This window comes from Agelaius phoeniceus, chromosome 21 (genome assembly GCF_051311805.1).
Source record: "Agelaius phoeniceus isolate bAgePho1 chromosome 21, bAgePho1.hap1, whole genome shotgun sequence".
In the NCBI taxonomy this organism is placed as follows: Eukaryota; Metazoa; Chordata; class Aves; order Passeriformes; family Icteridae; genus Agelaius; species Agelaius phoeniceus.
In genome coordinates this window covers 5,179,865-5,455,771 of record NC_135285.1, presented here as the reverse complement: position 1 = coordinate 5,455,771, position 275,907 = coordinate 5,179,865, and the positions used below count along the sequence as shown (strand labels likewise).

Sequence of the window (275,907 nt, the reverse complement as noted above, 5' to 3'; positions counted from 1 at the left end):
CCAGGGAAAAACCCCCTGTTTCCAAAAGCACTCCTCATGTGCACCCAGAAATTATCCTATTGATAGCAAAGGGTTTCCTACACCAAAAATTAATAATTAGATACACTAAGATGTTGCCCATCTTCTCTATTTATCCCTTCCTTTTTCCTTCTGCCTGTACAACATCGATAAAATGATGCTCAGTGTTTGTCAGTCAATCTCACAGTCTGAGATTCCTCCTTTTTCTCTCACAGGCACAAAAGCACAAGCTCAGGTCACTGTCATTTCCAAGATTGTTGCCAAGGTGATGCTCTCTTCCCTCCTGACAAATCACCCCCAACACAATTGGATGCTCTCCTGGTTTGACTGGTGTGAGTGGGGAGGGGGCACCCCAGGAGAAACTGTCTGGAAAATGCCTTGGCTGGGTTTGGAACATCCCTGCTCCTGCAGAATTTCTACATTAGATTAAATATCACCAAAAAGTGCTTAAAATTACTGTTATTTAAATAGTATCAAAAGAAACATTCTGATTTCTTTAATTCCTGAAGAGAGGTGAAGGTGATCAGGGGTAGGAAAATAGCAGCAGAAATACTGAAATTAAAACTGACTTAATAGAAAGCAGTATAATGTAAAGCTCTAGAATTTAGCTTGGATTCTGTTCTCTTTGAATCACTGAACAAAACTTGCTTTCTCCACTCCTGAGAATTCCCTAGAATGGGGAAAATCCCAGTGAGATTAGAGTAGGTGTAAACTAGCCACTGTCTAGTACATACAATTTACTGCCTTTCATGATTCTCACAACTGAACAAATACAAAGGAGAGAACAGTTCTTGCCTCCAACATAATACAACATTGAGGTGAAAAAGTCTCAGACCTCCTTTAGATCTGACTTAACATTTTGGTTTAGCCTTGATCTGGTTTTTTTCCTCCCTCCTTTCAGCCAGGGGACAAACCCAAACTCTGGAATGAAAGAGATTTTCACACAGAACAGCAAATCCAGCTGAATTTCCCACAATTTTTGCCTCCTGCCGCCAGCCTGTGGTGCTCCTGCTGAACCCCCTGTGCTGGATGTGCTCTGGGTGTCTGACAAACACAGCCCTGCCTAAAGGAGCTGCATTTCCATCTCCTCCATTCTGGGACTGCCCCAGGGGTCACCTCAGACCCTCAGGGGCTCTCACTGTCTGCATTTCAGCCTCAAGATTCTTCCTGGTCAGAGCATCTCAGAGCAGGCACTGGTAGGGATTTATCAGAGCTCAGAGATGCCATGGCAGGAGACATTCACAATGGGTTTGGGAGGCTCAAAATAGACCTTGCACCTTCCTCCTGGGCTTGCAGTACCTGTGGTTGCTTTAACAGATGCCTCTTCCTCACTTCTGCACCATTGTGTTAACCTTTTTCACATTTCTTACATCTTTCCCCCACATCCTTTGAATTGCAACAGATTTATTTATTTTTAACATGTTTTTATATCACAGACACCAACAGAAATTATTAATTTCCTTAGGACATGTGTGCATACAGCAAAGTATATTCCCACTATATTGCACCAAAAGAAGCCTCAGCTTTTCCAAGCTCCTTCCATTATTCCACACTTTATAGAGACAACTCCAAGCACCCACCTGGGACCTCTTTGTGCTCAGCCTGGACAAGTGCAGAGAAAATGTTCCCAGCACTCAAAACCCCACAACTGAAATTTGGAGAGAAAGGAGGGAAAGGAGGGAAAGGAGCCCTGAGGGGACACCAACCCCAGCTCCTCACATAAGCCTCACCTTTCACATCCCACCTCACTTCCCTTCCTTATGGATGGAGCAACCTTAGGAGCAGCCAAAGGCTTGGGGCAGGCTGAGCAAGCCCTGCACAGCAGGTTTTCAGTGCACTGAGCACTAAAAGAAACACTCATTACAGCCTCTTCAGGCCATCACAGCACAGGGATTATTCCCTGTTTTCACATCAGCATGGCAGGCTTTGCACACATCAGCCATGTGCTGAAGGGAAAAAGTTCCCACAAATCTGCTTTTGTATTTTTGGAAAGGGCCTGACAGGACTATCAGCTTCTATCTTTGTCCCACTCTCCTGGGGAAAACCTCGTTCACAGCGAGCAGAATATTTGAAGGACACCAAGAAGAAAACAAAATCACCAAAATATAAAGACAGGATTCATTCCAGCATCAGAGAAGTTCTGGTGCTGGGGACAGCAGGGATGCCACAAAGGCACAGACACTCCCTGGACCTTCTGCAGAGCTTGTGATGGAGCTCGTGGCTTCCCCACAGGTTCACTGATTGTGGAGGGAAGCACAGAGCTCATCCATGGCTCCTGGCCCTGTGCACATTCCTCCCTCCCTGCTCCAAATTAGGGAGTTTCTGCTCACTCAGCAGAAATTAGACTGGTTTGCTTTAAAAAAAAAAAAAAAATTTAGAAAAAAAGGCAATTATTAACCTCTGCTTTTGCTTCTTGTGTGCCAGGTGAGAACAAGAGCAGAAAGCAGAGAGGTAGAGTTGGAAAGTAGGGGAACTTCCAGGCATCCAGCTGCCACTGCTAGCAAAGGGGTGAGCTGTAAAATCTCTGTGGAGCTCTAGGTTCCTCTGCAAGCTTCTTAAGAAAATCACTAGAAAGCTTCACTCTCATCCCAGAAATCTAATTCCATCCTTAAACTGCAAAAACATGAACCTGTCTTTAATTATAAAGGACTGTCTCTTGTTAGCAGTTGGTCCTAAACTTGCCGTGAACTAGAAAGGATTAAAAATTTGTCTGGAGGAAAAAATAAGAAAAAAAGACATAATGCCCCAAAGGATTATTTGATGGTCTTATCTTAATATTTCATTACTTTAGCAGACTTGAGTTCAGTCTTCAGACACAGGGAAGTGTTTTAGGATTCCTCCTCTATTCCCTATGAAAGCAAACTGGAAGTGGGACTCTCACTTTGCCAGGACCCGATTTTCTGCCTTTTCTCCCCTCACCACGACAGACACAGCCCGGGCCCTGCTGGGGACAAGGGGACACCAGAGGGACACAAAGGCTGCCAGGTCCTCCCGGATAATGAAAGCTTTAGCCATGGGTGCCCCCTTGTGCCTCGGTGAGTAACTCAGCACAGCGAGGGACTCAAACACAACCCTCCAGTGGTTTGGCTTAGAAAGGACCTTAAAGAAGGAAAAGGAGCCCTTCAGAAGGAAAACTGAATTTCCAGGGGGTTGGACTTCATGAGCAAGGCCAGGCTGGACAGGGCTTGGAGCACCCCGGTCCAGTGGAAGGTGTCCCTGCCCAGGGCTGCAGGATGAGGATCCTCATCCATGGATCTGGAGGAGTTTTAAGGATGAGGATCCTCATCCATGGATCCGGAGGAGTTTTAAGGATGAGGATCCTCATCCATGGATCTGGAGGAGTTTTAAGGATGAGGATCCTCATCCATGGATCTGGAGGAGTTTTAAGGATGAGGATCCTCATCCATGGATCTGGAGGAGTTTTAAGGATGAGGATCCTCATCCATGGATCTGGAGGAGTTTTAAGGATGAGGATCCTCATCCATGGATCTGGAGGAGTTTTAAGGTCCTCCCAGCCCAAACCACTCCACAATTTTGTGCTCCAGCTGCTCCCTGGCTGCTGCACACGCTGGGGTGGGGATGAGCCGTGCCCACCCTCAGCCAGAGGCAGGAGCACACGAAGGCTGTGCCTTTCCTCCCCTCTCTCAGCAGCATCCTTCAGGCTCTCTGGCATTTTGGCACAAGTAGAGATGGATTTTTCCTCTCCCAGTGCTTGGCAGCTCATTGCTGGGCGCTGTTTGTCTGTGCCCTGCTGTTCCTGCTGCAGAGGGCCAGGCCTGTCCCTCCCCATCTGCCCTGCCCTGGATCTCAGACAGGGCCAGGGTCACTCTGAACCTCTGAGTCCAACAACAGCCACTTCACTGCTGAGCCTCAATCAATGCTGCAATGGGCCTCATGTTCTTCCAGCTTTTGATCCGAATGCCTTCAGAGCAGCACATCTTCAGATACTGCCTCTGGCATTCCAAAATAAGCAGAAAGAACAAGATAACCTTTGTGAGGCTTCTCTCCCTACAATCTATAGCTGAATCTACACAACCTCATTTTAGTTGGACTGGTACATGAGAATTGAGCAAAGCTGGATGTGAAATGGCTCCCAGCCTCTCAATTTGATTATTATCTTTTTGGGAAGGCATGGCAGTTTCTTCATCTTTAAGGAGATGAATGGATATTTTGTCTCTGGAATCCCCCCACAGTGTACAGATTCAACATTTGAAGTCCAAGCTAAATTTAGTTGTGAGCAATTACACAAGTCAAAGGTTCTGGCTTTGGGACTTCAAAGAATACAAAAATTATATAATTTTTATAATATTTAAATATAATATAAATATATATTATATAAAATATCAAATATTTCTATTATAAAATTATAATTTTATACATTATAAAATTATATATGAATTATTGTATAATATAAATATAATATACAATTATATAAAATTTTATCATCGATAAATATTTTATAATATAGAATTATAAAATAAAATGTTGTTGAATAATAATATTATAAAATATTGTATAACATAAATATAATATACAATGATATAATTTTTTATCATATATAAATATTTTATTTATTTATAGAAACAAATAAAATAAAAAAATATAGAAGCACTCTAAACCCCACAAAACTATTCTGATGTTTGAATCCCTCAGTACAGATGTCATGGAATTTTAGGTTGTTTTTATAATTGATTCAATATTAACCACATAGGCTTATTTTAAGCTATTGCTAAAAAAAAAAATATATATATATATGGTATTTTTTCAAGAGTCACCAACAAAGATTAACTCTGTTGAATACAGATGTTAAAATGTAGTTATTTCTCTCTCATTGCCAAAGTTACTGCATCTTTACATGGCTTTGGATGCTTTAAGACTTGGCAGAACTTGACCAGCCTTCACTGCTTTGGTGCAGAAGGTGCAATTAGGAATTTTGGGATTCTAGTTTCAAGATCCTATCAGTCAGTACCACCATCCCTTCAGAAATGTGGAGATGCCAATGATAAAGATCCCCAGTGGTTTGTGGCCAGCACCAGCGCTGAGAACAGGCAATGGTACTCTGGTACTCTGGCTACCATAAAGGCCCAAGTATTTAATGTTCAACCAAATCTTTCTGATCAGTTTTCAAAGTTCCTTTCAGAAAAAAATATGAAATGGGAAGAGGTAATGCTTCAGTATTCAAAGGCTGTGCTGTGGGAAATGTCCTGGGTTTGCTTCAGCTTTTCCTTCTCCAGCTGAAAAGCACTCAGAGTTGGGCACGATTCACAAATACCTTTGGTTGACCTAAAGGGAACAACTTTTAGCATGTACATAATTCATCTAGGACTCCTTGCCCAGCTCTGAAATGACACATCTCCAGGGTGAATTTCCCAGTGCAGGTGGACAAGCAGCACCTGTGGGGGTTATTTACTGCCCACACAAGACTCTGGACCTGCATCATCCAGAGCAGGATCATGTCCCTGGTGCTTTGGCCTCAGCTGAGGGTCAATCCACCCAGAATTCACATTTATTTGCATCTCTCCTGTTTGGTGAGGACATCAAAGCCACTCAATAAATCCACAAAGGAGCCAACCACTTTCTGATATTTGCTCTTGCTCCCCAGAAGAGCAACATCAGCTCAGGGGCATCAAAGGGGTGACAGGATTGTTCACCCATGAACAGCTGAGTACTCGGAAGCAATTTCAGAGATGTACACATGGATCTCTGGTCCTCATTAAAATTAATGAAAGGTTTGTATTCAAATGCCAGTGCTCCCTCAGAAACCTCACTCATTATGGCTCAGAAGTTGCCTCTGTCATACAAAACCTCTCAGGATGATTTACAAAGTTGTACACGAGTTCGTTGTATTTCAAGTCACAATTATTACCTAAGCTTAAATTACATATTGGGGAGTGGGGGAAAGAGGAAGGAAAGGCTTCAGGACAGACAGATGGACAGAGTCACTGAAGGGGAGTGCAGTGTTTTAGGGTCTGAGGCACCAGCAGCACGTGGGCTTAGGAAAGCAAAGAGCACAAAACCAGCTGGACTGAGCACAGCAGAGACAGCAGGGACTCCTCAGATCCCAGTGCTCAGATTTTATTTTAAAGTTCACAGAGCCAAAAAGGAAAAGAAACAGCAGCAGGAGTAGTGCAGCCAGCCTCTCTCACACTCAGGCACAGAAAGAGCATCCCCTAAGATTTCTATTAACCTCATATTTTACACACACACAAGCCCCATTCCTCCCCCTCATATGATCATATTTTCACAGCAATCATTTCTCTGCCTCTGTTGCCAAAAGCTTCTGCTTCTCACCAGGCTCCTGCTCCCAGCAGAGTGGAATGGGAGTGAAATGAATCCTGAGCAGAGTCAGGCTCCAAAGATTGCCATTACCTAATCTTGTACCATTACACAAATGTATTTGCTAGGAATATTCCAAGGTTTTGGGAAAAGGCTGACAAGAGTTTGCAGTGTTCCTGTGCCCACCACGAACACTGCCTGTATCCATGGTGGAACCACATTTGCACTCCTACATGGAAAAAACAGGGAATTACAGTGAACCTCAGAAATGTTGAGGAAAAATGCCTTCAAACTCTGAAAAGGCTGGTTTATTATGTTATTACAATTCCCTGGAAATTGCTGTGTAGTCATCATTAGAGCATAAAATTTCATCAGAAGCCTCTGTCTGAAACATTCCTGCATATGGATTCCAGGAGAAGCTTTGAACAAAAGCCTCATATGCCCAGAGAATCAAAACAAACCTCTTGTCCATCTACAGCACCAGGGTGTGCATCTGGCAACACAAAACCTCTTGCTTGTAGCCACCCACTAAATGGATTTTTGATTAGCCATGTTGTTTAAAGCAAGCACCAACCTTTAGAGCAAAGCCTGGGCAAAGGGTCAGTCCCAAGGCTCAGCCCAACGTCACCAAATTCCTGCCCTGGCTTTGGGCTGAAGTTCAAGTGAATCTCTAGGTGGGGAGATGGGTTTCAGCTTAGAATTGGCAACCCTGCCTGATTTTAGCAAAGGTCTCATGATGTTGGCATATTGCTTAAAACCCCAGCTCTTGGGATCTTGTGCAAGAAATTTGACTTCTGCTTAAAACCCCCAAAACCTTTCTTTGTATGTAAGTGTCCTGCAGACCTGAGATAATTCCAGAATTATCCTCCAGAACTCAGAGGAAAGAATGATGCATGACGTATCATTTGAGTGTCCTTGGTTTTGGGAAATGTATTGATGACTTGATTTAAACATCTGGTATTAATAGTGTGTTTCTGGAATCATTACATGAAAATTTTCTTTCAAAACCCTGACTTTAACTTTGTTTACTTTGAAATTCTGGATATATTAATGCAAAGGAAAATGCAAAAAGAGAGAAAGGGAAATGAAACAGCGGCAAACATTCAAATATTTTTAAAAGCAGAATGAACTATTTCCTCTCTAAAACCAACTGCTGCACTTATTTTGCTGTGGGTTGAGATATTCCTGACTGACCTACAGCCTCTAGAATGTGATAAGTTGAGCAGGACCTTGGAGTAAATCATCTCAAAGTCCTAGTCAATGATCTGCTTTAAAGCTGCAGACTGACTCCAAATAATCCCACAAAATCTGCCCCAGCCACCACACCTGAGGCCAATTTATGAACAGTGACCATAATTTAGGGCCCAACAGAGCTGCACCTTTGATCTCTCTGGCTTCTCTAACAGCATTTACTTTCCAGCACTGGTTTTATCTTTCCCTTTTCATCCTCCCCCTCCCTCCTCACACAGTGGCTCTTTCATCTGCTCTCAATAGGTGCTGCTCTACGTAATTAATTGAGTACTTAACAAGTGCACTTTCTAATTAAAGTAAATAAGCCTGTACTTGGAACAGTGGCTCAGTGTTACCCAGCCCTGCTTCCTCAGGAACACGGTGTTATGGGCTCCACCTCCTCAGTGGCAAATTAATCTATTAAAGTAATAGAGCAGAAATAAAAAAAAAAAATTGGAAAAAAAAAAAACCGCAAAAAAAAGTCTCTTCAAGCATCATTTAGAAAAATGGTTCTAAACAAAGCAATTTCCAGCCTCGAGTCTCTGCACTCAATGAGATCAATATTATTTGGCAGAGAATCAGACTTTAGGAAGAGGGAAAACAGAAGGCCATAGATCTCATTTTCATAGATCTCATTTTCAAACCCAAACTCCCATTTGGTGCTTCCAGTGCTCCTGGATGGATTGGAGGAGGCTGCAGGAAGACGCCAGGGAACAGAATCACAGTGGGGGATTTCTGTTATCTCCTGTGGTGCCTAAATGTGTCCCAAAATAACACCCAATATTAGGATTTTCCTCCTTCTTTAGGGTTGCTTCTGTGCCATGAATTCGAGAAGAAATTTATAGGGGTTGTTTGGAAAATTCCCATCTGTCCTCACCCTTGATCTGTATCTGAAATTTTATGTGGGTCTCCACCTCTGCTGTTAAACTCGTGATGAAAGCCTTAATGTACAAATGACTCAAACCAGATGCATTTTAAAGCAAGCTGGTTATTAATCCCACCACTTTCCCTGGGTTAAGCAGGGACATTCACTGTCTCCTCCATGGAATGGGTCAGGCTGTGGGAGCATTTGCAAAAGCTGTGCTCAGCTGAAGGAGAAGTCTGAAGCAAGAGAGGTCAAATACAGCAGGCAATGTTCTGGCAGGGAGGAAAAAAAGTCACTTTTTCTTCTCCTCATTCCAGTGTAACCAGCAGCAGGAGCTTGGGGATGGTGGTGGCACCCACCTGAAGGCCCCACCTGCAGCAGGAACAGCCCCAGCTGCAATTCCAGCCTGTGAAAACCCAGGCAAAAGGTTGATTTCCAAAACAAATCAAGTTCCTCACCATCTTCTTCTCTTACTGAAGACCTTTCTGTAGCAGTAAGGATGAAACCAAAATCCTGAGGATTTCACAGTATTCTATAAATGGTCAAAAGTGCTTCCAAATCAGCATTTGAATTTTTGTCAGTTTGTTTCCACAGATGGGCTGGGAGCAAAACTGTGTTAGTTTAGGCCTTAAGTACCTGAAACTCATTAAGTCAAAGGAAAGCTTTGTGTTTTTCCCTGGATTTTGGATGAGCCTGCAGGTTTCAATAGCCTGGACAGGAAGAAGTAATAGGAAAGAGGGAATGGAGGTGTATGAGGCAATGAGGAGTGTGAAAAGAACTGCATTTTGCATGAAATTATTCTCTGCTTCTTGTAAGCTCCTGGCTTTGAGCAGTTAGTCCAGAAATAAAGATTTGTTTGTGTTCTTCACAGTGTTGCTCTGTTGTGGAGACCAGACAGAAAGCCAAACAAAATTGTGCTCTTCTCACTGCATTTCCTTCAGCCATAAACACCTTCATTTATGTATATTAAAAAAAAAAAAGCGAACAAAAATGCCAGTGAAGTGCAGTTTAAATCTTATTTAGCTCTATGCAAAAATCAGCCAGAGCCCAGGCAGAACAGTTGGGCAGATCCTGGCTTTAAGCTCTACTCTTTAATATTAATTTTATCTAAAATTCTTGCGTGTTTTGGTTTCATAAAAAAAGTAGGTAAAAGAGATCCCTCAAAAAATGGTTGGAGTTTGGATCAGCACAGCTGTCAGAGCTCATTTGTCTGCCAGCCCTTGGTATCACTCTTTCCCCCATGTGCCACATGGCCTGGGCATTGCTAGCAACAGCCATGTGTCCACTAAAATAAAAACCATTTTTAAACTATTCTTCTTTTAAACTATTCATTCTGCTGTGTGGCAGCACAGATGTGTCCACTACAATAAAAACCATTTTTAAACTATTCTTTTTAAGAAATCAGGAATTATTTCCTCTGCCTGAGACTCTTGGTCACACTCAGTTTTCCAAGGGGGAGCTGCTGTTTTTCAGCATCTCCAAAGCCTCAAGTTACCCCTTCAAATAGAAATGCACTTGTCTTTGCTAGAATTAAAGGCAATGGAGAAACAAAGGCTCTGCTCCAGCCTGACACCCTGAGCCACGAGAGGGAGTGAGGGGAGCAGGAGGGATGGAGCAGAGCAGGGAGTAAGTTACACTCAGAGTAGTGCCCTCAAACCCACTGCAGGCAGGACAGGAAAAGCATCATTTCAGCTGCATTATGTTATTAATTTGGCTAAAAACCATCACCTTCTCCAGATTGTACTCAAACAACCATTTCCTACTGAAACAGGCTCTTTTCTGCCCAGCCAAACACTAAAAGCAGTTGGGTTTGGGGATGTGGAGGAGAAAAGGGCCCCCAGGTTTTTTTCCCCCAGTTTTTAGGCCTGTGGAAACTTAAGAGAACCCACACACAGAAGTGATGGAAGTGCACAGGGCTGCAGGGTTTGGTGCTTGTTTTTGTTCCCTCCCCTGTTCTCTCCTTCGTGCCTGGCCCTGGCAGGAGCAGCCTCTGCTCCTGGTGCCACCACAGCCCTTGGCACCCTCCTGCAGCTCTGCTGTCCTGAGCTGATCCTTTTATTCCATGGCACTCACCTCAGATGGATTTCAGCTGGCTTGGTGGCCTTGCTATTAAAATAAAAACCCAGGATGAATCACCTCCAGTTTATACATGGAGAGAGTCACAAGCTTGCTGCTCCTGTTAGCCACTGTTTGTCCCACATGCCAAAATATCCACCCTTTTCTGGGCATTTCAGCCACCAGAGCCACCAAAAAAACCCTCTTCTTCAACAGGGTGGGTGTTTTAAAGTTTATTTTAGCCCTTAAAGAAAATAATCCCGACTTCTCCCTGTCAGCTTGCTCCTGAGAGCAGCCTCCTCACACTAATTTTATTATTCATTTCCAAGTTCTGCTCCTTTGGAAGTATTTTCTGTTCATTTGATGCTGAAGCAAAAACCCTTGGGTTATTTTTATTCTGTAAACACCAATATTTGCTCTTGCAGTGACCTAAAGAGTAAGGATGCTCTTCAGTGAAAAGGAAGGATGGGAACTCGAGATAGACTTCAGACTGTGCTAAGACCTCCTCACCCAGCCCAGCAGAACAGGAGCCTCATTTTGTTGTTTCATTTAAAACCTGTCAAACTCTTTGTGTAAGCCTGATCCTGTTCTCCAGGCACTTATTCCTGCTGCCCCTGAAACTGAGTTTTGTGATTTTATAGGAATATGGCATGGAGGTCTCGCTCAACCCTGCCCAAGAGTTTTGTTGTCAGAGCCAGAATTTTCCTGCAAATCCCTCAGTAGTAGAAATACAGATTTGTTCTGCTAACAGTGAAGATTGAGCTGGTAGAAGAAAAGAGGATTATCAGTAACATGTCAACAAAGCCACTGCATTAAACTCTGACACCTGGCCAGGACCCAGCAAAGGTGGAAAGGTGGCAGAAGAGGTAGAATAGAGAGAATATGTGAAAGAAATGCTGTGAGCTCAATGCAGGTAACATTCACAGGATCTTTTCCACCACATTAAACTGCTACTGATGCAACTGAAATGTCAGATCCAGCACACAGACTGACTAGAGCCTGATAGCATCAATACAGGTGTGAAAATCAGATGTATCCCAGGCAAAATGCAGTCAAAGGGAGCAGGGTGCAGCCCCAGGTAAACTGTGCAACCCATTGATAGCTTGGAAAGCAATTGGAAAAATCTGTCCATGGGTGTTAAATAAAAATGGCACTATCAAACAAAACAAAACAAAACAAAACAAAAAACCCCCAAAAAACAAAACAAAGAAAAACCAAAAAAAAAACCAAGCAAAAAAAAAAAAACCAACCAAAAAACCCAAAAAACCAACCAAAAAAACCCCCAAAACCAAAAAAACCCAGGCTGAAGTCACTGAAAAAGCCCAAACGTGTAGGGAAACTCTGTGCTGGTTTTTACCCTCTCACTGGGGACAGGGCCAGGTTTTCACCCCGAGCTCCTTCATGCTCAGGGTCTCTGAGCAGGGACAGGCACTGCCTTCACTCCACTTCAGCACTGCTGATTTTTTGAGCAGGATTAAGGCCAATGCACAGCTTTGTGCTCCTGCTCCTGTCTTTGAGAGCAGGGCTTTGCCTGCAGGGGAGTGCAAAGCACAGGGGAATAGAGAGGGAGCAGGGCCAGGTAGGAGCAGAATCATCATAAACAGGGGATTTGCACATCGTCTGTGAGAGCTTTCTGGGCAGGGACCATCCTGCTGGCACAGGGACATGTGTGTGCTCTGATTGTAAGCACACAGGTCCAGAAGTTTTGGGTTTTTTGTTTTTTTTTTTTTTTTTTTTTTTCCACAGGCCTGCACTCGTCTTCTTCTCGTCCAAGCTAACAAGATCTGTCCCTAAAGAATGAAAAATTAAATCTCTTGTTATGTAATGTGAGCACACAGACAAACCCCAAAGCCTGGAAAGGGTTCATAGAGAGTCCAAGAAAGGCACAGGTGCAGGATGCAAAGGAGACAGGAGTGTTACACCTGTTTGGCACCTGAGGAACCTCAGCTCTGCTGCAGCAGCTTAGGAAGCAGATTACTGTCCCCAGGAAAAAAAACAGGACTGGGAAGGAACAAACCCCTTGAGCTGTGATCCTCCTGGATCACAAAACACGCCACTAAATCCTGGGCAAGGAGATTGGGCTGCTCTGTGCTCCCATCTGGGGACCCATTTTCTCCCAAAAATAAGCAAAAAGCTTCTCAGATTGATTCTCTTCTCCCCAGAGTAAGGATTTAGGCACATCAGGGATTTTAGATGTGAAAAAAGCCTGTAACAAATGCCAAGCTGCTGTCTCTGGCTGCCCTGACATCCCTGCCTCCCAACTGTGCCCTTTCCAAGCAGTTCCCCTGCCTGGTGGAAGCTCTTTTCTTCCAACAAACAACCTTGGGACACTCAAGGAACTGAAGGATTTGAACCCAAACTATTAAACAACATTTTTAAGGCAGCAAATGAGCCAGCACAGCCATCTCCCATGAGGGAGAAAAAGGGAAAGGGTTGGAATTCAAGGTCTTGCAAGAAGACTGAGCCCATCAGCAGGTGGAGGACTTTTGGATCTGTTTCACACTTTTCCATGGCACAAGAGTTTGGATTTTGGAGTTTGGATTTGTCCCAGTCATCCCCTTTTCCTGCTGCTGTACAGCCAAAAGGAGGATTTGTCCTCTGGTGTCTCTGCACCCCACTGCAGAGCTCAGACCCCAAGGACCAATCTCCTCTTCAAGCAGTAATTTCCCAAGTGCCCTTCCTGGCCTGTTCTTTCTAATCCTCTACTTCTCAGAAACCTTTAAATATATATTTTAAATTCCAACCAGATTCTGGGACTTGGCAGATAAACTATGGGTCCCATAAGAGTTGTATTTGCTTTGAAAGCCTTGAATGAAGCCTTTATAAAAAACTTCATTAATATTGCTACCTATATGCCTGCTCCCCACTTCCTGCACAAATCCAAACAGATTCTCCACACAGAAAGACTTTTGAAATTCACATATTTACTTCCCCCAAACAGTGGGAGTGTTACTGAGGAGTTTGTGGTACAGTCAGGCCACATGTGCCTTGTCCTGCTGGAGTTTAAAAAGATGAAGCCTTCTATTCATTGGAGATGAAAAAAGTAGATGCAAGAGGGGAGGACATAAAGCTGGGGAGATTAGGGCTCTGGACTCCTGTGCCCTGGCTCTGTGCCTTTGGCAGAATTTGGCCCATTTTTGCTGTTAAAGAGTCAGTAAAGAGTCATTCCAGCTCATGCAGTACAGTGTGTACAAGGGTGTAAAAGCTGCTTTTGCCAAAATAGTCAAAATTAATAAAAATTTTGTTTCAAAAGTAGCAAAGACTTTTTTTTTTTTTTGGTGGCTTTTTTTGGTTGTTGTTTGTGGCTTTTTAAAAAAAACCCAAACCACAAACACCCCCAAGTCCCCCAAACTATTCTGCTTCATCCATCAAGATCCAACCATTCCCTCAAGGAACTGTGGCCCTCACACAAATCCTGCTCCCACTTTAGTCAGAGAGTGCAGGACCCCAGCTGAAACAGGGCTGGCAAATCTGGGATGCAGAGTGAAACAATGCCAGAGGGCAACAGGAATGCAGCAGCTCATGGTATTCCTGTTTTTAAAAGCCAGCTTCTTCCAGGTGCATTATCCAAGTCTGGGTAGCAGCAAAGGGCAAGAGGCTGGGTAAAGATGGGCAGGAGCAGAGCAGGCACCTGGGACAGCCCCACTGCTCTCCCCCACCACATTTTCAATTTCCATCTTCCCATTCAAGGCCAAAAGACACGTAACTCTTCTTGAAAAGCTACAGCCTACATGCCATGACATGCAAGTAATCCCTCTGAAGACTACTTAAATGTTTAAAATTATTCATGCCTGTAAACAGATCTCAGACCAGGCAGTGGTAGGAGAGGGGCTGGGAAGTGTTTCAGAGGTTCCCATTCCCTCAGTGTGAGGTGGTCTGTGGGGCTGGAGCCAAGTGTGCACAGACCAAGGACACCCAGCAATTCCAGACCTCCTTGTGGACACCGTTAGAGGCAGCAGAACTCAAGGAAGGGACCAAACTGGGCACCAAACCTCCTCCTACACCTCCAAGTGACTTAGTGGGGTCATTTCCTCTGGCCAGGCTTTGACTGATGGCTTTAGAAATTCTCCTTTTAAACAAAATATCCAGATGTTTGAATCCTTGAGCAGGGCTCGTTACTGGCCAGGTATCAGAAAAAGGATCACAGACCTGACCTTCAAACAGGACTAAAAGGGGGAGATGCTTTGGGTAGCCCAGTAGGACTTGTTGTCCTTCTTAAAACAAGTAGCTGTTTTTAAACTGGGCTTTTTAAATTAAAATGCAGCAGGCAAAGGAAAATAAGAAAGAAAATCCATTTGAACTTCTTCAGTTTGAAATTAGATTTCTGATTAAGGGTTGTGTGACCTTCCCTTCCAAAGGAACACCAGAAAACTCTGAACAAAACATGAAATATCTCACAGGAAGTTGAATCAGTTATTCACAATCCCTCTGCTCCTCCTGAGGCAGCATTCCCAGCCCAAAACATCCCCCCAGCACCACTGCTGGGGGCTCCCATGGCACAAACACAGGGAAGTGCTTTGGGAGCAGACATGGAGCTCTGCTGGGCAACACTGAGAGCACAAAGTGTCACAGAAGAATTGAAATACTCTGCATTGGAGTTTTCCATTAAAAAAAAAATCCTATTGGAAGGAGAATGTTTTCCAGGCAGCTCTTTTTTAATTATTTGTCAGGGATAGTTACAGCCCACTCCAGTTTGTTTGGCACAAATAATCCAAATCAGAATTGCATCAGATTTTGGCTGCAGGAGGGAGGTATGGGGTGGCTGTTTCAGCTCCAGACTGGGAGAGAATTCTCCCAGCCTCTCACATCCCAGGGCTTGAGCCAGGCTGCCCTTCAGCTGAGCAGAGCCTGCTCTGTGCCCAGGACCCCTCTGTGCCCAGGGGTGGCACACGCTGCAGCTCTGGGCACCTCACCAGAAACCCAGGCAAAGCCCCCTCCATCCCGCACACCTCCTGCCTCTCAGGGACAGTTTTTTCACAGGTGGGGTGGGAAGGTGTTTCCTTGGCACCTGGAAGGCAGTTTGACCCCCTGAGATAGGAAAACCTCAGGATTACTGTGAAATAATTTGGAAATTGCCCTGGAAAACTTTTCTTCCATAAAATTCTCTGTCTTAGGGATTACCTTGGAAAGAGCTGAGCACCCCATGGAATTAAAACTCTCCCTGAGGCAGAGATTTCATGAGGAGGAGTCCCTGTATCACAGGACCACCACACCTGCCTGTGCTGTAACCCAACATTTCCAACTGGAAATGACACATTGAATTGGAACTACTGCAGCTGTGGGTAAGAGTTCATTTTTAATAGGAACCCACTGTGAGGGGAGAGAAAACTCCAGCACTGGCTGGTGCTTTGAAAGGAACAAAGGCCAGCAATATCTCAGCAGAGAGTATGGGAAGGGTAAATATCCATCAGCAGCACAGCCAAGGATTGTTGTCTAAAAAATCCTTTACAGAACAAAGGAAAGGTTGAAACTTGAAGAAGTTTGAGGCTGTTTGTTTTCTTTTTTCCCTATTTTTAAGGAACAAACATCTGTGGGAAGTATTTATGAGACATATAATGCACCTCACATAGTACCCTAAGGGCCATCTTTAGAGTGGAAATAAAGCTTCTGTAGCAGGAGTTTGTTAACATTGAGACAGGAATCAGATGCAAACACAAAAGCTCACTTGTTTTGTAATGACTTGCTGAGATAAGCGTCCCTTATCAGCAATCCTGTTTTCTTTTGGAAAGGAAGGGGCTCTGTGTGTACAAGCAGGGTTGGAAGTCAATGAAAACAGGAGGCTGGAGAGGTCTGAATGGGTATTTTGTACTGTAATTCTAGCTTGGGGCTGCTTTTTTGGGTGTGGAAATATCAAACACTGACCTCCCACTGACGGCCCTTGGCAGTGGGATAAGTCACTCATTTATTTTTGCTCAGCCACAAAGCTGCTGTGTAACAGGGCAAGGTCCTTCCCAGGTTCCACAGGGTGGATGCATCTCCCAGCAAACCCAGCTCCACTCCCAGCCCTCCACTGCCCCTGCTCAAAATATCACCCAGCTCCTGCCCACAGCAGCACTGCCCAGGCAGCTCTTTTGGTTTGGGAAGAAAAAGAAGATTTGTGCAGGAGAAATGTGGGGTCTTGATTGTATTTGCCAGGTCCCCAGATGAAGGCAGGAATGATGAATCTGACTCCATGCTCTCAGAGGGCTAATTTAGTACTTTATGATACTATAATATATTAAAGAATACTAAACTAAACTATACTAAAGAATACAGAAAGGATACTTACAGAAGGCTAAAAAGATAATAATGAAAACTCCTGACTCTTTCCAGAGTCCTGACACAGCTTGGCCCTGATTGGCCAAAGAGTGAAAACAACTCCCAGCAGAATGCAATGGAACAATCACCTGTGGGTGAACAATCTCCAAACACATTCCACATGAGCACAGCACAGGAGAAGCAAATGAGATCAGAATTGTTTTCCTTTTCTCTGAGGCCTCTCAGCTTCCCAGGTGAGAAGGGATTTTTCAGAAAATGTGAATGTGACAGGGCTGTGGTGGTGGAGCTGGGGCCTTTTCTGCTTCTGACCCAGAAACCCAAAATGCACCAGGCTGGGATGAACTGCATGAAAGCATCACACACACACAGAGGAGAAGGGTGGGCAGGAACTTCTCTGTCCAAGTGATCACAACATTCTGTTAAACAGGAGGAAAGGTCTGCAGAGATCATCTCTGATATTTGCTCAGCAGGAAGGTGTCCATGGGCTCTTTTGGCATCCACAAGGAGTTTAACCCTGCCTTGGAGCCACTTTAACACCTGAGAATGAACTATTACAGACTGATGATAGCTGAATGAAGTGAGAACCTACAGGGAAGTGCTGGGCTCTTCTCTTGAGCACTGCAAACTCAAAAAACTAACATGTGGCATCAAGATTCAGGATAATTAAAGCAGAACCACAGCAGTGGGGAGTTCTGATCAGAAAATGAATGAACTTGGCATCTCTGCTCTCAGGAGAGCATTTCAGACCTTTCTGCTGAATCAGGAGGTTCAACCAAATCAATCAGCAGCTCTCCTAGGACACCACAGCAGCTCTGACACTGCAGAGACCATCACAGCTCACTCAAGCAGCAGCAGAACTTTGGGATGTGCTGTCACCAGATCACAGGAGGTTTTCCCTCTGCCCACATCAGTTTGTCTCCCAGTAATTGCATTGGCAGATGTGAAATGTGGAGCTGTAGCACAGTCTGGCTGGAAAAGCATCAGCAGGATGCATCAGCAATCCTGTGCCAGCAGCCCATGGCAGATGAGGCAGAAACTCCCTGGCTCCCAAGCACGTCTTGGGAAACATCTGTTACTGCTCCACTCATTTTAGAAAGAAGCTATTGCCTTGTTTCTTCTTTCTTGCTCCTGATAAGGTCCTTACTGCCTTTGATTCCCCTTACTAAGCTTACAAAATTTTTCTTCCCACCTCCAGCTTTTGAATAAATTCCCTTACTGATCACCATCCCTTTGCCTTAATGGATAAGGGACTACAAACTGAGATTGGTAAGGACAAACAGGGGTAGTCAGGACATCCAGACATAGTTCTAGAGTGCACTCCATCACACATCACTTATACTGGGTTTTAAAAGTTTGGTGAGCTATTCCACAGGCACAGGCTGTGCATGGGCACATGCTGCTCTTTGGACACAGGGAGGCTCAAAAGTCTGGATTAAATCAAAGGAAAACAGCCCTGTAAACATCAGTGTAGCAGTGAACACTGCATTTCCACACTGCTCCACACACAGAGAGGAAAGGGTGCAGGAAAGAGGAAGCTTTCACTGATGTCTTGTCAGGCAGCAGAAGCCAAGAGACTGAAGGGATGGCTATGCTGTCATCTCCCACAGCCAAAACACCACAGCTGAGGTTTGAATTTTCATATTTAAGGCTACCCAGCTCAGCCCCATTCTGCCTCCAGAGTGATCCAGGCTGGAACATCCTCAGAGCAATCATGAGGACATGATTTCTTTGACCTGTGCCAAGTACTGCTGAAAAGCCAGCCTGACACTGTGCTGCATTTTTGCTCCTCCATTTCTAATTCAGACACTAATACCTACACAGACTCTGTTCCATAAACAAGTCTGGAACTAGACAGGGGGGGATCAAGGGATTTTGTGGGATTCAGATGATACAGCCAAGGAATGCTCTGACACCATCCATCAGAGACAAAAATTAAAAAGGCAGGTTCAAGGGAAGACATCCACCAGGAAAGCACTCATGGGCAAAGGAGTGGCTTGAGCTTGAAGCAATTGTCACTTCAAAACCCTTTCCCTGGGTCTGCTGTGGGTTTGGCACTTGGCTTGCCACGAGAAGGTCACTGTGAAGTAATTGGCTGTCGGTGAGCAAATGCCAGCTCCCTGAGAGGAGACACTCCAAGTCCAGCAGGAGAAGAGCAGAGCAGCCCAAAGCCCTCGTGATCCAGCCCAGAGCCAGCTGTGTGCTGCAGCAGCAGCCACCTGCCACCACAGGGACAGGAGAGGCTCTGAGACCAAAGCAGGGAGGGCTCTGCACCAACTGCTGTGTGGAGAAATCAAAAAAGTTGCCACAAAGCAGGAGCAGAAACAGAATCAGGCATTTTGGTGCCATCTCGCTGCCTCCAGTGTGAATCTGACCATACAGTTATTTAATATAGATATAAAGGGGTCCTAAAATCCAGACAAAGCACCACTGAACTGCTCCTGACCTCCTTGGAGCCTGGGAACTTCTTTTTCTTACCTCCAGTTTGGCAATATTCTGAGAGTAAGGAGTAATTTGGAAAAATGAGCTGCTGTTGTGCACATTACCAAAATCTATCTCATACCAGATTGATTGCAAGGACATCAAGCACTAAAAATGTCAAAAGCCTTACCTACATCATCATCTGCTGCTCCTCCCCATGCACACACCCTCCTGCCATGTCACTGCTACTAACCTGCTGGATTTCCCAGGTTTCATTTCTGACAAAGCCCTGTGACCCCTCAGGGAGCCATCAGCCATTCCCTGAATCCAGGAGCCAGAGAGGAGAAATTCTGCCCTGCAGCTCCTGATTTCTTCCCCCCTGCACTTCTTAAAGCAGAGTTTGCTCTTTCAGTTCTCAGTGACATCGCTCATCCCCCGAGCCTTTGAAGGGAGCCAGGAGCAAAGGGTGCTCAGAACCCTCTTTGGCAACATTTTGGGTCCCTGAGGGTGAATTTTATCCTGGCCAATTATCCAAGTACTGTGAGCCCACACCTTCAGTGCCTGCAGAGCAGTAACTGGAATATCAAACTGCAGTCATACAGGTTTGGATGGATGTTCTGAAGACATGGAATGTTCTGGCCTCTTTTACCCTGCAGCTGGGCAGAGGATGGCTGCCTCATCAGTCTCATTCACAATGATTCTTACTTCTATTGGGGTTTTTTTTTGTTTGCTTGTTTGTTTGTTTATTTTTTTTTTTGTAAGTATGCCTATTCATTTGATCTAGTTTCTACCTTTTTGATTCTCAGGGCACAGAGCAGCTCCCAGCTCAGCTGAGCTGATCCCTTTTTACACTCCCTCCGTTTCCTTTCATCAGGATAATTTGTGCTAATGTCCCTCATAAGACAGTCTTTCCCACATTACAGCAATCAACTGATCTGAGGGAAACAAGACAAAAATCACTGTGTTCTGGGAGGCTTGTGAAGATACTGGGGGCCATATGTTCCCATCCCCAAATGGAATGGAACTTATGCTTTCCATCACTACTTGCTGCTATAGAAGCCTCTTTTATCCAGCTTAAACCTAAATTGGTGAAGTCTCTCAGCTCCCAGCATCCCTCAGCTGGGAAAAGGGTCTGTGGTCAGGGAGGAGCAGCCAGGACATGCCATCCCTGCAATCCACAGAGCCAGCTCAAACCACAGCCCCTCATGCAGAATCTGCCTTGCAGGGAGCAGCATCCTCCTGGGCCACAAAGCTACTTCAGTGTCACCCTGATGAGACAATTTAAGATTTTCTAAGCCTTCTGATGTTAACATTCTTGTAATGAACTTTCTCACACACTTTCTGTAAATAACTCATTGTTTTGCATTTTTTATGGAAGAAAAGAAATTGGATGGACTGTTGGTTTGTCCAGTGTCACTGGAGAGGTGGCACTGTCACCTCCAATCCACTGTCACTTTAAGAAAACTATAAATGTTGAAATCAGAAAATAAACTTCCCTTTTCCTTCACCTCGAGAGCAGCAGCGTGTGCGCTCGTGTTGTTTCGTGTCCTGCAGTGACACCTGGGGACTCGTGCCATGGGGCTGTGCATGTGGCACTGGTGTGTCTGCCTCACACAGCCTCCATCCCTGCACTTGTGCTCTCCCAGCTGTGTTTTGGAAAGCCCTGACAGCCACAGCAGGCTGGTGTCACCCTGCTGTTCACCCAGGTGTGCCAGTGTCCTGCAGATGGACACTGAGGGACCCGAGCCTGGTCCCTGTGCCTGGGGGAGGGCAGCACTGCAGCCACACTGCTCCCAGATCATCCTGTATGGAGTGCAAACCCCCATGAGGGGAATGGCAACCCATAATCACCTCCATCAGCATTTAATCTTTACCATTTTATCTCACTGTGCAACGCATCGAGCAATTTTAGCTTTCTTCACCTGCTGCTGATTTCTCACTTATATTCTCTGGGACACAGAGACTTCTACCCAGCCTTACTCCAGTTAAAACTCTTCCCCTCTCTCCCCACACTCCCTAAAGCCTCCTCACAGGTCTGTGATTGCTGTAGCTGGGATGCATGACCAAAGGATCTCATTCCAGGGTGATCTCATTCCTCTTACTGAGCACTCTGGTGCTCCTCTGCTGAGCATGGCCACAACAAAACCCAGCCTCCGTCCCCCAAAACAGCCAGGCCATTGAACAATAACCAGGTTATTGCACCAAAACCAAGGGATTTGCCCTTCCTGGAGCCTCCCACCCTCCTGCAGCACCCCAGCCATGGCTCCAGCTCACTCAGCTCTCTCCCTGCTACAGGACCCGACCCAAGTGCAGTAACTCTGGGGGGTTTGTCATTTCCAGAACGTGGCCTCTCATTCCCCACCCTGCCAGAATCCCCATCCCCACCCTGCCAAAGCCCTGCTCAGGTCCCACATGTTGGCTCATCCTCCCATGGCTGCCTCTGCTCTGGCCTTGGCTGAGGTTTTGCCTCAGCTTGTATCTGCCTGGAGCAACACTGGGATGATTTTGTTTTAAATCTCTTTGCTTCCCCCCAATAATTCTCCCTTTTCTTTTATCTTTTGATTTCCTCTTTGGCACTCCAGGCAAAGCCACTTCCCTGCACTCTCAAGGACCCTTCAGAGCCCCACCACAAACAGCAGCAAAGTGCACCCCTCTCCTCCCCTGGAGCTTTTCCAGCTCTTTCCCCTCTGACACCTCAAAGAAAATGCCCCAAACAGCCAGGCTGCTGCTGTGCCAATGCTCCTGAAAGCTGCACTTTGCTCTTGGTGCTCCCAAGCTCAGCGTGCCCTGTCACTGTGGGCTCTGTCCCTGTCCCCACCTGGCACCCTGTGCAGCAGCAGAGCTGATAAACTGAGTGCCAGGAGGACTCGTGCATCCAAACAATCCAAACTCCAATTCCTTCCATCTCCCTCCTAAAGGAAAAATTTATCCTTTGCAATTTCTTTTTATGAGACCAGCTTTTACAGACCCTCCAGCTCTCGTTATGGAAAATAAGTGGAAACTCCTGGCAGGGGATTATATTCTTTGGGCTTTTTTTTTTTTTAATATATACAAGCAAAAGCGTATATTATGCACTGCCTACATTGGCTTTGCCAACAAAATTTGCTGATGCTTGCAAAAACTGTAGGATAGTTGTCCAAATTTGCCTGCCACTTGCTACCCATAGACAGTCATGAATTGTCCCTCTTGCTGACAAGTTAATGTTGCATCATAAACTGCAAGTTTTGTTGCTATAACACATGGCTGAATTCAATATGTCAGGAAAATGATTAATTGCCCCAGAGATTTGGATCTTTAAAAATAGCAGAAATTCAAAAGCCCAATGTTCTTTATTCTAATGCTGGTAGAATTTACATCATGGTTAATAAATAACAGGCCTCCTTCAGAAATTAGGTCATTAGATTATTCTATTTGCAAACATAAAAATTGGATCAGATGGAACTGGTAATATCCAGGATACATTGATGAGACTGTTGTGACATCTCAAAATCAGGGGGATTATTTCAAGGAAATCTTGGTCTGACTTTCAAGTGTTTGCAGGTTTAGGCGCTCCAGTATTGGGGTAAGATGAGAGGAAAAGGCGAGGAAAAAGGCGAGGAAAAAGGCGAGGAAAAAGGCGAGGAAAAAGGCGAGGAAAAAGGCGAGGAAAAAGGCGAGGAAAAAGGCGAGGAAAAAGGCGAGGAAAAAGGCGAGGAAAAAGGCGAGGAAAAAGGCGAGGAAAAAGGCGAGGAAAAAGGCGAGGAAAAAGGCGAGGAAAAAGGCGAGGAAAAAGGCGAGGAAAAAGGCGAGGAAAAAGGCCCGGAAAAAGGCCCGGAAAAAGGCCCGGAAAAAGGCCCGGAAAAAGGCCCGGAAAAAGGCCCGGAAAAAGGCCCGGAAAAAGGCCCGGAAAAAGGCCCGGAAAAAGGCCCGGAAAAAGGCCCGGAAAAAGGCCCGGAAAAAGGCCCGGAAAAAGGCCCGGAAAAAGGCCCGGAAAAAGGCCCGGAAAAAGGCCCGGAAAAAGGCCCGGAAAAAGGCCCGGAAAAAGGCCCGGAAAAAGGCCCGGAAAAAGGCCCGGAAAAAGGCCCGGAAAAAGGCCCGGAAAAAGGCCCGGAAAAAGGCCCGGAAAAAGGCCCGGAAAAAGGCCCGGAAAAAGGCCCGGAAAAAGGCCCGGAAAAAGGCCCGGAAAAAGGCGAGATTTGCAGCACCTCAGAAATTTGTATCTTATTCTATCCCCAAAGAGTGGGGCATGTTGTCACCAGGGGCAGACACTGATCTCTGTGACAGGGACAGAACCCAAGGGAACAGCTGGAGCTGTGTCAGGAAAGGTTTAGGTTGGATTTCAGGGAAAGGTTCTTCCCCCAGAGGGTGCTGGCACTGCCCAGGGAATGGGCATGGCCCCAAGGCTGCCAGAGCTCCAGGAGAATTGAATTGGACAGCACTGCCAGGATGGACAGGGTGGGGTTGTTGGGGGTCTGGCCTGGGTGATCCCTGTGGGTCCCTTCCCTCTCAGGATATTCCATGGAAACACAACATGTGCTTTCAGCATTTGGGGTTGCAGCTGCAGGAGGTTCTTCCAAGGCCTGTCTGCATTGTGCAAAGCCATGATGACAGGTGTGCTCTGAACTCACATATTCTCCACTCCTTCTGCTGCTTTTTGTGTGGCTGGGGTGCACGAGACCATAACCAAGGGATCCCATTGCAGGGTGACACCTCACACTGAGCACTCTGCTCCTCCTCTGCTGAGCGTGGCCACAACCCAAACGCAGCCTCTGTCCACCAAACAGCCAGGCCATGGCACAGTAACTGGGTTATTGCACCAAAACCAGGGGATTTGCCCAGCCCAAAGATGATGCACTCACTGCAGTGCAGCCACAGCCATCAGAGATGGCCTTTGCCAGGGCTTGACAGCAAATCTGCAGGGGGAGCTGCTTTGGTGGGATTCTCAGGCAATCCCAGAGACAGGCAGGAAGGGGCCACATTTCCCTTCCTGAGCCCATCCTGGCCATTCTCACACACCTCTCCTGCCCAGAGCAGCCTTCCCAGACCCAGCACCCCACCAAGAGCCTGGGAAGAGCTGCTGTTGCCAGGAGGCACATGGAAAAATAGAAGCCAATTATAAGTGATGGCTGGGCTGACAGTGAGCACTTTTAATACAGCTACCACACACAAATGCCAATACACTGGGCTGAATCCCTTTCTCCTCAGCCCTTTGTGTGCTGCAGGCTGCCAGGGGGGAGCGTGGCCCCCAGCAGGACAGAGCCTGACCTCAGGGCTGCCTCCCTGGGGTGTGGGATGAGGGACATTGGTGCTCTGAGCCTGCAGGAAGCAGATGTGGATAAAACCCACTGGGACATGACAGTTTGTTAAGCCTGTACCTGTGTCTGTTTAATTTCTCAGAAGTCCTGGCAATGCAGGAAGAATCAATATTTCCCCAGTGTTAGAGGATGCCTGGGATGAGAACAGGCTGCTTTTACCCAGAGTACACCCATTCCCAAGAGCTGCAGGGAGATTTGGCACATAAATGCAACTGATTGAGTGGCTTTGTCATAAACCAGACCTGGGGGTCACACTGGGGGGAGGAGAGGGAAACCTGCAGGGAGACCTTGTCTCCTCACAGGGCCAGAGCAGCCTGTGGGGACTCCAGAGGGTGTCAGGATCCCTCTGGCTGTCCTGAGCAGCCAGGACCCCTGCATGGGGGCTCAGAGACCCTGGCACAGAGCCCAGAACACCTGTGGGTTTGATTATGACCCATGGAGCAAGTTACCAACCTTAGATGAAGATCTGCAAGCCATGACAAATTAGGTAGAATAATAGTGAATTTATCACAAGGTGGAAAAGTAGATTTTGGGGTTTTTAGAATGGGGGTTCAGGAGGCAAGATGGAGGAATCTGGGCATGTCCAGCCTTTCTCCTTCTTCTTCTTGGCCTCCATCTTCTGCTGTGATGTTGGCACTTTTGGATTGGTTTAGAGTAGAAGCTCAGTGTCTAACACAGGTGATAGGTATTGGAAAGGAATTGCAAACATTGTACAGGTAGTTTTTAGTATAAAGACATAACCCTGCCCTGGGGCAGGCAGAGTGCCTCTGTCTGTCCTGCTGGATGGACCTGGGCAGGGCAGGAGAAAGAATTTTATAGATAAGACACAATGAACAACCTTGAGAGTGAGAAATGAAGAGCCCTGACTCCTTCTTCAAGTGCTGGGCTGGGAAAAGAGACTTTTAACAATCTCGGGGTCACTGTGAGCAGCTGAAGCCCTGACAAGAGGGGAGATCACACAGGGCTCTCCATCCCTCTGCCCCCTTGGCCAGGGCTGGCTCTGGTCACAGCCTTGGTGTTAAACCCCATCAGCAGCCTGCAGCCTGTGCTCCCAGGGCCCTGCACAGCCCAGCACTGCAGCAAACACAGCTCTCAGCACAGAGGGCTCTTTCCCATTTTCTCTTTAAATACCTCCCTGCTTCTCCTGGGGCAGAGGAAGGTTGGTAAATAGAGCCCATGCTAGCACAGAAACACAAGCCTGGCCTGTCCCTGGGTTGTTTTTTTAGAAAATGTTCTCCACTGAGGCTTTTCTGTTCCCTCCAGTCTCCACACCGGGACCCCAAGCTTTGGCCAAGCCTCTGCTCCTAACACTTTTTTGTTTTCTTAAATGGACTGAGAAGTCCTTTCATAAAGTTCACTTGAGGAAAACACATTCATGCCAGGGTCCAAGCAGGATTTCAGCTCAGCCCCTCACTCACATCAACAGTGAGCCCATCTCATGACAATGTCCTGGCCTTGAAGAACCACATCCATGCCCAAAAATCCATTTCTAAGCAGGTTTTTCACCCATGGAGCTGCAGGGATTTACAGCAATTCTCTCACTCCAGGTGATGGACACCAACCTGAGGCTCTCCCTCAGCTGCCTCCTGCTGATGTGGTCCTGGGAAAACACAGTATTTAAGACATCTTCCCTCCCCATTTTCAAGTCTGGGCACCCAAGTGTGAATATAAGTATCTGTTTTTGCAAGTGTCCTGTAGTTTTTCCAACCTTAAAGTGTTGAAGGCAACGTTTAAAAAATGGGCAGAAGCACTTCTGTGTCAGATTCATGTTTCAGACACTATTTTTTGAAGGGCAAGTTCTCACTGTTGGAGGAAGGCACAATAAAGTCCAACAGTGCTTTACAGGGTGACTCACCCTGACTCCATAAACAGGTCCTGGGACTAATCCTGACCCTGTTGTGTGGACCTGGCCAGACAACTTGCCCATCTCCTACGTTAGATTTCCATCAGAATTTAGGACAGGCACAGAAATGAGTAAGAAGACAACAAGAAGATACAGAAACACCTGGAAAACAAACCCCTGGCTGCAAAACAATTCAGTAAAGTCACAAAATAAGCCCAGCAGAATGAGTTGTCTTTCCTGGCTGCCCAGTCCCAGCCACCTCCCAGGGTGTATGAAACATCAGCATGGGATGGAGATGAGTTTCCCAGAGGTCCATGGAGGAAGGGAGCAGGAGTGGAGGCAGCAGAGAAAGTTTGGTGTCCCAGGGGAGCAGCCACACTCTGCTCCAAAAGCTGAGCTTCCAGTCCTGCACAACGAGGGGGAGGCTTTAATGGGAGCTAGGGAAAGCAGGCAGGTGGGAAGGGGCAGATGTGACAATCTGGGGGGGTTCCCTCCTGCGAGGATGAGTGGGCACCACAGGAATGAGGAATGAAACCCAGCACAGAGGTGGAGCCTGCCTGAAAACTGGCACAACACATCCCTGCACTGAAGGATTTCAGCTCTCACATGCTCCATTTTTCCAACCCAACAACATGAATTTTTCCACAGAAAGCAGATGCTTTTCTTGAAAGATTTCTTTGAGCAGAAATGCCAAATTCTCCATCAGGAAACTGTTCTGAGGGAAGCATTTTCAACCAGCCCCATTCGAGGTCTATTTCAGGACTGGCCTTTGCTGGCCTGAGTCAGTCCTTTAACTCATCATGGGTTGTTTTTCCTGCCATTAGGTACTTTTAAATTGAGAGTGTCTCTGCTCAGTCAAAGAGCTCCTGCTACTGTTTAGAGAAGCCCTTGCTCTGAGTCAGGCCATGAGCACAGAGCAGGCATCACCTCCCAGCAGGGATTCCCTGTCCCAGCAGGACTGTGGCTCCTGTACAGGGATTGCCCATCCCTCCACACTTCCCTCTAACCTCCCTCCCCCCAAATCCAACTATTTCAAACCAGTTTTAAGGCATTTTTCACCCTACTCCACCCATTTCCAGAGTGATGTCGGAAGAGTTTGAAAGCATTGTCTGGTTCCACAGTTTGAAAGCATTGTCTGGTTCCACGGGGCCATTTCCACTCACGTTGCCACTGATGAGCTGGGAATTCTTTCCCTGCTGAGTTTCAGCTGCATCCATGTTGCATCCCCTGCCCTCCAAATGCAGGAGCAGGGTGCCAAGGAGCAGCAGATGCCACCAGGACAGCAAGGAACGGCATCAAGCAGCTTGGGATGCTCCAACCACGTCTCCAGGCCTCACTTCAGTGTTTTTCCACCCTTCCCAAGGAGGGCTCTGAGCAAAACCCTGTGTTTTCCATTACTGGGATGGGGTCTGGGCAAGCTGGGCTGCAAACAATGATCAATTATCAGAGTCCCATAGCTCTGACCTGTGCTGGGAGCAGCAACCTCTGCCTTGAGCCACAAAGCAGAGAAGCACCCAAGCAGGAATTTCACATATTTCCACTTAGGCTGGGGAAGACCTTTAGTTCCTCAGTTCCAACTGTTAGCCCAGCACCACAACCACCAGTAAAATCATGTCCCTGAGAGCCAGGCTTCTGGAATACTCCCAAAGATGGCAATTTAGCCTGTTCATTGCCTGACCACCCTGTCAGTGAAACAACTTCCCCATAATATCCCAATCTAAACACCCCCAGCAGAACGTCAGAACATTTAATTTTGTCTAATTGCTTGTGACCTGGGAGAAGGGACTGGTCCCCACCTTGTTCTCCTCAGCCCTGGAAGGGTGTTGGAGCTAGAAGGTCAGACTCAGCCTCCTTTTCTCCCAGCTAAAAACCCAATTGTTTCAGCCACTTTTCTCAAGGCTTGTGTGCCACTTTGATTTTTTTTTAAGACCTTTTAAGCCTTTTGATATTTACATTCTTGTAATGAACTTTTTTACACACTTTATGTAAATATCTTCTTGCTTTGCATTCTTTTATGGAAGAAATGCAATTTGATGGGCTGTTGGTTTGTCCAGTGTCATTGGAGAGGTGGCACTGTCACCCTCCAACCCACTGTCACTTCTAGAAATCTATAAACGTTGGAGTCAGAAATTAAAAACTCCTTTTTTACCTCGAAAGAACAGTGTGTCTGTTTTGTGTTATTTCCTGTCCTAGAGTGACACTTGTGCTGCAGACCCTTCCCCAGCTCCCAAAGCACAACACTTTAATTTAACACAGCATTTCACACACACTACCGAGTTGCTCCCTGTTGAAAAACCACCTGGAGCCAGCACAGCAGAGGAGAGCTCGCTGCCCCTGGGTGCTGGGACCTTTTCCCACACCTCACCCTTCTCACATCTCCTCCCAGGAGGGAGCAGGGGATTTGTGGCCTCCGCTTGCCCTCTTGTGGTGCAGCTCGGGCCAGGCACCGCAGTTATTTTCAGTATTTACCCCCTCAGAGGAGCTGCAAGCTCAGATCCCCACATCACACCTGGAAAACCAGCACAGCATCCCCACGGACCTTTCCAGACCTCTCCAAAGCAGCAGCAGCTGTGCCGAGCTGCCCATCTCTGCAGCTCACAGCTTCATCCTTCCACTCAATGCTGGTTTTCATAGAAGCATTAAAAAAAAAAAAAAATTCTATGCGTAAGAGGATTGGATTTCCAGTAAAAACTCCAGCCAAAAACCATTTGAAAGTTTGTGTTTGTTTGTTTTCTTTAAACAAATCAAAACAAACTCAGCTTTAGCCAAGAACTGAACCAGAAAGTTATTCTTGTCCCTCCACAAATAAAGTCCTGTGGAACACTGGATCCTTTCAAAGCAACAACAAAAGCTGTACCATAAATAGAGATTACTTGTTTTCACTTCTATCATTTCCATTACAAAGACACTTCATCTTTTATTGAACTAGCTCGTGGTTTAAATTAAAATTTGTTTTTAAATAGAAATATTGTTCTCTTCACTCAGTGGTGAAGGCACACCAGGATGGGAGATCAGTAACACTGGTGGCTCTTAGACTGTTCCTGTCATTTAGGAAGGTTTCTAAATTCAGAGACTGCCTGAAGTGAGTTAAATACATCTCCTCAGAGGACCTTGGAGTGCTGGGTCTCCTGAGCTCAGCCTTACCTGCAACTCTTTCTAGAAACCTACAATTGCTCTGGTGCCCCAGTGACACAAGGATGTGTTTGGTATTGCTGGAGAACCTTCAGAAAGGTCCTGCACATCCCACACCTGGTCCCTCCCTTCATGCCCTTCACTGGAACCACTGGGATCCACAAGATTTTTCACTCAGGCATGTGCTGTGAGCTCCAAGCAAGAAACACTGGATTAAAAGCACGTTTCATTTGACTCCCTTCCTGGAGGGGCTCCCAGCTGGGTGGCACAGCAGAACCTGGTCTAGGGCAGGTGTCCCTGCCTGTGGCAGGGGATTGCAACAAGATCTTCAAGGTCCCATCCAACCCAAACCACTCTAGGGTGTGTGATTTACAGCCACAGCTTAGTGTAAGACACTCTCAAGCAAATCCTGCAAGGGTTTGGGGTCACCATTCCCCAAAACAACCCAGCCCCCAGGCAGAGAAATCTGCTTGGATTGAACCCCAGCTCAGGACAGGGCCCAGAGGATGGAGCTGCATGTCCTGGGCAGGCAAGGCCAGATGATTTAAGAGCTCTATTGAGATCTGCTCTTAGAATCTGGATTTCAGAAAAACAACAATCCCAAGAAAATCAATGGAAAAGCAATTTGCTGAATGGTGAAGACATAAGAGCCAGTCCATATTTTGACCAGCCCATCACAAGCACACCAAGCACTCTAAAAAGCCATTATTACTCCAATTTGCAAACAGCCCAAGGCACAAAGGGAGAAAAAAGCAGATTGAAAGGAGGAAATGCACAGGGGGAGACCCTGCACCGTTTGGGATTTCAGGAGGTGGCAGCCAGGAGTGCTCTGCTGCCATCTCCAGTGCAAGGGAGAAACCTGCCTTGTACTGCACTGCCACTGCTTGGTGGTGGATGCTGCACACATTTGGCAAGTTCGAGAAACCCCTGGCCACTTGCTGGGGGTGAAGGTCAGGAGGCCAAGTTCTCATTCCTGCAGATCATCAGCTGGGCAGGGCCAGCCTCCCCTGGTCACTGTCCCAAAGGAGCTGCATCACTCTGCTCCAGACTGGGGGCTCTGCTGGCTCAGGTCGAGGTGAGCCTCGACCCAAGGGCATTAACCCCTTCTGCACCACTGCAGCACCTTTCACTGCTGTATCAGCCCCTCAGAGGGCAGCCAAGAGACTTAGACCAGTAGCTGGCCATGTTTCATCTTTCACTTGTACGTATTTTCAGGACTGACACAGTTTAACCAAAGCCAAAACCCCACCTGAAAGGTGATTAGTGTCAGACTGGAGCCATGCCAGCTGCTGTATGGGACTCTTCATTGTCCCTTACCAACAACCAGGCTAGGTACCAGGGGGTTCAGAATTACTGTGGGTGAAGCCTCTCACCAGGCAGCCCCTCAGCCAAGGGGAGAAAGAAGTTTGGGAATGCCTAAAGCTTGTATTTTCACCACTAATTTAGTGATGATTTAGCCTATTGTCTGACAGCTCTTTTGGGAGCAAGGATTTTTATCAATAAAGCAAAGTAGGGAAGCTTTGCATGTCAATGAGAGCAGAGGCACAGGTACAGAGCAGCGAAGGTGACAGAGGAGCCACAGCCACCCTCAGTGGCACCAGAAACCACTGACACAGGCTCAGAGAGGGAAACAGGGATGGACATTGCCACAGGGGAAACAAAAACCCCACAAATCTGCAGCAAATCCTCAGCTGGGCAGGAGAGTGCTCATCCTGCAGGCTGCCCCTCTCCCCAGCAGGGCAGGAGAGCCTGAGCCCTCCATGAACCCTCACCCTTCCTCCTGGGTGAGGGCACACTCTGGCACCAGTGCACATCACCCAGGCCCACAGCAAAACCACCAGAAAATCCCACTCTGGGCACTGGCTGGGACACAGCTCATGGGAGCACTCAAAACACCTGGGAAAACCCAAACCTCAGCTCAGCTTAACTCAGCCCAGCTGGGGGAATTCACCTGTAATCACCCCCCAGGCTCTGCTGCAGCCCCGGGGTCTCTGTAAATGTTCCCTGCCCTTCCTAGAGGAGCCAGAGTGCCCCTGACAGAGGCTTTGATGCCATTTCTGTTGTTCTCAAGGGCACCTTGTTGTCATTGCCCCCAGCACCCTTTACACTCCCCAAATGTTCTTTTTTTCTCCCAGGTATTTCCCACTGCTGCACCTCCTGCTCCTTGAGGCAGCCACCCCTGAGAGTGCACAGATTACAGCACTCAGTGCTGGAACTGCTGTATCCTGTGAACAGTCTACCAGCTAATTAGTAATTAATGATTTGCACATCCCTAATGCTTCCTTTCCAGGCTAGCAGAGCATTTGATGAGCATAAAGAAACCAAAACTCATCATTCCCCAGAGCCAGCAGGGAGCCCAGCACACCCAGGGCTGCCAAAAGCTGCTCACCCCAGCTGCTGGGACAGGGCAGTTTTGGGGCACCAGCCCCATCCTCATGTGCACCATTCACAGCAGAGCACTCCTGGCTGCCACCTCCAACAACTCCAAACAGTGCAGGGTGCACATCCTTGAGCTACAGACAGTTTTTTTCTGTGCCCTTCCATCCAACAGAGCCATGTGCAGCCATATCCAACACAGAACACCACATTCCCCCCTCGTTTTTCTTCTCCCCTAGCCCAATGTAAGCATTACATTCTTTTTGAGACACAGCTCTGGTGTTGAACACCATCATAATTTAGGAATTTAAACACCATTGAAGCCCCTGCCTGCTGCCTCTCCCCCCTCCCAGGGCTGCAGAGGGGAGCAGGACCCCAAATCAGCAGCAGCTGCCAGCAGCAATTGGCATCCCAGCTGCAAATAACTCTGGCTCCCTTGGCCCTCATAAATAAAGAGGAAAAAAGTTAAGAATTGCTTTGCCAGATGGCTGTAGATCATAAGTGATCTGTCAGAGGAAAAATAAACTGCTCACTGCTTTTCCCCACAGGGCTGAAGCATACCTGGATTTCCACTTTGATAAGAGCAGAAACCTCACCCATACAGGGAGAAACAACATGAACTTTGCAGAGCTGGAGCTGCAGGTCCATCACCCTCAATCCTCTGTGCTTTGTGCCCTTTGCTTGTGTTTATTTAGAGGTCAATAAGCTTTCCCAGGAGATCTGAGCCCACCACACAGACAGGTACATGGGGTGTGCCAGCCCCAGGAGCAGCTCCCTGCTCCAGCACCCTCTGGAGAGACAAAACTCTGCAGGAGTGCATGAGCTGCAGCTGTTGGGAACCTGCTCCAGAAAGGCTCTTTCTGCCTTTCCACAGAGATTCAACACCCCAAGCACTCTTTTGGGTTTAAGGCAGCAAAGCCCAGGCAGTACCTGGGGCCTCAGGGCCACCTCTGCCTCAGCCCACCTGCTGCTGGGACAAATCCCTCTGGCCAGGCTGTGCCACATGCCAGTGCTCACCTCCTGAGCACCCCACCCTCTGTGGTACCACCAGGGGAGATGAGCTACCTGTCCCTGGGACTGGGGAGAGCAGGCTTTGTCACCCCTGCACCCCAAAACACAACCATCCCCTACAGCACACAGAGCCCACAGCAAGGGCACAGCCCCTACACCCCAAAACACAACCATCCCCTCAGCACATAGAGCCCACACCAAGGGCACAGCCAGGGACAGCCCCTACACCCCAAAACACAACCATCCCCTCAGCACACAGAGCCCACACCAAGGGCACAGCCTTAATGGGACAGCCAGGAACAGCCCCTGCACCCCAAAACTCAACAATTCCCTGCAGCACACAGAGCCCACCTCACCCCAAGGGCACTTGCTGGGACAGCCAAGGGTCCTATACCCCACAAACACAACAATTCCCTACAGCACACAGAGCCCACCTCACCCCCAGGGCACAGCCTTACCTGGAGCAGCCAGAGGTCCTGCACCCACAGCTCAGAGAGGAGAGCAGCCCTTCCTGGGGCAGAGATAACTCCTGAAACTGCTCCCATCGGCAGTTTCCCACTGGGGGCTGGCCCTGATCATCAGCACCTGTGCCAGGGCAGGGCTCAGGGCTCTGCTGCCACCTGCAGCCACTGATTTGCAGATTGGCTGCAGCTGTGGCAGGAGCTGCCAGCTCATCAGAGCATCCCAGAATCAGGTGTGATCTCCCCTGGGAAGGGATCCATAAGAACCATCCCCTCCTCCTTGCAGGAGTACCTCACACTGACCTGAGCATCAGCACCTCGCTGCCTTCAGGCTCTGGTGCTTTGGGCTACAGCTGCCACTTCTCACTGGGAGGATCCCAGTCTGCACTGGGATGTGGTTAGTACAGGGGATCTGGTTTGTCCGGAACCCCTTCAGGTCAGGACAGACCTTCCCCTGAGTCATTTCATCATAATTACACATCAATACAGAAGTTTCCCCAAATGACTAAAGCTCATGCTGGGCTTAGCAGAGAGCCATGGGGTTTCATCCAATGCTGGTGTTCCTCTGCCTCTAGTTTTGAAGGAAATTAAATAGGAATTAGCCAGAGACAGCAGATCCTGAAGCTGGATCTTTTCATGACACCTGTTTAAAAGGTGAGTGGGACAGAGGACACTGCCCTGTTACAAACCCTTACCTCCAGGAGAGCCCACAACAGGCCCAACATACCTGCCAGACTTCTTCTTGCCAGATTTTTAGAGTCTTTATGGGCCAGGCTGACTCAAGAGGCATCATCCAAATTTCCTTGTCCTGAGATTTCCCTCTTTGCCTGGTTTCTGGCCTCAGCCCACCTTGCCCACATCAAGCAGATGGTGCCCTGAGCCTCGTGCTGGAAGTGCTGTTGGCCCCAGTGAAGCGTGACACGCCGAGTTGTGCCTAACAAAGGGCTCCTCTGTCTGCCTTTCCAGGGAGGGTGATTATAGCCAGCGTTTATTTTGGCCTGGGACCAAAACATGCATCAGTGTGCCTCATCCTGTGCACTTCTGTGTGCAGCTCTGACAGGCATGGGGGGCTCGCAGATGCCAGGCCAGGCTGGAGGGAGGATTTTCAGGAGTTAAAAATCATCTTCCCGTACACACACTGTTCAGAGGAACGGGCCCAGGGCATCCTGGCAGCCTGGGGAAGGTCCATACTGGCCCCATGTGTGCCCATCCGTGCCCAGTTTGCTGTGGGGCACTGGTGAGTGCCAGGGATCTGCCCCACAGTCCCAGCTGTGGGGCTGGGCTGTGCTGTAATTAATTCTGGCTTCTCACATTGGGATGGTGATACTGAACCTGCATCATAAATGTGTCAGGAAGCAGCAAGAAGAGCAGCAGGTTCACATGTGCAGGGAGGATGGCTCTGCAGAGGCTGGGGCTGTTCCCATTCCCAGTGCACAGAGCTCCTGCAGAAATGTGGCTCTCCACACCAGCTGGGGCAGGTGCTGTTCCCTGTCACAGACATCTTTTATGGAAAATCCTTTCCTTAGGATTTTGCCTCCTGAGAAGCTGAGAGGCCTCAAGAACAAAATGTAACCAATGGTTATCTGCTGCTGTGGAATGCAACAGGTGCATCTGGGATTGGCTCATTTTGGATGTTTCTAATTAATGGCCAATCACAGCCCAGCTGGCTCGGACAGAGAATCTGAGACAGAGCCTTTGTTATCATTCTTTCCTATTCTATTCTTAGCTGGCCTTCTGATGAAACCTTTTCTTCTATTCTTTTACTATAGTTTTAATGTAATATATATCATAAAATAACAAATCAAGCCTTCTGAAACATGGAGTCAGATCCTCATCTCCTCCCTCATCCTCAGACCCCTGTGAACACGGTCACAGTTCCCCACCCTAGAGATCAGTTCCTTTGAGGGTGATGCCCCCCTTTCCCTGCAAACTGGTGCACCAGGGTCAGGAAAGGCCCTGAAACTGCATTTTGTAGCCTCAAAAGAAACACCAGCAGGTGTGGTGGTGTTTGCAGGATGAGGGAAGAGATGAGAATCTTGACTCCATGTTTCAGAAGGCTGATTTATTATTTTATGATATATATTATATTAAAAGAAAATGATATAATAAAGATATACTAAAAGAATAGAAGAAAGGATTTCATCAGAAGGCTTGAAAGGAAAAAAAAATGATAATAAAATCTTGTGACTGACCAGAGTCCCAACACAGCTGGACTGTGATTGGTCATCAAGTAGAAACAACTCACGTGGACCAATCCCAGATGCACCTGTTGCATTCCACAGCAGCAGATAACCATTGGTTACAGTTTGTTTCTGAGGCCTCTCAGCTTCTCAGGAGAAAAATCCTAGCAAAAGTATTTTTCAGAAAACGCGTCCATGACGTGCAGGGTGCTGGGCAGCAGCAATAGCTCACCTGGGGTGACAGAGCCCCAGGGCAGAGGCTGGGACACTCAGTCCCCACCGCTGCTGCTGCCACAGGTGCTGCCCCTGTGTGAGCAGCTCCCTGCTGTGCTTTTGGCACATCCTTTGCTGAGCTGTGAACGTCAAAGCAGACAGCATCTGCTCTCTGTGCCATGCTGTAATTAGGAAACAATATTATTAAAACCACTTCCCATCTCTGCTTTCTTTTCATCTCCCCTCCTTCTCCTTGTTTCTCTGTTCTCCCTGGTGCAGCCCCTGGCCTTTGGGCTGCATGCTGATGAGCTGTTGTTTGGTCTAATCTGCAGTGCTTGTTAACAGGGTTGTTAACACAGTTTGGAACCACCTGCTCTGGGCTGGCTTCCCCCAAGTCCTGCCCCTCCAAATCAGAGCCCATTGCTGGGGAGGTGCTGGGCTTGTTGCTCTTTTCTGCTCCAGATGCTCACAGGCACAAGCTCTGCCACCCACGTTGAAACTGAGCTCTGCCCAAATCCATGTTTGCTGTGATGGCATCTGTGCCAATGTAATGTTTTTGTAAATCACTACATACAGCCATTGCATATATATCAATCAATCAATCAATCTATCTATATGTATATATATATAAAAATATATAATATATATCTATGTATATCTATATAACAATATATACATAAATATATATCAATATTTATATCTATATAGATATATGTATCATATACATCAATATCTATATATCTATATCAATATATACCAATATATACCAATATTTATATCTATATATATCTATATATCTCTATATATATCAATATCTATATCTCTGTGTGTATCTATACACCCAGCCTTGTAACCTTCCCCACAATTTTTGGGTTCCAAAAAGAGCATGGTCAGAGCTGGCAGCCACCAAAGTAGTTACAGGGATGGAGCACCTCTCCTGTAAGGGAAGGCTGAGAGAAATGGGTTTGTTCAGCCTGGAAAAGAGAAGGACTGAGGTCACCTTATTGTGGCCTTCCAGGATCTGAGGGGAGCCTACAAGAAAAATGGAGAGAGGGCATGGAGTGATCAGACAAGGTGGAATGACTTCAAACTGAAAGAGAGTAGGTTTACATGAGATATTAGGAAGAGATTGTTCCCTTTGAGGATGCCCAGAGAAGCTGTAGCTGCCTCTGGATCCCTGGCAGTGTCCAAGGCCAGGTTGGATGAGGCTTGGAGCACCCTGGGATAGTGGGAGGTGTCCGTGCCCATGGCAGGAGGTGGAATGAGGTGATCTTTAATGTCCTTTCCAAACCAAACCATTCTGTGATTCTGATTTCTCCTGGACCATCCACTCCCACCTGAGACATCCAAGTGCCAGCACTGGATGAGGGATGGTCTCCAGCACTCTTTGCACAGCAAGGGTTTTACCTTCAATTCATGCATCTTACAGTCAAATTTCAAATGTAAAATGTGGGCACAACAGCCACAGATACCCCTCCCTCTGCTGAGTGGGCTGAGTGAGAAGATGCAGCTGGCAAGTGGGGAGGAACGGGGCTGGAGGAAGGGACAGGAACAGCCTGGTGACCAAAAAGAAGAGATGCCAGTGGAGCTGAGACCTGCTGGGTTACTGGGCCAGGGAGCTGGAGTCTCCTCTCTGCCAGATACGTGGCTCACACTTCCTTGAGAAGTGCTTTGAGCTCCCTGGGCAGCAGCTGGGCCAGAGGAGTTGAGCATTATTTGTATGTGGTGCTCCAGGGTGTGTTAATGACATTTCAACCCCAGTTTAACACACTCTGGGCACACCAGTGACACCCCAGCTCTGAGCTACCCCACCTTGAGCTGCTCTGAGGGAAGCCAGCTGCAATTTACTGCTGGAGAAGCAGCTGGAAGGGCTCCTCCACCTGCCAGCCAGAGCACATCTGGGGCTCTTGTTTTAGCACCACTTTAGTCTAGGAGTGGATGAAAACTTCTACAAGTTGAGGTAACTTTCTAAGAACAAATTAGTAACATCATAAAAGAGTACCAAAAGTGTATTGAAGACATTTGCACCATTTTCCTGCCCAATTTTCTCCTTTTGTTGAGGACTGTGTTTTGGGCTAGATGAGAACCCTGGTCTCTCCAGAGGGCTCCCATAACTGGTACTGGGATCTGGAGCTGCAGACATCAATCTGCCAAGCACAAAGATGCCTTTGAACCTAATAACTTGCAGAAAATAATACTCTTTTACATGCTAATAGCTAGGATTGTTCTTCAAATGTCTGACATTTATAGCAGTATAATATCTCTGGTGGAAAGCGTGCCAGGCATGGGCACGACTTCCCAAGGCTGGTGAAAGAAAGGGATGGAATAAGAATTAACAGACAAGATTTGTGGCTGAATTTCACTTTAGGTTTTCCTCCAATTGCTGCTGTTTCCTTCCCATATTTCAAAAGCTATGACTGCCCTGGAAGGTAATTCACACAAAGCCCCCTAAACAAAGCAGTGGAAATAGAGCAGCAAAGGGAGATGGGCTGTAAATCAGCATCATCCACCTGGAAGCTTTGCTGGCTGCAATCCAACTGAAAAATCAGGGCCAGGCCTCAGTAGCTCTGCTTAATATCAGAGAGACAATAGGTAGGAATGCCTGCCTGGAGATGTTTGCTTGAAAGGGATGAATTATTAATAAACTTATTGTTATTTGTTATTGTTCTTAAGCAGCTTGTCTCGGTACACATGTTAAAGTGGATTTCAGTCTTCCCTTATTATGCCTAACAAATATTTGTGTCCAGATGCAAAGTGGAGATGGTATCTAAATTCTGATGAGAGATGCCCAGAGGGAATTTGTGTCTATGGGGCAGTGGGAAATCTGGGTTTGTGTTTGCATCCCTGCCCACCTGAGGTTACTGTTTGTTTGCTTGAGTCAAGCATCTTCCCAATGGCCAGCCAGCCCATAATATTGTTGGAAAAGCTGCTAGGAGGAGATGTGCAGCAGCTCTGAGGGGCAGAGCTGGCATTGCACCCAAAACTCCAGGTGACTGAGTCCTGCCAATATCTCTGCTGCATTCCCAGGGGAGAAGAGGGCTTGAGGAGCAGCAAGCTTTACATTTTTGGTGCTAGTTTGTGGCTGAGGCAGGAGCAGGAATGTTGCCATGATGTCTACTGAATAAATATGTGCTACTGCTGCTCTCATTTGTCTGTACAGTTTTGGAGGAGTTGCAGATGGCCCTTTAAATACTTGCAAGGCCTGCAGCTTTTCCAGAGTGGTTTTATTTTTTTCCCCCCTTTCTCCAAGCTACTTGGCTCCCTACAGTAATTAATATTATTTAATGGGGTGAAAAGCAAAGCAAAGCATTCATATTTGAGATTATTCACACAAACAAAAATGTAAACAGCTGTCTGAGAGAGAAGGGCTCTGAGACAGGAGCCTGCAGGAATGAGCTGCCTGGAGCTGCCTGTGTGCTGGGATGGTTGGTGCTCACTGGGCACAGCCAGGAGATGCTGTGCTGCCACACCCTGGACAAGGACTGCAGCCCCAGGGCACTGTCCAGGGGGTTTGATTCCCTGGAAATCTCAATTCCCACAAAACCCTCTCCTCTTCAATGCCAAAATTTATCACTGTGCTCATCCGAATGGCTCAGCCTGGCTGAAAGCTTCCAGGACTCAGGGGAAGATCACAAGGAGAAAAACATCCCCCATTGTGTAAAAGCAGGGCAGCCCCAACAAAGGGGGAAAGACAAGGAGGACCCCATGGATATCAGAAGGCTAATTAATTACTTTATTATAATATTTTATTCTATATTACATCTAAACTGAACCTGCACAAGCCTCAACTCAACTGCAGAGAATCTCATGGCTGTGAGCCCACAGTCCCAACACACACACCTGGATTCAACTGGTCAGTGAATCAAAACACTCACACAGAATCCAATCACCAATTCCCTTCAGGTAAACAATCTTCCACAATGTGGAACAACACAGGAGCAGTAAATGAGATAAGAATTGTTTTTTCTTTCTCTGGGGTTCAGAGAATGTGAATCCCAGAAAATGTGTGGCTAAACTGGCTCTGGGTGAATTAATGAATGTATGTACTGCAAGGGGCTCAGAGGAGACTGTTCCTGCAGAAAGAGGGGATTTCTCTTGGCCCTGAGTTGAGAAGGATGCTGCTGTTCTTGGGGAGGGGACAGTGACAGTGCTGCCACCCATCCATTGGTGCCTCATGAGCTCTGAAGAATGAAATAATTCTAAAGGTGGCCTGTGCTGATTCCCATATCCAGGGTGAATTTCATTGTATCTGTTTTCTGGGGGTGAAATCTTGGTAGCAGAGCCAAAGATTTTCAGCAAAACACTGTTGGCTCTGCTCATCCACCTTCTCTGTGCCTGCTGTGGGCAGAGCAATTGGGTATCTGAGATCTGGTGAGGACCTTTCTTCCAGCCAGGAGAAACATGGGAAACTTTCAAAATCCTCTGGAAGGAATATTTTTTGCTTGGTCAAATAGGTTTTAATAATTTAAAACATTTTTATTTTCATGGTGATTTATATTCCAAAATTAGATCTTATTAATTGTTTCAAACTGGAGAAACTCAAGATAACTCATTCCACAAATTTGGGAGGAGGATGTTGTGACTCAGTGGGAGCAATGTGTTTCTCTTTCTGTCCCTGACATGATTTTTCTGTGAAATGGCCACGACCTTTTGCTGGTTTCATTTTGCCACACCTTCATTGCCAACAAGTGGTGGCTCTGGAAGTGGCTTTTCCAAGCACCTGCACCAGGAGCAGAATTTCTGCTGCTTGCAGGCACAACAGGCAACAGCCTGTGGGCACCATCACCATGGATATTCCCTGCAGAGAGAAATCATGCATCCTGGGGAATGCACTTTATATAACTCCCTGGCTGAGGGAAGAGTTCCCAAGTTTATGTTGCAGCCACTGAGCAAATCTCTTGGCTGCACAGAAGCATCCCTGGAGTACAAAGCTGGGGAGGGGAAGGCCAGACCCAGCTCAGGGAGCCAAGCTGCAGCCAAAATATGGTTCTGAGCTTCCAAAACATTCTGGTGCTGCCAGGTTGGCACCTCCTGTTTGCTCTCTGGCAGCCACCAGGCAGTTTGCAAGGCCACTGCCAAATGCAGAGCTGATGCTTGCAGGATTCAAGCAGGTCAAGCCCGTGGAAGCTCTGGGTGAGGGAGCCTTGCAGGATGACAATCCCTGATTTGATTTCCAGCATTTGAAAATGCAGGATTTGATTTCCTGCCACCTTGCCCATCCTTCAGCTGCTGCTGAGGCTCTGGGGTGATGCAGACCCTGGACACACAGGGTTTGCTTGTGCTGGGGGGTTCTCCCAGCATCTCCATGGCTCTCCACAGCTCTGCCTCAGCCTCTGGCTCAGTGCAGCCTGACAAGCTCATCCTTTTTGGCTGCTCATTCTTGTGGTGTGAGTAATCTGCCCCAGAGGCTCCCTCCTGGGTCATGGAGCCTCTTGGGCTGACCAGAACAGGGTCACGAATTTCTGCTGCTTTCACAGCTCCAGCGTGATGGCTCCCTGTAGGGTTCAGGCTGGAGTGAGCCAGGCTTTGGCCTGTCATCTCCCTGGAGCACTGCAGTGTTTTGTGGATACTGCTCAAGCAAATGGTTTTGAATTAAAATCGTGCTGATTAACCCTATTCCAGCAGTGTGTGTGGGACTCAGGGTGTGCTGGGTATCAGGACACCCTCAGACCATGTCCATGCCTGCTGCTGGACTTCCTCTGCAGCAAATGATGCTATGCAACAAGCTCCAATCTAAATAATCAATCTTTCCATATGCACTAAACTAGCATATGAAAACCCCCCAATGCTATTTAGCTGGTAGCCCCTGGTCATTCTCCTTAATCCCCAGTGGTGTCCCTTTGGGGCAGGTGTTAGGGAAATGCTACTTCTGAGAGCTTTGACAAATAAATCCTCATTGTAAGTCTGGAAAGTCTCCCACCTCTCCATTTCTGGAGGAAATGAAGCACAGACAAACATTGCTGATCTGGAGGATGGCCTCTTCCAGAGCCCAGCACTGGATCTCGTGAATGGAGAGGGAACTGCCTCCCCAGGTGGAATACCTGGACAAGCTTTTCTGGCTGATTGTCGGATCAGGCATGAAGCAAACACGTCTGCAGCCTTTGAATTCAACACCTCCTCTCCCCCCAAAGCCAACAAGAGCTTTGTTCACCTCTGAACAGCTGAATTTCCACTTTATAAATCCAGCCCCCTTCTAACCTGCATGGGGAGCCATCAGAACTGCTATTCCATTAAATTAGAGTAAAATTATTATCTTTTGTTTCCTTTTTCTTGAAACCACAGGTCCACCCTGGCAGCAGTGTGCTTAATCCCAGACCTGGTTCTGCAGGTGGGAAGTCTGTGAGTTCCCAGAACAAAGCATTTCCTCCAGTGGCCACAGCACTTTTCACCTTTTCCCTCACACCTTTAGCAGATATTTCTTTGAGGTGATGGATACAAAATGTTACCAAGGCAAAGGAAAACCCAGGCTCCATATTGCAGATTTCTTCTCCAGCAGGACCGGGAGGGAATGGGGGAGGAGTCAAGAGGATCATTATTGAATTTATTATTGAATTAATTAATATTGCATTTATTATTGAATTCATTATTGTTGAATGCATGATTACTGAATTCGTTACCGGTGAATTCAGAGGGAGCTCCATGAGGCTGGCGGGGAGGGTGACCCTGGCGGGCGGCAGATGTTGCACAGCTGGGCGGGCTGTGTGGAGCAACACTGACATGCAGCGGCCGGCAGCTGCATCTCTGCCTGCTCCTGCTCACCCCTGAGCTCAGCCTCACCAGGCACGGCCCCAGGCATTGCTTCCCAAAAATTCAGCTACTTCCCAGTGGAAAAACCCCGTCCCTGGGCTGGTGATCTCCCTCCCACAAAAGCGGTGCTCAGCACCTTTTCAGTGCCAAACCCTGTAACCTCTGAATAATTTAGAGAAATCTTCCATAGATTTCTCACATTTCCCACAGAGAAATCACCTGCTGGTTAAAGAGGGGAGCATTGCTAGCAGAAGCTTTTTTTTTTCCCCAGCATGTTATTGAAATTCCTGTAAAACTGCCCCATCCCACTGCTTGTAAGTGACCATGCTGCACCCCAGAGGGTGCTGACAGGCAGCTGTTCCCAGATGGAGAAGTAGCTGCAGTGCTGAGCCAGGGAAGGAAAAGACTGGGAGGGGAGTGATTTCAGATGTCTGAGCTCTCAGGAGCTCTGGGTGTGATGTTGGCAGTGACATTGCTCAGAGGAGCTTGGCCACACCGGGTGCCTGGGCTGAAAATCTGTCCCTTTTATCAGTGCTGATGTGTTCTGAAGCCTGGCCAGGGAAATGGGACGAGGTTGGGGCTACCCTGGCTGCCAGCCCTGCTGCCCAGAGCTGCCACATGGTGACGGTGTCAGCTCATGTGGCACCTGGGTATGAGCCAGCTCTGGCCAGCTGGGCCCATCCTCTGCTCTGCAAGGCTCCTCAGACCTGAGCCCAGTTGTGGATGGATGTCTGCCAGCCTGAAGCACCAAAACCCAGGAGTGGTGAGGACAGGGAACAGGCAAAAAGAGAAAACATGGAAATTATAACATCTGGCACAAGGAAAATCTCCTTTTTTCCCAGGTTCAGTGTCCAGTGTTGAGCAAACCAGCCACTTACAGTAAAAGTCCAAAAGATGCTATTGAGGCATGAGAAACTGGAGCAGTTCAGGGAAGAAGAAGGAGCTCCAGTCTCAGCAAAGGGGCTGCTTTGGCTGGTTTGGCTCTGTTTAAGGGCTCAAGCCAGGGCTGCAGTGGAGCACCAGCTCAGTGGAAGCTTCCTGGCAATGTGTGGTGTTTCAGGCAAAAGACTGAATAAGATTCTTGAATATGTGAGAGGGGAAACAGTGAGTAGGTGCTGGGAGAGGATTTTACCTTTGTGTGGGGCTGGAGAGACTGATTCGGGAATTTTGCATCCACTTCAGGTGTCTGCATTTAAGAGAGGGTGTTGGAGAGTGTTGAAAAGAGCTACAAAAATGATTGAAAGACTGGAGAAACACCTTTACAGGGGAGACAACTTAAAGACCTCCATCTGTTTTCATTATTAAAAAAAGAGGTTGAGAGGTGACTTGATGACAGTGTATAAATACCTTCAGAGGAGAAAAGAGTGGGCATTGCAGGATCTGTAATTTAGCAGGGGAAAACCATGGATGGCTGGAAGCAAGAGCCAGATGAACTCAAAACTGGAAATTAATCACCTTCATTGTTTAAAAAAACCCCAACAGGTCCAGCATTTTGGAACAAATTCAAAGGAAAAGGGTGGCTTTTTTCAGTCTCAGTGTAGGAAAATGAAGTCTGGGAGCTTTTCTCAAAGAGCTGTGTTAGCTAAGGCACAAGTTAGCACAGAATGGCTGGAGCTTAGTGTGGAGATTATTGGGTTGAAATGATTGTGTGGATACACTCAGCATTGCAGGGGCATCCCAAAAGATGCCCTAGTTTGTCCACCAGGTTCCTGAGCAGGACTAATGAAGAATGTTAACTCAGGAGCAAGGGTGAAGGGAAGAAAAGAAAGGAAAAAACCATCCATTATGGGCTTGATTTTACTGGCTTTTAAGCAAAAAATTAAATCAGAGACAAGGAAGAGCAACCCCCTTGACCCAGATACCTGCAGGTGTGGAGCAGCTGGCCAGGTATGGTCAGTCAGAAGAGCCCTCTGGAAGGGGCAGGAGGAGTTGCTGTCCTGAATTAATGACACGAGTTCCAGAAGGGATTTTGCTGTGCTGGTGTAGAACACACTCCAATGACAGCCTTGAGGCCCTTGTGAGTGCAAACAGCAGATCTGGCTGTGGGAGGGTGGGATTTTCCCTACCCTGGGTGCACATCTGGGGCTTTGTTCAGGACAATGGGAAGGCTCCTTCCTCTGCACTCCTGCCCTTGCTGCTGTTCCTGGCCCTGTTCCCACTGGCTCAGCCCAGCCCCTGCCTCCTCTCAGGCTCCTCACCCCCACCCTGCTCCCAGCAGCTGGGAGCAGTTGGATTTTGGGATGTGGTGGTGCCAGGTTCTGGGTTCTCATTGCAGCAGGGAAGCTCAGGCCCCAGCATTTGGTGGAGAAGCAGAAATAAAAGGTTTTTTTGCTTTGTTGGCTGCTGGATTGTCCAGTGTTAGAGCCCAAATGGCCTCTCAGTGTCCCACCTGCACCCCTGGGAATACCAAGGACTTTGTGTCCTGCCTTCACACTGACACTTTCCAAAATTGCACACTGACACTTTCCTAAATTATTCAGGGGTTACAGGGTCTGGCACTGAAAAGGTCAAATGCTGACAGGCATGTTGTCCCCAGCTCTGTCCTTGGCTGGGCTTTATTTCCAACTCCAGCTGTGTCCCCCAGCCTTGCTGCTCATGTGATGCTCCAGCACTGGTCACTGCCAGGAGTCAGGATGAGCCCCAGCCTTGCTGGGGAATCATTGAAATAAAACTGTGGAAAGAATCAAACACCTTGAGTGTTTTAGGAGGGAGCTTGGGCTCTGAGACAGCACCTGGCTCAGTGTGGGCAGACCCCTGCCTTAGGCAGTGTGGGAATAGCTGACAGCCTGTCTAATTTGGACAGGCCTCTCAGTCCCTAATCCCCTCCCTCCTGTGTCCCAGGTAATAAGATGCTTTCAATGAAAAAAACCCGAGTGAAAGTGAGTGAAAGGTGAAGTGTCTGTCTGTGGCAGGAAGCGAGAGATTGAAAGTGTTACCAGAGCTTTAGGGTGGGTAATAGCAGGAGATTTGTGAAAAGGATCTGGAAGAAAAGCCCCTTTTCAAAGGAATTGTATAATCACTGGTAGCTCAGTGTTTCACGCTCAAGGATTGCCTTCAGGATCTGCCATCAGAGGAGAGGATTTGCTGCTCTCTTCTGTAGATGAGCACTACAGAAACCCTTCCCACTCTGCTTTTCTAAATCTTCTTTGAAGGGATGCTCCTCTCCTAGGGAGTGGCAGGGCTGTGCCTGTTTTGTGACACACATTGGCAGAAATAATCAGGAATAAAAAGGGGGGCAGAAAGCACCTGCCAAGGAGGGATGTCCCTTCAAATCCCAGTGTTCCCAGAGCCAGGGACTGGGGAGAGGGATCCAGAATGATGCTGGGGCTGCACTGGAGAGGAAATACTCCCCACTTGTAGATCTGTGGGGTGCTCAGCTGCAGGCAGAGCTCTTTTGGCAGCAGGAAGGATAGAAAGGGTTTCAGTGGAAATGATCTTTATTGGCAAGCGCAGCTTTGCTGAAATCAACCCATTTTGTAGGAACACGTAGGAAACTATTGATGGGAAGAAAAATCTGAACCATTCATTTTGACCTTCAGAGGATCATTTTTTCTTCCAAAGCATTTAATTTCAACAAATTGTTCCGTTTAGTTTTGACATTACCACTCAAATTGATGCCATTTTAATCTTCCACGTGTGTGAGCTGCTGGCTCCTGGCTGTACCCTGGCAGTGCTGGGCTCCCACAGCACCTTTCCATGGCACAGAAAAAGGAATCATTCCCCATCAATGCTTCTGAAAGCCTTCTCCAGCAAATTTAGGATGAACAAGAGGATTTGGAGATGAAAACACATCTGAAAGCACCACAATTTCCTGTGGAAGAGAAATTGTACTTTCCAAGCACTCTGAGTCAGCAGAGCAGAGCCTGACCCTCCCTGCTCAGCCCTTCTGATCCAACCTCTCAGAGAACAGCAATAAATATATACATTAGGCAATTTATGCTGTGTTTTGCATTTGTAGGACCTTTTGATGCAAAAAGGAACTTAGCTTTAAATTTTTGTGACCTTGACGTGCCTAAAGTTAAGCTGCTCTTTAAGTCTGTGTAGAATTTGGATCTGTTAGTGATCCACACACCCCCACCATGTCCTGCTGCTGTCCCCCTGGCAAGAGAGGGTGGTTTGGCAGCTGATTGCATTGATCTGAGGTGGAGCAGACCTGTGCCAATGTAGGAGTGGTGGTGGCTGCAGCACGCAGCGTTTGCAGCCCTGTTCACCAGGGCTGGGACTTGTGCTGCTGTCTGGGAAGTTGCAGCAAGGACAGCTGTTCCCTGTTTCCTCCCTGCAGTGCTTTGTGCAGATAAAAAGGTGTGTGAGGCTGCAGAGGCTGTGGGGGGCTCATGGCCAGGCAAAGATGTGTCCCTTCCCATCCACATCCAGATCCAAGGCTCCTCCTGGGTGGATTTGCAGGGAGCTGGAGGGGGGGATGCTCAGGGCTCAGCTCCCTGCAGTGACAGGGCTCTCCTGGGCTCACCCTTAAAGCAACATCATCATTCAGAGACAGGTGCAAGGGCAAGCTCCCTGTGAGCACAGCGTGTGAGTGAGCTGGACCCAGTCAAGGAGGAATTTGTCACCTTTGGGTGATGCTGTGGATGCTCCTCTTGCACACTGAGGTGAGGCTCCAGGCCTCTGCCCACCCAGCCCTGCCACCAGCAGCTGTGGGCCTGCAGAGACAGCTCCCCAGGCTCCCTTTTTAACTCACTTGCTTTCATTTATATTCAAATCAGAGGATAAATGTAGGCAATGCGTGCGCTCAGCTCAGGCAAGGCTGCTGCTCCAAAGCAACCACAGAGAAGGTGTTTTATTTTTAAAATAGATTAAGGAAGAGATGAAGACAGGGAGTTCTGCATTCTAACTATCACCTTCTTGTTGCTAATGTTGGCCTGGTCATGAAAACAGAAAGATTTGTAAAAATTATTTGTTTTCCAACACACACACTGTTTACTTGGCTCCAGCAGGGAAAATAAAGCCAAGGCTTCTGCTGGTGCTTTTAGCCAGTTCCTGTGCCTCATGACCAGGTTTTACAGATGCTCCTGGGGATTTCAATCCCCAATCACTCTTTATTTGATGATTTAAATAAATGATAAATATGCATATGGAATAATGCAAATATTCATGGAAGAAGTGCAGCCTAAAGGATATATTGATCTCCCTTGAATCAGGGCAGTGCCTGACAGGGCTCTGCAGAGGTAGTGGAGGGCACCCTGCTCAGGGGCAAGCCCTGCAAAACCCACTGAGCTGGGCTCTTAAATGAAGGTGGAAGAGTTCCCAGCACCGTGTGTGGCTCAGTCTCACAGGCTGTGTGCCCTGATAAGGCACATGGGAGCTCACTAACAACCCGCTGCATTTAGAACAGAATTTTGCCCTAAAAGATGATCCTGACATTGTTGAAAGTGACAGTGCCCTTTTGCAGTGTGTTTTAAGCACATGTGTGCTGACACCTCCATGTGTTGACCAGGCTGGACTCAGCCTTGTGCCTCAGTCCCCACGGCAGAGTTGTGCTGCTTTGTCTTTTCTGGGCTTTGCCCACCCCAGAGCACACAGAACTGTCAAAACCTGCTTAATACACATTGACTTAATGGGAGTTGTGCAGCAAAATGCTGCTGGGTGCTTGGAAGGCAAAGTCTGTGCAGAGGATTCATTGCTCCTGGATTGCAATTAATGATAATTAAAAAAAAAAGAGAGAGAGAGAGAAGGTTTTGTATTGAGAGTTATGCTGGATGTCAGAATTAACATCTCATTGAATTATCAAAGCTTTCAAGTAGTGGGTGGTGGAGAGTGGCTTGGGGCTTGCAAATAGGTCAGAGAAAGAGCTGGTTGCTAAATATCTGATAGAAACTTTCCACTGGGGAAGAAAATCTTGCTGATTTGATGGAATAGGAAGAATTCTTGGGAGGATATCTATTCCCTTAAAACTTATGGAAAAAGCAGGCTTGGAGGCTGGGCTGCCTGCATGTGACCTGGGCTCTGTGGCTTGTTCCCCAGGGATCCCTCCTGCTCACATATGCATTCCTCCCCTTCTCATTGCAAAATGAAAACACAAAAAGAAGGAAAGTGTGAACATTTTGGTGGCGTGGTGCCAGCACAGGTCTGCTCTGTGCCTTTGGCAGCTCCAACTGAACGCCCTTGAAAGCAGACACCGTTTTTTTGGGCGCTTGGGTTGTTGGGTTCAGCCAGGGATGGTTTGGGTCCGGTGCTCTGGGCTGTGGAGCGCTTGCAACTCTGTGTGACATCAACAGGGGGAGCGGCAGGTCCTGCGGAACTGTCCCTGGGACGAGCCATCCTCCGTCCCCTTCACCAGCATCCCCCGGCCCTTTCACCCGGCATCCTCCACCCCCTTCATCACCCAGCATCCTGCATCCCCTTCATCCAGGATTCTCCATCCCCTTCACCAGCATCCCCCGGCCCTTTCACCTGGCATCCTCCACCCCCTTCATTATCCAGCATCATGCATCCCCTTCATCATCCAGCATCCTCCATCCCCTTCATCCAGCACCCTCCATCCCGCCTCCTCCATCCCCTTCATCATCCTGCATCCTGCATCCCCTTCATCATCCAGGATTCTCCATCCCCTTCATCCAGCCTCCTGCATCCCCTTCATCATCCAGCATCCTCCATCCCCTTCATCATCCAGCATCCTCCATCTCCTTCATCATCCAGCATCCTCCACCCCCTTCATCATCCAGCATCCTCCATCCCCTTCATCATCCAGCATCCTCCATCCCCTTCATCCAGCATCCTCCATCCCCTTCATCCAGCATCCTCCATCTCCTTCATCATCCAGCACCCTGCATCCCCTTCATCATCCAGCATCCTCCATCTCCTTCATCCAGCATCCTCCATCTCCTTCATCCAGCATCCTCCATCCCCTTCATCCTGCATCCTCCATCTCCTTCATCCAGCATCCTCCATCCCCTTCATCCAGGATTCTCCATTCCCTTCATCCAGCATCCTCCATCTTCTTCATCCAGCCTCCTCCATCCCCTTCATCCAGCACCCTGCATCCCCTTCATCCAGCCTCCTCCATCTCCTTCATCCAGCATCCTCCATCCCCTTTTCCCAGCGTTTTCTGGCGTTTTTCTTTCTCCAGCCTCCAACCCAGCCTTCTCCAGGCAGCCCAGGGGACTGGCAGTGGTTTTCACCTAGGTGGGAATTCATCCCTCAGGTTTTCCACCCCTGCTGCCACAAGGATGTGGCATTACCATGAAGGCTCTGGGTTGTGTGTACCCACACGTGGCAGAGACAGTCAATTTTATTGCTGTGGTTCTTTGTGTGGACTCTCATAATTCAGCACTAAAATCAGCCAGCTGGGCAGGTGGAGTCTTTTGTTTTTGCATGAGATCCCACCTCCAAGGGGTGGCCAGTCCTTTTTCATGGGTCCTGCTGGGTTAAAGATGCCCAAGAACCTCTGACACTGCCAGGACCTTCCTGTCTCCCTCCTTTGTTGGGGTGACAGCAGAGGATAAAGAGATGAAGGACTGACATGCTTAACCTGCTCCTCCCAAGCAGAGGTGAGAATGTAATATTTTGGGAACCAGATGAGCAGATCTGGTGGTGCTGTGCTGTGCTGGCCCTGGGCTGAGACGTGGGCACAGGGTCTGTCCTTTGGCTCCTGAGGCTGTGCTACTTCTTTCAGACTAAGAAATTCTTTGCTCCAGGCAACTCTTCCCTTAATCTTTCCTCTGCTTGGTTTCTTCACCCTGTTCCCATAGACAACAACCTTGTGTGAACTGCTGGAGGAGACAGTGGCTCAGCAAACCCTCCTGCCCCCCTGCCAGCCGTGTTCCCCTGATCAGAGGGACCCTCTGCTCCCAAGGGGAGTGACAGGCTGGTGGTAATTATGGAAAGCAGATCTCAGAAGGGTTTGTCTCCTAGCAGAGCTGTTGGGGAATAATAATTATATTATTATGCAGGAATAAAGTCCTGTTTATTTCTGAGAAAGGGATGGGTATGGGAGAAGAGCAGTGAGTGATTGAAGAACAATTATCCCACAGCAGCTATGCTGGGCAGTGTTTCCCTTGAAGGCAACTCCTAAATATTGTGCTAGAGAAGGACTGGCAGCCTGGACCATGTGGTGGGTGAAGGTGGGGCTGTCCCATGCCGAAGGACACTCGTCAGCATCCATTGGCTCCTGCAGGAACAGGAGATGATGCAAACACTCACCTGGCAGTGCCACACCTGCAGGCAGGGCTGGGCAGCCGAGAGCCACCCAGCTCCTGGTGCTCTGTAGGGATGTGTAAGGGATGCGTAGGGATGTGCAGGGGATGTGTAGGGGATGTGTAAGGTTCTGTAGGGATGCTACCGATGCTGCCCTGCGGCTCTGCCCGGCCCGCCCAGCTCCTCCAGCACATCCCAGCCTTGCTTCCACGTGCCTTTGTGTCGATCAGAGCGGCGTTTTCCCCCAGCGCATTCCTGCCTCGCTCCACCACGCGTGAACCGGCGATCACCCACTTGCGCTCCGTGAATAATTCATATCTGTGCCACTGTGCTTCCTCCCCCGATCGCTCCTCCGGGACCGGGGGGTTCCAAGGTCACCGCGGGTGGCGGCCCCGGCAGCCTGGGGGGCCCGGCTGTCATTGTCCTTGCGGCGGCTCCCCGCAGCTCCGTGCCCGGCAGAGGAGCGGCACAAAGGGAGCGGCACCGCTGGGGCCTGGAGCGGGGCCAGGCGAGCAGGGGGACAGGGATGCAGGTGGCTGCGGATGCAGGTGGCTGCCGAGGGGGTCGTGACACCCCCGGGCTTGCCCGACCCCTCCGGAGCGCTGCAGGGGCACGCAGAGAGCAGCGCTCCTTCCTCAGAGCCGCTTTGTGTCCCGCTGCCGTTCACCGGCGCCTTGCTCGTTGTCTCCCAAAACTGAGGCCGGGGAGGATGGGGGAAAATTTCATTTTTTTAATAAAAATTTTGAACGTAACAAAAAGTTAAAAGCTTTAAAAGCCTGTATTCTTACAAATGGAGCGCCCACACCCCCCCTAAGGAAGGCGACCGTGCGTCCCCCGCCGCCGCTGCCGAGGGCACGGCAGCTCCGGCCCGGTGCCCCTCACGCCCGCACAATGCCGCCCCCTCCCCGCCGCGCACCGCCCCTCGGCCCGCCCCCGCCCGCCGCTGATTGGCTGCACCGCGCCGTCAGGTAGGGCGAGCGCGGCGCTGATTGGTCGCGGCGGCGCGGGGCGGGGCGGGCGCGGCGCTGTCAGCCGGGGCGCGGCGCGGCGGGAGCCGCCGGAGGGGCGCAGGGCGCGGGCGCGGCATGGCTGGCTGAGGCGGCGGGAGGAGCCGCCGCCGCCCGGCGCCGCTCCCGGCCGCGCTCGGTGCGTGTGCGAGCGCCCGCGTCAATGAGCGAGTGCATGGCGGAGCCCCCCGCCGCACCATGAGGCGCCGGCCGAGCACCGCGCTCGCCCTGCTGTGCCTCGCCGCCCTCCTGGCCGCCGCCACCGCCGCGCTGCCCGCCAGCGCCGCGCCGCCCGCCGAGCCCGGCAGCGGTAGCGGCGGCCCCGCCGAGAGCAGCCTGGGCACGGTGCCGCCCGCACGGCCCCGCGGCACCGCCGCGCCCGCACGGGGCAGCCCGGCGCCGCCGCCGCCGCCCGAGGAGGAGGAGGAGGAGGCGGTGGCGGAGGAGGAGGAAGAGGAGCAGCAGCAGCAGCAGCAGGAGGAGGAGGAGGAGGCTGCGGACAGCGGCCCCGCAGGTGAGCGGCTCCGGGGCCAGGCGGTGTCAGCGGGGCCAGCGGCGGGGAGCGGGACCGGGCTGCGCCCCATCCTCCGCCGGGCGGACAAAGGCGCGGCCGGGGACGGGGCGGCGGCGGCTGCCCGGGCCCCTCCGGCTGCGAGACCCCCGTGCGGGGCGGGCGGAGCGAGCTCCGCGCTGCGGGACCCCCCAGCATCGCCCGGCCTGGCCCGGCCCGGCCTCCCCGCGGGGTGCGGGGCTGTGCCGGCCCCGGGATGCGGTCTGGAGGGGCTGCTGTGCCTTACCGGGGCTGTTACCGGGGCTTTTGGGGAGCAGCGGGGCAGGTGCTGCTCCCCAAAAGCCGGTGCATCCTTTCAGGCAATAGTCCCTAGCATGCACTGTGCTCCCCGTGGAGGAGATGCAGACAGGTCCTTCCCATCGCCTTCCATCCATCCAGTGGCCAGCAGGCAGGATGCTGAACTCGGCATCCCCCGATGGGACTCTGTCGGTCGAGTTCTCCACAACCATCAAGCACCCCTGGTTTCCTACCTCGATGTGCTGGCAGCAGAGAGAGAGCAGGGTTAGTGATGACTTGGGGTCGCCAGAGCCTGTGCTCTCACCGGTGTCAGGAGGTGTATTTGCAGCTCAGTGGGTGCTGGGGTGCTCACATGGTATCTGATGGATGTGCAAGGGCAGAAATGAGCCCCAAATTTGTCTCTGCTGGGAATGATGTGTCTCAGGGCAGCCTGTGCGAGGTCTCATCCTGCCCCTGTGGTGGTCAGGGCTTATACAGAGCTGAGGAAGGTGCTATGGCAACAGGAATACATGGTATTATCAATGTGGGGTGTAAGGAGGAGAGAGGTGAAGGGTGGATGGGAGGGCTGTGCTCTCAGGTGAAGCTCCTTCTGGGTGTAGCATGCACTGACAGCACTGTCACTTGCTGGGAGGTGAAACACTGATGCTCTTCAAGATGAGACTTCACTTTACCTATAGATGAAATAGGCAAAACTGTGCTGGAGTCCAAGGATGGAGCTTTGTCCATTTATTTTACTGGAGAACTTGGCTTCACTCTGCAGTTCCAAAGCTGTATCTTCAGACACATGCAAATACTACAGCACTGCTTCTTTCCTGTTTTATATTTATTTTTTCTCTTTGCCTTTTTGGCTTAAGTATGTTGAGCTTCCTCTGATGTGAAAGGGATGCAGTCTGTTGTTCTGGTAGTGTTAGCAGTCTGAACAAGGGGATTAATCGACTTTTTTCATTTGGTTAGAAATAAAATCGACTGAAGATCTGGAGTTGCTCATTTTCCAGACTTTAATTTGCTTTTTTCTGTTGAGTTTTCTCTCTTTGCTTTTTCTGGTAGAAACAGAATGGCTTAAGATTGGGAATTGCTGATAAAGGTAGGATGAGTTGAGTGTTCTTAAGGCAAAAGCAATTTCTCCTCTTGTGCCTGATCAGACAGAATGGACTGAGCAGCTCAGTGCAGCACAGTGTGACCCTCTGGATGCCAACCAGGGGATCCACACACACATCCCAAGCTTCCTCCAGCACATTTCCCTCTCTGACCCTTGTGTTGTGTTTGTTTCCATTGGTATCTATTAGTATCCACTGGCTCTGGGCCTCCCACCTTGAGCTCCAATGGCTTCATCAAGAGCATCCTGCTCCTGCAGGCAGAGTGACAAGTGCATGAGGTGGCTTTGGGATGCTCCCAGATTCCATGGAGGATGCTTACATAACATCCTCTATGTCTTCTGCCACTGGAGCTGTCAGGGGTGGAAGTCTGGGGAATTTTATGTCTAATCCCTGTGCTCCCACGGGCTGCCCTCACCCCTGTGCCTCAGCTCTCACTTGGGAAAAGGGAGCATGGAGGATGAGCACTCCCCACCACCACCCCTGGCTGTGCTGAGTCTGTATTCTGGAGGCCAGCATCACCCTTTGAAGTTTTAACGTGCTAATTATTAATGGCTACAGCCACTTAATCACAAAATTGCTCTCTGGTGCCTTCACACTGTGGTGGTGATGGCCAGGGCAGAAGCACATGGGCAGATTGTCTTCTCCTGGAGCCCAGGCTGTTAGTCCTGAGCGTGACAGGTTGAGATTAGCCCTGGCTGTGGGGGGAGTGCTCCAGGGCTGGGTGGCTTTTGGGGCACCTGAGGGTGGGTGAGGCAGCATCAGGAGGAGCTGCTGGGCTTGGCAGCATCCCCTGTGTGATGGGGAGCCTGGGCTGGTGTTAGGGTGCAGGGTACAGCTGTGCTCTGTGTGGGAGCTGCACTCCGTGGGTTGTGTGGGGTTTTCTGTGCTGCCCCATCTGCTGTGACTCGTGCAGAGGTTTGCTCTCAAAGGCTGTTAAGCACCAAAGCCACAGCAAAGCCAGTGGACATAATGGGCTTAGCTGAAACCCTCCGTTTGCTTTAACTCAAGCATGTTTTCAACATCACTTTTCCACTCAGTAGGTAATTAATGCATTATGTGCTCTGTTGCATTAAACAAATGGGCCTTTTCTCATGCACGTTATTAGAAAGGCTTCCCTTAATGTTCATAGCATAATCACTGATAAGAGCTTGGTGTGAGAGGCCTCAGGGCCAGTGGTGTTCAGAGCTACCAAGATTTCATTTCTGACTTTGGTGCATTTCTCATTTTGATTTAAGAAGCACTTCAGTTTTCCTCACGCTGCCTGCTTACTCTGTTCTTGTCCTCCTCCTTTTCCCAGTTTCATGATGTTTATTTTTCTTTCCAAGCCTGTGATCATGTTAAAATCCTGGATTTTGTTTCTAAGGGAAGTAAATTGCTAATCCTTATGTTTGTGGAGACAAGCTTAACATATCCCCCGCCTTATCACCAAAGCCTTCAGCACCCACCATAGAGACTCTGCCTCTTCCTTTTATCCTTCACAGTCTCATTTTAAGCAGGAGCTGGAGCTTTCCTGGGGAATCTGGCTTGGGAATGGCTGCTGCTCAGGGGGATGCTTGTGTTGGAGCAGAGATGCAGCTGCTGTGGCCAGCATGGTCCTGGTTGGACTTTCCCTGCCTAGGGAACAAAAATCCTCAATTCCACGTGGTTCTTAGGGCAGCTTTGGGTAACGTGGGTCTCTTTGAAGGACATTTTGTTCTGATTCTCTTCCAGCCCCATGCACAGCAGGTGGGTGGGCTGAAAAACCCAAATATCCTTTCACAGCCTTGCTGTGCTGGGTCAGCAGGAGAGCTGCACCCAAACCCTGGGTATGGTGTCCATACTTCTCTCCTCCCTGCTCTTTTGTCATGCCTCTCCTGCCTTCCTGGGTCACCCACTCCCAGAGGTGACTTTGGGTCTGACTCCTCACCTCTGCAGCACGTAGGAGAGGACAATGAACAATTTCTGCTGCAGCCACAGGGCCGGAAATGCAGGTGGCTCGGAGCATTAACCACAGGAAGGTGTCACATGAAATGTGTGAAAGCTGAGTCAGTGGCTGATGGGTCCCCAGCCACCAGCATGGGGCCACCTCGGGCTGGGGAGCTGCTGCTTGATGGAGGAGGTGCAGCCAGAGCCCCTCAATGGGGGTGGCAGCTAATCCCCCCACCTTTTGTGGGGGATTAGCTGATGGGTTTAGCTTGTGGAGAGGAGCCTGGCAAATCCCTGGGGGCGTTGGGATGACCTGGGTAATTGGCTGGGCACAGGGGAGGTGACAGGTTGAGGAGGGGGCTGGTGAGTGCTGGCTTTGTCCAGCTGGAGAGGTGGAGGGTTTTGCTTTCGTGCAGGGCATGTGGAGGAAGGTCTGTGCATCCCCTTCTGGCAGGAGGGGTGGTGAGGGCGGGTTTGGGGGGTCCCCACAGCACTTAGAGTGTTGTTGTAGAGGAAAGACTGGAGCCAGACCCTGCCATGAGGGTTTGGGAGCTCTCAAACCCTGGTAGGACAGAAACAGCCAAGCTGTTGAAGGTAGTTTCAGGATTTTGTGCCATCATCCCTTTTGCAGCTTTGGGTGACTCCTCCTCTTCTCTCATCCAGCCATTAGATCCTTTGGAAGAAGTCTTCCCCCCTGTGTATGGGTGCACCTGCTTGAATGCCCCTGCTCTGCCTCTGACCCTGTGGGGGACAAGCAGAGGAGCCAGGGAGGGTGAGCTGGAGCTTTCCTCCTGCTCATTACTTGGGAAGGCAGCTTAAGCCTTCCTTGTTTGAGGGCTCAGGATTGTGCTCCATGTGGTTACAGAGATAACTTGTGTTCAAGGTGCTAGCAGGATTTAAATTTGTTTAAGGAAATGGAAATGAAGGCATGGATGTGAAAGCTGAGGATAAGGAGGATGGTCTTGTTCCTCAGGATCAGCACGGGAGCAGCCAGGACAGAGTGTGCCTTTTTTCAATCAAATAATAAGTTTGTATCTTTGTGCTTTAAATAAAGACATGTTGCCCAGAGCAGAAAATGTCACTCCCTTGCCTTCCTGCCTGCCTCCACGTTCCCATCTGAATCATTCTTGAATCAGATGCATCCAACTGTCCTGACTCAAGATTGAGATTCTGGGACTTAGCAATGTTCATAAAAATCAGAATATTTCTGGGAGGATCTCTAGAGCATTGAGGGTCTTGTTTGTTTGCTATTTTCTCTGCTGGATTTTGCTTATTGTTTCTATTTTAAATGGTAGCTGAGATTCAGACATATCATCACTGAGCTGCCACTTGGAAAATGGCACCACCTGTGTGAGGTGATGTTATTTACCTGCCTGCTTTTGTTCATGTCCAAACACCAGCCTGTGGGGAAGCAGAGGTGCTGGAGCACTGAAACAAGTGCATTGTCTGAGGCTGTGTGGTGGCAGTGTCCCAGTGCTCCAGGCCCTGTGAGGGTGGCTGGGACAGTGCTGGAGTGTCACCAAAAAAACTCTTGTGACACAGACTGGGGTTTGCACAGGGTGCAAAGGTTGTGCCTGTCCAGACAGGTGGGATGGGCTTCCTGGACAGTGCCTGGTTCTGCCCTTGGAGCACCTTCCTGGTGCTGGTGCCTGTTCCCCCTGAGGCACCCTGGCCCTGCCTGGCTGTGCCTCAGGGGACAGGACTGCTGTGGTCAAGGAGCGATGGTGTCACGGGCTGCACTGCTGTGTGACCCCATCCCCGAGGGCACTGTGGGCCTTGTGCCACTCCAGTGTGGCCCTGCAGGTGGCTGGGATCCTGGGATGTGCCCACCTGGGTGGCACTGATGGTGGGCAGTGTGAGCACAGGGACGTCCAGGACGTGCCATGCCCCAGGGCTGTGGGCACAGGAGCACAGGACAGGCTGTTCCTGAGAAGCTGAGGCTCCTGGATGTGAAGCTCTGCTGAAGTCTGAGGAAAGACTCCAGCGGGTTTTGCCGAGAGCCCTGTGAACACCCAGGGCTGAGGCTCTGTGTGCTGGTGACATTTGTGGAGCTAACAGCAGCTGACTGTCAGGGGGCTGCTGCCAATCTGAGGTGCTCACTGGTGCTTCCAAGAAGCAGCCAGGCTCTTTGTGGTGGTGTGATGCATCTGCCAGCTTTGGGAATAAAGCTGTGCCAAGGCTGGGTGCTGCAGGCTGGGATCCTTTCACAGCCCTCTGCCTGGAGGGGAAGGCTCCTTCTGCTTTACCTCTGACAAGCACCTAAAAAAATCAAACAAAGAAATGATGTTGAGGAGCTGGATTTTTGTACAGCACCTAGACTGCACCTGAGACTTCACTGAGCTCCTGGATGAGGACGGAGCAAGGGCTTGGACTTGCTTTAAAAGTCCTGGAAAGCTCCAGGCTGTGTTGCCCTGGCAGGTGCTGCATGTCTGAGCTCAACAGGGCTGCCTTGTGCAGTGAGGCATTGCTGGGTGGGAGTGGGCCCAGAGGGGCAGAGTCTGGCACTTTGTAATTGGTTGGGGATATTAATATATTTTATGAGCTAAAGGCTAGATTGCAATCCAGCCATCTGCCCTGCCTTGGGGAGTCGTGTGTCTCCAGCACCCCAGGAGAACAGAACCACTTGCAATTCAGTCTCATTAAACTGGCTAAAACCCAGATTTCTGGTTCACAGGAAATTATTTGCTTTTTTAAAAATTTATTTTGACTTTTGGGTTGTATCAGACTGAAATGGAATGGTTGTTCTTGCTTTGCTTCTGCTCAAGCTTCCAGTGAGCTCAGTGAGTGTCCTGTGCCTTGAGGCTGCTCTGTAAGATTGTTGTGCCTGGGGCTAAATCCATCCCCAGTGAGGGGCTGGGGGCTGCTGGGTCCCTGCCAGGGGGAAATGCTCCCAAAATCACAGCAGGGCTTGTCTGGAAGGGTCTTTTATTGGATTAAAGCTTGTCAGTCTGGAAGCATTTCCAACAAGACATTCTAGACTTGGAATAATTGAACCTCATTTGTCTGGCAGAACATTTTCCCCCCTATTCAACAGGAAACTTCCTGATGGTTCTGGTGCTGTCTCCTGCAGCTGCCACCCCTGGAGGAGCAGGGCAGGCTGTCCCCTGTCCTGCCAGGGTCACTCACTCCCCACAGCTCCCATCGCTGCCTGGAGGGATGCAGGGAGGCTGGTCCAGCTGCCCGCTGTCCTGGCAGCAGCTTGGCTGCCTGCTCTCGTTTTCTCCTGCCATTCAATCAAGGCAGGGAGCAGGGAGGGGGCTGCTCGATCTGCCTGCTCTCCCCTGGCTGCCTGTGGAGAATGGGCCCTCCCAGCACTGCCGGGGCTGTCATTGCCTGCCCCACCGATGGAGCTGCCCAGAGCTGCTCCTTTGGAGGCTGAATTCCTCCTCTGCCTGCTGCTGCTCATCTGGATCTTCCCATGCAAAATTCCTCTCTGCTCCAGCCCTTCAGGGCTTTCCCCCCTGCCCTGACTCTGGAAGAGATTTTGGAGGTCTCTGCTCCTCATTCACACACACAGGTCCTATTTCAGTGAATGAGGAGCTTCCCTGGAGCTGCATGAACTAATGCAAAGCCTTAGCTTGGTCTTGTGCTGCTTAAAGGAGGATTTTTCTTTTTTTTTATATTTCTGAACACCTGCTGTATGAATTAAATTTGCCTTGTAAATGTAACCAATTCAGAGTCTGAGCATGAGCGATGGGCGTTTGCTTTTTGCCTGGAAAAAGAAAAAAGCAAAAAAACCTTGAAGGTTTTTTTTTTCTTCTGGCAACTTGGCTTTAAAGCAGAGAAGCCAAGACTCTTCTTTTTTAACCATTTTTAATTCAGTTGCCCCCTGTTCTTATAAATAAGCCCCCAGAAACATGACGAGGCAAGCATCCCTGCTATTTATAGCTCTGCTCCACATGCCTGTTTTAAAAATCGGGCAGCTAAATGGCTCTGCAGCCTTTCAGCAAAAGGCCTAATGACACAGGCATTTTCTATGCATGGATGGGTGGGTGTTCAAAGGCTCTTGGTGCTGAGCCTTCCCCCTGAGCAGGCAGGATGGTGTCTGCAGCAGGGAGGTTTTTCCTGGGCAAAGGGGAGCCCCTTGGCACTGCCCAGCCCTGGAGAAGGGGCTCTGGGGGGCTGCACCCCACGGCTCAGCCCTGCTCCAGCCACTGGGGATGCTCCCAGCAGGGTCAGTCCTCCCACCTGCCCCCCACTCCTTGGCCCTTCTTGAGGTTACCTCTGGACAAGATACATTGATATTCCCCAAGTTGTTTGGGTATTTTTTAAATAATTTGTTGAGGCTGCATTAACATTTCTTTTTTTTTTTTTTTCTCCTCCTTTGTGGCATCACCTCCCTCTAATGCCGAGGCTGCTGGTAACCTTTACCTGTTTAACTGGTCATGCCACTTCTCAGATGAATCTGCTTTATTCCTGGCAAATTATACAGCCACAGTTTTCAGGCAGCTTTACTCTATTTTGACTGACTGGCTGACTATATTAACTGATAGTGCTGCTTGGGCTGCTTTGATCCTGTATTATTTATGGAAATGATGGCACATAACTCTGTGTAGCTGATTAATGCTGCGTGTATTTTTAATATGCTGGTTCTCCTGTTTGATCTGTGCTAAATGATTATTCTCTGATGTGTTCCTGGGTTCATTTTGCCTCTTTATGAAAAGGAGATTGAAATGGACTGTTTGTTTTGTTGCCTTTTTTTTTTCCCCCTCCCAGTGGTCTCATCGTGGGCTGCTTTTCCAGCTTTCACAGGTCGTTTTCCCCAGCAGGGCTCTGCCTGCCACATGGAGCACTTACACTTTATTGCTATTAATTTGAGCACTTTGTTGGTGACATTACTCTAAATTCATCCCTGTGTGCACAGTTGTGGGAAATTTTGAGAAGATACAAGGTGGAAAAACAACCTTTTAGGTGATGCTCAATCCTTCTGTGCAGTTGCTGAATGAGACTGTGACTCAGTCACCAAATGGGACTCGGGTCCAGCAACACCTGAATGAGAAGAAAACCAGTCTAAAATGTCAGGAATGTAATTAATATTTTCTGTGCCTTGTCACAGGATGGCTGGGACTGGTTGATATTAAGAAGATGACTTTAATTGCCAGGGATGTGTGCGCTCAACCCACAGCTTCCTCCCCTGCAGTGTGAGATGTGGTCATGGCTGGGGAGGGATCTGTGGGCAAAGCTGCTCTTCCATCCCAGCACATCCCCACTGCAGCCCCTGTGCAGGGCAGTGCAGTGCTGCTGACGTCCCTCCTGCCTCCTCCAGAACCCACCCCAGCACTGGATGTGGCTCATGGGGTGCAAACCAGGGCCTTGTTCCATCTGTGAGCTGGAGGATCAGCATTTCCCCTCCCCAGGGGCCTGGTGGAAGGGAAGGAAGTTGATGATTTTTTAAATACATATTTTTTTCCTCCTTTCTTTTGTAATAACTGCTCGTTTTCATGGCACAGGCAGGAGTTGTCCCCAAAGCTCTGCCCTCACCCTGCACGTGGTCACATCTCCCCTCTCCCTGGGCATGCTGTGTTCCAGCAATAACAGGTTTGTGAGGATGCTTTCATGAGCAGTGCTGTAAAGGTGCAAAAGCAATGCTCAAAACCTTCAAATGAAAGCTTTTCTTCCCCTCCTCTGAACAGTCCTTTTTGTCAAAATCAGCAAAACATACATCTTTCTGCAAAAGATCCCTTTTCCTTTAATGAGCTTTTCCATTGAAAACTGTTTAAACTTGATGTTCTGTTCCTTCCCTCCAAATTTTTCAAAGCTCCTTGGGCTTTGAAAACTTCAATGATTCCATTTTCATTCCTTCTATTTAAAAAAATGTATAGGTATATGTATATATTATATATATACACATATATATCTTTTTTTCTGCTAGCTAAAGGTCTTGCCTTTTATCCCAAAGCAAACCTAATAGACTGGGTTTTAGGGTGTTCTTTCTCTGCCCCAAAATAAACATGCTCATTTGAGCAGTTATTTGGGGGGAAAAAAAGGCAGGATGAATGCACCATGATGGGCTCTGAGGGAGCAGGCAGGACTTGGGGATTTTTTCCCTACAAACCCAGCTGCCTCCCCAAACCCATCTCAATGGCAGAGGGGTGAATAATGGGGCAGAGGCACCCACACCTTCACCATGGCCCGGGTTTGGAGCATTCCTGGCTGGGGAAGGGACAGGGAGCTTGCACCATGCCCCAGCTGGCAGTGCCTGGGGGCAGGAGGAGGGATTGCCATGCACCCCTTCCCACCCCAAACTGCAGCCTGGCCTCTGGGCAGCTGGGCTGGTGCAGTAGGAAGCCCAGGAGAGCCCAGGGAGGATGTGCTGCAGTGGTTTGTCCAAGCTGGAAGGGGTTGGAGTTGAAATGGAGCACACTGACCTGTTGGCTGGTGTTTGCTCACTTGCTGCCAGCACAGGTGATGCCTTTGCTGGAGCCTCCCCAGCTTTGTGCCCTTCCCTTCCCTGCCATGGCCAGTGGGGTTTTTTTTCCCAGTCCCAATACTTGAGGAAGGATCTGGGGGGGGTTTGCCATGTTTTCCAGCTCCCCACCTCACTTGGACATGGGTGCTCCCAGCACTGCCCTCCCTGTGACCATCTGTGTCACAGTCAGATCTGCCCTGTGGGGTTTTCCAGCAGTGCCCCCCGTTGCCAGGCAGGGCTGGGGGTGCCCACTTTGGGTCTGGGGAGCTGCTGGGCTGTGTGGCATCCCCTGGGCCACAGGGCCAGCTGGCACAGGGAGCAGATGGGGAGGTGGAGCTGGGTGCTGGGCCAGGTTTCAGGCTATGATAAAGCAAAGTGACGTAGAAAACTAAATACCTGTTATTGGAGAAAGGCAAACAGAGCCTTCATCTGCCTCCAGCCTTGCTGCCTTCAAGGGCAGGCTGCACACCTGGCATGGAGCTCCCTGGAAAAGATGTTCTCTTCTTAATGTGCTTGCTTTGTCTTGGCTGTGTTGTTGAGAAATCCAAGTTTGACTCCAGATAATGAATGACAAACATTTATCTGCTCTGAACTGTTTTATTCTGAGTGTTTTCATCCTCCTGGAAGTTCAGTGAGTTGTTGACAGCTTGCCCTTTGACGTGGATTAGTGCTGACACCTGGCAGTTGGATCTTCCCATCCTTTTCACATCTTGCTTGTTCCTTTCCAAGGGAGGCTTTTGTACATGTCTAATCCATTTAAAATGAAAGATAAACAACAAGTGGACCAGTCTCTGAAGGGACAGTCAGTTACAGGGGTGGTACTGATTTTCCTGTGGAAGGCAGTGAACTCATGGAATGGATGGAATGACAGGAGAGAGCCTCCCCCCAGCACCTCAGTTTGGTGTCAGGGGATTTTTGGTTTACAGACCCCTTAAAATCTTCCCAGGAGATGTGTGGATGGTGAGTTCAAGTTCAGGGCCTGGAGAGTTGATGCTCTCTTCTCTGCTTCACCACCCATGGTTTTGTGGTCCCTCTGAGAGGATCCCCTGCATCCACTCTCAGGATGTACATGAGCTTTGTACATGAACTTTGCCTCAGAGCTGGCATCTCTCCCACCTGTATGTCTGTAATTCCAGGTGATACATTTATATTTTCAGTGAGTGCAGCATTGGCCCTGTCAAAGCAGAGTCTCAGGGCTGTGTCAGGCACTGGCAGCTCCCTGGCTCAGTAGGATTTTGGGTGCCTCTTTGCAGGTGGGGCTCAGATCCTCCTTTCACCTTGTTTCTTTCTGACAGCAGGGCTGGTGGAAGAGGAGGCACTGCTCCTCCTCCTGCAATGCCAAAACAGTCATTATGAAGCCCTCAAAAATGAGGAAATGGTCAAGATAGAAATGTCAACAAACCTCTCCTAGCTGACCCATTGGCTGCAGAGGAAGCTCTGTGGTTTTGAGCATTTCTTTGGGTTGGGATCAGGCTTGGTTTTGCCAGCCCCAGACTGCGTGTGCTGCTGTTGCTGAGGGTCATTCCCCCTTGGTGATGCTGGAGGGCTCAGCTCTGGCTCTGTAAATCACTGCTTTGCTTTCAGCATCTTGGCTCAGGCTCGGTCTCAGCTCAGTGCCTGAGCTGTGGGTGAGGTGGGGAGTGCTGCACAGGGAGCCTGAAACCCTTGTGCCTGGCTGCCTCCATCCTTCCCATCACACTTTGAAGGCTTTTGCCTATTTACAGAGGATTTGGGTGTTCTCTGGGACAGGGCTGTTGTCTGTACTTCCCTGAATGACCTGGTATTTATTGTAGAGGTTTCAGAGAATTGGCTTAGGCTTTAAGTTACTGTTTGTTTGTGGTTGCTGGACTTGTGCTGTTTAATGGAAACACTTCCTTTTGGTAGGAGAGCTATTGCTGGAAATAAATACAGGTAATAAATACCTCATGGCCAAGGCAGGAGCTGGGACAGATGGAGCTGCAGTGTCCATCCACAATGACTCAGGAGAGGGGAAAGAAAAGCTGAGGTTCTGCCCTGACTGGAGTCATCCATGTGCTGCAGGGCTTGGGGCTCCAAGCAGAGGTGAGGGGGAGGCAGGTGGGCTCTGCCCCTCTCTCTGTGCAGGGGGGATTTATGCTCTTTAAATTCATGCCATGGCTGCGGGAAGTTTTGGAGTAGAGCTCAGCTGCACCATGCTGGCTGCTCCCCTCAGCAGATGATACTGGATCTGCTGCAGTCCCCTGTTTCCAGTGATAAGTGATGACTTTCTCCATCCAGGTGTCTTTTTCCATGACGTGTCCTGACCCATATCAGTTCCCTCTTTGAAAGCTTGGCTTCTCCTCCATGGATTTGCCAGCAAATTTTGTCTGGCTGCATTATCTACAACCCAGTTTGGCAGGTGCTGGCTGAGAACAAAGGTGTGAAACAAGTTCTGAATGTGGGAATTTAAGTCCCTCCCTGTGAGCTGGAGGTAAAGGCATCACTGTGCAAAGTACAGCAGGGCAAGGCTGCATTATAAAATAAGGGAATAAAATGTAAGGAACAGGAAACTTCTCTTCCCAGCTCAGATGACATTTTCCTTGCTCTGTCCCAGCAGCTCTCCCTGCTTGCAGCACGTTGTAACTTACAGCTCCTTGTCTGGCAGGAGTTGTGGTAACTCCAAACCAGCCCATAGCACTATGTCATCATAACCTTGAAACAGGACCCAAATGGCAAAACCTGCCCCAAACCAGTTGTGATTACTCATGCTCTGTGCTATCCCTTTCCCCCGCTGGGCTTTCTGCTATGGTAATTCCACTTATTAAGCAAGGAGACAAAACACCTTTATTAAACTTGGAACCAAGCTTGGGAGCAGTGAGAGGAGCAGGACTCGCTGGCTGCAGCCTGTCCAAGAGTTTTCTTCTCTTGTCTCCCTTCCTCTGCATGGCCTTTAAAGTGAGGGAGAAAGGAACAAAGATACTTTGCTGTTTGTGATGAATGAAAGTCTGCATTTCAATATGTTTATTTAGAGTAGAGAAGAATTAGGGATGTGTATTGGGAATGAATCCTGGGATTCGTTGGGGCTTTGCTTCATCTCCAAGCTTGAAAATGCAAAGAGCTGAGACAAACTGGGGTCATAGCTCAGGCTCTGGAAAGCTTCTTTTTGTTAACACTTTCAGTTAGTGTTTATTAACACTGTGGATAAAAGGTGCCTTTGTTAACGGGTCTGTCCCTTTGCTGCTCGACTGGAGGAGCTGAATCTTGAAAGGAACTGCCCTGGGCACCTGCTGGAGTTCCTGATGAAAGTTTTCATTCCAGATTTTCACCACAGGCTTAGACATAAAATAGCCTGAAACCCTCCAAAGCAAGTCTTCCTTCTCTTTCTCATTTAAAAAAAAAAAAGGTAAAAAAAAGTTGTAAAAATGCCTCTTGCTGTCTGTGTGCCAAGCCATGAACAATGAGCCCTTTCCCTGTGTGGAGGGCATTTCATCTCACAGCTGTGTGACCCCCTCCTTGGTCCATCTTCTACCTCTTGTGGGTGTCCAGAGTCCCCCTTGGAGTGCATCTCTCAGCCTGGGGAATGATTAGAACATTTAAAAATCCCTCCTGCGTGCTTGGAGAGAAACCTGGGCCCGATGCTTGTGCTGTCCCTGAAGGTGAAGACATCCCCAGAGGCTGTGTGTGTGCCCCAGGGCAGGGTGGGGGGCTGTGGCACCCATCCAGGAGCAGCTCCTGCTTCCAGGAGATGCAGAACACTCCTCTGCTTGGGGAGGATGCACTTCCAAGCATTTTTACATTGAATTATGGGTTGTGCTGTTGCTGTTGGCATCTCCTTGCTTCTGTTTTGTGTTTCCTCTCGGTGTAAGGGTGCTGTAAATGGGGGAGAAAGGAAGGATAACTTCTGACCACATTGATCCCAGGCTGGGCTGAGCTTTGGTAGCTCTGCCCAAGGTCAGTGAGGCAGAGCTGCAGCTCCCTCCATACACCAGTGAGGACCTGGTTACACCTGCTCTAAAGAAGTGGAGTTATGACTTCACAACAAAAATGTGCTGGATTTTGCAGTGAGATCAGCCATGTGAGTGTTTGCCACCTCCCTGGGAGCCTCCCCAGAGACCCCAGCCCTGCAGCTTGTACATGATGTGCCTGCATGGGGGAGAGAGGCTGTCACTGTCCTCCCCAGTCCCCTCCCTTCAGCACTGCTGGCAGTGCAGCAGATGTGTCACCACCTACTCTGGGATTTCTGCACTCAGCAGAAAATGGCTTTCCAGCAGCCTGGACTTGGCCATTCCCTTTTCTTCTCCCAGGCAGCGTGAGCCATGGCTGGGGATGACAAACCCTGCCCAGCAGCACCCATAGTGCTCTTGGCTTGGCTTTTCTGTGGGTGCTCAGCCCCAGGCTGGCTCTGGAAGGAGGAGCTTGGAGGTCACATCCATTCCTGCCAAAGCTGAAGCTGACCCTGGGAGCATCAGGAGTTGATTGCAGTGACCTGGGAGAGAGGAGGATCTGTTGTATCTGCAGGCAAGGTCTGGAGGGGAGAAGGCTCTGGAAGGCTCTGCATGCCTTGCAGCAATGGGGTTTGGTTTGAAGTAGCTTAATGGTGTCAGGCAAATGTGCAGGCAGGAGGCAGCTGCTGTCTCTGGGCAGATCCATCCCTTGCAGGCTGCACAGAGTCCCTGGGAGTGTGGGGTGGCTGTGCTGCTGCTCCTGCCCCTGCCTGGGATCTGCCAGCAGCAGCAGCAGCAACTGAAAGTTTTGCTTCTCAGCAAACCCAGCTGTTACTCAAACTAAAGGTTTGACCCTGTTCTCCCTGGTCTTGCCCAGAGGAGTCTCTGGGGGCCCTGCTGGGAAGGGTAGGATGTGATCAGGGGGTGTTAGCCAAGCTCATCTCTGTTTTCTTGCTGGTTATTCACACAGCACAACCTTATAGCCCAAACACAAACACTTGGAAGGACGGTTCCTGCTCGGGGTTTTCTCTGAAGAGCCTTAAATCTCCCATAAATTAACGTGTTCATTCATTAGTTGCAGCTCCCCGAAGCACCGAGCAAAGTTTGTGAGTTTAATTACTTTTTGCAGGAATCAGAGCACGCAGAGCCTTCAGCAGATGATTATAGTTCATATTATTCATGCAGCTCTTCATAATCCCTTGCTCTGCTGGGCCATGGTCGATAGAGACTAAAATTGGAATCTGCTCATAAATTCACAGCCCCATCCTGTATGAGGTGTCTTGATCATCCAGTGAAAGCATTTTGCTGACAAAACAATTCAGTTTCCTGAGAGGTGCCACACCAAGTGTATCTGTCAGGAGGGAAGGAGCTGCCAGGGCTCTGTGTGCTGTGGGCAGCTGTTTGCCAAAGTCAGTTTTCACCCTGTTTATCTCTAAACCCGGCATTGGGCTGGCTGTGTCACACACTGGGTGGTAAAAAAATACAGAGATTTTCAAACAGAAACATGGAATATTTATATGGTTGCAGACGTTTGTGGAAATATTAGTGGGGAAAATTTAATCAACTAAAGTAGACCGCCAACAAAACTATTTTTAAATTAATTAAAAGGCTTGGATTCTTTTTCTTTTTCCTTTTTTTTTTTAAACTGTGGAGGTTTTAATCCTCAAGTATGTATTTGGTCTGTTTGAAGTTACTGTAGTTTCTTGTATCATAAACATTTTAGGGCCACATTCCTCTTTGTGCACAGTCTGCTTCGTAAGAGACCCCGGAGGGTTTGTCTGCCTGTGGAAACTTCTTGTTCTATAGGAATGAATAATTCCTCAGCTGCAGCTGTGTAATCCCCCTGCACAGCTTCCCTGCCCTATTACCTGCATCTTAATGACTCCAGGACCCCTCCTGCTTCTCCTTGTCCCATCCATGGGAGCTCCTCAGGTGTTGTGCTCCAGCAGAGCTGTGAGCTGGGGATCTCCCAGTGCAGGAGGAATACTGACTTAATCAGAATCCATATTTTTCTTTTTTTTTTTTCCCCCCTGATGTTTACAGTCCTTTATCCTTTAGTCTCCCAAGACAGCTTTACACCTGTGAGCCTGACTTTTGATGCAGCTTTACTGGGGAACGAGCAGGTTCAAAGCTCTCTGCACAGGTTGCTGACTTGTTTAGCATCAAAAAGGAGGAAAAAGCAACAAAATTGCTCTGTGTGGAGGAGCTTTCAGGAAGTGCTCAGAAACCACATGCCTGCAGGTTGCATTGCAGGTGCAGGGAAGGCATGGAAACAGGCAGTCCCAGAGTGAGCAGCCTCTGCCTTTGGGGAGGCTCTCAGGGTTCTGGTTTGCTCATGGCTGGGGGGGCAGGAGGGCTGTGAGCTCTGCTGGGGAGTGATCTCCATCCCTTGGGAAAGGCAGGGCCTGACACAGTTGAGGCTGAGCTGGAGTTTGGCTGAAGCCCCAAACCTGTCTGCTCCAGGCTGATAAAAAGTGCTTGTGCAGCTGCTGGTGACCCCAAAGTTGGGACCTTGGCTTTGTGCTGCTTTCCAAGTGATAAGTGAGAGATTTAATCTGATACCATATTCCTCAACAGATGTGTTTAATCTTCTAATGATGTTACAAGTGATGTATATGAATTGAGAAATTGTTGTCTTTTCCCCCTTGTTGACCTGTAAAAGCCTTTTATGGAACAGCACAAGTGACTCTAACACTCTTAACAGCATTAATGTGAATGAAGTTCTCTTCACCATCAGCACCTGACTCTGCAGAGCCTGGAGCTTGATGGAGGCTGTGAGTGCCCAGAATGTGGTGCACTCAGTAACAAAGTGGATGCAGAATAACAGAAGACAGTCCAGAATAACAGAAGACTGTCCTATGTGTATATAAATTTTTTGGGGGATAGGCAGAGATACTCTTCCTACCACTTTGGCTTTGCATTGTAGCCTGAAGTGAGAGTAAATTACAGGTCTGAGCACTTCAGTGCACCTTCATGATCCAAGAGTTGAGTCTTATTTTGTGCTGAGTGCTGTCTGGATGGGAATGAGTGCTGGGACTTGGCAGAGCTGCTCTCTTTGGGAAGCTGCAGTGCTGCAGCTCCTCTCTGGCCTGTTCTTGCAGGAGCTCTTAGCCCATGGCAGATGTTCCCCAGCTCCCTGGGGGAGAGCTCAGCCAGGCTGTGCCCTCTCAGATCTGCTGCAGCTGTGGGGAAAGATGGAGGCCAAAGCATCCTCGTGCTGGGATAAGAGCTCCTTGCACTGGGATAACAGCTCCTGCACTCAGAGCATCAGTAGCACCCAAATGAGGAGGGATGAAGCTGAACCCAAATTCCAGCCCAGGGCTAGACTGGACCACTCTGACATGGTGCATCAGAGACGTGGAAGAGATGGGCTGGAGCTCAGGGAATTGTTTGACAAGGGCTGGGTAGGATGGGACCTTCCCTTTTAACAGCTGGCTCATGCCTGCTGTCACTGTCCCATGCTGGGACAGCACTGTCCTGACCCTCATCCCTTTGTGGGGGAGGTTTGGCACATCAGTCATTGTACTGAGGGGAAGGGAAAGAGCCTGTTGAGAGGCAAGAGGAAAGACAGAGCAGTGGTGCAGCACAGCTGTGCCTTTGGCTGTAATGGGGAGAAATTCCCAGTGCAAAGAGCAGTGCCTAACTCTTTAAGGGGGATTTGTGTGTTTGGGGGAAGAACTGGAGCAGTGCAAACAAGGAGAAAATAGAACTGCCAGGCTGGCTCAGAGCAAAGCTTCACCCACCCAAGAAAGGCCAGAAGATGATGCCAAGAGAGCAGGGCATGATCCTGACTTTTCTGGACAGAGTTCCAGGCCTTTCCCATCAGGATGCTTGCTCCAGATCCCTGTGTTTAACAGCCACCAGTGGACCTGTCCTCTGTGAGCTTTTCCAGTCCTGCTTTGAAGCCATAGGTATTTCTGGCAGCCAGAACATCCCCTGACAATGAGTTCCACAATTTAATTACAAGGGGAAAGGAAATGACTTTGGATAGATTTTTAAACCTGCTGCCTGATCCCTTTATTCCTGTCTTGTCAGGAGTGGTGCCTGCAGAGGGATTGAGAAGGGGAAATGGAAGAGAAGGTAGGGCTTGAATTTGGAAATGAAGTCTGGGGAAGAGGGAAAACTGCTAAATTAATATAAAAACAAAGCCTTTCCAGGGATGGGATGCTGTTGTGTGCAGTGGTTTAAATCCTTTGGGATATCTGGGGAGTATTTGGGAGCTGAGGTTCTTATTGGGCTGTGTTGGCTTCAGAGCTGCAGGTGCCAAACTGGGGCTGCACCTCTGGCTCCCAAAAACCCAACAGTACCTCCAGGTTAGCAATGATTTTTGGTTTTTTTCCCTTCATCTATTCTGGAGAACAGAAAATGTCTGTCTCCTTGGGGATGCTTTTGCAGCAGGACAATAAATAGCATCTGTGGGCCTCCACAGCTTGCTCTTACAGCTGCATGTTCTTATAATCAAAAATGTGCACCTTGGGTTTTCCAGGCTGGCTCCCAGGGAGCAGGTGAGCTCATTCAGGGTCTGCACTGGTTCAGGATGTCCCCAGCTAATGTGGTTTCACAGAGACCTTCGTGCCTTTCACAGTGTTGGCTTCTTTACCCTTTGTAAATATTTCACCTGTTTTCTAAATTATTCATTCATTAAGTGGCTTGGAAAGGAGGGGGAATCGTGCTTATAAAATGTGTGAAAACTTTAAACACTGCAAAGCTGAAAGGATGTGAAAGAAGTAATTTGAGGAAGGATTTTTACATCAGAACAAGCCCTGTTTAAGTACTAGGAGGGGATGGGAGATGAAGGGATGTGGGGTCTGGATGGATCTGGTACAGGCTGGGATGTTGCTGGGATTTGCAGAGTTGAGGTTTGCATTGGGATGGAATTTGGAGGCTGAGATCTTTATTAGGGGTGGATGGAGGAGCTGGTGTGGAATTTGAGGTGGCCACACTGAGGGGTCACAGGGCACCCTCAGTCCTGGAGGTTCTTGGTTGTGTCAGTGTTATTTACAGCCATGGTGTGGATCCAATACAACATAAAACATCTATTCTCCAGTTTATTGCTTACTTATGGCTTTTGCATACTAAAAATTAATTGATTATAGGTTGGGGCTAACTGAAATTGGATATTAAATCTGTCTCCACACAGCAGTGTGCCCCTTGCTTCCCAAATGAGGAACCTTTCCTTCCACTCCACCTTCCTCCAAGCAACAACCAGTGAGGGTGAAATATTGTTCCAGAATGGAGAGGTGTTTGGTTTTTTGTTTGAAGGGTAACATGGCAATGGCACACACTTTTATGGTGCCTCTATTCTTGGACCTCAAAACAACCTTATGCTGTTAATTAATTAAAGCCTGTCAGTCCCCTCACGAGCAAAGGTGGGTTTTATCTGTGATAACCAAGTGATCTGAGCTGTGCTGTGGTGCTTTGTGGGGAAGGAAGGGAACCTTGGTGGTTTAGCAATGGGGAACAGGAACAGGCAGAGACGAGCAGGCCCTGGGGGAGAGGGGAACACCCTGAGATGGGGAAACTGAGGCAGAGCAAGGATGAGTCAGGATAGCAAAGTGGGAAGAGTCAGAGCTTGGGCCAGTGCCTCATCCCTGAGAGGTCCTTGCCCTTGGCTCCCTTGCTCATGGTGTTACCCCAGCCCCAACACAGCCCTGCAACCATGACTGTGCAGTCTGCAGTGGGACATCCTGGAGCTCATCCAGCCTCTTCATTCCTTCGCCTTCACAAAAGCTCTCAGTGAGGTATTTTTGAAGGTTATCTTCAAAAGCAAAACATCAGCCTGAGAAAACTGAATAAAGGCTCCTAAAACCCAGGCTCTGGCTAGAAGCCAGGACAGTGTTCCCTAATTTTCCTCTGTAGTGCTCATCCTCTTTGCTGTGTTCCCAGAGCCCATGGCAGATGTTTGTTATCAGTTCCTGTTCTGGCTCAGGACCGTTCTCACCCTCTGCCACCCGGCTGCTGTGGAGACAACAAAGTGTCCTTTAAATCAGCCCTCAGGTTTTCATAGCCTGCTACATCCTTGTGCAGCCCTTGACCTGGATGGAGCTCAGACTCCAGTGCTGCTGCCTGAATCTCCTCCCCTGCCCAACCACAGAGCTCTGGGGTGTTCTGGGGCTGCATCCATGGGTGAGCAGGGCTGGATGCATTTGGGGTGAGCAGGGACCATGCGGGATGGTCCCACATGGGTCCCACCAAAAAAATGTGGGATGCTGTTCCCCTGCCTGGGACCACCATCCCTTCCCAAAGGTCTCTGGGGTCATGGGGGAGGTGGGGTCTTCAAGGAATTGACCCTTTTGGGAGACAGCTTCTGGATCTGTTGAGTTGTGCCTTAGCACACTCTTGGGGTGATTTCACAGCAGACAGGCTCAGCTGCTGTCCCCATCACTAGCAGAACCAGGCTCCACCAGCCTCCCAAGCAAAAAGTGTTTTGCCAGTGTTATTTTGGATTGTTGCAGCATTTCTCACTCTCCTGGGGCACTGGCATTGCAGTGGTGTCTGTGTTGCTGTTGAATTTGGCAGCTCAGGCAGAGCCTGACCTGAATTGGGGCAATTTTGATGGGCAGGAGCGTTGGATGGAAAACAATGGGTGCTACAAAGTCAGGTTCAAGTTCAAAGTGCTGCCATCCTGCTGGAGCATAAGTGATGGGGCAGAGCTCCATGGTGCTGTGGGGACCATCCTGAAGCACTGCCCACTCCTGCCCTGTCCATCCAGACATCCCTCTGGAGTGCCAGGATGGTCTCATGGCTCTGGCTTTGATGGAGCACAGGGGTGGTCTCCACATGGAGCTGCTCATCCCCCTGTGCAGGACCTGCCCTGTCAGTGCCTCCCATGCCATTAGAATGGACACAATGCTCATTTTCTTTCCTTGATCAAGTCTGGCAGGTCCAATGGTGCCACATGTTGGGTTCTGAAAGGGAAGTTTGTTTTGATGCATGTTTGACAAACTCCTGAGTGCTTTTGCTCAACAAGTTTTTGTGGTTTCTGCTCTGGTGGGAGAGAGAAACCCGAGTGCCCAAATCAATATGGTTCTGCTTGGATAATTGAGCTGGGAATTTAGTTCATTATGTGAAGTGGCTGTTGAAATGGATAATTGGATCTTGAGGTGTTTGTCCTATCTGATAGTTTGGATTGAAGAAAATTTAGGTGCAATTTCACAGGTGTATAGGGACAACATGGCTTCTGTGGGGATCCTGTGGTGGAGTAATTAAATAACTCACATTTCTTTGTGTGTCAGAAATGTGGATGAAAAGGAAAAGAGCTTTAAGGCAAGTTTTCTTGGGATGGGGACTTGGCCTCTCCCCTCTCCCTAAAGTGCCCTGAATACTGGCTCTTCTCAGGCAATAACAAACACCAGCAGTTGTGTAAAGCCCCTGATGCTTTATGCACTATTTCTGCAAATAATCCTTGTTTATAATTCAGTCTTGGCAGAAGAAGACTTTAAATTATTAAGGCACTAAATATTTTGCAGTGAAAGAACAGAGATAAAGCTCTTGGCAGAAACAAATTGCCAGGGAGAAGTTGTTCTCTTCAGTGCAGTTGGGGCTTTAAAGTATTACAAGAAATAATGTGTGGGGGGACTGGGAATTCACCACTTGATCAAAAGATTTGCCTCTCTCCTAAAAAAGCAGCTGTCCAGCAACCCTAGAAATAATAGTGTCCCCAGAGACAATGTTTGGGTCCCCAGAGCCATCTCCTGTCACCACAGGACTGAGGGTGGTCTGGTTTAGGTGGTGGGTCTCTGTCCTGCCTCCAGCTCTACCACAGCTTTTAAAGTACAGTTTTCATTCACTGGGTGCTCCCCTGAGGGCAGATTTTTGGGGATCCTTCCCTTCCTCAGCAGTGGGAGATGCTGCTGCCAGTGTGTCCTGTCAGAGTTTGTTCTGTGGTAAATCAGGGCTGTTCCAGTGGGGTGGAGTGGAGGCTCTTAGAATGAATGACTTTGCAACCTGTTGCTGATTTTATCCTGATATTACACACTTACTGCTTGTGAGCTCCTGGAGTCAGAGGGTGGCTAGGTGTGTGTATATACATAAAGACATTGTTTACAGCTACATATAGATAAATTTTAGATAGTTATACCCATAATCTTGTAGCTCTTTGTTGGAGAGATTTCAAGCATGAGCTGTGGTGTTTCAAACCCCAGGGTGCTCCCAATGTGGTTGTTGTCCACCATCTCAACATTTTAAAGCAAAAATCATCCTTAAAATGATGATGGGGGTATGCAGAGGGAGTGGTGATGCCCTGTGATGGTGCTCTCAGGGGTCTTAGGATGAGGGAAGAGACCAAAATGTTGATTCCATGTTTCAGAAGGCTTGATTTATTATTTTATTATATATATAATATTAAAACTATACTAAAAGAATAGAAGAAAGGATTTCATCAGAAGGCTGGCTAAGAATAGAAAAGGAATGATAACAAAGGCTTGTGACTGACCGAGACAGTCCAGACAGCTGGGCTGTGATTGGCCATTAATGAGAAACAACCCCATGAGACCAATCCCAGATGCACCTATTGCATTCCACAGCAGCAGATAACCATTGGTTACATTTTGTTCCTGAGGCCTCTCAGCTTCTCAGGAGGAAAAATCCTAAGGAAAGGATTTTCCATAAAATATCATGGCTACAGTGCCCTGGCACAGGGTGCCCAGAGCAGCTGTGGTTGCCGCATCCCTGGAAGTGTCCAAGGCCAGGCTGGACGTGGCTTGGAGCAGCCTGGAAACTGTCCCAGCTCACAGCAGGGAGTTTGGAATGAGATGGGCTTTAAGGCCCCTTCCAACCCAAACCATTCTGCAGTTCTGTGGTTCCATGCCTCTGTTTCTCTTTCCTTGCAGGAGATCTGTGCAACTGCAGCTCTGTGGGCAGCGCCGGATGCAACCTGACAACGGGGCAGTGCCACTGCCTGCCTGGGTACACAGGGCCACGCTGCCACAGCTGTGCCCACGGCTTCTTCCCCCAGCTGGGAGGCCAGCAGTGCCAGCCCTGCAGCTGCAGCCCTGCTGGAGCCACCAGTCAGCAGTGTGACCAGTGAGTAACCCATGGTTCTGCACACAGGGTGTTGGGATTTGGGGTGGTTTGGGTTTTGGGTAAGAGTGGGTCTTGTTGTCTGTGCTGGTGTTTAAAAGGAAAAAAAATAAGCAGGAGGGAAGCTGGTAGTATAAAAATTCATGAAGATTATTCTTCCTCATTCAAGAGCTGAATTATAAAAATATCTGTGGTTGTGGCAAAAGCCCTGGCAGCCCCCAAGGGAGCTGACTTGTGTTTCGGAGTCGCATGGAAGCAGAACCTCTCCTAACGCCTTGTGCATCTCTTAGTCCCTGTTGGACTCCTGAGCTGGGAGGGGAGCAGGGGCTGGGGTGGAGCATGGGGGCTGTGGAGGGGTTTCTTTTCCAAAGGGATGGGTTTTATGCCAGAGGCAGGCACAGCTTTGTGCTCTGCCCTCGCTGAGCACTGGGGTGGAAGCGGCGGCCCGAGAGCAGAGTCAGCTCCTGCCTTGCCTGGTGTTTACAGGCACCAGAGCTGATGCTGGAGCTGTTGTATAATGAATGTGTTCCTCCTCATTTCACCTCACCCACCCTCACATCTTGCCTTGTGAAAGCTGGCACGCAATGATTTTCCAAGCAGGGATCTGTCAGCCATTGGAGGCAGTGCCTGAGCTGGGGGATCTCTGTTCCTGCAGGATCACACCCAGAGCAGCCTGACCCACTGGCTCTCCACCTTGTGCTCATGGGGACAGCAAGTTCCAAAGTCTCTCCTTGGAGGAGACCTCAGCAACCACCCTGCAGCAGCTTCCAGCCTTCCCAGGCTCCTGCTGCTTTTTTGTCTTCTAGGGCTGGGTCTGGGCTCAGCGTGTGTTGAACACCTGCAGGTCCCTGCCAGGACAGGGGCTGAGTCAGAGTCAGAATGCTCTGCAGGGACATGCTGCCTGTAATTATTTTATACATTATCTTTTCCCAAACGACCAAACCCTCTGTTGATGTCCTTCCTTTTTGTTTCAGTGCTGGATTTTTCTGCTTGCATAAGCTCTGACAATTCAGATCTTAAAAGTAGCTTTCCAGTTGAGGAAAGTGACCTTCTTACTAAAAGAGGTGATTCTTGAGGGTGGAAAGTATGAAGTTTTATCACCTTTTTTTTTTTTAGTGGCTGTTTTAGGTATGGGAAGATGTGCCTGGAAGCACCAGGGTTTGCCACAGAATTGAAAGTGTGATTGTGGTCAGATCTATTGGAAAGGCAAATTGGGCAGAAAGGCAGATGGGGCAGATCTTACCTTTGGGAACTGGGAGAGGAGGGGAAATGCTGATGGAGTAACTGGATTAACTGGAGGGGAGCATTCCTGCCCCAGCTCTGAGTTACTGGGCAGTGGGTGAAGCATGGACATGTCTGGTGTCTCCCCATGTCTCACTGCATGGGGCGAGCCAAGGAACGCCCGTGGGAGCTTCAGGTGAGATGCTCTGAGTTGTGAAGGAGAATGAGGTGGAGTTGGAAGCATCTGTGTGGAGCCAGAAACAGCAGGGACCTCCCCAGCACCCAACCCAGCCTCTCCTCAGCACCATTTCACAGCCTGGAGGGAGGGGGGAGATGCTCATTCTCAGCCATTTAGAAGAGGCAGCACAGGGCAGGACGTGCAGGGAGATTTGGGGAGGGGGGATGTTGCTAACAGAGATCACTCTGTTTCCCTTCCCGCCTCAGAGGGGTTTGCTGCAGACAGAGATGACCTCTGGGTGTTCAAAAAGAGAAAAATAGGTCAGTTGTCTGTGTTACAGGGCTGGGGGCATCAGAAGGGCTGGTGTAGTGATGTGTGTGGGAAAATGGAGCGGGACACAAAGGGCAGCAGGGCAGGTGCTCCCCCTGCTCCTGCTGTGTCAGAGTGGGCACCAGGGCTGGGCACAGCTCCTGGCTGCAGCTGGCATGGCTGGGGGCAGGCACCAGGGGTGGGGGGATCTGCTCTGATGGGTGGGAGAGCCCATTGCAGGGAAATGGGTGTGTGAATGCAGGAAGGGAGTTTTGGCTCTGGGTGGCTGCTGAGCAGTCCCTGGAGGAGCAGTAGTGTCCCTCAGGCAATCTCTGCTCTGGGATGAGGCACGCAGGCATTGCCCAATACCAGCAACCAGCTACTGGTTTGTTGACATGGAAAATCCTGTCAGTTGTACAATTTATTTATTTATTTAATAAAGCACCAGCCCAGCTCGACTTGCACAAGCGAATTCCTGTGTGAGGCTTCGGAGGAGAGCCATGGCTGTTCCAGTAGGGCTCTGGGTGGAACAGCAGCAGAGATTTTGGACTCTGACCCTTTCTAAGGGCGGCTGATTGGAGGGGCAGAGTGCCAAAGGCTGAGCCCTCAGGGCACACAAAGATCCCTCTTAGGTTTCAGTCAGCTTGCCCACGCTATTGTAAAAGTGCCTTTTAAATAAAGCACCACCATATGATGATTATTAGTGTTATTCCTCAGCACGCTCTTGGGCTGGCCAGATGGCAACCCAAGTCCCCTGTTTGTTAACCAGACCTCAAATGCAGACCATCAAACAAAAATTTAAAAAAAAATCCCTTTCCTGAGGCACAGAGTTGATTTTGGGAGTGAACATTGACCTGACATGCTGTCGCTATGAATGGGCTCCATGGCTGCTAATCAAAGGTCTGTTTTGGTGGTGGTTTAAATTTGATTATCTAGGAAGATCCACACAGATCCCCCTGTGGGATGGCAGAGCATTTCTGTGCTCTGGTTTGGGTGGTTTTTTTGTTAGATGAAAAGCTGTGTGTGGCTCAAGCTGAGGGGCTGGATGGAGTCCTGGGCTGCTCAGAGAGGGCTGACACATCTTGGGGAGGGGAGGGGATTGTCCCTGCTGTGGTTAACGCCTAGAAACCTCAGAAAAAAATCACATTTCTTTGGGTTGGATGCAGTGCAGATGCTTGCTAAAGATAGCTTGTGGCCTGGAAGTGTTCACAGTCCATGGAGGAAGGGTGGGGAAAGGAGCTGAAGTTTCAAGGGCCATGGTCAAGGTCAGAGTGGTGGAGAATGAGGACGGTGACTCATGTGGGTGCACGGGCTGGGCTGGCAGGGCTGTGTGCCTGCTCTGGGGACAGGGACAAGTGGGGAGGGTGCCTCAGCCCATGGGGGTGTAGCCCCAGCCAAGAGCTGCATCTCTTTGGGACATGCATCTTTTGGACCCCTTGAGTTGAAGGCTGTGCTGTGTGTCCTGTGAGGAAAGCAGAACCTGCCAGCCTGGTGGGGGAGTGGAAGTGATCAGTGCTGCTGGAGAAGGTCCCCATGCCCAGGCTGGCCAGGCCACATCTCCCCCGTGGGATGGTCCCTTTTTTCTTTCATGTGAGCAGCACTCTTGTGCCTGAGCTCTCATCTCTGGCTCCCCAAGGCTGGGCAGGGAGCCAGGGCAAAGGCAACGGGAGTGGGCTGGGGTTAATGGTCTGCAGTCCCAGTAGCCAGGGCAGCACTGGGGCTCCTCATGGTGTTTCTGGCCCTCTGCACCCTTTGGCACCCAAAGTGCCACCCAGCTGAGCCAGGGCAGTGCGAGCCAGCACACAGAGCTGGGATGAGCAGGGTGAGGGAAGGAGATTTGGGTGAGGAATCTTTGGTTCTGCAGCCCTCGTGCCCTGGCGTGAGGAGCTGTGCAGGCTCAGCTCTTTAAACACACCCTGAGATAATTCTCCATGCAAACCTGGCCTCTGGCTGTGGGGTTGGAAGGACCAGGAGTGCAGGCAGCACCAGCCTGGATGAGGCAGCATCCCCCTCCTGGGGAGCAGGAGATGGCAGATGACTCTGCAGTTTTTGGTTTGTTTATTTTTACCTTGCTGGCAGCACTGCCCATCCCCATGTGGCACTGCAGACACTGGCCCAGGGCAGCCCAGTGTGACCCAGCTCATCTGCAGGAGGGCTGGCCTGGATTTGCCTCCTTTGAGGTGTTTATCCCAACTTTTCCTAGCCCAGCACTGGGGTGTGAGTGGCTCTTCCTTTCCTGAAGCTGTGGGGGCAGCATGTTTAGCCCACGAGCAGCTGGGCCTGCGTGGGTGCTCCTGTGGGTTTGGGATGTGAGTGAGGAGTGGAGCTGTGAAGCAGAGATGCTGCTATGAGATGCTGCTGCCTGGCAGAAGGGTTCAGACCTCAATTCCCTGTTTCCCTGGCAGGTTTTGCTTTTTAAACTTGTCCTGGTTCTAGGGGAGAGAAGTGATGCAGCAGTACCTGTGCCAGGAAACAAGGGGAGAGCTGTGGCTGCTGGGGGTTTTAGGGATCACAGAATCACAGAATATTCTGGGCTGGAGGGGACCCACAAGGATCATCCAGTCCAACTGCTGACCCTGCACAGACACCCCAACAATCCCACCCTGTGCCTGAGAGTGTTGCCCAAACGTTCCTGGAGCTGGTGGGATGTGGGAAGGAGGAAAGAGACTGTGGGGGGCAGCCTGGTGTGGCACAGTGTGGACACACCTTGAACCTCATGTGAGGCAGGATTGGGTGGGGTTTTTGCAGTGGTCAGGAAATGTAGGTCCATTGAAATTCAAGGTTTTTGTGGAGCTTCACCAGCCTGCAGGGCTGCTGGCCATCCCAGACCCCAGAGGTTATTTGGGGGAAGTGATGGAGTTGTTGTTTTGCATAGATAAAGTCTTCATTTTCTGTCTGCAGAGTGTCATCACACTTCTGAAATGTCTCTCTTCTGCGTGGGATCCTTTCCATCCTGCTGCATTTCAGCAATCCAGTAAACCACATCAGGCACTGCTCCCCTTTGGAGATGTGACCTTGGGAGCTGAAATCCTCAAGGACTTGTGCTTTAAAACCCCCCCAAAACCAGACAAACCCCCTTTTTCTCTTTAAAAAGACTGCTCTCCCTTTTATAGATTGGATGAGCACAACTGGTGGCTCATTATCTCCCAGTAATGCCTTGTCAGCATCACTCTGCAGAGAACAGATCTTGTTTTGTAGCGGAAATTATTACATGTGGACGTCAGAAAAGCAGAAGAATACCCTGTTAAAGCCTATTTTTCTGCATGGTTTAATTATCTAAATCTCTCCCCTATTCCAGCCTCTCACATCCTTTATATCTGATTAGCTCTCCTCCTCCTCTCTCCCCCCACAGGAAGGTAAAGGCACCTGAACCCATTTTTATTCAGTTGCAGGCAGGAATGGGAAATGAATGAGTGACTGGACACAGCAGCAGGGAAAGGTGGATTGTTATCATCTCCCCTATGGTAATTATGGCTTCTCAGAAATCCTGTTATTTTGTGGATTTTCGAGCAGGCTTTGCCATTCCTGTGTTGCCTGTTGCAAACTTTGCTGCTCTGGAAAGCACTGACTGCCCTCAAAAAGAAATATGGGCTCAACTTTTTAAGCCTTTGTGGCTAAATTGTGGTTGAGAGGTGGTGCCCAGGCACTGCTTGTACCCTGAGCCTTCTGCTGTCTGAGCAGAGGCACCAGCAGAGGTCTGGGGGATGGAGGGACCCCTTTGGGCACAGTGGGTGTTCAGTGGAGACCACCCCAACTCCCTGGCACCCCACTGACGTGTCCTCCTCTGCACTGAGGGCCCCTGGCCCAGCCCTGCACATGATCCTCTGGGAATCCAGCACCCACCAGCTGAGGCTGAGACTTTGCTGTGAGTGAGGAACTCGTGGAACTGTGCAGGATCCCATCCAGCCTCCCTCTCCAGGGTCAGTGTGGACTTTCCACTGCCTCCCTCCCCTCCTTCAAGGGCACCTCGCCTGGAGGGGACAGCCCAGCCTGGAGATTCCTGGCTTTGCAGAGCCTCCTGGCTTTGCAGAGCCCTGCCTGGAGATGCCTGGCTTGGCAGAGCCCAGCCTGGAGATGCCTGGCTTTCCACAGCCCAGCCTGGAGATTCCTGGCTTTCCAGAGCCTCCTGGCTTTCCAGAGCCCAGCCTGGAGATGCCTGGCTTTCCAGAGCCCAGCCTGGAGATTCCTGGCTTTCCAGAGCCCAGCCTGGAGATGCCTGGCTTTCCAGAGCCCAGCCTGGAGATTCCTGGCTTTCCAGAGCCTCCTGGCTTTGCAGAGCCCAGCCTGGAGATTCCTGGTTTTCCACAGCCCAGCCTGGAGATTCCTGGCTTTCCAGAGCCTCCTGGTTTTTCACAGCCCTGCCTGGAGATTCCTGGCTTTCCACAGGCCTGGCTGGAGATTCCTGGCTTTCCAGAGCCTCCTGGCTTTGCAGAGCCCTGCCTGGAGATTCCCAGCTTTCCATAGCCCTGCCTGGAGATTCCTGGTTTTCCAGAGCCCTGCCTGGAGATTACCAGCTTTCTACAGCTCTGGCTGGAGATTCCTGGTTTTCCACAGGCCTGGCTGGGGATTCTCAGCTTTCCACAGGCCTGGCTGGGGATTCCCAGCTTTGCAGAGCCCTGCCTGGAGATTCCCAGCTTTCCAGAGCCCTGGCTGGGACTCCTGGCTTTCCCTGGCTGCTGGGGGAGCTGGGGCTGTGGAGGCGGCGGTGGCCAGACAAGGTGGCCCTTTGACATTCACAGAGTGGCCTTTCAGAGCTGTGAAGTGTTGAAGTGTCCCTGCTCCTGCCCTACAAAGCAGCTGCCCTGCCCCAGCACGGAGTGAGGAATGTGGCACACAATGGGCCACTGTTGGCCCCCATAAAGCTCTGCTTCTTGTGCCCTCCACAAAGGGGCTCAGAGCGAGTGGCTGCTGCAGGGCTTGGCCCTGGCCCCACTGACTCTCCCACAGAGCCACCTCAGCCACCAGCAGCTTTGGGTTGAGCTGAGGAGTGGGGAGGAGAAACCCAGTGTGGGGCTTTTTCCTGCTCTCCCTTTCCCCATGTGCTGATATTCAATGATATTCTGACTGACAGAAGAGTCAGCAGTGGGTTGGGAGGGTGCTGGGTATCTTCAGGATGAGAGGATGTGGCCTCAAGCTGTGCCAGGTTGGACATCAGGAAGGATTTTTCATGGAGAGTGTTGTGAAGGGCTGCCCAGGGAGGTGTCCCCATCCTGAAGGTGTTCAGCAGGCTGGACATGGCACTCAGTGCTCTGGTGATGGTCAGAGGTGGGGCTCAGTGATTGTGGAGGCCTTGTTCACCTGAGTGATTCTGAGTGTTACCAGCATTGCTTTCCCACCAAAGTGTCTTGGAGCATTTAGCTTTCAAATGTGAACTTTTCCACATTGCCCAGGAAGGTGTAAGAGAGATTCATGCCCTGGCTGCTGTCAGACACCACAGAAAATCAGCACTAAAGGAGCCCAGCTCACTGGAGGAACACACCATTTTTGGAGACATTTTTTCTGAATCCTCCTAATCTTGCACAGAATCCTTTTGTCTTATCCCATCAAAGTGTGACAAAGCCTTTTCATGGGGTTTGTTTTAAAGATGCTCATGGTTCAACACGATTTCCCTCATTCCCACAGCACCTGCTGTGAGCTGTGGCTGTTCCAGGGACACCCCGTGCCCTGCTGGGACAGCTGAGGGACATTGCTGTCCCTGGGGCTTCCCCAGGGGACAGGTGAAGCTGGAGGTGCCACCTGGAGATGGCCAGGAAGGGCTGGCATAGCCCTCACTTCCCTCTTTCTTAGGGCAGTGTGGCCCTGCCCTGCTCTCCTGGGCAGGATGGGGGTGTGCTTCAAGGGGAAAACAATAAATGCATTTGGAAAAACTCTTGTTGTAGGTTTTGCATGGCATGCCCTGGTTTGAGACCCATGGGAGCTCCCTCCTTCTCTGCCTCTGCCCCAGAATCTGACCAATCTCACATCTTTTGAAAATCAAGGCACAAGAGCTTGGTGCTGTGCTGTTTTGGCTGGGTCTGACATGGCCAGGGAGTCCCTGGGCTCTGATGGAGCTTTTCTGGTGTCTGGGAATATATTCAAAATTAATTTCTCCATTGCTCCTCCTTGGGGGAAAAAAAAAAAAAAACAAAAGGAAGAAGAGGAATAATTGGAGCTTGGTGAGGGTTTTCTGTTAGACCATGAACTGTGCACAGCTTGTCTCCCAACAGCCCCTAAGGCCATGGTCCTTCATCCTCCCATCCATCTTGTGCCTGTCATGTCCCTGCTAAAATCAAGATGTTTCTGTGGAGGAGGGGTGGAGACCCCTTGCAGATGTGGCTGCACATTGTGCTCTGTCTCAGATCACAGCCACTTTAATGCTTTTTTCCCCTTGTGCTGAGGCCTTGAGTTCCTGTGCAAAGTGAGGGCATTGCCCCAGCTCCCAAGCCCAGCCCCTCACTGTGTCCTTCCCCAGCCACCAGACCTGGCAGGAAATCATCTGCAGGATGCTCTGTGTTCCCTGTTCTCTGTGCCCTGCTCCTGAGACACCTGCAGGTGAATCAAAGCTGCCTGCAGTCCTCTTTGCCAGTGCCCAGGGGAGGGCTCTGTGTCTCTGGTGTGTCCCCTTGACTTCTGTACCTGTAAAGCTGCAGTCCTGGCTAAAATCACCACTCAGGGAACATTTGGTTGCCACCAGTGGCACAAATCCCTTGGCAAGTGATGGCATCCTGTGGCTCTTTCCCCTTGAGAGGAGTGCAAGGGAGCTGTGGGGACTGGAAATGAGACATAATTTGGGGTGTAGACTGTCCCCTGCCCCAGTATTTTATTTACAGTGCCCTGCCCCATGGCTGTGGGAATGCTGCTGCCTGGGGTGGCTGTGTCCTAGTCCAGCCCCAGGCTGTCTCCTGAGGCAGAACAGGGACCCTGAGGCTGCTCAGCTGAACCAGCTCCTGCCTTGGGGGGGTCCCAACCCTGGCATGTGGCCCTTGTCCCCAGAGGGTCACATCATTCCATGCTGGATCCAAGCCTTGGATGGGGCTGTCCCTGACCAGCAGTCACTGCCTGCTCCTTTGGCCAGTGCCTCATGTGCTGGTGATGGTTTTAATCAGTAGGAAACATCTGTAAAGTTGATGGATGATGTGATGGTGATACACACCACCTACACGGTCCCCAGAGTGAGTGTATTCATAAAAATCTGGTCAAAACCAATGCTGGCAGGAGACTTTGATTGCTGGAAGTCTGGTTTTATCCCAACAGATATTTGTATCAATTCTTTGTGAGAGCTGAGTGTTGGCTGGCTTCAGAGGGGTTAATCATCATCTGAAGTGGAGTTGAGTAATTGATGTTGCTGCATCAAAACGTTTCCCTCTTCCCGTCCCCCTCATTCTCCCCACTTCTCCCCAAAAAGAAATTCTTGGCTGATACTCAAAATCCAGTTCAGTTCTCACTGTGCAAGTATTAAACTGTGGGTCTTTTCTTTCAAATTTCTGGATTTTTATGGGTACAATTGGTCTGTTAACAGGATTTTTTTTTTTGGTGGTTTCAATGCATTTATATCATTGACCTTTGCTTTAAAAAGTGTCTGACAGACTTTGCTGGGCTGGAGCTATAAAAAGGAGTGTTGTAAGGGGGCTTTATTCTGTGGAAGCAATGACCACAGGCAAAGCTTTATATTTGCTGAGTGATTTAATTCTTGCACATGCAGGACTTGGCTCTGTGCCATGTGTAACATGTTGAGAAAAGGTCTGTTCAAGAGGCATTCAAACCAAACTTTCCAAACAGTCTTTTATTTTTTTTCCTTCTTTTTTAAGCTTTCTTTCCTGTTATTTCTAAGCTAACGAGTAAAATCAAGGGACCGTGCCCCAAAATCCTGAATTGAGCTCCAGCAAGGTCATTGGGGAAATAAAGCTCCTTGAAAGCAATGAAATGGGAGTCTGTGTGGAAGCAGGGAGGAAGAGGAGGGTGCCATTGAGAAAAAGGCTGGGTCAGGGACACGAGGGAGTCAAACAGAGCTCTCTGAACTCCAGGAGGAAGCCAGGGAGGCTGAAGATGATGCAGCTCAAATCCTTGATCCCACAAAACCCTGCTCATATGCTGCATCCCCAAGAGCTGTGTTTTCAGGCTCAACATCAGATCTTCCTCCCCACAGCACTTGCTTTTCCCTGCCTGTCCCTGCCCTCTTACAGGAATAGCAGTAGCAGTCAGGAGCAAATCATAAAAAGCTGCTTTTTGTTTGCGCTTATTTTAAACACTGTGACAACGTTTGGATTAATGTTGGGTCTTGTGAAAAGCTCTTTAAAAGTCAAACATTCTGAGCTGCTTACCAGCCAAACATACTGAGCTGCTTACCAGCATGCCTTTGAATTTTGCATCTGCCTGCTGCACTTCTAGATAATGGCCTGGAGAGCAAGGAAACATCATATTTCTTTCTTCTTCTTGTAATCAGGCCGTTAAATATCCTTGAGATTTCAGATTCTGCAGGTATTTAATTGTGTAGCCCCTTGGGCTGAGGTCCATATTTTGGTGAGTAGTTCCTTTTCCTTTGGTAAACAAACAACAGAAATACTGAATTATGCAAATTTCTAACAGAAGCAATGTCTTGACCAAAACATCTTGATCTACAGCATTTTAGTTAAAAACAACACATCAGCAGTGCATCAAACATCTATTAGTTTTAATCAGCAGATTTTTCTGGAGGCTTTTAGGAGCAAATTGTGCCTTGCTCAGTCTTTCCAGGAGGAGAGGGGGAACAATGGATGAGCTTTGTGCAGGCACAGTGAGCCCTGAAATGCTGACTTGAAAAGGTGTTTCAAAGGTGTTTGAACAGGGTGGAGGTTACACAGGGGAGAGCTCAGAGGGTGATGCAGCATGGAAGGGCTGTCTGTGGGTCTGTCTGTCTCTATCACCCCCTCTGCAGATAAATCCATCACCTGGAGGGGACCAGTGCTGTTTATTTGGGTTGCTGTGGTGGTTCCCTGCAGCAGGCAGGGCTGGGGTTCCTGCAGGTGCCCCCAGGGATGTGCAGAGGCACTGGGTGCTCTCTGTCCCTTGGCTTGGCTGTTCCCAGTGCCCAGGTGGGATGAGGCACCTCCAGCAGTGTTTGTGCCCAGGACTGGATGGGAAGGAGCATTATCCATTCCTGGGATTCCTCTGAGAGCTGAGCTAAATGCTGCCAGTGTATGAAGTCTGTTATGAAAGCAAAGCACTGGAAGCCTCTGTGTGGAGAGAGTAGCAGAGAAAGCCAAAGGAATGAGGGTAACCTTTGCTTTTTATAGCTCCTGGTATTTGTTTGCTCATGGCAGCCACCAGCAATGCCCTCTGTGTTCACAGTGCAGAGCTCCACCCTCCCTGCAGTCACACTGTGCCCAAGTAAACAGCTCCTGTCTGGGTCAGCTGGAGTGGAAGCCTCTCCTGGGGAGGGGAGAACACTCTCTTGTCTCTCCCTGGCTTCACTGGGTAGGATTCAGCTGGAGAGAGGGGTCCATGGAGATGGGGAAGGATAAATGGGATGGTGGAGGAGAAGAGGAGGGAGTGCAGGTGGCTGACACCTGCCCTGGCTGAGCCAAGCAGGACACATGAGCTGCTGCCCCAGCTCCCAGGGGAGCCAGCAGAGCAGCTGGTCAGCAGGGAATTGTCTGCTCACACGAAAATCTGGGAGGTGCTGCTCAGCACGGGTGTGGAGGGGGGAGGATGAACCAGGTGGGTGCTCTGGGATGGGTCAGGCACAGTGACCATGGATGTGCTCAGAACCCAGGGCTGTGCAGGTGTAGCAGGGACTCCAGAGGGGCTGTGGGAGCATCTGCTGGGGCTGATGCAAGGGAGTGGCTCTGGGCCAAGGCTTTCTGGAATGAGCAATGATTTCTGGTGCCCAGCTGGAAATTGCTGTCAGGGCAACTGGCTTGGCAGACACTCGTCCTTTCTCGAAGTCCCCATCACTTTTTGGAAATGGTTGCCCCTGGCTTTCATGTCCTGCTTCCAGCAGAAAGGAATACAGGGAGTGCAGAACCCTGCCTGCAGGTTTGTACCTTGGATGCCTCCCAGCACAGCCAGATCTCACTGTTTGTTTTTCCCCCTGCAGCTCTGGGAAGTGCCAGTGCAAAGCTGGAGTCACGGGCCTGAAGTGTGACCGCTGCAGCGAGGGCTTCTACAGGTTCAACGAGAGCTGGTGTGAGCCCTGCCAGTGCAACAACCTCTCCCACACCTGCAACAGCTCCACAGGTGATGATGGCCTCTTGTCCTTCACCTGCCCCCTCTGCCTCTGCTTTTTCTCTTCTCATTCAGCACACTCTGCTCTTGTCCCCTTCATCTACATCTTTTTGCCTTGCACACCCAAAATCTTTACCTTAAAGCTGAAATGGAAATGCAGGGTTGGGGTTGGTCTCCTTTGAAGGAAGGCAGTAAAGGCTGTGTGCTTTAGCCCAGAGCCCTAACACAGCAGCCTGTATCCAAAACTGGGGCTCTATTGTTCTCTGCACTTACACAAACACACAACATGGGCTTTTAAAGACCTTTTGTTTAGCTGCTGTTTACCTGGAAACATACCCTGGGCTGGCACTGACGTAAGGGGACTTGGGGCCACAGATAACAGGATTAGAGCTGCTAAAAACTGCCAGCATCTAATTAATACTGCCCACTTCTTATAAATTGGCCTTGTTCATTTTCCCTGATTATTTCTTTGACTGTCTCTCACTCAGATGTTGATGGAGTGCAAATGTCGAGGCAGCTGTGCTTGAACAGCTTATGGGAGAGCAGGGGGAGCCTGATTGCTTTGTAATCTCACCTGGGAGGAGAGATCCTGGAGGAGCAGTTCTGGGACTGCCTGCACAACCCCACTTCAGCCACAGCACTCACTTCAAATTCCAAATTCTCCTCAAAACCTCCAGGCTGAAAGGCAGTTCTGTAAAACTTATCCAGGAGCTTAGAAAGAGATAATAATTAAAAGTAATGTTGCATAATTTGCTGGCAGAGAGGCAGAGCCCATGAAATCAGGTATTTCTGGGCAATTTGTGCCCGTCTGTTCCCTCATGGGCTGTGTGTTTGCAGCAGAGGAATGCCCAGGTTCCCTCATGGGCTGTGTGTTTGCAGCAAGGAATGCCCAGGTTCCCTCATGGGCTGTGTGTTTGCAGCAGAGGAATGCCCAGGTTCCCTCATGGGCTGTGTGTTTGCAGCAGAGGAATGCCCAGGTTCCCTCATGGGCTGTGTGTTTGCAGCAGAGGAATGCCCAGGTTCCCTCATGGGCTGTGTGTTTGCAGCAGAGGAATGCCCAGGTTCCCTCATGGGCTGTGTGTTTGCAGCAGAGGAATGCCCAGGTTCCCTCATGGGCTGTTGTTTGCAGCAGAGGAATGCCCAGGTTCCCTCATGGGCTGTGTGCTTGCAGCAGAGGAATGCCCTGGTCCGTGGGCACTGGGTCTGCATTCCCTGGGGGTGAATTCCTGCGTTCCCTTGAGCATGAATTGCTGCATTCACTCTATGCTGAGCTCTGTGTGCTTATGTCCTACCAGTGCTGAGGGATACAAGGCTGTCACTAAAGCTGTGCACACATCAGCTGTCTCACTGATTTGGAGCTGGGTGTGTGGGTTTTGTGAAGGAGGAGGATAATCTGCTCTTCCTTTTTGTTCCCTCAATGTTCCTCCTGCTCTTGATTTATCAAAGAAAACCCAGCACAGACCTTGCTCCTGGGGTGGGGCTGCTCTTTCTGCTGGGATTGCCCAGTGCTGCCCACAGCATTGCAATGAAAACCCCTCATTTTGCTTAATGACCTCTTGTTGATTTGACAGAAACTTTTTGCTGCTGTGGCTGAGGGAACCAAACAAAACCAGAACAGAGAACGAAGTTGATTAAAAATTAGATCAGATGCCTGCTCTAGAGACTGCACTCTGTGTGACCTCCCCAGCTTTACATCAATTCTGTGTAGCCTTTGTCCAATTTTCAAAGTTTTTTCCCATTCATGCTATACTTTGGGCTCCCTCTGCTGGCTCTGCAGCCAGCTCCTGCTTGGCATCGCTCTGGCCAGGAGGAATATTTGAAATTACTGGGCATAAATAAATAACTTGGGCAGCAGGAGCTCCCCAGCTGACAGCACTTCCTCTGCCACGACCCTTGTACTCCATGGTGGGTCTGTGCACTGAGGTGGGCTGGTGCTCCCCACTGGGGTCCTGTGGGGTCTGATCCTTCCTGAGGGCATGATCAGGATGAGAAGTGCTATTAATTATTAAGGATCTCCACAGTGATACCTGATTGCATGCCTGTGCATGCTCTGCCTGGCTGAGCAGCTGCTGACTCAGGGAAACACAGCCATTTCCAGGGCTGCTGGAGATGGATGTGGGTGATTTCTGCTGATGGGAAAGACATTGGTGCTGAAATGACCGAGGCAGCACAGGTGTGATTCCAGATTTATGCCCCTGTTAGAGCCTGGGGAGCACTGTCCAAGGCAGCCTTGCTGTGACCAGGCAGATGAACTTCCCTGTCCAAGACATCCATCCCACTGAAACAGCTGATCCAGGCTTGCAGCTGGAGAAACCAAGCACAGCAGATAACTTTCCCTTCTGAACCTGACATCTCTCCCACAAAAACCACTGGCTCGTGCCTGACAGGCTGCTGAGGGAAGAGCAAACAGTGTGTGGGAGGTGATGCCGAGCAAGGGGTGCTGGCAGGGCCCTGCTGGGTGGGTGAATCAGCCACTTCCTGGGCTTGCTTCCTGCCCTTGGCAGCAGGGCTGGCTGCAAGGACATGCCAGGCTGCCTGGGGATGCTTGGCTGTGGAGTCATCACTGTGGGAATTGAGGAGCAGCAGGCGTGTCAGGATTGTGAGGGAGCCAAACTGTTCTGATATTAATAAGGAAATCTGCTCTGGTCTTTCAAACAGTCAGCACAAACCTCAATCAGGATTTTTTCCTGTGGTTGATGTTGATATGAGACTTCTCCATCCCCCAGCAGCAATGCTGGGTCAGCTCAGTGGATCTGTCTGTGCTCTCCCACTGCTCTGGGCCACCCCAGTTTATAGACAGGGCTGTTGCCTTTGCAGACTCTGTCTGGTACATGGGATTTATTCCAATCTTCCCTCAGCTCCCTGCCACCTCACCGAGGAGCCAGCTGAATTACAGCATGTTCCTGGTGATGGATGGGCTTTATATAGAGGCTGTGCTTTTGTAACTAAGGAGATTTTTCTTCTGGGTCACAGGAGTATCAAAATGCAATTTGGAGGCCATTAGGAGACGGCGCCTGTGGAGACACGGCACGTTGAGTTTCTGATTCAGGGGCTTCCCCAGGAAGGGCAGGTGGCTCATGTGAGTCCCCACTTCTTCTCTGCTTCTCTGGGAAGGTCAGTGACTGCTGCTGCCTTGTCCTGGGGTGGAGGAGCTGGAGCCACACTGGTAGGATGGAGCTGCCTGCCCCCAGAGCAAGACAGTGGCACGTCCTCAGCCCTGACCACCAGCCCAGGTGTACAGGAGGAGGCTGCACACAAAAAACTAAAGGCATAAACCTCAGGGACCCCTCATGAGAGTGGGGGATTTTCAGCATCAGTGTTCCATCTCACTGGTACAAATGCAAACTGAAACTGCTTTCCTTGAGGAGAATTTTAACACTGATAACTTGTGTTTACCTGCAGTGACCTTTTAGTGGTGAGCTGTGGGGCCTCTCTGCTGGGGCCACCTGCTTTTTCACATTATCTGTGTGTGTGTGGAACGAGGGGATGAGCATCAGAAGGTCATAAGAGGCCAGGCTCATGTTTTGGCCAGAGGGCATCCAGAACCACCTGTGAGCTCTGATAATTCAGCGTGTTCCACGTGGATTCTTGCTCCAAATGTTCTGCTCCAGTTCCTGCTGCTGAATGTTTGCTTGTTCTCCTCTCTGTTCCTCAGGCACCTGCCTGGAGTGCCAGGAGAACACGGAGGGGGAGCACTGTGAGCTCTGCAAGGAGGGTTTCTATCAGAGCACCCCGCCTGCCCACGGCTGCCAGCACTGCCCCTGCTCCACTGTGGCATCCACTGGCACCTGCCACTTAGGTGAGCCTCTTGTTTTGCTCTAATTCCTCATAATGAAGGTTGCTCTCCTCAGTTACGTTGCCCCTCAGAGTGTGTCAGCCCAGCAAGGTGTTTTATAGCCTGTGGAGCTCCTGGTTGTGGGCACTGCAAGCAGCACCTGCTGTGATGGGTCCCTGGTGCTTGTGTTGCCTCTTGTGAGAGCAGCTGTGCAGGAGAGGGATCAGAATCACAAAATGGTTTGGCTTGGAAGGGATCTTAAAGTCTGGTTCCAGCTCCCAGTGTGTTGCTGCTGCAGTCTGCTCTGAAGAGCCTGCAAAGTTCTGCAGAGAAGCTGCTGAGCTCATGGCAGCCAGGAGGGGGGCAGGAGATGCTCAGCAGTGCCATGTAGCCCTCCATACTTCTGAGTCTGCTTCTGAACATCTCCATGGGACTCCATGCAGAGATTCTCCAATGTGCCTGAGACAAGTCAGAGCTGTAATAGTCATATCTAAGACTTTTTTTGATATTTCCCTAATCAATTTTGCAAGCAAGCTGCTTCTGGCTTTGTACAGGCCCAAAAGTTCCTTTGGATTGCAAGCATCCCTGATATAGTTCCAGCTGTTCTCTGAAATTGCCTGTTTGAGATGGAAATGTTCAGGAATAATAATTTATTTCCTTAGCAACGTGCTGAGTTTGCTCTGTGAGGTTGGTACAAAGGCATCAGAACTCTCCAAAGCTGTTTTTTCCCCTACTAACAGAGAAACTGCTGCAGTTCAAAAGTTGTGTTTTCAGCTCAAAATTTGAGATTGGTCAATACTTGTGGCTGCTGATTTTTGTCAGGGTGCCTTGTGGTCAGTCCCCAGAGAGCAAACCCCAGAGAACAATTTTGGGGGTGTCTCTGCAAGGGCTGTGGCACATCCCTGCTTTGCTTTCTGTGTTCTGCAGAGCCTGGCGAGAGCCTCCCGAGGTGTGACAAGTGCAAACCAGGGTACACTGGCCTCAACTGCAACCAGTGTGACAAGGGCTACTACAACTCAGACAGCATCTGCATGAGGTGTGAGTGCAACGGGAACGTGGACCCGGGGCTGTCCCCCAGCGTGTGCCGGCCCGACAGCGGCGAGTGCATCGGCTGCCTGTACCACACCACGGGCTTCCACTGTGAGCTCTGCCAGGAGGGCTACAGCAGGGACTCCCAGGGCACCAACTGCACCAGGAAAGGTAAAAAATGCTGCTCAAGTCAATGGCAAGGCTCACTGTGCAGCTGGACAAAGGTTGGAGTGGGAACGCTGGTAATTGTTTGTGTTAGTTTAGATTCGTCTGGACTCTGGTGTAGACAAGAAAACCATATCTTTATGACAGAATAGCAGAATAAATTAGGTTGGAAAAGATCATCTAGTCCAACCTATGACCTAACAGCTCCTCATCAATTAAACCATGGCACTGAGTGCCACATCCAGGCTTTTTTAAACACATCCAGGGACGGTGACTCCACCACCTCCAATTCCAGCACACAGTCGTTGGTGCCTCCTGGCCTTGAAGGGTGGTTTAGAGTTAGCTCTGTAACCACCCTGATTCCAGCCCCTGGCAGACAGTGCTAGTGAACAAACTGGAAAAAAACCCCAATCCATTTGTAGTGTATTTAATGTACAATGAGAGAAAATGGTTCTGTAGTTGCTCCTTAATTAGTTATGTGGAGGTTGGTTTTCATGGTGGATGTCCAACACCATGCATGGAAACATTACCAATGTGATGTATTAGTGAAAAAACCCAGAGTTCAGGGAAGTATTTGGGCACAAATTTGTCCTTGTCATGGACAGAGATTCAGTTCAGATCTTCCATCACGTGCTAATGTGGTTTTCACTCCTGTGCTGCTCACTTGGGTGTGTAATCACAGAGTCCTTTCCTGCTCAGAGAGATGATCAGTACAACAAAGTTGGATGCTCATTAGCTGTAACAGGGCTGGAAATGGCAATTTTACATCAGCTCATCCATGATCTGGATGTGTTTAAAAAAAGACTGGGTATGGCACTTGGTGTTATAGTCTAGTTGAGGTGTTAGGGCACAGGTTGGACTCGATGATCTTAGAGGTCTCTTCCAAGCTCATTATGCTGTGATTCTGTGAAGGCACATAGAGAGGATATTCAAAGGACCAAGGCGAGTGTTTTGAGCCCCAGGGCAGGTGGTGCTCCTGCTGCCGTGGGGTGGCACAGCAGGGCCTCTCTCTGGTGCTCTGTGGCTCTGTGCCACCCAGCCCAGCAGCGCAGCCTCCCCAGGGCTGGGCCCGTGGCCTCCTGCCAGAGCTGCTCCACTGCAGGCGGCAGCAGCGGCTCTGCAGAGCCGGCGCTTCAATCAAGCAGCTGGATTGAGGCTGGATGTGAGGCTCCCATCAAAGCTGCCAAAGCAGCCCATTGAGGGAGCAGCTGCTGCTCTCAAGGAGCTGCTCTGGGACATCTGGAGAGCTGGCAGGGCCCCGGCAGCGGAACAGGCAGCGCCGTGTCACGGCCCGGAAGCGGCGCCGGGGCCAGAGCCCTGCACTTCACCGAGACGGTCCTGGGAGTGCCAGGAAATGTCTTCACCCCAGGCCTCCCTGCCAGCCCTGAGCTGATGCTGACTCACACATAGAGCCCAGAAAAGTGCTGTTTCCTTGCTGGTGAATCAGCCATTGTCTTGGTTCTGTTTTTTCCCTACTTACAGCTTTGCCAGGGATTGAGTGTTGGTGAAGGAATTTGGAAATGACTGAATTCCTCATGCCCTTTTCCCAAAGCCAGAGGTTTTCCAGGAACTTCTTGCTTCTGTCATGTTGCTTCCTATTGCAAAATTTTGCCTGTCATGCCTTCTGGCATTCAGCACCCTGAGTGTCCTTATCAGCCTGAGGGAACAGAGGAGCTGCTGCAGCTAGGGGACTCTGAGCAGAACCTCAGTCAGGTGTGTGATGCCCCTTCCAGAGGAATTTCTTTCTCAGTTGCCTGAACTGGGAATGTGACAGCCCAAAGTTAACTTGTGGGAGTTCCCCTGAGGGCCCGTGGCAGGACATGTGCTGAATATTTCCAGCTCCTGTTGCCATTGGAGATGGAACTTAGTGCGAAATTAGTCCTTCGGAAGTGACTCTCCTCCTCAGTCATAATTAGTAGATGTTCAGGAGAGCTGGAAGCTGGATCTATACAGCATGGCACCATCAGCTGTAATTGCTGCAGCTGTACATGGATTTAAAATGAAGTTGCTTTTCTCTTGGCAGGAAGAGAGTGGGAAAGAGGATGCAGAGAGTCCTGTGGAGCAATAGGTGCAGAGAACATTCTGGCTGATTGAGGCTTCAGCTTGTGGAGTGTTCCTGTTGCCTGAACTTGAGAATCTAAAATAGATCAGGTTATTCATGTGAGGAAATGCTTTATTAGCTACATTTGTGAGCTTAATGCTACAGATTTGTGGTGCTCTCTGAGGCCTGTAGCTCAGCAGGTTTGGTGCTGGCATAATGAATTCACATCCCACTTCTGAGATCTCAAGGTTAACCTGACTCCTGAACTGAGAAGGGAGTTTATCCCATGGCTGCTGGAAGCAAGGCAGGTTCTTGGCTATTTAGGAAAAGACAGAGCACAGTCTGGTAGTTTCCATATTCTGACCCTTCCTGTGGGCACCTATGCCAGCAACTGAAACCAAACCAGGATCCCAACTGGCCTCTGCTGTGTTCAAAAGCTTCTTTTTTTTTTGTGATTTGGTGACCTCCTGCTTCTGGCTGTGTAGACTGGGGATCTCCGTGTGGCTTGTGTATGACTTCATTCAAAAGCAGAATTGAGGTTATTTTGCCCTTTTACCTAAAGTGGTGCAAACACTGAACCCACTGAAAAATGCTGGGACAGCTGAGTACTTGTGGTTCATTTCTTCAGTTTTGATCTTCTTGTTTGTACAAGTAGAAATAATAATACTGAGAACAACGTCCTACATCTGGTGCACTGGTTGTGAATGGTTTAAACTCCTGGAGTTGCTGTGTCTGAGTGTGCAGCCCACACAGACACCAAGGGACACGTTGGTTCAGAGTCTAAACTTGCTGAGCTTGGTAAAGCTCCATTTTCCTGGTCTGAACAGGAGCTGGACTGGGACTTGCTGTCATCATGAGCTCCTGTATTGAACCCTGAATCGTGACTGCTGCACCTGTCCCTCAGCACCAGGCTTGTCAGAGGAGTCCTGTGGGCACTTTGCACACAGCATTATATTAAAAAAACCCACACACAGCCCTGGACAGACATTTTCTAAACGGCTTTGAAAAAATACCAATTTAGCAGTGTAGCCTTAATTGCCATAATAACTGTGATATAAATGTTGAATCTCTTACGTTTGTGTTCGATTTTCAGCTCAGCAGATGTTTTTATTGATCATTTTTAAATTTGTTTTGTAGAAGCCACTCCAGAACCAAGGGAGTTTACAACTTCTGCTCCAAATACCACCAAGGCCACATCCTTTTCCACGGCAGTGCTAAACAGTACTTTGTCACCAACAACTCTACAGACAATATTTCCTATAAGCTCCTCTGACAACAGCACCTCTGCTTTCGCAGATGTTTCATGGACTCAGTTTAACATCATTATTTTGACAGTGATCATCATTGTTGTGGTCCTGCTGATGGGCTTTGTGGGTGCTGTCTACATGTACCGTGAGTATCAGAACCGAAAACTTAATGCTCCCTTTTGGACCATTGAACTCAAAGAGGACAACATCAGTTTCAGCAGCTACCACGACAGCATTCCCAACGCTGACGTGTCGGGGCTGCTGGAAGATGATGGCAATGAGGTGGCCCCCAATGGACAGCTCACGCTGACGACTCCCATGCATAATTTTAAAGCTTAAAAGTCATCCAGCTGTTCCAAAGTTTGCTTCTCAAAAAGTTACAGGGCTCGTGGAAGGGGTGTCAGGATCCGTGCCAAGGCTCCACGCAGAGGAATTTGCTCTTCAGATACTCTCTGGTGCAAGGCGTGCTGTAGCTTGCAGGTGAACAGGAGACAGTGTAGTACACCTGAATTTCAGGTAGTGTGGTGAAATGCATTCAGTGTTCTCCATAAAGATCCATAGAATTCACTGTTATAAACTGAATTGAAACTTTTTTTATGAAGAGGTGGTGGGGTGGAGAAAGCAGAACCCGATGAGGAGTCAGAAGCTACTTGGTTTCCAGCCAACCCAACACTTGTGTCTTCATCCTTTAGTTTGAGAAGTAGCTCATGAATTAACAGTGGAATTTCAGGAAACAGATCTTTGGAAAGGCATCATCTTCATTCCTGACAGAAACTTATTTGAAAAGGAGAACAAAAAAAAAAAAAAAAAAGGGAAGTAATTGTTCACTGTACTACCAAAAGGCAAGTAGGAGGAGTGAGTTGCACACTGAAAAAGTCACCATTATCTGTTCCCACTAAGCAGGGAAATGGGAATAAAATCCTAAGAACATTTGAGTTTGGGAAGAGACTAAGCTTTTCCCTTTCTGAGTATTTATACAGGGTGATGATGCTATTAAGACATAGCAATCCATTTTTTTCTAGAAGGAGTTAATGAACTTGTATAGTTTCTGTGCAAGGGAAGACGACAAGACATCTCAGGGTTGCCATGTAAAAATAAAAGCCAGGCTTACTACCCTACCCTGATAGAAATGGTGTGTTCTGTATATAAAATGTAATATATCTTCTTGGAATTGTATTTGTAATTATTTGTAAAAAAGACAAGCAACCAACTGACCAACCAAAAAATCCCCAACAACAAGACCATGAGCCCCTCCCCAACTTCCCCCATTCCCCAGGTCATGTTTTATCCTCTAGGTTTTAATTGTACAGCGGTTAGTGACATTGTTTAAAAAAGAAAAAAATCATGAGGGTTGTTTAAAATACTGTAAATGAGATGGCAATATTGTTGGAGCTGGGCCTCTGGCAAACACCAACTGCTTAAAGCTTTTCTTCCACTGTCATTGAGTAACTTCTTTTCTAGAGAAAATGTGAGTGCTCCCTACTTGTATCTGTCAAATTTTGCCATTCCTTCAAATACAGAGTGAATACCAGTGTTGCCATGACTAGGCCTGAGTAGGTGTCCAAAAGCTGGATGCACCAGTGTATTCCTTGCTTTTAAGTCTCTCTACAAAATGCAAATACACTGTCACAAACACCCTGAGAGCCTGGGCTCACTGGCTGGGGTTCTCCCCAGTGGGTGCTCATCGTGTGGAGGGATCCCAGTGCCATCCCTGCTGAGCTGACATGGCACAGGGGACCTGCTGGAGGGCTGAGCTCAGCCCTTGGCCTCCTGAGGGCCAAAGGTCTCCTGGATTTGGGTGGAAGCAGCTTGGGGATGAGGAGCTCGCAGGACCCGATGTGCGCTTCGGGGCTTGGAAGGTAAAAGGCACAGACGCTTTCAGAATTTAAAATAGCACAAGGTGATGGTGGGGAGTCAGCTGTTAAAAAAACACTGCAGGGAACAGGTTTTACAGATTTCCCTGGTTTTGGTGGGAGGCTGGTGGGCTGTTAGCAGAGAGAACAACTCACAGGCAGCACTGCACAGGGAGGTCACACCGTGGAGCTCCTGGGTTGGTACCTGCAGTGTGTGTGCCTCGGGGCAGGGGCTGTGCCATCTCTCCCACCCCTGGAAATCAAACTACTGCATGCAAACAGGGCAAGAAATAAATATTTCCCCTCACTCTTGCCCAGCCTCAGAGCTGCAGCTGCATTGCTGTGTGTGGTGGGGCAATGGTGAGACAGAAGCTGGTGGATGTATCCTCTGAGCCAGGAAAAAGTGAATGTTTCTCCAGATGAGAAATGGTAGAGAGAACATGTTGGTTATTTATTTGTTTTTCAGTGCTGTGAGGAAGTTTCTCTTATCTTTGGAAACTTGGCAGGGGGGGAAGTAGGTGATTCAAACACATGCTCAAAGATGCCATTTCTGCCTCAAAAACTTGCTGCTTGATTTAAACTTGAGGCATGGCAAGTCAGAATGAAAATTGTTAAGGATGACCAAGAGGGCAGAATGTAGAATTGCATATAGGCCCAAGCTGATGGAAAAAAGCTGATGGAAAAGCTCTTGTTGCCTGCAGTGGGCCAGGGTGAGGTCCCATTCTTCAGGTAATAAATCTGGCTCATGTCATTCAGAGCAGAGTTACTTTTAGCTATAAAACGGGGGAGGACTGGAGGAGAAAATCTGGATATTGCTAATCCTTGAGTTACTCATCAAACTTTTAAAGAGCAGGGTGGTGACAAACCAGAAAATTTCCTGGAAGTTGTAATTATTTAGAGGTGCTGATCTAGTGATACACTTGCACTTGGTCACTTCATGGGTGAGGAAAGGTAATTTTAGGAAGTGTTGGCTTCTGGGACTGATACTAGCAAGCAAATCGAAGGACAGGTTGTTCACTTTAATGTTTCTAAAATACTTTAGCAGATTTTTAAATCTCTGCCACAAAACACCTCTTCCTTAAATTTTGCTGTGACTGTGGGCTGCTTTGTACCAGGAACAAGCTTGGATTTTGTCTCACTGTAGAAGTAGGGACCATCTGCTCCAGCAGAGCGTGGGCTCAGGTGCTGAGCCCTCCTAGTCCCTGCCTGCCACAGCACAGGAGGTGTTGGCACCTGGGCTGCTTCTGACCTCCAAAGTAATCCAAAGGCTTTGTGTTTGGGAAGAGGAGGAGTCAGGATGCCCTGCAGGGTGGGACAGCTGCTGCCTGTGGGTTGCACAGCTGGATGAAAGGATGGAGACAGCCTGGAAGGAAATGTGATGGGTGGGGGGACCTGGCTGCTCAGATTTGGATGGCACAGGATGTTCCTGAACAGGGAGCAGCACAGTGAGGATGTGGCACTGGCACCGTGCTTGTCAGATGGCGGAATGACACAGCAGCCACCTCCTGCCACCCAGGCCTTGGCACACAGGAGCAACAGTAATAAAAGGAGATCAGTGCCTCATCAGGGAAAGAAGAAACAGCTTCATGTTTGCCTTTGGTGATGTGAGATCAGATCATCCATGCTCTTATCAGTTCCCCTGGCACCACAGGAGGGGAGGAAGAAGCTGAGCTGGTTCTGTCTCCAGTCACCTTGGGTTGGGTTGTACCTGGAGGGGTGGCAGAGTTCAAACACTTGTGCCACCAGCACCATGCTGTGTGGCATGGCTTGTCGTGAGGCTCCCCAGGTGCTGAGCTTTGTCCTGAGGGTGGGGTAAGGGCAGCAAAAGCAGAAGTGGATCTCAGGGCTGTGTTGAGGCCCAGCTGAGCAGCCAGTGAGGTCAGGGCAGGGCATCTTGGTGACTTGTGGGGCTGAGGTGGCAATCCAGGTGCACGAGGTGTTCCCGATGGCCACTGCAGCACCTTCTGCCTGGGAATGCTGGCCAGCTGCTGGGCTGGCACAGAGAGGGCACTCATGGCATGGGACAGCAGCTGCAGAGCACAGGGGAGGTGTGACAGGGCAGGGGGTGGTGGGTGTGGGAGAGCAGTTCCAGGCACCATCCCTGGCAGGGTGAGGGCCCAGCTGGTCTGGCTGGGGTGAGCCCAGCCCAGCAGGAAAGGCAAAGGGACAGAGGGAGCAGATGAAGGGCACAGAGCTGGGGTGGGGCAGGGGTTGGGACAACCTGCAGGGATCTCAGCTTGGGGAGCACTTGGTGAGCAGCAGACATGCAGAAAAGTGGTTGAGCTAATGAGGAGAGATGATCTCCAGCCTCGTGGACCACTGTAGCTGGAAATAGCTATGAGGAGCACTAGCCCTGGGGAACTGTCAGGAGATGTCAGCCACTGGAATGATAATTCCCTTGGACCAGGCTGAGCACACTTAGCAGGCATTTAGGAAAGAGGAGGGGATATAGCCAGCATCCTTCAGGTATCCTGGGCCAGTTAACCACTGCTGTGCAGCATCATCCTCTTCAGTGTTACAGGCAATGTAAATGTGGCAGAAAGTTTGCACAGTCTCCTTTAAATAAAGGATATAAAAATAGTTTTCTCTTTAAAGTGAAGTTTTAGAGTGAGCTCCCACAGGACTCTGCTCTTTATGTGTCAGAGGAATGGATTAAAATAAGAAAAATGTGGGCCTTAAAAGTTGTACTTGCTCCCATCTGAAACCCATCAGTCTCACTCTGCATCCAAATACGGCGTCCCCCACGCATATGCTATGCTTACAAATGCATTTCTAAAAAGAAAAAAAAGTGTATGATTTGAATATATGTCAGAATTTATACAGAAGAATGTTATTTAAATGAATAAAAATAAATGTATATAATTTGTATCTATGCCACTTGGATTTTTGCATTTGTGTTTTTGTTCATTGAATTTCAGCAAGAGTCTTCCCAGTGACAGAAAGGATTGAATCCAATCTCATCCCAGTAATAACATTTGTTCCAAAAGAATTATTCCTTCATTATGCCCCTGTATGTGAGATGAGAACCAAGGCACAAAAATGTTTTCTATCACAGATATTCATAAGCACAGTTGACATTCTGTGTTGGAAAATCCAGCTAAAAAATGAGCCCTCTGATCTCTTGTGTCTGCTATGAACCATCCCAGCCCTCAGCTGTGGTTGGGAGCCCCACTGGCAATGACTGTTTTCCCACTGTTTTCTGTGTCATTCACACGGACACATTTTGTCAGAGATGTGAATCACTAACACAGAAACCCTCAGAGCAAAGCTGGAAATGGGATGAGGGATATATTGTATCAGATTTTTCCTCATGACCACAGATGTCTTTCAAAGGCCATTTTTGTTACAGATACTTTGAAATTCACATCTGTGGCATCAGTTTTGGGAGTGTTTCAGTAGGGCCTGTGGAAAACTTGCATTTCCTTCTCACTTGGCAGAGTTAGGAAATTGATTTTGTTTTGCAAACAGAACCGTTAAAGGCTCTTTTTTGGTGAAAGCTGTGTGTGACTCTTCAGCCCTTATTAAGCGAAGAACTTGGAGAGGTAAGGCTTCATAAGGCTTCATACACTGAGGGAGCACGTGGGGTTTTTTTTAAGTGTTCATTCAGATGTTTGACTGAGCCAGAGCTGTGTAAGGAAGGGCCACAGTGTGAAATTCGAGGGAGTTTATCGAGACCTGATTTGCATTAGCAGAGCAGTTGGATCGTGCATGACTTAACTTAGGAGGAATCTTGCTGTGAACTGTGTGAGGAGGAGGCAGAGCTGAGTCTGAATGAGGTCCCCAGAGCAGGGAGTGAGAACAGGAGGGTGAGGGGGACCCGTGTTCAGCTGCTGGTGACATCAGCCCTCCTTGTGCCAGCACAGCACAGCACAGCACAGCGAGCAGCTGGCTCCCGTCCTGCTCAGCTCTGCCCTACCACTGCACTCCCCAGAAATCCTTTCCCAGACTCTCTTTAGGACTCTGCCTGAGGTGGGAAGGATCTCAGGCTGCCTTGAGAAGGAGGAAAGTTCCAACACGGCTTCCTGGCATGAGGGTTTAGTGTAATCTCCCCAAATGTGCTACTAATGAATTTAAGGTTAAACAGCATTAAGCAGATTATCCGAAGGCAAGTTGTTAACTGCTTCTAAACAACACATTTCCCAGTCCTGTCTGCCCCTTGCAGCTTCCTGGTGCTACTGCAGCTTGTAAAACATTGGGCAGTGCAGTAAATTTCCCAGGGAAATGTTCCATTCTGGCTGTGTGTATACATGGAATCACAGGACCACAGAGTGGTTTGGGTTGGAAAGAACCTAAAAGATCATCTCATTTCCCCTGCTGCCATGGGCAGGGACACCTTCCACCAGAGCAGCTTTGCTCCAAGCCAGCTTGGCCCTGAACACTTCCAGGGAAGATAAACAGGGATGTATGGCTATATATCCATATCTTTGTCCATCAGACAGCCACTTCATGAAGCAATGAACTTCACAAGGAGGGCTCTGCTGATTTCCTTTTGACTCCAGTGTGTTGGACACGGGCTGTGACTCTGCAGACTCATGTGCTGTGTGTGCAGAGTGATTTACTCTTGATGGATGCTGATTTAAAGACCTACATCAAATATGTAAAACCTTGCAGAAACCTTAAACAAGATTAAACAATCGGTATTATCATTTTAAATGAGTGGACTTAGTCATTTTATGAAGATCTGCTCTGTAAAGGAGGAAAACTCACATTTCAGCCTGGCTGACCAGATCCTGGTGCCATATGGCAGACCTGATTTTGTGAACTTAATTTCAGCTTGGCAGAGGCCACTGCAAAAGGGTTTCAGTCACATAAGGTGAGCAGTGTCTCTTGAGGTCTCTCATGGGGGAGTTGAAGGGACTAAACATCCCTTGGGGTCATCAGACCCCAAATGCAAAGCATGAGGCATGTCCAGTTGGACAGGAGATGGGTTTAAGAGCTTTACTTGTGCTAAGTAGTGCCTGGAACTTCTGGCAGTTTGGGACTGCTGCAGCTCCATCATGCACTTGTACTCATAAAGCTGAAAGAATTAAGCAAGGATGGGAAGCCCACCATGACCTACACATCCAGAGCTGCAGTGGCTGCTCCCACCAGCCTGGGGCATTTGACAGGTGAGTGTCAATCTAAACAGTGCAGGTACATGGAGGAAATGGAGTTCACAGGGCACCAGGCCAACTGGGAATAATAAACTCACAGAATTCATGGCCTGTGGTCAGCCCTTTTCCGTGGCCTAATTCCTGTCTGGGTTAGAGTGCCCTTGAGACAGCCTAGAGTGAAACCTGACCTGAGTTGGTACCAAAGAGGAAACCAAATCCAAAAGAGGAAACCAAATCTAATGCACAGGGGTCACTCCTGTGCTTCCTTGTGTTACAGAGAATGGTAAGAGCAAGTCCCAGCATCCCAGCATGAGGCACCACCTGATGCCCGATGCACTTTGGGGGCAGAGTGGCTGGAAGGCAGCCCAGGGGAAAATGGGAGTGCTGGTTGAGAGGGCTGAACATGTGCCCAGGTGGGCAAGAAGGCCAATGGCTCCTGGTTTGTACCAGCACCAGTGTGGCCACAGGAGCAGGGCAGTGATTGTCCCCTGTGCTGAGCATGGCCGAGGCTCCTCAAGTGCTGTGCCCAGTTGTGGGCCCCTTGTGACCAGAAAGACCTTGAGGAGCTGGAGTGTGTCCAGGGAAGGGAACAGAGCTGAGGAAGGGTCTGGAGCACCAGGAGGGGCTGAGTGAGCTGGGAAGGGGCTCAGCCTGGAGAAAAGGAGGCTCAGGGGGGACCTTGTGGCTCTGCACAACTCCTGTGCAGAGGGGACAGCCGGGGAGTTCGGGCTCTGCTCCCAGGGAACAATAGGGACAACAGGGAACGGCTTCAAGCTGTAGGGGCGAGGTTCAGGTTGGACATCAGAAATTTCTTCACAAAATGGGTGATCAGACATTGGGAAAGTGCTGCCTAGAGAGGTGATAGAGTCACTGTCCTTGGAGGACTCCCAGGAACGACTGGACATGGCACACAGTGCGCTGGGCTGGCTGACAAGGCAGGGATTGGTCAAAGGTTGGATTCTGTATCTCAGAGGGCTTTTCCAGCCTAAATAATTCTGTGAATCTGTGATGATGTAAATAAATATCGCAGGGAGGTATTTCAATCCTGCACACGGGTACTAAATGAATTGAAGGAAGGCGAGGATGCACAGCAAGGAGGGGTCTGGAGCTCCACCTGCGCCCGGCGCTGCTCCCCTGGCCATGCCCTTGAAGGAGGGGCCACAGCAGCAGCATTTAATGCAGTTCAGCATTTCCCGCTGTCCGTGTCCAGAAATGTACAATGCAGTTGCATTTTCTCCCACAAAAATTGGGAGAGCAGACACGCTTACAACTTCGCTTTACAAAAAAAACCCCAAAAAACCCTCTCAGATCATCATTAAAAATCCGCCTGGGCGGATAATGACAGCAGCTGCCTGCAGCCCTGCCCGTTGCGATGAGCAGTGACCAGAATGTGGAACTAACGCGTGTTTATTTCTTCCGCCAAGCCCAATGACGGCTGTGCCCTGCGGGGAACACGGTAAACATCAGCGCCAGCGGCTCTGCCAGGCTCGGCAGGAGCCAGGGCCGGGTGCCTCCCTTCCAAAGCCTCTTCCAAATGGGGACACTTTTGTAGCAGAGCCGGGGCAGCGGCTGGGACCACCCTGTCCCCTCTCGCATCACCTCAGGCGCCCCGTCCCCTCGGGCTGTCAGCCAGGGCTCCTTCCCTCACTCGAGATGGCGCCCGGCCGGCACCCGCCCCGCTCTGCCCTCAGCCAGCATGGTCGCTGCTCGCCCGGCTCGGCCTCCTGCCCTCATCAAACATGGCGGCTCCCATTCACTTCCCATTGTGCCCGCCCTCCTCGCGCTCCGCGGCGGCTTCGGCGGCTTCAGCGCGCTCGACGCAAAGATGGCGGAAGCGATTGCGGGCGTTTGAATTCCAGGGAAGCCGCCAAAGCCGCGCACAAAGGCGGCGGGCGCCGCGGGAGCCGGGCGGCCGATCCATGGATTCGCTGCCGGGGGAGGACCCGACGCTGCCGCTGCCGTTCGAGGGCAGGTACGGGGGAGCTGCGGGGCGGGGATGCGCTGGGCAGCGCGGTGCGTGTGGCGGGGCCGGGCCCGCCGGCCGCGGACGGGCTCAGGGGGACGAGCCCGCGGGCGTTGTGCTCTCAGCGCTCTCCTCCTTCTTCCCCAGCGCCCTCCAGCTGCCGGACATCTCCCGCGGGGACCCCCAGCCCGGCCCGCCCGGCCGACAAGGTAAGGCTGGATCGCGGCCGGAGCCCGCACATCCCTGCCCGGCTCGGTGCTTCGCGCTGGACCCCAAACCTGCGGGAAAAACCTCAAACTCTCGGCAAAAAGGCAAAAAAAAACCCCTTTGAAGTGATGCGCTTTTTGGCGTAATGTAAGAGTTTTTAAGGCCAGCAGCTGCTGCCGTCACTGCTGTGTGCTCGCTGCCTGTGGTCATTAGGGCTTTCAGCCTTATATAAGATGATCAGCGGTTTTGTGCGGCGTGTACTTAAAATACTTGGAATATCCATTAGGTCGTGCTGCCTGGTCACATTCTGCTCAGGGTTAGGGGAGTTGCACGCTGTGCATCATCCAGTTCTTGCCCTGAGGGTTTATTGACAGTGCACCTCACATAGCCTAATTCCAGTGTACATCATAATTTAAATGTGTGATGGAATTCGGGAGTTTAAGTGATAGACAGCTTAGCGTGATCAGAAAGGAATGTAGATACTGACATGTAATGTAAACAGGGGGCCAAGCAGTGCCTCTCTCACTTCCCTAAAGGTTTTATTATGTTTAGATTAGTGTAGACCTTTGCCAAATTGAAACCCTACTTAGAGAGATTCTGCTGTCTGAACTTGTTCTGTGTTCTTTAATGTGTAGTAGTACCAGATGTGGCAGAAGACACAGTCTCACCAGCTCGAGCTCGGACCATGAAGGACTATGAAAATGTAAGCAGAACTTTTAATGTAAGACTCGGTGACAGATTTATGGCCAAAATATTTCCAGCGTGCTGGCTGAAGTGTTGACTTTTAGTTTGTTTCAGTTGGTCACATCTTTTGGAGGTGTGACCAGGTGAATGTCCCTGTCCATGCTTTGAAGCTCCATTTCTTAAGTGTTGCTTTCAAAAACTGAGGCAGGAATTTGTTGTTCAGAGCAGCCAACTGCTGCGCTGAAGTTGTGAAACAAAATTGGCACCCTCTGCTCAGAAGTTCCTGCAGCTCACCAGAAACAGCAGAACTTAGTTTGCACATCTGTTGCTGATTTATTTCAGGGAAGCATCAAGTTTATTTTCATTTAGGTTAGTGTGGGATTTGGCTTTTTAATTCATTGACTGCAGTATAATGCTTTTAACTTTATAGTATGAGTGTGCTTGGAATGCTTGTGTTGTAGAAGTCTAGTATCATTGTGATAATCCTGTAGAAAAAAGTATTTTGGCACTTACTAGAATATAAAGGAAAACATTAGATTTTTAAAATATGTTAACTGTATTGGCTTTTTAAATTGCATAAGACACTTGTTTATGTCTGCTGAATGCTGATTTGATTGGGCTGTGTTGCAGGACAACTTCCCGTTCAGGACTAGAGTGAAAAACTTTTCAGGTATTTATTGTTGTGTGAAGAAGCTGCAGAGGGGAAGGCAATCTAAAATCTCTGAGATGATTGCTACAGACAGAGGCTGTGGCTGCTGCCTTTGGGCTGTGCCAAGAGTCTGCAGTTTCAGTGTGCTGCTGCTGCTACCTTTTGTGGCAATGCTGCCTTTGAAATGAGTGTTTCTTACAAACTTTCAGTTTCTTGTGGCCTTACATCCTCCCTGCTCTTTGCTCAGAATTTAAAGCTTGTTTTGGAAAGCTTTGGGTGAAGGATGTTTTTTTGCAGTTTGTATCTATTTCCCTTTCTCTCTTTTCTGTGTGTTGGCTGGGGTAGACAGACACTGCCTTGGCATTGGTATGTGCTTAAAATCTCTTACTGTGATGTGTGCCAAAGGCCTCAGTCCAGAATATACATTTTGCTAGTGGTTTGTCTGCAGGGTTCCTGGGCACAGGGAAAAAAAGTTGCAGAAAGAAGGAGAAATCTGTTGCTGTTTGTCCTGTGTGATGTAGAGCAGGGGCCTCCCCACAGGTCTGGCATCCTGGTATGCTCAGACCCCTCCTATTAAACTGAGCTGTAAAACTTCCCATGGGATGAGAACTTTTATGGATGCCAGCAGTGTGATGTAGCTCAAAGATCCATTGCCATGAAGGAAGAAGAATATACATTAAACACCAGTAAACTTATTTCTGTAACTCTGTTATTCATACAGGCTGTAAGAAGGATGTAATGAAAAGAATGAGCTCTGGCCTTGTAGCTCAGAGAGAACAGGATGGATATAAGGACCCTTAAGTGGGCTGAAAGGTGGATCCATGTAGAAAAGATCCTTTAATGTTTATACCTGGAGAAGGTGCTGAGCTGGATAATGTTGGAGGTGCAGGTTTTTGAATTATTTATGGTGTCCCACATTGTTGCAATGTGGTGGTAACCATTCTATCATAGCAAACATGATTACATGGGCAGAGTGAAAAGCATCTCTGAGGAGGATCTTGTTATGGGAAATGAGGTGTTCAGGAGCAGAAAGGGTGATGGGTATCAAATAAGGGAGCTGGGTAATAATATTTGTGGGATTCTTTCTTGTCTCTCCAAACCCTCTTAGAGTTTTGCTGTGAATCTAAAACAGCCTTTATAGTTGGAAACTTTTCTGCTGTGAAACCACAGCCACTGCTGACAAATCCCTTTTGAACAAAACTGGCTCCATGCAGACTTGGAGTTAATCTGGGCTAGGATTTGCTGCCATGCTGCTCATGCTGTGGAATATTCTGTGCAGTATGTATATCAGTCTTGGTTTTCATTCCTTTTGTTTAAATACAGGAATCAAAATGCATAAAAGAATTAAGATTGAGTCTTCAAATGCATAAGTTCAGAAGGTTGCTTTTAAAATCTTTTTGCAGTGTGAGCTTTCTCACATTTTACATGTTTTCTTTCATGAAGCAATAACTTATAAATTGTCTGTGTGCTCTAACATTCACCCAAGAAACTGAACATCAGAGATGACATTTGTTTCACTCCTTGGTTTGTGATTGCATAGTCTGTTTCATTTGCCTTTTGAAAATATTACCCTTAATCACTTTGGTTTATCTCTGTTGCCACTGAAATTAATGTAACAAGAGTTGTGAAATGCTGAATTCTTTTGAAATTATTTTTTCCTTTTGACTCAGAAATATATCGAATGTAGGGAGACTAATTAGAAGTTCAGCTGGTGCAACTTCAAAGTGTTTTTGTCACTTGGACTTTTTTCTGAATGAGCAGGGACTGCTGGGAATGATTTACTGACAAGTTCCTTCAGGGTGTGGGAGTGAGCCACAAAGTTTATGTAGGATTTTCAATTGCTCAGATGATTTTCACTTTTGTGAATAAGGATGAGGCAGCTTTCTGGGCAGGGGTTATTAAACTGAACAGTTGTTTGCAGATGCAGGTTCTGAGTGCAGTTACAGAAAGTAATCTTGGGTTTCACAAGCCAAATAGTTTGGAAATTGTATTGCTAATAATTTTTACAAATAGCACTGTAGTGTTCTGGAAAAGCCTACATAAATATTTTATTAGTAGCTCTGTAACATATTAGATTTCCATTTACTGAAAGCATCTGGCAGGGGACATAAGTCTTATTTGAATGAATGTTTTATGCTTCATCTCTTAAAAAAATTTAGAGGGAAACTCCTTTCTTTAATGAAACCATCAACTAAGTTACTGCTTCTACAAGGAAGGTTAAAAGTGATAAGCAATTTTCCCCCAAAGAATTGCACTCTGAATTATGGGATGGGATAAAGGTTTTACTGGTGTTCAAATGGGATCACTTGTGTGCTTGTGGCTTTTCTTGCTATGAATAAAGTTACCTGGGTCCTGTTAATGAAACTGCCTTCCCAGGCTTTTGCTCTAGAAAATATTTCTGTTTCAAGATGAAAAATGTATTGTGTCTTGCATTTTGTTCAAGTTTCATTATTTAGAAGAATTCCTTAATGTTGTTAGATTAAAAAATCTCTCCTGAATTCTTATTGTGTCAAGTCAGTCAGTATTTTGATGCTTTAGGGAATAGTTCAAAGAGCTCAGGGCTGTTATATATTTAATTAATACCTTTACAATTGCACATACATGTGTGTCACCCATATGAGTTTAACTGTGTCGAGGATGTGGAATTCTGGTCTTGCACTGGTAAAAGCAAAACTATTGGAGGTTAGGATTTTTCCTTTTTTTTTTCCTTTTTCTCATTATCTTTCTTCTTTCACAGCAAATCACTGATCTGAAAAAAGAAAACTTCAACCTGAAACTTCGTATTTATTTTCTGGAGGAGCGAATGCAGCAGAAGTTTGATGGTCCCACTGAAGAAATCTACAGAATCGTAGGCATTTAAAAACATTTCCTGAAACTGTATCTCTTTTGAAGAGTTTGTTTTGTTTTATTTGTTTTTGCCTCTTTCACTTGCTTTTAAGTCTTTTTTTGTCATTGGAAATTTTGGTGTGATTATTTTATTTTGACCTTATCCTTTTCAATAATAACTTAAATTTAAAGTGACTTAAACAGGTGCTTTCCTCAGGTCTCTTTTCCATAATGAGATGGAAACTTGAGTCTCTCTTGATGCATATTTCAGTAGTTAAGAACATAAATTGATGTTTGGGTAGATCATGGTTGCAGCTGAATATTGCTGCCTGGTCTTCTCCACTGGTGATTTTGTTGTAATTGCTGATGTGTTGAATTGGTGTTTGTCAGCTTCCTGGCCAAGGAGTTCTTTGTACAATTACATCATGAGAGGTTTCCTCAGGCTATAAAACAAAAATTCTGAATTACTAAAAACCTCTGTAGTTGATAAAATCAGGTTTTGAAAAGAAAATAATATATCTTGTAGCTTAAAGAAGAGATATGCTTGGAAACCCTAGAAACTCCCAAACTGAAGTGCAGTACTCCCTATTAGAACAGTTAAATTTGTGAGCAGGGGATTTGTATTGCTTGAGTGCAATGGTCCTTAATGCTATTGATGTTTCTGGAAGGCTTGAACCTTGCAAAATATGTCTTTTAACAGCTAAATGTCTATTCTTATCCCAATGATACTTTGTATTTGCTGGTCCAAGCAAAAAGTAATCTACACACTGCCACTAACTTTTGGGATGGATGATCTTCCAGTTCTTTGCAGATATTTTCATTCTTTTATCACAGAACATTGAGCTGAAAGTGGAGATAGAAAGTCTGAAGCGTGAACTGCAGGAGAGGGAGAAGCTGCTCATCAAGGCCTAGTAAGCACCAGTTTATTTCTTGATGTCCATTTTTTAGGATTTGTTTCTATGTGTTTCTGTGTGCTTTAGGAACTGGAGGATCTTAAGGGCACTTATTTAGAAATGTCTGGTTCAAAACTAATCCAGGCTGGCAGCTGTTGATTGCCCCATGGCCTCAGTTGCAGTGGAATTTTCTTTGTTTTCCTGAAGCAGATGAATTTTGTTTGATCTCTCTAGGATGCTCAAAGGGTATTGCTGTGATTTGAAGGGAACTTTGCACAAGGTCATGCTAGAAAGCAAAATTTATGTGGCAGTCATGAACAAGTGGTGTTGAGTAAGGAGACACTGCCTGTTCTTTTCTCACAAGGTGTTAACAAATACTGGAAAGGCAAATGGAGAGATCTCAGCAGCTCTGTGTCTTCAGTTTATTCCAGTGCTGCTTCCTGTAGAAAACACAGCTCTGCTGAAGGCTTTATAATGTATTTGGAAGCTTTAGAAATAGAAAGGAAATATTTCACTTTTTCATCGTACATCTAAAATGCTTCTTTAGCCACTGTGCCAAGGCTTTTATGGGGAACTCACAGCCAGCACCCAGATTGCTGCATAGTCTGTAGATGTTTGTATTGAACCTTAAAGTGAAAAGCAGGTACAGAGAAGGTGGAAGATGCTTGAGCATCATCCATCAGCCTCTGGAACCTGAAGTGTTTTCCATGTTGATGTGCACTGGGATTTATGTCTGTGCTATTTCTCTCAGTAAGGCAGTTGAAAGCTTGGCCCAGGGTGGTGATGCTGAAGTGCAGCATGGGAAGGAGGCACAAAAGAAGATGCAAGAGATGGAGGAAATGCTGACTGGCAGAATAAACCTTCTGGAAGAGGTGAGTGACCACAGCTGAAGGAATAATAAGGAATCACTGCTGTCTCTGTACTGTTATCTGAAATTTGATATTGTGGTCAGCATATATTTTCATAATGTCTTTTTTCATTCCTCACTATCTGTGAGGAATATCTTGAGACAGTTTATTCCTGTATTTATTGTTGAGCTCTGGTTACTTTACAGGGATATTGTAGTGTAAAGGGAAGGGACCCACAGGGATGATTGAAGTCCATTTAAGTGAGTTCCTTCAAGGAGCAGAAAAGAGGAATTTGCATGACCTCTTATTCATTTTAGTGGAACTGGGGTTTCTGAAAGCATTCTTTGTGCTGTTGAACTGGTAGAGGAGTCCTTAAATTGCTTCCTTTATCCCAAATCAGGCAGTCAGGCTGGTGTTTTCCAGATCTGATAGGTTGAAGAGCAGATTTTCTGATCTCATGGTGATGGGGTATTTTCTGTAGCCCAAAGGTAGTGTTGGCCTCTGACATTAATTTTATTCTGCTTATGAATTCAGACCCTGCAGTGTGGTTTTAGTCACAGGTTTACACAGCACCATGTAATTATACAGATCTAGGGAGTGCTAACAAAGATTAATTTCCTTCAGAGTTCTTGACTGACAGGTGAATGTTGGCAAAACAGCTTTTCAGGAGAGGAGTTGAGTGGGGAGGTTCAGGGGTGAAGGAGCTTTTCCTCTCCCCCAAAAAGATGCTTTTTAGTTTAGATGTGAAGGCAAAGGGGGAATGGCTACAAGGAGGCTTTTATTTCATAAATTGGGTGAGCACAGCAGGGAAGCTTGCAATGTAAAAATGAAGATCTGAATCAAATTTGATGTAGTATATGGCAAGTTGTTTTGTGTGTCTTTTTTTTGGTGTTCTCCATCTCTGTGAGTTGGGTCACCCAGAGGGAGTTGACTGAAATCTCTGGCTGTTATCTCCATTTCTTTTGCTGTTCAAGAGAAAAATGTCTGGTTCATACTTTATCAGTTCCTGCAAAATATTATAAATGATGTTGGAGAGAGTTCCAATTAGCTACAGTGAGCTTGGGAATATTAATTTTATTGAATAAAAAAGTCCTTCTTTAACCTCTTTCATTTAAGTGTAGCTATTTATTATGATAGTGGGAGGACAGTGGGACAAAACCATTTTATAATTGCTAAATCTAAAACCATAGCATAGGGGCCCTTTTGTTTCTAGTTCTGCTATCAGTTAGGGTATTTTTTATTTCTTTGAAACAAATTTCCTTTCTTTCTGTACTGCAGAAAGTGGATTAATCTTAAAAATGCAGACACAGAGTTCAGAAGCATTTACAAAGAACTTGAAATACTTGGTAAAAGTTCCTAAATTAAACTTCCTGACATATGTTGGGTAGAAGAAACTTCAGTATGTGAAAAAATTCATGAGCATTTAGTTCTTAGAGGCATCAAGATTGTGTGTTTTCATTTCAGAATCTTAAAGCTGCCCAAGAAGAGGTGGCAAAAGTCCTTGCAATGGCAGAGAAGGAGAAAGCTCTGAGAATTGCTGCTGAGCAGAAACTTGCTTCAATTATCAATGCCCCTGCCAAGGATGTGGACAAGGTTGCAGAAGCTGAGAAAGACAGGTCAGAAGTGTTGCCAGTAATGTTTCTGCCTGCTGGAATTCTTTATTGTTAAAGTGTGAAGAGTCAGCACAGCTTTGGCTTTGATTAGGTTGGTCTTGCCCTTGGGTACAGGAGAGTTGCTGGCCACCCATGGAGTGAATGGCAACACAGCAACCAGTTCAGTGCTCTGTGGAGCAAAGTCATCTTTAAAAGTTCCCTGAAAGCCTGAAAGGGTCAGGATGTGTGAAACATAAGCTCATAGGTCAGGTTGGTAGATTTAATGGGAAGAGAAGCACTGTTAGAAATACAATCCAGGCTACAGAACACAAGGAATCAGTGATGGCATCTTATCCTGCAAAGTTTTCATGTGTAACACTCAAGTCTGCCAAAAAACATCATTATTGTTCTTGGAATACTGGGAGTGTGAAGATGTGTATTGAGAGAAGACAACATCACTGACCTGACTTGTTTTTAGTATGGTTTTTTGGGGTTTTTTTTTGTTTCTGTGAAATGAGAACCACTTAGATACAAATTTAGATGAAACTGGCTTCTGGAGAGACACTTGCTGAAGGCACATAAGGATGTGGTGTGGGCTAAGAAAGGAAATAGATTAATAAGGTTTTTGTGTGTGCTGTAAAGGACAATGTAAGTAAAATATAGAAACTTAACTGTTGATATTTGAAGTGGTATTGGAGGAAAATAAGAATGAGCACTTTGCAAATAGCTCAACCCTGTTTGCTTATGTTAAAGTTACAGCCCATTTTCAGGTGTGCCAGGGTTATGAAAGTCCTTCCTTAAGTTCTACAAGTATTGTCTTGAGTCCTCATTTAGGAGAGTTGTGTGCAAGATTCACTGCAATGACTGGAGAATTGGTGGTAGATGGTGCAAGATTAATACTTTAAATCTTGTCATTTTAGACTTATAGAGCAACTGAATCTGTCACTGAAAAGTAAAGAAGCTCTAATTCAACACCTTGAGAAGGAAAAGTCTCAGAGTGGATCTTCTGATGGGAACTTGCCAGCAGAAAAAATCAGAGAACTTACCATTGCCTTGAGGCTTGAAAAGGATAGTGAGATAGAGGTGAGGGCACTGCCTGATGAATTATGTTATAAATCTCATGGGGGGTAGGATTTTAAAGGTTTTATGCATGACTCTATGTAAGTGACATCAGCCAATTTTTTAAAATATTATTTCCTCCTCCATTTTCCAGTTCCTTACCATTCATGGGTTATGCTTGGCTTGGTGGGCAGTATTCATCCTTATTTATCCATTCCCTCAGTGAGAGGTTGTGTTTCCCACTGACTTGATGCCTGTGGAATAGACAGAGTGCAGTTGCTTTACAGAGGTATATATTAGAGAAATCCTAGATGTTAATAGATCCCTCACTGGATGACATAACTGCTATAAAAGTTAAGAATGTGACTTGAGAATTTGTTCTTGGGAAGTGTCTCTGCTGTTATGGGCTGACAAAAAAGCTGTGGTAAGGGAGATGGACATAAAAACCTCTCATGAAATAAAGTGCAGGTTTGCCCTTTAGCTTACAAAAGGTACAAGCATCAGTCTTCTATTTCACTTGGCTCATAAATAGGAAGACAGAAATCCTGAAAGCTGGAATGTAGAAACAGGGCCAGAGGCTTTTTGTCTTCTTTTTTTTTCCTATTGGTTATTCAAAGACAAAATTAAAGCTGGCAGAATTAAGAAAGTTAATTATGGAGGCTGTCAAGCATCTGAGATTTTTTCTTCCCTTTTATTTTGAAACTTAATATTGCTCAGCTCAGTACATAGACACATTTTTTGTCTATGTCAAGAAACTTTTATGATTGCATTGATTAGAGGCAGTAAAAGTTTGCAGTTCTGGGTGATCTTGCAATTAAATCTGTGCCAGGAAAGCCTCCCCTGGTTTCACAAGAGTATTTGTGTGTCAAGGTGAAAACAGCATCATCTTTAATCATTTCACAGAAGGTGGACAGAGTGCATATGATCATTTGGGGGGCAGTATTGGAGAAAAAAATCTGATGAATACCTTTGCACAACTCTGGTTTTATGTATGATTACTTTTCTAAAACAAATAATTCTGTCACCTCCCCAGGGAAAAGTGCTAATTAAAATCTCTCTTGATAAAAGCATCTTGCTGACAAAGATAAATGTCACATAAAAATGCACCTCTATTAACTCAGCAAGTGCAGTTGTTCTGTCTCATGCATAGAAGAACATGTTTTGAGGGTTTTTGTTCTATTTTCTTTTTTTTTCTTCTTAGTTTTGACTGGCTTATTTCATGCCCAGGGTTTTTAAGCTCATTTTGCTTCACTTTAAGGCTTAATGAGTGTATTTGTGTTGAGAATGAATGAAAAGGGGCCATAACAACTGTTTTGTTCTTGTAGGCTCTTAGAATGGAGCTTAAAAATGAGAGAAATTCCTTTGAAAAAAAAATTCAGGTAAGTTCCAGTTTTGCTCCTGTTTCCTTGACCCCTTTCAGTGTGCTCCCTCTGTTCTCCTTTCATAGGCACAGGAGGCCTTGACTCCAAGGGAAGCAGAGCAGGTCCTCTGTTAAATTCTCTTTTATATGGGATGACAGGAGCACCCCTCCTGTTTTTGAAGCAATTTTCAGTAAAGCTGATAGACACACTCATCAAATATTGAAGCTGATGCTCGTGGCCTGCTCCCTTCTTATACAATACTCCAGGCACTTCTTTAAGATGCTGCCTCTCATTTTGGGAACTGTATTTTATGTTGCTAATCTGACTAATAACCTCCAAGAACTCTGAGGGAGTGTACTTATTAATGTGCAGTTACAGTGTCTCTTAGTGGGAAGTTAATGCAACTTTCACATAATCTAATTTAGTCACTGCAAGAAGAGCTGCAAGAGAGAGAAAATGAGCTTGCTGTGGAAAAGAAGAATGGTTTGAAAAGGGATAAAACTATCCAAGGACTAACTGTTGCCTTAAAAGCAAAGGAAAAAGAGGTGAGGGTCATTATGATCTTGCTGGTTTGTTGAAGTGCCACAGAGGGAGGGAGGGTGTTGTGTGTGTGTGGCAGGTCTGATCTCACTGGAACCATGAGGAGGCTTTGAGTGGGTCCCTGTCACTGCTGTCACCTCTCCAAGCAGCTCTGCTTGTCTGCAGTTTGGGCTCTTGGACTGAAGGAGAGAGGAAGAGGAGAAAGTATCAGTTAAGTATCTTCCTCCCTTAAGAGGCTGAAAGAAAAATGTTTTCAGCTGCATACTGATTTTTATCAGCTCTGAGCACCATTTAGAAGATCTGAGGGGTATTTTATGTTGTTGAGTAAGTGGAGCTGTCAAAGGCAGCTAAAATGAGAGAGGTCAACATCAGCTGAAATTCAGATTGTGTGGAAGAGTGGGAAGTACTTCACTTGAGTGATAGGCAGTCTAGTGAGTATATAAGAGCAAGAATTTCTTTATATAAAATTTACTATGATGTATTTGGTGTTCTTGTAAGTGTTTTGTGTAGTTGGATGAATGTTTAATGAGATGGGGTAGAAATTACTGCATTGCCATCCCTTGGAAATAACTTTTCCTACATAATATTCATTTCACTTTATTTAAAGAATGAGGAGCTGGCTTCTGAAATTGAAGAGTTAAATGCTTCATTGGCTAAGGCAAGAGAGGCAACTCACAAGGCACATGTCCAAAAATTCAAGGTAAGAACAAGCAATTTGTTGTGATTTCCCCCCTTCCTGCTCCTTCCTTCTCTGTAAATCCACACAGCAGGCAGTGCTTGCTGTCTTCGAAAGCAGAGGAATGGAAATCTGTTTAAAATGTTGTTTTAAAGTTCTTAGTGTTTATTACTTTGAAAAAAAATCCTAAATAAAATTATTTGAACAATAGAATGTTAAAATAACTTACCTTGTTTCTCCTTCTTGTTTTTTGGATTTTTTTATAATTCTAAACAAATTGAGAATCTGCTAATGTAATAGCAGAGTAATTTAAAAATAAAGACACAACTATCTGGGGAGCTGAGGTTTTCTTGAGCTTTTTTCCCAAAATTATGGTGCCAGCACAGGCTTCCTATTAGAGTTGAACTGGGTGTGAGACACCTGCTTGGATTTATTTATATGTGAATAAACGTGAAACCACTTTTATTTATAAAACACCGGAATGTTATTTGTGAAAATGTGAATTAGTAATGCTTTTTGTGTGTGTGTGTGTGAAGGAGAAAAGGGACTTGATGATTTTTTTAAAAAAGTTCTGAGTTTAAGAAGTGTGCAACTGATCCCTGCTGCCCACAGAGCCCACGCTGCAGAGTGAGTCCTGCTCCTCATCACTCTGCTCCTTAGCTCCAGCCCTGAGCTGAAGGCAGCTCTCTGTGAGTAAAAGGTGCTGCAGAGCCCTCTGCTCCTGTCACCTCTGCTCTGCTCCAGGGCCACTTGTAGCAGTGTGTGGTTGAGCACAAAATAGATCTGTGCCAAGGGGAAGGGTGCAGTCACCGTCCCAGAAATGTGCAGCTGTGGCACTTGGGGATGTGGGTTGGTGCTGAGCACGGTGCTGGTGCTGGGCTGGCAGCTCTACTCCATCCTAAAGGTCTTTTCTAATCTTAATTCTGTGATTCCATGAAAGACTCAGTAACTTCCTGCCCTAGTCCAGATTGCAACTGGACTCTAGTCCAGAAATAGTTGGATGTAATTAAAGCTCTGTGAATCAATAATACTGCCATGACCTTGTCTGCACTGTGGGCTCCTTTGCATGTCACCCTTTGTCTCATTCTTTGTCACTTGAAACTTCCTCAGCCTGCCCTGAGGAAGTTTTGTTACATCACTAGAGGAAGTTTTTAGTGTTACACTTTCCTTGTTCTGTCGTTTCACTGTTTCTTTGCCCCCCAGTTCTGATAACACTGGGAAGAGGAGCAGGGCTGTGGGATGCAATGGTGGTAAAGACTCCCAGGCTCCAGAAAACCCCTTCTGGAGGCTGAATGCTGTTGTGTGTTTCAGGGTGCTGCAGATTACCAGGCTCTGCTGATGGAGAAGGAGACTCTGCTGGCAGAGCTGCGCTCAGAGAACCTCACCAAGGACGCTGAGAACCGCAGGCTGCAGAGGATCATTAAAGTCACTGGGCAGGAGCTGAGTGATCTGAATTTGGAAAGAGAGAAAATGGAGAAGGAGCTGGATGAAGCACAACTGCAGAAGAGCAGAAGTGACAAAACCATTAATGTTATTATCACGTTTTTGCTTTATTTCCTAAAGTCTAGAAATCATTCAGTGCTTTAGCAGGTCCTTTTCTAACTAAATTAGGTTTTTAATTTAAATAACTTTTGGGAAGGAAATGCCTGACACTGTCTAATGCTGTGTGTGAAGATTGAGGAAAATTCTGGCCCATAATCTGCACAGAATAATATTTTAAATATAATTTTGATAGTTAGGTCCTAGGGAAAAAAACCATTAACCTTTAGAAATGGTAACTGGTTACTGTTGGTCCAGTTTTTCTGATGGGAGAATCTGAACATCAGGATGATGTATGTTTACATTTCTGCCATATTTTTCCTGTTGCATGTCTATAGATTATCTTAAATTTCACTACTTAAACTTTCTTCTAATTGTGACCTGGAGTCAAACCTCAGCCTGCTCTCTGCTCTTCTAGCAGGGTTACTTAAAGGCTGTATATTAAATAACTTCTGCTTGTAAAAGACCCAAAGCACAGGATTAATTGATCACAGTTTAACATAAAAATGAGGTGCTGTTCATTAATTCTGCTGCTTCGTATTCTCTTGAGGGTTTTTACCTTGCTGTGGGCATTCAGATGAGCTCTCCTGCTCCCAGCACTCACAGCTGATGCAGCAAAGTGAATGACCAAGTTTCTCCTTTTCTTCATTTGGAAAAAGGATGCACCTTCTGCTGAGGCTGTGACACAAACCACTTCTCACCTGAATGCTCTGTCATGTGGATTTTGTTAAAGTCTTCTCACCATTGCTTCCACGAGGGCAGCATTTGCATAATGGGCAGAGTCCTGCTTGCATCCACAGTCTGATCCTCCTCAGTTAGGGATTAGTCTCCTGCTCTATTAAATTACATAAAAGATTTAATGAGCCTGTCTTTATTCACTAGATGTTTTGGTTCCATTATTAAATAAGGACCTTAATAAAGCAGGGAGACGTGGAAATTGCTGCTCCTGCACTATTCCTATAAACCAGCAGAGGGGTCTCTTTACCTACAAATAAATGAAGTTCCTCTCCCCCTCCTACTCCCAATTTAAGGCATTTTTGTTTGATTGTCAACTGTGGTTTGGCTGCCATCACAAAATCTCTATCTTTGGTGTGCTTTGAGATTTCTTTGGGGCGTTGATGTTAAGGAGAGCGAGAACAGATCGCTGCTGTCAGTAAAACAGCCACAAAGAACATTTATTGATTTGAAGTATTTTATATTTAACTGTCTTCTCTATTCAGATTTTTTTTTCATCTTTCAGGGCAGCTAGAATATAACTGTACAGGAAAGACAGGAAAAATAGGACTGAGGAGGGAGTTGCTAGGGGATTTGAAGTTAGCTGGATTACAGAAGCCCTGTTTGACTCCATTATGTCCAAGTTTTTCATGTAAAGATGAGCTCCTTGGGGAAAAGCATTCCTGCCAAAAGATGAGCAGTCTTATAAAAATTATATCCCTAACCTATTTCCTACTCCTTGCAGAACAGCTGCTTCAATTTCAGAGCTGCAAGTACATTGGATAGAACCACATTGCCTGTGAAGTGTTGCCCATTAAGTAGTAGATATGTGGGAGTTAAACAATATGCTGTGAGATTTTGCTCTTTGACAAATAGGAGACTGCTTCAGTGATCTGCTGCAAACTTTTTATGAGACAGCCTTAAAAACTCAGTTCTATTTATGCTCCAAGATGCCTATTCATCAGTGTTTCTATTTTGTTGGAATAAAGTTAGCAAAAAAGTGTATAAACTGTAGAAAATGCCCTCAATTTCTGTAATGAACTGCTTCCCTAGCTCTTCACTCATTCACAGGGAAATTTGCAGTGACTTCCCATATACTATAATTGGGTGTAGCAGGTAATGCTAAATTTTTGCATATATTCATTAAAAAACCCAAACACCCCAACAAACAACCCCCCCTAAAATGTATTTCATGGCCTGCTGTAAACCCAGTTAGTCTGGGCGTGAATTGGGCATTACTGTTCTGGAGGGGAAGAAGGTGAAACTCCAACAAGTGAGATTGTTACATGTGAGCTGATCATCCCCATCACAGACTTGGTCCAATTTTAGCAGTTTCTTGGATTAATGGGTTTAGATATTCTTGAACCATGTCCCAGCCTTAGGGTGGGCAACTTTAAAAGGTATCTGAAAGAGCTTTTAAAGCTCTTTCTGTTCTGTCCTTTCCAAAAGCTGTTGTTAAGCATCACTATCAAGATGCTGTTAAACATCACTTAAAGCTCTTTGGAACAAGAAACTTTGGACTTTTATTTTTACACACTGTTGGTGAGGAATGAACATCTCATCCTTGATGTTGTTCATGGCTATCATGGTGCTGTGCCTGTAACAGGGGTGGAATGCTTCTTCCTTGAGAAGTTTGTTCAAATTTACATGACTAAACACTTCACATTCTCTCTCCAGGCCTAAATGTAGACAGTTCAAGTGTATTTACTAGATATTCATATTTGATCAGTTGGTTGGGGAAATGCATAATAACTCATTAGGCAGAATTTATTATTTAGTCTTCCTAGCTGTAGTTTAGCCTGAGAGGAAGGTTTTGGAGCTTCACAACTTAATTATTCACCAAACTGGTTTTCATCTGACAAGGAGGGGGAGGCATCTGCTCCAGCCTTCTATATTAGAGTGTTTCACATTCATTTTTCTTAGTTCAGCTATCATTAATCATAGGAAAGTCTCTTGGGGAAAAGGTTGGCAGAGAGAATTGCAAAGTTTATGCTCTGAGAGCTGTAGGTACTATATTACCCTTGCAAGTCAATGTATAGAAAGCAATAGATTTTCTCCCAGACAATTTGAGTGGTCAATGAGTTCAAGCAGCCCGCTACAGTGATGGATAGTTTGGTGTGTTACACAATTCCAGCTCATGCAAAGAAGGTAATTTTCAGTCTCACCTTTAGCTTGCCTTGGGAAGGATTTAGGGAGTTCTGAGGGCAGAAATAGGAGAGGCAAAGTTATGTGCAAATTGGAAATTTCACACAGGCTGTTCTACTTTTTCCACAATTACATCCCTTGTCAGTCCAGCTCTTCCCATAAACCTGCCCATTACTGAGTTCTGCTGTTTTAGGGCAGAAATCTGGTTTCTGCACCTGACAGGTGCTGTGCACCAGGAGGACTGAGATGAGATAACAGGTGGAGTACAGTTGTTGCAGCAGCATCTTTCTAACTCTGCATGTCTGTCACCTTCAAGCTGCTTCTGCTTTTCACTAAGAGTCACAGTGTTGGTCACTTGAAGTTGCAGGCCAGATGAAAAGTCCCCTGAAGTTTAATTACAGGTAATGTGTCAGTTCAAGCCACTCAGTAACATGATAGTATAAAAATAACATTTAAAAAAGCCAAGGAGTGACCTTTGCAGCACAGGGAATGTGATAACACTGCTGTTGATCCTTTGCTTCCAATTCCAGTGCTGTGTGGGAATAGGTTTAATGTGACCCACTTGAAGAGTTCCACAACTTGGAGCCAAAAGCCTTTGCAATTATCAGAGCTTCCCACTGCAGTTTGTATTTATAGGCAGCAGTTAGGGAAAAACAGGAACATATTGGAGAGTTTGGGTATCTAGACAAAACTTGGACCTGATTCTGCTGTTCTTCAGTTTTCTTAGTCAAGCAAGTAGTTCTTTTGCTCCTGAAAAAAAACCAGTTTGTAGAACTGAGGGTCAGGGTGTAATCATTCTTTGAATAACATTTGAGGGGGTTTTGGGAGCTGTTCGGTGTTTCTTAGCTGAAACCTGGAGATGAAGCTAAAATGAAGTAAGTAAACCAAAAGGCTTTGTAAATGACATTTTGCATTTAATGTGCAAAATAAACAGAAATAAAACAGTGAAGTAATAAAGTGATGTTAAGGATTTGATGTGAACCTGCATGAAGCAAGGTAATTAAGTCAAGAAAAGGACATAAAACAGTTTTTAAAGAGACTACAATTAAAATGTCACTAGTGCTATTTCTTTGGACTTAGAATAAGAAACAACTATTAAATTTTAAATCCCAATGGAGGTAAAAATAAAGTTTATAAGTGACTACCATATGTGCAAACTATTTAAAGGGCTCATGCTACTTCACAAATGGGCCCTTTTGGGGAATAAGTAGCAAACATTTATTTGAAGATGTAGGCTGTGTTACCTGGTTCTTTGGGTCTGAACAGAAGTTTAGATAGTATAAAGTTGCAAGTTTTAATTGTTTAATTTTAGGTAACAGCTCCTGTGTTTCAAGTTTCTACCTCTCTTTCTTCCACACAATCTGTGCAGTAGAGGAAAAGTTTATAAAATTAGGCTGGAGTCTATGCAAGCTTTGCCTCCTTCAGTTGACAGTGTTGAAATTCCCCAACCAACCAGCAAAAATGTTGGAAGTGACACAAAACAATGGTGGTGGGAGAGAAGGTGGAAGGACAGAGAAGCCACCTTGGAAATTTTCCTACTGCCCTGTGCCCTTAAATATTTTCCACTCTAACTATGAGCTGACTGTAAATTCCATGCTGATAATCTCATATATTCACAGAGATGTAGTGATTGTCCTGGTGCCTAGCAGAGTGTCAGGAACAGGAATTGTTTGATGTTACTTCTTGGCACCCAAGGCTTTGTCAGATGGCCAGACTTTGAAACCCCATGGAAAGCTGGATTGGGACAGATCAGTGGGGCTGCAGAGCAGAGCTGGGGCTGTGGTTGGTGCAGCCCAGGAGCTGCTGCTCTTCCATTGCAGCATTTCAATCTGGTCCTAACAGATCTCAGAGCCCTTGGGACTTGCTGCTGTGTAGAAGCTGTTGAAAGAGATTGTTCCTGTGCTTTAGGAGCAGAATGTCCACATTTCTCTGCTGGGAAGCTGAGATGTGGAGGTAATACAGCTAATCTTGGAGCTGCAGGAAGTAATTAACAGAGCCAGAGCCAAGATCAAGTTCTGTTCATCCCTTCTGATCATGAGCTTGACCTGGTTGGTCATTTGAAGTTTGTGTTCTTGTCAAAAGGAAAAAGTTTTAATGTTTCTGACCTTTTGTTTGATGCCAAAGTAACCAGTGTGCAACAATTTTCATGGTGTGATGAGAAAAAAGGCAAATGACAAAATGAATCACCTGTAAGCAATTTTCTCCTATTTCTAGCCAGAGAGTAAATTGACTCAGAAGTGAATGTTCATTCTGACAACATCTATGTGCATAATATTCCCAACAGCCTTGGAGACCAGCCATTTTGTATGAAAAGCATTTAAACAACAACCTAGATTTATGGAAGAAAATACTGACATCTTATTTGAAAGTTGTTCTTTCTTTAATTGTTTTCATTTATGCCAAGAGAAAGTGGCTTCAGTACATTCTTCAGTGACAGTGTGGGTTGTTAGTCTTAAACTTTCTTTAAAGTTGATTTGCTGCATATTCAGTTTCTTTTTTTTTTGTAGGACCTTAGAAATCAGCTAGAGAAATTACATGGTGAAATGACTGAGAAAGAAAAAGCAGTTGAACACCATTACAATATTCTTTTGAGTGAAAGCAATCAGAAGCTGCAGAGCCAAGAACTTGTTATAAGGCAGCTGACAGACAGTGTCAATCACAAGGATCTGCTGCTTCAGGTAGGTAGACTTGCTCTGAAATGAAAAATGGAAAGTTATCATTTGATTTTGTGTGGGGAATTATTTCAAAATCACGTTTGTAGTTGGAGTTATTGTTGATTTTGAAGATAATCCTTCACTTCTCATAATACTGTATTTGCAGAACAGACCTGTAATTACAGAGTGTGTGACATTCACCAGGATTTCTTGTTAGGGTTTTGTGAAGCGTGTGGACAGAGGGGGAAGAAAGCTTTACTAATACTTATGTAGGATTGTCACTGTTGTAAAAGCTCTGAAGTGATCATGATTTTCAGTTTATTGTGCACAAAGTGGAAATTGATGAATAGATACTGAAATATTTTATCTTCTTTTCTGGGGGCCTCAAATATCCTCTATGAGAAGGTTCCTGCCTGAATGGTAACAGGGCCCTGCTCAGTTTGCACAGAGTAAAAAAGGTGGTAGTGGTATTCAGCCAGCAATGCAGAGAGGAGTTGAGGTTGCTCTGTACCTGGAGACAAAGGTGCATGCCTTGACTTAATTTTTTAATACTGAAAAGGTTGCATAGGTGGGGGAAGCTTCTTTGTATCTTTTGGTTTTGCTTCTGGTGTCTTAAATTGAGCTCTTTTTGCAAGGTGTGTAAATAACATGTTCCGGGTCATCCTTGAATATTCTTCTGAGTTTTGTTAGGTTTTGTATTTTGCAGTTTCAAATTAGAGTAAATTTTGTAAAAATGCCTGTTTTCTTTTGTTAGAGACTTGATGGAACAGTTAAAGAAAAGGATGCAGAGCTGCAGGAGCTCCAGAATAAGTGCAAGAACCTTTTAAGAGCTAATGAAGAACTTGAACTGAAAAATGAGGGCTTGGTGGAGGAGAAATGTGCTGCACAGACTCAACAGTCAATTATCAAGATAGTCAGGGAGCTGGAGGTGAGTTTTGCATAACTGATCATTTGCAGGTAAGTACCTGAACTTCAAATTGAAGAGAATTTTGACTTTGGCTTCAAAGCTGTGGACTGATATATGTTGTAATTCACCATGTTCGTGCTCTGATGAATTTATATGGCATCACTAAATTCCCTACTTTCAGATGTTTTGCCTGCTATAAAGAGGTAGGGTTTTTTGGTGGTTAGGGCAGACATAATTCACTGAGTGGGAGGATATCTGCATTTCTGGAGAGAGGTGCAGAGAGGAGTTTGTGTAATTTGGATAGATAAGGGAAAGATTGCACAGAGCTGGTGCCCACAGGAGATAAATGGAATGTGAGGATAAATACAGGTAGGAGTGAAAACATGTCCAGGGCAAGAAGAAAACTGCTTTAAAGCAAAGAAGAATTTGTACAGAAATATGTATATTAAAAAAGAATGAGCAATATATGCCCATTACTTTATTTGATGCCATGAATTGAAATGATTTGTACCTGAAGTGAGAGGTCAAAATTCAAAATTTTAGTTTTAGAAGTACTTCCTTCTCTCTTTACCCTCCATTCTGCTCTAGCAAAAAGAAGTCAGGTACTGTTAAATTTTTGAATCACTGCCTGACTCCATCAGTGCATCATGGTGTACAGATTATTGAACAAATGAGCTGCTTTTGAAGATACATTTCCTGTCTCTTTTTGTGTTGTTTGCAGCCTGGTGTGTCAAGGTTTCTAAAAGCATCAGGCAAGGGTAAAATAATTAGACTGGTACACAGTAATGGTGGAGAAAGCTTTTTCATTTCTTTGATAATGTGTCAGTCATTAACAAGACTTTCTCAAGGAAGTTCAAAATAAAAGGAGCCAATGGCAAAGGAAACATAAATGCAGTGTTTGGGTCACATTCTGAACAGTCTGGTGATGAGATGATGAATGTGAAGGGCACTATAATTAACCATGGGAGAGACAAGAACATGTGGAGTCCTGGTTGTGTGACCAGCTCAGAGAAAAGGAGCTGCAGTCCTGTTTGCCTGGGCAGCAGTGAAGGTTTATCCCAGTACATGTGAACGTGCAGACACAGAAAATGGTCTGGGAAAGGCTGGGGGGAAATTCCACTTCTGCACAACAAACTGCAGTGCATGCACCTAACTTCTGTCACAAAGGGACCTAGGATGGAAAATCACAGGGAATTAATGGAAATCAAACAGTGACTTGCCTGTGTACCCCTCCCTCTGTTCAGGTGGGTAACCAGGGCAGGAGCAGTGCAGGAAATCACCCAGACCCACCTTCTAATCACAGCCCATTCTCTGCTCTGTGCACTCAGTGACTGAACAATAGCTAATCACAGCCCATTGTCCTCCCAGCTCAACCTCTGTGTCACCTATCTCCTGCAAGGACCCACTTGGGCATATTAATCACGGTTTTTGGACACAGATTAGCCAGAGCTCTGCTCTCATTGGCTGCCTGGCACTCTAGGATGGCTTTGCTGTGCTGCACTGACTCTCAACAAACCCACAGCTGGATCCTCCCCACGAGAGGGCACAGAAACCAGGTTCTTCAGCCTCAGCGAGCTTTTAAAGTTGAAGAAATTGATTGGAGAGATGCAGAACTTTTCTCTCTTTCGGCAGATCTTTGTACTTTATTTTAATGTAATGATACATTTTAAAGCAACCAACACTCAGAGCTCTGCTTGGTGCCTTGGCCAGGCCAGGAAAGATAAATTACAGGTTCTAATTTTGGAGTTTGGATTTTTGAGCCACTGTCATGGTCTAGAGAGAGTGAGTGAGGGCATTGATAATTAGGGGAGTCTGGCAACTTCTGACTCGGGGATCTCTGAAGTCTGAGTTAAATGTGTTTTACAGACAAGGAATTTAGAAATTGGAAGAAATGACCAAATTCTAGTGATGGATGAATGGATGGATCAGTGAGGAGGTATAGCTAATATCCTTCCCTCAGTCATTTATCCTTTAACCTTCAGAGATTTTGAAATGATCCTGAGGGTGGTTGGGAGCACGAGAACATTCAGTGAGGTAACCAGAGATTCTTGTGACCTTGCCAATAATTTATTTATTGGGGGGGGTATAAACCTTTTACTTTCATTGCTTACAATCTAAGGAACCTTTAATGAAAATAAGTTATGTTTTCCACCACTGCTGCTTAGGAATAGTATTTCAGACTTAAATACAGACTTTAACATATTAGATTGCCTCCTTTCACAGGAATATAAATCCTTCACTGCAATATGGTCCTGGATGTCTTGCAACTATCTCCTCTAACACATTTTCCCTCACACCATGTGTCAAGAGGTTTAATGTTTCATTAACTCCCACAGCATTACAGTCTATTTAAGTTACAGAGCTGCCTTATGTTTTGTGTACCGTCGGGGAGTTGATTGAAATAATTCACTCCTACACGTTATTTAGAAATGACAGTAATAATGTACAAAAAAAAAGGGATGTTCATGCTGCATCTCCTCATCCTTATTATTCATGAAAGATTCTGAAAAAATCAGGAACACTTCCTCGTGATTTTGCTAACCTTTACCTAGGTAGTTGAATTTAGAATTTAATAATTTGTGTATAGCCTGTGACATTTGGAATTAAGAAACAGCTCGTGTCTCCTGTTGGGCAGAAAGAGTTGGGAGGATTTCATGAGGTTACTGAGATTTTGGTACAAATGGAGAACCCAACATGTGAATCCTAAAAGGAACAGGGTTTGTGTGTGGCACTGCTTTGTTCATGCAGCAGCCATTCCTTCCCTCATTTGTGCTCACTAACTCTGCACAATGACAGTGCTCTGCCAGGCTTCAGAAAGAGCTTTAATTAGGATAGAATTCTGCAGTGTCTTCAGTAATAATTGCAAGGTTTGGATCAGACATATGGAAGAGTTCACTAGAACTTTTAACAGACTGTGAAACAACTAAATTAAGTAAAAAGATTAATTTTTTTCTGTTGCTTTCTACGTCATTGGTCAGTGTTTGTGATCAAACTTTTCCAACTTAAATTACAACCCATGTATTTCTTGCTTAATGTCTGTTCTTGAAAGGCTGAGATTCCAGCACGTTGATAAGACTCCTTAATTTAGGCTGCAAGATGTACTTTTAAACTTTTTTTTTCATGAGATTATTTTATTACTGGCCTCTGGATCACCCACCTCCATCTGTTTTTGTGTTTCTCCATGCTCAGTCAGCAGCTTTGCTGGGAGCTCTTCCTCTGCTCATCTAGATAATAAATTAGATGTGAAGCTCAGGATTTTTCACTTTGATACAGAATAGTATTTAATGTCTAAATTGCACTAGAACCTGGAAATGTCTCTTAGATACAGCCTTTAGGTACTGTTAAATTTTGGAATCAGTGCCTGACTCCATCAGTGCATCCTGGTGGACAGATCATTGAACAAATGAGCTGCTTTTGAAGGTACATTTCCTGTCTCTTTTTGTGTTGTCTGCAGCCTGGTGCATCAAGGTTTCTAAAAGCATCAGGCAAGGGTAAAATAATTAGACTGGTACACAGTAATGGTGGAGAAAGCTTTTTCATTTCTTTACTAATGAGACTTTCTCAAGGAAGATGATGGCAGCTGGACATGGAGCACCTGTCCAAAGGCAAGGTCACTTCTTCAAAGACTCTGGAGCATCAGTGGTAGGAGCTGCAGCAGGACCTGCCAGGCAGGTTCCCTTAACTGGAGTCACCTGAGCACAGCTTGATTACACTTGCAAAATATTATTTAACATACTTGCTGGCATATTGTGAAGTAAGAGTGTAAATAATTAAAAGTAAACACCGGTTGTCCTTGCTTTTGTGCTGTTTACTTTGCAGAACACTGAATTGTTCAAATTAGCAGTCTTTGCATCTTTAGTGTGAACTAACGAGATTCTGTTGTAGCTGAATTTTTTGTGGTTGCAATTTCCTCCTTAGGAATTGCAGTTGGAATGATAACAGCTGCTGAAAACTCCTGGGTGTAGGTTTCTTCCTTGTTAATGATCTGTTCACTAATGATTTAGTATCTCTTAAGAGTTCCCTTAGCTGAAATTCTCCCTAAGCCGTGGCACCTTTTTTGTTCCTCCTTCCAGTTTTCAGTCAAAATAGAAAATAGAGAGAACCAAAAATTCTTTAACAGAGGCAGAATTTGTGCCCGATATTAATTCATCTAAATTTGCTATAATATCCCAGTTATTTTCTCTTTGGAAATGACTGATATCTTAGATACTTTTACATAGTAAGTGCAAGAAAATACTCCATTAAATAGCTGCATTTTTTACTTCCTGCTGAAAAAATGACTCTCTGGTTGTTTTGGAGTGAAAAAGTCTGGGGAAATTAGAGGATCCTTACTGAGAATGTACCATGAGAGTTTATGTTTATTCTTATAATAATAATATCATCCTTTCTGTGAGCAAGACTGTAGATAAACCATTTTCTTTTCTTCACACGAGTGAAGCAGCAGCTTGTAGTGTGCAGAAAACTGACTTATGCAGTGTCTGATATGTTCATCCTTTATTTGGGGCTCAATATAATCCTTCTTGTTCAGAGTGGGAACAGAATTTGCTGGATCTTCTCACCCCAAAAAAAGCCAATTTTATCCAGAACACAAAGAGGACTTGTTCTAAAATGTGTGCTTGGAGCTTTGGCTTGTTTGCTCCCCTTGCCCTCCTCTGGGGTAGCTGCCTGCCAGGTTGTTCCTGTTGTGGGAACTTTGGGAGTGAGGATGCTTTTGTTGGGGATGGGGGAAACTCCTGAGGCTGTGAGAGAAATGCTGGAGCCCTGTTGGGGTGTGTGATTCACTCATGGTGGGTACACAGGGAAACACCCTTTGCCTCCCTCAATAACAGCTGGATTTAAGGGCAGTGAATGGTTCTCAGATCCATGTTGGTGATCCTGTTCAGAAAATTGGGATTTCAGCTGCTTCCACAAGTGCTTCAGGACACAAGCACACACATGGGCACAGACATGAAAATCACGTTGTAAACACAGGATGTTCTTCTTTTGATTTAGGAAAATAAAGAAGCTGAATATGAGAGGCTGATCCTTGCTTTAAGGAAAGAACAGAATATTTATTCTACTCTAGTGAAGACCTTCAAGGAGTCAGATAGGTAAGTGCTTCTGCTTTGGGGGATAATCTGAACTCAAAGGGCAAAAGTCAGAAGTTGTAAAAAAATGTGCAGCTTTACTGGAGATTAGTTTGTTCTGGCCAGTTGTTTATAAGCTCTCTGTAGTAGTCTCTAAAGAGAAATATTTATGTAAGTGAGTTTCTATTATCTAAATTACTTAAAATGTTTCTGAAAATGTTTCTTTTTAGATTGGAATCTCAAATGAGCCCTGTTTCCATTTAGGTACCAAAGTAAGCAGCCGGATTTTCCATACTTAAATCTTGTGTTTTGGCATCTGTTGTAAAACCAAATTGCAGTGAACTTTTGGGCACTGGACAATTTGCCATTTTTTTACTCCTAAAATACAGATAATGCTTATCTTAAAAGTGACTCTGTGAGAATTTTGATGAGAATATAAATATGCAAGATTTGGGAGAAGGTTAAACAAAACAGAGTAATTGAAGTTTGCATAGTACGTTTTCAGTGCAAAGCATTGAAAAGGGTGGCAGGAGCAAGTGGTTTTTAACCTTTTAAAATCAAAGAACCCAACAATTCAGAAAGAAATCTGCAGCCTACTCTCTATCTTGTTATTGCTTGGCAGTTGAAGAGGAGATGTTATGATAAAGAAAATTCTTAGTCTGTAGACAAATGGAATTGAAATGTTTTATAAATAATTTACTGCTATAATTGCAAATTTCTTAATGAAGTATTTAAAACATTTGAGTGCCAGCTCCTGAAAGCAATGGCTTATACCTGCCAGCTCTGGGGGAATGTTTATTTATATTTTGCAGTTATTTTATAGACCACTATAGTTTGGAAACCATAAAGAGAAGTAGCACTAGACTAGATGAGATCTGTGTGTGAGTTAAACACTTAGCAGCAATGCCAGCTTGTGCTTGGCCACAGCTCAGGATCTGCTTTAGATACTAGAAAAAATAATGAAGAATAATGCTAGCAGTCAGCTGATGGAGATAATTTCTGATTTCATATGAAGAGAGGGACCTGGCAGTGACTCCTGCTGTGTGGGCAAGGAGAGGCTCCACATTCTATACAGCAATGACAGCAAAGCTCTGAAACTGGCTGTTCTAGAATGCCTTTCAAATAAGCAAACCCAGAACTGCAGGTGTAATCACTGGGCTTTTGCAATGAGCTTCTGTGGGATCAGGATCATCAGTCCTGATCCCTGAGGTGGGATTTTGAGTGCTGTGTCCAGTTCTGGGCCCCTCAGGTTGGGAAGGACGTTGAGATGAGCGTGTCCAGAGGAGGCAACGAGGCTGGAGAGGGGCTGGGAACACAAACCCTGTGAGGAACCCCTGAGGGAGCTGGGGGTGCTCAGCCTGGAGAAAAGGAGACTCAGGGGTGCCCTTATCACTCTCTATACCTTCCTGAAGGGAGGTTGTAATCAGCTGGGGCTGGGCTCTTTCTCCAGGCAGCACTGGCAGAACCAGAGGACGCAGCCTCAAGCTGTGCCAAGGAAATATAGGTTGGATATTAGGAATAAGTTTTTCACTGAAAGGGTGATAAAGTTCTGGAATGGCTGCTCAGGGAGGTGGTGGAGTCACCATCCCTGGGTGTGTTTAACAAAGCCTGGATGTGGCATTTGGTGCCAGGGTTGAGTTGAGGTGTCAGGGAACAGGTTGGACTTGATGATCTTGAAGGTCTCTTCCAACCTGGGAATTCTGTGATTCTGTGATTTTGGAGTGCATGGAGCAGTCACTGCCTGTTGTGCCCCAACAGCAGAGGATGCACAATGAGCTGGGGCTTGGAGCTGCTCTTATTCCTCCATCTCCCAGTTCTGGGGGCTGGAACATGCTGGAAACTTCATCAAGGCTTGAATCCCAAACTTCTGGGGAATGGGTAAAGAAGCCCTGCAGATACACAGATGAGGAAGCTGGGTTTAATTGCCATCAGCAGTGACATGGATTTTGGGCAAACATCTGTTTTCTTGCTGACATCTTCTTTTAGGCAATATTTATTTTAAGCAACCTGGGTGGTTATTTTTCAAAATGAGTTACTGGATGTCAGGACCAAGACATTCCTTCTCTCTCCAAGAGGGGAATCAGGGCTTGTTCTTATAAAACCTTTAACTCATGGAAAGGAGAAAATGTGCTTACCTGGCTTCTAGTCACGTGCTGGTTTGGTTTTACTCTTAATCTTTTTTTGCTGAGCATTTAGGAGAGCTCTCACTTCAAAGAAGCTCTTGTATGAGGAAGAATTGTTTAAAGCAGTAGTTCCTTGTGCAGGAACCCCTGACAACAGCACACTTGTCAGGAGACAGACTGAGAGGCTTTTCATACATGTAGCTTTTTAATTGATGTGCATCTGCAATACTCTGAATATTCCCATGCAAGTGTGATGTGCTCTGTGTTCCTGTACAGTCTCCCATCAGGTGGATTGAATTTTTTTTAAAGATCCCTGAATTCTCTGTTATTTAGTGCAGTGGCTTGGAAATTCTACAGCAGCTTAATTTATCTTAAAACACTAAGTGAAGTAAATGCAAAAATAAATAATACAAAGAGTTCAGTAACAGCCTCTTATTTATTTTTTATTAAATCAAATTTATTTAATTTTATTGAAATTTCAGGTTGGTTTATTTTCAGCACTTAAAATATTTTTACAGATTGATCAGAACTGCCTTGTTGGTGTAGTTGAAGGGTGTGGGAAGATGTAGCAAGGGGCAGCTGATGCTGGAGAGCTTCAGTAGCAAAGTTGCTTTAAAAATTAATTCACCTCGACAAATTATAAATTCTAAGTTTGGACATTTATGCCCCATTGTGGTAACTGAGACAATTGAGACAATTTAGAACTCAAGGGGTCTTTTTACAGACTGTGGATAAATGAAGAAATAAAACAGTTAGTTGTGTCTGGGTCCTATTTTCAGTGGAACAGGATCTTTTGATATTTTCCCTAAGTGCAGGATTAGATTATCTGGTGGAGCTCTGTGGCAAGGGAACAAAGTTTCCATGGTCACCACATAATGGAATACACAAAGCCATCAGCATTATGTGATAATGATATTTCTCTGGCACAGTTTTTAGAAGATAGTAATTTAGATTTTCCTTAAAAAGAACTGCTCAGAAAGAGGCTGGTAGAAGAGCTCTGTCATGGGGAAGCTGATTTAGGCAGCAGAGCCCAAAAGAGCAGGAAAATGCTGTGTATGTAAACATTTAATCTCCTCTTTCTATGTAGGGATTTGTTTGTGCTTATGCATCAGAATGATGGAAGTGTGGGATGAAATCCAGCCATGGGGAATGGGGAATGGCTGCAAGCCTGAGTGGAGAAAAACCCAGGGCGCACCGAAATGTTTTGAATTGAATCTGAAGAGATTTACTTGTCCCTTTTTGTCCCAGTATAAATAGCTTGCAAGTGGAACTGAACAACATTTTCATGTTGAGAAAACAACTGGAAGAAGATGTTTTAGGTAACAGGAATCTCCAGAAGATTTTACAAGATCAGATTAAGGACATGAAAAACCACAAAGGTTTGTATCCATGCCCAGCTCAACCCTCCTCTAGCACAAAAGAAAAGTGGTTTTATTACAGTCAGTTTGCTGGCATGAAGAAAAAATATTTGAGAGTAAAAAAGGTGTGAAAATATTTCTTTTTGAAAGATGCAAAAAGATTTCTTTTTGACTTTCTATACAGATGATTTGGTGGATTTGTAACAGAATGCCTTGGAGCAATCAGGGCACATACAGAGGGAGACTTTCTCTCTTTCCATGCAGCAAATGTTAGAAATTCCATGGCAGTTCTACTGCAGGGATCATTTCATGCTGCCTGCAGCTTTGTACCCACAGAATTTACTGTTTTCCACAAAAATCAGAGATTCCTGCCTTGCAATCATGTGGTGGCCATGGGATCACTTTCTGACCATGGGGTGTAATCACTTCCCAAAGAGTTTGTGGCTCAGGGACTGCTAACCTCCTCCTAACAGAAGTATTCCCTGAGAAAGAAAAAAATACCTAGAAGTTTTGTTACTTAGTAATTCAGAAAAAGTAGAGCTTTTAAATATAGCTTAGCTTCTGGCTTTTTTGCTGTATGTCTTGGGAGGTGTTTTTAGCATATTCTTAGATATAGAAAAGAATAATATAAGTGGGTATCATTAAATAGTTTACTGCATATGTACAAGATGTTTCTGTTTTATCCCATAGGGGATATATAAATAACAGTAAAGCCTGTTCACTTCCCCTTTCAACTTAGATTTTCAATTTTAGCATCACTTGACAGCTCTGATAAGTGACAAAAGGTAAACTTCAGCTGTTTCAGAGTTTCCAACCTCAAAAGCCCAGAGATAATCAACAACCAGGGTGGGCCAAAGGATCTTGTGAATGCTCCAGGGTTCTCAGGAGCTGTTGTGCTGAGGGTGAGGCTGGTGGGAGTAAAGGCTGGAAAATCAGTAATGATTTGTGACTTTTGGGTCCTTGCAGCAGCCACGGGATCGGTGTCAGAACTGGGAGTAGGATTTGAAGGATTTGCATCTCTCTTCTTTGTCCTATTTGTCCTATGCTTTCTCCCTATCTAATGAGATTTATTTCTAGAATAATTCCTGCAGTTATAGAGGCAGTGAATAAGTTACTATTTTCAATCCAATTACTGCATTCTTTTGACCCAAAAGCAAAATAAGTTCATTAGTTTTGTCTAACCTGGCATTTTTCCTTGAGACCTTGTTAAACTACAGTTAAAATAGAATAACTATTGATGCCTAACTTATCCTTCCTAAAAATTATTTCTAATTGTAATGCTAAATATGTAAATTATAATTCAGAATTACATTCACAACTCGTGCTGATAACCACAGAAAATACAGCCACAGAAAATGCAGCAAGTCTGTGTGACAGAAACACAAAGAAATATGAGGACAAATTTTTTTCAATTAAACAGAAAGCTTATTTTGGGAATGAAACATTCTAAGTGGCCTCCCACAGACTTACTGGAAGGTTCTTATTGGAAATGTCCTGTGCATTCTGTGCTGTGTTTTCCTGCAAATGGAATTTCTGAAATAACATCTGTCCTTGGCTATTTTGGCAGATGAAACTCTATCTTTCTGTGGAGATCAAACATCTTATATGAGTATCTGTTTAGGAGAACAAGACCATTTAAGCCTTCAGATAGACCATCTGTCTCTGGAAGAACTTAAGAAAAAGGTATTGATCTTTTTCATTATTTACTGTTCCTAATGGCTTAATTCTGCTTTGTTTCTAGTTTCTGTGTCTCTCACAGAAACATTTATTTAGGTGCAGTTGGGTAGTTCTGAAAGGATTTGGAGCTCCCATCTCTGTGGTTTGTGGCCCACCTTTTATGAACTACTCAGACTTTGTTACACCCATGGGCTTCAGAACCAGCTGAAAGCTGAGGGATTTCCTGCCAGGGTTTTGTGCTCTTGGACACCTGGACTCAAGGTTTTGACTCAATACAAGTTTCAGACTTCATCTACATCATCTCCAAAGAAAGGTTTTGCCTTGAGCATCCCACAATGTGTATTTCATGTACCTTTATTAATGATGGAGGTGGTGGTGTCTATATACTGTATAGCACACTCCACCCCAGGATTTGCAAATCTTTTGGTAAATAGGGCATATTATAAAATAACCCTGAGGTGAATTCTCTATTGTGTGTAAGGAGAACTGAAATTCAGAGATGAAATATGCAGAGCAAACAATGAATCAGTATTTATTGGAGTTCAGAAACTTCTTCTCTTTCTCCTGATCCTGCACAGTGACATCTGATCCATGCACCAGTTCATGACAAGGAATAATTTTGAATATGGTTGGTTGGGAGTGAGCATCAGTGAAGTTTTTCTGTTTCTCAGGGACAGCTGAATTGTAGGCAGGTGCTCATGCTCTGGAGGTGGGTAGTCTGAAGGAAGGAAGTTTGTCTTACTTGGAACAGGTGTCCCTAAAAAAGCCCCAGATTGTGTCCCAGTGCCATTCTGGGGTTTCACCATTTTTATCTCTGAGCATGTTCCCTTCAGAAGGCTCAAGGACACTCATTAGGAAAAGATATTTATAAGTGATTTCTTACTGGAAAAAGGGTGTGCCTGAAAGCTGACCTGGTTTTCCAGGTAAATTAATTGGTCTGATAAAAAGATTTCACTTTTTTCCTCCAAACTTCTTGATACACTTCATGGCTTTGTGGCCATGAGAGTTTTGAACCCAGCTGCCCAGTCAGATTCTGTGTCTCTGAAACTGCTCAGAATGAGAATGGCTTTTAAAGGGGCTTGGAAGGAGAAGAACATCTTGTTCCTGAATGCTGCTTCTTTCCAGTAATGCTGTTTTTTATTGCATTAAATGTTTCTTCTCAGATCAGCTGTTTGTGTGAGTGCCCTCAGGTTTGTTCTTGCTACTGAGTTGTGAAACTTGTTACCTAAACTTAATAAGAATGACACAGACTGTGAACTACAGTGTTCCAAATGAAGGTCCCTTGAACACTAATTCACAAATAGAGCAGCATGTTTCCATACCTAGGGAGATGAAAGCAGGAGCAGATACAAAACCCAGTGCAGTTTGCATTTAGCTGGAGATTTATCTGCCATCATTTGTTTGCCCTCTAGTTTGGGTGTTACCAGTTCTGCTTGTTCTTCCTCTGGTTATTTAGGTTGCTGACCTGCTCCTGATGGTCAAAGAGCTGCAGTCAATTAATCAAGAGCTTAAGGCAAGACAGTCTGGGTGTTGTACAAAGGATTCTCAAGGAAAGGAAGCACTGGAAATACTAAACCACAGAGAGGTAGGTTTTCTGTTTTAAAGTAGAATCTGATCTCACATCCAATCTGCCTTGTGGAGTTATTTACATCAGTGCAGGAGTGTAAAGCCCTTGGGGCTGAGGCTGCTAATTCCTTATAATAACTTTTTAAATTAATGATGTAAACAGCTTTAACATGTTAGCACGACAGAGAAGCAGCTCAATGCCAGTGTTCAGTGATGTGTCAAGTTGATTTTAGGGAAGCAACATACTCATTTAAATATTAATTGGGTCTGTGATCTATTTGTTTTGTCAATTGAAAGGGAGGGAAATAGTTAATTTTACAAAGAAAGCAATATCTTAAAAAACATTTTAGTTATTCCTAAAAGTCTGTTTGCTATGGCATAGTCATTCTCAGGCTGTGTCTAATTATTTAAGAGTTTCCTTCAGATCTCTGATGTATCTTCAAAATAGGAGGGTTCAGTGTAGCCAAAACCCAAGGAATGGACCTTCAGCTCACCTAAACACGTGGCTGTTTCTTCATACAGTACAGAGAAGTGCCTGAAGAAGGGGCCAGCACTGTAGTGGGTTATGAGAGGTGCCAGGAAATAATCCCTGTTGGGTGTTTCATTCATTTCCCCAAAGCTGGGACTGTTCTCAGCTGTGGGGAAGAAGAGACCTTGGCAAAATCCTTGCACTGGGAGCATTTTGGGTGCTGGGTCCCCACATGTGTGTGAGTGGTGAAGGTTGTCCAGGGGGTTCTGAGTGACCCTTCCAGCTTGGAAAGTGTTACTTGAAATGTGGTAATTCAAACACTGTGGTAATTCAAACACTGGTAGTGTTTGTCTTTATGTTCCTTTGTGGCTTTTGCTTTCAGTTCCATCCTTGTGCAAAATGTATTGAAGAGGAAGGAAAAAATACAAAAGGAATGATGATGGTGCTTTGTGTCTTGAATTTCTGAATTAATCTCAAAAGAACAAGATTAGAAATAGCTTGAATCAGTTACATGCAGGACTGGCTGATTCAAGAACTGGGACTGTGGAATTAATGTTTTTTCTGCAGAACTCAGGAAAAAAGCTCCTGTCTTTTTCTGGATGTGCTGCAGGTATACTGGGACAGTGCCAAAATATTTTTGCTTCTTCAGTTTTAAGACACAATCATACTGTCTTTAATTGAAGTATATTTAAAATTAGAAACAGACCTTTAGGTGTGTCATGGTTTTATTGAAATGGTGAATTTATGTGTCACTGAGGTTTGGGAGAAGAGCTGGTGGATGATCCCTGTCCAGGTGCCTGCACTCCCCAAAATTAACATTTTTAGCAATTTGTCTCGTCATCCTGCAGAGGGCTCTGCATCCCCGTGGATGCCACAGTGAATTCCAAAGGAATTCCTGTCCTGTGCCAGGATTATCGTGACAGGATGCTGTGTGCTCCTGCTCCCCTCGACATGACAGGTACACACAGGGCTGCTCACTGCAGAAACTGCAGGATCAGATGTAAAATGACACAGAGTGAGGCTTGTAAAATATAAATAAACCTCAACGTTCTGGGAAAGGAAGTAGGAAAGTTAAATATGGTTTTTAATCAGTGCCAGAATGATTGTAGTTCTGTGGAGCTCAGAAATGAAAGGATCTTTAGTTAGAAGAGAAGTTTTTAGTTCAAAAGCTGTCTTTTTATCAGCAATAAATGACAGCCTGGATATTGGGTTATGGGTGTGGCAACAGTGTGTTTTGCATATTAACAACCACTCTCAAAAACCCCTTACTTTTTTTTTTTTGTGTGTGTTTTTTGAGCTTGAATTTGTTGGCAGGTAGTGCTGGGGTGACACTGACATCTGTGTTATAAGAGGAATTTGGATATGGGATCTTCCTCAGGTTCCTACAATGCTCCCATCCTGCTTTTCCTTCCCAAAGGCAGAACACAAATCAGGAATTTGCACGTTGGTGCCTCTGCAGGCTCTGACAGCCCCTTGTTCTCTGCTCCTTGGCTTCCTGCTCGTGCTGGGAGGCACAAGGAGGAGAGGCAAAGGTTGTTTTTGTGCTGTCCTCTGAACATCTGCCTTCTCAGAGAGGAGCAGCCTCACTGATTGCAGCCTTCAGGGCTTTGCAAACCAAGCACATCAGGGCTTCATCCTGGAGAAACATTCTCCTGGTTTTCAGTCTCTGTGGAAATACTTGAAAACAGGCAGCTTATTTTTGGTGGACTTATCTTTCTGGCCTTCAGACACTTATTTTCTTTTAATATTTTGTTGCACATGAGGTCATTTTCCTTGGAGTACAGGACGTGTCAGCCTCTCAGACACAGGACCATAGTGCAGTGATTTATGGTCACAGTGTATTTACAACCTGTTGGTCTTATGCAGTAATTTCATTAATGAATCCTCACTTATTAAACCAAATACTAGCCTGAGAAAAGCAGATACTAAATAATGCTGACCCATAAAATGTAGTTGCATTGCGTGGATAAGTTACGTGTGCAAATAAGTTAATTTTTTATACACAAATGTAGGTTTTGTCCTGAACCTACACAGGGAAGATTAAACTAAATAGGTTTTTTAAAAAATAATAATTAACATTATTGGACTACTGGCATCCCATGATTGCATCAAAAAATTTTTTATAATGCATGTCCTTGTTATATACCCTAAACCCCTCTGTGTCTTTCACCAACTTTCAAATTGTCTTTACTCTGTGTTGTCCTGCAAAGCCAGGTCTGAGTGAAAATACCAAGATAACCCAAAGATGACTTGGAAGTCAGTTTTCCATATAGAATTCTAACTGTATAAGGCAAATATATTAATACTGTGCACCATCCAGTTTCTGCCTTTTAAAATTCATACCTAAAACCATTAGCCTTGCTTATACTGCAAGGGGTTGGGAGATGAAAGGGATTTTCTTACTAATTTAGTATATATATGTATATTTTTATATACATATGCATATATATAAAATCTACACACATATATATGTATATTTTATATACATGTCTATATGTATATTTTTAAATCTATATATATGTATTTATATATGCATACATTCAGTGCATACTCAATTAAAAAATCAAAATCAAACCACACACATCCATTCAATTCCCAGTGTTCTCAGGAAGCAGAACTAACTCTGTCCCACACAGGTTGGGATCCTCTGTGCCAGGGCTGTGTCCTGCCCATGGATTGGGCATAATTGGAGTTTCCAGAGGAGCCACAGAGATGCTCCAAGGGCTGGAGCCAGCCTGGGAGAGCTGGGGGTGCTCACCTGGAGAGGAGCAGCTCCAGGGAGAGCTCAGAGCCCCTAAAGGGGCTCCAGGAGAGCTGCAGAGGGACTGGGGACAAGGATGGAGGGACAGGACCCAGGCAATGGCCCTAAGATGAAGGAGTGCAGGCTTAGGTGGGATATTAGGAGGAAATTCTTCCCTGGGAAGATGGGCAGGCCCTGGCACAGGGTGCCCAGAGAAGCCTCTGGATGCCTGGAAGTGCTCAGCAGCACCCAGCAAAGCAAAGGGATTCTGCTCCTGCTCTCAGTGATGCTGATGTCAGGGCCTTGGGTACTGCTCCTCAAAAAGCTGAATCCTCCTCTTCCTCTTTGCTCAGGCTATGGGATGGGTTCTGTGGGAAACAGGGAGTAAAAGATGATTTGGCACCATTTGCTGCAAATGGGCAAATTTAGGCATAGACACAGCAGATTGTAACCTTCAGTGGCACAGTAAATCTTTCTAGTGTACAGCAAGCCACATGTGCTTGGTTTTAAAAGCATCTATTTCTTGAATGCTGGAGAAGAGCCTAAATTGTGTAGCAAATAAAAATAAATTCTGGAAATTGGAAAATAAAATAGGCAGAATGGGGACACGACTGAGGATGCAAAGCTCCTTTGCCATGAAAGGTTAAATGGTTTTTATGTGTTCTGTAAATTCTGAGGAGGAAGGGTTAAATAACAATGAAGGAATATATAAGATAAAGTTTCACTTTATTTGATATGAGTCATTCCTGGGGTTTATATTAATTTTCTTTGATCTTGTTGAAGGAATCTAATTCAGTGTTTGTTACTTTGTATTACAGGCTTTTTTATTTTTCTTTTAAGACATATCACTGACTTATTTATGCACGTTTCATATCACAGTATTTTTTTTTGTGCTACATTTTCACATCATTCCATACTTTGTGTAGTGTCTTGAAACCACAGAGAAGCCCGTGATGCAGCCTGAAGATGGTGACAATGACAAGAAGGTGCAGAACAGTCAGTTTTGTGAGAGGGTCAGTCAGGTATGGGACAGTGCTCTCTTCTCTGCTTGCCTTTAAAATGTCTTCATTTTCTTAGAGCATAAAGCATTTTGCAAACAAAACATACTTTTCTTGGTTTCTGATTTTGCTTGCAACTAAATGTTATCTTCTGGAAGCTTTTTCCTGTATTTCTGGGCTGGTTTTGCATTCAAGATTGCTTTCATTATTTTCTGTTTGAGTACTCATAGTCACCCTGAATGGGGACAACTGAGTCCCTTGAAATTGTGTTTCTTTACATCCACACAGGTTGATCTCCTGCCTCCATTGCAGTCAGGCCTGGAGTACAAATTGTGTGAGATTCACTTGCTGGGGTTGAGGCAAAAATCCTGCAGATCTTTCTTTAGGGTTGAAATGTTTGATAGCTTGGTAAATGGTAAACTGCATTTTCATACAAACAGGAATCTGCTGGCCTCTCAGTCTAATCAATGTAAGAGAAAACATCATGCAATCATAAAATAAATCAAGTTGCAAACAGGTTTGTAATGTTGATGGAGGATGATATTTTGCTTTGTGAAATCTGTAATTTCTGTGTTTCTCTGTTTACCAGGTATGCCTTCAAGTATCTTTGGATTTTCCTTGTGAGGTGGATAAACAGGTAAGTGATGTGTTGTAAAAACTCTTTTGGCTCTTGTTGCTGATGGAAATTGTCCCCAGCCCAGATGGGCCCAGATTGAATTCTCATGTCATTGCTGCAGATTTTGATTGTTTAATTGGGGTTTGAATGGCTGTGGAGATCCCAGGTAGAAATTCCTTTGGACACATCCATGATGTTTTATAAAAAAGTTGGCAGCTTGTAAATGCTTCCAAGTTTTGTCCTGTTCCAGCCATCAGGGCTTGAATCTGGAGATCCCAGGACAGAATCTGTACTGTAAATACAAATGATTCCAAGCTGAGCTAATAAAATTGTTAGCTGCAGTCTGCAGGCAACATTCCAGAAGTTTCATACCTCTTGTTAGATAAAGACCTTCAGGGAAATCTTCTTACTCCTTACTAAACAACTGATCCCTATGAATTAATCATATGAAATAGATGTTAATTAGTTTTTCTATTAATAAATAGTCAGCAGAATGTCTGTGGGTGCTTCTTAATGTAGATAAAGAGCATCAGGAATTACAGAACCTGATTACAGAGAGATTACAGCCCTGAATTTAATAGAACATTACATACCTGTGTAATAAGACAATGTTTGCAATTTTTTAACAGATAACTCCATCAGGCTATTCAGAGAGTTTCTGCAAAGACAGACATTATAGGAGTCCAATTAAGCCTCAATTTGAGCATGATACAACTGACAAACACTTGAGAACAAGAATGAGTGAACATGAAACAGAAGAGAACTTGCTCACATCTCCTCTAAGAGAAAATAGAACATCTGTGCTGGAATCTACGTGAGTATGAGGGATGTGCACTGCTTTTGACAGTATTTCTATTTGAGAAGAGAATAAGGCAATTTTGCTAAAGTGAATTTAGATAATGGCACTGTCTAATTTACCTGAGAGATTGGCAAGGCACCTTCAGAGCCATTTTAGTCTATCATGCAATTAAGTAATTAGGAAACATACTATCAGTAGAAATCCTTAAAAAAAACCAACCCATTGCAAGAAAGAAACTCTGCAAAGTTACTGATCCAGGGAGGTTTACTGCAGGGACTGATTGTTTCCAGGGTGAGGTCTAACAGAGTCAAAGGGCTTAGCTGACAGTAGCTGCTATTTTTCTTGAAAAGAACCAAAATATCTAAGAGCACAGGCCAGTGAAAAGTGGTGTGGTGGAAGGGACAATGCTTTACTGCTGTAAAAACAGCATGTAAAAGGATCTAAGGATGGAGGAATTGGAGTTGGAGTGACTTTTTACAGGGATAATTTTGAATGGATGGTGCTGCCCACTGAATGCCCCATGCCACTTCACCTGAACTGCCTGGACAGGGCTTTGCTGCTCTCAGTTTGGGGAGCTGGGGCCCTGTCCTGCACTTGACTAAAGGGTTATTCCAGTGCCCTGTGTAGGACTGGCTGAGCTATGTTCTCAGGACCCAAATCTATATAAGCCCTACTGGCACCAGTGGAATTCAGGAGTGTGTGTGTGTGTGTTACATTGGGATTTGATCAATTCCCAGCTGAAATGCTCATTTCCATAGGAACTGGACAATGCCAAGCAAGGAAAACCACACGCCCTGACTGATTTACCTCAGTTTCATGCTCACACCATTTAATCTCCTAGCTGAGCACTGAGTTACAGCTTTGCTGTAGCTCATTCTCATGCTCCTTTTCTTGTGCTGTAGCTCCTTTTCCTTCTCTAGTTGCTTTCCTGGTCTCTGGACTGACTATGTGCAGAATTCTGTGACTTTTCAGTGCTGGGAACAGAATCTCCAGTGGAGCTACACAAGTCAAACCCTGCTTTCTGTGTTCACCATGCTGCACTTGACTTCACTGAGCCCATTCTGTATTTTCACATTACTATTTAAAACTCTCCTAACGGGCATAAATTGTCTTAGTTGTCACAGGAGTAGTTAGTGGTGAATGAGGAGATACTACTCCCTTAGAAATGAAGAGAAAACATTGTTTATTTGTTATCCTTACTTAAAAGTTGGCTAATGAGTAATTCCAGCACCGTCATCTTTACCACTCTAGTGTGTAATTTTTCCTGTGTTCAAGTATAAATGACCAGGCTGATGGGTGATGAGCCTGTGCTTTGCATAGCTGAATTCTCACTAATGCCATTAGATGCCAGAGGAAGCCATAAAAAGCCCAGTTAGCTTCTACCATTTCAAATGCTAAACGATACAAATGCAGTTGTTTAAAACTCTGGTTTATATGTTTAATGGCACAAACAGCTCTCTATTGGACACATGAAATTGTCTCTAGAATTTCAGAGCTTGCTTGTGCTTTAAATGCCTCTTATTTGGCTTCAGTTTCTCTTAAAACATTGCTGTCCATGAGCTGCTAGTTATCCATGGGGCAGTTTGGTGTCTGTAATGAGCTGGTTTTGTAGGCTTTTTGGCTGATTTCTCACTTTCCATCTTCCCTGTTCCATTAGAAATTCATAGAGGAGTAGATTTGCACAAAAAATCAACATCAGGGCCAGGAGTTGCAATTTGATGATTCTTGTGGGTTCTTTCCAACTTAGGCTAATATGTGATTACATGGCCTAGAGTCTGGTGTGGTGTTGGCATAAATTAACTTTTAAGGTAGAGAGTAAACTTTTTGAGAATCCATTCATATTTCTTATATTTCTGTGTGAAATAGGAGAAAAGCCATGATGAGGCAATTTATGATATAATTCATGTTGTGAAAAGGTTCCAAAAACTCTGTTAATGAGTAATTCATTAGTGAGTAAAAACAGAACCTCCTGGGAATTTCAGATATGTCACAAAACAGCAGAAGGGTTTCTTGGAAGGTATTTTTGTTTGCTTAAATAAAAATCTAAATTCATGTCTTTTCTCTCCTCTTTCCTGAGTGTAGCAGACAAGAACAAATGAAAATTGTAAATGAACTGTTAGATCATCTGAACACGACAGAGGAAGAATGTTCAAGTGAAGATATAGAGAAAAAGGATGAAAAAGATCTTAGGCAAATGATTATTCAACTAAGAGCTCAACTCAAACATTTCAAGCAGGTCACTAAATTCTTAAAGCAGCGAGCAGAATTGAAATCAGCTTTTGATGGGGAAGAGAAGCTTTATCCAGATGCAGTGCCACAGATTAATAAGGCGAGTCAGTTGTTGAAAGTGGAATTGAAAGATGCAGCTATGCAAACAATGACTTTAGAGAGTAATGTCATGAGATTCAAACATGAAGGCAAAAAAGGAGCCTCAGAAGAAAAGTCAAAATATTCAAGATTAAATGCAGAAGCAGAACATCAGCAAGAAAATGTGTATAAGAAGGGTGAACAGCATGAAAGACTTTCTTTTACTAGAACAAATGAAGTAAGTTTATTCTCTTTTTTGTACTTAGGGAATAGATGTATAAAAAGGGAAAAATATGTTTCATTTCTAATATTAAATCTTGCTTTTGTATGATTTTTAATATTAGGAAAAGAGATGTAAGCCAAATATATTTTAGATAATTGTTCTTAATGTTCAGAGCTTTTCTTCTCCTACTTCAGCGTGCTTTAGAACGTTAATTAATTGAATTTCAATCCTCCCTGGGACCACACACTCGTAAATATTACAGCTTTTGGAAAAAGAGAGTCTGTGTGTTTTATTCATAATGTACACAACTAGAGTACTTGGAAGTGATGAAGTCTAAATGGCAAAAGTGTTCTAGAAAATTCCAGATTTGCATCACATCTGCGAGAAGGCTGGGGAGGGATTAGTGGGACACTTCCACAAACTCAAACCTTAATTTTAGGCTGTTTTTAACATCCTCTCATGGTGTCTTGCTTCCTGAGGAGCGTAGCCAGGAGTGCCCTGTGGCATGGGCACAGTTTGCTGTGTTTGCTGGCACTGAGGGCACTGGGGCTGTTCTGGGAGTGCAGGCAGGGTGGGCTTGGGCCAGATGAGCTTTGGAGCTCCTGTCTGCAGGCAGACTGTGATCCCAAACAAAGAGCTGGCAAAACAGTGTCTGCTAAAGACTTCTGTGTATTGTTTCAGCAGCAGTGATAGAAGTGAAGTTGAAAACTCTTTGAAGATCTTGGCTCCTGCAGAGCAGACAAAGGGGAGCGTTGCTTTTGATTTTGTGCTCTGCTAACAGGGAATGTTGTAGCACCTTCTGCAAAGAGTGGTTTCCATAACTTCAGTGATCAAGAGGTTTCTGAGAGGTAGCAATTAGGAGTGATTCATTTTTATTCTGGCTTGTTCCTCTTGGGTTCAGTTTTCTGAAGGAAGGGGCTTGTAAATGAGGGATGTTGATAAAGCTTTGTTCTGGGCATGAAGTGACAGGACAAGGGGGAATGGCCTGAAGATGAAGGAGGGCAAGATGCTGAGATATTGAAGATGGGATATTAGGAAAAAAATTGTTCCCTTTGTGGGTGTGAGGCCCTGGCACAGGTGCCCAGAGAAGCTGTGGCTGCCCCTGCATCCCTGGCAGTGTCCAAGGCCAGGCTGGATGGGGCTTGGAGCACCCTGGGATAGTAGAAGGTGTTCCTGCCATGGCAGGAGGTGGAATGAGGTGACCTTTAAGGTCCCTTCCAACCCAAACCATTCCATGATTTTCTGATTCTTTCTGCAATTTTCTTTTCTTTTTCAAGTTCCTGTTTTCCCTGAGTTTCAGTTTACTGCTCTTATTCACCATTTTCCAGATTCCTCTCTGGTTTAATCAGTGGCACCCTCAATGCAGCCCTTGAATGAGTTGCTTTAAAAGCTTTCTTGTTTGGACTAATGCACTGTATCTTTAGCTTTGGAATGGCTTTTATAAATAATTTGATGTAGCCAGCTGAAGTGGCCTTTGGGTAATCTGAGTGACAAATGTGTCTGTGCCACAGCCCTGAGACAGCTGGAAATGGTTTGGTGTTATTAAAGCAGTTTAGTTAGCTGCAAGTTCTGGATTTATTTTGCAGCCTGTGAAGGATACTGTTCTCATGTATGTACAAAAGGAATTGAGGATGGCATTTGGAAAATGGAACTTGCTTTTTATGATTTTAAATTGTGTAAAGACTGTAATTGCTGAGGAGTGAATGTGGAAAGGTATTTCAGAATACATTGGGTGGTGAAAGAAATTAGGGGGCTTAACAGCACTGGTGGAGCAAATGAACAGCAGAATTATAAACTAAATCTATCTGAACATGCCATTATTGGTTTTTATTATTATTACACACAATTCCATAACTCTCATCAACACATGGCATGCTTTTATCTTTTTGGAGACAGCCCTGGTTTATGCTGTGGGGTTTAAACAAGGAACATTTATTTTATGCAGAGTCTTCCAAAGGTGAGAGACTAAAATGTAGTGACTTAAGAAATGCAGCTTCCCCCAGCTCCAGTGAGGGAATGTCTGTTACAGCAGGAAATGGGAATCCTTCAGAAGCAATTTATAGAGTGGATGGGTGAAGAAACTGGTTTTGTTCATACAGGAATTCTCTGTGGCAGAATAAAGGTCCTCTCTGGCTGATGCAAAGTTATGCTGATTTTCTCAAAGCTGTGGAAGTAGGACATGTTGGGTGGAGACTAAAGGAAGAAAGGAAAATAAGCTTAGGAGTTGTTGAAAAGTGAGAAGGATCCTCAAATTAAAAAAAAAAAGGTTTTAAGGGAAAAAGTTGCTGGGCTGGAGGACATTTATGATATAAATGACAGTGGGAAGTAGCAGTTAGAGAGGTCAGTTTGGGTGAGAAACTGTTTTCCTAAGGCAGCCACAAATCCAGAGCTAATTGATACACCTGGTGGTTAAAAGCCTTTGGTGGGCACTGCTGGATTTGCTGTCCTGCTTCAGGAGCTGGAAAGTTACAGATGCATGAACAGCTGGGACTTACAGAAAATTGTGCCACTGAAATGGGTGTTTTGCCTCTCTGAATGTTTATTTCTCCTGTAGCCAAGGGTATTGCAATTTTATTTTCAAAACTAATGTGACAGCTGCCTGATTTTACAGGAGAATTTTTATTTTTCCTGGCATGTTTGTTTATACTTCCTACACTTGACTGTTACACACAAGTCACTAACTGCCCATTTTCTTCCATGCCTTTTCCAGGCTGGCTCTGCTTCCTTGCCCAAGAAGTCCAGGCTGCCTGTGCTTGTGAGATCCTGCAGAGCAGTAGGAAATGTCCCCTTGAACTCCTGGCTGCAGAAACCAGCTCCAGAAGCACAGCATCCTTCCAGGCCACCTCCTGAAGCTCTGAGAGCCTGTGAAACACAAACCAAACCATTTCAGGCACAGCCTGATGGAGAGTTACTGCATGAGTCTGGAGCTGAAAACCTTCCAGAGGAGCCTGCACAGGGAAACACATCAGGGAGAGGTAAAGAAAGAACAAACCTGGTGACTTGTGGTCCTGCCTGGAGTAGTGGCAGCTTCTCTTGCAGCAGAAAGTAAATGCAGATCATCTTTATATACTACAATACTACTTCATCTTGCAAGTTTCTTGAGTAGACAAATATGTGTAGACCTTGAAAAAACACCTTTTTTTCTGTTTGCCATCAAGATGTAAACCAGCTTTTGGTGGGACAAAAAGTGCTGTGTACATGTGTGAGGTCTGTAATAAATGACAGGCCACAGGGTGTTACACGTGCACACATCTATCAATGTTTGGGTAAATTAAAAATTCCCTTAATAAGATGCCAATTTTAATGAAAACTGCCTGTAATGGAGACAGGAGAGTATAAAAATCCTGATTTTGTTTATGCTGGATAATTAAACTTTTCCAATATTCCACTGATCAGTCAAGTCAGCTGTGTCTGTTCCCACTGTGGCTGGGTTAATTTAAACTCAGTTGTTGACAGAGTACTATGATCAGCAAAGTATGACAAATTGTAAGACAGAGCAATGGGTATTAGATAAAGATTTGGGGTGGTAGAAAAATAAAAATGCACTTAGCAGTTAGATTAAAACCTGAGTAGGGGTGTAGAAATATAAAAATAAGACTCAGACAAGTTGTGGGTGAGCCACTGTCAGACCCAGAGGCTGCAGAGAGTGTTTTTAAAAATAACATTGTTGTGGTAAGGCACAGATAGGGTACAATTTGTTATAAATACTTTGGGTGATGGGAGTGGAGCAATTAATCCTGGTAGGTGCAAAACCCATGGAGAATCCTGAGGGGCAGGGCTTTGAATTAGATCCTGAAAGGAGTCAGGAGCTGCAGTCCTGTGATTTCCTTTGCACTCTGGTTTTTCCCTTGGGTAACAGCTGTGCTGCACACTTGCTGAGTCTGAGACTTGCTGCAGTGATTGCAGCAGATTGGTTTGTGATCAATGCTCACACTGGAGAAACTTCTAAGCCTTTTCTCTAAGCTGAACATAAAACATTTAAAAATGCACTAGAGATTGATTTACTGTTCCATTACAAAGGAGACCTACAAATGTTTATCTTCATTTGTTAGTAGGAGCCTTTGCAATGAATTCTGAGTGGTTACCCTTATAATTAGTTCAAGTATTTAAAGATACTCATATTATCAGTAAAGATTTTCCTGTTCAAAACTGTCAGAGAACCAGGTTTGTGTTTATGAGGTGTGGGTTTTTTTACTTTTTTGATTTTATTTATTGATTTGGTTGGTTGATTTGTTTTTCTTTTTTTTAGCTATCCCCACTTAAATTTTTTCAGTCTCTTACTGATTTCTCTTTTACCTTTCCTCTGTTCTCCAGTTGTCTCATTGCTCAAACTGGATAATACTGAGACCCAGGTGGAGTTCCAAGATGTTGATCCAGGTACAGAGGACAAGAATGAAAATGTGAAGGACAAAAATCAGCAAAACTATCAAGGTAGAGCATTTATATGGTACAGAATTTGAAAAAAAAATGAAATTTAAAAACTTCAATTTCTTCTGAGTTGTACAAAATTGTAAATTGCTTCAGGTAATCATCTCCCTTGCTGTTATTTGTGGATTTTAAATCTGGTTTTCTTAGCTGCTATGGATTAATTGCTCCAAGAATCCAAGTTGGTCTTTCAGGGTTGTGCTTTCAGAAAGGCCACAGGGATTTATGAGTCTGGTTTCCAGTAAAAATAATGAGTTGTATGCCTGACTCTGATCTCTGTTGCTAATGACCTCACTTCTGAACTCCTCTCTGAATTAAATGTTTGTTACTGCTTCTCCATCTAGTTCTGAACCATTGGAATGAAGCAACTGAGTGATAGAATTTTGCTTATCTGAATTATTTGAAGGCATTCAAGTAGGCTGAAACCTAATGGAATCATTTAATGAAAATGTAAATAGACTTAGTGCTGTGTGTTCCACGTTTGTGCATCATCCATTAGTCTTTTTTGGGAGGGCTTGAGTAACCTGAAAAACACTGGAGAGTGCAGAGGATTTGGCCAGTTCTGTAATCCTTTAGTGTGCAGGGTCCTGCTCAGTGCACCCTGTGGGGGTGTGGACACATGGCCACAGGCAGCTCATTAGTTCTCCTCTTTAATTAGAGGGCACTCTTGCATCACAAACTGTATCCAGTGCTCTGATCTGGAATACCTTTGTTAGGATCTGTTTTTATTTCCTCTGTTTGTTATCTGGAATGATGGATGGAGTCAGGGTTTCAGAGTTTGTCTTCACCTGGTGTTGGGGTTTTTTTGCCATCTGTGTTACTGCAGCAGAAGTTCATGAATGCAGTGTTGCATTCCCTCCTTGTGTCCTCCAGAATCCATACCCAGGCACTTTCCAGGAGTGCCACACAAAATTAATAGAGTGCAGCAAACATCCTCTGAAATGGTTTTCAAATTTTCAAATCAGAAAATTTTCAATTCAGAAGATGGTTTGGGTTGGAAGGGACCTTAAATCTCATCCCATCCCACCCCTGCCATGGGCAGGGACACCTCCCACTCTCCCAGGCTGCTCCATGCCCAGGCTGGCCTTGGACATCCCAGGGATGAGGCAGCCACAGCTGCTCTGGGCAGTGTAGATATCCCAGAATCACAGCTTCATTTTATTCCAGCTCTTAGGTAATATTTATTTTTATTCTCCTGATCTTGGTTTTGGGCATTCATATGGAGCTGCTCCCCCTGAGTTTTTGTTTTGATTTACAGCTTGAACCTGGACATTGAAATTCTCCATGGAAACCAATCTGAAAGTATTGCAACCTGTCTGAAAGATCAATGAATTGGTTCCCAAAAGGGAAGTTCTAATTCAAAGTGATCTTTTGCAGAACTAATAGAAGGGGAAAATTTAATTTACTGGTAACTAGAAAATAATAATTTTGCTGGCTACGTACACCTACAGCCCTCAACATGCACAGAACTCCAAACATGGATCATCTGTAGGAATATATGGCTTTTATTGGGCTGAATCTGAGGTGATTGCATTACTTAGGGATGGCAAAGTCACCTGAGGGATGTGATGTTCATATCAAATGTAAAACCTTTAATACCAAACACTTTAGTGGGGTTTGTTTGGAACACCTTTTAAAAAGAAATTATTGCAGCCTCCTTTTCAAATCTGACTATTTTGTTGATAGTCTTTTAAAAATTCCACTGACTTTATGCTTCAATTGATTTTGTATAGATTTTTGAAGTGGGGAGAAGAAGAATATTTAATTAGAAGTTTTAGGAGGAACCATGAAGTCAGAGTCTCCCTTGCCTCATGTTTGAGGTTATCATTTTTGTGGCTGGAAAGGTCTGGGCTTGATCAGTGCCTGATTCAGGAGAGCATACAGCAAAAGGAATTTTCAAGCATTTGGGAAGAGAAAGTTGGTTGTATTTTGAGTATTGTTTATTTGAAAGGTAATAAAGGATTTGAAGTACTTGATGTGCAAATTGAATTAATGGAAAATCATGGAGAGAGGTCAGAAGTCCCAAACTAATAATGTATAGCTTGTAATTACCTACATTTTGATTCTGCTCTTATAGAATTGAAATAATTCATTCTAGTGCTGTTAAGAACAGAATGTCAGATAAAGAAATGCTAATATTCACAGACAAGCCTCCTGTTTTTCAGAAATGCAAAATCATCATAGCATTAGCAATGGGAATATCCAGAGTTCATTAAAAGAGGTGGATGAAGAGTTTTATCCCACGGGACACGAGGACACGGACTCAGCCCCTGCACATTCAGACTCCAAGTGTTTGTGTGCTCACCAAGGGAGTGGAGCAGGAACTGATGAACTCCAGGGCTCTGGAACCACAGAAGATATAGAAGAATTGAAACAAAGAGTTAAGAATATGCAGTCTGAGCTTGAAAAGTACAAAATGTTCCTGCTGCAGCTGCAGGGCTCTGACCAGCTCTGGTTCAGTGGTGTTTGCAGTGGGGCTGGGAGGGATGCAGCCCTGCCTGTGCAAGGGTTTGTCACACAAATACCAGGTACAGCCAAGGAAGGAGTCCAGACGTGCTCTGGTGTCCCTCAGCTGGATTTGGATGAGATCCACACCAAAGCCAGGGATTCTGAGTCTGTGCAAGCACCTGATATGTGGGCAGCACAAGACCTTAAGGAGCTGCTGTTGGCCAATGAGGCAGAAGTTGACAAAGAGCAAGTTGTGAATGTGCACCTTGATGAAATGTATCCTCTTCAGAGCAGTCTGAGAGCAACATCACCATCCAAGTGAGTAAAACTGCTGCTCTTTGAGGCTCCCTTTTATAAACAGCCATACCAGATAGCATAGCAAGGCGAGATGAGGATAATTTTATTCACAAGTGTTGTTACAGTAAAGGCTAAATTTCCCTAACATTGGTATAAAGGAACTGAAATGTTTTGTTAAAAGACCCCCTAAGTACAAAACTGATAAATCTGTGCCAGGCACATCTGTCTCTCCCACACCTCAGGCCCACAACTCTCTTTGCTGTGAGAGATCCTCTCTGGAGCCAAGTCAGATCTCGGGTTACCTGTGGGACAGGCTCACCTCTGCCATCAGAGCACCACAGTCTGCAGCACTCAGGGTATTTTCAGGTGCCAAATCTAGGAAAATTGAACACCCCATTTAAGACAGAAATGTTTTTGTGGGTAATGGGCTGGCAGATTGGTGCTGGCCCTTCTGTTTGAGTGCCCAGACTTGATGTGCAAACATAAGATGTTCACGCTCTAGTTCCAATTTATTTTGCAGTTGAGGGCTGTAATGCCTTCCTGTGAAGGATGTGAGAGGAGATAAATATAGAATTAATGAATGAAATTTTATAGCATAAGCTCATAAGCTGGAAAATTATTTATGGGAGACTGAAAAGAATCGGTCTTGGATTTTGTATGAGACTTGGGGCAGCGTTTTGGCTGCATGTGTACGAATTGCAAACATACAATGGGGGATCATAAGAACGAGCCTTTCTTAACATCCACCCTCCTTTTCTCTCTTTTAAATATTGTTATTGTGCTGAGGGCCTGTGGAATACCAGAAATTGTAACAAGGAAAGGCATTCAGCCTTGTGCCTTCCTTCCTAATGCTTGAGTGGAAATATTTGGAGACAGTGAGCAACCACCAGCATGGACTATTGTGTGTGTCTGAGTCTCACTGTTGTAAAACACAGTGGTGTTACAGAGTCCATAGGAATTTACATCCCTTGAAAATATACCTCATCCATTTTACAAAGAAAGATCTAGCTGTGAATTAAGGGATGAGACCCTGTGGATCACTGTGAGGTTTTTATGGCCACTGTCTAGGACAATGTCATGAGTCACAAATGACAGACCCCACAATGAGTTATGCTTCTCTTCCTATACAAATGACAGTAAAATGCTGTAACAACCCACATCACCATAGATTCTGTTTGATTCCCTGCATCTTTTAACATCTTCTCTCCTTTTTTCCCTGCTAATGGATGATTCTGGAGAAAGAATTCTGCCTGTGGTACAGACAGTGGCAGTACAAAGGGGATGCCTACATTTGCAAGTGTAAATTCAATAAATAAATGCAGTTGATCTGAGTTGAAATTTATATCCTGGCTTGTGGAGTACAGGAGTTTGGGCACCACAGTGGTTGTCATTGTTTCTTGCAATACACATGCAGAGATGTGGAGAATTTTCAGACTGGGTGAAACCACTGGTTCAGAAAGTCCAATACCTGTTTTGGCAGGAAATAGTTTCAGAGAAGGGACAGTTGTCTGCTTCCATAGGGAGTTAAGAAAACCACAAAACACCAAGCCAAAAAAAATCCCCAACCAGCCAGGAAAAGTATGTGTATTCTTGAAAATAATTTACATATATTCACTCTTATTTAGTTTAATTTGGCACCTCTGCTGCCATCCATGTTCTTTCCAAGCAGGCCATCAAGTCATCCCATTAGTTTTGGCCCATTTTATAAATGATCCAGTTAAGTGAAGGAAAATAATCTCTAAATACCAAACTCAACAAGCAGAGACAATACATCTCTCATTGTGGCTGTTAAAAGCCTTTTAAAACCAAATTGAACCACATAAAATTATAGTTTAGGAATATAAGCTTAATTCCCATTTTATTTATATTTAAATATCATTTATGGCCATCCAGCTTTACAGCTAATTTCATTTCCTCAGATATGACTCGTTGGTTCACTCACAAGTTCGGGAGCTGTCCTTCCAATGCCAGCAAATCAAGGAGATCCGCTGTGGCTGTGCCACCTACCACCAGCACCTCAGCAGCCTGGTGAAGGCCTTTGAGGAGCTGCTGCAGGCCAGTGATGTTGATTATGATCTTGCTGAAGGCTTCCGTGAGCAGCTGAACCAAAGTGTGCTGCTGTTTGAGAAACTGGAGATGAAATTCCTCTATGGTGAGCAGCAGTGTTTGTGCTTCCTGTCAGGTAGATGAATGCCCTCGAAATGGGAAGGATTTGATTTGGTTGTTGGTGGAAGAAGCCTTCCTTGCTGTTGGTTGCTTTAGGGTGGTTTATGGGGAGGACTGTCATGGAAGGTGAGATTTTTATGATGCACAAAGAATCACAGAATTGGGAGGGGCCTCTGGAGATCATCTGTGGTGGTGTTCACAAGGGTCCCAGGATGAGGGAAGAGACGAGAATGTTGACTCCATGTTTCAGAAGGCTTGATTTATTATTTTATGATATATATTATATTAAAACTATACTAAAAGAATAGAAGAAAGGATTTCATCAGAAGGCTGGCTAAGAATAGAAAAAGAATGAATGATAACAAAGGCTTGTGGCTTGGACTCTGTCTGAGCCAGCTGGGCTGTGATTGGCCATTAATTAGAAACAACCACATGAGCCCAATCCCAGATGCACCTGTTGCATTCCACAGCAGCAGATAACCATTGGTTACATTTTGTTCCTGAGGCCTCTCAGCTTCTCAGGAGGAAAAACCCTAAGGAAAGGATTTTTCATAAAATGTGTCTGTGACAATCATCCAGTCCAAATCTGTGCCAAGGCAGGGTCACCTGGAGCAGGAGACACAGGAACATGTCCAGGTGGGTGTGGAATATCTGCAGAGAAGGAGACTCCACACCTGTTCCACCCTCAATGTAAAGAAGTTCTTCCTCATGTTGAGGTGGAACTTCTTGTGTTTTACTTTATGGCCATTGCTCCTTGACTGGGTTTTACTTTTGTAGCTGTACTCTTTATTGACACTTGCTGTTTGGGGTCATCTCAACACAAGCATATTTTAACTGCCAAAAAAAATAGTGGTTGTATAAAACTTCTGTTACACTTAGCTTCAGGGTTTCCTGTTTCAGGGAGCAGCCCAGCTGACTCTTGAAGACACCTGGGGACATGAGTTAGTGACATGACATGACAGGACATGAGCCTGGCAGTGCTCGGGTAACAGCTGAACTCAATGATCTAAGATGTCTTCTCCAACCTAAATTATTCCATGGTTTTCATAAGGGACCTGCATCTTGCTGCCTGCTAGTCTGGCTGGTGGAAAAATGTACACTGCCATTTGTAAGAGAGCTAAAATACAGCCATGTTTTGGAAAATGAGCATCACAGTTGACATTTGGCACTAGAAGGAAGAGTATAACCTGCATTCTGCCTTGAGTCTGTATTTTGGAGGAAGTTAGCAGGAAGGGGATGGAAAAGGGATGCTGTTGTGAGGAACAGCAAGCAAGACCTTTCCCTGGTGTCACAAGTGCTGCTCTTGCTGACCCAAAGCACCAGCAATCCTTCACAGATGTCAGCTGCAGGAGCAAAACACCTGAGGTGCCTGAGATGGGGACTGACCCTCCCATCCCCCTGGAACTGCCTCTGGAGCTGCCTCTGCTCAGCCCCATTTGTGCCCCAGCCACATCATGATCTGTGTTCTGCCTTTCACTGCACATCATGGTAGGATGCTGCAGTTTTGATTGCTCATATAAAGCAGCTGTGTGTGAGAAAAAGGTATTACAGCCTTGTGTCATAGCAGGGCAATAAAAGATTGAGTGTATTCAACGATTTCGGTGGCTACAGAGATTCCTTGCATTGCAAATGAGAAGACTGTAGTGAATAAACATTAAATGCCTTTAAACCAACAGATGGTATCCTATATACTATGAAAAGTCACTGACAACTGAGACAATTCAATATATCTAACACAATGGTGCTGCATTGAATCACACATTAAAGTAAAATGATGTTTGTGGGGTTGTAAAGAACATCCAGTGTACTAAGAATTGACTGTAAAGAAGAAGCATGAGCAGCTGTCTGTCTCTGCATTTCCATCCTGACCTTCAGTTCATTCCCCTGAAATTTCAGCTGTGCAACTCTTCCCTGCCACTTTTGCTTAATTGCACAAAAATCTTAAAATATGGGGAGCCAAGGTGACACCACCAAGCTCTTATTTCTTTATTCAAATTAGAGTCTGAGTCCAGATCTCTTCACTGAATTGTGCCTGTGCTCACACACAATTCCACAGAGAATGTTGCAGGCAAAATCCTGTGTGTGCTCCTTCATTAAGGATGACTACTTAGCCTGACTCCAAAACCAGCACAAAAAATCCAAGTGCAATGGAATTTCTTTTATATAAATGTTATTGAAGAAGTAACAACATGTGCCTATAATCCTTTTGCCATGTAGCACAATTATTTCAAATAGGTATGCAATTAAAACACCAAGGCTGTAAAATCTGGCATCTGTGGTTGGTCCCTGATAATTTTTTTTGTGAGTTCCAGAGCAAAGCTATTGCTTTGTTGCTGGGCTGTAAATGGTTTTGGTCATGTACAGCATTTGACACTAATACAAAGTGTGCCAGTATCTGTTGACTCCTCTAATTTCTCATTAATTTACTACTCTGTATTTAAATAGAGTAAGATGGGGGGAAAAAATTGTAATTCTCAGTATGTGTTTTTAATCAGCTGTTTCTGCTTTGCAGGAGAATCAATAGGTACAGAAGTCACTATACTTTATGAATTAGCTCAAAGGTAAGAGTGCAACTGAACGTTTAGCAAAAATATGGTTGTTTCATCATCTGATAAGGATACTCCATGTTTTGTAGCATGTTTAGCTGTTTGGCAGGGCTTTGCTTATTAATACCTATTCAGTTAATAAACCACCCATTGAAAACTGATTAAGGCTTTTTTCCCCACTTCTCACCAAGCAGGTGAGAGGCTGAAAGAGAAAGGCTGTGCCACCAGGGTTGTTCTTTTCATGAACAAAAATAACCATGTCCCCAATGCAGTGTGGGGCATGCTGAGACATTCTCCTGGTGCAGGTGCCAGGGGGGACAGTCCCTCCCTGAGTGTCCCCCTGCCCTTGGGGCTGGCTCGGGGTCACTCCAGTGCAGCACTGCTCAAGTTCATTATTGTCACAGCACCTCGATGCTGAAGGTGAAGAGAGCAGGTGTTGTTGTGCTGTGTTTGTTGGTTTTCTGCCAGCTTGGGATTCTTCTGTGCTACAGAACTGCTCAGCTCCCTGTTCAAGGCAGCTTGAGGTCCCCTGAACACAGAGGTGACTGCCTGGTGCTGGAAAATGCAAAGTAGGCTGGAGTGCCAGTGATTGTTTCTGCTGACTTCAGTGAGCTCTGGATTTCAGTCTTGATACAACCTCTGATGTGCAGTGGTTTTTCATACCCTGTCACATAAACTTACCGTAAATAGGTGTAAATTTGGCATCCTCTGTCCACTTTCCAAAGTCATAGAGTAACTTTTATACTTTAAACCGTTTTATTTGGCACAAAAGGAATAATGAGAAGAATGCTACCATGTACCAACATCTGCAGGATGAGTCTCCTGTGCCATCTGCTCTTCACAGCTCATCTGACTTTGATTTGTCAGAGAAGTCTCCTCTTGGCTCACCTGAGCACAGGCATGACCTGGAAGGCCAGCACAGCACACTGCCACTTCTGCCAAGCAAGTTCCCTCCAGGTAATGTTTTTCCCATGGAAGATTTACTGGATATTGGGAAAAGCTGATAAATAACACACAAGGGAACTAATTAAGAAATAATGAAGAATGTTTGTCCGCCTCAGCTTTCCAGTTCCTTGCATAATCATTGCAGTTTCAGTGATGAGGCACAGAGATGGCAACCATCTGAATTACCCTTTTTGAGGCAGCATAAAGTGTGTTAGTTTGTGTCCTTGTTGTTTTAAGCTACCAGCTTTTACATTGCTCCAGACACTCTTTAAATAGACAAGTTCTAAGGTGAAAATAGACAATTGTCAAGAGATTATTATGTGGAAAAGGAGAGATTTTCCAATTTTATAGGAGCCAGTGTTGTGTTTCCTTGAGAATTGTTAAGTGCTGCATAATTAATAAGTGGTGTCATGTTTGACCTGGATAGTTCCACTAAACACAAGTGATGCTTGCAGTACTTTATCGGCAGCAATGAAAATTTAATAGCTGAGCTGGCACATCCTGTTCAGGGAGAAATATTGCAGAGCAAACCAGGAGTGTGTGACATGGATAAACTGACACATCACACACTGACAGGTGGAACAGATCTGCTCCCGAGGAAGGATGAAACTTGCAGCCAGCAGAAGAAAAATTGTAGAATAGCAAAGCAAGAAGGAAAAGGTACAGTAATGAAACTTGATACAGCAGATTTCTTTACTGTGGAGTGCATTGTGTAAGTCAAAGTCAAATTTCTCTCTGAGTTACTCTGGGAGCTTCCTATTGTTGTAAGGAAAAATGTGTGCTGGTGGTGTGTGGAGCTGCATTGCAGACCTTTGGATTCTTTCCTCAGTACAGGGAATGTTTAAGTAGATAAAATTGTTATCTATTCCACTTTTGTAGGAAGAAGAAATCTGAAGAGCCTTAAAGTTATAAAAAAGAAAAAAAAAGTTAAAAAGTTAAAGCCTTAAAGTCTTTAAGTTAGAATGTAGAGTAGGAGTTGTCACTGAATGCATGGTTTGAGCACTGTATAGGAAAAGAGATTGTGGAGTCAGATATTCAATATCTGCCATTTTTAACAGCTCTGTGTCATCTTCTAGAATTAACACCCATTAGATTTGACAAGAGTACATAGTGTAAAAGAATACAATCATCTGCTCTAAATAAGAAGTGGTCTCTTGCTTTATTTAGAGTTATTAATGGAGCATCTGCAGGAAATTAGAATCCTGAGACAGCGTTTAGAATATTCCATAAAAACTAATGAGAGACTGAGGAAGCAGCTTGAGAGACAAGTAACAGACAAGGAACTAGATCAAGGTAAGAATTCATTTAATGAGAAACTGAATCCACCTTTCCTGATGAGAGCCTGAGGGATCAAATGCCACTGGAAAGGTTTGGAGCCACTGTTCTCTGTTCTGGTGCTCAGCATCTCTGAAAGCCAAGCTCTGAGGTGGATTTAAAGCTTTTCACAAGTAGCCAGCTTTCACTAAAGATGCTTTTGGAACACCTTTTGAAGCACCCCATCCCTGTATTTTTCTACACTTTGCTTCACTGTCCTTCCCACCTTTTCCCCCATAGGAAAATTGATTAATATGCAATATTGCTCTGACTGGAAGCAGGTAATAAATACAGACATACTTTCCTTTTCCTCAGTTCCACTGGTATTGGCATTAGATTCATTATGTTTTACATCATCCCCATGATCCATTTCTGTTGTTGTTTAAATGGAGGCAACCTGCACATGGCAGTTTGCTTTCAGGGATAATTTACAGTGATGGAAAGCTGGATAAAAAGCATCCATTTCATTCCTGAAGTATTTACACTGCTGGAAAGGCATTCTGTGCTCGTGAAATAACCACACTGAAACACTTCCAACTCTTTTACAGCTTCATAAAGATTCTGGCAAGGGCATCCATTAATGCAGTGAAAGTATATTTTCTTTATAAACTGTCTTAAGCCTTCCATCTGTCTTCTTGTTGCCTTAGCACATCTACCAATGTGTGCAGGAGAAATTTGGAAAAGTAAAGGAAAAAAGCAGCTACCTGTTAGAACAGCTCCTTTTTGTCACTGTGTTCTTTCAGTTCCTGTTTCTCTCTGTATCAAAGATCTCTTTCATGCTATCAGATATGCACATGCTCTCTTGCTAGTGATGCTCCTTTTTCCTGATAGACGAGCTTTCTTTGACTTTTGGTGTAAAAAGAAATCCTGAAGTGAGGCTGAGGGGATTCCCAAGGGCATGTGGGAATGGCCTTAAGCTGAAGGAAGGCAGGTTGAGATGGGATATTGGGAATTAGGAATTGTTCCCTGTGAGGGTGGGCAGGCCCTGGCACAGGTGCCCAGAGCAGCTGGGGCTGCCCCTGGATCCCTGGAAGTGTCCAAGGCCAGGCTGGAGCACCCTGGGACAGTGGGAGGTGTCCCTGCCATGGCAGGGGGTGGAACTCATTGAACCTTAAGGTGCCCTCCAACCCAAACCATTCTGTGACTTGCATTCAACATTTTTGCTTTTAACTGAATGTCCTTAGTTTGTTTTCCTTTAAAACAATTAAGTTGTAACATACTTAATTGTTTATGGCAACCTGCTGAATTCGTGATATTGAATTGTTTGTTCAACAGAAGTTATTGCAGAGATTTATTCTTATTTTGAGTCTCATAAATATTGTATGGCTGTATATACACACATCTGCCCACTGTTCTTGCCATGTTATTTTTAATATTTAGATTCTTTAAGTATTTAAATGCCTCTGGGCTTCCAGTATCCTGTAAATGACTCAAATGCTGGTAATGACTACATCATTCCTGTAGAGCTGGGGCTTGCAGTGCAAGTAGAACTAAAATAATTGCTTCAATAGTTTCAAATGTTAGGCTTCAAAATAAAATCAAAGGTTTAATTTTGAGTGTCCTAGGTTTCAAATGTTCTTAACAGCAGTGCACATTAAAAGGGGGTTTGTTTGCTGTTTTTAACCCACAAGTAGCTAATGTTTCTGCTCAGACTTCTTTTCAGCTTTTGAATGCCTTTATTTTGCTTTCCCTGGGAGTGAATATCTCCTTCCCCATTGCTGTGATTTTCAACAGTGCCTTTCTTTCAGTCAGTGTTTCCTTTGAAACCTTCAAGGTATGCTTCCTTAGCACTCACTTTTTCAGCACAAAACAGGATGAAAACTCAAGTGTATTGCAATTGTGGGCCCTGATGCTCCACTTTCCTCTGGTTAGATGGACCTTTGCCTCTGTGGGGAGAGTAATTGATGTCAGCAGGGCTCTGCACAGAAGTAGCAGCCTCAATAGTTGGGTCAAATTGTGGGATTGTGGCCCTATTACCACTGGCTCTACATTATCCCTTATTATGTAAGATAACCAATAGTTATATTCTAAAGCCTTTCAGTAGAACTGCAATAGCATAACTTTTCAAATAGGATAAAGCTGGGTGATGGGCAATAAATTAAATTAGAATCAAGATGAGACCATCAAGCCTTTCCACTTCAACTTGGATTGCTTTGTTACTGTCTGAAAGGAGAAAGCCTTTTGAGTTCACATAGCTGCCTCAACTCTTTAACATATAGATAGTAAAATGCCATTAGTGCCAGGCTTCCAGAGCCTTTGAGTCTTTCAGCAGTGACAAGAGGTTCATATCATGGCATGCTACATCCCAGTTAGGTAGTGGGTAAAAGCTTCAATTGGGATTACAATAAAATGAGATTACTCAGAGGAAGTGCAGCACATCAAATTGAATTGAACTGCCAGAGCTGAAAGGCATCCTCCTCATACATTCAGCTAATTTTTTCTGCCAGCTGGTTATTTCTCTATTAACCAAATAGTTGACACTCATGTACTTATCTCAGGCTTTAAAGTGTGGGAGATACTGGGATAACCAATCAGCTGAAAAATGCTTTTAATTCTGGTGGGTCCTGAAGTGTTTTAGTGACCATGAGAAGGTCACAAAGGGCAATAACAATGACTTGATCTGCATTTCAGAGGCAGCACCTTGAGAGTGGGAGTGGCACTTTGCAGGCTGTGCTGCAGCAGTGCAGGGCACTGAGGATTACCTGGGCTGGGGTTTGACTGGCTGGGTGCAGGATTTAACTCTTAGAGTCACCTGCCTAGTGCAGCAAGGTCCTCAGAGCAGGATTCATCTGCCTGGTGTTTGTCAAAGTCAGACATTTCACTCCTGCCAGTTACCCAGAGCTTCTTGTGGAGGCTCTAGAGGGAAATCCAGCCCCTGGAGGACAGGGGGTCTCATCCTCAGAGGTGTGAGGAGAGGGGACACAGGGTGAGTTGAGCTCTGGAGGGGCCTGTTCCTCCCCATGGCTGCTGATGGGTGATCAGGACTGGCTTATTTATCTAAATGTTAGAAACACGGATTTAAGAAGGATAAATCTTCATCCTTGTGATCATAAATGGGCTCTGAGTTTGTAATCTGAGGCCAGGACAGAGCCTCCAGCCTTGTGCTCTTGCCTGTGTGGTAAGAGATCTCTCACCAGACTGTTTACAAGCCTCCCTGCATTAACCCCTGTGGATTAGCTGGTAGAATCCCATTGTTCTCTCACTAAATACAGTGGACTGTGAGCAGAGCAAGACTGAAATACATGGTAAACCCTCTTACAGTTTTCTTTTCAAATCATGGCAGTGTCACGAAATACTCCTGCATTTTGTCCTGTTGGGATTTTAGCTGATAGATAAAGACTGCCAGGGATAATTCTGCAATTTTAGTAATGGTTGCCCAGCAATGAGAGGCACTTGTGCTGCACAGGGCTTTGGATTACTTGGCATTAACCTGAGCTGACTTTTAGCCTGTAGTGATAACCTTCAAAATATATAGGGGAGAAATAGCTTTTATAGCATGTTTTTCTGCAATTTTTAAAATTGTTCTTGTCTGGAAAGTTTAATCTTTAATGACCTAGAGATGACTCATAAATCATCTTTTATGTATATATTTATAGGTTCTGCAAACATTTTTATCCATGGCTCAGAGCAGCATAATTCCCTGACTTCTGAAATACATTTCCTGAGGAAGCAAAATCAAGTTCTGAATGCAATGCTAGCAAAAGGATCTAGAGGTAAAAATGTAAACTGTTCTTTACAGGAGTAGCCTGCAACCCATGCCAAAACAGGAAAATATTCACAGTCCACTCATTAAATTGACTTAGCCATTCTTTGCACCCCTGAAATTCCATGCTCAACCATAAACATTCAAGCTGGGATTAGCAATAATGGAATAGCAGCTGGATAGTCTCTGAAAAAGCTGATTTAGTTAAAAATCGTGGCCTTAGTGCATTGTGGGCATTGCAGATACCTTGTGTTTTTTCTTGTTTCAGATAAACAAAAGGAAAATGAAAAGTTAAGAGAATCTCTTTCTAAGAAGAATGCAGTCATTGAGCATCTTCATGAGGACCATGAATGCATGAAGAAGGAAAACGAAAAGTTGCAAAAACAAATTTGCCAAAAGGAAGATGAAATCAGATACCTGACATGTCAAATTTACAGCAGTCGCAATGAACTGAACAGGTATTGATTGGGTCCACATTTAAAAATTCATTTAGAGAAGAAGTTGTCAGTGTGACAGGCATCTGTTTAGCCATAGCCATTAATATTAATGAGGGGCATGGATATGTTCAAAAGGCAAGGGAAGAATTATGGAGGGAAAGAGGAATGGATTTTGGATTTTGAAAAAAATATCAGAATTTAACTCAGCTGTTTATTGGGACTTCACAGGTTGCAAACAGAAATTAATGTAAAACAGCATCAGATCTCTGAGAATGAGAAGCTGCTGCAGTCGCTGCGGACTGAGATCAAGGTGTATGAGAAGCTGGAAGAAGCAAGAGGGAAGGGGACAGGTACAAATGCACAGCTGGCTCTGTGCCCTCTGCCCTTGCACCTCCTCCCTCTGAACATGCTCCTGTCAAAGGCCAGGAGGGCTGGGTCACTGTTCCTTTGCCCCTGCTTGTGTCTGCTCTGCAAAGAGAGATCACAACCTCCTGCTCAGATGCTTTCCCCTGGGGTGCCTGCAAGCCTCAGGTGTGTCAGATGTTGACCACACACCCCCAAGTTTCCTTTATCTTTTTAGCTAAGCTAAAAACCAGAATTGAAGACTTGGTGGCTCAGGCTGGATGAGTTTCCTGGGGATCTTAGATATTTACTTGTCTTCTAAAATCCTGCTGCTGCATCCTTGCATACTCAGGTAGCTTCTGCTTTCTCTTGGCTGAAGGTGGGGGGAGAGGCTTCTCCCTGGGGCTGGCAGAAGTGCTGGCACTGCTTTCTGAATTAGGTGTTTAATAATTTCATGTCCACTTTGCTGTCACTGAAAGTTAGAGGAGGACTGGAGCTCACCCGAGTTCTCCCTCCCCCTTGGAAGCTGTGCCACCGTGTAGCTGTTGGTGTGCTGAGGCAAAGAGTGGGATGCTTTCACTGCTGAAAAGCCCTTACCACATCCAGCAAATTTCCCACTGGAAGTTCTTAAAAGTTGATTTTTTTTCTCCCTGCTGCTCTGTGTTATGCCCTGCAGCCACTGGTTTTGCTGCCTGGCTGCAGCAGAAGAGCCCTGTAGGGACAAGGCTTTGAGGCAGAGCTCAGGGGTGGAAGGGATTCTCCTTGCAGAGTTCCTGATGTCCTTAGAGAGTGGCAGCACCTTCCTCATGCAGCTGAGCCCCTTCCCGCTGTCTGGAGAACCCCCTGAACAGCTGGATTTCAGCAGGAAGGAATGCATGGAGTTGTTTGTGTACTGATCTCTTTCTGTGAGAAAGCAAACACAGCCCTTGCTTTTCTCAGGTTCAGATTTGTTCCTCTGGTTGCCAGGTGATCCCTGTTTTCTTTTTCCTTTGGTGTATAAAATTAAACTCCCAGTTCTACTCCATCCTTCCTCCACACTCTGATGTTCCCCATTCCTTTTCCTTTCCCCAGAGTGTGCATTACTGCACTTCACATTTTGTAAATCCTCTTCATTCTCCTTTTATCTAATTTTTTAGCTTTTGCCATGAGACACAGTAGCTTTTATGGGCAAAGTAAAAAAAAAATGTTAAACCCTTTAAATCTTTCAAGAGTAGAAGCAATTAAGACATGCTTTTTTTTGTCAAACCATTATCTTAATGCTGTTTGTAGTTAATTCTTAATACTGAGGATAGCACTGACTATAACTTACTTGCTGAGTGTTCTGGTGGGAAATACTATTTTAATTGTTAGAGCTGTTTGAGTGTTTCTTTTGAAATTGTCTCAGATCCCAGATGTGATGCCTCAGAAGAATTCCAGAAAGATCAGAAGAATCCACTGGATTTACATGAGCTGCTGGCTGAAATCCAGAGCCTGCGAGTGCAGCTGGAGAGGAGCATAGACACCAACAAGTCTCTGCATGAAAAATTAGAGCAACAGCTTTCCAAGGGGAAGAGAGAGGAAATGGGCCCAGTGTCAGCTGTTAATATCAACTGTGTGTTGAAGCCAGGCTCTCAGCCCTGTGCAGGACTGGATGGTACTGTGCTCTGTGTGCTTTTGGCTACTGCACAACCTGTGCTTCTTACAGCCTTAAACACCAGCAGCTCTCCTCAAATCCCTCTGCTGTTAGAGCAGGGTGTGAAGTGCACCCTGCACTGTCCTGGAGCTGCTGGTGCTTCCTTTGCATCCCAGCAAAGCAGAGTCTCTGGGCTGGGAGGATGCCTGCAGTAAATTGCCATAAATTCTGCTTACCTGGGGGGTTCTTTTTCCACTGCTGAGCTCGATAGTGTTTGCTAAGGGTGAGTGTGTGTTACTCAGGAATGATCAATAAGTGCACTAAATGGGCTCTGGATAAATCAGTTGTCCCCTCTTTGCCCTTGAGGAATGTTTTACCTTTATTTCAATCACTGTTAAGTGATGCTGTTTTAGCAAATAAAGGGAAGTGTAATGTTTACACCCAGGGTTAGGTTATTGTTCCAGTATTGATGTTCATGGGATACAGAGGGCACGAGAATCTTCCTCCTTAAAGTGTTCTGCACAATAAAAGCTTTCCATACATCCAGATAAAACCACATGGGCCAGAAAGATTCCTTGCAATGTCAGCAGCTGACTTTTTTTAGATGTGCTTTTCTCCTGTGCTTAGGGAATGTGGAACTTCTGAAGGAGGAATATAGAGACAATCTTTAGTCTGGTACAGCTGAAAAAAGTGTCCTAGTGCTTGTAGAGTTAATGGGAAGGTTATGTTTGTTAATGAAATATGTTAATCAGGATGTATTTTAGATTTTTTATCTGTGGTTTGACTTTGGGAGATACCTGGAATTTGGATAGATGCTCAGGTATAAAAGTAGATAAATACTGGAAGATCCATGGCATGACACTAGAAAAATCAGCTGGTTTCCCCTGCTTCCAGAGTCCAAGTGTAGCATCAGCAATAAAAGAACTGAAGAGCTGGGAGGGGTTTTTAAAATCTAATCTAAAGCTTTCCTTCTCCCTTTTTACCTGTAGAAAATCTCTGCAACTGCCCTGCTGCCAGGAGAAACATTGGTGAGCAGAACAGATGCTGCATTTCAGCAGAGAACCCAGGTACACCCAGCCCTGTTCAACAGCAGTCGAGTACAAATTAAATTTTTATTTTTTTGTATGAGGATAAAAACCTGTAGGAGCATCGGGGGGTAGGACAGTCAGGATGGATGGAGATGAGAGATCTCTGGAGCCAAGTCTGGAATTTGGGGTTTATTGCAAAGGGCCTGGGGGCAGGGCCCTGCTGGGAGCTGCCAGGCACAGCTCAGAGCAGGCCTGAGAGAAGAGAGGGCAGAGAGGATGGGAGGGTGAGAGAGTAAAAGGGTAAGAGAGCGAGGTTCCCGTTACAATACCATAAATCTTCTTCTGTGTTGAATATTCTGATTCTCACTAACCAATCTAGTACAGGATACAAATCCTACAGCATTTCCATACAGCCTATAAGAATCATTACATTACCATCCTGTGTTACATTTTAAACCCTACAAACTCCTCTTTGGGCCCCTTCTGCCAAGCTGGCAGGGTCTGCTCTGCCCCTTGGGCCTGTCTGCAAGCAGAGGGTGTTGTTCCATCAAAAGGGGATCACCTTCAGCTGGCCACACCATTGTTTTCCAGTTGTTCAGTAACTGAGGGATCTCAAAGCTTGCTTTCATTTCAATCTCGCTTATAGTTTCCATATTCTCAAAACCTTTTGCCAGACAATCCTATTTACAAGGCTTTCCTGTTTCATCTTCCCCAACAAAAACCACCCTGATTTTTCTATTTTTCTGTGCCAGGTGCTCAGGCAGCCCCTCAGGGTGATGTGGACAGTGCCTCAGTGTGCAGCAGCAGCAGCTCTGGCTCCAGCAGGACGTGCACCCCACGCCTGGTGCCCGGCCATCGCATGTGGGCCGACAGGAGCGGCCGGCACGTGCTGGGCCTCATCGAGGACTACGAGGCCCTGAGGAAGCACATCTCAGAGGGACAGCAGGTGCTGGCACACATGGAGATGGCTCTCAGGGAGCTCACTGGCACCAAGCTGCAGGAGCCTGCAGTGAAGGTGGGCGTGGGTTTCTCTGCGTTTGGATTGAAGGCGCTGGAGGTGATGTTCGGTCTCGGGTGTTGATTGTCTCTTATCAGTGAAACAGTCTCACTGCTGTGAGTTCTGCAGCTTTTCATTAGAAGGCACAAAATGGCTAATCATCTCTTGTTACAAGGGCTTTTAAGACTAAACTGACACCTGGATTATTTTCCCTTTTAACCCAATAACTGATCCCACAGAGCCCCCAATGCAGACTTTCCTGCCTAATTACAAAATGCCACCCAAACCCATGAAGAAGAAGAAGAAAAAAGAAACCCGGGACAACACCCTGTGCCCTCCATCTTGCTTCCACCCACAACATACTAAAAATCCCAAAACCTAAATTTCTCACCAAGTGATACACCTACACTACTCTCTATAATGTTTCACACTTTTGTGGATTCTAGTTTATCTTGAAGTCTAGGAAACTTTTTCCATGAATGAGGGTCAAAGTCAGTGCTCCTCTGGGGGTCAGGGCATCCCAGAGCAGACAGGGAAATATTCCCAGTGCCCTGGGGTTGCACAGGTGAGCACTGAAATCCTCTAAAGGAGGGTGGATTTTACCCAGAGGCTCAAAGTGGTGCAAAGGGAAGAACTGACTGAATAACTCAGGATGCCTCAAGCTTGGCACAGTCGTTGTCTAGATGGACTCAGTGGGATTCTGAGGTAGTTAATTCAAGGCCTTTAAGCAATCTCACTTTCAGTTTTGGCTTTAAATGAAGTAAAACTGCTTGGTTTTGCTAGGGAAATTGGTGTTTGTTGTGCTGGAAATGATAGAAAAGCCAAACAAAAGCAGCAGCAGAAAACCCCAGGTAAAAATCTAAAATGCTGTAGAGAGGGTTTAAACTAGGGGTGTGTAAAAGTAACCTAAGAATAAAAATAATTAGGATTTTCATATAATGAAGGCTTGAGATAAACCCAGGAAATATGAGACAATTAAAAGAAATGTGATACAGAGCTGATAAAGTTCTCCCCTTAGTTAAATTCAGCCTTTTAGTGACACCAGATTGTAACTGTATATTAAAGATTGATGTATGCTGATGAGGCTTGTTTCATATTACATTCATATTTCAGGGAAGATTTTTGAATATTTTTCCACTTCCTGGTTATCAGTTGAACATTTAACAATATCATAAACTAGTCCAAAAACTTGAATATTTCATTAATGATCAAATACTGTCTTCTAGGACTCAGAGTATCATCCTTTCTTCATTCTCTGACAGTGTGAACACTCATGATGCTCTTGCTGCATCTAAAGGATGTTTAACCAGTAAAATGTTTATTTTGTCTTGAATAACCTCAGTCCTTTTTGTCTAGAATAGGAGAACCTAGTTAGTGTTTACTTCTGCTACTTTTCTCTTACGTAATATTAATTTTTGGACACAGTTAATGATGGCATGTTTGGGGTGGTTTGAAAAAGACACATTTGCCTACAAGCTTCAATTAAAGGGAAGGAACAATCTGTGCACATCTGTGGCATCTAATAAGGAGCTAAGAAACTTAAACCCCAGCAGGAAGGGCCTGGATCAGGCATGGAAAACAGCAGCCAGTGGTAAAAATAATGAACCCCTGGCATGGAGGGTGCTCAGAGACACTGACTGGAGGCAATTTTGAGGATGGATTATGCCAATGTTTAAAAAATTCCATGTAATGCTTTCCTGCCTTGGAGAGGGAAAGGAAACTAAGTGTCTAATGAAGGTCCTTTTCACCCCTGTGATTTGATGATAATATAAATGCTGTAAAAAGCATGCTTACTGCTCTTCAGAAAACAGAAGGTCTTAACTGCAGGGATAAATTCGTGCTACTTATTTTTGCAGTTATAATTAGTGAAGCTGTTGAAGGTGCAGTCTGCAACAATTCTGAAATTCTTTTTGTGATATCACATGTGTGCTCACGCAGTCAAATGATGCCTGAATGACACTTAAGACTCTCTGAAGTATCATATATTTCCCAATGACCTAGTTAACATACTGATAATGACTGAAAAAGTGATCTCTCTAAGTTTTTAACTTGTTTTGTTGGTGTAAAGATAAAAGCAGTAAGTTTCACAATTTGCAGTTTCCTATCAAGCCTAACATCACTGAAGTTTCAGACTACTTAGCAAATGGGATATTTTATGTGACAGGAGGATTCTGGTTTGATAACAATGCTAAATAAATATTCAGATTGTATCCTGCATGGGGCAGGAACTGCAAATGCTTTTTTTTTTTCATTACCCTTCCCCCTTCTGTAGCACCATTGCTTTGGTAATTCATTTGCTCCCCTCACATTCTTTCCCTCCTTTATTTCACATTTATGCAATTTCTTTCATTTGGTTTCTCATCTGTCAGCCGAGGAAAACATTTTATGTGTACCCTGATAGTTATTTTAGCATTAAATGGAACAGTTTAAAGGGTCTGCTAAGGAAGAAACATCTATATTGCTTAAATTGATGTCTGTAATCATTGACTTTCAAATAACATGACACAAAATGCAAATGAAGAAAGAAGAGAGTTGCCAAGTGTTACCATGTGGCATAGCAAATCTAGTAAATATAATCTATTGTTAATCATGGTTATTGATTAGGATAAATCCCCTCCCTCCCTGAAATTCTCAGATAATGCATAATTCAGCAGCCTTTGTTAACTAACAGATTAGTTTTTATGGCACACAATGGCTGTGTACATTATCTTAAATATGAAATCACACCAGCTGGATTAAACCCATTAATTAAGATTACATTTTCATAATGGTTTAAGTATAAAATAGAAAATGTCTCTAATCCTGTGATGCAGGTACCAGAACAGGCATCCCTGCATGGCTTTTCCACGAGCACTCACACAGTACAGCAGATTTTGGAAGAGGCTGCACGTTCCCTGAAGCTTCTTTGGAGAGTTTCTCTTCCCCTGAAAGCTGCTCATGGTACTGCTCAGGGCATTCAGGTACAGCTGGGCTGGGCTGGGGGTTTGGGGTGGTTTTTTGGACTTTGGGAATGTCTCCAGCAAGATGCAGCAGTTACAGATGTGTCATTTTGGAGAATTGTGCCCCCAGTCTCCAGCCACATGGATTTAAGGCTGAATATGTCCTGGTGGTGTTGCATGGCCAGGTGTTCATTTTCAGCATCCTTTATAATAAAAATGGAATATCTAATCCTCTAACATGAGATCCAGGAAATCCAGGGAGGTGGCAAAAGCTCCACCTCAACAAGAAAAGGTTTGGGCTCCCTGTTATTTGAACCAAATTCAATTTGATTCTGTGTGTATTGGTAAGAAGAGAAACATCAGCAACTTTGATGTAATCTCAGCTGCATTTTCTTTTATGTTCTTGATGCCAAAGTGGTAAAAGAAGAAGCTTTTGTGAAAGTGTGACAAAACCCCAAGACATGTTTTATAACACTTTAACTAAAAAGGATTGCACTATTCAAATGCATAAAAGTAAACTAAATGAGGAATGAAATATCTCTGCTGTCAGAATACCACCACTCAGCATTGAAACTGTTTCAAACCCTGGCTTTAAAATAAATCTAAAGTGATTTCACTGAGGTTTTTCTATGTGTTTATTAAAGGAAGCAGGATTTTTCTGAAAAACCCCTCAAACTTAGGGAAAAGAAACATTTCTATATAATTTCATAACATTTTTGGTGATATTTTTTAGCATCCTTAAATATATAAAATCCCAAAAGCAGTGGGAGTGAAGTTTGCTGTCTGATACATTCACTCCAGATTTGGGATGCCTTGGCAAGAGTGTGTACTTCCATTTTTATCCTCGTGTGTGTAATCCATGCAGACAGCTCCTGCTGGCCTGGATTGCAGGGATTGCACATCTCTCACCCCCACAGGGCTTTCAGGATGTGGGGGATGCATCTCCTGCTTTCCTGTCACTGATCTCAACCTTGACTTGGATCAGTCACTTCTGCAGGCTGATCTTAATGTGTGTGTGGGGGCCTGAATTCCCAGGATGCTCCTCATTAGAGCCTAATAGAATTTTTTCTGGAGTTTCTTATCCAACACCCCCTGATCTTAAGGATGTTAGATTGCTCCCGATGTCTTAAATGCAGAATATGAAAGAATCTTTCTCTCTCTCTCTCTCTTGAAGTTTGGGTTCTAAAATACTGGGAGTGTTCAGTGCCTTCTCTGCAGCCCCAGGAGTTGAAGTATATATGATACTTCAGTTCTTCTGCAGAGATAAATAGTGGGAGCAAATTCCAGTAGTTTTATAATTTAACAAGTGGCACAACAAGAAAAAAAAGGTCCAAGTTTAAATCTGCACAAGGACCCAAATCAGTGACACTGGCAGATGTGCCAGGGCTTCTCACAGTCCTGTTTTACAAGTCACTGACCAGAACTTTGTTGGGATTGGTGGTGAAAACTGAACCTTAATAATGATACTGTCAAATAATTTTGCAATTAAACTGTCCCAGTGCCTTTTAGGCCTGTGATAGAGGCAGCATCAGCCATTAACAGAACACAAGGAGGAAATTGGAATTCTGAACCTGGCACACAGGGCACTGATCCCTTGGCACTGATCCCTTGGTTCATCCCTTCCTTATCTTTTCTAGTTTAGAACAAAAATAGGCACCAGTTTAACAGACTTCCCTCAGTCTAATAGAAAAATTACTTGCACTAAATTCCAGCTAAGAATTGGAACTGTATCACAGAATCTCATGTCATGGGGGATGTGAAGGAGGAAGGACAGGACTGGTCCTTCCCTGCTCTGAGTTGTTGGTACTCCAGGGAAGCTTGAGGGTACTTGTCCAAAAGTATTGAGCAATTCCCAATGTAGAAAGTACTTTTAGCCAGTAGTTTAATATCTTCCCTTCTTCTCTCAATTTAGGATGAAGGAATGAAAGCAGAAATATTTAGGTTACGTAAGAAACTGTCTGAGCAAGAGAAGAAGTTGCACAGCACAGTGAAACGCCTGCACTCCACAAACCAGCTGAAGGAGAACATGGAGAAGGTCATCATTGACCAGTGTGAGTGTGTGCATCAATAATGATTCTGATTTAATAATGAATCTGATTCTGTTTCTGTAGGCTGTGGGTGACTTTAAAATTGGTGTTTCCCTCGTGTGCCCCAGCTGTGACAGACAGACAGACAGACAGGCTCAGGCTGTGCTGAGCTGATGGAGCCTCATTCCAGTGGCTGGCAGTTGCCCAAAGTACAAAAGGCTGTAGAGAATATCATGGGAAGCTGTTCATGGTTTTACACAAAGCACTGATAATGTGTCAATCCATGCAGCTGCCACTGATTCCTACTTGGGTTGTTCCATTTTGGAGACTTCTGTTTCTATTTTACACCAGCTCTGGACACAGGGAAAGTTTCTGTTTGCTGTAAACATTTTCAGACAAAGTTTGTGACATTGCCAAATTGTGATTTTTGCCTCGGTCTTAATAAATGTGGAATGAGGATTTTGCATTTTCTGAGGTACTGCCCTGCAAGGAGCTCTGTGCTCTGCCCCAGACTGAGAAGTGCAGGAGAACAAGCTCAGAGTAAGGGAAACAAAAGCTTGCTATGAATAATTTTTTTAAAGAAAAATTAGGCCATACTGTGGAATTATATTTTACCCTTAGTGGCCCATGACTAGAAAATGATCTGGAGACATGAAAACAAGTGGGACAAAGGGAGTGTTGTAGCTGTGTTAAGCCAAGTGTCTGTTTGAAGAGATCCATCTCTGCTGCTTTAGACCTTAATCACTCACCAGAAGAGATCTGAATGGAACTCTGCTCTACCTTCCTGCTACAGCAGTGTGTGTGTTGTGGGAGGAACAGTTCATTTTCTTCTGTAGAAAAATAAAATGAAAAAAAATCCATTCTCGCCTCCTCTGAAGTGGTGGGACTGAATGGCTCATTAGTCCTTGCTGGAGTGGCACTTGTGTTATCAGTAATTAATCTAGGCTGGAAAATTTTCCTCACCATACAAAGTGATAGAAATATCTGTAATATTATATGTTACTCAAGTCAGTTAAATGGAATGTAGAATGATAAATGTTATTTTGCTCCATAGCCTGTAATTTTTATATCTAAGGCCCATATATCTTCTGCCTGCAGATTTTTGTTGTTTCAAGCATTTATTGGCTGGTGTTTGGTCACTTTCAAAATTTCTATATTATATGTGTACAAATTACTCGTATTAAATCATAAATTATGTTTTGTTCAGGTTGTAGAGCCAAATAGCTCAGTTTGGGGTTGTCATGTAAAAATCCAAGCCATTCCATTATGTCTTTCCAAATAATATCCCTGGGGCAGATTCACTGGTCTGGTTTGTCCAGTTCCAGTGTCATCTCAGTCATTGCAGAGCTAGGCTGGGTATAAATCAACAGATTTTACCCTTATAGTCAAAATGTTGTCCCTGAGCCACCCACACTTCACTAAAGCAAACAGTGCCTGTTGCCCTAAATTTGCTCACTTTTTTTCCAGGGCATTCAACCTCCTCTGAGTGAGGTGCTGAGAAACTGAAACCTGCATTTTCTGAAATCTCTGTAATGCAAATCTCTGCTTGGAGAGCAGCAGCTGTGCCAGCAGTGGCACAGCTTCTAAATTCTTGTCATTGGCTGAATTTAAGAGTTTTGATTTAGAAAAATCTAGTTTGCCAGGTGAAATGGGTTTACTAGCAGAGCTGTTCTGAGCAGTGAGCACTCTGCCACACAAAGAGACCTGGATGTGGTTTTCTCCAAGTTTCATTGATGATGGGAATTATGGACGTTGAGTTGCCTTTGTCTTAAAAGAGCAATTTCAGAAATGTTTCTGATTTGCATCTGTACACAAATTCCTGGCCAAGCCTACAGCAAAACTGAGGGACCACCTGAAGCTGCTGGATTTTATCAGGTGGCTTCCCCTTGGTTTTGAGATTTTTTCCCTTCTCCTTGGGCTAGCAAGAAGGGAAAAGCACTGCAGTGGGTGACCTTGCCTGCCTTCTTTCTGCACACATCCTGTTACCTGCCTGCTTCAGTGAGGATATTCAGGTTCCCTCTGTTATGTAGCTGAACATTCCTAAATATATTTAGAGGCAGGGACTGGAACATTCTTGTGGCTCAGAGTCTTCTGTGTGCTCTCTCTGATGAGAGAGCTCATTGCTTATAAACCTCATCTGAACCTCTGAGCATGGAACAAAGCAGTGCCAAATTGCAGTAATCTGCCAGGGGTGTAATTATCTCATGACAGCTCTACCCTTGGAGTTGTTGGCTTCTTATTGTTGTAATGAAAAATCTTTATTATGGTTAAATTGTTTATTTTTGAGACTGGAATATCAAATTGGTGACTGTGAGTGGTGCATTTCAGCACTTACAGGACTGACACAGATTGGAGACTCACATCTTTAACCTGGCATTTCTAAATACCAGTTTTGTTTGGAAACACCCCCTCCTCCATTCACAGGTCTCCTGCTGGCCCCACAGACACAGACTGGGCTGGATGAATGGAGAAAACCTGGAACCCTTCAGGGCAGGCCACTGCTTTTTGATTTGCACAGAGAGGTTGCTTTGTCCTTGAACTGACTCCTTTTGTCATCTGTCCTCTTCTCCCCCTCCTAACTGCCCTCCCCAGCCCAAGGAGGATCCTTAAAGGATCAAACTGGAGTTGAGCCATGCACCATTTCCCCTTGAAAGGAACAGAAAATCTTCCTGTATGGCTTGGGTGGAGGGATGAGCAGGAGCTGTGCAGATCTGGGGGATCCATGCAGGGCTGAGCTTTGCCTGTTTCATGTGGCAGAAAAACTTCAAGGGCACTTCCAGGATGCTCAGGTTTGAAAAGCAGATTGTGGAGCACAGGCCAGCAGCAGGGAATGACAATCCAGGGGTGGCACAGCTCTGGAGCTGCAGTCCTGAGGGAATCCTCTGCTCAGACATGATTCCATGTTTGGTCATAAAACAAACACGGGGAATTTACTCAGACTTGCAGTATTCTTTTTAATCTTTTTAATCTCCTCTTTCTTTCCAGTGGTTTTAACACATGATGTCTTGAAGAAGGCTAGAGGAAACCTGGAAGTGAGTAAAAGTTTTGCTTGTATTGGATTCCTTGGTCTCTGCTGGTCAGAAACACACAGTGCTGTGTCAGGAGTATTTTGCAGAATTAGTCTGATTTGCTTCAGGTTTGCTACCTAATCAAGCCTGGGTGACAGCAGTTTAGTGTGATAAATAGCCTGCTGTGTTTGATGGCTGAATTAAGAGTTTTATGAGTGACCACATAAACACCTAAACCCTCTCCTTCCTGATGCTTTCCTCAGATTAATATTCATGTCTGTCATCATCTCCCACAGTTCATTTCCAGGAGAGCACAGCCTGAGCACCTGCCAGCTCTAGAGCCACCCTTGTTCAGAGCTGGAGCCTGTGTTACTCACTGCTGGTGCTTTTGTTTTTCACCCACACACCCAACACAGGGGCAGCTTTGGGAGCAGCTCTCTGCTGGTGCAGGGAGTTCAGTCCCTGGGAGTGTTTCAGGAATCCCTGCTCTGGTTTGATTTCTCTTTTTCAGACTTTTCTCCCTGAAGGGTGCAATGCATTCCTTGACTGTGAAATCCCACTCCTCCCCTCTCACCCCTCCATTCTCAATAATTGTACAATTCCCAGCCCCTCCCTACATTTTCCTCTCACCTTTTCCATGCATCCCTTCTCCCTCCTCCCCAGCAGCAGCAGCACCTCCCTCTGCAGCTGCTGTGCTGTTCTCAGCCCTACCTGAGCTACAAAGTGATGACATAAAACAATAAAATAATCTTTCTGCTCACAGAAAGATTAGCACTTTAATTTGAAGATCTGATGAACACAGGAGCTCCTCTTGGCACATCCTTGTGCAGCAGGATGGGGTTGGGACAAATTGTGGGCATTGAAGTACTCTATAATAATTATAATTATTGTTTTTTTTAACCAGGTCCCACCAGCTGAGAATCAAAAATCACCTTCCTACACCAGCAAAAAAAGGATTCTCTGAAGGAGAAAGTTCTGCTAACAGAGACTGGTTTTGTGAGTGTTGTTTGCTTTGTGCTGCCTTAATATTTATTGATGTAAAAAATGTTTGTTCAGCTCTTTTAATGGAATCAGCCTTTGACCAAAAAAAAAAAGGACAAAAAATGACACCTTTTGGTAAATAACTTATTTAACATTTTCTGTAATGTAAAGATGGTTTTTAATATTTATTACCAGAAGCAAGGTACTGCAGCTATTGAGGAAAAATCCAGATTTTTTTAAAGTTGGCACATTTGAAATTTTATATTTGTACTTGCCATGTTGTAAAATTATTTGTTGTTGTAGTCAAACAGGTCCTGAAAGAATCAAGAATGTTCTCCACCTTCCACTGTTTCTCTCCTGCTAAAAGAATGTAGGTTAAAAAAAATACTCTGCCAGTTGTCATTGTTTTGTAGCAATGTGAAAAAATGTTAAATATTTTAAAGCATTTTAACCATCTCTGGAAGGTTCTTCTGGAAGCTGCCTGATGCTGGGCTTTCGTTAGGTACTTAGATTGATGGTGTGTCTGAAAATGTTACTTAGAATCAGACAATTAAAATGAAAAATAATCACAAATGTGTTTGTGTTATTTTGTTTAAAGCCTCAGACTTTGGGCATTACTGACCAAAGCAGCCACATCACATCATTTATTTCCTGAGTGACACAAAGTGAATGGGAAAATAGTTCAGTTTAACATTAACAAGACCATAATTTGAAGTGATTTTTGTTACAAAAGCAGAGTTTGTGGTGCAAGCATGACTTCATTGAACTGATTTTGTACAACACATGATGTTTTTTCCCTCTCAAGCTGATGACATCCCCATTGCACAAGGAAATTTGCCCTTGGCATCCAAGCCCTGGGACTGGGAGATCTCAATACAGGATTGGGGTTTTATTGGCCCTTGGATTTTGTAATGGGCTGCCACAAAACTCTGAGTTTGTGCCCTGAGGGTGGGGAGAGCTGGAACTTCACCCACCCCTGAGCTGGGGCTGTTCCCTGCACAGCACATGGGGGGAAAGGACCTGAAATCCCATCCCACTATTCCTTCCCAATCCCATCCCATCCCATTATCCCACCCCTGCCATGGCAGGCACCCCTTCCTCTGCCCCAAGGTGCTCCCAGCCCTGCCCAGCCTGGCCTGGGACCCTTCCACAGCTTCCAGGGCCTCCCCACCCTCATGGGGAACAAATGTTTCCTAATATCCAGTGAAAACCTCCTGTCTCTCAGTTTAAAGCCATTCCCCCTTGTCCTGTCACTGGAGGAGTGAGTGACAGGAGCCCAGCCTGCAGAGCCCGTGTCCCTGAGTTTTCCTGGAATTAATTCCTGGTGTCTGGGACATGCTCTGTGCCCTGCAGTGCCCAGCCTGCAGAGCCCATGTCCCTGAGTTTTCCTGGAATTAATTCCTGTATCTGGGACGTGCTCTGTGCCCTGCAGAGCCCGTGTCCCTGAGTTTTCCTGGAATGAATTCCTGCTGTCTGGGATGGGAGGTGCTCTGTGCCCTGCAGAGCCCATGTCCCTGAATTTTTGGGAATTAATTCCTGTGCCCTGCAGAGCCCAGCCTGCAGCCTCGTGTCCCTGAATATTCTGGAATTAATAATTCCTGGGGTCTGGGAGGTGCTCTGTGCCCGCAGCCCCTGTGTCCCTGAGTTGTTTGGAATTAGTAATTCCCAGTGTCACATCCCGGAGCCAGCAGGGGGAGCCAGCCCCATTCCTGTGGATTCGAGAAAAACGGGAAAAATTAAAAATAAACTCCGCGAATTGGGGAAAACGGGGGGAGGTAAGGGAAGAGCGTGCAGTCAAACTTGTTCTTCAGTCTCTATACACATTATTGTCCTCACAGCTCACTAAAAACGTCAAGTTAATTTTACTAAGTAGCTAAATTATAGACACTCAGATGTAATCAGAATCCGCTATACATTTCAACTTTCAAAATTAATCATCCTGTGTTTCTGAGTTATCACACCTGAAGGAAACAGCTGTACAGCTATATATAGCATTCCCCTGACTCTTGGTCTTCTTGCAGCCTTTTATTCCCCCCACACCATCTGCACTTCAAAATAAATAAATAACCAGGTTAAATGTTTCCCTTTCCTGAGATCATTTGCCACTTACTTCTTAATGGTCTCTGTTGTGCCCTCTCAGAGATCTTCTCTGACCCCTTTTTTTTTTTTTTGATAGGCTCTAATTGCTGCACCCAGTTCACACCTGGGCAGGTCTCACCACTGAGATTGGTTAAAAAAGAAAAAAAAAAGATGCAGGATATCATTACCTCTTTAAAAACAGATGATCCTACAAGATCAAAGTATTTCATCTTAATGAGAAGTGCCTCTTAACCACACACAATTTACTGGGCTGGTTTAAAAATAATTAGAAAAAAAAAATCCAGGAAAAAAGCTCACCAGATGGTGGCTGTGGAAGACAAAGCTTACCAAGTGTTAAACTTTGTACCCATTAAACAAAATTAAATTTTCCTTTAAAAATAATTATGCAGGAGAAAAATAGGCAGCCTAAGCAAATGGAATTATAGGAGGGGCTCATTTGCTTAGTGAGTTGCTGCCTGTGCTTTCATTCTGTGGGCAAGGTGAATGGAAACATTGCTGAGAGAGTGGTTCAGGGAGGAGCTCAGGGGGGACAGGGGAGGCTGCTCTCACCACCTGTGACCTTGAACCTCCTGCTCATCCCCAGGCTCACAGGCACTGAGCAGGCTGAGGTCTTTCTCAAAGAGGATGCTGAGGGCCAGTTGAGATCAAGGAAAAAAAAAAGGGGGGGAAAAAAGTTAATAAAACAAAGGCAGGGGTTATCCCAGCTCTCTAGGCCCCCTGCAATATGTGCAGCTGTGCAGTAGCACTGGGAAAATGCAATATTTACTGCCCTGGGGGCAGAGCAGGGCCTGTGCCCACCACTGAACACCCACCTCTGCCAAAGGGAACGAACACAAACAATACCCAAAGCTCACAGGTCGCTGCTGTATTAAAAATAAATCAATGCAAATGCATTCAGGTGTTTTTAAAAACAAAACCATAGCAGATCTTGTGGTGTTTTCATCTCCACCAAAGCTGCCCATTCATTGGGAGGCTTTGCAGGATGTGCTGGGGTTTGGGGCTTCCTGGGGCTGCTGTGGGATCACAGGGAGAGGGCAGAGCCCTCCCCACCCTCCATATGGAACCACAGAGCAATTTGGGTGAACCTTTCCCATTCCAGCCTGGCCCAAAGAGCCAAGCAGAGCTGAATGTGCCCTCTGGACATTTTGGGTTTATTTTAAACCCTCCTGAACCAACAAAAAGCAAATCCTGTCATCACTCCCAAGATAAATGACAATGTGGGAAGAGAAATATAAAAAAGGAAGTGGCAACACTCTGCAGCTCTATTGATACAAATTCCCGAGGTGCAAAGAGCCCAAACCTGACCCTGGTCCCTCCTTGGAGCCCAGAGGGTCCCAGCACAGGCAGGGCAGGGACTGGGGCAAGGCAGGAACTGCAGGGAGGTCAGGTCTGTGCTGTGGTGGCATCCAGCCACTCCAGTGCCAGTGAGCCCAAGCTGCTCCTGGTGTTAAACCCCAGGAACCCCTCTCAGTGGTCATGCAGGGGGATTTGCACCTCCAGCCCTGGCTTCTGCTGCTGGCAGAGCGTTCTTGGCCTCTGGATGCTGGCATCAGCCATGGCACACTGAGGATGCCACACAGCAGGGCATCTCACAGCTGTAACAACCTAGAAAAACCCTGCTTGAATAGCACAGACCCTCTCCATACACTGCTCCCTTCCCTCCTGAGCTGGGCCTCGGCTCCTTGGAGTGGGAGGAGAAACCTGGGGTGGTTGTGCCACTAGATGGCAAGAGCAGGGTGTGCTGGCCAGGGCAGGATGTGCTATCCCAAGCAGGGTGTGCTGGCCCTGAGCAGGGTGTTCTTGCAAGGGCAGGATTTGCTATCCCAAGCAGGGTGTTCTGGCCAGGGCAGGATGTGCTATCCCAAGCAGGGTGTTCTGGCCCAGCAGAATGTTCTGGCCAGAGCAGGATGTGCTGGCCCAGCTGTGCCCACAGCTCCAGGGATGCTGCAGGACCCAGCAGGACTGAGCCCAGCTGGGCTTGAGCTCCTGCCCAGCTCCTGCCTGCAGGGAGCTGAAATAAACCCAAACATCCCTGCTGGATCGGGCTGGGCTCATTAGTGTGAGTGACATGAATAAGATGAGATTTGGAGCCTGAGTTATTACTGAAATTAGGGAAAAAAATCCCCAAGCAAGCCTGGTCTCAAGTTGTGCCCTGCATGGATCACAGTGATCCAGGAGCCCTGGGCATTATTGTCAGGGGGAAATTAGGAGTGAGTTTAGTGCTTGCTGAAGTTTTGGGGCTGCCTCTCTACATCCCTGGATGCAAATTCCTTCCTCTGACCCTTTTCAATGAGTTTGGCCTCCAGCCTGAACAGGTTTGGCTTGCAGAGGAGTAGAGTCCTGAGGGTGCCCCATCCACCAAACCCTTCTGTGCTGCCTTACCCTCCAGGGGGAAGGAAAAGCAAACCAACCTCCATCTGCTCCTAAAATACCATTTTCTTCCACCTCAAATTTAGAGCCTGGCCCCACAGCTCAGCTCCCAGGGCTCAGCACAGTGCTGGCTCCTCAGGGATGGGGCAGTGGATGCTCCCTGTCCTGCAGGGGATGATCCAGCCTTGGCAGGGGCACAGAGAAGGAATGTGGTCCCTTACTTTGGCAACTTTTGCAGAAAACTCCTCTTGCAGGGAGCAGAGGCCTCATCCTTGTCTTGCAAAGCAGCAGTGGGGGAAGCCAAGGCTGCTCCCGGGCTGGTGACACCTGAGAAACAAGAAAGGTTTTGGTGACCTGTTCCCAGCTTTCTGTCCCACTCCTCACCATCCTCCACACCTAAAATGACCTCCCACACACAAAATCTGCATTTTTATGGCTTCTGTTTCAAGAGAAGTGGCACCAAGTCCAGTGTCACACAGCAGCACAGAGCCACAACACATCCCTGCAAACCCAGCACACTGAAAGCAATAAATAAACCAAATAATCCCTTTTCTTACCTCTCTCCATGGGAAGTCACTCCTCTAATAAGTTCCCAACACCCAACCAAGCCCTCAGAGACCTCCACAGGGAGCTCTGGGCTCCCCCTGTTCCCTAGGAGCTCCAGGACCTGCAGCTGCCCCTGCCTCATCCCCAACCTGCTGCTCCACATTCTCCAGCCCCATCATCCTTATCTTTAATTTCTGAATTGACCCCCTGGAGAAAAATCTCTGCATGCCTATTTTTTATGTGTTTATCTTGTCATTTCTTTAGAAAGATACTTGTTACAAATATATTTTTCCCCTCCTTCCCCCCAGCCCTGTCGGAGGGATCTACTTGGGTAATTTGTTGAACGGGTTGCTGGGCCATGCATTATGCATGAGATGCAATCTTGATTTTTGCACTCCACTGTGTGCATTCAGAAACAGGAACGGCACCGTGCCCACACGCAAAATGAACATTAACAGCTCAAAAAAAAAAAAAAACCTCCAAAAAAACAAAACAAACCAAACCCAAAAAAACAGAAAATGCCCATATATTTAAAGGAAAATGAAAAAAATATTTTTTCAAGCTGTTCTCACTGGGATTGCTCAGAGCAGTCAAGTTGTTCCCATGTAAGCTCTGCTGGGGAGTAACTGGGCTCAGAGCTGCTGGTGGGACAGCAGTGATGGTGCTGCAGCATCCAGGGATGGGGCTTGGGATCCTGGGCTAATGGAAGGGGGTTGAACAAGATGGGCTTTAAGATCCCTTCCACCCCAAATCATTCTGGTGTCACCATCATATTTTCTGGAAAAATCCCTTTGCCAGGATTTCTCTCCTGGGAACCTGAGAAGCCCCAGAGAAAAATGCAAACAATAATTATCTGATTTGCTTCTCCTGTGTCTGGCTGCTTTGGAATGTGGTAGGTGATTGTTTCATTGGTTGCATGTGAATTGTTTTTACTCATTGGCCAATTACAGGCCAGCTGTGTTGGACTCTCTGAGAGAGAGCCAGGAGTTTTTCATTAGTGTCTTCCTAGCCTTCTGTCTGTATCCTTTCTCTATTCTTTAGTATAGTTTTAGTATATAATTCTTTAATATAATATAATAAATTAGCCTTCTAAGAACATGGAGTCAGATTCATTCCTTCCTCCTCTGTCCAGGGACCCTGAAAATCTCACATTCTGTGACTGTGTGTGAGCCCAAAGGCAGCAGTGGAGCTCAGGTGGAACATCCCTGCTCAGAGGAGGAGGATCACCCTGTCCCTCCCTCCTGCTGTCCCCACAGACACACACACAGACACTTCCTGCTCCCAGGGACAAATAAATCCTGCCTCAGCCACTCCTGTTCCTGTGCCTTGTGCTGCAACAGCTCTTGGAGCACCATGGGGCCAAACATTTTGGGTCAAACCCCAAAGGCCACCATTCACTGAAGCTTTTTGTGCCAGGTGTGCCCTTGCTAATCCACCACACCTCCACTCCCCCTTCACCTTCCCCTGGCAGGGCTGGATGCCTGACTCCTGAGCTGGAAGCAGATGATTTGGGGACATGGTGGTGACACAGCGAGGGGAGAGGCTGCTAAGTGTGGTGTCAAGCCCTTCAGTTTAAAGACACAAAGCAGAAATACAGACACAAGGAAACAGATGCAGAATGTTCCCAGCTCATCCACCCCCCACCACTCTGCCCTGCAGAATTTCATGCTTGGAGGCCATGGAGTATTCCAGAGCAACCACACCTGTGGCTCATTTTAAAGCCCATTTAAAATCCAGTGATGGCCTTACCAGCCCCTGCTGGGGCTCCTCTGTAGCTCCCCAGGGTGACACAGCCAGCTCAGGCCATGCTGCTCGCCGGGACACAGCTTGGAACATCTGCAGGAGAACACAGGACAAGAAACCATCTGATCATGAGCAGCGGAAAGGAATCAGAAAGTGGCCCCTGAGCAGGAATTGAGATGGGAAAAAATGTCAGAGAATGAGTAAGAGGGAGAGAGAGGACAGGTGGAAAGGAAAAAGGAACAGGATAAAACGGGGACCAAGATATAAAGCCAATTATTTTTGATTCTTTGGCTTAGGGGCTAATTTATTACAGCAGTAAATCATGCTTAGGACAGGTAATACAGCAGCCAGAGCTTGGACATTATTTAGACAGTGTGATCATGGTATTAGCACTCAGAAAAGTGGAAAAATTTAAATTTTAACTGCCTCCAGGCCACATCTCACCCTTTACAGTCTCCTCTTGGCTCAGTGTGAAGAAATATGGTATTTTCCCAGAGCCAGGGACTCCACGTGGAGCCAGAAGGGTTTCATGGGAAAGCACAGGGCTGGGTCCCATCCCATCCCCATCCCATCCCATCCCTCTCACCCTGAGCCTGTGCCTGGCTTTCTGCACCACTTTTTGGGGTGTTCACCCTGTGCACTTCTGGCCCTAATGTGAGCATCCCCAGGCAGGGACCTGAGGGGCAGTGAGGGATGTTGGGAGCCCTGAAAAATGATGTTAAAGATGGAAAAACCCCAACCTGCCTCCCTTCCAGTCACTGCAGCAAATTCTCCAGCAGAATTAAATAACTCCATTATTGGATTTGCTGGGAATGCCCCAATAAAGGCAGGAATGATGAATCTGACTCCATGTTTTCAGAAGGCTAATTTATTATTTTATGATACTATATTATATTAAAGAATGCTATCCTAACTATACTAAAGAATACAGAAAGGATACTTACAGAATGTAAAAAGATAATAATGAAAACTCCTGACTCTTTCCAGAGTCCTGACACAGCTTGGCCCTGACTGGCCAAAGAGTGAAAACAACTCCCAGCAGAATGCAATGGAACAATCACCTGTGGGTGAACAATCCCCAAACACATTCCACACCAGCACAACACAGGAGAAGCAAATGAGATCAGAATTGTTTTCCTTTTCTCTGAGGCCTCTCAGCTTCCCAGGAGAAAAACCCTGGGCAAAGGGATTTTTCAGAGAATGTGAATGCCACACTCCATGGTGCACAGACCTGGCTGGGGATGGGAGGGGAAGCTCTCTGCTTCCCCCAGTGCAATCTGAGCCTCTTTACTCTGATTCCACCTGCTGGGAACCCACAGCAAGGTCCCAAGGCACTGCTTGGCAAACTGACACCAGCACCAGGGGCAGCTGCTCCCTGCTTTCTCCTGCTTTCCCCAGGCATGGAGCACGTGGAGACAGAGATCCACCATCCAGCCTGGGGCTCTGACTGTCCCCACCAATATTCTGCCTGCCTAAAGCCACGCCAGGATGTTTTTCTTTTTGCAGATGGGAAAATATTTAAGAAATGTGTTTACTTCTATCCTGTAAAAGCACAATAAACTTATCTCCAGCCATTGCATCAAAGAAACATCGTGATTTTAAAAGCTACTTTGTTCAAAAACTCCTCCAGGCAGGAAAGATTAAAAAAAATTGGCAGGGTAGTGGTGGCAAAGGAAAACCAGAACCATGCTGTTGTAATTTCACTGTCCCTAACAGGGCAACACACGCAGGGCACATGTGGGATGATAAGTTAAAATAACTTGGAGAAAGCTATTAATTTCTAACAATGGCAAACACGGACAGCAGAGGTGTTGTAAAGCACTGTTCAAGTTATTGAGCCCAGCAGATGCCACACAGGCACTTTGAAGCCTCAGGTGGTTGGAAATGCAGCACAGATTGTCTCGTGTTTGATCTCCCACTCCTGTCTCACTCCATCACCATCAGTGGATTTCAGGATAACTGGGGCCAGCATTGATGGGGGCCTGATTGGTTTGTGTTGGGCCCAAAACCTCACATTTCTACCTTTTCTGTGGGAAAAATGTGACTTTAAGCAGAAACAGGGCTAACTTCCACCCCAAAGCCAATCTGCCTGATGGAATTCAGGCTGCAGAGCAGGAAGGATTTTTGTATTTCCATCTGCCTGAGTGCAGGCTTGCACCCACCTGCTCCTTGATTGTTTTTAGTTACAGCTGATGATAATGCAGAGAGAAAGATCAATATGAAGTGTGTTGGCCTGGTAACCTCCTGAAACTGCAGAACTTGCACTGAGCTGTGACAGGGGGAAACTGAGAACCAGCAGGAACATTTTATGCAGCCAGAGGAGCTCTCTGAGGATCTGCTCCCCGTGGGCCATGAGGTCTCTGTGCTGGGCTGGTTTTCCTGACTGCTCAGGAGGGATTTTGCAGCTGCTGCTGGAGTTTGTCAGCGGTGACAAACTGCTGGGAGACCCAGAGCAGAGCCTGACCAGTCCTCTCCATGATCTCCTGCATGGATGGGAGCACCCTGGACCTTCTCCAGCCTCAGGGTGGTGCCCAGAGCAGCTGGGGCTGCCCCTGGATCCCTGGCAGTGTCCAAGGCCAGGCTGGACAGGGCTTGGAGCAGCCTGGGACAGTGGGAGTTGGCCCTGCCCATGGCAGGGGTGGAATGAGATGGGATTTAAGATCCCTTCCAACCCAAACCATTTGAATATTGTACGGCCTGAATGCACCCTCTGCCTTTCAAAGGGCTGGGCCACCCCTGCTGCAGCAGTGGCCACCCTTGGCATTGGCCACCACCTTGGGGACCTTGTGGCACCACCCTTGCTGCAGCTCCTCCCCCAAAAATGCAACCTTCAAGCACTTGACTTGGTATTTCCAAAAACCAGAATTTTCCCAGAAGCTGGGCTTTTCTCCTCAAAGCCAAGAGCAAAGAACCCCCACCTTGTGAGGGTGAGAGCACACATCCAAAACCAAACCAGCCCAAACCCAAAGCTTTGCAGCTGCACTGATTGCAGGTGGGGGCCTGCTGACCCCAGCAGACCCCTGAGCTTTGCAGGGATGTGGCTGGGGAGCCCCTCAGGGCCTGGCCTGGCTCCATCCCAGGGATCAGTCACCTGGCTGAGGGCACCAGGACTTGGCTCAGGAGACCACAGTGATGTGGTGTCCATTAAAGGTTTTATTAGCACTGGCTCCTGTGTCTCACCAGTGCCAATGAACCCCTCAGACCACACCACTCACTGCTCTGTAGAGGCCACATCACTCCTCTGTAAAATACTTCATAAAGCAGTTTAAATTTTTTCCCTTGGTCATAAACCCAGGCTGGGTTTAACAGTTGAGAGCTCAGCTGAGCAGAGCTGGCTGGGACAAGGAAGCCACCCTCACCTTTTCACTTGTTCCACAGTCTTAAATATTTTTTCTTAGCTGGGAAAGTATGAAATGGAATAAAAGAAAGCAATGTGTAAAATACAGCATCCAAAGCAACCCTGCAATTTCTCCTGAGCCCCATGGTGAACACAGACGCAGGGTTTGGGGCTGGTGTTTTGGAAAGTTTTCACAGAATAAGGCAGAAAGTCTGCTCTGGCAGACTTGGATTTTCAGTTTCTTTTAACTGAAGACTGCAAAGGTTTGATTTGAACACAAGGACAGGTAGAAAGGAAGACTCAGCTCCAGCAGTGTTGGGAACTGTTTTCAAAACAAAGAATCACACCAAAACATTCCCCAAACCCAGCCTAGTGCTGGGAACACATGGTCCAGCTGACTGCTCCAGGCTTTCCTCAGTGCCCACTAAATTTATGGAGATTCTGGGCATGAGGAGCCCAAAACCCAGCATAAGGTCAGTCAGAGCAAACCTGGCTTGTTCTTGGGGAATGAGGAATGAATTGACATTAGCACAAAATATGTTCACTTCAGCTCAAACCTCAGCCAGGAAGATGTGGGAAAAGGTGAACATTTGGTCACTCCTCAATCTCTAGGAAAGAGGAAGCTGCACAGGGCTGGCAGTGAAGATGAATCCTTTCCAAAGATTCAGTTTTAAAACACTTCCTTTTTGTAACCTTGAACTTCCACTCCTAGGGTGTTGTTTTAATTCTTCTTTTTCTTTTTTTTTTTTTTCCCTTTGTCCCTTCAGGAGTTGACACAGTTGAGAGAGCAGAGAAATTAAACTGTGCAGAATTGCTTCCTGCATTGATAGACTTGGATTCTCATTCATGCAGAGACTTAAAAAAAAAAAAAAGTTTAAAAAATCACCGGGATCTCTCTTTGCTCAGAAATCTGTATTCCATTAACTCTGACATAAGGCACAAAGTAAACCAGGAGAAAGAGAAACTCACCCCAGTGGGTGGCTGGAAAACAGAGGCAGAGCCCATTAGCATTCTCTGTGTGTGCAGGGAACAGAGGGCTTGGGCACACAAAAAGAGATCCTGATGGAAGGAACAGCTAATCCCTCCTTGTAGCAGCAGTGAAAGCCTATGGCCAAGAGAGTCTGCATGGATGTGGTAGCAGAGATAAGAGGGAGCCAAATTCCAGTGAGCATCCCCTTTCTGCAGCTGATGAGCAGCTCCACTCCAAGCTGGAGAACACACACCCCAAAATCCTCTGGGTGGAGATCACCCTGAGAGCAGACACCTGGGACAGAGCTGGGGAGCAGCAAAGGCACAATAACCCCATTCTCAGGGACTAAAGTTTGGTTCTGTCCTTCAGGGGGCAGGCACAGGAGGAAAGTGGAGCTGGGTCCATCCCTGCCTGGTGGGGAATTGGCTCCTGAGCTCCTGGAGAGCCCAGGAGGGGCTGCAGGAGCACCCCAGGAACCTTTCAGCAAACCCTGCTCCACCCTAAATCCCAGCAACACTGGCCCCAGGAGCTGCCTGTGCTGGATTCTAGTGGTAAATAATTTTAAAGCTAAGGATTTAAAGGTACCAGCTTGCAGATGAGTTGTTCATATACATTAATTTTCCAGAGAAGCTGTGCCTGGATGCCTGGAAGTGTCCAAGGTTGGATGGAGCTTGGAGCAACTTGGGATAGGGGAAGGTGTCCCTGCCATGTCAGGGAGTGGGATGGGCTGAGCTTTAAGGTCCTTCCACCCCAAACCGCTCTGTGATTAATAAAAATAATTTTGGACATCTCTGTCAGACTGGGATAAAATCCAGAAAACCCATTCAGATGTGTGTCCATACAGGTAGAGACTCATCACATCAGCCTGTTTCCTCAAAACATTTGCCTGCAAAAGATCCTTTAAAAAGAAACATTTCCCCAGGCCCTACAGAGCACAATCCCTTCATGCACAGCACATCAGGCCTGGGGCACTTCAAGGGAATTCTGCACAGGGCTGAATTTCACCAGGAGACAAAGGAGGGAGAAATACTCCAAATCCCAGAAAGGCTCCCTCAGCCCCAGCAGCCCTTGTGGGAACCCTGTCAGAGCCCAGCCAAAAAGTAAAACCCTCACAGAAGCCAAATGGCAGAGTTTGAATGGTCCACACAGGCAGAGGTGATTATGTGATGCAGGCATGGATCCTTCCAGCTGGAGGTATTTTAAACACCCAGGAAATAATGTCAGAATCATAGGACTGCAATCTTTAAATTATATTCAAAAAAGATGCTCAAAGCATATATCATTGAATTATGAGCAGCTTTGGCAGCTTTATTGATGATGTTGAATCTGGTTGACAGATGCATTTACACTGCATAAGCATTCGAGATGCAAGAGTAATTGCTTATTAGTCTTGTTGTGAGGCAAAACACCAGATTGAAATAAATAGGAGCTCATGAACACAATTTTGCTGCCTCTTTGATTATTTTTTCAAGCTAACCATCTGCTAAGCATCTGGGATTCTTAGAATCCAAGATCCATAGCCCCCACACAGGTGGGAATTAAAAAATACAAATAGAGGGAGCTTAAGAACCTAAACAAACTATAAGATGAAATTGTCCAAAATGACTGGGGAGGTTCTTTCACAGCTTGAATACAAATGTGGGGAGTTTGGTTCTTGCAGGATACATGGAGCAGATGCGGCACTGGTGCCCTTCAGCTCAGGCCAGGGCCAAAAAATGCTCTGTAGTGACCCCAGGGAGGGGTGTAGGAACCCCAGAGACCAACTCAGCACAGGGGTCTTCTCCACACATGAGACACAGTGGGACAAGTTCAAATTCTCAAGTTCCCTTGAGATCTCCAGGAAAACTTCCAGGACTCACTGGGGCTACTTGCAAGACTTTTGGTGACATTGTAAGACTTCAATTGCTTTCTCTGTTTCTTGCTACAGGGTTTTTAAACTTTCATCAAAATATAAAGAAAACATAAATGAGGGAAGATAGAAAACACAAACACAGGAATGAGGAAAAGAAACAACATAGGAAAGAAGGGGAAAAACCCTAAAAATAAAGTGCTGCCAGTGAGGGAGAGGCTGCTGAATCCCCTCAGCACTTGGCTCCAGTGGTTCCTTTCCTCTGCCCAGCAGTGCTGGGTACCCACACACCATCCATGGGGACAGATCCAGCCCTTTCCACCCTCTGCCACCCCTGATCTCACGGATTCCCCAGTTGTGTCCCCATGGGGTCGGTGTCAGCTCTGCCACCAGCAGAGGACAAGGACAAATCTCCACGAGGACAAAGCCAGGAGCCAGAATGAAGTTTGCTGCAGGGTTTATTGCAGCCTGTGGGATGGCAGCTTTGATAAGAACATAAAATTGATATTTGAATTTTCCCCAGCTGCCAATGCACTTGGTGCTGAGAACATGAGTTAATAAAAACAGCCAGTTAAATAACTGTCAAACTCAGGCAAATACCCATAAAGCAAATGTTCTTTTAAAAAACCAAATTAGACATGCATTTTCCTCCATGAAAAAGGGCAATTAGAGAAGCTTTATAACTAATATTTGGTTTTGGTTCTAAAATATTAAGGATCTTTCCTAAACACAGCATCGTGAAGGGTTTCAATTAATCTCCTTTGAACACACACATTCAGGTGGTTAAAAAGGAAAAAAAGAAGAAAGAATGATTTGTGCATCAAGATCTGTCATCTCCAAAAAGCTGTAAACAGAATCTTAGAGAGCAGAGTTTGTGTGACAAATTTGAGATTAGGCGGATTCTGATCTAAAAATTAACTTGCTTATCAGAGAAATAATATTAGAGTAAAATAAATTAGAATCTCTACTGAAGACTCTAAAAGTAATTTTTAAAATTAATTAGAATCAAAAAGATGGATCTCAAAGGATAGGACAACTCTAATTTAGACAGACGGTAATTAATTCCTTATTTCAAAAATTCATTAACAGGCTGTAAGAGCCAATCATTCCTTTGCTGGAGTTAAGCCCCAGAGGGAAAGATTCATCTGGAAAGGGGCTGTGGGAAGTCCCCTGCTGCTGGAGGGCAGGGCAGCCTCTCTGGCAGCAGCTGGGGCTGAGCAGGGTCACTGGGGTTTGTTTGGGGTGGAAGGCTTGGTCCCACAGCTGCTCACGCTTCAAGCACAGAGGCTCAGCTGAACCACGGCCCTCACAAGGATTTGTGGATAGGGAAAACAAATAAACCACTAAATATTGCTCTGATTTGCCATTAAAGATGATATGATGTGCTCCACACTCCCTGTCTGGGTTGGGGCAGCAGTTCCCACACCTCCAGCTCGCCCCTGGCAGACCCACCACAGTCCTCAGACCCCGGTGTGGGGACAAAACCCTGAAGTTTTGGGGAATTTCTCCTCAAAACTCTGTCATGCAACAGCAGGGAGGTGATGTCAGAGCAGACATGTCCCCCCTTTTCCTCTGCTCCCACCTCTGTCCCAAGAACCTCTCCCACAGCCCCAAATCCCAGCACCCCCAGCCCTTCCCAGGGCAACACCCACAAGGAAAACAACTCCTGTGGGTTTGCAGCCCTAAATCCCAACACCCTCACCCCTTCCCAGGGCAACACAAGGAAAACAACTCCTGTGGGTTTGCAGCCCTAAATCCCAACACCCTCACCCCTTCCTAGGGCAACACCCACAAGGAAAACAACTCCTGTGGGTTTGCAGCCCTAAATCCCAACACCCTCACCCCTTCCCAGGGCAACATCCACAAGGAAAACAACTCCTGTGGGTTTGCAGCCCTAAATCCCAACACCCTCACCCCTTCCCAGGGCAACATCCACAAGGAAAACAACTCCTGTGGGTTTGCAGCCCTAAATCCCACCAGCCCCACCATGTCCCAGGACAACATCCACAAGGAAAACAACTCCTGTGGGTTTGCAGCCCTAAATCCCAACACCCTCACCCCTTCCCAGAACAACATCCACAAGGAAAACACCTCTGTGTGAGCTTGCCCTGGCCCTGGGGACGTGCCTGGTGTGCTGCCATCCCTCAGAGCGCTGCCAGTGCCACTCCACAGCCCTGGAGAGGCCTGGCCAGCCCTGGCAGCGCCAGCCCGGCCTGGCAGCTGCATCCCACTGATAACTGGGATAAGCTTGGAGCTGATCCTCGGAGCTGGAGGGCTTGGCAAGGGGAGGATAAGCCATGCAGGAATCTGCACCCAGCTGGAGGGGAGCCCAAAATGAAATCCTTCTCTGAGCAGAGCTGGGCTCTGGCTCTGGATTCCAGGAGCGTCCTGCGGCCTTCCCATCTGCAGCCCAGCCCCAGGGCTGAGAGAGGTGGCAGGGAAGGAGCCAGGAAAATGGATTTATTCCTTTGGACTCAGCTCTGTCACATGCCTGGTGGCTCTGGTGGTCCTGGGCTGGGCTGGTTTCTTGGCCTGTGACCGTTTCCCCCAGGAGGAACCCTGGTGACCCGTGCAGGGATTGACAGACGGCTCCCAGCTCTTCCTCCAGGAGGAAGGAGGCAGGAATACAACAGGATTAGCTCTGCTGGCCCCAAACCAACCTCCCTCCAAGGGGAGAGCAGCTTCCAGAGGGGCAGACAGGTCACCTGGCAGCAGGATTCACCATCTGGGACCAGGGAGGAGCCACACAGCCGGACATGGCCAAATCAGTTTAGCACCAGGTCCTGCTCACAATTGCTCAACATTTTGCCCACAATTCTCTCCTCGAGGACATGTTCACTCCCCCCCACCACAGTTCTTTTAAGCCCAGTTTTATTTCACATAAACAGAGGTAAATGTCTGCAGTTTCTTTTTGCCTAAGTCACAAGTCAGCCCAAACACAATTTGTTGGAGAAGGGAGTTGCTCTGGGTTGCAGAGCACTCAGTTCCAAGCCCCAGGGGCTCCAGAAAACAAAGACAATTAGTTGCTACTTCTGAAAAATTAATTTAAGTGACAGACTGTGAAGCTGCCAAAAACTAACAAGCATGTGAAAACTGACTTAAAAAAAAATTACAGCAGTCTGTCTGTTTTTCTTTTTTTCTCAGGAAGAGCCATTGCTCCCTTGAAAGTCATTGCTCAAAGCAAAAAAAAAAACACCCAAAAAACAAACCCCTAAACTACTGATTAAGAAAAGGAAAGTCAAGAAAAGATCTCTTTTCTCCCACATTTTGTCTCTGAAGTTTCCTGGGATGTTTTATCTGGAGGCAGGCACACTGGCACAGACTGGTGAGGATGTAAAATTGATACGAAGCATGAAAATGGGAAGGTTTTGGGGACAGGTGGGACGCTCCCATTTGCACAGCACTAGGTCTTTGGAGCAAGGTCTGTGTGCTGATGGAGAACTTATTTTCCTTTCCAGTGGCATTACCATGTAAAAAACCTCACATTATCTTCCTGACAAGCTTTGCATTTGTAACTGCAGCAAGCCAGAGCTGCAGGAGCTGCACTGATGCAGCCATGGACCTGCTCATGGTGAAGCCCCTCTGCAGGAATGAGGAAAAGAAACAACAATAGGAAAGAGGGGAAAAAATTAAAAAAAGAAAGAAGAATTCTGCCAGTGAGGGAGAGGATGCTGTATCCCCTCAGCATGTGCTGGGTGCCCATCCACCCTCCATGGGGACAGATCCAGCCCTTTCCACCCTCTGCTCCTCACAGATTCCCCATTTTGTGTCCCCCTGGGGTCGATGTCAGCCCATGCTGGCCCCAGGGTCGTATCTTGGCACCTCAAAAACCCCACTGCTGCTTCCATCACCTGGGTCCTTCCCAGGTCCCAGGGGGCCAGGAGACCACCAGAACATGCTCCAGCTGGCAGAGGTGGCTGGAACAGCAGCTGTGACCCCAGGGGAGGTTTCCAAACTAATGGAGAGAGGAGTTGGGTTCTGCTGTGGTTCAGGTGCCAGAGACACTCAGGGCATGGTGTGACACTGACAGTGCAGAGGTGGCTGGGAGGTCACCCCTCCACCATGGCAGCTGCAGCAGAGCCATTCACATCCAAAACACACCTGCATCTGTCAGACAATGGGCTTTAAACAAGATCTGTGCCACAGATTTAAGTTTAGATTTAACTTTGAACCTCTCCTGATGCCCACCCAGCTTCTGTGGCACCTAAGTACCCAATGCACTGAGCAGGGCTGGGGCTGCCATGGCACTTTCCTCCTCCTCTTCCTCCTCCCACCAGCTTATTCACTCCATTTTCTCCCTAACAAGCCCTTGAAGGTGTTGCTGTGGGCAGCTGCCTCCAGAGCCCAGTGAGCCCCACACTGCCTGGTGCCACCCTGTCTCATTCACTGACTGTGACAAATGCCTTGTTTGGTTTCTCTCATTATAACCCAAGGATATTAAATTTACATCAACCTGACAAAGAGAGCAGGGCTGAGGACATGAAGTGCTGCCTCCAGAGAGAGGGGAGAGGACAGGCATCCCTTAAAATGCACAATGTGTGTTCTGCTTCTCCTCTTCACCATCTCCCTGGCTGAGCACAGTTTGGATTTTCCAGGAGAGTACACCTGGAGAGTGGACAGAGGTGGCAGAAGAGATGGTGCTAGGGTGCCTCTCTCTCTCTCTCAAGTACCTTTCAAGCCTGCAAGCCCCAAAACCCAGGGCACCATCCCCTGGCAGGCTCCACGCCACATCCCTGGTGACCAAAGGCACACCTGGACTCTGCCCTTCATTTCCTTCCCTGTCCCTGTCACTCACAGTCCAGTTCCCCATCTGGGGCAATCCTCAGTCTGAGCACCAGGAGCTGCAGGGCTTGGTCCCTGCCCACCATGGCCAGTCCAGCACCCCCTGCTCCCCTCAGCAACCCCCAGGTGCCTGCTCAGCTGCCTTCTAATCCTCAGGAGGCCTCTCCATCCCTGCATTGCCACCAAAAAGCAGTTCCACTGCAATGTAAGCTCATTATCTCACCAAAGAGCGTGCTCAGTGTCTCTTATCCCATTACCAAACAGGAAGAACTTCCGTTCTTTTCACCTACCAGAAAGAAATTTTTGTGTGCGTGTGTGTGTATTTACAGCTTTGTTACCCAAATACCTCCCTCCCACCCACATTTCCCTGATTGTTGATAAACATGAAAATCCATTCCCCTCCTAGCAAGGGGAACAGGGAATCTTTTATCCTCCCCTGATAAACAGTAATAAGCTTCTTATCCTCTTACCAAAAACCGAAAGCGTTGCAAATCCTGTATCAGGCACACTAGGGTTAGGGTTGTTTGCATTACGTGGAGGGATTTTGTAAAGTGGCAAATAAAAGGCATATCATTTTGTTCTTTTATCTGAAGCCTCCTTCTAGGAGGGAAGGCAGAGCTGTTTAGAAGTACATTTAATTGGGTATTATTCAGTATCAGGTTGAGGCAAGTTCTCCTGTCTCCCACAAAGAACTTCTGCACTAATTTGTTCCTACTCGTGGATGAAAGGTCATTGTGCTGACTAGGAAGTTAAGTAAACAAAATTAGCATCTGATTTAAGAGACTTCTTATTCCCTCTGGTGTAAATTAGTGTAAAAATTAGCAAGACTTTCCGTTGCTTCTGTTTTCTGCATTTGAAATGCATCAGCTGCCTGAATTTAATGGTGTGGAGGCTTATTATTTCTTTATCTATGGAAGTGCATACAGATGGGTGGGGAGATGGAAGGGGCCGTCAGCTTCAGCATCAAAGCCGTTCAAGGTCAGTAAAAGTGACACAGAAGAGCTCCCAGCAGCTCTGACACCTGGACACTGAAGGAGCCACAAGAACTCACAGATGGGGAAAGATTTTAGAAAGGCAAAGTGGGCTTTAGCTGTGAAATTCAGCACCACACAAAACCCACCACCACTACAGAGGACACAGGGAGCTTCAAGAACAGGTTTGATTTTTTAAAAAATTGAAATAAAAAAATAGCCTCTCAAGTGTTCTTTCAAATCTGAGAGTTTTCTAGAGATCAGAAAAAAACCCAGGTACTGCTTGGGATAAGGGTAAAAAATCCCAGCAAATGTTCCAGAAGCTGATTCCTGATGAGTTGCTCATTAAAAACCTTTAAACTTCATCCAAAACATCTATTCCTGATTATTGCTGCCTATTCTAACAAGTAACCTGATGGCACTGCACTCCTGAAAACACACAGGGACAAAAGGACATAAAAGGTAAAAAACACATTGGAAAAAGGCAAAAAACATGTTGGCAAATAACCTTATAGAAGGAAGGTGATGGAAGAATATTTTTCTATCTTGCTGGGCAAAATGGTCCTCCAGAGGAGGAGTTGGACTGGCACAAAGGGAGCACCTGAGCTGTGGTATCTTCCAACATAAGAGTGGGAGAAATTTTAACAGTCACCACTTCTGTGGTGTAAAGACTATTCCCAGTGTGCCACAGATTGCATGGCAGCTGCAGCTGGGAGGGATGAAGGCATTGTTGAGTTGGAAGGTCACAAAGAAAGCCCAGGAGGGAGATTTTGGGGAGTTTCTTTGACAGAAATCTTCAGCTATTCTGTAAAAGGGGGAGCTGGAAATGTGGGGTCCCACAGATACAGAACATCTCTCCTAAGATGTTCTTGCTTGGAAAAGAACTGGAGAAAAAACCAAACCAAACCAACCTCCCCAAAACAGGATTTGCTTCAGATACTGGCCAGAGATGCTGGAAATTTTGTATTTTTTTTTTCTACCAGCACCTGATGCTCTGCAGAGACCCACTGGAGTCCCATTGCACTGACCCCAGAGAAAGGTGTCTGCTGCAGCCCAGGCAAGGAATGATGCTCTGACCCCACCATGAGCCTCCCCAGGGACAAACATTATGCAAAGGGGGCAAAACCAGCTCTTCCAGAGAGCCTCTAGAGCTGAGGGTTACACTGGTCTCTGGTGAGGTCCCACCATTGCATTTTTAATCTTACACGCTGTAAATTTGCCTGTTGATTTTTCCACTGTGCAGATCAAACATATTTCCACTTTAATTGGTAAAACTCACATCCCCGGACCCCAAAGAGAGGTGCAGCATTTGCAACCATGCTCATCATTTTGAGTCTGCAATTGCTTGTTAAACCAAAAAGATGTGGAACTGAGAGCAATATGTTAAACTTAATAACATGAATATTAATTCCCTGAAGAGTTATGGAATATATCTATCTCACCAGCTCAGGAAAGGTAACACTCCTCCAGCCCCATAAGAGAAAGGCAGGCACTGAAGTAAAAGTTTGCATTTCTCACTAATTCAGCTTAAAACATGAGCAGGAATGTTGGTTTTCTGGTTAAAAGAGCAGATACTACACTGACCATGGAGGGCTGGCTCCAGCAGAGCTTTGGGACCTCCCAGCTGTGGCTGGGCACAGCAGGAAAGGGGCACTGATGCCTCACTAAAGAGGGCAGTTCAGAGACAGCCCCTGTGCTGGAATCCCCCCTGTCAGGAACCACACACCTACACCCAGGCCTGGGTGCCCAGACCTGCCCCGAGTGTCATCAGCTCCTTCCCTGCACAACCAGTTCTTCCAGCAGAACTCCACCATGAATTTTCCCTTTGATTAAAGAGGCAACACTTACAGGGAACATCAATTTTGCCCACTCTTGCTATCCATGTATAAAAATGCCAGCTTCCTCAGAGACTGAAATGAATAAACTCCCCAGGCCACGGGGTTCAGACACCTCTAGATGCAGCTGACAGCTGAGCAGGGGTTTCAGGAAATAACCTTAAGGAAGTGGGATCTGCAGTCCACACAAACCATCCCTGAGGGCTGTGTTCCTACATTGGACCCTACATCAACAGTCATCAATCAAATAATTTCAGGCACTGAAATATTAGAGAAACCCTCAAATTTGTGTTCTCTCATGGGGAGAACAGTAATCTTGCAGCTGGGATATTTTCTCCTGTTGCCCAGCTCATGTTTGGATCTATCAGCCCTCTCTGTTGGGTCTGGCCTTGATGCCATTCTGAGCCAGGATTTGGTGCTGTAGCTTTTTTCCTCTGCATTTTATTGTTCCTTGCAGTTCTTCAGCCAAAAGCAGTGCTAGAGAGGAGGACAAAAGTTCACAGCCTGCCACCAAAGGCACCTCTTGCCAGAAGGTCAGCAGCCCTTGCTGGGCAGGGACAGTTTGTGCCTGCTGTGGCCACAGTGCTTCCAAAAACAGTGAGGAAAACCACAGTGACAGAGATGAGCAGCAGAGCCATTAAGCATATGCTGGGCTGGAGCTCATAAACACATAAACAACAACAATTCTGGTTAACCACAGGCAGAACTTCCGACGAGCCGCAGGTACCAGGCACAAATTGACAATAATGAGGTTTAATGGGGGTGGTTTACAGTCTCCCTGGTTTGCATGTTTTATTGTTTCCTGCAGAATTAGCCAGTAAAATAAAGTCTCTCTGCTCTTGCAAATCTGTTGGGGTAGGAAAGTCCCAGATGTTGGAGGAGTCATCATCAATACAGATCCCCAGGGACCGGGACTTTTGTTTTTTCTGTTATAGCACTGAGGCCTCAGGCAGAGGGTGAGAAGCACAAGTAACAAGGAGGAAATTTGGATCCAGCCCAGCTAACAAAAGTTCTCAAGTCCAAGGAAATAAAAGTTCATCCCTGGATGTGTTTAAGGAGGGACTGGATGTGGCTCTGGGTGCCATGGTTTAGTTGGGGTGTTGGGGCTGGACTGGACTTGATGATCCTGAAGGTCTCTTCCAGCCTGGTGATTCTGTGAATTCTGTGAAAGTCAAACTTTGGTTTCCATTCAGCTGGAAAGACCTCTGCACTGGAAAAATACAGGAGGTTCCATGCAGAGGGATGTGTCAAACACAGTGACTGTATTTTCAGCACAGAACTTGGAGCTTTGATTGCATTAGAAATGGAACAAACAGAGCTCATTTGGAGGAAAACACGGCAACTTCCAGCTCGAGCTCCTGCAGGGGCACAGGCAGCCCTCAGAGGCACCACTCTCCCTGTGGCACAGGGAGCTGGGAACTTCTCAGGATGGAAGCTTAAGGGAACACACCATGGAGGTAGGAGTCCATGCCACAGACAACCATCAGTGCCATTTGTGCAGCACCAGGGGTTTGGGTTCCACTCCTCAAACTGCAGCAGAGACTCGGACCAGAGAACGGGGCAGGACACACACAAACCTCAAAATGCAGAGGTGAGAACAGCAGGGAGGAGAAGAAGATGGAGGAGAACCTGAGGAGATTTCCAGCTGAGTGCCTCTTTTATCAGTGTTGGGCAGCTTTGCTGCCTGTGAGTGCCCCTGGAAGCAGAAAGAAATGACACCACAACTTACCTGGTTCCATGAACCAAGGCCAGGTTTCAGGCAGGTCCTTGCCCCAATAACCATTAAGTGGAGGAGAGCACCAAGGAGCCCCTCTCCCACAGCTCAATAACCTTCTCCCCACCTCCCCTTCCAACTGCTCTGCCCTTTGCTGCCTGATTGCCCCCAGGAACCTCACACAGCACCGTGTGGGGAGCTAATTACATCCTCCTAAAGACTGCTGATTAACATTTCCATCACATGCTAACGAGACACTTCCTGGCTTCAATCTGCTTTCCTTCGTTATGGCTTTCTGGAGACAAACTTTATACGTTTATGAGAGCATTAAATGCACAATGGTCTGACTACAATTTATTGCTGTCCTGGCTCTGGGGTGTTTGTGTAAAGACTGAGTATATTACAGCATGAAATCTGCAATGGGATCCTTAGAGCACACAGCTGTTCCTTGGGTCACTTTGGAGGTTGCCATCAGTGAAAAAACAAAAAGCAACCAAGCCCAGAGGTGTGGAATGATGCACCTGAGAAAATGGAGGGGAATGCCCACCTCAAAAAACAGCAATGATGAAAAATACCTTTAGGTCACCTACCAAAAGCACAGGGTAATCCAAATACTAATTGTACCGCCAATAGAAAGAGTTTATTGAGGCAAAAAAAAAAAAAATAGAATTGTCATTTTGGGCAACAGTTAACAATGAGAGACAAAAATAATAAGCAAAGATGATGGAGTAAAACTTCTAAAGATCAGAATGAAGGTGGACACCTGGAATATTTCTTGCATTTAATGCAGAGAAAGGTTCCAAAGTTTGAATAAAATGACTCACCCTGCAAAAAGGGCTTTGCAACCACTGCAATGTTTAGAAGCCGTCACACATACATTCAGCAGCCCAAGCCTCACTCCAATACAGAATACAATAAATACACAGGAAGCTTATTGTAATAAACACAACACCACCACAAATGAAATTGTAATTAGAAGCATAATTCAGGCAGATTTTAGTTAATACCTGTTTGCTAGGAGGTGCTAATCTACCAGATAAATGTCCAGAGTGTACAAACTGTGCCTCTGTGCTTCCAGCTCCCCTCTGCCAAAACCTGCTCACCCCCTAATTGGAATTTTAAAAATTGCCCCATATTTTGGAGCGTGTTGGCAGCTTTTGAAAACTAAATGTGGCCAAGTTGAACCGTTCAGCACCTGACTTGTGAGAGGTGCTGTGAGCGAAGCAATCCATCCAGCCTGCCCTGCTCCAGCCAGGCTGGGATCCCTCACACCACAACTCCAGGATAAAAGATGCTGACACTCCTGTATCACCTTTTCCTGCCTGTTCCCAGTGTGTGCCCTCTCCCAGGCAGCTTCCTGCAAGCCCAAGGAGCTGAGGAAGGTGCAGGGTGACCTGCAGGGCCCAGGGCAGTGTGGCATTAACCTGGCACTGATCCTCTGTGGGGTGGAGCAGGGGCTCCTCTGCCTGTTCCTGTGCCAGAGCTGCACCTCTGCTGGGGCTCTGAGGGGCTCAGCTTCATGGCTGAGCTCTGCAGTGAGCCTGGGAACTCGGAACACATCTGGAGCAAGAGGCACTAGAGGGGAACATTGTTTATTCAGAGCAGAGTGGAGCCCAGAGGTCCCAGGGTGTCACAGACATCTTTTATGAAAAAGCCTTTCCTTAGGATTTTTCCTCCTGAGAAGCTGAGAGGCCTCAGGAATAAAATGTAACCAATGGTTATCTGCTGCTGTGGGATGCAACAGGTGTATCTGGGATTGGTCTCATGTGGTTGTTTCTAATTAATGGCCAATCACAGCCCAGCTGGCTCAGACTCTGTCCGAGCCACAAACCTTTGTTATTCATTCTTTTTGTATTCTTAGCCAGCCTTCTGATGAAATCCTTTCTTCTATTCTTTTAGTATAATTTTAATATAATATATATCATAAAATAATAAATCAAGCCTTCTGAAACATGGAGTCAGATCCTCATCTCTTCCCTCACCCTCACACCCCTGTGAACACGGTCACAGCAGTGGAGGGAGATGAGTCTGCTCTGCCCACACCCACAGGCCAGGCAAGGCAGGGGACAAGGACAAGGACATCCCTGTGCCTCCACGTGCAGAAAGGGAAGTGAATCAAGCCTACAAGTCTCACTCAGAGGCACAGATAGCCAGTCCATGGCAGGCAGGGGTGCAGCTCTTCGAAGCTCCACCACAGGATTCACACCTACAAATTATTCAAGTTCTCAGTGAGGCACTGCTGAGCCAGCAACAATGAGCTGCAGCCTTTGCCCAGGCCTTGACCCTTGTTCTCCAGAGGAAAGATTAAAATGAGTAACCAAAACCCCACTTTTCTGTCTCCTTTGCATGTGGCTGTGGTGGCCCTGGAGCCTTGCCCTGTCTGGGAGGGAGCACCCAGGGGTGCTGAGGGGGCCAGAGGAAGGCTGTGCTGGCAGAGGTGCATTCTACCCAGTGGGAAGAGAAAAGGAGACCCCAGGAGAGCTTGCCAAAGCTCCTGGACAATGCAGACCCCGTGAAAGAGTCCATCAGCCCTATCTTGCACTCTCAAGACCTGGAAATGCCCAAATCTCTCAGGCTGGAGGTGGAGCAAGCTGGGCTGCAGGGAAGTCTCCAGATCCATGGGCAAGTGAGCAGCAGCAATTCCCCGCAGCCCTGGAGCTGGGCCCAGGAGCACCTGCCAGCCCTTGATGAAGCTGAAGCACAAAGCACCATAAGCTGTGACAGCCCAGGATTGATCTGGCCCTGGGGAGACACACAGGGGGAAAGTGGAGAGGGTTTGCCTACAGAAACCATAATTCTGCAGCCCCAGGCTGTGCATTTGCTGGGCATTCATTTCTCCCTCCATCACCGGGGTCATGTGCAACAAGGAATTTTTTCCTGCCAGCCTTTTATTCCAAGCTGCTCATTTTCTCCTCAGAATCCATCTTCTGGCCCAGGACACACTAACTGTGAGCCTGCATTTCTGATAAAGACCATGAGACATAAATATTTTACACTGGTAATGAGATATTTAGCATTGATATAGAGCTCAAAGCCCAGTGCAATTCCAGCTTTGTTAATTATAATGAACTATTGTGGGGCTCGATTTCATCTGCTCCTTGTAAATCTTGCAGCGTGCTGGTGGCTCCTTTCCAGGGGAGAGTTTAATCAGAAGTTGGGGCCCACCAGAGGAGCAGTTAATGGTGTGTGGGTTGTGAGGTGCTGCTGCCTGCTCCTTCCTGGAGATGCAGAGCTGCTCCTGTGCATGGAGCCCATGGAAATCCTCTGTTCTGCCCTTGTGTTCTCCAGCAGGGATGGAAGCCATGAGGATTGTCTTCTACCCCCTAAATTGTCATGATTAGCAGGACAGCAAACCAACTTTTCTATAATTTCAGCTCTGGGAGGGGAGATGGACCTCAGCCATGACTGTTTTGAGTCCTTGGTCCTCCTCAGCTGCCTGCTGTTCAGGTGGTGCTGAAGTGTGGGAGCCTTGTGTCACCTCCCAGAGCTCTGTCCCCATCTCCTGCCCCTGCTGCAGCACCTGGAGTTGGGAGATATCAGTGTCAGGAACTGCACCAGGTTAAAAAGGATGCAGTGGGAACTGCCCTGTGGGAATGGCACAGTTCTGCCTTTATTTAGAATTAGTGGATACTTCAAAAAAGTAGCTTAACGTTTTGTCAGATGCTGAGCATAAATCTGGATAATAATTCACGCTACACTAGGCTCTTTATAACAGTAGTTTGCTAAAACAAATTGAATTCAAACCTATATTAATTTACTAACTTAATGCTTGACATATCTGTGAATAATTTTTCATAGCCTAAAGAAATTCTAGGCACAGGCTTAGTTGGAAAAGGGCAATGAGATCTAAAACTAATGTACATTAAAGCATAACTGGTATTCTAAGAGCATTTGTTATATGCAGCAAAAACTGCTTTAAGCTTTTTTTGTTTTGTTTTTGGTTTTTGTTTTTGGTTTTTTTTTTTTTTTTTTTTTGAGAGAGATGATTGTGTAAGGGCTGAAAGAAGTTTAGATCTGAAAATCCTGGGGTAGGATGAAAAATCAGAGCTTCTTCTATTTCAAACTGAAGTTGTGTGAATTTGGGAGGAGGGAAAGACCCAAGCAATTTGGCACTTGGGAGATGCAGTGTTATTAATGGAACAACTTAAAGAGAAATTTTGCCTGTTTCTTCTCAAATTGTTGCTGGGAGTGGAGGGAATGAAACTTCTTTGCTTTTGAAGATGTGTTGAAACATCTCCACTGTCTTCCCACCTCTGCCTCAGTTGAAAACATGACTTAAAATAAAAAATTTCACTTTTATGCATTACATCCCAAACAAGAAACCATTCCAATTTCATTTTATTTTGAGGGTAATGGGGAAAAAACTGCCAAATTTTGTTAAAGTGGGGGCTCATTTCTGCACTGCTTGCCCACAAAGCCCATGGGTTTGTATTTCAGGGAGCACAAGCCCTCCTGGCACACCCATCCCAAGGCTGCCTTACATTTCACCTCTGTGTCATCCCCTCCGATGCACATTAATATTAATTCCTTCTCCTCCCTGTCAAAAGTGCATATTATATGGCTCTATGCAGATATTTACTATATGTAAATGTAGTAAATTATAGTACTATGAACATTGTAATAGTATGGTAAGTGTAGTTTTGTAGTTAAAAGGTAACTTTTGTAGTTAAAATAGGAACTATGCATGTGGGGTATGTTTTTAAGAAAGGAATGAGGTACTCACACCAGATACCAGCCACAGGACACCTGAATCTTTCAGAGAAAGAGAATTTATTACTCCATTATCAGAAGAAATGAACTTCTTCCTGCCTCACTCAGCCCTGCAGAGCCGTCAGGATTCAGAGGAAGAAGCTGACACTGACCACACAGAATCCTGTGTTTGAATGGAATTTATGCATCCTGGATGAGATGTATGAATATTCAACAGGCTGTTGCTTTTAAGGGTTAATCCTCTGTTAACCTGGGTCCATTTTTTGGTCTTATGCTGCCCAGAAGAAGGTACCTGGACTGTCCATAACTCTTTGTTTTTATTGCCTCATTTTTGTCCTAATTCAAATTGTCCAAATTTTTTATTACCCTAATTATATTGCTATTTTTATAACCATTTTATTACTGTTAAACTTTTCAAATTTTAAAAATAAGTGATTGGCGTTTTTCACATCCCCCATCCCAAGGATGATTTACTTACAGAGGATTTACTGTGACACTTCAGCTGAAGGCAATGCTTATAAGCCCCACTCCTGCTGTATGAGAATTAATTTTTAGCATTCTTAATTTATTACCAATTAATTTATTCTAAATTATAGCAGAGACAACCTGCTGTAGATAACTGTTTCTTTCTAATGCCCTCCTAGAAAATCTTTCAATAATGAGCCCATTAATTTGATGGTGGCAGGGGCAAATCATGCAGAGAGGACCCTTCAGTTGCAATCTGTGTGTCCCACCCTGTATTCTTGAGAACATGGCAAGAAGAAAGCTGGATTTGTTTGCAATAAATGCTGGTATAAAATATGCCTGGATATGTATGTATGCAAATAGCCTGATCTAGCATCATTAAACCTCTTAAGGAAATATGAAGTTTTGAAGGCATTTCCCACTTTAGGGCTCAGGCAGTGACTGGAGCATCTGCATTAAATGTTTAATGTTCAGCGGAAGTGCAAATCACTATTTAATTAACTCCTTCCATAAAATATGATAGTTTAGTGAAGTGAACACAGATGAATTATCATTATTCAGGAGGATGCTGAATGTGTTGGTGAATACCAGACTTTGCAGAGCTGACAACAGTGGATCAGGAGGTTTGTGGTATCTAAAACAGAGTGGAGGTTTTTTTCCAAGGGAGCATTTATTATTCATGAAACTGCATTTTTCCACAGCAGCCACTGTTATCAGACTCAGGCATGTGAATGCACAATTAAAAGCAAAATAACTACTGCCAACAGCTGGCAAAAATAGCTTCCTTGAGCAACCATTCATTAGCTTCTGAGCTGGAGCCTCTGCAAAGGCATTGCTTGATGCTAAAAATGCTGTCTTGACAGGGAGATCATGTGGGACCTGTCTCTGTGCCTGTGATGAGGGACCAGCCATCCTCCCCTTGCCCCCAAAGGCCACTGTCCCTGCAGGAGGGATCCCATGGAAAAGGCCACCACACAGACAGCAGAGCAGGATTTCCCCTTGGTGCCTGTAAAACGTTGGGTTCCTGCCCCAGGCAGAGCTGCAGCCGTGGCTCCTCTCTGTAGAATCCATCAGATGAGCCCAGGGTGTACCAATGGCACCAGGACTGGATTTCCTGGCCCTGCCTGCGTGTTCTGTGTCTCCTGAGAGCTGAGCTGTGCCAGCCTGTGCTGGGGACAGAGATGTGTGCTGTCCCCTGAGCTCTGCAAAGCCCACCTTCCTCTGCTCCCAGACCCCTATGCCTCCGTGAGCTCTAAAGCCAAAGGGTGCTCACTGATCCCTCGCTCAGACTCCAATTTTGTGGAATTCTATTCATCCCCCAAGCCATCTGGAAGGGATTAGCCACTTTGAATGGATTAATTTTATCTGACTACTGCCATCCACCACTATGCTGCTCATCCATGCCCCTCTACAGCCCGTGAGACGAGGACAAGTCCACTGAGCAGCCTTATCTCAGACACATCTCCTGGTGAGTCACCCCCTTGGAATGCCTCTCCCTCTCTCTGTTGATTACAGATGAACACCAGCTGCTCATTTTATTTGGAACAGTTATTTATATTTTTTTTTTAAATGCTACTGCTGTACTACACACTGACAAACATCCAGACAGGGCTGTGTCTGGTTTCTGGGGACTGCAGAAGCTTCCCTACAATATGTCAGCTTAAAAGGCAGCACAAACGTGAGCTAGTTCAGAGAGTGTCCCTGTGGAATAATGTTGAAAACAGGGGGAAAAAAAGCCCTGTGTGAAGATGACTTGAGGCAGCTCTGATTGTTTGAGGAGTAATGAAGAGTAATGGAGCCAAATGTTTCAAAGTTGGAGTTCTCCTATTTTATTTCCAGTCTTCCACTAACAGTGATCCTGCACTTCATCTCTCGGGTTCTGCTCTAACAGTGCCTCTGCTTGCTGAAATTTTGTTTTCCCTTTTGATAGATGTTTCCTTGAAACAGCCCTTCTCAATATAAAAACACATTCCATTTGAGCAGTCACTAAAACTGTCTCCACTCCTGGCTTGAAGACAAACCCCAGCCCCAGCGAGGTGATGCTCTGCTCACAGAGGGGTAAATACATCTGTGTCAAAACCAAATTAATTTAATGTCACTTCAGCAATCATTTAGCTCTGGGTGGCTGTCAGATACCATCTCCTGTGCCTTGAATACTCCTGATTAGCTTCTCATTGGTAACCCCCTGACCTGTAACAACCCTGTGCTTTTCCCCCTGTGCTTTGCACCAGCCCTCCCCTCCTCAAGCTCTCAGTGATGCCCACCAAGGAGGGCTCACACACAGCTGACAGGGGTGACAGGCTGAGAGCTGGAACTCAGCTTTTGGACCCTTTTTTGATGATTATTCTGATCCTGTGTGCTGCTGACACACTCACATGTGCACACATGTTTATACCCTGCTTCTGGCTGGAGGAGATGTCACCCAGCTGCCCTTTGCCATCATGAGCTGGGTTGCCTAATCTGAAATTAAAAATGGTTCCTACTGAGGAAAGACAGTTAGTTGGCTCACATGGGGGTATAAAATTAATGTTTTTGTTTGTTTTTTTTTTCAGTTTGTGAACAGGAACAGATGGAAAGAGGGTTCTATGCCCAGAAAAGAAAAGTGTAACAACAAATGTGTGTTTCAGTGCTTAGATAGGAGCGTCCAAGAGAACCCTGGCTGGAGTTTCTACAGGCACCTGGGCACAGGGACACTCAGCTGCTCTCAGAGGGGATTTACAAGCCCCAGCACACTGAACCAGCTTCCTGCTGCCAGATGAAAACACCAAAACCCAACCGAGTGCAAGTCAGGGATACCCTGTTGTATTGTTCAGGTGAGAGATGAGAATTGACTCCAAGTTCTCAGAAGGCTGATTTATTATATTATGATATTATATTATATTAAAAGAAAATGATATACTAAAACTGTACTAAAGAAAGAGAAAGGAGACATCAGAAGGCTCAACAAGAATGATAATAAAAACCCATGACTGACCAGAGAGTCCAACACAGCTGGACTGGGATTGGTCATTAATTAAAAAACAATTCACATGGAACCAATCAAAGATGCACCTGTTGGTGAGCAACCTCCAAACCACATTCCAAAGCAATCAGATAATTATTGTTTACATTTATTTTCTGAGGCTTCTCATCTTGCCAGGAGAAAAATCCTGATGAAGGGATTTTTCATAAAACATCACAGTGACCCCCTGTCCCAGCAATTCCACAACTGACCACGACCATGACAACAAAGGGTGTGAATTTTCCACAAACACAGAACAGAGCAGTTTGTTCAGCTCTGAAGATGCCAGAAATGCAATCACCTGAGAGGAGCATGAGAGGGTTTATGCAGGTGGTGGTTTATCAATAAATCATCACTTTCATCAACAGCTTTTCATCCCTTGTTCCCATCAGTTCCTGTCTCGGAAGGTTCGTTCTGATCAGGGCACACTAATTGCTACCAGAAAGTTCAGTGTTTGAAGATCGTATGATTAGGGAAATGTACAAATTCAATTTCTTTCAACCAGATTCAATTCTAATCTAATCAGAAAGATAGAAAACTCCAGTGTAATAATGACAAAGAAAATGACTTTGTTTCAGGCCATTTAAATGTCCCTTACTGCAAACATTCCAACAGAAGAGCCTGAGTTCAGAGTCAGAGATGGGGTATTTGCTTTGAATTCAACAGCAAATGGGCCATTTTCTGTCTAAATTAAGATTCTCCCTTTTTGAGAGAGAGAGGCAGACACCATCTAAGTCAAATGAACATTTGTGACATTTAATAAAGCAATTATATCTAAAGTCCAGGGGCTTGAGATAGAATAGACTGGTTAATGCTGTCTGGGAGAAGTCTCTCAATATAGCAGTGATCCTTCTCTGCAGGATCCTGCTGACCTTGGGCAGACTCAAATGGCTGCTGGAGAGCATCTTCTACCAGTGCTACTGAAATCAAAGCCAGACCTGGACAAAATCAGGTTATTATGCATTTCTGGGTAGATATTTCCAGACCCTAAAGGACTGGGGAGCCCTGTTGGCTCCCAGGCTCAGAAATGCTTCCCAGCATGGCCAGAGAGCCAGGACAAGGACTGCACCAGCTCTGGCTGCCCTGCTTGGTGCTGACTGTGCCAGAAGGAGTTCTACACCTTGTACTGAGACCAAAGCTGTGCTGGGTAACTCAATTCTGGCTGTGAGCACCTCCAGAAGTTTGGAGATGGACATTCGAACCTCACTGAGGCTCTTGGTTGACCATTCTGGAGATTAAAATGGGAGCAGAATGGTTACAAAATGAGCTTTAATTCAGTTCTAGTGCTTTGGTGGGCCTCAAATTTGGGCTGGTGGAGCAGCTCAAAGCATTAAAAAATATTTTCCTTTACTTCCTGGCTAATAGGAAGCTTTCTGGATTTATGGGTGACCCTGAAGTTTAATTTCACATTTATCCTCTTGGACTGTGGAGTCCATGCAGGGATGTGTGACCACGAGCACAGACCAACCCCTGGCTGGTGTTGTGCAAACACAAGGAAATGATGTCCTGGTCATTTTAATTCAAAACCTTGGGAAAAAAAGGCTTTTCCTGGGTGTCCTTGTTGGTTGTTTGGGGAGCTGTGGTTCAGTCCTGCCAGTCCCAGCAGCCAGAAGGTTCCATGCTTACCACAAGAGACTGAGGCACCTTCCTAATCCCAAACTCACCCAGTGAGTCTCCAGCTGTGTGAGATTTTTGAGTTTGTGGTGGAGGAGTTAATGCTGTTTCCACACTGAAATTTTCTTCAAAGATAACCTGATTCAGTGCCATGAGAAAGCCCCTTCCAGTCAGAGGGCAATTTAAATCAATAAATATCACCATCATTTAATGACACTGAAAAATCATTTCAGAAGAGAAGGTGAGCCAACACCAGCAGTCTTTTAAATTTAATGACCTATGAATAAAACCAGATAATCCCTGCATTTGACATAATCATTTCTGTTTGATTCCATTTAATTATTTGTTAATAAACACAGACCTCAGTACTGTAATTTAATACCCTCAAATTATAGGTTAAAGTAGGGGTTACCTCTCTTTTAAGGCATTAAATGATTGGCATTTTGCTTATAGAGGATTTTATTACCCCAATAATACCATTTTCAGGAGAGGTTTTCATCAGCTTCATTTGCATGTTGATTTTTTATAGCAATTATCAGTAAAAGGTCAAATATTTGCTTTATCTATATAATTCAATTTTAGAAATGCCTTTGGGATTCAAATTAACTCCCTTGTAATATCTTCATTGAAAAAGAAGATTAATTATGCTTACAAGAAACCTAATTTGGTTTATCAGACCTTTAATGTTACAGAGATCGTTAATGCATTTAAATTTAGGATTAGTAGAGTGATCTGGTTCCATTATTTTGGTGACTTTAATATTTGTCTTTATTTTTATGCATACAGTTGCTTTTCCCTAAAGTGAAATTATAATGTCTATTATAAAGGAAATAAACATTATATATTGACCTTGGTAATTATGCTTCTGGTTTTTAAGAGTGCATAAAAAGATGTATTTGTGACTCACATATAAATTCAGCGTTCCTGTGTTAAGTAAGTGGAGTCAGGGTGGTAACACTGCCAGCTCCATCCCTGGGGGAGGATTTGGCAGGAGGATTCATGGCCAGAGGAATTCCTGAGCTCCAGCCCCATCCCAGGGTGCTTTGGGTTGGAAGGGACCTTAAGGATCATCCTCATCCCACCCCTGCCATGGCAGGGACACCTTCCCCCATCCCAGGGTGCTCCTAAGCCCATCCAGCCTGGCCTGGGGCACTGCCAGGGACCCAAGAGTCGCTGTGATATTTTATGAAAAATCCCTTTGCCAGGATTTCTTCTCCTGGCAGGATGAGAAGCCTCAGCATCTCCACGTTTTGCTGCTCTGGAATGTGATTTGGAGAATTGTTTACCCAGCATGTGAATTGTTTTTACTTAATGACCAAGCCCAGTCTAGCTGTGTTGGGACTCTGGTCAGTCACGAGTTTTTATTATCATTCTTGTCCAGCCTTCTGATGTCTCTTTTCTCTTTCTTTATTTTTTAATAAACTTTTATTTATTTATAAATAAAGTTCATAAACTTTTATAAACTTTTTATAGTTTTAGTATATAATTTTCTTTTAATATAATATCATAAAATAATAAATCAGCCTTCTGAGAACTTGGGAGTCAATTCTCATCTCTCACCTCATCCTGGGACCCTCACAACACCACAACATCCAGGGGCAGCCACAGCTTCTCTGAACACCCCGTGCCAGGGCCTTGCCACAGGGAAAAGTTATTCCCAAATCTCTAATCTAGACCTTGTCTCAGTTTGAAGCCATTCTCCCTTGCCCTGTCCCTGCACTGACTCTGTTGGGAGCAGAATCAGAGCAGCTGTGAGTGTTCTGGAGAATACTGCAGGCCTGGGTTCATCCCACTGCTTAAAAATACCCCAAACCCTCTCATTTCCTCCACTGGGAATGAACCTTTTTCCCTCCCTCCCTCCATAGCCCTGAGCCCAGCCCACCCCCCTGATTTTGTGGGGGGCTGCAGGTGTTCCCTCTGCTGCCTGCACAGGGACAAACTGGGAGTGCTCCAGAGCAGGTATATATATATATATATATATATACATATATATATGTATATACAGCTGCTGTATAAACCATGCAGGAACAAACTCATATCAGTGCTCTTCCACTTGTCTTCCTTCTGCCTTTGCTATGCCCTGGTTGCTGGTACAGGATGCAATTTTTCATGCCATGCTGATTGCCAGGATTTGGGGTTATTTACGCCGGGCTAATTGCTGTGGTATCACAGTGTTCATGCTAAGATAATCACCATGGTATTGGATTATTCATACTGAGCTCTCTGCTGTGCTGTTGGGTTGTTGCTGTTGAGCTCAGTGCTGGGGTATTGTGTTATTCAAGCTGTGGTGTGGGGCTGTTTATCTCATGCTTATCCCTGTGATAGCTGATTAAACTGATTAAACCAGTTGCTCCTTTAGCGGGCGATTCTGCTGTCTGATCTGGTAGCAGAGAGGAAAATCAGCCCCTTCTCTGCTCTCCACACCAAGCTCACATTGAGGTTTTCTTTTGGTTGACCTTCCACAAAGCCTCCTGGCTGTGTAAGTCCAGAAGAGAACTCGGATCTGGGGTTTGCAGAGGCAGTGAAGTCGTGTCAGAGCTGTCAGGGCTCTTCTGAGCCATCTCTGTCTCTCTTCAGACACTCCTTGAGTAACCACTGGATTACAAGCCCATTTAGTAAGGGATGACCCTTTGGAGGCCTCTCTGAGTGACCACATTGTTACATCCTGGAGTAAACAGAGACATTTGACGTGGCCATTTTTCTCCTGCAGCTCTACAAACGCAGCAGTTGGAGGGAACATGGATTTGCTCTTTTGCAAATGGGGGATGCTCTCTTGGAGAGAGATTCTGACTTGTAGGACTGTGACTGGAACCTGCCTGATGCCTTGAGATACCTGCACAGGTAACCCAGCCCAAATCACTGTGGCCACCAAAAGCCACTGAACCCCTCCTGGAAGGCACAGATCTCTCCAGTCCTGCCCTTTCCTTGGCTTGGAAAGCCTCAAAGATTAGCCCCAGCTCAATGCCTGACTTTGGGAAGAGATGGATTTCTTCCCTAATGGATGTGCCCAAGGTCACACAACAGGATTCAACCCCTCAGTGTCCCCTCAGCCCCTCACATTCCTGTCCTTTGCTCCAGCATCCCCTGTGACTGCTCATCCCTGCCAGTTACACACAAATAAAAATGCTCAGCTTACTGGCACCTGCCTTTCTTTGTTTCTAGGGTTTATTTTGTGCCTCAGTCCTATCTGTGTTTCAATACTGCAGACTTTAAAGGTGCTTAATACATCACAAAAAATAAATCACTGCAAGAAACAAGCACTGGTGTTAGCTTAGGAGAAAATCTTTAAAGGTGTTTTTTGTTTTGCTACCAGAATGCTGCTATGTATTATTCATTACAGCCTCTGAGATTTAATTATTATTAGTGCTACTGATGATTGCTGGAAAAATAAACGGTAGCAGAAGGTGTCCGTCATTGTGTGAAGGGCATCTATATGTTGTAGAACTCACTGTACCCATTTGCATTAATCTCATTAGCTGCTCACAAGGCAGCTCCTCAGCTGGGGAATTGAAGGGAGGGGACACACATGCCCTGCCTGTTGTGCCCTCTGTGCCCAGCTGGGCTCTGGAGCACAGGGCTGAGTTTATCAGCTCCATCTCTGGCTTTGTGCCCATGGTCTCTGGACTGGGGTTCCCTCTGGGGGGCTGCTGGATCATTTTCTGCCCACCCCTCCCAGTGTCACCTGCAGCCCTCGTGACAGGGAGGATGAAGATGTTCTGTAAGGGACAGCCCTGAGATCTGCCTGGTGCCTCGAGGCAAATGCAGGAGAGATACTGGAGTGAGTTTGGGAGGAAATCTGGATTCAGCAGGAAGCAATGCCTTTTAGCCTGCCCTGGATAGGGCACATGCCTGGCAGGTGGAGCACTCAAAGTGCATTCCCTGCTCCCCCCAGTCCCTGAGATTCAGAATGACCCATGTTTTCCTCTCTTTATTCAATGTACCTCGGCCCAGCCCTGCACAGTGCCACTCCTTATCACACCAGCCACATCAGCAGCATCCTGCAGCCTCTTCTGGCAGCACACAGCACACTGGAGATGCTCCTGCCAGGAGCTCTGGGGGTGAGGGAGGCAGTGGCACTCCTTTTGTCCCTCCCTGCTGTGTCACAGCTCTGCACCCACCCCTCTCACTCACCCCAAGCCCTGTAGGAAGCTGGAAGTCTCTCTGCTGGCTCCTAATTTACCCATTGCCTTGGAAATCTCACTAATTGCCTGCTAGATCTTGCATGGCCTCTCTCAGAGGAGCCTGAACTGGGAGTGATCTCTGTGCAAGGGTTTTGACAGAACCCTGCAGATGTTGCCTTTCCATTTTGGACCTCTGACATCCCTGGCTCCACACTTGGGGCTCTCATTAGAGACCAGAGGGAGAGCAAAAGAACCTGAGTGTTTTAGGCTTCAATTCAATCTCTGCCCCTTTGCTCTTGAGTGACCTTGCCAAATCACTGGATCTTTTGAAGATTCAATGCCTCCATCTGCTCTGGTAGGACAGAGGGAGCCAGTTATGTCAGGCTGAGCATAGCAGAGATGTGAGATCTGTTATCTCCTCCTTAATCCCCATTTCTTCTCCCTTCTTAAAAGCATGCCCACGAAGGGAACAAAGTGAAGGCTGGGAGAAGAGCCAGGAGGCTCCCATGGATCAGGAAACGTGCACCCCAAGATGGACAAGTAGATGGTGATGGGCCCAAGAATGTGCAGTGTCTGATCACAGAGGCTGGACAATGTCCAGGGCAATCCAGAAACCCACAAAGAAGGGAAGTGTGTCCAGATAACTTGCTTTTCCACTCCTGCCCCTGCTGCCAGATGAATGCTTTAGCTGCACAGGAGCACAGCAAAAGAGAAGAAGCAGGAGCTGAATGTTTCAGAAGAAAACAACGCCACAGATCACAGGAGAGCAGGGCAGCAGGTATCCGTCAGGGAGGTGAGTACAGCAGAGGTTTGATATCCTTCATTTGCAAGAGATAACTTGGAGGCAAAGGCAAGGATTGAAATCTTGGCAAGGCCAGTGTCTCTCATGCAAAGCAGACACAAAGTTTGGTACTATTTATTTTGGGTGATTACAGATACAAATTCTCCATGTATCCTGTGTGCAGATATGGAGGACACAGATTGTCCATCTCCTGCATTGGCCCAAATATTTGGATTCAGCTTTCCCTTCCCTATTCTTTATGTAGGTTGCTGTCTTTCCTGTTCTCTTTAGCCACTCCAGTGGCAATTTAAAATTCTTTTCTGGGTTTTACACCACCCTTACACGTGCAAACCAGCTGCTGTCTTCACAAAGACTGAATGAAGACCTCAGGATTTAAGCCAGCAGTTCCCTACCCTGACTTTGGGGCCCTGCAGAGAGAGGCAGCAGAACTGGGGGTGGTTTTCCCAGGGCAGCACAGGAGGATGGCTCTCAGTGCTCTCAGTGCTTCCCCGTGGCAGCCACTCTGTCCTCAGAGCCACCACACCCAGGGTCCTGCCTGGGATTTGTGTGTTTAAAGGCTGGAGCCAATCTCATAAATGAATGTGTAAAGTGCTGGACATTTCCTCTTGGATTGTTGAGAGCATATGGTCATGGGGCCACGGAGGGGGTTTCTCTGATTGCAATGCAGAAATAGGCATTACATCTAAATTGACACTGGAAAGTGACTGGAGCCTGGTATTAGAGAAGATTAAATTAACCCCCAGCAATAGCACCATATTACAAAAATGGTTAGATCTTAATAAATTGAAAATGATAACAGTGGCAAAAGCTGTACATTTTCCCTCGTGTTCCTTTATTGCTGTAACACTTCTTTCCAGTTTGTTGCTTCCGTGGGTTTTATTAGCACATTTCAGTGGAGTAGATTTGCTCTGAAGTGATAAAAGCCGACTGTAATCAGAAAGCTTTATGTTATCTGCAGCAAACAATGGTAAATGCCACCTGAGAAGGGCTCTGCTCAATGCCTTCATTACTGTGATTAGTCTAAGATAGCAACAAACTCCAAAGCTGCTGATAACAGACTCGGTTAGGAACACAATAAACACTGAACTCAGCCAGAAGGAGACAGCTCCCAGTGCCCTGGGTGTGTGGGATGGGCTCACCTGGCCGTGCTCACCAGGTGTCCCCACCTGCAGGGCTGGATCCATCCAGAGCAGGGACCCACGGTGCCCCCAGTCCCTTCCAGCTGGAGATAATCTGTGCCCCTGCCACTGGCTGGGAATCAAATTCTGACTCAGCAGAGCAATCCCTTCAGTGCAGCTTTAACACCCCCTGACATACACTCATTTGTTCTAAGAAAAGATCCAGGCTGTTCTGGGGCCTCACAGTGTCCTGTGTACAGAAGTAAGAGACGCTGGACAGGTGTTCCCTCACTCACCTACACAGCTGCTGGCCTGGGAGAAATTATCAGCAAATACTGGTTTTACTTTGTGGATCAAAGCCTTATAGGCTCATATATCTCCTTCAAACCGGTGCTCTGAATTAAATGTTACCAAATCTCAGTTGAAAGCTGAAATTTCCAGTGACACAAGCTGGTGAGACACACCAGGGTCCTGCCAAACTTGCAATTTTTTGCATATTTCTTTGACATTTTTGATTGCAAGCCCCTGGATAAAGAGTCCTGTCCTTTGCTCACTCTGGACACAAGGGAAGATGGGATTTGACTGCTGCAGGAATGTTACTCTGGTCCTCTGCAAGAGGGAAAATTTTACATCTGGAGATTAGCTTTGAAATGAAACAAGGTGTGCAACTGTATAACCCTAATAAATATTGTTTCTCCTTTTGTAAAACTTTTTAATTTTTTTTTTAATAGCATCCATGTCAATACAGGAAGGTTTTCTGGAGGGTTTTTTCTTAGTGTGAATTTTGGTGGATGTTGGGTTTGTTTTTTTTTTGGCTGAAAGCCACAATCATTCCAGGTGAAAGCATTGCTGCCTTGGTTTATAGCAAGTGTGGTTTGGCTCTGGAGGAAAATAGAAATCACCAACAGGAAAACCTCCTGAATGGACAGCAGGTCCCAGAGGGCCCCTGGGGCTGTGGCAGGGATGGGATGGGATGGGATGGGATGGGATGGGATGGGATGGGATGGGATGGGATGGGGTGGGATGGGATGGGATGGGATGGGATGGGATGGGATGGGATGGGATGGGATGGGATGGGGTGGGATGGGATGGGATGGGATGGGATGGGATGGGATGGGATGGGATGGGATGGGATGGGATGGGATGGGATGGGATGGGATGGGATGGGGTGGGAGCACACCCAGGGTCTGGCACATGCCAAGGCTTGGCTGGGGAGCCCTGTGGCTACAGGGAGAGGGAACAGCAGCCAGCTGGGCCATCCCTCCCCTCAGCACTGCAGCAATCTCCCAGAATAAATATACTCCAACTTCCAGCGAGAAAAAATTAATTTGTGTGCAGAGTTTCTAAAAACAGAGTTAATATTTCTATAGAGCAGATAAATCTCATCGAAACACCCCTTAGAAAGTCAGCAGTCAAAGCCTTTTGGAGAAAAATCAGTTCAAACAGAAATATTGTGCTCAGGCTTAGCTCTGAGCTGCTGGGAAGTGTTTTCCCTCAGCCCAGGGAGCAGCATTTTGCTCTCCAGGGCTTGGCACCCTCATTGCAGGTAGCCAGGGGCTGTGCCTACGTGCCCAGCATGGCACATCAGCCCCCCTGAAATGCACTCACTTCCAGCCCTGGTGACAAATGCAAAAGGCAGAAATCTTAAATAGATCCGGGAACAGCAATCCTGCTGCCAAAAGCTTAGTTTTGAAGTGTTTGACATTTCCTACCCGAGCTGAGCAAATAATTTATCTGATTAATTTAGTTTCCTCCCCGTCCACGAGTTGTCCAGGAGCTGTTGCTGAGATTTGCTCCAATTCATTTGTTATCTCAAGTCCCTGCCTGGGTCTGCAGCTTGTTTATGGGCAGTTTGTTATAAACAGCCACAAAATTCAGAGCTGTGCTGATTGCTCTTGATGGGGAATGCGTGGCAGGATATTGTTCTAGCTCTGTGACTCGGTGATTTAACCCTTGCAATTCGACTTCTGATGTGACTGCAAGGGAAATTCGTTGCCTATAAATGGCCTTTGCTGTTTGCCTAAAGGTCATTGCAGCTGAGGATGCTTCTGCCTGCTCCCAGAGCTGCTCAATGGGGTGGCAAAGGGCTGTCCTGGTAGTCCAGGCTGACTGTAGGAACAGCATCACCCCAGCTCCATCTCAACACAGAAACATCAACAACAGGCTCCTTTAAAAAATCCCACCCTTGGATTTGAGGACCATGAACTGCTGGAGAGCATTTCCTGATGTGGCATTGAGAAGCAGGGCCTTGGAAATAAACAACTGGGGTTTTAAAGTAGTGAATCAGATAAAGAAATATTGAAATAAAAAAAAAAAGGCGACTTTTTCAAGAGAGAAAATATTTTTCTAATTTACTCTTCTCCCACATTTTCACAACTACTAATTGATGGGCAAATCTCTGCCCCAAAATAGTTTTCCATAACAAAGTAAGGAGTAAGGAGGTAGGAGGAATCACAGCACTGTACTTGTGTGCAGCACAGCAAAGTGGGAATAATGAATCTGGGCTTTGTATAATTGAGATGTTTTATACTTGGGCTGGAGGGCTCACCTCATTCAACACTCAGCAAACAATTTTATAACATTACATCCGTATTTTTCTGCTTTCTAAGGATAATTTCCATGGCTTTGTTTATGCTTTCAGTAGCAGCTGACATGTCCTGCTGATCTGTGCATTCCTGCAAGGCTCAGTGCAGGGGGGTCTCAGCTGAGGGACTTTGCAATAGAGACAGAAAGGAAAGGGAACTTCTGATCTGTGGAAAATTCTGACATTTTGAAACAAATAACTATTGCAGAGCATGATGAATGGACACACTTGTGAAGTTCTCTGCCAACTGATCTGTCAGGAGTCTTGGTTCAGTGCCATCAAGACATGTTTTTTCAATATTGTCCAATTGCTTTACTTTGGTGCCACTAAACCAAAATGAACAAAGTCCAAGGGAAAGCTGCCGACCTTTTAATTAAGATATGATAGATTATATCAACCCACTGCACTAGCTGCATTACAATAACAGTGCAAGGAGAAGCTGCAAAAGCAAGAAATGTTTTTCCCTTCTGAGAAGTGAGTGGAATTTGGGTGATGCCTTTAATTGAGGTTCCACCTGAGAGCAGCATCCCTGGTGTGTCCATGTGCCCCAGGTGGGAGAGGCAGCACCTGGATCCCCAGAGTTTCACAGAGAACCATCATTAGAAGGCAAATTAGTTCTTTTTCTTCACCTTTTTTTTTTGTCATTATTTTTTCAAGGTCCTATTTCTTTCCTTCACTAACTGATATTTTTCATGCATTCCCAAGGAAGTAACACACCACAGGCATTAAAACCTGGCAGCTTCCCAAGACACTGAGGAGCATCTCCCTCTTAGAGGATTCCATGGGACTTCCCAGAGCCAAGGAGCCTTTCCAGTGCAGCTGGGTTCATTCCAGGAGGAGAGAAGGTGTTTCAGGCTGCTCTGGCCATGTGGGGAGGATTTCTGTGAAAAGTCACAGCTGGACTCAATCTGTAGCAACAACAAATCCTGCCTGGTGAAGGAAAAATCCCAGTGAGCACACAGGGTGTTACATGCACAGTGTCCCTCCACCTGCTGTGTGTTACTCTCTTGCTCTCTGATTGCACTAATATCAAGAAATCTCATCTGAAATTTTTTTATTGTTGTGAGGGGGATAAAAAAAATCCTTGGAAGACTCTGCTAGAGGTGGATCAGGGTATTTCATAAAGCCAAAGTCACTAGGCATTTAAATAGTTTGATATATATCTTAATTCATATTCACAGCCAATTATACAGAGGAATGGCATTTGTACTTATTGAAATCACCTGACACCTCTCATTAGAAAAACACTGCTGGCAATTGATTATAATTTTGCCAAACCTTGGGCTGGAATTTTCTGTGCCACCAGTTTTCCTGAGGCAGGTTTGAGTCTGCTCCTTTTGCTGTAAAATACCAGAAAATTCACTTCTGAAATATAAACCAAGCAAATACACCTCTGCTCCTGCCACTCCAGCAAGGAAATATTGGGTTTTTCCTTGTGTGAACATGCCCAGGATCTGTGTGTCAGTGGCAGAGCAGGAACCAGGAGCCCAAGGATGCCACTGTCACATGGAACACGATGTTTGTTCAGACTGGTTATGGATTATCAGGGCGTGCAAAATGAGTGGGATTTTTAAAAATGCTTCTGTTCAGGGGGAACCAGTGTGAAGTGATGGGATCCTGAGTCCAAACAGAGCCTTGCTGGGGTGGTGGGGTGTGAGGTGATGGGTGGCACCCCTCATTTGTGCCTCCTGGGCTGCTGCTTCTTGTCACACATGGGGATGGAGGTGGGTGCAGAGCAAACACCACAAAGGACCTGGGAGGCTCTTTAGGAGACCAAACCCTTCTACTTGTACAACTGCAATTCAAATTTAAAATGTGGCCTATGTTTGAATGAAGGGCTTAGGAGCTCGTTAAGTAAGGATAAATAATGCAAACCAAAAAGTTTTGTTTCGCTGTGTTTGACTGTTCTGGATGGAAATATTCTAATCTTGCTTTCAAAACCAAAATAACTCCTCCCCCCAAAAATACCCACCCAAAAAACACCAATCCAGAGCACTGTCTCAATTTTTCTTGTTTTCCTGCTCTTTTCAGCTCCCCTTGCCTGCCTGACTCCCCCCTGCTTGTTTCTGGAGTGCCTTTATCAAACCAAGAGGCTCTGCCTCTTCCCTTGGAGGTCTTCATTGCCTCCTTGTTGAGCACACTTTGAACAATAGTTCTCTAATTGCTCTTCAGAGAAAATTCCTGAACCACTTGGAAGGGCCCTCTAGCTGTTCCAGGGGAAAGGCTCTGCTCTCAGGAAAGGCTGTCTTGTAGCACCGAGGACTTGTTTCTCTGCGAGCCCCTTGTGTCACTGGCAGCCTTTGCATCCCGAGGATGTGCAGCTCCTAACACAGCCCACGTGGAGCCACCAGGGCTGGAGACTGCCAGAGGAAAAGATGCCACAAAAAAAAAAAAAAGCCACAAAAAAGATGCCGTGAAAAAGATGCCACCAAAAAAAAAAAAAAGTTTTCCTTCAGCTGACCTTGGGATTGTAAAATGAAGGCACTCTGGAGAATATCTCGGGCGCAGGATGCTCTCCTTTGATCAGGACATGAAAGGACATCGTGTCTCTCTAATATCTGATGGGGCCATCAATCATCCCCGTGCAGACTGAGAAGTGCCACTCTGCTCTTCCATCACCTTTGCCTGACCTTGGAAAACTCCTCCTGAGTGCTGGGAGGAAATGTCATGGAGCAGCTGTCATTAGAGCTCCGTGATTAGGTGACCAAATCAAAAGGAAAACTGAAATGAACCGTCTTCAACAATTTCCTGCAATGGAAAAGGGGAGTTAAAATTCCTCCTCAATCAATTAAAAAACCCCTCAGGCTGATTGATTTTGGAAAGCTCTATTTAATACCTGCATATTTAAGTTTAAATTTGATGAGGCTAGACTTAGGCTGGAAACGTTATTCCAAACAAATCCCCTTACAGTATTTTAACGTATTAATCCTAAATATACAGTAATCTGTAATAAATTCCCTGATCCTTATATGAATTTGGTGCCTCTGTAAAGCTCGAAACAAGGCAAGTTTTGGCTTCAGAGGGCTGTGAAAAAGCCTCGGCCACTGGAGTATTTCTCCCAATTCCACTGGAGGTCAGTGCAGCCCTACAGTTCTGCTGGCACAATTGTCCTTTTCGCTCTGCTCTTGTGCTACAGCTGAACACAAACCCCTGTAGAGCTGTTTTTAAACTAGATTTGTGTAGTAATAAATACAGGCTTAAGAACCGTGTTTGGTGGTTATATTTGGAACATCCTAGCAGGGATGTGAGAATCACAACTCGTTTGGGTGTTGGTGGGTTTTTTTTTTCCCTTCCTTGTTATTGTGGCAGTTGTTTTTCAAGAGCTCGGGGTTATTTTTTTTTTTTTTCCTTGTAAAAGTAAAATTACTTGGAATGCAAAAGTAGAAGGTTTTGTGACATGTTTTCATAGCTCCAGAGAAAAACACATCTCTGAGTTCCCAGCCTGTCAGAGGAGTGAGATAAGTGCAGTCCAGCTTGTGTCCTGTGCACTCAGGGGCTCTGGATCACATTTTTTGGTAGGATTTAAGTATGAACTTGCTCAAGTCGATGCTTTCCTCTCTCTGCCTTCCTGATCTTTGTCCCCTTTTCTCCTGCAGGGCATTCACACATCACCCTCACCCCTCCTACCTGTGCAGATTCACCTGAGTGAGCTCCAAATCATCCCCTGTGGGAGAAGCTGAGTGAGAAAACCCCCAAAAACAGCCAAAAACCCCTGGGCCAAGCAGTTTAAAGTTATTTCAGAGAGGCTATTGGGGTTGTGGGTGAGCCCCCAGGCCTTGCTGCATGCCTGGCTCCGTGGGGAACGTGCTTCTCCTCTGCCATGGGCACAGGATTCCAGCCAAAATCCCAATCCTACAGCCCTGCACCACCAGACATCCCAGGCAGACCTGCTAAAAGAGGGGAACAAAGAAAACAAAGAAGGGAAATCTGAGTGCTGGGTGCCACAATGAAGTTTGTCTGAATGGTCAGTGCAGGAGGGCTGTGTCACAGGAGGGAGGGTGACAGCACCCAGCAGGCATCACAGAAAGAGAACCCTTAGTCAAAGGCTCGGGGGTCCTGAAACAGGACCTGCTCCAAAGTGGGCTTGATGTGGTCCAGTTCAGCCAGCTGGGCCAGCTCTGCTTCAGAAAATCCCAGTCTTGGCCAGGAGGTGACAGGGGCCGGGGTCCCCTGAGCCCAGTGACAGCAATAGGCTGTGCCAGTGGTCTGCCCTCGGGCTGCCTGCCTGCTGCAAGGCTCAGAGCAGGAGGAGCAGGGGGGAGGATTTACCCCATTCTGTGCTCTCAGAGCCTGCCTGGGAGCAGCCTGGGCACAGCTTGTGGGTTTGCTGCAAAAGCAGAGTGCAAAGAGCAGGATGCTTCTGCCCTTGGGGTCCCCAGTCCAAAGTTTGATGTTTCTGGTCCAGGTACTTTGTTCCTGCTCATTGATTTACTTTTCAGCTGTACTGGCCAGAGAGCTCATTAGGAGAAGGGGCTGCAAACCTCAATTCCTGCCCCCCCTCAGGCAATGGAATGACTCAAATCTCCAGGTTTGCTTCCTTCCTTCCTTCCCTGCAGGGATATTGGGGTGGGAGCTCTCTCTGGCTGAGCTGGCCATAGAGGACACAGTGTCCAGGATGTTTAGGTCTCAGTTTAATTCAGTGTACATTCAGCTGAGTCAAAGCAATGCTGGCAGAGCACAAGATGATCAGGCTCAAACACAGAGATTTCCAAACATGCTGCTTTGACTGTGGAGGATTTCTTGTGCAGGAGCAATCTCATAAAGGAAATGCTGACAGCTGTATCCACTGGTTAATTTAAAACTCAGCTGGAACAAGACCTGGGCAAAATATTATTGTGAAGTGACTCTCATTGGCTGTTGTTCCATTACTGAAGCAACAAGTTCTACCACAGGCTGCCCTCCCTGTGTCCTTGTACCCTGACTTAATTTCCCTCTTGGCTCCTGCAGTAATATCCTCCTGCACCAGAGCCTCACAGCACCGTCCCCCTCCTGCTCTCAGCCTGCTCTTGCAGATTTTGCATAAACACAAACCCTTCCCTTCAGGAGGGCTCTGGGATGCCTTGGGAAGGTTCCTGGTACGCCTGATTTTGCAGCTCCCTTCCGCCCCCACCCTCCCAGCTCGTGGTGGGTGCCGAGAAAAGCTCAGATCCTCTTCTCCTGCTGTTCCTGCCCAGCAGTGAGGCTCAGCTCCTCTCTTCACAGCTGGATTTAGGCTCTTTGGGGAGCAATAGAGAGGGTTCCCAACCCCATCCCTACCCCTTCACTCCCTGTCTCCCTAGAACCACCCCACCTACCAGGGTCATATTTCCCCAGATAAAGGAGCCTCTGCTGGGTGAAAGAGACCCTCTCTCCCAGTCTTCCAGGTCTCTGCAGCAGCTGATTAACATAAAAACATTTTCTGTTCCAAATCCTATGATTTCCATGTCTTTCTCATGCTTTCATTCAGCAAAAAAAAAATGGCTTTTTATAGGCCAGAACTAGGAAAGCTGGAAACTTTGCCTTTGGTTTTAGAATTAACAAGTCTTTCTTCCAAGTGATTTTGTACAATATATGCTTTATAGTTCTCTACCCTGTCCATGACTTATTTTATGCTAATAGCTCCCTAAGTATTATTAATTAGATTTTTTTTTTAAGTAAGAGAAAGTTCTTGAAAGTTAATTAAAAGTTCCACGCAGTAATTGTGCAAAAGTAGCTTTTCCGTTCTAAAAATTAAACCCCTATAATTAAAATCCGATATTCATTTAAAGATTCAAATGGGGTGTTTATGACTCATTTGTTTTTATTTATTTTTTTTGCCACTTTGGGAATGTAATTGCTCCTCCAGCAGAGGAAAATCAATTGCAGCCCTGGTGCTTCCATGCCTCTGTCCCCTCTCTGGGAATAGGACACTCCCCTCACCCCAATTGTGTCACCCAGGGAATGACTGAGTCAGGAATGCAGGGACAGGGATTTGTGTTTGCACATATCTTGATCTCTTCCCCTAACAGCCTGTCACATTTTTTTCATTCCCTAGGATGTAAAAAATTCGTTGTCTTGTTATCTCAAGGCTGGAATATAGATTTCAGAAGCTTATCAGCATCTCATATTTGCCAGCAAGAGGCTACTTACTGCACATTCGAATAACAGCCAGGCTGGAAATCCAAACACAGCAGCTTGGCAGAGCCAAAGGAGTGTTGGGAGGAGAGTTTGGGTGCTGGTGTAATCCCAAGGGACTCCCTTCACCACAGGGTGTCTGCCAGTGGGAGCTTTGGATCTTTCCTTTGGCCCTGGTGTGTTGCTACAGGACACAAAATAAAATGACACAGACACTGGAACCTCCAAGGTAGAAAAGAGGGAAGTTTAATTTCTGACTTCAACATTTATAGATTTTCAAAAGTGACAGTGGACTGGAGGATGGCAGTGCCACCTCTCTAATGATGCTGGACAAACCAACAAATTTCCATCAAATTTCTCTTCTTCCAGAAAAGAATGTAAGCCAATAATTATTTACTTAAAACTTGGTGAGAAAGTTCTTTACATTATAAGAATGTAAACATCAGAAGGCTTAGAAGAGCTTAGAAGAACAGGGTGACACTGGTGCTCTGCATGGATGGAGGGGGAGAAAACCTCATGGCCAAGGCTGTGTTTGTTTGTTGTTTCCACCACTGAAATGCTCAAAGAGAAGTGGAAGAAGGAGGATCAAGCTTTTCAAAAGTGAATTTTTGTGTAATGATCCAACTTCAGACACCAGGCAAGGGACACAATATTCCTGCTTTGCATTTCTTGCACACCAAAGGAAGAATTCTTTACTCACACCTTCCTTGCTCAAGGAAGCCCAGGTGGCTGGGCATGACCAGAGATGTCTTTGGAGTCCCTCAAAAATCCAAGAGTGACACCATACTGCAAAAATCCAAGTGTGACACCATTCTGCAAAATCCAAGAGTGACACCATTCTGCAAAATCCATGAGTAACACCATTCTGCAAAAATCCAAGAGTGACACCATTCTGCAAAATCCATGAGTGACACCATACTGCAAAATCCAAGAGTGACATCATACTGCAAAATCCATGAGTGACACCATTCCGCAAAATCCAAGAGTGACACCATACTGCAAAATCCAAGAGGCCCAAGCCTGGGCAATGTCCTCTAATTGATGGTAACTAATTATCCCCTCCCTCTCTTGGCTCTAGAAGTGTCCCAGCCTTAGTGCAAAGTGGCTCCTGTGCAGAGCAAGGTGAGAACCAGCCTGGGCAGGTTTTCCTTGTGTGTTCCAGAGCTCGGGGTTAAGGAGTTGTACATCACTATCATAAAGTTATTAATTATTGTGCTCAGCAGATATCACCCACTCCTCCTGGAATGGCTTTTGCCTCTCTGAAGTGCACAGCATGCCAATAGAACAAGAGAGGGGTGTAGTAACCGGCATATAATTAATAATTATCAATAACGAATGCGTAATCAAGAGAGAACACCTCGTGCTGTGTTTAGGAAATGGCTGGGCCCCTCTTTGGGCCACAGGGTTATTAAGAGCTATTTTTACTGAACAACTATTTTGGGAGCACCAGAGTCACAAGAAGGGGAAGGAAATTTTTCTTGAAATCTAAAAGGAGTCAATAGGAATTAGCTGAAAACTTTTAAAACCTGGAAATGTTCGGGTCAACTGCACGAAGGCTTTAGCAGCAGAGAGAGTGCTGTGAACAAACAGCAAACTCCAGTAATACAGGTGTCACCAACAGAAGTAATCAAGAATAAACAAAACCCTTGTTGAAATAGCACAGAGAGAGCTCATTTGTCCTTTCAGGGCTGCATTTGCCTCCAGAAATGCTTCAGAGAGTGGCAGTTGGCCTTAGAAAGAGTTTGCAAAGGTACTTTGGGACTGGACACTGATTTTTGAGCGTCACATTTAGGTCTGCTGAATCTCAGCTTTAAAATCCTCCCCTCGGTGATTTTGGAGATGTCACTTCATAGCCCCAGACCTCAGGATGTCTCAGTGAGGCTGATATTTCTAAATTTTGAAAGAGATAATAACAATTCCTGAATATTAACCACTGTGCACCACGGACTCTGATAAACACAATTACAGAAATAAACTACTAGTTGATAACCAAATGCAAAAAGGAAATAAAAGAAGTTATTATTTCCCCAGCATTATCTCTGTGCTCTGCACTAGTACATTTTGAGGCAATCTCAGCTGAAAAGATGAAGACATAGCCATCCTTATAAACAAGGATATTTCAGTCAATAGATAGAAAGCTCTAAAGGGTTCCAGCTTTGCTGAAGCACTGAGAGACTGAAGATTGAAAAAGGTAGGGAGAATTAATTAGACTTCTGATATTATCCTGGTAAATAAAAGTAATAAGCAAATCTCTGAAAAGGAAGACCTGATTCATATTCAAACATTTGCAGAATAAACAGCTGCTGATTCTCCTATCTAGCCCAGTCCTTATCCTTTAAGGCTGCAATAAGTGACCTCTTAATCCCAGGCAAAAGACTGCATGAGCATCTGGAATTGAAAAAAAAAGCATATTTCCTTCACTATTCCAATTTCCACTCAATTTCAGTATAAAGTTGTTTGTGTCTCTTTTTTTTTTTTTAACATTTTTTTTTTTGGTCCCTCCAGCGATGAGCTTTTGATGATGAGATTTTGTGCATCTGAACACTTTGGCAGCTTTTTTTCCCCCCTCCTTTCTCTAAATAGGAGCACTGCAGTCCTTCAGCTGGGTTATATCTCCATTGTGCTGGCCATGCTCTTAAAGCACTTATAGCAGTAATTTCTGGGCATGATGGACAGACTCAGCAATAACCTGATCCTGCAATGCACTGAATAAATCCTTTAGCATTTAGCACATGGATGCTAATGTGCTGGGAAGTAATTGCTTAGAGGTTCCCAGCTTCAATATAAGAATGCAGGGATTGCATTTATACAGCAGACAGCAGAGGGAAAAGAATTATTATTGGCCAAAATTCCACTCTCACATTTTTATTAGCACAGCAGGAGAGAGGTGAAGGTAAACTCGAGGTGATCCCAGGTTCCCACATCCCCTGAGCACCAGGGGCTGGGTGTGGATGCTTCAAACATGGGGAAATTCCACTGATTTCAGCCCATTTGCTCTGCTTTTACACCAGCATTCCTGAGAGAAGGGCCTGGCCATTAATATCCTCCTCCACTACAGTAATGCTGAAACGAGTGAAAGATTAAAAAGCCAATGCTGGCTTGGCAAAAAAAAAGTTTTAAAAAAAAGAGTATCTTTACAGTAAATACATAAACATGCAGGCAGCAATTCCCTGGGTGAGCTCAGCTTAAAAAAAGCTCTGTGGAGTTAGGAGGAGAATGAACTGTGTAAAAACACCAAAGTTTTGTATTTCCACTTATGCAAGTAATTACTCCAGCCCTCATCAACATTTCTCTGCCTAAATAGTATTTCTAAATTAAAGATACGCCTAAACTTTAAATGAAAACTAATTTAGGTATTTATTATTAAAAACTTTTTCCCTGGACACTTTGGACTCATAAATGATTATTAAACAGTTTTGCTATATTTTTTGCCATCACTTTTCCCCTTTCCTAAGCACTGCAAATGAGTCCTTAGCAGCACACAGAGTGGGACCACCTTTAGGAAACAGAAATGCCGCTTGAAGACAATTTCTTTTTAAAATATTTGATTTTAGAGCTACCAAGAAAAAAAAATTACTCAGAGGGCCAAAATAAAAGGAACAGCTTTCCCAATCTATTATTAATACCAATAAATGGGAGCTGGCAGATTTAAAAGCCAAGATGTAATGCATTTTCCTGGAGCAGTGAGCCTTTAAACAAGTTGGAGTTATTGAGATTGTGTAGTAAAAACTGGTAAAACGAAATATCTTTTCAGATAGGATAATAAAGATGGGGTATATTAACATCCCCTTCCTGGGAAGCACAGGGACAGAGGTGCCATTGCTGCTGTCCTTTATGGCTGGGCTGGGGGAGGCTGGCAGGTGACTGCACAGCTTCATCCTTTAAACTCCCTGGGATTTGGGGTGGGAAAGAGGGGGAGCCATGGCCCTGCTCCTGAAGGGGCTCTCAGGAGGTTTTTTATCCACTGCCTCCACGTGGGATATTTCCTCTGCCTGCACGGTGGGCTGAGCCTTCCTTTGATGCCTTCAGATTTTAGTTTTATGTTTTTTCATATATTTGATTACACCTGCAATTCTTTAGTGTATAGCTCTAAACTCCACACAGTGTAAGCTGCTGCTGCTTTCCCATCTTGGGCAGACACAACAATTCCTCTCCAGGCCTGGCAATCAAGAACCCCTCACTGCCTCAGGCCCCAGAGATGGAAACAAATTGAGTTGGGGGCAGCAAACTTGGGGTAAATTACTTCATTACCTGAAGTTTTAATTAATTAACCCCCAATATGCAAATGGACCAAACTTATAAAAGCATGAAACCTGTGACCCATTGTACATTTTTGGGTGTAACCTCTGGGTGGCTTCATCTGCCTGAAATGTGCCTGAAGGCCTTTCAATAAACAGAAATACTTTTTATTCTTTTAATTCTGTCTGGCCCCTGTTTTTAGGTAGTCCCAAAAAGGCACCATGGCCCGAAGGTGAGAATTTTGGTGTCACAGATGAAGAGCAAGAACTGGTGTCACAGATGAAGAGCAGTGCCTTACTCAGGTTCGGCAGTGCAAATGTAATTTATCTCTAAGAACATCTTCTATTTTAACTCCTGCAACCCCCCATGTCTTTTGTGATTTTCACCCCAGGAAAGACTGCTGCAAGCCACTTTCCTGTGGCCTCAGCAGGGAACCTAACTCAGATTTGTTATTCAGCAGAGCACAAACAATCTCTCCTAGGTGAAGTGTCCAGCTGAGAATGACTCTCACCCTCCTTTGGGCATGTATGAACCTGAGATCACCAGGCCAAGGCAGGTACCAAACATTAGCAGCTGAAGTTTGGCAAGAAGTGCCCCTGTGGAAGAGGGACCCTGCTCTAAAATGTGACTGCTTGGAGTGCTGGTGAAAATCCTGGTGAAAATCCTGCTGGGGTTGCACAGGGAGCCTTCCTGCTGGCACTGAGAAAATCAAATCCATGCCTCTGACTTAAAGGATTTTTTTTTGATAAATTTCCTCCTTTATTATTTTTTATTATTGCTATTTTAATTTATTTTTTGTATTCTTTATGAAGTGGTGTCCTGCTGCAAGCTTCTGCTCTGGTTTCACCTCCTGTGAAAAACGCCAATCACTTGTTTTTAAAATTTTAAAACTTTAATAGTAATAAAATGGTTATAAAAATAGTAATACAATTAGAGTAATAAGAATTTGGACAAATTGAATTAGAACAATATGAGACAAAGGACACACATTAACAGAGGATTAACCCTTAAAAACAATAACCTGTTGCATAGTCATACACTTCATACATGATGCATAAATTCCATTCAAACACAGGAGTCTGTCTGGTCATCAGCAACTTCTTCCTTCTAATCCAAACAGTGCCTCTGAGGTGGGAAGAAGTTCGTTTCTTCTGATAAGGGAGCAATAAATTCTTTTTCTCTGAAAGATTCAGGTGTCCTGTGGCTGCTCTCTGGTGCGAGTGCCTCATTCCTTTCTTAAAAAAATATCCCACATGCATAGTTCTCATTTGAACTACAAAAGTTACCTTTTAATTACGAGACTACATTTATTATTAACACGTTAATGCAGCACCACTAATCAATACATCAAAATACACATGGTAAATATCTGTGTAGAGCCATAAATATGCACTTTTCACACCTGGGGCAGATGCAGCTCCACTGCACTTGGTGGTGCTCGGGTCAGCTGAGCTGCAGCAGCTCCTGCAGCTGCATCCAGGATGTGGAGTTTGCCACGAGCATCCTCCCTCTGCCTCCCGAGCTGCTCAGCTGCATGTTAAGAGCAAAACCAGCAATAATACATCTGTAACTGCTTGGGGAAAGAGTGGTTTAAAGGTAAAGAAAGAGATTTGAGAAAGCGGGAAAAAAAAAATGAGCAGAGATAAGGCTGAGACAGTGCCAAAGAGATGGAATATACATCTCAGAGAAAATCTAAAAGCAGATCATTACCCAAAAAAATACTAGCTATAAGCAACGGTTTGTAGTGCAGAAGGAATATTTATCCACCAAGCTTTTGATAGTCTTTCTATTTCTTTCTTTTTCTTCCAGCCAGGAATATTTACTCAGAGGATGGAGGTGGGGGTTTGCAGGTGGCTGGGTCTGGTGTTGGATCCCAGTCCTGCCCCTGCTCTGGGGGCTCCCTGGCTCATTAACCCCTCTGTGCCCGGGGACTGGGGCTGCTCTGCTGGAGCTGCACACCCCCGGGCAGGGAGTGCTGAGCCAAAGGGTTTGTGCACACATGGGAAATCATCTGGATTACCAAATTCCAGCTGTTTGGGGTCACACTCGAAGTCTCTTTGAGCATCCCCTCCCTAACAGTGGGTGCTTTGAGCCGGGTATTTACTGAGTGCTCCCACTACTGCCTCAGCCCCTCTTTGACCCAGAAAAAGGATTTTGTGTTAAAAAGCAAGAGATGGGCTGTGAATTTCAATTCTGTGGCATCTTTATTTTTGCAGTTGGCATGCCTTATTCCTGTTTAGTTTAGCTCACTTTCAAGCAGATTAAACTAAACTGGTACACAGCACTCTTATTATAGGATAAGTGCTCACAGAGAAGAGCTGTTCAGGAATAATTATTCTGATTTAAACATTTCTGAATAATTCTATGCAAAGGCAAGTCCTGAACAGAGAGACAGTGGGTGGATGTGACATACAGATGGGGGAGCACAAGGAGCTGTAATCCAGTGTTCGTGCTGGAGTCCGTCCTCCAAATGTTAACACATCCAGAAACCCTCCAGGTGATCAATATATCCAGTGAAAACTGAGGTGATCATGGGGAATTCTCACCATTCAATATGCCCAGCTCACTCCTCCTGAACGAGGCACAGAGCAAATACCCCCCCAAAATAATTTAGCAGATAGCCTTGAATAAAAAGCACAATCCAGAGAAATCTGCTTATGGACAATTTGCAAACAGAAAGAAGGAGCAGCATTTTTTTTAATGAGCCATTATGAATTATTCACACAGCTCTAATTAACATTAAGATTCCTAATTTCTCCAGGAAGCCTTACTGAAAGGATACTTTATGATTCCTTTGCATTTTCCACCTCCTCTGAGCTCTTCCAGACATTCAGGAAGAAACCCCCAACAGCCTCCTCTGGAAGTGGCTTCATTTGGCAGGGGATGAAATGAAGACACAGCAAATAATTTGGTCTTTTTCACCTTCCACTCCTTCATAGCAAAGAGCATATCAGCTTCTGCCCCTGCTGTTTGTGATAATTTGGGCAGTTTTTACACTGATGCAAAACAGCTCTGCAGATGAGAGAAAGTGGTGATTTAGAGTATGCTCCAGTGTCACAGGGACATGAGATTTGTCCTTCACATCTTGGTTGGTGGTGGATTTCTTTAGCTGTAATTGCAAAATGACCACTGTAATGCCCAAAGTCCAAATTTTCAATGATATTTTGGTGCTGAAAACCACAAAATATGTGCCCAAATGGCCATGGCAACATAATACACTAATAGAGTTGAAAATAAATTCAAGGGAAAATATAATTTTTCGAATTTTTATATATACAAAACAAGTGTATCCACCTATATTCTTTTACCACTGCTTTACTGCAAACACTGAAGTCTCAGTGTGTAACAAAACCTCTCTTTTTGCAAATATTTAACTAAAGCAGCGATACCTCTTTGGTGACAGTATTCCCAACAATGGGAGCTGCACATTCTTGGTCTGGAATTACAGTGAGAATTATGAGTCAGCATTATCCACTTATTATGGTGGGAGGAGGCTCCTACATTGCTATTTGAGCATGAAGATTTACACCACAGCCAAAATCAAATATGTAGAGAACACTGAGGTTAAAGACAGCCTTAATTCTGCCTTTATGGAAATTAAATGTTAGGGGTTTTCATTACAGACGAGCTGGGCTAAAAATGAATCCTCATTAACAGAATGCTGTGATATACGGTTACATCTTCCCTGTTGGCCAGAATGTGCCGTCTCTGGATTTAGCTCAACAATTTCAGATGGCATTTTCCTGCTCCCTCCTCCTCCTTCACAGTTCAAGAATAGGAATAGCTCTTCCAGAAGGACAGAAGTTGTTTTTCATTAAAGTATCATAGTTTAGGGAAAAAGCCCAGCCTGGTTCATCTCCTCTCCCTGCGTGCCATGGAACACGCTCAGCGTGCGGCGTCTCAGGTGCCTCGCAGGTGACATCCTCACCATCTCCACAATCAAGTTTCCTGCTTCCCCCAGCTCCCAGGCTCACCAGCACTTCCCTCCTGCCTTCTCATTTCCAAATCAAACACATCTTTATTAACCTCTGACTTCCCAGAGTGAAGCCTGAGCTTTCCCTGGGGAAATCAAATTCAAAGCCATGCTGTTATTGAAGAAATACGTCCAGCTGGTTAAAACAAAGGCACAATCTTGGAGAAAAGCAAGGAGAAAAGGTCAGAAGACTTTAAAACCTGGGTGTGCACAGAATTACAGTGTGCCTGAGTAACAGCATTGTTACACACAACTGCTGACAGGGAAAGGGAGGTGATTAATTCTGTGAGATAGGATGGAGCCTGGAGGTTATGATTTGTGGGATCAAACACCTATCCATGTCATACTTTATTTGGAAACAATGTTTTTTTTATCTCCTGGCAAATCTGGGGCTCTATCCTTGCTGGGGACTTTCAGCACAGTTGTGATGCAGCTGCATGAACGGTACCAATTAAGAAACAAAAGACTTCCCAGAAGAGACAGTATTTAGAGACCCAAAACAATTCAGGAAGAAATCTTTTCCCTGGGCTACTGAGGCAGAGTCATCAGGAGATTGCATTCCAGCCTTACCTGGAAATTGAAATTATATAGAACCACTGTTCTTCCCCCCAGACTTAGAAACTAAGTCCAAGGGCAGAATGTAGCTGTCAAGGATGGAAACTTTTTCATGTTGTCATCATCTTCATGGGTACTTGGTATCATGTAGAAAATTCAGGCAAGGCACTGGCTGTGCAGCCACTGCTGCCTTTCCATCATGCTGGGATTTTTAGGTGAATGTGGAGAGGCTCCATCCCTCACCTGTAACACATCTGTTACTGTCCAATTTTTGATTGGCAATGCCTCTGCCTGAATTAAGGTGTAAATGAGACCATATGCCAAAGTCAACAATATGGATTTTATCTGATAGTAAATATGAGAGAGGGAGAGAAAAAGCAGGAGAAAGAAATAGAAAAGAGATTAAAGAGAAAGTCACCACTCTGGGGATACCACTGGTGTCCTGATGATCCTCTCTGGCTGGTCTGGGTGGTGAGGGTCCCCTGAAAAGCACGGAATCCAACAGATCAATATAACCTCAGACCAGCTGGGAATGCCCAGGTGCTCCCTGGGGACAGTGTCAGAGTTGGACACTGTCTCTTGCAGCAGGCTCTGAGTCTGTTGCATCTCTTTGTGTCCCTGCAGTCCAATGGTGCAAGGCCTCAGGAATGAGTCTGGGGAGCACTTTGGGGGTTTTTTGTGGATTATGGCACCCCCTCAGCTGCCTCCCATGAGAATGTTCTTCAAGGAGGAGTGGGCTTCTGTGGTTGTAGCTTCTTGATACAGCTTTTGCTGTAATGAGCAGAACTCCTTCATAACAAAGTTTAAGGCATGAACCATTTCAGTCCCTGACAAAGTGATTGCAACAAGGAAGGCAAAGCATGAATTCAACATCTTAACTTCAGTACCCATCCGCATTTCCAGCTGGGCAAGCCTTTATTGCTCACTGTGGGACCAAAAACCACAGGGCTCAGGTCAGTGCACACAGGCAGATGCCTTTGATAGCACTGGAGTTGTTTGAATTCCTTCCCATTTTGCTGGGACATTCCAGCAGCCGATGTTGGGGCTCACTGGTGTCTCTGCTGCCCTATCCCCTCTTGCTGTGATTCTGCAAGGAGGGACAGCTGACAGGAGCTGTGCTCTGAGGGGCTGTCACCCATGGCAACCCCAGGGCTGGCACTGGATGGATGTGGACGAGTGGCCTGTCCAGAAGTGCCCAGTGAGGACAGACCCCTCTGGGGCACTCCTGCCCAGCGCTCAGATCCCAGCAGGACCCGATGTGCCCTGCTCAGAGGCTGCAGGCAGGGCTGCAGTGGCACAGTCCCACTGCTCCCATGTCCTTGTGCATGTCACTGTGATCTGACTCACGAGTAAAGGGGAGGAAACCTCCCCTGGCTCCCCCTGCCCAGCTGCCCACCGGGTGCGTGTCCTGTGCCGCCTGGCTGAGCCCTGGCTGAGCTCTGCTCCTGCCTGAACTGCTGTGGTAAATCAGGACTAAACTACAGTCTCTGCTGCATCATAAAACCTTTAGCTCTTTAGCACCAGTGGAGAGGCAGTACCACTCTCAGGCTCATCAGGAATGGTTTCCTCTTACAGGTGTTCACTGACCATAACTCCCCACAGCCTCTTCCCTCCCCGGCGTGCTGCAGACAGCCAGCGCTGCCCTCCGAGGACAAGTGATGCTACAATGAAGAGATTGGCTTCTTTTTTTTTTCCCTTTTAAAATAAAATAGACAACAGTCCATAAATCTAGTCCTCCTGCCTGATCATTGCTCCCCTCTGTTTCCCTCTGGCATTGTCAGAAAGTGGCTCTTGGAACAACCTCTTAAAAATGTATCGGCGAGAAGAAGGGAAATTGTTCTCAGTGACAACAATGCTGTACACATATTTGTATATTTATTCTGGAGATCAAATTGATAACAACAGGTCCCTTCATGGCTGCTGATTTATCTGCTGAGCAGGTATCTGTGCCGTATGCAGCGCAGGGCCATAACTGTCATGGCTGATACAGGGATAAGATGAATAACCTCTACAGATTTCAGGTACAAGTAGGAAAATGTAATCATAACTCACTTTAGAACCAAGTGATACATATTTATACTTTGCCTCTCACAGACTAGCAAGCCTTTCCCTTTTATTTTGCATTCATGGACCTGTGATGCACATCAATCTTTTTTTCAGTTTGTTAATATTGTTGTCACTCAACTGAAATTTATTATCACATGACTTATGATTGGGAGACAGTTTCATCTGGGGAATATTCACTTAATTTTCCATATTCAGATTTCCTCTCCTGGCTTGACTCTGCAGCACAGAGACCGAGACTTTGGTCGGTTCTAACCTATTCTCCCAAACTAGCAGCAGTAAATGTCACAATATTTATAAACTGAGAAAGAGCAGAAGTCAAAGTAGCAAAATAACATGGATATAAAATCCTAATCAGCCTCAGATGCTGTAATGAATGGGCTCAAATGCCTGTGGGCTGATTTCTCTTGGGAAGCCTGGCCTTGAAGGACCCTGGTTGGGTCATGATTTGCTTCCTCATGGTAAAAACAAACTATTAAGTGCAGCAGCCCTTTGCTAAGGCCATTAGAAAAGCAGCTTTGCCTACTTTGGGCAATTTTTTAGGGACTTTAAATGCTTCTTGCACTTCCAGTCTCTCCAGGTTTCCTCTGGATTTGATGCCTGAGTGCAGCAGCAGTGGGACTGGGCATGGGGACACCCCTCTGTCACCGTGGCCAAGGTGGCAGGGCTGGGCTCTCTGCACCCTCCTGCTTTTGGGGATGGGGTGACCCTGGGCAGAGCAGCTCCACTGGGCAGGGTGGGTTCACTTCTGCTGTGCCAGCACAAGGGCAGACCTGGCTGCTGCAGAGAAGTCTCCACTCTCAAATTTCACTGAGGGAAGAATTAAACTTTTCTTTCTTTCAATCTTTTTTTAGAGGTCATAAATATTTATGAAGAGCCTGTCAGTCATCTTTAGGGTTTCTGACTGAGTGTGTCACAAGAGAAGGGCTTTTATGATGATTTATAGTAAATTGCAGTAAATTGCTTTCCTGTCAGGGAGCACAGAGGAGTTACACCATGCCAGGGGATGCAGGTGAGGTCCCCAGGATGGCAGGGATGCTCTGGGGTGAGCTGCTCCCTGCCTGGGGGACACTGTGGAGCCTGGGCACTTCTCAAGGGTCACTTCAATCCTCAAGCTGCAGCGAGGCATGGCTGGGAGAAACTCCCTCTTCTTGGGCAGAAATCACAGCAAACATTCCTGATCTGGCAGGTCAATCACTTTCCTGGATTTCCTCACGTTCCCTGCACACAGAACTGCAGTGCACACCAACAGCAGGGCCTGCTCCAGAGCTCAGGTATCACACACAGCTCCAGCCCTCCTTGGACTGCATCCACAGGAAGCATTCACAGGTTCTCACACCAGCAGGATTTTGGGCCTTCAAAGGATGTGGAAGTGGGTCTGGCATATCAGTGTAACAGCAAGTGTTTAAGAGACACTTTCTGCACAAAAAAGCAAATCAAGACAAAGCCAGGAGTGCTTTGTTGCAGGTGTTTGAGAGACAGAGAGACTTCTGTAGAGTCACAAAATAATGGCATGGACCTTAAAGATCCCATTTCAATCCTCTCTAGTAATGAAAGACCCTCTCCCACAAGCCACATCCCTGCTGTCCCAAAGCATAACCTGCTCTTTCTCCCTGTCTCTCAGTAACTCAGTCCTGGCAAGTTGGAAACAAATAAAAAAGTCAAATACAATATTTTGTAAACATCCCCCAATTTAATCTGATTTTGCTGCTCATTATTAGGACTGCAAAAGACTAAGGGAAAAACTGATGGCACCCCAAGACTGGAGCAAATCCTCCATGGATCCCAGCACTTTTACATGGAGCACACCATTGCATTACCATCCCCACTGCAGAGCCATGTGTTTATTCCTTGGCCGATTCCATCACTTTATATTTCACTCATTAAAGTGGGGGAAGAATGTCAAGTTCATATTTTGCCCAACAAGTAAGAACTGTGAAGATGGGAACTGCTTTTGCATTAATTGAATCAAGGATGACAGTGCAAGCAGCTTTAAGCCCCATAAATCTAGACAGGCTCCTGTCAGATAAAGTATCAATGTGCTTTATCAAACTTTGTCCATAGATTTATAGAGTGCTCAGGCCACAGATCTGTGGCTCCTCAATGTAATCACTTCAGCATTTTCTAGCTATGGTAGCCAAGCTCCTTGTGAAATAATGGAATTTATTGACAGAGAAGCAGGCACTGCAATTTTGCTGGTGTTTAGAAAAATTGCCCATCAATGAGGTGCCGGTGGAGAAAGACAAAAGATATTACAGTGAGATGACTATCTCCTGACTCCTGCTGAATTGGTAGATGAGCCATTAGCTTCCAAGGAGGGAAAGGAGTGGCCACTCTTCCAGACAACTGCTCTGGCTTGTACTCAGAAATTGTACTGCTCCAAGATGATAAAAAAACCTAACTAAAATCAAACCCCAAACTCTAGACTTGTTCCACTCTGCTGAATTGCTTCAGTCACGGGTTGCAAGTCAGAAGTCTGGGTTTTGTCAGGGTTGTTTTGGCTCAGCTATCACAATATTTAACCTTGTAATTACATAGGTTTGTCTTTCCACAATTCCTGTTCACATTTCACTGTCTATTAAAATGTGTAACTACCATTGAGCTGTGTATCATCTTCCTCACAGCATTAGAGGGGACAGAGTGTGTGAATTCAGGAATGGCTGTTCAAATGAGGCTGAATAGAATCTCTTTTTTTTTTTTCTCTGCTCTAAGTCCTGTGACTTAGAGGACTTGGTTTAAGGAAGGAAACGGAGGAGCCTTGCCAGGAATTCTTAAAGAAGAGAGTTTATAATTACCTCAGGTAGTGGGAATGCATGTTCACGTGGGCATCAATTTATAATGCACTGTGTTCTTGAAGCATCCTTTTCAGAGAGGGCTGCAGGAGCTGGCACATGGTCCAATGCTCTGGGAGCAGCATTTTGGGATCTTGCTGTGCTGAAGGTGACTGTAGGACAGCGCTGCCAATGTTTCTCCAGATCACCTTGATTTCAGCAATTAGCATGACCTCCCTCTGTGGTGACTGTCCTCGAAGAGTGCTCAAGCTGCCTTGCAATCTTCCCTTAAAGAATTTCCATTTTCCACCTGTCAACACCTGAGAGTGTTTTATGATTGAGTGATGCCTGCTCCTCAAGCCAGGGGAAGAGCCCCCCAAGAACACACCTGTGCTGCTGTTGAAAAGCCCTGATCATGTCACCAGCACATGATGATGCAGCTTGTCTCCCCTTGGGTTCTATTAATCCTGCTTCCCCAGCATCCTCTGATGCCTGTTCTTGCCCCAATTGCTGGTGCAAGCTGCTCAGAGAGGCTCTGCTGCTGGATGGACACCTCGGGGCTCCAGACAAGACTCTTCCTCCTTTATTTCCTTTATTTCCTTTATTTCCAAAACTGCAGGGTTGGAAATGATGTACAGGAACAGAAAGGCGTCCCTGGTAAGCAGACACATCTCCTCCCTCGTTCCCCCATGACAATGACAGCAAGCCAGTGTCACTTGCTCATTAACTTCATCCTCCTGCCAAATCACTTTGTGGGACGCAGAGGTGGGAATGAGCTCTTTCTTCTGTGCTGCAGGAGCTCAGGCCCCCAATGAAATCAGGGCTCTGTCGCTCCAGGCAAGATAAACTTGCTTAGAAATGCTCCTGGCCTCGAGCACACGCTGCTCAGGCAAAGGGAGGGAAGGTGGAAGGGGATCCTAAAGGAAGAAATGACTTGCCTGAGGCTACAGGGGAGGTCAGTGGCACAGGCAGGGCCCAAGGAGCTCTCTGAGTGCTGTCCTGTAGCAGGGACCTTGACCTTAGAGATAATCATGAATGAGGTATAAGCAGTCTCAAGCCTGTGTCTCTGGGCTGAATTCCTTACTTTGATAGGACATTTTAAATTGCATTAAATTCCTGGCCTTCTCCTCGTGCCTCAGTGGCCCTCAGGGAGCAGAGTGGGATGTGCAGCAAAGGGCAGCACAGGCTGTGGAGGCAGGCAGAGACATAAAATGCTAGAAAAAAAGCACTGTGGTTTCGTGTCATCAGCAAAACCCCAAATTCCAGCCCAGCCACACGTGAGCCGTTCAGTCACAGGCAATAAATAGCAGAGAAATGCACTCTGTGCTGGAGTGGGACAGGTTCATCACACAGACAGGATGATTTCAGGCAGGCAGCTCCCACTGGAAGAGAATGTCTGGCTTGTAACATACCCCTGTAAATGGACATTTCCCAGCTGGGAGGGCACCTGGAAGCACGCTTGTCCTGGCACTGTAGGATGTCATGCTTAAAAAGCCCTAGTGCAGGCAGGGCTGGGAGAGCTGCTCCATTCCTCTCAAGCAAAGGCTGCTCTCACCAGAATTCCAGGCAAACTGAGCTCTCCCACGCTTCAGGGAATGTGCACACAATCAAATTCCATGGATGTGAGGACAAGGCACAAGTGTCCTCTTGTGGCCCCACTGGGCTGGGCTGCTGTACCCTGGTTCTGCCCTGAGGGGATGGACAGACCTTCCCCAGTGGTTTAATGGGAGCAATGAAAAACCTGTTATGGAGCTTCTCAGGTGAGCTGCTGTATCTGACTGTCACTCTAGGACACGAAATAAAACAACCTGGACACTGGAATCTCCAAGGTAAAAAGAGGGCATTTATTTTCTGACCCCAACATTTGTAGATTTTCAAAAGTGACAGTGGATTGGAGGATGGCAGTGCCACCTCTCCAATGACACTGGACAAACCAACAGTCCATTAAATTTCTCCTCCTCCATAAAAGAGTGAAAACCAATAATTATTTAGAGAAAAGCACATAAATTTGTTACAAGAATGTAAACATCAGAAGGCTTAGAAGAACTTAGAAGAACTTGGAAGGACAGGGTGCCATCTACTGCAGGAGCACTCTCTGTGTCCCTGCAGAAGCCCCACAGACTTTGGCAGTGGCAGTGGGAGGGTGCAGCCATGGAGCTGGTACCACACTCAGCCAGTGCCTTGTGATAGCCTGGCTCTATCATAATCTCCTTTAAAGACACGTTTTTTCCCTCCACTTACAATAATTCAGCTTATTCTCCTGCTTCAGTGCCAGCTGTAAACTCCAGCCTTCATCCTGCCTGAGCAGAGCAGGCACAGTGTGACATCCTGGGGGTGCTCAGCACAGCCCTGCAGGCACCACACAGCCCCAGGCAGTGTCAGGACCCAGCTCTGAGTGGCAGAGTGTTCTACAGCTCAGAATATTTGCCTTTTGGCCACACTTCCTCCTGTGCTTTCCCTGCTCATTCGTGTTCCTCACCTGGCAGCAAGGTGAGCAAAGTGTGTGGTGCTCAGGCTTGAGAGAAAATTATCAGCAGTTGATTCATATTGTGCCTCACTATTCCTGCTTAATGTGCCTGACCACTGGGAGGAGATATTGATGAATCTCTTACCAGGAAATTCACCCATTCTGATTTTATTCTGGTCAAAATTAATTTACTTCACCTCTCCTCCACCTGGCCACAGCAAACCAAAGATTTCTTTCTGTTTCTCCAAGCCCCATGGCCTTGCTGAGTGGTGCTGAGTAACCCCAGTATGATTTTGTCTCTGTTTTTCCCCATCTGCAAAGATGGTGCTGGTGGTGTTGGCATGTGTCCCTGCCACAGTGTGTGAACCACAACTGAGACACTGCCAGGGTGATATTTATGCAAAGAAACAAGGAGAGAAGATGCATCTGGGGAGAAATATGGAGAGAAACAGCATAGAACAAGTTAACAAAATTCTGATAAGGCATTTACCTTTGTTCCTTACCAGACAGGAGGTTGCAATGTGGATCCAAATGTTACTGCAACTGTCTTGGCTTCCAAGGTCTGAATTATCTTTGTCAAATGAAAGCTCAGCCAGAGCTGCTTCCCCTGTGGATAGTCCCAATAAAGAATCCAAATTCCAAGAAGTGGAGCAAATGTTTTCTGAAGCCCTGCTAGCCCAGGACACCTCAAACCCATGTGTGAGTATCACAGGAGAAACTGTGCCAATTACCTTCATGTGATTAAAATTCCTTAAAATAAGGAATGGCCAACTCATGTCCATTCATCAGCCCAGCATTCACTGAGCACACAGATTAATGTCAGGAAGTTGTGCAGCAGGAGTTAATTTTTCTGTTTAGCTGCAGTGTATTACTGCTTCTCACACTTAATGGGTTTAAAAGACAGAGCCCAAAATACACATTGCACAGAGCTCTGGCAGAGCACAAGCAGTGCTGCCAGGCACATGCACAAACTCACTCAGACGTGCAGCAGCTCCTTCTGCCTCCTCACGACCCCAAATTAATTTCTACATTAACCCTGCAGCTCTTCCTAACTGTCCCAGGCTCTTCACAGATTTGCTCCTGGCTGACAGGGGTAACTCTGTGCTTCCTGACCCTTCTCCATGCCTGGAATTGCCATCTGGATCTGTCCATCACTGTGCCCATATCTGTGATGCCTCTTGGGTGGCATGAATTGGGGTTAAACATGATCCAAACAAAGCAAGGAGTGTGCAGAGAGCACTGGTTGTGACAGTGCAGAGGGGTTTGAGTTGGAAGACAGTTGATGCTGGAATAATATTCAAAATTTAAGGTCCCTTTCAACTTAATTTGTAAGTCTGCAACAGCAGAGATGGGTCGTTAATTCACCCCTGACAACTTTATTCAACAAATAATGTATAGTCCTTGAAAATTAAATGATGAGGCCCAGTGCTGTATTGTATTTGTTTTTAAAGGTTTGGAAGACATCAGCCATCATCCAGTAGAGAAGTGGACAGATCTCTGCAATCAGAGACATGAGCAGAAACTGCCGGATTCCCTGATGGGGTAGGAGCCCCTCAGAGCTCAGCTGGGAGATCTGCTGTCCAACAGGGAAAAATGACAATTCTGCAGCACTGTCTGAGCCCAAAGTTGTTGGAAAGAAGCTGTGGAAAACACTGCAGTGGTCATCAAAAATGCAATATTAACACCTTGGCCAGTGGAAAACCCTGGTGCTCCTCTCATGGAGGTTCTACATCAATCTGGTATTTGCAGCCCAGTGTGGAAAGTGGTGCCCATGAGAGGAAAATCAGGCACAGGGCTCAGAGCTCTCTGTGGGATCTGATCTCTGGCAGGAAATAATCTCTGAGCCTAACAAGGCTCCTCTAACCTGCTGGACTCTCAGCCACATGAATATTAGCACATCTTCCCACAAGAAAATTCCCCTCTCCTATATTACATGGTTCTGGGATCAATTTTATCTCATCCTCAATTAACCATCCAATTCTGGAGAACAAAAATAGAGTGAAATTCTATTTCTGCCTGTGAGGCTCTGCTCTGCCACTGCATGCTGTGGATATCTCTGATATGTTCCAGTGAGCCACAGGCTCGTGGTGTTTGTTTAAATGTCCACGACATCATGGCATTGTACATGGAATAGCCACAGGGAAAAAGCTCAGGAGAAAGAAGAGTTTGTGAGATGGGGAAGGCAGGGTGGGAATCTTGACTCAACAGAGGTGTGATTCAGAAAAGCAAGTTGCCAATTAACAGATATTAAAAAAGGAAGATTAATTAGTGACAGCTAGGCTGATCCTTTCATACAACATGTTTTAATGTCACACTTTCTTCCACAGAGCAGATCAAGCAGCCTTGGTCTCCTGAACAATAGAGACACCTGGATTAAAGCAGAGTGATTTCCATTAAAAATTTCAAAAAAAAGTAAAAAAAAAGAAAACAGAAAAAAGGACACGACTTTAAAGGGGATTGGATGGCTCAGGGGTCTGTTAATAGTTGTTCACCTTTCAAGGTCTCTGCTCTGATTGCAGACCAGGTCAATAGGGAGAAAGAAAGCCATTGCCTTTAATGGCTGGGTAGTGATGGATGTGAAATGAATTGATGGGCTCAATCCAGTTCAGAGCAGACTTCAGAAAAATACCTTAACCTGTCTTGCTTTTATTTTCTTTCTTTTTTTTTTTTTTTTTTTTTATGGAAATGTAGAATTTTAAGGAAAGAAAACCTGAGATGATTAAAATGCCCATCTGGGGCACCTCCTAGTCTGTTCCTACCTCTGCTCTGCAATTTCTCTCATCTCTGGCAAATCACCTGGTCTCTCATAATCTCAGTGATCTTGATGTAAAACAGGGGTGACATTTGAATGGCTTTGGTAAAAGCTAAACACCTCACTGGTGTTGTGACCAGGCTATGGCAGGTTTGGGTACCCCCTGCACCCTGGGGATCCCTGTGTCCCCTGCCTTCACAGAGCTCTCATTTGCCCGGAGCTCTGGCAGCAGAACAACGTTCCTGGGTGCTGCTTCACAAAGTCTCAGTCCTCCAGGCCATCAATCAATCACCTTTCTCAAGCACTAAATTAGTTTAAGAGAGGGAAAAATAAAAAGTGGAGCAAAGAAAGAGCTAGATTTCATCACATGGGAAGACTGCGAGGGGGAGTTTGCCTTTGAAGTGCCTACAAGGGAATCTAATCAAGGCATTTACTATAAACAGAGAAAATCGATCACAGAACATTTTTAACATTTAAAACATGTCTCTGTTTGGACAGCTGAGAGATCTCATTACTGTGAATGACACCACTGGATCAAGGGTCTGCACAGTTTGAGAGAGCTGTAAATCAGCCCCAGACCTCTGGGCACAAAAACATTTACAGAATTGCTTTAAATTATTTGTAAATAAAGGGCTAAATTCAACCCTGGGCAGAGCATGGCTTACCTCACATCAGGGCTGAGCTGGGCAGGTGGGACCTGCACAGGTGGATTTTTGGGGATGACACCTGCCTTAGGGCTCTGACAGCTCCCAGCTGAGCAGGACCTGGCATGGGGTTTGGAAATACAATCCCAAAAGGCACGGGGTAAATGCAAGCAGGGCAGTGAGAGCTCTGTGGGCTGTTCCAGCCCTGTGAGACACTTGTCCAAAGCTTTGATGAACCAAAGGCAAAGACAGAGCAGGGAAATATTTACAGGCTGATTAATGAGGGTGATTTTGAGGGCATGAGAGGTTGGATTTCAGTGACATGGGGGGACTCTTCACTCACTGAATGCCAGCTCACAGTGATGCTGGAAGCAGCTGGTGCCAGCCCCTGGTGGAGGAGCTCCTCACCAGGATGACAAGGTTTAAAGGATCACAGGCAGAAAAAACCCCCATAATTTATGCCTAGGGAAATGTTTTGTGGGGGGAAAATAGAAAATAAACACTTTAAAAAGAAATCCTTCTATTACAGCAGTGGCTAAAACCAAGCCCATCTCAGCTCTGTCTGGGAAAACTGTGCCATGTGTTTCTTGCCTCAGGGGATGGCTTTGCCAGTGGTCAGCTTGAGGAGTTTGTTCCACAATTATGCTGTACACAATTGTGCTGATGGTGCAGTGCCCATCCCTGGGGGTGTCCCAGGAACTCCTGGATGTGGCACTCGATGCTCTGGGCTGGGTGATCAGGCACAGAGCTGGGCTCAAGGGCCTCAGAAGTATTTTCCCACCTAAATGGTTCTGTGATTGCATGGCTCTGTGATTTTCAGACTCTAAACAGATGGTTGGCAATAGGGCACAAAGGGACTCGGAGTGTTCACTGAGGGAGGTGGGATCATTTGGGGAAGCTGTCATTATTAATTAGCTATTTGCAGGTCAGAGGTGCATGAGTGACCTGCCCCACTTACCCAGTGCACAAAACCACACAAAGGTTCTCAAAACATAATAAGGTTAAACTGATGCCTTCGGATTTTGGCTTTTATATTTTTTTATACATTTGTAATCCTTCAATTCTTTAGTGTAGAACTCTAAACTCCACACACAGTGGGAGCTGCTGCTGCTTCCCCATTTGGGGCAGACACAACAATTCCTCTCCAGGCCTGGCAATCAAGGACACCTCACTGCCTCAGGGCCCAGAGATGGAAACAAAAGTGAGTTGGGGGAGCAAATTTGGGGTAAATGACTTCATTACCTGAAGCTGTAGGACCCCTCACTGCCTCAGGGCCCAGAGATGGAAACAAAAGTGAGTTGGGGGAGCAAAACTGGGGTAAATGACTTCATCACCTGAAGCTGGAATTGGCAGATGAACCACTGCAATGAGGATTCCCAGTTACCCTGCCCTGCACCCCCCTTTCCTCCTGACATGTGCATGAAATATGTGGCCATAGGTGGCTGAAGACAAAGCCCTTCCAAAAAAAAAAAAACCAACCCATTTATGACCTGACAGCTGGCACCAGCCACACACCAAAAGGCAGTTTAGACTTAGTCAAGGATTATGATGCCATCAGAGGAAAAAAAGCTTTGTTGTTTTAGAGTCTTAACCTTGTCTCGAGCCAAAATTAACAAAAAAAAAAGAGAGAGAATAAAGAAAATCAATAAATCTAAAATTGTATTCAGCTGGGACAGATGGCAATGATATTAAACATTTTGGCTTTTGTCCAAGTGCACTTTTAATGCAAAAATTGATGTCAGCGAAATAACCTTTTCTCCTTTTAAAAGCCCTCTCCAAGATGATTATTATCCACTAAAAAAAAAAAAGAAAAAAGAAAAAAGAACAAAATAAAAAGAAAAAAGAAAAGGAAGAAAGGAAATAAAGGATATCTAACTCAGAGATACATTAACAGATCGCTCTGAGTAACAACCCAGCAGAGTTTATGGCACAAAACATGAAGATTATTTGGAAAGCATTTGGTTGGGGTTGGTAATGCACAGCATCACCAGAGAGGCTGCACTGCCTGGGCCTGAGCTGTCTCCTAATGTAGTGCACAATCAAGACAATGTCTGTGGGATCTAAAGCAAGCACCTCTTCCAGGGGTGTTCCTAGATCCAGTTACTGCCATGCAATGATATCTCCTCCCCAGTGAGCACCCAGGCCCTGCTGAGAGTCTCCTGATAAAAGGCACAATCCTGGCAGGTGCTGAGGAGCTCCAGTCCCCATGAAATTCACTGGAGGATGAAGGTTCTTGCACTGAGGAGGTGTCCAAAGCCCAACTCTCAGAGCTCAGCATCCCTCAGGATCTGCTCCAAATCACATTTCCATTCAGAATTAACAGCAAGAGAATTCTTTTTTCTTTTTTTTTTTTTATTTTTTTATTACAAGTGAATCAAATAAATGGACTGAGAGTTATTTCTCCCTTGAATATTTCTTGTGCTTTTGAAAGATTCCCATGGCAGACTGATTGCTCTGGAATATTTATTTAATTTACTTATTTTCTAAATTTATGCTGCATGTTCCTTCACTATTCTCTAGGTACACAGACCAGAAAAATATATCCATATCTTTTTTGAAATAAACCATGCCACAGATGTCACCAGAGAAGAATGATGTGAAGGTGGAGAAGATGCTGAAAGGAAAGGCTGAGATATAAACCCAGCAATGCTGGGATCTTTCCACTACTTGGAAAATGAGGTCAGTATAGAAGACCTTCCATTACCTATGGAGAAATGAGGCACAGAACAAGAACCTTCCCAGCACGTCTGGGCATTTGGAGCAGCATTAAGAACACACTCAAGGGGTCTCTGCTCCAGAGTGATGTCCCAAACCTTTTTGGTTTTCCCCACCCATTAGAAAGTGTGATCAGGGCCTCTGATAATTCCCTGTGGCCAGCCTAGGAATGATCAACCTTTTCCAGAACTCTATTATCTAATTGCTTTAAAAACTGAACTATCTTTTAATTTTGCATTTGCTATAAAATGTATAAATCATACAGCTGCAAAAGTTTTGGCTTTGTAGCATAATTAAGTCCATAGATGTTGAAAATCCATACTTGTGCCAATCATTGATTGTCAAAAAAGAAAGAAAAGCAGGCTAGTTTGGATATCTAAATACTTCTCCCTCATAAATAAAAAAAAGAGAGAACCCTTGAAAACAGCTTTCAAGACCTACTCAATTTAATTCTCCAGTAAATTTTCCTTTTTTCCAGACAAAATTAGCAACGCGCCCATCGATTTTTGTGTAGCTGGAAATGCATAGGTAGAGCTAAAAGAAGGGTAAATAAAACATGATGGACTCTCAGGGTTAGAGAAAGAAAATGCTTATAAATGCAGAAGTCCAGGAGCAGAACAGAACCCGTGCAGGGTTCAGGCAGGAGGCCAAGGAGGCGACTGAGAGCTGATATTTGTGTTGAAATCTCCAGGAATTGACTGAGTCTGAGCCTTCTTAAGCAAAACCTTCTGCCAAAATCTATACAGTTATAGCCATCCCACATCATTTACATCACAGGAATTTCCCTAAATAGCATCTCTGCAAACAGAGGGACCAGGTGTACATGGGCAGTTTAGGCAAAGTGATGTGATGCTGTTGGTTTAAGTGATCAATGGCATTCATGGAAACATCTAAGTTTGTTTTGTCCTTAATGCCAGGAGGTGTTTTAACACTCCAGTAATTTTAAAATCAGGGTACTGAGTCCAAGAAAATCAATATGAAAAGGAAACTTTTCCAGTTTCACTGTGGAACTTACAAAAGGTGCAAGGCAAAGTGACCCAAATCTCAACCAGAGCTGGCACTCCTTGGCTCTGTTGTACCATTGTTGTATTTTCAGGGTGCCCTCATGGAAGGAATGATGAATCTGACTCCATGTTCTCAGAAAGCTAATTTATTATTTTATTATACTATATTATATTAAAGAATACTAAACTAAACTATACTAAAGAATACAGAAAGGATACTCACAGAAGGCTAAAAAGATAATGATGAAAACTCCTGACTCTTTCCAGAATCCTGACACAGCTTGGCCCTGATTGGCCAAAGAGTCAAAACAATTCACATGAAACCAATGAAACAATCACCTGTTGCATAAACAATGTCCAACCACATTCCAAAGCAGCAAAACACAGGAGAAGCAAATCAGATAATTATTGTTTTCCTTTTTCTCTGAGGCCTCTCAGCTTCCCAGGAGAAGAATCCTAGGCAAAAGGATTTTTCCAGAAAATATGACTGTGACATACCACCACCTATTCCTTCCTCCTATAGGTCACCTCTCCTTTCTCTTATCCTCATTATCCCACTTTCAAGGCTGATTTAAGAAATTAGATGACCTGCACTGGGCTGATCATACATAGGGTGACATTCAGCATCTGAAGTAGTCCCAAACATAAAGGGTGTTAAAGATCTGAATCACCAACAGACACCAAAAGCAACAGTGCAACAAATCAAGCCTTAAAATTGGGTAGCTATTTAAATATGCATGTGTATGTCTATAAAAGCTGTAAGCTCCATCCAAGCTGGCAGGAGAGAGCTGACTGTAGCACAGAGCTCTCCTGGATCAATGTTGCCTTGCCCTTCACGTGTCACGGTTTTGATGCTGACACATTTTTTGCAGAATCAGAAGAGCCCCTGCTCCTCCTGCAGAGGAATTTCCTCTATCTCAGTGATGCAGCCTGCATGGCATTTAACCTTCAGCTCTGATTTCAAAGGGGTGTGCATGCTGATCCTTGGGCCAGGGGTAATTTCCACCTCTCCAAAGGGGCTCCGAAGGACAGGGCAGATCCTGCATGGAAAGAGCAGCACGAGCTGTAATGCAGAGACATCTGGTAAATGAAGGGTTGAAAATGCGATGTTAGAGTCACATCATGAAATAATTCCCCTCTTCTTACATTAAACAAGAATGCCAGCAGCTGGAATCAGGTGGATTAGTTGGTGTTGGGGATATGAGAGCACAGGACTTTGTGACAAGCTGGCAGCACTGAGTGCATCACTTCTCTGCTTCCCTTTGTCCCCTTTTCCTGGACCATCAGAAGCCTCTTGGGACACAGACTGTGCCCAGGCAGGACCACCTGAAGGATGCCCTGGGGTGGGTCCATTTTTGGGACTCTAGTGGCCACTGCCATGCAGATAATGGTTGAGACCATGAACAAAGGTGAGCTCAAGCAGAAAGCTGAACTGGGAAGGGGTTTGATGCTGCATTTTTGCCCTTAGTGAGCTACAGACTCATGGAGTGATGCTGTACATGCTTATTCAGATGCCTCAGCTGTCACATCTGCACCAAGGAGATAACCACACCAACCAGCGTGCCCTAAATACTTTGAGATGTAAGCGTTAGGGAAGTCAAGATGTAAAATTTGTACAGTATACTGCAGTATTATTCACCACCTAGACATAATCAGCAAGAAGGATGACTCAGATATGGCTCTCGTTGCTCCAGAGCCATAAAAAATATCTCCCACCATAAATTTCAAAAATTAGTTTGTGCCTTTTTTGAGTTACTGGAAAAGTAACTTTGCTTGTTCTGTTCTTATAAATAAAACGTCATCGTATTATCAAAGCCAGCATGAAACATGATGTTCAGCAGAGACAATCCATAGCAAGGAGTCTCTTTGTGTCCACAGATTTGAATGTGTGGTACCACAACTCACCTGTGAATTGAACCACTTGCAATTTACTTCATTCTACTATAACCAATTGCTATTAAATTCACCCATCAAAAGCATTTTCTTATGCAGAGTATCAAATGTTTAATCTCCGACCAGAACAACAGCACCAGAAGGTTTTATTTATCAAATCAAGTCACAGCATGTAAGTGTCAAAAGAAAGAGTAGAAATAAGGTTTTAAGACTATCAGGAGAAATTGGAGCGTTCCAGGTACAAATAGAGAAACTCAGGCTGTCTGTCACATGGCTGGCACAGAGAGAAATGCAATCTACAGGAACAGCACTGCTTCCTCTTTATTTTCACTTGGCTCAAAGGGCACTTCTCCTGTGCAGCTGCCAGCGAGGGGGGTGGCAGCTGTGACACAGGTTCAGGAGTCACAGCCCACGCTGATGTGCCCCAGCCCAGGGCCAGCCCACGGCACCCAGGCTCGCTTAGGGGCTGGCAGCTGACTCCACCTGGCCTGGAGCAATTTACATCAATTTCAGGAACAAAATGAGTAAAAGAATGCAGCATCCCTGCAGGGAAATGTGCATGAGCCAAGGCTGGGGTACTGCAGGCTGTGGCACCTTTTTGGGCATTTTGTGGTTGCACAGGAGGGACTGACCCCTGAGACCAGTGGCCTGAGTATTTTCCCAAAGGCAGATCAGATCAGAACATTTAGATATATTCATTGATTCCCTCTGTTTCATTTATTCATTCCTACCACAGGAGGGGAGACAGAGTTATGTTCACCCTTGGGTGCTGGGACTGGTTTTCCTCCCAGGTCAGAATTTAAATCAACCCTTCCCCACCATGCTCCCCTGCCAATATTTTATCAGAAAAGGGATGTGGGGGGAATTGGCTGCCCTGCAGTGCTGGTGCTGGCCCCAGCTCTACCCCTTGCTCCACAGTGGAAGTTGCTGCAGGTTCAGCTCATCCCAAAGGCCAGGACAGAACATTTTATTTTTATTAAAGTTGTGCGTGACTTTCAGGCTGAAGCTACTGTTTGGTTTGCAAGGACAGAAATAGGACTGTGGATATTAACTGCTAACAAATAATTGACTGATAGAACAAAGCAGATCATCACCTCCTCTCTCTGCAAACTTTTCTTTCTTTTTTTCCTGGTGCCATTGAAAGTAGGTTTTTCCCCCCTATTTTTGAGAATGCAGCAAAGATTAAAGATTTGCCTTCCCAGTGTGGATACCAGAACCCATTTACACCTGTAGGGAGTGGGGTGCTGGAAGCTGCTGATCAATTTGAATTAGCAGGCACTTTAATTTTGAATTTGCAATTTATTTGCTGTGCAATCAGGGCAAGAACATAAGTGGAATGAAATAAAAATTGAGGTCTCAACTCAACAGTATTCGGTAGTAGATTACCTGTGGTTATGTGCATAATTTTCAATTCCTTATCTGTCTTTCCCAGACAGGTGACCCAGAGTTATTAGCACTGTTTATACCATGAAGAACTGGGCTGGGATTGTGGCCTGAGTGACTGCACAACACTGGATGTGAAATCCAGATCTCCTGAGCGCCTGCTAATCGAGCTCTTTTGGGCTGATCTTCCATCTCTAGTCCTGGCTAATCTAGGATTTGATTAAAAAAAAAACCAGGCAGCCTTTTCCAGCTCCTTCACAGTTTAATCTGTGTGTGCAAAGATCATCCAAAGCAAGCTGACACTGTGAAGGAAGGGGAAATATCCAGGCCAGGCAGTGAGACAGCACAGATCCACCTCACCACCTCTGTGAGGAATATTTTCAGCATCATGGAACTCAACTAGGGGCAGAAAAAGCATGCAAACACTCCAGGGTGCAGGGAAAATGCTCTCTCCAAGCAAAGCAGAGCAGCAAGATGTCGTTTTGTGTGTCTGGTTTATCTGTAGGAGGCCAGGCTGAGCAGGTAAATAGTGTTTACCAGCAGAGCTTCATTAATGCCTTTTCCCTGCTGCCACAGAGGCTCCCAGTGCTTGGGATTGTCCCCACGTCACACAGGAGGCAAATATTTGCAGTGAGGGATGAGATGAGGGTGGTTTGCTCTCAGCAGGGTGTGCTGGGGCACTGGTGCTGCTGCCTGACGTGTCCTTGGCTCCCTGACTGCCCCAGGGGACAGGGGACAGGGGACAGGGGACAGGGGACAGGGGACAGGGGACAGGGGCGAGCCTTTGTGCCACTGAGGGACCTGCCCATGCACCTGCACAGGTGTGAGGTCAGGAGAGCAAGGAGCAGAACAGGAGAGCTTGGGTCACAGAAATCACAGAATTCACAGAAATCACAGAAATCACTGATTCACAGAAATCACAGAATTCACAGAAATCACAGAATTCACAGAATTCACAGAATCACCAGGTTGGAAGAGATCTTCAAGGTCATCAAGTCCAACCCAGCTCCAACCCCTCCACTCAACCCTGGCACCCAGTGCCACATCCAGGCTTTGTTAAACACACCCAGGCATGGGGACTCCACCACCTCCCTGGGCAGAATATTCCAGAAATTTTTCATCATTTCTGTAAAAAACTTTTCCCTAATATCCAACCTAAATTTCCCTTGACGCAGCTTGAGACTGAGTCCTCTGGTTCCAGACTGGTTCCTACTTTAGGCAGGTAAATGTGGTTTTATTTCTGCTTTTCCAACAAAGGACATCACCTTTGGACAATAAACACCCTGAATTTGGACAATAAACACCCTGAACTGCTCACAGACCCTTGGAGCTATGGTGTGGCACGTGGATAATTCTGGTTTAGTGACCACACAAAGCACTTTGGACTTCCCCAGGCAGCCCATCCCTGATCTCTTGGTGCTGGACCAGGACAGTCAGCACCACCCAGCCTGTCTTATGGCTGGCACCACTGCTTCCCTTGCAAAGGACAACCAGTTCTCTTTTTGTTGTGAATAAATCACCCAGCTAGCAGCTACCTTCCTCTGTTTCATGCAGAGATTAATTTAAAATAGAATAAACACAATACTACTGTTACTATAGTAATGTGCCAACATAAAAAAATACAACAGAGCATTGATATGCTTATTTGAGGTAAAAAAAATAAATAAATCTGTATTTACTAACCAGTAAAATGTCAACTAGCATATTTTTCTAGCAAGTCTGGGATATTTCAGTTCAGCCTGCTGCTGGTGGCTGAACCCTGGTGTCCTCCAGCCACATTGGGTCTCTCACTCTTCAGGGAAAACCACACCCCAGCATCTCCTCCCTGGTCTGAGCACTCATCTCCATGCACAAGGACAAGGTGACAGGGAGGGGCTGCACAGAGCTGTGCTCTGACTGCAGCCACCCTCCAGCTCAGATATCCATCAGCAGTTTATAAAAACAGAAAAATCACACTGAGGACTCCCAGATTCCAAGTATTTTGAAAACACTGGGCTTCCTCCCTTCCCCTACACGGTTGCCCTCTCCAACAGAAGCAGGAATTCCAGATCTGTCTGGAAATCAACTGCCTGAGCTGGGCAGGGATGCCTGCCCAAGGAGAAGTACACTATGTGAACTTTATTTACAGTAATTTTCCAATACCTATCACCTGTGTTAGGCACTGAGCTTCTACTCTAAACCAATCCAACAGTGCCACCATCACAGCAGAAGATGGAGGCCAAGAAGAAGAAGGAGAAAGGCTGGACACACCCAGATTCCTCCATCTTGCCTCCTGAACTAAAAACACCAAAAATCTATTTTTCACCCTGTGACAAACTAACTGTTGTTCTACTTAGACTTTCTTGACTCGTAATTCTTCACACAAAGGTTGGTAATTGTTTTTTCCAAGGGCTAAACCAAAGGCACAGGGGTCTGGGGCTCTATGCCAAGGTCTCTGAGCTCACTGTCAGGGTCTCAAGTCCTCCAGGGCAGCCAGAGGAATTTCCTGAGTTCTGACAAACCAGTGATCCCCCAGCAGCACCTCAGGTGTTTCAGGAGAGGTTCCTCACCCCCAGGTGCCTGAGGGGTTTGAGGGGGCACAGGCACAAACGTGCAGAGGGGATGGATGTTGGGTAAATAAAGAGATGTGCAAGGCTCAGCTGAAGATGGACGTGTATGGGAGAAATTCCCTCCTCCCTCCCTTGTCTCTGAAGTTAAATAAATAAACCCTTGTTCTTGCCTGAGGCAGGTTTCTGCTCGATGTGCAGCCAAAACCTTCTCAGTGATTCACTTAACAGTTGTGAGTATGATAATAGCAATAACAAAACCACCCAAACAACACAGCAGAACACTGGTGGGTTTTGCAAGACCTCAGAGCTGAGGGCTCCAAATAACTGACATGCCATTGCATTTTCTTGCTTGGTTTTTAGGGAGGGGTGAAATGGGAAGAAGTGGCTTATTTCATTCCTATTCTCTTACTTATTTGACACTATTTTGATTAGAAAAGAGAAGCTATTGGGACCAGGTTTGATAGGTTTATACCTCTCCTCAGTGTCAATATTTTCAAGGCAGAATTCTCTCATCAACCAGCACAAACTGCTCTAACTTACTACAAAGAAAAGTCCCAAAAACCTAGCCATTTTGGTAGAAATATTGCTCACTTGGAAGTTATTTTTTATGGATATTGGAAAAAGTTTTCATCTATGCCGCAAACTCCAAACTTACAAAGCCTTCCAGCTCAAAGCACTGGAAAGCAGCCAGTCTGCAGCCAGCGTGGTGTGTTAGTTCCTCCCTGAAGAATCCAGATATTTACATCTCTTTAGAAAAGAGTTAAAGCTGTAAGCATCATCATTCCATAAGAGGACACCAAAATGTGAGAGGGGAGTCTGCAGAGAGCCTTGGGATGGTGGCTATGGGGTGTGAGAGCTCTGATATCCATTTTGGGGATGATGGTGAATGCCAAATTCCCTGCTCCCTGTCCCCCCCCACAGCTCATCCTTGCTGAGCAGGCCATGAGTGTCCCAGGAACTGGGGGGATGAGGGGCAATTGCTGTATGGACTTGGCCTTTAGAGAGCAAGGAACTGCCTTGCATCACTGCATCACAGGGCACCCACTGAGAAAGGCCCAGATATTCACCTGGATGCTCTTTGCCCGCCCCCATGAAGCAGGAGATGTCCTCAGGATTAGCTCTGGATATGTAATCAGCAGATTCTATCCCTGCTTTGAGTGGGAACAAATCTGATCTCACACGTCTCCCTGTTCTTCTAAGTTCTTTCAAGTCTTCTGATGTTTACATTTTTGTAATGGAGTTTTTCGCGCTCTTTTCATGTCAATAATGACTGTTTCGCATTCTTTTCTGGAAGAAGAGAAATTTGATGGACTGTTGGTTTGACCAGTGTGACAATTTCATCCTCCAATCCATGGTCACTTTTGAAAGCCTATAAACATTGGAGTTTGGAAATAAACTGCCATCTTTGTACCTTAGATGTTTCAGCACGCGTGTGTCGCTCACTTCGTGTCCTATTGCGACGCTCACAGTGGGGAGAGTTTCAGGGTTTGTGGCGCTGTGGTTGCTGCCAGCATCACATCTGTGGCACAAAAAGGCCAGGAGAACTCACACAACAGATCAGATATGTTTCAGCAGTGTCCTGAGAGGCACATCCTCACACACAGCCATGGCTGGTATCACAGCACTCCAGCACTACCCCTTGCCCCAGTGCCAACTGTCACCATTGAGTCAGGAATGGATGAATGAGTGACATGCTCCAGATCTCTTCAGGAGGCTAATAATAATTTTATTAGGAAGCCATTCCTTTTTATACACTGTTCTGACACAGGTGGACCTGATTGGTCCTTTAATCAACACACCTTACATGATTGGCTAATTAAGGAAACACCCTTTGGTAAACATCTTATGAGAAAACAATTGTTCGAAGCACAGCTGTGAGATTGTTTTAATTCTTTCTCTCAGCTTTTCAAAACTGCCCAGAACAATTCCTGGGCAAGTTTATCTGTTTCCCTCTCTGACCAGGCTATCAGTGTCCACAGCCAACAGATAAAACTCACTTTGAGCTTGCCATGGCTGACGCTGTCACAGCTGCATTGGAAACACCACATCTGGCAGGATTTGTTTCATTCTTTGCCAAGTGTAAATGCTGTCACCTGCCCAGTGTGGCCTTTGGGTGAGGCAGATGCATGAAGGAATCCTCTCTCCAGCTCAGCTCCTGTCCCTGGGGTCCCTCTGAGCACAAGGAGCATCACTGCCTCTTTGGGCTGTCCTTTGGAATCTCGCTCAGGTGGGTGCTCAAACACAGGTGACAAAAGGGAGCCCCTTTGTGAGCTGCCCGTGCAGATCAGAGGCAATCAAAGCCCCAGGCACTTCAAAGCAGGAGATTTGCCAGGATGGCAGTGGGGAAGAGCTCTCAAAGCAATGGTGTGAAGGGGCCACCTTACCTTGCTATACTTGTGCCGGGAACAGAAATTTTAAAAGCAATTTGCATAATATAGATTCTCCTCTCTTGGAATAGCAAATTAACAGTTCATTTTATGACTCCACCAATCAACACCTATAGCCCATTAAATTTAACAACAAACTTGCCTCATGAAGGAGGCTTCAGCTGAGCCTTTCAACAAGCACTCCCTATTATTTATTCTTCGCCCTGAATTGTGTTTCTTTGTTTTATAAACCAGCATTTCTATTTTCTCATTAGCAAGTGGCATGCTAAATTAATTCCAGGTATTAATTTACACACTGGGTGTTCAATTCAAAGCTCAGCTCTGCTTGGAGTCAGTGGGGACTAACCTTGCTGTATCTTCAGTTCTCCAGAATGAATCCAGAGCAGCCCAGGTACTGCAGGTCTCAGGTAAGGCTGCCTCACACTCTGATGTTGCAGAAAAAACAAACAGAGCAGATCCACTAACCCCATTCTGTCCCCAGTTAGTGCAGTGCAATTTGAGAGCAACTTCACAGAATGGTAAAAAAAAAAAAAAAAATTCCTCGGTGTGAACAGTGAATATATCTGGAGGCAAAAATTGGCACAAGAACTGAAAATAGGCAAAAGCTTGTTTAAAAGGTTCAGCTCAGAGCATGGGGGTCACTTCAGTAAACAATGAACCTGCTGCTAATTGAGGGGAGTGCCACATCACATGGCTTCATTTGCAAAGCTATTTAGAAGGAATAATCAATATTTTATAAATACGTTAAGGTGGTAATAAAAGATGCATGATGCAGTGTGTAGGTAGGAGCCCTTCTGGAAGGAAATGAAGGAATTATAGATAACCCTGGCATGCTGAAGTGATGCAGCTGGAATGGTTAAGGGGAAGGGCTTTTAAGATTCTTTAAGTTAGGAAAGTGATAAGAATCCTTTAAAGGAACCATGTGCCGCTTTCTTTATATTTAAAATCTGCTTTGCCAGCAGGGAAATGTTTGTATCAGCTCTTAGACAGACACATTTCACCCCTGTGCTTTTCATGGGGGTGTTTCCTCTGCACTTCACACTTCACTCACACATAACAAAATAATTTGTGCTACTTGCAAAACCTGTCCAAAAGTATTCAGACAAAATTCTGCTTAGCCCAAAGACTGGATGGAGTGAGAATAAAAACACAGCAAAAGTTGCACCTACAGGCAGTGAAAATGCCCATTTTCAGTGTTCTTTTCTCAACAAAAAGAGAATGAGTACAATTTTTGTGGCACAGGACAGGCTTACAGTGGGCCCTTGTGAACTACAGCCCAGGTTACAACAGCTACTCAGTGTCAGAACCACAGCAGGGAAAAATGGATCAAAAGTGATTTTCTTTTCTCCCCTTTATAAGAACTGACCATTCCTCATTTTGTTTCAGGAAAAAGAAAATCCCTACGAAAACATTTTCAGTATTAATTTATTAAAAAAAAAGTGGAATAAATGTTTCTTTTGACAAAAATGGGGGAAAAAAATCAAACCCAGATTTTTTTAACCCACTCCAGCACGGACAGAAAAATAATCTCCTCCTCATGCCAAACCATGGGCTCCTACTCCATGGGTAAAATGCTGGGAGCATTATGGAAGAGAAGATGCAAACAAGCACAATTAAGTGACTCTGCATCACACAGCAGGGGTTCCTGGTAAATACACACCAGACAATTTGTAACCATGCTTATGTTTAAACATTTTATGGGTCTAGGAGATCCCAGCTTTAATTTAAACAAACATAAACTTCAGTGTATGGAGATAAATAAAAACAGAACGATAGCTTTCAGTCTGCCAGGGCCCTAATGTGAGGCACAGTCTGCACTGCATGAAAGAATTATTTACTAAAGTACAACAAATAAAAGAATTATTCACAAAAGTACAAAAATATGTACAAAAGTACAGGGCCTAAATGTGAGACATGGTCTGCATTGTATGAAAGGATTATTTACAAAAGAACAAAAATATGGTTTGGTCTCTCTCTGTGTGTGCAGGCAACTCTTTCCATCACCCAGTTTTTAATGATTTTTTTTCCTAAATTCTGAGGAAAACAATCCAGAAGGAAAAATAAGAGGAATTATCTTGATTGTACATTGTAAGTTTGGGACTAAAATGGTTGACATCTCTAAAAATGAGAGCTGTGTCCCAAGTATATTTCCCATACTAATTTTTCAGCATCCTTGAGGCAGATATTTGTTTTCTTAAGCACACAGAGGAAAGACCAAACTCCTGTTGCCACTCTCCATCCATTTCTGGCAAATAATGACTTTTTAAATATTGTTGCTGTGTTGGGCACCCTTCCAACAAGGTGATAGGGATTATACATTTTCCTCTCAATTTTTTTTTTTTTTTAATTTTAAGTCCCTAAACATTGTTGGATGATTTCCCTGTGCACAATTAACTAACCTGGATCTGCTCTGCAAGAATGAGAAGGCAAAGTAAGAGAGTCCTCCAGGACAGGGGATAATGCTGAGCAGGTATTAAATTCATGCAAAACACACACTGACCTAGAGATTAGAAACTGAGGCACTGAACCAGGAAAAGTGCTGAGGAGCACAACAGGCACATCAGAGCCAAAATCAGAACAAAACCCACAACAGAAAATACTACACTAAAAAAAAGAAAAAAGTGAAATTAAAAAAAAACCCAAAACCAAAAACCAAAAAAACCCAGAGGGAAATAAAACCTCCAAACAAAATCCTCTAAAATTGTGTAAGACAGCTTTGGAATGTTTCAGCATTTGCCTGTCTCTATATAATAAACCCATAATGAGAACACTCACATGCCTGCAGTGGAGAATCATCCCCTCCCTGCCAGACAAGGTTCCCTCCATGCTGGGTTTGTGCATTTTACAGGATCTTTATCCTTCATCACTGAATGCCAGGGCCAAGCTCTCCTTTTTTGCAGAGCTTCAAGCAAAGGCTTGGGTTTGCCTTGCAGATTTCCAGGAGCTGCCACAATCCCCCCTTTCCCACAGGTCTGCTACAGCAGGAGGCACTCAGGGCCTGGGCAGGACTCCCCTCCAACCTCATTTTACCCAGGAATTTCAGAGGTTTTGGGAATATCCAGACACTGATAAAATAGGTGAGAAAATCTTGGGCCTGTAGAGCTTTTCCTTTTGAAGAAGGGTCTTTGGTGATTCTTTTCATGGGTTCCTACAGTGAGGACTGAACACATTTGGGGGTTCAGATTTGGGAGGGGGAGAGGTGGGAGTCAAAGAAGGAACTGTGTTCTTTGGCCTTTACTCTGTCCCTATAAAAGCAAGAACAAAAAAGTGAGTGTATTTTTAATTATAGCATTGCAAAACCGTGTATTTCAGAAAAAAAATTATATATTTAGGACAGCATTCAACCCTTTTTTTGACTTACTACTTCTGCAAAGGACTTTTCCTGGAGTCCAGATTCTGCTGCAGCTAAAATCCCCAATTATAGTAAGAGGTGCTTGCAATACAGGTTATTTTGATGGACATAATACCCAAAACTAAGCTTTCTACCATCTGTTTGTCCCTAAAATTTGAAAGCAAAGAGAACATATTTCACCACTGCGTCAGTGAAAAGTAAGATAAATGCTATTTAGATGCATGTGCAGCATATGTTCTCTCTTCTATGACACATTCATCTGTAAGGTTTTACTCATTTCTCTGGAGACACATATCAGTAGGAAAAAGGAAAAAAGCCACCAACTTCCCACCCCAACCAATCCCTCCACAAAGCCAGGAACTCTGAGCACACAGTTTGTGGGACATTAGAGTGGGACATGGATTTTACATTATTTATTTATTATAATGTGGGACATCAGTTATTTATTATAAATTTATAAATGTGGGACGTTATTTATTTATTTATTAAGTGGGGAAAAACCACTGGACTTTACACATTATATTATTTATTTATTTATTCCAATTCCCTCCCCTGGTAGCTTCAATGGCAGGACTTGGTGGATCTGGGGTGCTTGGGAAGCACAAGAAGGTAAAGCTGTGATGGGCTGGGAGGGTTTGTGCTACATACCTGAGTAGAAAGCTGGAAATTTGTTTTCCCAGCAGCTCCTTTGGCAATTCCAGCAGCTGGTAGACACAAAGTAGAAGGGGAAAAGGGAAAGTAGAAGGGAAATGAGCACCACAACTGTCACTGCAGAGCTGCCCTGCTGTCCCCAGAGCTGCCAGGGCTTTGCAGTGCTATGTGGGACACAAGACTGCCTTTTCCCCAGAGAAAATAGGCAGTTCAATACCCAAAAACCACTTGGGGGTGTTGGTCTGGCACCTCCCTGGTGCACCTTCAGCTGTCTCTGCAGAGGCTGTCCCACAGGAGGGGGAACTCAGAGGTTCCTCCCTGGCTCCAAAGCTCTGCAGAGCTCTCTGCAGACAGGGCTGGGTGTGTGAGAACCTGCTGGCTCAGGGGGAGGCAGGCACTTGGGGAGCAAATCTTGATATGGCAGGGCAGCCATGCTGCTCTGGACCACGGATCTGGACTCCAGGAAAAGTCCTTTGCAGAAGTAGTAAGTCAAAAAAAGGGCTGAATGCTGTCCTACATATATATATATATATATATATATTAAAAAAAAATATAAATATATATATATAGATAGATAGATAGATAGATATAATATATATTTTTATATATATAATATATAATATATTATATATAATATATTATATATAATAGATATAATATATTATATATAATATTATATATAATATATATTTAGATATAAATATATATTTATATATATTTTAATATATAAAAATATAAATATATATATATTTATAAAAAAATATATATTTCTGAAATACACAGTTTTGCAATGCCATAATTAGAAATACACTCACTTTTTTGTTCTTGCTTTTGGTAAGGACAGAGCCAGGCCTGACCCTGGAGTGATGGTTTGTACTTTATCCATCACTGCTTTCCCTGTCCTGTCCTCTTTTCCCTATTTCAGCAGGTGGGCCTGGTGTCAGTGTGGATGTTGAGAGAGAGAAATGGAGAATTTCCCAGGCATTGTTCTGGGAAAACTGAGAGAAGCTCAGAGAAAGAATCAAACCAATCCTTAACCTCTGTGATCATGTTGACATGTGCTCCATGATGTTTACAGTAAGATGGTTACCAAAGAGGGGTTTCTCAATTAGCCCTCTTTGGGGCTAGGTTTATTAATTCTTAATAAATGGTGATGGTGTGTTGATTAAAGGACCAATCAGGTCCACTTGTACTGGAATAGTGTATAAAAATAATAAATAGTGTATATAATTAAATAGTTATAGTAAATAGTTATATATAAATATAAAAATAGTGTATAAAAATGAATGGGTTTCTAAAAAATTGGATTATTAGCCTCTGGAGTGTGTGCCACCTATCCTTACTGTTCCTGACTCAAAGGTGACATGTCAGCCCACAGGAGCCCTGCAAGGGACACAGGGGCTGCTCTGCAGCTGTGCTGAGCAGCTTTGGCTTTGGGATTTTCCTCTTTCAGGCTCTCCAGCTGTGGGTTTGTTGGAGCATCAGCAGCCCAAAGCAGTGGTCTGTTGTTGATCAGTTGTAGGTTGAGAAGATGAAGGAATTTGGTCATGGCCTCCCAGTCTCTGTGTTCTGCCCATTTTTCCCTAAAATCTGCAGACTCAGCGCCCACATGCAGTGGCTTTGCCATGAGCTCTCAAGCAGCCACCTCCTGGCTGCTCACACAAATGCACAGAGAGATTTCTGCACAGCATTTTGGAGATGCTGCAGCAAATTTTCCTTGGTTCATGGAGAAATCCTCTGCTTTCAGTTCCTGGTGCTTCCTGACTCCCCAGGATGCTGATTCAGCCCCACACACACAGCCTGGTACTGCTACTGCAGGAGAAGACTTGGAGCTCCAGCTGCCTGAGCCTGGTGGAGCATTCCTGTGTCCCAGTGAAATTCCCAGCACTCCCTGAGCTGAGTCTTTCTTTCAGCTGTTGGCTCCAGTTGACAAAAATCTTCTTATGTGCACCAGATCAGTACTCTGTTGGTTTGAAAGGAGTGGGAGGAAGAGAATGCAAGGCTGATCAGGGCTTGCAAGGAAGAACTTTTTTTTTTTTTTCCCCAAAAAAAAGAAAATTATTATATATTTCTAGCTCCACTTCCCATCTGTTCACCTTCCAAAGTGACATTTAAGGAGATGAGTTTACGGTGCTGGAGGCATCAACAGCACTGGATTGAGTGGATCAGATCCAGACTGGCTCTAAAGCTACTCAAACCTTGCCTAAAGCTCAGCCCTTATTTGTTTTCCTACAGCAGAGGTACCTTGATCTCTGGAAATACTGGCATCTGCCCTTTTCTTCTTTGCAACCCTTTCTGCTGAGAGCATTATCTGCCTTTTTCCAGCACATGACTTGGCAGAGCTGCTCCAACCCCCTGACATGCCTGAAAGCTCTTTGGGTGAGGAGAAAGGCAGCTCTGACACGGTGTCTGGAGTTCAGAAGCCACAGATCAACACAGTGGATGGGTTTCAGGGCTGCTCTCCTCTCTGTCACACAGGCAGGTGTGGTCCAGCACAACACAGAGAGTCAATGACCAGAAAAAGGCTCATTCTGGGAGGTGCTTGGGCTCCTTCATCCCCTGAAATGTTGGTTTCTGCTGAAAAATGGGAAACATTCCTCTGTTCTGTGGTGCAAGCAGGAAGAGCTGAACAGTAGCTGATATAACCCAGGCAAAGCTTCCTCAAAAACCCAAACCTGCTCAGGTGTGGGTGTTAACTGTCCATGCAGCACAAGGATCCACCTCAGAGGTAAAGCAAGCAGTGAGAAGGAATGGATGTCTGAGGGGGGCAGAAAGCTCAGGGGCAGTGCACAGTGTGGAAACAGAGAATACATCTGGGTAAACTCAGCACGGGAGGAGAGGGAGAAACAGCCACATGAAGAGGAAGAACATCTTTACATGTAGCAAATAAAGGGCTGAGGAGCAGGAAGTTCTCCTTCCTCAGGCACTCACACAGCCTGACACCTGTCCTGCATTGCCAAGCACATTGTATTCTATTTGCCATCTGCATGGCAGCTGCCTTCTGTTCAGTGGGCAGTTTTCCTCATTTCTTCCACAGCAACTCCTCCCTCAGAGGAGACATCTGCTGATAACAGCCATTGAATGTCACTGCATGGCTGATAAGAGCTACAGCATCCCATTGGGAGATGTGAGCCCAGGGGGAGGAGCCAAGCATTCCTACCTGGATATAATCTGGGGATTCTGGAACACCAGCCAAGCATTCCTACCCGGATATAATCTGGAGGTTCTGGAACATCAGCACAGCTTCTGCACTGGATTCCCCAGAGGAGCAGCAGCTGCCTCTTGCCCTGGATCTGCAGAGGCAGAGACTGCACCTTTCTCCAGGATCCCTGCTCCAGCAGAACCACCCCTGGCACTGCAGGAGGGCTGAGCCACAATTCCAATGGTTCTGCTACCAACAGCCTGACCCACAGGGTGTCAGGCTGGGTTCTGACTCTGGCACTGTTGTTTTAGTTTACTGCATTGTTTATTTTATCTTTTTATTTTCTTCCCTATTGAAGAACTGTTATTCCTGCTCCCATATTTTTGTCTGAGAGCCCCTTAATCTAAAATTTATAGCAATTCAGAGGGAGGGGGTTTACATTTTCCATTTCAGGGAAGGCTCCTGCCTTCCTTAGCAGACACCTGGCTTTCCAAACCAAGACACACCACAGGAGAGGATTTAGCCAGTTTGCCATTGGGAAAGTGCCAATTCCACTTTTGCCTCTCCCTTTCCTCTCCAGCCAAACAGGAGCTCATCCTGCCCAGTCTCTGGAGAGCTCTGGAGGCTGCAGGGACAGAGCTCCCCATGGGATCCCTGAGCTTCCCTGGATGTGTATCCTAATCCTACAATTGCCTCGACAAAATTTTGGGTTTATTGATTAAGGGCACAATTAGGGGAAGAAAGGAGCCAGCCGCCCACGCTGCTTCTGTCTCTCTGTTCCTCTGTCTCCCACAGAGGAAGGGCTCTGGCAATATTTATAGGTCTGTAATTTCCTGCAAGTTTATATAGCATGAAAGTAGAAGAAGTGATAAAATATGCAGTTTAATTGCAAAAAACCCCATGTACTAATCTCACTAATGTGCTAGATTAAAACTCTAAATGTGTGAGGCTTCAAGGTGATTACACATATTTAAAGCAAATTTTCCTTCTAAGTGTCTCTAACCAAACTCATATTTTATGGTATCCTGGACCTTACAATTGACTTTTATTTGGTTTATTTTTATGAATGATATTGAAAGTATAATATTGTCACAAGGGATTCTCTTCCTCTGTGGATTGTTTCATGATGCAGGATTTCTATTAACTTCTCTCAGAATTTTTTTGTCACACTAGGCTGCCTTAGTGGCTGCAAGCTCTACTGTGTCACACTGGGCTGTGTTAATCACTCAAGCTGGAGTTTCCCCTTTGTGAGGAGGGAGAGGACAAGGACTGGACATGTTGAAAATCTTCTAAAATTCTGTTTGGAGAACTTGGTACCAGCTGAAAGCTCTGCATTGCTCCTGCGAGCTGCCAGCCACCCACATCACCTGCATTTCCTCACATGTGGGGTTTTTCTATCCATGTAAAGACATTTGTCACAATGTTCTGTAAGCCCTATTTCCTAAAGAGAATTAATTAATTAATCCAGAAGCAAGCAGTGTCTAATGGGGCTCTGCTAAAAGAAGTGACCAGAAGTTGACTCCAGTCCCAGAAGATTCTCTGACTGGTTCAATATCACATATTCCAAACTGGAATTTTAGTGGGCTGGTTATAGCAAACTGCAAATTTGCTAAAATGCTGGTTAAGCAGCTCCTCTGGAGGACACTGGGCTCTCTTTGAACAATAATTGTTTTACAGATCTGCTGTTTATTTTCTTTGGGAAGGAGCAGGTTGATCCTTCTCTCTTCACAGCCACCTTTCTATAATTCCAGTGGAGTTATTTCAGAATCTGGGGTGGACAACAGATTATTGCCAGACTCCAGGATCATCTCAGGCTGGATTAGGGCAGGCAGGGCTGTCCAAAGAGCCCCTGGCCCAGGGGAGCAGAACAAATGGCCCCTTGACACACACCCATGCATGTCACAGAATCCTTTAATCAGAAAAGACCCTCGGGATCATTGAGCACCCCTTGGCTGGGCTGATAGCAAAACCTGTTCTCCCATGGGCAGGGAAACCTGTTCAGGAGCACACAGAGCAGCTCTGGAGCCTGAACTCACCCCAGTGGCACCATGGGGGCTGGAGGACACCCCTTAGGTGTCTTGCCCCAGGAATGAAGGCCACTTCTTCTCAAAAATCCCCCAGAAAAGCTGACTAATTGCCTAAAAATCCCCCAAATCTAGAAACCCCCAAACTGCAGCACCCCCCAGGCCCCTCCATTCTGGAGACACTTTGTGCATCCCCAGGCAGCACCTGCTGAACTGGCAGGAGCTTTGACTTTGGGACCTGGGAGTCCTCCACAGCCCACTCACATTCACTGTGCACAGTTCTATTTAATGCTAGGAAGGGAGAATAATCTAAACATCATTTTGCAAATGGTAAGCTATTAAACTAGCAAATGATTTGAGACAAGAGCAACTACACCAGGTCAGCTTCTCTTTCAAACACCAGGGTACATTGTGTGTAGCTCTGCCTCATGTAAATACCACGGCCTTGAGGTTTTTCCTTGTGGCTTTGTTCTTTCTCTCATTTCTGCAAGGAGGCAGAAGGAATAAATAGATGTTTTTATCACCACTTTTTTGCTTTCAGAAAGTTCACATATTGCATTTTTGACATTATGTAAATTAAAAATCACCATGGCATTACCTGAAATAAACTATTATATCACTCCTTTCACGCTACTTTAGTTAAGATACTGTCAGCACTTCCATTACTAGCCCTTATTTCAAGGAGTTTCAGACTTAGCTGGTAAAAAGGTGGGGAATTCTATTTATTGATTATTTTAATGGAAAACTTCTAACACGTTGCCATCTCGGGGAAAAATTTAATTTTCTTCAGATTTTAGGAAAAACTTCTTGTCCATTTTGTTGTTCAGATGCTGTGAGGGTATTAACCCACTAACAGGTTGATGATACCCCAGCTCCCTGACCAATTCTCTTTTTCCATTCAGGATCCAGTGGCAAAACAATGCAAAACCCAGCCCAGCTCTGGTGTTGGGGCACAGCTGGGGATACCTGGAGGGACAAGGGGAGTCCTGGCACACAAACGTGTCCCTGGTGCCTTTCAGAATGAGCCTTTGTGTCCCTGCTCCCCCTGGCAGGCTGAACTCCACACACACATCTTTGGGGAGAATAAATTTGGTCCCCATGTCAGGTAGAACAAGGAATAATGGGCTTAAAATTACAGCCAGGGAGATCCAGACCAAATATTAAGATAAACTTTCTAACAGCAAGGGTAGTTAAACTGTAGAAAAGATAGCCCAGGGAGGGTGTGAAATCCCTGCTCGGGGAGGTTCTGAGTACAGATTAGACAAATGCTTGACAGAAGTGACAATTTTGATGTTCCTTTGGGGCAGGGGATTATATCTCGATTTCCCTTCCAGCCCTGTTTCCCACAGTGCTTTGGAACTCATTTAGAAAGAGGAGGATCCATATTTTGATGGCTTCCATCCCATCCTGTGCAGACATGCCCTGTGGGACACCTCCCTCCAGGGTCTCCCTGGGCTCCCTGTGAAAATGCCACGAGCTTTGCCAGTGTGCCCTTAGCACACAGCACCTGGAATGGCCTGAGAAGGGTCATTCTCATGGCAGCTGTCAGGCTTCACCAGCCACCACCAGCAGCCAGAAAAAGGCTGTTTTTTAATTAATAAAGCCTTTAGCAGGTGAATCCCAGCCCCTTCTGGTGGCTGCAGCCAAGATCTCCACCGAGCTCTGCTAATGCGTCTGCCTTCCAATTTGTGAGCCCCAGGAAATTTCACAGGCAAAATGCAAACAGCCAATTCCAAGCTTTGTTTAGAAATATTTCCTGTGTTTCCTGCTGCTGCAAGAAACGAAGAAGGGGGAAAAGAACCCAAACAAGAATTCACTCAGCCTCTTCAGTGCCACTCATTTTTCCGCCCCAGTAAAGCAAAATGTGAGCTGTAAACCTGGAGGGAGCCACAAGGTAAGGAGGGAAGAGCTGGTGCTTTGCTCTGCAGCCTCCTCCTCTCTCTTTCTGAGGTCTTCATGCCCTTTTCTTTAGCCTGTCCTTTATCCCCTCCCACATTATCCCAGCCCTGTCCTTCCCCAGATGCTGAATTCCTCCTCAAATTAAACTTTGCAGGAGAAAACTTTGCCTCTCTCCCTGTCCAGTTCATTCTCCTGGGTCTCTTGTTGGCACCTCAGTCTGATCAGAGCAAAATTAGGCAATATCCCCCTTTTTCCTAGGCTAGAATTCCTAGTTCAGTAGCTGCTGAGACAGTGTTGGCTTGTTGTAGAATTTCCCAAGGTACATTCCTTGTCACATTTTGCCTGGCTGAGAGCACACAGGGATGGCCACAAAAGCAAATATCACACAGAACCATATGTCCTAATTTCAACTGGGGCATCTCCTTGGATTGTGACTCTCTCCATGCCTTTGGTCCTGTAACTCACCTTTCTAACCCCCCAAAAAACAAACAGCATTTTCTTTCTCCACTATCAAGCCCCATCTTCACACATATTCAAGTTATAACAATCTCTACACCTTCAAGCTGCTTACATACAGATTTCATGCTCAGAATACAGACTCAGTTTTCTGTAGTCATCTTTCCTATTTTTTAATCATCCCTAACCATAATGCTGGCAAGCACAGGGACAGACAAAAGGGGCTCAAGGCTTTTAAAAAATGCATGTATGTAGGCACATATATATTTTTCATTTTTAGATGTTTCCCTTAATCATATCTTGAATTAATGCAGGGCTTGTTCATTCGGAGCTCTCATTACCCTCTTAATTAACTGTGCACAGATGGAAAAAGTCGGAATTGCTTCACTTGAGTTGTTCTGCTAGTTTTAAAATGAGATGGCAGATGGAGGACAAGGCAGAAAGGGCTCAGCTCAGAGGTAGGAAACAAGTTTTCAAGCTGTCACAGAAACGTCAACAAACACTCCATCTGTTTATGAGGTGTACCAAGCAGAGGCAGCTTTAAGTGCCATCCGCAGACGTGAGTTCAAAGAATTCCAAACAATTAGCAGCAAAATGAAAGTTGCGGTTTTGGTTTGGGGTTTACCGGGACGCTGTCGATCTGTGCTGTGACACAGGGGCTGGGGGCAGGCACCACAACACTGCAGGAATGGTCTCAGTGTGGCAGTGGCTCAGCAGCCTCAGCTCTGGGTTGGCTTGATGAGACCCCATCCCCAAAGCTCTGCAGACAGACCCAGAGGAAGGACAGAGGTTGCCAAAGGCCCCAAAATAAGAGAACCTCTTGAGACTGATCAGTAACTTTCAAAGAGTAGCTCTGAGTTTGTTCCTATGAACAAAAGCCCACAGAAAGGAAGGGACCTGAGCTGAGGGCCCCAAATACAAACAACACAATTTGCTAGGAAAAAATCTAATTTCAACTCTCCAGAAGTTTTCTGTAACTGGGTGTGTCACTGACATATTTTCTGAAAAGTCCTTTGGCCAGGATCTTTTCTCTTGAGAAGCTGGGAAACTTCAGCTTCTCCATGTTTTGCTGCTTTGGAATGTGATTTGGAGAATTGTTTACCCAGCATGTGAAATTGTTTTTACTTGATGACCAATGACAGCCACCTGTGTCGAGGCTGTGAGCAGTCACAAGATTTTATTACCATTCCATTCCTTTCTATTCCTTGCTAGCCTTCTAATGAAATCCTTTCTTCTATTCTTCAGTATAGTTTTAATATATTGTCTTCTTTTAATATAATATATATCATAAAATAATGAATCAGCCTTCTGAAAATGGAGTCAAGATTCTCATCTCTCCCCTCGTCCTGGGACTCCTGCAAACACCACCAGATGGGTGGATTTCTGCAACTAATCAGTGTTAGCATTTGGGAAGTAGAGACAGTCAAATGTAACTGAAGGCAAGTAGACAAGAGGATACAGCTAAGAAAAAATAAAATCCTCTCCTCTCCTTTCTTAGAATATTGTCACAATAGGACATGAGATGAACGACACGCACAAGCTGAGGTGTTTAAAAAGAGGGCAGTTTATTTCTGAACTCTAATATTTATAGACTTTCAAAAGTGACCATGGATTGGAGGATGAAACTGCTACCTCTCCAGCCACTCTGGTTAAACTAACAGTCCATCAGTTCTCTCCTCCCCCGGAAAGGAATGCAAAACAATCATTATTTACATGAAGAGTGCCTGAGAAACTCCAAAATGTAACCATCAGAAGGCTTAGGAGAACTTAGAAGAACAGGGAGACAGAATACTCCTTGTTGAACTGCTCCAGTGGGATTTGAAATTGTTCTCCTGCTGGAAGTGACCCCAGGGATGGAGGGCACAGCACCGTTATTGGCATTTTAGAGAAGCAGCAGCGCAGAGTGAAATAACCGTGTCAGGGCAGTGACACGTTTGCTCTGGATATTTAAATAACCAAGGAGGAGCACATCTGCTTCCTAGCACTGCAGCCAGCCCTGGGAGGAGGGCACATCTGCACCCAGGCTCTGTGGGTTTATGGCTGGGTAGCAGACATGGTTCTTGGGAGCTGAATTGTACCCATGTGGTTTGCACACAGGCAGGGATGCTGAAAGAAATGCACACACCAAGCACTTCTGCACAGCTTCTTGTGATATACTTGCTAATTCTTTTTCCAGTAGGTTGAGCTTTTTTTTGGGCAACGCCATATGTTCCAATGATGGGAAGATCCAGGATCCCATCCACGTTCTCTCATTTCAAAACCTAAACCACAGACTTGACTTTTCCTCATATTCAGAAGTATCTGGGTCTGTCACAGGTCCAACACTTTCCATACTCCTTTTTTTAAAAAAATAATGAACAATTTCCAGACACAAATTTAAAAGTACTCACCTGACACATGCTCACAAACAACATCCCCACCAAAAGCTGCAATAGAAGGTGTTCTATTCCCTTTTGATATGGCACATATGTTTTTATTTATAAGAAACCCCCAACTGCTTTTTCTAACTTTTCTCTAGCTCTCCACATGGAGAAACCCACACTATACAGTTAATTTTGTTTAGGACCAGCAATTTAATTATGTTTGACCCAATTGGAAGGAACATATGTGAACCAAGAATTCTGTCCATTCTGAGGGTGCAGTGAGTGTTATCTACCAGCTGAGAGAGAAGAGAAGGGAAGGGAAGGGAAGAGGAGAGGAGAGGAGAGGAGAGGAGAGGAGAGGAGAGGAGAGGAGAGGAGAGGAGAGGAGAGGAGAGGAGAGGAGAGGAGACCAGGCTGCCTGGGCCTTTTCAGAGCCCTGCCAAAATTTGCTCTGCAGGTTCAGGAAATTTCATGTTGCTTTTGTGTGTGTGCACTTACAGCAGCATTTTAAGACCAAGAGTCTTAAAGAGCATTTTTTGAATATCAAAACTTCCTCTTTATTACACTTCAGTTCACTTGGTGCCCAGAAACTGAACTGTTTTTGGATAAAACACACTCCTAATTCACTGATAATAGTCAGGCTTTGGGACCAGACCAGAGGCAGCCTGAAATAATTCCCTTTAGCTGATTGTACCATGGACACTGCTCCTTTACACCAAATGTTTTGCTCTCCACAGGTACCACACACACTGCATTAGTCAGCTTTTCCTCGTGGGACTGACAGAAAGTGTCATGTGGTGGAAGGGAATATTTGAGATGTGAAATGGTACAGGAGAGGTGGGATGCAGCTGCAGGTGGCTGTGGAGGAGCTGGGATGCTGACAAGGCCATTTGGGTGGTATGGCCTGGAGTGCAAGCGTTCCTTTGGTTTTTGGAGAGTTAATCCCCTCTGAAACAGCCACTTTCAGCAGAGTGTGAAGATCCACCTGCCCAAGGGGAAGCCACGGTCTCAGCTTTGCCTTCAGTGCTGTTGGTGTGCTCAGACCCCTGAGCGCTGCCAGCCCACCAAGGGATGCTGGGGATGCAGGGCTGTGGCCACTGGGAGCAGGAGAGCTGAGCCAGAACCTTCTGTCACAGCAGAACCACCACAGGTGACACTGGGACACCAAGGCTGCCCCCAGGGCATCGCGGAGGAGCCCAGAAATTGTCAAGGCCCTGTCAGGAAAAGGGCCCAGGAAAAGGATGTGAATGTGATTTTCTTCAGACTGCAGCCTAGGAAGCTGAAAAGGCAAAAAAACCCCCCAAAAAACAACAACCCCCCCCACCCCAGCTCTCAAAGCTTTTTCTGTAGAAATGAGGAAAAAACCAGAGTAAGAAATAAAGGAGAAACTGAGATAAGAGCAGCAGCTCATCTCTGTGCATGTTGTGAGTCTGACAGGAGAGTACCCTTCCCAGGGGCTTCTTATCAGAGCCTCAGCTCCCTCAAGGTCACAGATCAGGGTAATTACACTCTGATAAGCACAGTCCTTGCTCATTTGCAGTTACATACCATGGCTCCTCATTTTCTGCTCTGAATACCGGGACAGAATCAGCGCCCCACAGCACCTGCAATAGTCTGCAGCTCCAAAGTGGTGGCAATTCCAAGGAATGCTGTGGAATTCTGGCATGTACACCTCAAAAAGCGCCTCAGGAGCCTTAGGTGCTAAATAAAGGCAGGCAATGCCAGTGCTGAGGAGCCCAATACTATTTAAAGCTTCTTGTGGGCTCATCAGGGTAAATGCCACAATCCAGATTATGGAAAAAGGCAGCAGCCCCTGTAATAGTTTTTTTTTTTTTTTTTTTTTTCCTGGTATTACAAAAATCCTGAAGTAACCACCATGAGAACACCAGCAGTGACTGGAAAGGGAAAGGGTTTGCTCCTCTCCTGGGAGGCCTGCAGAGCTGAGGGATTAATAATCCAGAATCCTCCATCCCGGGCTGCTCATCTTTGTAGCAGCTTCCTGTGCAGCTTCTCAATTGCTCCACAGAAGTGACTCCTCCATAGCAAGTCCTGGGGAAGGCTCCTGTGTCCCCTACAAACACAGCAGAGCCCCATGGGAATCCTACCCCAGCCCCATGGAGCACACAGAGGTCAAAGCAAAGGACAGGATCCCCTCCTTAGCCACTGCCAGCCCTGCAGTTCAGCAAATGTTCTCCCAAAGGAGCCTGAGCAGCCCTGGGAGAAGCTGATCCCTGCTCTGAGCAAGGCCCCTGAGCCCTGCAGCCGGCCTGGCCTGGAGGCTGGGCATGGAAAACTCCCTGAGGCATTGCTGGGTCATGGATTTATTTAATGACTGAGCAGAGGACAGCTTCAGTTTTAGAATATTTCCCCCCACGAACACACCTTTACTTTTTTCTCCTTTCTAAAAGAGGCACTTAAATCATCCCAATGAATAATAAGGATGCTTGCCAACCCAATTTAAGGCAATTTCCATTTCAGAACCAATATTGTCCTCAAACATACTTTTCCCTTTATCTGTGGAATGGCCTGTTCTGCACAGCACCTTAAATAGAAAGTGCTATGCCAGCTAAATGCTGCCTTTCAACTATTACAATAAATATCTGACAGTGAGGAAAATAAGAAAAGAGGCAGGTGGGGACTGATCTGCTTTGTCACAGCTCCTGCCTTGGCACCCAGAGCTGTGTCAGTCCATTAGCTGCTCTTAATTTCCTTGTTCTTGGTGGCAAAGGTGGCCATAATTGGTGGAGCTGCTGGAAATATCACATAAATGGGGTGATTCACACTCAGAACTGTCACTGTAATAAAATCCCATTTAGAAAATGTTCCCATCACCCAAGGGAAAAAGCAAGCTCCAGAGGCTGTCCCTCCCCCTGTTTGCTCCTGTAGGGATGAGTGACCCATCAGCATCTCCATCAGGAGAACAGCCCTGTCCATCTCTGAAGGCTGATCAGAATCTGAAAGGGACATCAACTCTGATAGCCTGTAATCACTTCAGACACAACAGCTCTTATTTTGATGATTTTTTTTTTTGGTGGGACTTTTCAGGCTGGACAGAAGCCAAGGAAACAGAGATAAATATAAAACAGGAAACCCCCTGTTGCTATTATCAGTATCATTAATGTGTGTGTGCTTGAGGAAGTGATAGATGTGAAAAGAAATAAGCAGAGCTGCCTTGGGGAGACTTGGCACAGCAGGAGCCTGCTCTCTTTACTCAGCAGTGCTCTGAGATTCAGACTCTCAAACTCATCTTTTCACCTGTGAGATGGAGAGAATTGGAGGGACACCTTTACTGGAGTGTGGCACAGCCCTTTAAAATATAAAGAATATATACAAAGTTTTGAGTCTGAGAAGCAGGAGTTTTAATTTTGAATACACTCCAAATTTCATATGGAAAATGCCCTAATTATTTACTTTTGGACAAATCTTTTGGTGGCACTCTCAGGAACCCTTCTACACTTATAACCCAGATGTTGAAACCCTGCTCCCCCCCAGACTGGTCTATTCTGAATTCCATGGTTCTTGGGCAAAAATGCAGCTCATTTTTAACAACAAGATCTGTCACTCTGTAATTAATTTCCAATAACCAGTGAGAACAAGCTGCACAGGTATCTCCAAGCATTTTCAGTGAATTGAGTAGACATCTGCAGCATGCCAGGATTAATCCCAACCTGACACCAAGCCTGGGGATGGATGTCCAGGTCCTTGCCCATCTTTTGACCTTATTTTGCCCAATTTTGCCCCGCAGCACAATACAAAACCCACCAGCAGATCAGGGCATGCTGCTGTGGATTCTGAGCATGCACTGAGTCCTTCTTAAGAGGATAACAAGGAGGATTTGTGGTCAAGGGTTTGGTGTTTCCTTTTGGACCAGGCTGGTTAGGTAAGGCTTGTCACTGAAAGGGCTGGATTAGGAGTGTTTTGCAGCTGTGCTCTCTAAAATATTTACTCAGTGTCCACTGGAGCAGTTTGCAAAGCCATCAGCACTCACTCTAATCTTCCTGAGCAGCCTGAGTGAGCACTGAAATGAAAGACTTCAGCAAAGTCCTCAAATATCTGGTGAGATTAATCTTGTCAATTATAAACACCTCTTGACTCTGAAGTGGGTTGGGATGGGGAGTTTGAGACCGGTGTCCTTTTCTGACAGACCCACAAAAGCCATTTCCCCCAGGTGTCACAGGAGAAGAGAAAAGCTGCCTGGATGACATGGTAGAAAACCTGTAATGTTAGGGAGAAACACAGCCTGCAGGTCTGGGTGGGGAGAGGCACAAGGGGTTTGGGAGCTCTCCACTCCAGCAGGAAGTGTTTCAGTGAGGAAAAGCTCTCCTGGAAAACAGAGCATGCAGGGTAAGGTCTGTGATCTCCCAAAGGCTTCCACCTGCTCCTCAGCCAGGAGGTTCTGTGGGGATTTGTGTGGACAAGGACATTTTCTTGGTTAAAGGAGAAAACAGATAAGGAATGTCCTGCCCATAGCCCAGAGGCTAATCCAATAACTTTAGGAACTGCTCTCTGTTTTTCACCCTCTGATGAGATGGGTCTTGTTACAGCCTTGCCAATCCACCAAGTGCCTGGAACAGGCAGGAACAAGGCTAATTACCCAGGACACCAAAAAATGAGTAACACAAACTCCAGACCAGCAGGTCAGTCCAGCCAAGCACTTGAGCACACAGAACCAGATCTCATCAATCCAACAGACCCAAAACATCACAAGTTAAGGATGTGCAGGAGTCCTTTGTCACACAGGGGCTTTGTGATCAGGGAATATCGTCTGACCCAACCAACTCCATCAAGCTGACACTTGGGTGCCTCCCTCCTTCCCTCACAGCCTTGCAAGACACAGTAAATTAAGAAGTCAGGGCAACACCAGGGAATGAAAAGCACTGCAGTGAATCATGAGAGCAGCCCCTGGCTCCCAGCATTGCCTGCAGCAGAAAAATCAGTGCCTCAACCTCTCTCACAAGCAGCATCCTGAACTGGGGCCGTGAGAGCAGCCCAAACAGTTGGGGCCAGCTATTGTGATAGCTGGAATGAGCCAAGGAAAGCAGGAATCTGGCTTGAAACCAAGCACAGGTTTTGAAGATTAAGACATTTTAGCTAATGAGGAGGTGTAGCAGAGAGCAAGAGAAAGATACAGAAGCAGTAGAATGGAAAAAGGGCAGTGGGATGTGAGCCTTCCCAGGAATTCACAGCAGGACAAGCTGTGGTGGTTATTGTGCTCTGTTCTGAAGGGCCACAGCAGGAGCAGGCAGCAGAGGGAAACTCTCCTTTGCAGCATCCTTGACCTCTCTTCCGTGCAATATCCCCTTTTTGCCAAGGTGCTGTAGCACTGTAGTTCATTTGTGCCTCCTTTGCAAATCACGATGTCTTTGTGATGGCCTGAGTCAAATAAGGAGTGTCACCCCAGGAATAATCCCATTTCTCTGCAGGATGAGATATCTAAATAACACACTTGGGTCCCACTGACTCTGTGTCAGTAATGTGGCAACTTTTTTTTAGTTGTTCTAAAATATTTGTGACTTTAGCACCCCCTTGTCCTATGGGAGGGGTAAATGCCATCACAAGTGGTGCCACTGATACTCTGTGCTGCTTTTGGCTCTAAGCAGCACACACACAGATCCAGGTCCCCAAAACCTCACTAACTGAGCTGTCTCATTCAAAGGAGTTTTCTCCTTTTGACAAACTTACAAGACATAACTGATTTTTACTCACACAGATGCCTGTCCCTGCCATTTTCAAAGCAAATTGCTCTTCAGGGCTGCTAGGAAGTAGCAGATGAAGAGGACAGTGATGGATAAACCACATTCCAGCACAGAACCTTTGTTCCCCTGCTCCCCCACCCACCTCAGCACAGTGGGCAGTAATCCACAGCAGCTCTTTGTGCAGTCTGAGTTTTCTGCTGGCTCTCACTGCCTTTTGCAGTATTCCTGCTGCAGAAGACAAGCATGGCTTCAGGATGCAAGTCGAAGAAATATAATATTGTGGAGTAATTGAAGCTGGAAGGACCTCTGTGGGTCAGCTGGCACCGCCCCTGACTCAAAGCAAGGCCAGCTTCAAAGTTACATGAGATAAACTGGCAATAGTGATTATTTAGGACCCCTGTGGTCTGTTTGCATAAAGTCAGCTCAGGCTGGCTTGTTTTATTCTGCCCTTAGCCTTGCTGAAGTCACAGCATCACCTCTTCATCCCAGAGGGATCCTTCTTCTCTCTAAGCTGAGACACTCAACTCCAAAGGAACATCATTTCCTAAAGGACTCCAAATTTAGAGAGTCTGTTCAGAGCAGGGGAAAAAAAAATAAAAATAAAGCATCAACAAAGGGAGGAAGACTCAGCCAAAGGCAGCAGGCAGGGCCAGACTGGAATCAAGACTTTGCAGAACTCCCAGTTTGCCACCAGCTCAGCACACATCCTTCTCTGCCAGCAACACCCAGCTCCATGAAACACCCACATTCCAGCAGGGAGAGTCTTTCCACTGACCAGGAAGCTCACAAATGCTGTAATTGTGCCTCATCTGGCTGTAGCTTTTGGTCTCCACCAGCTCAGGGCAGAGCAGAACAAGGCACTCCCAGATGAGGTCTGTGCCCAACTGCAAGGCTCCCCTCAGTGCTGGCAGCACTCAGTGCCTCCCCCTTCATAGGAAAGGAGATAATCTAATTAGCACCTGAAAACACCAGAAATGAGGTCACTTGCTTCCTGTGTAAAGCTTAATTTTGTATAATTTATTTTTTACATTTTCTAATTGAATGAATATTAATTAACTGGAGTTTAATGCAGAAGATGAAGACATTAAACTCTCATTAACAAACACTGAGTCCTATTCATCCCCAAACACTTCACATCTGCAGCATTAAGTTATCAAAGGAAAAATCTGCTATGATTTATGTCATTTTCTGGTGGAAAAAGGGAGGCAATAAACCTGCTTTATCAGCTAATTATCTGCAGGGTGGCACATGGCTCTGTGGGCACCCAGGGATGGCACGTGGCTCCCAGCGAGGCACTGGCAGGCAAAGCCATGTGGTTTTCTTGCCTGCAGCACCATCCACGTGCTGGAAACGACCTGGAACATGGGGCTGGAAAACAAACCTGGGCCACCTGTGTCATCCCATGGAACTCATGGAAATGGGCACTGGGGAGGTGAACACAGCAAGGCGTCAGAGCTGCTGCTGGGAGATGAAGGTTTCAGAGCTGTGCATCATCTCTGCCACGGGCACTGAGCCTCACTGAGGGCTGGGAACAGGAAACTCAGCCTGGGGAGTTGGAGGGAGCTTTATTTGTTATTCCACAGTTATTATTTCCAAATGCTATTATTCACAAATGTTGTTATTAAGCAAGTGTGGTGATTAAAATGTCACCCCTTGCTGGACAGCCCATTCATCAGCACAGGGTTGTTTCTCCTCCAGCCTGAGGATGATGAAGGGCAGTAACTCCTATCCCACTTGGAGAAGGTTCCCCTGCCTGCTAAATCAGCTGCAGGTGTTATGGCCAGAGCTCCTGAGCAGGGAAATGAGCCCAGGCTGGCAGAGACTCCCACAGCTCCCCCAGTTTCTCATGGAGGGAGATGTGTCAGATCCTTCACTGGTTCCATTTGCTTTAAACGCAAACACTGTGAGATGTCGCTGTACTTCAGAAAGTGGAGCACAGATGAAATGTACTAAAAGTGTCCCAAAAAGTTATTCAGTGATTTTTTTTTTAAAGGTGTTTCTTCCTTGTCATGTCATTTATAATTTAATTAGTGGCAGGTTGTCGTGCAATAACTATAAACTATAGATTTATGCACTGGAGAAAAATAGCAACTTCATTCTTAAAGCAGCAGAGCTTGCTCCCCCTGAGCTGGTGGAGTTGCCATCTGCTGATGGTTCCCTGGAATGTCACCTGTTCTGTTAAGTACATTTATATAAATGAAACTGTATATCTTCATCACTTCCTCCCCCTCCCACTATGATTTATTCCAGCAGGTTTTACATTTCAATAGCGTTTTCATTTCTCCAATAGAAATCTTTTGTGGATGTGAAACATGATTTTATATCTGCAAGTAGATGTTACAGTAAAAAAGTGGCAACAGCAATCAACGATAAATCATGGAAATAGCCTAGAGAAGTAAGTCTGAGAACCAAAACAAGAGCTGACAGTGGAGACATTTAAAAGCTCAGAGAGAAAAACAAGTCTTGTGAAGCCTTTTCCACATCAACAAAAATTCAGTGAGCTGGTGGAGAGGCAAGGAAGGGAAATGTGGAAATGTGGTGAAAAAACCAAAGCAAAGGCAGGCCAGCCTTTGTGCCCTGCCAACACAGGGCAGTTGAGGCAGAAAATGGAGCTGCTGGTGACAAACAGGAGACTGGCACATGAACAATATCCTGCCCTGACACTCAGAAACCTGAAAAAGCAAAACTCCCCTGCTGCACTGCACTGGGGAGGACAAAACACAGAAGTGATTTAAGCAGACTGGGTTCCACTGATGGATCTGTTGTCAAACCCCAGCTCCTGAGGAATACAGGCAGCACTAACACTCAGTGGGAGCCCTGAGGGCAGAGCAGGCTGGTGCTGGGACTGAAAACATCCACATCCTGGAGGGACTGATTTTCCTTAGTGTGGGCACACCAAAAAAAGCCAAAGACGCTTTTAGACACCAAAACTACACTTTATTTGAACCCAGCCTGGAAGTTTTAGAGTTGGAGTGAGCTTAAAATAAGTTGGAAATTGGCTTCCTTGAGGCTCACTCACTGTCAGGAGCTTCCTCAGCTGCTGCCAACTCCACTCACTGCAGTTGTTTCCTGAGCAGAGTCCCTGCAGCATTTGGGCTCCTCTCACTCATGGCAAACCCTGGTGCCTTAGTGGACAGTACAGCTTTCATTGGAGAAGAATTAAATTTGGCATTAAACTCAGAAAAGTTACCCCTTCTTGGTTAAAATGAAAAATTCTGATCAACTGAAAACATTTCTTGCAAAGCATCTAAAAAACGACACCAGAGGACATCATCTCCCCCTGAATGTGTTTTCTTCTGGAGGGAGTTTCCCTTTAAGCAGAGCACCCAGCACCTGCCCAGCTCCCCCTGCTCTGTTCCCAGTGCTGTGACACAGAGCAGTGGCTCCCCCACCTCCCTCTGCTTGGCTTTAATGAACTATGAACAGCCTGAAAAGAGCACGTTGGCTCTGGCAATGCAATCCCTGCTCCTGAAAACCACATCAAAGTGACTGTGCACTTGGCCTTGCCATCCCCTGCCTGCATGCAAACACAGGCTGGTGCCTCCCTGTGTCAGGATTTCACAGGACACCTCAAGGATGTTGCTGCTGAACTGAAAGGCAGTGAGGAAAACAATAAAAAAAATAAGGATGTTCACTGCTGTAGGCTCACAGAGGCAATTGTATGATTCAAGGACTCACTGAAGGTCAGCTGCTGGGAAAAAGACCTGCTAGGAAAAGCAAGCTAAAATCCCATAATTAAATGGACAATTTGCCACCTGCAAAGCTACCAGCTCACTCTGGAGTTGGGTGATAAATGTGCAGGCTTGTGATAAGAGATAGAGGTTTGTGGTCTTCAGGGCATGGGGGATCCTCCAAGAGCCAGTGTCCAGCAGATTTTTGTTTCTGTGGGTGGGTGAGTGGTGTGGAGCAGCAAAGGAGCCCCCAGGTCCCTCAGGACTGGAGGGCAGAGAGGAAAGGGACAAGGAGGAGTTTGCTGTGTGCAACCAAAGGAGGCACAGGTCTCCCCTGGTGAGCAAAGG

At 45.8% G+C, this 275,907-nt stretch overlaps 2 protein-coding genes and 1 long non-coding RNA gene across 6 annotated transcripts; 2 read left to right on the top strand and 1 right to left on the bottom strand.

Annotated features, from left to right (window-relative positions):
* The first annotated feature begins 51,554 nt into the window (after nt 1-51,554).
* On the top strand, nt 51,555-99,554 carry MEGF9 (multiple EGF like domains 9). Its single transcript, XM_077189419.1, has 6 exons — nt 51,555-52,049; nt 74,488-74,680; nt 86,440-86,579; nt 90,223-90,366; nt 91,270-91,542; nt 94,715-99,554. The coding sequence occupies exons 1-6, from the start codon at nt 51,734-51,736 to the stop codon at nt 95,161-95,163; spliced, it is 1,515 nt and encodes a 504-aa protein (XP_077045534.1). The 5' UTR covers nt 51,555-51,733; the 3' UTR covers nt 95,164-99,554.
* Nucleotides 99,555-103,575: 4,021 nt separating this feature from the next.
* CDK5RAP2 (CDK5 regulatory subunit associated protein 2) lies at nt 103,576-174,757 on the top strand. Of its 4 annotated transcripts, none has more exons than XM_077189109.1 (40): nt 103,576-103,742; nt 103,881-103,942; nt 104,576-104,643; nt 108,011-108,121; nt 108,934-109,010; nt 109,744-109,864; nt 111,305-111,456; nt 112,353-112,515; nt 113,817-113,870; nt 114,278-114,397; nt 115,000-115,092; nt 116,380-116,598; nt 121,974-122,144; nt 122,875-123,048; nt 128,020-128,117; nt 131,465-131,595; nt 133,142-133,257; nt 134,708-134,836; nt 138,953-139,048; nt 139,614-139,661; nt 140,270-140,454; nt 142,522-142,984; nt 145,680-145,944; nt 147,284-147,400; nt 149,560-150,160; nt 152,059-152,291; nt 154,818-154,866; nt 155,696-155,808; nt 156,373-156,456; nt 156,964-157,089; nt 160,707-160,823; nt 161,082-161,271; nt 161,479-161,600; nt 162,977-163,225; nt 164,194-164,271; nt 164,985-165,247; nt 168,043-168,189; nt 170,081-170,219; nt 173,181-173,227; nt 174,108-174,757. In XM_077189109.1, the coding sequence occupies exons 1-40, from the start codon at nt 103,690-103,692 to the stop codon at nt 174,165-174,167; spliced, it is 5,904 nt and encodes a 1,967-aa protein (XP_077045224.1). In that variant the 5' UTR covers nt 103,576-103,689; the 3' UTR covers nt 174,168-174,757. The 4 variants fall into 4 exon arrangements, with proteins under 4 accessions (XP_077045224.1, XP_077045223.1, XP_077045225.1 ...); XM_077189108.1 differs by having other exon boundaries at nt 155,624-155,808; XM_077189110.1 differs by lacking the exon at nt 156,373-156,456.
* A 51,275-nt stretch (nt 174,758-226,032) lies between these two features.
* LOC143695588 (uncharacterized) lies at nt 226,033-227,105 on the bottom strand. The gene is made up of 3 exons (XR_013184966.1): nt 226,916-227,105; nt 226,551-226,678; nt 226,033-226,383 (listed from the first exon to the last, which is right to left on the bottom strand). It is a non-coding gene; the product is annotated as an uncharacterized LOC143695588 (long non-coding RNA).
* Nucleotides 227,106-275,907: the final 48,802 nt, after the last annotated feature.

What these genes read in the sequence shown, in the direction of transcription:
- MEGF9 (XM_077189419.1), top strand. Translation starts at nt 51,734, where the DNA reads ATGAGGCGCCGGCCGAGCACCGCGCTCGCCCTGCTGTGCCTCGCCGCC. An exon ending in TGCGGACAGCGGCCCCGCAG is followed by an intron (nt 52,050 to 74,487) that starts GTGAGCGGCTCC and finishes CTTTCCTTGCAG; the next exon opens with GAGATCTGTGCAACTGCAGC. An exon ending in ACCAGTCAGCAGTGTGACCA is followed by an intron (nt 74,681 to 86,439) that starts GTGAGTAACCCA and finishes TTCCCCCTGCAG; the next exon opens with CTCTGGGAAGTGCCAGTGCA.
- CDK5RAP2 (XM_077189108.1), top strand. Translation starts at nt 103,690, where the DNA reads ATGGATTCGCTGCCGGGGGAGGACCCGACGCTGCCGCTGCCGTTCGAG. An exon ending in CCGCTGCCGTTCGAGGGCAG is followed by an intron (nt 103,743 to 103,880) that starts GTACGGGGGAGC and finishes CTTCTTCCCCAG; the next exon opens with CGCCCTCCAGCTGCCGGACA. An exon ending in CTTTTACTAGAACAAATGAA is followed by an intron (nt 142,985 to 145,679) that starts GTAAGTTTATTC and finishes TGCCTTTTCCAG; the next exon opens with GCTGGCTCTGCTTCCTTGCC.